Source organism: Pogoniulus pusillus, chromosome 8 (assembly GCF_015220805.1).
Source record: "Pogoniulus pusillus isolate bPogPus1 chromosome 8, bPogPus1.pri, whole genome shotgun sequence".
In the NCBI taxonomy this organism is placed as follows: domain Eukaryota; kingdom Metazoa; phylum Chordata; class Aves; order Piciformes; family Lybiidae; genus Pogoniulus; species Pogoniulus pusillus.
The window spans coordinates 4,406,081-4,693,457 of NC_087271.1; the positions used below are offsets into that span (position 1 = coordinate 4,406,081).

General features: G+C 43.1%; 7 protein-coding genes and 1 long non-coding RNA gene across 24 annotated transcripts; 4 read left to right on the forward strand and 4 right to left on the reverse strand.

The window, feature by feature from the left end:
• Positions 1–309: 309 nt before the first annotated feature.
• Positions 310–1,887, reverse strand: GPR88 (G protein-coupled receptor 88). The gene is given in 2 exon segments (XM_064148275.1): positions 310–388; positions 390–1,887. Coding segments are annotated over 2 exon segments (1,086 nt in total). The 5' UTR covers positions 1,397–1,887.
• Positions 1,888–4,347: 2,460 nt separating this feature from the next.
• Positions 4,348–68,374, reverse strand: CDC14A (cell division cycle 14A). 7 transcript variants are annotated; one of them, XM_064147050.1, is made up of 17 exons: positions 68,237–68,374; positions 66,870–66,960; positions 55,817–55,892; positions 47,324–47,395; positions 47,039–47,131; positions 42,372–42,451; positions 32,139–32,205; positions 29,768–29,830; positions 26,616–26,703; positions 25,584–25,814; positions 20,896–21,034; positions 17,918–18,074; positions 16,865–16,980; positions 14,202–14,249; positions 12,717–12,845; positions 11,531–11,853; positions 4,348–6,626 (listed from the first exon to the last, which is right to left on the reverse strand). In XM_064147050.1, exons 3-17 carry the CDS (start codon positions 55,856–55,858, stop codon positions 6,613–6,615), a joined length of 1,662 nt encoding a protein of 553 aa, XP_064003120.1. In that variant the 5' UTR covers positions 55,859–55,892; positions 66,870–66,960; positions 68,237–68,374; the 3' UTR covers positions 4,348–6,612. The 7 variants fall into 7 exon arrangements, with proteins under 7 accessions (XP_064003120.1, XP_064003119.1, XP_064003116.1 ...); XM_064147049.1 differs by having other exon boundaries at positions 67,986–68,374; XM_064147046.1 differs by lacking the exon at positions 68,237–68,374 and adding an exon at positions 67,473–67,926.
• Positions 68,375–70,728: 2,354 nt separating this feature from the next.
• Positions 70,729–80,535, reverse strand: EXTL2 (exostosin like glycosyltransferase 2). 5 transcript variants are annotated; one of them, XR_010303022.1, is made up of 6 exons: positions 80,153–80,535; positions 77,219–77,288; positions 75,202–75,629; positions 74,599–74,700; positions 73,823–73,893; positions 73,275–73,287 (listed from the first exon to the last, which is right to left on the reverse strand). XR_010303022.1 is itself a non-coding variant. In XM_064147054.1 (5 exons), the coding sequence occupies exons 1-5, from the start codon at positions 80,334–80,336 to the stop codon at positions 72,796–72,798; spliced, it is 1,245 nt and encodes a 414-aa protein (XP_064003124.1). In that variant the 5' UTR covers positions 80,337–80,527; the 3' UTR covers positions 70,729–72,795. The 5 variants fall into 5 exon arrangements, 4 of the variants coding, with proteins under 4 accessions (XP_064003124.1, XP_064003125.1, XP_064003127.1 ...); XM_064147054.1 differs by lacking the exon at positions 74,599–74,700 and having other exon boundaries at positions 70,729–73,287; positions 80,153–80,527; XM_064147055.1 differs by lacking the exon at positions 74,599–74,700 and having other exon boundaries at positions 70,729–73,287; positions 77,219–77,285; positions 80,153–80,526.
• Positions 80,536–80,591: 56 nt separating this feature from the next.
• Positions 80,592–113,409, forward strand: SLC30A7 (solute carrier family 30 member 7). 4 transcript variants are annotated; one of them, XR_010303023.1, is made up of 12 exons: positions 80,592–80,764; positions 80,949–81,050; positions 86,293–86,406; positions 88,287–88,374; positions 89,741–89,867; positions 91,208–91,351; positions 93,033–93,083; positions 95,768–95,903; positions 103,679–103,769; positions 105,148–105,297; positions 107,685–108,080; positions 108,737–113,409. XR_010303023.1 is itself a non-coding variant. In XM_064147059.1 (11 exons), exons 1-11 carry the CDS (start codon positions 80,685–80,687, stop codon positions 107,730–107,732), a joined length of 1,131 nt encoding a protein of 376 aa, XP_064003129.1. In that variant the 5' UTR covers positions 80,592–80,684; the 3' UTR covers positions 107,733–113,409. The 4 variants fall into 4 exon arrangements, 2 of the variants coding, with proteins under 2 accessions (XP_064003129.1, XP_064003131.1); XR_010303024.1 differs by having other exon boundaries at positions 112,758–113,409; XM_064147059.1 differs by having other exon boundaries at positions 107,685–113,409.
• Positions 113,410–114,170: 761 nt separating this feature from the next.
• DPH5 (diphthamide biosynthesis 5) lies at positions 114,171–138,909 on the reverse strand. 3 transcript variants are annotated; one of them, XM_064147064.1, is made up of 8 exons: positions 138,825–138,909; positions 138,434–138,614; positions 135,679–135,803; positions 130,821–130,929; positions 119,296–119,416; positions 116,411–116,450; positions 115,253–115,356; positions 114,171–114,409 (listed from the first exon to the last, which is right to left on the reverse strand). In XM_064147064.1, exons 2-8 carry the CDS (start codon positions 138,566–138,568, stop codon positions 114,189–114,191), a joined length of 855 nt encoding a protein of 284 aa, XP_064003134.1. In that variant the 5' UTR covers positions 138,569–138,614; positions 138,825–138,909; the 3' UTR covers positions 114,171–114,188. The 3 variants fall into 3 exon arrangements, with proteins under 3 accessions (XP_064003134.1, XP_064003136.1, XP_064003135.1); XM_064147066.1 differs by having other exon boundaries at positions 138,835–138,903; XM_064147065.1 differs by having other exon boundaries at positions 138,815–138,837.
• LOC135177296 (uncharacterized) lies at positions 124,550–136,845 on the forward strand. Its single transcript, XR_010303025.1, has 2 exons — positions 124,550–125,465; positions 135,029–136,845. It is a non-coding gene; the product is annotated as an uncharacterized LOC135177296 (long non-coding RNA).
• On the forward strand, positions 138,849–204,684 carry LOC135177294 (uncharacterized oxidoreductase ZK1290.5-like). 2 transcript variants are annotated; one of them, XM_064147062.1, is made up of 8 exons: positions 138,849–139,061; positions 153,111–153,359; positions 162,241–162,342; positions 177,749–177,840; positions 183,157–183,339; positions 184,830–184,889; positions 194,064–194,194; positions 204,645–204,684. In XM_064147062.1, exons 1-7 carry the CDS (start codon positions 138,977–138,979, stop codon positions 194,157–194,159), a joined length of 867 nt encoding a protein of 288 aa, XP_064003132.1. In that variant the 5' UTR covers positions 138,849–138,976; the 3' UTR covers positions 194,160–194,194; positions 204,645–204,684. The 2 variants fall into 2 exon arrangements, with proteins under 2 accessions (XP_064003132.1, XP_064003133.1); XM_064147063.1 differs by lacking the exon at positions 204,645–204,684 and adding an exon at positions 200,482–200,538.
• A 73-nt stretch (positions 204,685–204,757) lies between these two features.
• S1PR1 (sphingosine-1-phosphate receptor 1) lies at positions 204,758–207,657 on the forward strand. Its single transcript, XM_064147058.1, has one exon. The coding sequence runs from the start codon at positions 204,775–204,777 to the stop codon at positions 205,912–205,914; it is 1,140 nt and encodes a 379-aa protein (XP_064003128.1). The 5' UTR covers positions 204,758–204,774; the 3' UTR covers positions 205,915–207,657.
• The last annotated feature ends 79,720 nt before the right edge of the window (positions 207,658–287,377 follow it).

Genomic DNA, 287,377 nt, shown 5'->3' on the forward strand with positions numbered 1-287,377 from the left:
CAGTACGGTGGAGGAAGAAGCGAGGAAGAGATGCGTGAGGTCAGAAAGGAGCAGAAGAAGAATGCACAAAGCCAGGAGCGCTACGGGGAGGCAGGGCCGGCGGCTGCCGGAGGACAGGGCCCGGCCCCCGGGCGCAGCAGGGGCGCGGCTGGGGTCCCGCCGTGCGCTGACTCCTGACGCGGAGCGGCCTGGGAGGACCAGGCTGTTCCCGCCCCAGCAGCGCGCGGCGGGCCCCGCGGCGCCCCCAGGCGGCAGGGCCGCGGAGTGCCCCCGGGCTCTGGCCCACCGCCCGCGCCCAGCGGCGGCCCCTCAGCGCGGCGCGGCGGCGGCGCTGGAGCTGCCCACCGTGCTTCGGCGCCGCGGCAGCTGCGGGCAGGGCGGGGCGGCAGGCGGGGCCGGCGGCGGTGGCGGGGCGCGGGGCGGCGGCGGGGCCGTCGGCGCGGGGCAGCACGGAGCGGGCCGCCCGGCGGAATTCCTCGCTGCGCCACGTGTAGAGCAGAGGGTTGAGGGCCGAGAGCGAGCAGAGCAGCAGCCAGCTGGCGGCCTGCAGCGCCGGCGGCGCCGGCCGCAGGAAGAAGCCCAGGAGGCTCACCCACACCAGGGGCTGAGTGCCCAGGAGAAAGACGCAGCAGAGCAGCAGGACGGAGACGCTGCTGAGGCGCCGCTGGGCACGGCGCGGCGGTGGCGGGGCGGCCGGGAAGGGCAGCTGGTGGAGGAGGTGGAAGTTGAGGACGCTGACTCGCTTGGCGCTGCCCCGCACCCGCCGCACGATGCCGAGGTAGCAGTGGAGCAGCAGCACAGTCTGGCCCAGTACAGCCAGGGCGAGGAGCAGGGCGGTGTAGCGAGAGCTGCCATCCGGCTGCCGAAGGGCCGACTGCTGGGCAGAGCCCGGGATCCAGAGCCCGGGCAGCAGCGGGACCAGCAGCAGGGCGAGGGCCCAGGAGAGCCCGATCATGCAGCCCGTGTGCCTCCGCTGGTAGAGGGCCTGGTACACGCTGGGCAGCTTGGTGATGAGCACGTACCTGTTGAAGGCCACCAGCAGGTGAGAGGCCAGGGAAACGGTGAGGCCGAGGCTGAGGATTCCCCCTCGGAGTAGCCGGTACTCTGTTGAGCGAAGGGAGGAGGAGTTGGGAGGCAGCAGCCCCAGCACAGCTTCTTGGGGCATCCACAAGGCGCACACGCTTAGGTCTGCTGCACAGCCGTTCACGATGAAGGCATTGCTGGTTGTCTGCAGCTTCTTGAAGGAGAAGACTAAATAGATGACCATCACATTGGATAAAGTCCCTGAGATAGCTAAGACTGCGTAGAGCAGCGACAGAAAGATGCGGGTCCCGGAGGAGTCCTCCCAGAGCAGCAGCAGAGGCGAGCTAGCACTCCAGGAAGAGGCGTTGGGCATCTCGCTGAATGCAGCTCAGTTTTGACTGCTCCCTTTAAATCCCATCCTTGCCTGGGTCAGAAGATCCAGCTGCAGGAGTGCCCCACCAAGCACAAGGGAGGATGTGCGGCTGACTCTAGGGCAGGCTTCAGTCATACAAGCTGCAAGGTCCAGAAAAACGTATTTGCGGTTCTGATCCAGAGAACAGCAGTGTCCGAGGCAGGTAGGTAGCAAGCGATCCCACAGATTGTAGCTAACCAAGGTGGGTCCATAGGGAGCTGGCAGCTGTTAGCAGATCAGAGCGTGACTGAGGATTCTGTAATTGTGAAGACACCAAAAGCAGCAGCACCTTGCAATCAGCAGCAGAAACGGCAGCAACTGATACAAAGCTTTGCAGTTTCTCCTGTGCCACAGTACGTACAGTGTATATCATTTCAGGAAGATTCATCCCTTCCACTCTTCATGAATTATTCAGCAGATTTTCAACTTGTTAAATAAAGAAGGAGGAAAAAAAAAAAAACCAACCAAAAAACCCACACCATCAAATTCTATCATGCTCCAGAAATACTGCAACTACAGTCTGACTCTGTTTGCCTTGCCAGTTTCCTGCTTCTAAACCATTTACTCACCTTCGATGTGCAGCAGGCTTTCAAACCAGTGTCAGTCACTTCTGTCTGAAATACAGTCTAGTTACTGTAGAAACTCCCCTGCTGGATACTCAAGCTGATCTTATTTCTGCTAAGAGAAGGCACACTCTGCTTCTGCAAGCTTGAAGCTAATTGTAGACTGGTCTACAATAACAAGAGAATTTCAAAATCGAGTCTTTCAGACACAATATACATCCTTGACAGTACTTACCTAAGGAAGCTGGCCCTCAAAACCAGCCTGTCTTAGCCTGCAGGAAATTGAGCATCACCAGCCGGCAGCTGAACACTGGTGTCAGCAAGCACACAAAACACAACCAGCAACAGCATTTGAAACCAAATTAATTCAGAGCACAAGTTTCCACAAAGGTGAAGGACAGGTTCTCAGGTAGACTAAGAACTGGTTGAAACTAACTGGGCTTAATGGTCCCTTCCCAAACCGAGAAGAGGTAGTACTGAGGATCCCTCAGGAATTCTACAGAGCATTACCCAAACAAAGATAAAATATTAACAGTCCTCATCTTGGACAGGATTTAATACTTTCAGAAGAGGAAAGATGATTAATTTTGTGGCAAGATTAGTAGAAAACCTGTTTTTCCAGGTGGCTTATATGTAGTCTATTGAGTTAAGCAATCTTAGCCTATAAGGTGTGATCTCTATATTGACCGAGGATAACTATAAGGTGTTTTTGTTAAAACTCATGATCCTAACAAATGACAATACCAAAATTAGACAAAACTAAGATGTTGAAGTTGATTTGTGTTAAAAATAATGGATTATATTGTTGCAGCACAGCACATCTGAAAGGCTCATGTTTGCAACTGACAGAACTATTGATCCAAATGTGGAGCTGGTAAAAGCATGAATATCTCTGTTCTTTTTAAATCAATCAGATTGCTCATGTGCTTAAGGTTAAAGACATACCTGACTAATTTACTTGATCAGGCCCTTAATTACCATATTTTTTGCCTGCTGCACTTCACAGTGTAGATCTAATCAAGTGTCAAACCTTTTGAGGCCTTTCATTGTTTAGCTGTCAGGAGAGAACAGTTATTACAAAAACTAAAATCCTCCTCTTTCTTCAGTACTGTAATGTAAAAAAATTCTCTAAATCTGTAACACAAAATATTTCCTTAACCAAAAAGCTTCATGAAGCACTCTGTAAAGAGATGATTGTTTAAGAAGGCATTAGCCACAGAATCATAGGCCCAGTAGACCTCCAGACTTAGGTAATGTATCTTTATGTGTTTATTAAACTTCCTCTTAAAGACCTTGCATGCTACAGCTTGTTCTCCCAGATCAAGAAGACACTGATACATGAAGCAACAGCAATGGCAAAATTCAAGGCTAAGTGAACAGACAACATGAAACAAATTTCAGGGTACTTCTTAAAAGCTACAAGGGTCTAAAGACCTCCATGACCTTTCACTCTCCCCAGTTGTTAGGCTAGTTGTTTGAGAACACTGCCTATGTTTACTGATAAGAATTAACAATACATTAGCTGGCATTTATATTATTTCATATAAACCAACATAAGGCTAGGATTGATTCCCATGTACAAGAAACATTTTAATTAGCTGCTTTTCCATATTTACACATCCAAATCACCATCCATTATCTGAATGTAGTGGAAGAAGCCTTTTAACTGTGATGTCAGATTAGACTGCCACTAGAATTTGGGCAGCTTCTAAAGCATCTGCTCTATTCCTCACTTTGCTAGTCCCTTAGAGTGGCTGTGTAACACCTGCACACTGTCGCCATCCTCTACTGCAGTACAGACATACCTGACAGGAGTATTAAACACTGTGGATAAATAATCATGCAACAAACCAAATTTACAAGAATTAGCAGCACAGTTAATGTTAGAACCACTTGTGACCAGTTTTTAATCAAAGGAAGAATGAAAAGCTAAATAAAACCACCACCTTTTATATCCTTATGGACAGAGATCCTGCTATTAGTAAGACCCTACTGCACATGTGAAAAAGACAAGGTATGTTACACCTTTAACAAGGGTCCTTGTCCAGGAAAAGGTTTCCTCAGCTGACACACAGCTTTTCAATTATGGCATTTTGAAATACAGCCTCTGCATCATAATATCAACACATTGATTTAATACCTGATGTTATACAAAGCAAGTAGAAGACTTATCTAGAGCTAGCAGATATCAAAGACCTCATACTAATGTCTGTTTGTACCATCTTTCTTCTAAGGCATGTATTTTTAATACAATGAATGTAATTTTCAACAGGTAATCTTCAATTAGGCATTCAATTCATATCAGCTTACTTCAAAAGATCTAATTAAAGAAAAGCCAAGAAACAAGGATGCTGTCTGATACAGGCATTTTATTATCAATTAGCCCTGTGTGTGTGTATATATATATATATATATCTACATTTCAAAATTAAACAGTATTTTAATATGGAAGAGTATAGCAAAGTACATGCCAAAATTCTTTATAAGAGGTAGAATTACCTGACTGCTCTTCTATAATTCATGTACAGTTATGCTGTATATATATTCACACACATGTGCTACTTTGTGTGTGTATATCTACATATACACAGTTGTGGAAAAAAGTAACAGTATTGTATGCAACTTCTATTCAGTCATTTATACAGCTGCTCTCAGTATTGCTTGTCAGCACTCAGAGTACAACTTTCCATAGCAATTTGTGATCTGGTCTTTTTGGAACATAATGTGGCACTTAATTTGGGTTGTGAAGCTAACACAGGGCATTTACAGGGCTTCAGGAAGAAAGACTGACAATTCAACCCAGTGTTATTTTGAAGTTTCCGTGGACCTCCTCACAAAGCTCAGGTAACAAACCTGTGGTGTTTTTGTCTTCTAAATTAGTGGCAAATCTACTCCTGGCATCTCCTTACATTGCTTACTATGCACTTGTGGAGTTCTGAGAATTTTGTATGTGGTCTCTAGTACTTCACCATAACACCACTTAATTGCAAGTCTAATTTCTAAGCATACCTGATTAAACCATACATTACAAACCATCTTTACTACTGACCAAAATATTCTGTGATATAGGAGGCTGTAACCACACCTTGAGTACTGTGTTCAGTTCTGGGCCCCCCAGTTTAGGAGGGACATTGAGATGCTTGAGCGTGTCCAGAGAAGGGCGACGAGGCTGGGGAGAGGCCTTGAGCACAGCCCTACGAGGAGAGGCTGAGGGAGCTGGGATTGGTTAGCCTGGAGAAGAGGAGGCTCAGGGGTGACCTTATTGCTGTCTACAACTACCTGAGGGGAGGTTGTAGCCAGGAGGAGGTTGCTCTCTTCTCTCAGGTGGCCAGCACCAGAACAAGAGGACACAGCCTCAAGCTACGCCAGGGGAGATTTAGGCTTGAGGTGAGGAGAAAGTTCTTCACTGAGAGAGTCATTCCAGCCCACTGGAATGGGCTGCCCGGGGAGGTGGTGGAGTTGCTGTCCCTGGAGCTGTTCAAGGCAGGATTGGACATGGCACTTGGTGCCATGTTCTAGCCTTGAGCTCTGTGGTAAAGGGTTGGACTTGATGATCTATGAGGTCACTTCCAACCTTGGTGATACTGTGATACTGTATATTTAAACAGTAGTTTTCCAATTAAAAGGTTTATTAAACATGGATGAACGAAAGTTTACTTTAGAGTGCTGTGATAATGAAACTGGACACATGCTGCCAAACAGGTTAAAAACACCTAAGTATGCAGCATTGCCAAATTCATAGTACAATAGCAGCTTACATTTGGTCTGCCTTTTTGCAGTATATATTGCATAGCAAAATATAACAGTCTACATGTAAAAATTAAAATGAGTTGAAAAAAAAACCCAAACATGAATTGTGCAGCTGAATGATCAGATCAGTTACTTTCTCTTTGCAGTGAAAGATCCAAGTTGCATTACATTTCAACAAACACTTTCCCTTTGTTTTTCTTTCATAAGCGTTGCCTTATGAAACATTAGCAGCTGAAAGTGGAAAGCAGACTATGTATCAAGTGCTTTCAGTTGATTGAGTAGTAACTAGTCTCACTAGTTAGACTTCCACTGAGTTACCAGAAGGCCAATTAGTGGAAAAGCAATTACATCAGGCTCTAAGCAATGATGATGGACCCAGACAACAAGAAAAAACATCTTGTTCATGAAAAACTTTGCATATCTTTGATAAACATGTAAAAACATTTTTGTAGCAAAGTGGATATTAAATTAAAATAATCTCATTTTTACATAATTTTATATATACTGCATACCAAAATATTCTCTTAATACATAACACTGTACACAAGTTAATAAAATGTCCTAATGAAAATCATTAGAAATATATTCAAGCTGTCTCAGTATTAAAAAATTAAATCTGTATATAGTATGGGGTAATAATTTCCAGAAATTCAACATCAGTGTACCTGCAGTAGTTATTAATAAGAAATATCTGCCTGTTTAGAAGTCTCCTCTTGGTGTGAAGGTTTTCATGTGTCTTGTATTGAAGATTCCTCCTCAGAGCGAGCAGCTTGTGTTCAGTTCTTTTCCCTCTTCAGGAAGGACTTCAATTTTAAGAGCTCATCAGGTTTCACCAAAGCAGCAAGGCTTTAGTACTGAAAAAATTCAGACTGAAGGGGCTGTGCAGAGAAGAAAAGCTGATTAAAACTTAGTGAGGAGGTTATATTTATATATAATATGCATTTTGCACTTAAGGAATACAGGAGGAACAGGAAGGAGAAAATAAACAGAGTTGGAGAGAGATCTGAACCTCTGCATAGGTAAAAACTCACAGCCCACTTACAGTAAAGTCCATCAGCTTTCCTCTATCTACACTCCCTTTTCAACCCAAATTCTAGAGATTCTTGGAAGAAAGTGTTACAAGTCCTTTAAAACCCGACCTTGAAACAATCACTTAAAAATGTGTTAGGAAGGCATATGATTGCAGTTATTATAGCTCAAGTATTTTCCTTTATCCTGAATGAGAATCAAAGTGCTACTGTGAAAAATCCAGCATACTTTAGATGCTGATTCAGGTAATGACAATGGAAACATACAGCATAGCTAAGTACTGAAAGAAAAAGAGCTACAACTGCACAATTATGCACATGAATCAATTAAAGTATGATTAGTAAAATCAGATGGAAATGAAGCACTGTAAATGGCTCATCTGGATCAGGCAGCAAGTCAGTGTAATTAAGAGGAAAGCATAACCTGGTCTACTGCATTTATTTCCCTTTTTGGTTCTACTGACATCTAAGGTTTTATTATAAAGTAATTAATCAGTTTGGACAGTGTACAAACATTTGGTTACCTCCTATGCAGGTCTGTTCAAGAAGTCATTCTGGTGAATCAAATTTTATCTGAGAGAGCTCTTCACTAGACTAGTATGGTTGTAAACAAATAGCAAATCAAAGACTTCAACCATTCAAAAGCTGCATCAATTCATCAGAATCAGAGAGAACCACTACAGAACAACATGAATCCCAAGAAAGCTTGGAATCTTGGACTCTTCATATTACTCCTACCTACTCACTACAGAAATACTCATTTCCAACCATAGTTAAACCTATTAGTAGAAGTGCATAACAGATACATAAGCCTTTAGAGCTCTACTATCACAAAACTGATGTTTTTTCTATGTCTTAAGCCTCAGTGTATATTTTCAAAGCTGCCTTTTAAATGCATTTTCAGTTCTTGAGGATCTGAGACCATATGGATATTCTTTCCTAAGTTGAAAAAGAACTGTTGCCAGCATAGAACCATAGAATCAACCAGGTTGGAAGAGACCTCCAAGATCATCCAGTCCAACCTGTCCCCCAGCCCTATCCAGTTGACTAGACCATGGCACTAAGTGCCTCATCCAGTCTTACCACTGACTAAAAAGGGTCCAGTTTTAGTAGGTAATGGGTTCAACATGAAGGGTATCAATGCAATTAACCAGGTCTAACAAGTGTCTTTTCATTACAGGCTCTGAATCACCATGGAATACACAAACACAGAAGCTTATTTCCCCCCGCTCCATTCTCAAATGATCATTCTGGATTAGTAGCTTTGGTAAATGCATTTGTCAGTTTATTTATTACATCTGTAAGGGTCAGGCAGAAGGAATAGCCCTTCATTAATGAGCACTTGGAACTTCTGCTGTCTTAGTGATCCTCAAAGACCTGTATTTTAAAAATAATTTAAAACACTTGAATTAGAATAGTGTTTGAAAAGGGCCCTTCAAAAGTGAATTCCAAGTAAAGCTGATAAGCAAAGCACTAGCAATTATGTACTCTCCTATATTGTACAGTAATAAGTTGGACAGATAAACAGAAAGCACTGTACACTCCTGCAGATTTGGGGAACAGCCAGCATTAGCTGACTATAAAGACAGAGATAATTTAAAGAAGCAAACCATAAATTAAAGGTTCTGAAGCTGAAACCAAAATTCTTAAAATTCTCTGGGATCCAAGTTACAAAAATAAGGGAAAAAAATGAATGGCAACATATAAAAAGAAGAAATGTCCATGCAGCACAGACTGCTTGGAAATGAGGCAGCATGCTTTGTTATTTTTCACTACAGATGGGTAGGCAGGGTTTATTTGATTTATTTTCAATTTGAGAAACGTGTTTTCCACTGTGGTCCCACCCTCACCAGAGCTCTACTTCACACAGCAATGACTTCTTCCCAATGTCTCAAGGCCTCTTCTGCATACACGGAAGAATTAAATCTAAGCAACACTGTTTCCAGATTCATTGACTTCCTATAAAGCTCCTATTCCTAAAAACATAGTGATAGCCATAACAACTGAGCTGTTGTAAACCATCCAGGCTAATTTTTGTGTTGGAAAACTTAAATCATAAATGCAATGTGTTGGGTATTTTTTGTTTGTTTGTTTGTGTTTGGTTTGGGTTTGTTTTACCTTTTGCAGTTGAGTCATTTGTTCTCTTAGATCTTCACATTGTCCAAAGACAACAACTAATATTTCAAAGCCTGCAAGGGTGGCTTTTACATTTATTTCTTTATTTTTAATCTTTGGAGGAATTTTCTAGTTTAAAATTTACATTCCTATCTCCTGTTTGCAGTGACTCAGAAGCATGGCCTGTGATTTTGAAAGCTTTATCAAAACCAAGGAGTCCCAATCATATGTTTGTACATTTAACAGAAAGATAAAAATAGAAGGAAAAAAGCCCAAAAAATAATTGCTTTGCAAAGCTGAGAGTAAAAAAAAATCAGTTCACAGAGTAGAATTGCCTTGCAAAGCTGAGAGTACAAAATCAGTTAACAAGAGTAGAATTGCCTTGCAAAGCTGAGAGTACAAAATCAGTTAACAAGAGTAGAATTGCCTTGCAAAGCTGAGAGTACAAAATCAGTTAACAAGAGTAGAACTGCCTTGCAAAGCTGAGAGTACAAAATGAGTTAACAGAGTAGAATTGCCTTGCAAAGCTGAGAGTACAAAATCAGTTAACAGAGTAGAATTGCCTTGCAAAGCTGAGAGTACAAAATCAGTTAACAGAGTAGAACTGCCTTGCAAAGCTGAGAGTACAAAATCGGTTATCAGAGTAGAATTGCCTTGCAAAGCTGAGAGTACAAAATGAGTTAACAAGAGTAGAATTGCCTTGCAAAGCTGAGAGTACAAAATCAGTTAACAAGAGTAGAACTGCCTTGCAAAGCTGAGAGTACAAAATGAGTTAACAGAGTAGAATTGCCTTGCAAAGCTGAGAGTACAAAATCAGTTAACAGAGTAGAACTGCCTTGCAAAGCTGAGAGTACAAAATCAGTTAACAGAGCAGAACTGCCTTGCAAAGCTGAGAGTACAAAATCAGTTAACAGAGTAGAATTGCCTTGCAAAGCTGAGAGTACAAAATGAGTTAACAGAGTAGAATTGCCTTGCAAAGCTGAGAGTACAAAATCAGTTAAGAGAGTAGGAATCTCTATGTGTACTCCTACAACAGTCCCGTGCAGTGCCTTTTACCCAAGTATCAGACATCTGAAGAAGAAAGAGATAGTTTCACTGCAATTAATGATATCTAATGAAGTTTATGCCAAGGCAACTGCTTAAATCACAATCTTCTTCGATAAGAGGCATGGGAAGCCTCCAAGAAGAAAAACAAGCCGCAGATCCATGTAGGCATTTGAACCATGTTCACGTGCATCCAACTTGGGCACCAAGTTGAAAAGAAAACAACCCTACAGTATTTTAGGGCTATTTTTAAGGACTCAAACATGCATTTTTTCCAGAGAACAAGAAGAAGCAATTTAAGTTCTTTTGATTGTGCTTCAACTCTTCCATACCACTGTTGCAACAGCACTGTTGCAGCAGGCAAGAATTACTGTGGATACACAAGATCCCCTAAAATACATCACTCTAAGTGATTCTTTGAGTCTATTAAATGTGCAGATCAGTAAGATGCACTAGTGTCCATGCCTCTTGGCAAAGGCTGTCCTGTGTTCATTGATGGGAGGTTCTTATTAAGAAAAACAGCTCTACAAGTATAAATGTCTATGGATTTAAAAATACTGTTAAACTTCTCCATTAAAAGAAAAAAAATCTCTTTCTTACTGGTTTCCATGACAGCTATAGATGCAAAAGGTGACTCATCTTAAGACTACCCAGTTACACACTCTTCAGTAAAAATACATTTTAAAGAGTGATGTTTTATTTAGAACTATTTTTAGACTAAAGTAAACAAATCTTATTGTGGTACCTTAAATATGACTGTGCTCAATAAAGGTATCTATTCAAATCATAATTGTGAGATTCCTGTTCAATCAAAACACCAGATTTGATTGTGGTACCTTAAATATGACTGTGCTCAATAAAGGTATCTATTCAAATCATAATTGTGAGATTCCTGTTCAATCAAAACACCAGATTTGATTGTGGTACCTTAAATGTGACTGTGCTCAATAAAATTTTCTATCCAAATCATAATTGTGAGATTCTGTTCAATCAAAACACCAGATTTGATTGTGGTACCTTAAATGTGACTGTGCTCAATAAAATTTCCTATCCAAATCATAATTGTGTGATTCTGTTCAATCAAAACATCAGATTTGATTGTGGTACCTTAAATGTGACTGTGCACAATAAAAGTATCTATCATCCAAATCATAATTGTGAGATTCTGTTCAATCAAAACATCAGATTTGATGTTTGTGATATACACAACAGCTGCTCTTAAAGCTTTACTGCATGAAGATTACAATAGGTAGTAAACTCAAACTATGTTATCAATTATTTGAAATAGGAAAGTCTAAAAGATAAGAAAGTCCATAAAAAGAGACATCAGAAAAGGTGTTAGCTTAGGTGTTTAAGCTCAGGAGTGATATATTTTCATGGACCCTCCATGATGGAGATACTTGAAAGAGATGGGGGAGAAAAAAGCAGCTGAAATGATAGTTAGAAATGTAACAGTTAAAGTGCTGTTCAGAAACATCAAAGTAAGCCAGAACATTTTGCTGGGTTAAGATTTTGAGACAGCTTTGCTTGCAGAAGCAAGGAAGATAAGCATCAGTCAGATGCCTGTGGAAGTGCTGTTGTGGTTATGAACTTACGGGAATTGACTGCCTCTGGCAGGGTGCTGGAGGAGTTGTAAGGCCCGTAAAGGAAGGTTGATGCGTACTCATCTGTCACGGCGCTGTGAAAACTGGTTTGGCTGCTCAGGTGGTTGCCACTACTGCTGTTTCTGTTGTATAAGTTGTTGTTCAGCTCATGGTTATTTCTGTGAGGCAGCTGCAAGCTACCATTCAAGTGGCTGGAGATATGGCTTACAGAAAAACCTGTCCTAGAGGACAAGGATGTCACTCTGCTTTCATCATCATCTGAAGCAGCGTACAGGTTCCCTAGAGAACTGGCTAGTCTGGAGTTTATGGAAAAGCTGAATGGGAAACACATGGGGGAAAAAATACACACAAGGTATGTACAGATACAAAAAGCAGCAAACAATCCAGAAGATACTAGGTGAGTAACAGACTGTTCTGAAACAATTTGTGTTTGCACACAGGTTCGTCTTCTAGCTTTCAACTACTGAAAACAAGGGTTCTTTGTCAGGAGTTCCCAAACTTTTTCCATTCAAGCACTACCACAGCCAGCTTTCACCTCTGTCAAATCATATACACATGCAGGAGATTGTGTTAAAAGGTTTAGGCAGTGCCTGACCTACATTTAAGTAATTCATGTTCATGTAGCAGATTAGGAACTCCTGTTTCTTGAAATCAGCAACATGACACAAGTCAAATAACCAAGGAGCAATATGATACAATTTGAGAATAAAAATAGGGTGTCCTGAAATACCTCTTTAAGTAAATATTTGTGCCCAGAATCATTCAATCATTCTACATTTCACTAAACATCCATAACTAGTCAGTATAATAGTAGTGGAATTAAACAGCAATAAATCAAGTGGCATAAAAAGCCTGTAAATTACCACTCAGTATTCTTTGGTATATAGACTTGTGGGATTACTTGTAGAACTTCTATAAACTCAGATGGGTTAATAAATCCCACACAACTGAACATAACACTGTCCCTGACTTGATATAATCCCACCAAAACTCTTATAGGTTTGGAGGTTTGTTTGCAGGCCACTAAAATTTGGCTACTGGAGCAGCAAATCACTTTGTACAAATGTAAGCATTCTCACACCCAAGAGTACCAAGCACTTCATGGATTAGGCGTGTGCTGAAAACCACTGTAGTATATAGGAAGTATTTGTAATAAAATGAGAAGAAGAAAAAAAACCTTTTAAGGTTAGAGCCCGAGGATGTGGGAATTCTGCTTATTCTTTCTGCAGATGGTGAATTAACTGCCATCACTTTGGAGGCCTTCAGAGGTGACATGGATACTTCTGTGCTACCTGAAGTATTCAGCCTAAAAAGAGTGCAGAGTTTTAGTGAGAAGGAGCATTTTAGCAACTGAAATATACATCCTGTCTTTCAGCAAGGGGGAATTCTACAGCCTGAGCACTGACAACTCAACAGTAAAAAAGTTTGCTTTCAAGTGGCTTTTTAAACTACAACTTTTAAATCTCCCCCTCCTAAGTTTTTTTTTCCATGCCATGCCATATTACACAGTTAGAGGCTACTTTCACCTTGATAATCTGTGAAGGCCAAGTGCCCATTTTGCTGGGACCAGTTTTCTACTTGCATTTGCAATTTTTTTGCAAATAGGGTGATACATTTTAAACACACTAAATTTGAGACTCAATACATCTTGTGCTTCTAAAGCAAATGCAAGTAGAAAACTGATCCCAGCATTGCAGCTTTCAGGAGAAGCACAGCATCATTCCCACATGACAGCAAAAGCATTTTCATGATGTTGCACAGAACATACAGCTCATTCTATGGTGGGACAATTAATGACCAAATCCTTCCCTTTTTGATAATGAGCTGTAAGTGTGGTACATTGGACTACTGAAAAAGTTTAACATTATAGCTGTCCATATTAGCTCATTAAAATCTAATAAGCAAACAGCCTCACAGCAGTATGACATTCTCTTCACCCTTAGACCAGGGGATACTGTCATGATCAGCTGTTAAAGGAATTGACTTTGGTACACATCTCTAACCACATGCACAGAAAGAATGGTGTGGAGCAGAAATAGCTTTAATTCCACACCAAGAAAGTGTAAACAGACATCAAGGTTAGACATGTGGAATAATCCATCTCAAAATCCCACATAGTCACAAAACTGAAGAGAATGTCTTCTTTTTAGTACTAGTTCTTTAGGACATTGCATTTTAGATGTGATAGGGTAAAGGATTCAATGGTTTCTTGAGGTCAACACCATCAGTACTGACTTGAGATTAACAGAGGTCATAAATGAAACATTTAGAAAATGAGAAGCAATTATTTGCTTTCTTAGCCCCACAAAAATGTCTGAACAAAGCAAGCAGTGAAGTGTACAGTGAGGGCAAGTATTTGATTTTACACAGATAAAGTGGTTAAGCAGTCATCCCTCATTGCTAACAGCACAGGCATTAAAAAGAAGTGACTGAGGAAACTACTTCTATGTGCTACTTATTTACTAATAAGAATTCAAGGTGTCTGCCAAAGTAGAGCTGTACCTGTCTGCATGTTAGATTCCCCTCCTACCATTTAAAAACTTCCTACTTGCCACTTCTTGGAAGCCTGAAATTGCCAATCAATTGATGAATATAATTCAAAACACTGAAAAATTAAGACATGAGTAGTGTACATTTAGAGCTATAATTTTCAAATCAATACCTGAAAGGTTGTGATATTGACCTCGTGTGCAGTTTCATGTCTTGCAACCTAAAAAACAACCAAACAAAGCAGCAATCCTTAATAAAGGACAAAAATCTTTTCCCCTCCCCAAAGCATACTTGCATGTCTCATAATGGCTTTAAAGTACAAGGCCAACAAGAGTTAGGAGTTATTGACAGTCATTGACATCAAACTGTTGGGGTAAGTTCAGAGGAGGGCTGTTAGGATGATCAGGGGGCTGGAGTACCTCTGCTCTGAGGACAGGCTACAAGAGCTGGGGCTCTTCAGCCTGGAGAAGAGAAGGCTCCAAGGAGACCTTAGAGTGGCCTTCCAGTATCTGAAGGGAGCCTACAGGAAGGTTGGGGAGGGACTATTGACAAGGTCTTGTCACGACAGGACAAGGAGTAAAGTGTTTAAACTGGCAGAGGGGAGATTCAAAGTAGATGTTAGGAAAGGGTTCTTTGCAGTGAAGGTGGTGAGACACTGGCACAGGTTGTCCAGGGAGGTTGTGGCTGCTCCCTCCCTAGGAGGTGTTCAGGCCAGGATGGATGAGACCTTGAGCAACCAGTTCTAGTGGGAGGTGTCCCTGCCTATGGCAAGGGGTTGGAACTGGATGATCTTTGAGGTCCCTTCCAACCTAAACCACTCTATGACTATTTTAATTTATAGATGAACAACAGGGAAGTACTTCAGGTTTATTTCCAAACCACATGTTTACTGCTTCTCAAAAAGTCAGAATTTTGATATGGGGTACAGAAAAGTAATTACCAAAAGATAACTAAGTTCACTGAGAGTATTTTATTTGAGATATTAGTTAGAAAATGCCACATAAATATAAATTTAGAAAATGTTGAGATACAATTTTGTCTTTTACTCCTACATAATAAGTAGGCATCCTGAACAAAGAGACAGAGAGGAGAAAAAAAAGAACTCAAATTTGCAAGTGTTATATATATACCTTGAGCAATTTCTACCACAGAAGGTGGTCCAAGTGCTACCACTGCCTTAAACAAGGCCATGTAGTTGCCATAAAGGTCTGACAGAATCACAGAATGCTTTAGATTAGAATGAACTTTTAAAGGTTATCTAGTACAATGCCACTGGAGTCAGAGCTTAACTAGCTCGGGTTGCTCAGAGTCCCATTCAAACTAACCTGGAATGCTTTCAGGGATGGACTTACTGCTGTCTACAACTACCTGAAGGGAGGCTGTAGCCAGGTGGGGGTTGGTCTCTTCTCCCAGACAACCAGCAACAGAACAAGGGGACACAGTCTCAGGTTGTGCCAGGGGAAGTCTAGGCTGGATGGTAGGAGGAAGTTGTTGGCAAAGAGAGTGATTGGCATTGGAATGGGCTGCCCAGGAAGGTGGTGGAGTCACCATCCCTGGAGGTGTTCAAGAAAAGACTGGATGAGGCACTTGGTGCTGTGGTCTAGTTGACTGGCTAGGGCTGGGTGCTAGGTTGGACTGGATGATCTTGGGGGTCTCTTCCAACCTGGTTGATTCTGTGACTTCTACCACTTCTCTGGGCAACCTGTGCCAGTGTTTCACCATGTTCACTGTAAAAGATTTCTTCCTTGTATCTAATCTAAATCTCTTTCCTTTTACTTCAAAACCATCACCCCTTGTCCTGTTGCAGCAGGCCCTGATAAAAAAAGGCTGTCCACATCTTTCTTATAGGCCTCCTTTGAGTACTGCAATCCTGCAGCAAGGTCCCCCTGCAGCCTTTTTTTCAGGGTGAACAACCTCAACTCTCAGCCTTTCTTCATAGGAGGTGCTCAAGCCCTTGGATCACTTATGGCCTTCCTCTGGACCCACTCAAACAGATGAACGGCCTTCTTGTGGTGAGGGTCCCAGAGCTAGACACAATACTCCAGGTGAGATCTCACCAGAACAGAACAGGGGCAAAAAATACCTCTCTTGACCTGCTGGACACAATTTTTTTGATGCAGATCAGGACACAACTGGCCTCCTAGGCTGTGAGTGCCTATTCACAGAATTAACCAGGTTGGAAAAGACCTCTAGGATCGTTGAGTCCAACCTAACCTTTCTAATTAACAGAGATGACGTCCATAGCTCTTCCCTTGTCCACTGATTTAGTAACTCCATCATAGGAAGACACTAGGTGGGTCAGGCAGAATTTGTCTTCAGTGAAGCCATGCCAGCTGTCTCGAATCACCTCTCTGTCCTCCACCTGCTTTAGCATAGCTTCTAGAGGATCTGTCCCACAACTGTCCCAGCACAGAGGTAAGGCTGCCAGGTTAGGAATTCCTGAGGTCTCCTTTCTAGCCTTTTCAAAAGTGGGTGCAACGTTTCCCTTCTTCCAGTCCCTAGGGACTTCACCTGTCTGCCAGGAGAGTGGAGTGCCACTCATGGAGAATGGCTTGGCAGCTACATCAGTCAGTTCCCTCAGGACTGTGGGATGCATCCCATCAGGTCTCGTGGACTTATGTATGCTCGGGTTCCTCAGGTGGTCATGAATGTGATCTTCTCTTACAGTGGGAGGGACTCTGACCGCTTTGCCTCATCTTGTGGTCCATCAGCATGGGAGGTGTGAGGAAGAGAGGTTGCTAGTACGGTTGCTTGCCACATTTTCATTTACTAGCTTGCCACAGCAAGAACAGACTGGATTGAAAACTGCAAATTACCTCAGAATTAACTTCTTACCTCAGAGCTCCAGCTGCAGCAGAACATTGCTGTCTCCGACTTTTTAAGGCGTTAAGCTTATCTCCCTGTGTTATGTCATTCTGAGTTTCCATACCTGCTTTGTCTTCAAAATCAATCTAGGAAATAAAAAGTATGCAAATAAAGAAATACATCAAATTCTTCAGAGTAGTGTCAAACTATCAAATATCTCTCTCACAAAGCAAAGCCTGGATGAGGCATTTAGTGCCATGGTCTAGTTGACTGGATAGGGCTGCTGCTAGGTTGGACTGGATGATCTTGGAGGTCTCTTCCAACCTGGTTGATCCTATGATTATGATTTTTAACAGCTAACCCACAGTCTTCTGCATATATGGGTCACTACTCTGTCTAGGCATAGTTCAACAAAACTGAATGTGTCACTGTACTAATGCACCTGCTCAAAGAGCTTTTGCAGCAGCCTAGCCACAGTCAGTTTAGGATGCTTGAGACTAAACACCAATATTTGTTTCACTTTAAAGAAAGCTGAGTTTATAGAACATAAGCTCCAACTCCTTTCTCCATAACTATGCTGAAATTATCAACAATGTAATATATCTTTACACATTCCAAGCTGCAAATTAAAGTTTCAAATGGGAGAGGATACCTTTACAGAAGTGGATTCAAGGTGCTTTTCTAGACTATGATGGAACAGATGATAGATGATTCTTTTAATTCATACTAATAACTACCTGAAGAAATTTCCCATTACATCCCCATCCTTCTCCATCAAGTAAAGGATTCTGTTAGCAATGTAGAAGCTCTTTAGTTATCACAGAGTTCAGACAGGATTAACCAAATGCATAGTTCCTCTGGGCTGATTTTCACAGATGCTGCAGGAAACTAGAGTTCAAGACTTTTACTAACCCAGAAGCCAAACTATGTGGACTTAAGTTCACACTTTATGTCTGTGCTTCCAAGAAACAGTTGCAAGGTGCACACATTGCATCAGTTATCCACAGCACAATAATAAAGGGATGAACAATTATACCTGATGCATTATTAGCTAGAAACATGCAATAAACAGACTGCCTTTACCTCCCCACATTGATCCAAGCCTTGCACTTTACTCAGGCTGTCACTGATTGAAATGTCACTCAAACCACAAAGAACTCTGTTAATGTTTCCATCGACCACTCCTCGTTTCTGCTTTGATCGGATGAGATCTCCCTCCAGCCATAACATTGCTTGTTTCCTTTAGGATACAAACCCAAAGTAATTCAGATCAACAAATTTGCTTAAACATAAAAAAAATCAGTATGAAAGTAGATTGCCTTACAGATTGACAACATGTGAATCTTCTCTACATCTGGACATCTTTTTTCCCTAGTGTCCATCATCAAAAAACCCTCAAAAACCAGCCCTAAACCTGCATTATTTTTTATGTTAAATAATAACCCAAACAACTCAGAATCACCAAACAAGGCTGCAGCCATCACAGATCTATTACAGGCACTAAAACATCATTTTACAAACTCCTGTTGGTAAAGATTGGATGAGGCACTTAGTGCCATGGTTTAGTTGACTGGCTAGGGCTGGGTGCTAGGTTGGACTGGATGATCTTGGAGGTCTCTTCCAACCTGCTTGATTCTATGATTCTACGATAAAATAAATTAACTAAACAGAAATCTAAAATGGTATTTTAAAGGCTTTAAACACACAATTAAAAAAAAATCCAACAAGGTAATACTTTTAGACCCATAATGTACAGAGTCCATGATGATACAACACTTTGCAACTACTGTGTATATAGATACCATGTAAAACTACAGCTGAGAGAGTGATTGGCATTGGAATGGGCTGCCCAGGGAGGTGGTGGAGTCACCATCTGTGGAGGTGTTCAAGCAAAGCCTGGATGAGGCACTTAGTGCCATGGTCTAGTTGACTGGCTAGGGCTGGGTGCTAGGTTGGACTGGATGATCTTGGAGATCTCTTCCAACCTGGTTGATCCTATCATTCTTTGATTCTATGAAACTCTCTATAGCAACTGTTCACATTAAGCCATTACAAAACTTCTGGGACAAACAATTTCTAGTGTGGAAGATGTGCCTGGAATATTTTTATAGTGAGAGTACAAGAAAACTACAGGCAATAGGTTAGCTCTGTATTAATCATTGATTCAACTTCAGAGGGGTGTAAAAAGAACCTAAGATGATGACTGCTGGTTTGCTTATCAAACAGTCAGATTAGAGACCAAAAATACTTCCTTTAGCAAGTGTATATCTAAGTCACTAAATATATTGCTTTGGCAACTGAGCCTGGAGAGTGACAATCTATCCCTGCTAGCACACTAGTTCAGACTCTTGTTTAGTCAATCAGCAAATGCCTAGCTTATTAATGTTAGAGTTTCTGCTTTCTAGCCACAGGAACAACTCATTAGCAAACAAACTTATTTATCTTTGTGTTGAAGAAAAGCCTGGATGAGGCACTTAGTGCCATGGTCTAGTTGATTGGCTAGGGCTGGGTACTAGGTTGGACTGGATGATCTTGGAGGTCTCTTCCAACCTGGTTGATTCTGATTCTACGATTCTAAACTGTACTTAATAGTCATTCTGCTGACTGCCTTTCTCTCTTGATTTTGTTCTACAGTGGAAGCGATTTAAGGAGCACATGCTGCAGGCATCATTATGGTGTGGAGAAAGTTCATTTGACCCCACTGAGCACTTGTGGTTTGTGAAAGTTTCACAGCACTTTGAATGATGGTGGGAGTCCTCTCAAATAAAGGAGAGCCTGTTCAGTTGCACTGGAAAATACATAGGAATCCTAATTAATGCTCAGTTTCTATCATGAATTCCAGTAGTTCGCCTTCTTTCTCTCTGCTACCCTGTGGAATTTAAGATGCAAGATCAGTGCATGCTTCACTGTATTTACACAGTATCTAGCAGTGTTGTTGCTGTTTCTTTTCTCCAAAAAGAGACAGAATTGTGGTGAGTTTTCTCAAGATGCCTTTTTTTTCTTCATAATAGTGAGAATGTCTCCAAATAGTATCATGGAACCATGCACAACAAAGAAACCACTGTGAAACAGAACTTAATGTCTACATCACCAAAGCCAGTGCAATTTTGTCATTCATTTCCAGTCAAGATCAAACCTTGAATCACCCAAACAATCTCTATGTGAAAAGTCCCCAGCCCCAAGTATTCAGTGACTTTTGAGAAGGAGCTGTAGAAGGTATAGGCTTGATATTAAAAGGAAGTTCTTTACAGAGAGTGATTTGCCATTGGAATGGGCTGCCCAGGGAGGTGATGGAGTCACTGTCCCTGAAGGTGTTCAGGAAAAGACTGGATGAGGCACTTAGTGCCATGGTCTTGTTGATTGGATAGGGCTGGGTGATAGGTTGGACTGGATGATCTTGGAGGTCTCTTCCAAACTGACTGATTCTATGATTCATTGGTTTTGCTAATGACTATTGGCTCCAAATGAGAAACTCATCATACATTATCCCAATAACTTGACAGATCAAGAGCTCTTTGACACATGCTTATTTACTGTTCAGTTACAAGAAAGAAAAGAATCATACCAATGGTACAACTGCAAGACTAATTCTCAGTGTCATGTTAGGCTATTTATAAAGTCTATCTTGTCTATGTTAGTATTTCAATAAGTCCTTATTGTTGAATAAACTTTCTGTCCACATCTGGACTTTACATTTCCAACACACTTACATTTAAATCTAAATCCCCCAGGATAAAAACATGCTTGAGACCCTCTGTCCCTTAAGGTTACAAAATCCAAAGTAGTTCAGTGAAGACAACTGCAACTCAGCAAGTTTGATTTCAATTGAAATGAACTGAAATACATTGCAATATATACATAATATACATACACATTATGTATACAAATGTATATTATGTATATATTCCATATATACATATTATGTATATATGGAATATATACATAATATACATTACATACAAAAATATGCCATCAGTGGACAGACAGTAGATCCTATAAGTAGTGCAGATGGGTAAATATGTAAAGCAGCAGTTGATTCATAGTAGAAAAGGTTTACTTACTCTTCCAAGAAGTGTTGCTGGGGTCCAATAATAGAGCCTGGTCGACATATTCTTATCCAAGCAATGGCTTCAGCATGTGTGAACTTGTAGTGTTTCATGATGTAACAGGCAATAAGTGTTCCTGTTCTCCCCAGGCCAGCTACAGCAAGACAAGTAACATCCACAGAAGAAGTCATAAGTATTTCATAACTATTAAATTATGGGAAACATGAAGACTTCTTTACAGTGCCTATTCCATGCCTTAAAATGTGCAGAAAGGATTTCTGATTCAGTGTCCTGATTATCACAGAATTGGAATTCCTATGTGATCTGCTTTAGGTGATTCTGCTCTGGTGGAGGGGGTTGGATTTGATCGTCAGAGGTCCCTTCCAACCCGCACTGCTCTGTGATTCAATGCTCTAGATAGAATAGCAAATCTATCACAAGACTAAAAAGTTATCAGGTTTTGAGAACACATGCAACAGCAACTGCTCCTGGTATTTGTGCAACTCTGCTTTGAATTATGTTGTTGTTTGGTTACAAAAAAAAACAAGCAAATCCCCAACAGTACCAGGCTAATATTTCAAGAAAAAAGCTGTGACAAAGCTGGGCACAAACTTCCTATTTATAAAACCAGTAAAAAACAAAATCAGAGAAAGCATCTTTGGGAGGTTAATGCACATACATTGTAAATTAAGGTTGATGTCCATGCAGATACATGTGCAGATCACAAGAGAGAGTAGCATGTGTCTTCTCAGCCAGAGGCTTTTTCCTTTGGAAGCTGCTTTGTAAAACTGACCTGCAAAACTATTCACTGCTATCTGTATAAGCAGCAATGAACACTGACCAGCACATCATTTTATACATCAATAGCTTAAAGACATTGACCCTCCAACCACAAACTAATCCTGTTTTTAAGAGCAGAGAGACAGAAAAATGCAGATTTTTTTTCATAGTAAAAATTAAGTAGAGAGAGTAAGAATTGATCTTTCTATCCCTGTGTCTCCCCATCTACACTTTCATTTCCCCACAAATACAGGATTTGCAATTTAGAGTCTCTTGGTGGCCAGCTATTGTTTATGCACCACCATCTATCTGAATGTGATGGTTTGGGAGTTACCTGGCCCCCCACTCTAATGAAATCACCCAGACTAGACTCAAACAGCTAGAAGTTAAGGAATGAAGCTTTATATTTACAGCTTAGCACAATACACAAGCAGGTATTTACAATATCTACAGCTATAGACAGAAATATATGAGTTAAAAGTAATACAGAAACACAACAGCCCTCCAGAAATCAAAGCCTCAGGAGGGGATCCCAACTACCCTTCCACCTTCTTTTCACCCCTCTACCTCATCCCAGAGTTTGCCTCATATGCAAGGTGAGTTTGGGGGTTCAGCAATGGGGGTTAAAAGCAGAAGGATTAGTCACACAGATCCAAGCAGAAACACATTCCAACAGAGACACAGACTGTCTTATCTATGTTTGTATCCTCGCTTTTGTACATCTCTGCAAGCCTATAGGTGAAGTAGACATGACCACTGTTTCCTTTTCACAACCTATCATCTAATTTTTATCATTAAAATATTCCAATTAGCCTCAAACCAGCACATTGAACAACAGCTCTCTAAGCACCCAGACATCCTTGCTGAACAATTCTATGCATCACTGCAAGCTCTTCACATGTAACCAGTAACTACATCTTGCTGTGACTTTTTGGAAAGCTCAAATGATTCAGGCAAAAGGATGAAAAGAAAGGTTCACAAATAGATTCCATAAGTGTGCATTGGAAGACTAACTCTGAGGAATCATTTAAAAAGGCAGAGTATTTTTAGAGTGCTTTGGGCTTGAGATTTTGGGTTTCTTTTTTTAGAAAATGCAAAAGGAATGCAACAAGCAAGTAGATAACCAAGATCTGTACTATACTAAACACACATCTAAGAAAATGGTCTCAGAAAATGGCAGGTGCAAACTACCAGCTGTCTACATTGCTAAGACTTCAGTTGCTTTCTCTAAGTTCTTCTAATGAACAAACTCAATTTGATGTTGAGGTACTGGAAGGTGTCCAGAGAAGAGTGAAAAAGCTGGTGAAAGGCCTGGAGCACAGCCCTGTGAGGAGAGGCTGAGGGAGCTGGGGGTGTGCAGCCTGGAAAAGACAAGGCTCAGGGGTGACCTCATTGCTGTCTACAACTACCTGAAGGGAGGCTGTAGCCAGGTGGGGTTGGTCTCTTCTCCCAGGCAACGAGCAACAGAACAAGGCAGGACAGTCTCAAGTTGTGCCAGGGGAAATATAGGCTGGATGTTAGGAGGAAGTTGTTGCCAAAGAGAGTGATTGGCATTGGAATGGGCTGCCCAGGCAGGTGGTGGAGTCACCATCTGTGGAGGTGTTCAAGCAAAGCCTGAATGAGGCACTTAGTGCCATGGTCTAGTTGATTGGACAGGGCTGGGTGCTAGGTTGGACTGGATGATCTTGGAGGTTTCTTCCAACCTGGCTGATTCTATGAAACTCTCTATAGCAACTGTTCACATTAAGCCATTATAAAACTTCTGGGACAAACAATTTCTAGTGTGGAAGATGTGCCTGGAATATTTTTATAGTGAGAGTACAAGAAAACTACAGGCAATAGGTTAGCTCTGTATTAATCATTGATTCAACTTCAGAGGGGTGTAAAAAGAACCTAAGATGATGACTGCTGGTTTGCTTATCAAACAGTCAGATTAGAGACCAAAAATACTTCCTTTAGCAAGTGCATATCTAAGTCACTAGATAAATATATTGCTTTGGCAACTGAGCCTGCAGAATGACAATCTATCCCTGCTAGCACATTAGTTCAGACTCTTTAGTCAATCAGCAAATGCCTAGCTTATTAATGGCAGAGCTTCTGCTTTCTAGCCACAGGAACAACTTGTTAGCAAATAAACTTATTTATCTTTGATATGTACATGTATTGTTCTTGAGAAAATGATGAATGACATTATTCTTGTTACTGATCAACAAGACATTTGTCCCCAAAATGTCCTTAGAGAACTCTAAACATAAATCAAGCTGAACCCTTCAAAGCTGTTGTTAATTGTTCTAGACTAAGCGTGTTTTGTGTCTTGTCTGGCTGACTTGCTGATATAGGCTGGTTGAAATGCTGGCTTCACAATAACTCACATTAACTTGAAATGTGGAAGTCATACTCCACAGAAAAATGCAGAACAGTGCAAAAGCACAAAGAAAACCTTTCAGTCTTTTATATTTCCTAGCCAATTATCATAATGCTGTGAAAGCATAACACAAAAGAGAACTCTCCATCAACTAAAACTCAACGCCTTCAAGCGATATTAAGAAGAAAATGGGACTATGAACAACAGATTCTGTGTTGCTGTAAGCAGTGGTGTAGGATGAATGTGCTGGATTGAGGGTAAATGGAATATTTTACTGAGAGAAAGTAAATCCTTAGCTGTGAGAGGAAAGAAAAAGCAACAGTACCCTATATCACCCATTCTTTGCTGAGAAATGCAACTAGTCAAAATATAGATCACTTCTCACACACTTCTCAGCTCTCCCTTCTGGCTGTGCCTTCTTTCTGGCAATCTGGTCTCTGTGGTTGCCTCTGACTTAACTCTAATCTGACATAACCCTTTTGCCTCTGCCTTAACTCTAATCCAACCTAACCCTTTCCCTCTAACCTCCTTATAGTCTTTTTGACATCTCACCTCAGATCTCCAGATTTATCATGTGAGATATTGTGATGGTTTGGGTGTTCTCCACTCCCCCACACTTTGGAAAAATCACCCAGACTAGACTCAGCAGCTCTGGAAATTGAATGTAGCTTATATTTACAGCTTAGCACAATATACAAGCAGATAGTTACAATACCTACAGCTATAGACAGAAAATATACAAGGTAAAAGGTAATACAGACACACAACAGCCCTCCCAGAAACCTGAGTCCCCAGAAGGGGCTCTCAACCACCCTACCACCTTCCCTCTACCCCTCTACCTTACCCAAGATGTTGCCTTATGCTTAAGGTAGTTTTGAGGGTCAGCCTGGGGGGTTAGGAAGCAGATGGATTAGTCACAGAGATGGCAGGTTAGATTAGAGATAGAAGTGCAGCCCACAAAGTGACTTTGTTATCTATGTTTGTGTTCTTGTTCTTATACATCTCAGCAAGCCTATGAGTGCAGTAGACATCACCACTGTTTCCTTTTCACAGCCTGTAATCTAATTCTTCTCTCCAAAACATTCTAGCTAGGCTCAGATGTGGGTTGATCTGGTTACTTCTGAAGGGAGTGAAAGAGGGAGGGGAAAGGGGGTTTGGGTCAGGAGCCCTCCTGGGGACTCTGTTTCTGGGAGGGCTATTGTGTTTCTGTATTACTTTTAACTTGTATATAACTGTAAATATTTGTATATATCTGCTTGTATATTGTACTAAGCTGTAAATACAACTTCATTCCTTAACTTCCAGCTGCATAGGTCTAGTCTGGGTAAATTCTTAAGTGTGTGTGTTGAGGAGCAGATAACTCCAAAATGATCACAATGAGACAACTTAGAATGCACACAAAAATAAACACCTGTCACCTGTTTAGCCAAGGATCACAAAGCAATCTTACTTTCACAACCAGAAAGGGCTATTTTCCAAGAGCTTCACTTCCTGAATGAAGTCTGTGAATTTGTAGTTATTTTGACCTTTAAACTGAGAAGCAGAGAAGTGCAGATACCTTTACAGTGTACAGCAATGGCACCATCGGCGTTCTCACAGATGTTGAGGAACCTCTGAACTATACTGTCACTTGGTGTGCTTCCATCTATGAAGAACAGGTCATAATGCTCAAAACCAGCATCAGTGAAGCGTTTTGCCTCATAAATTTTTTTGTTCAGTCTTATGATGGAGGTGACATTATGTTTCTTGAAATAGGGAAAGTAGGCTTCAGGTGCATGAAGAGGATAACCTGTAAAACAATTAAGCAATCAAAACTGGCCCCCAAATCGGTTCTGCATGGTAAATGTGCTGACACTGAAAATGCTGTAATACTGTATTCAGAATAAATACCTTAAGTGCTACCAGAAAGTTGTTGACAAAATGCTAATGAAGAGCACTACAATGCAAAAAGGATCAGAAAAAAATAAAGCAGAAGGTTTGTGAAACACTGCACTGTCTCCTCTTTAGCCCATTGCTCTCTACAAGTAGGGGTTTATACCTTGGTGCCATGGTCTAGCCTTGAGCTCTATGGTAAAGGGTTGGACTTGATGATCTGTGAGGTCTCTTCCAACTCTGATGATACTGTGATAAAGCTGGAGGAGACTCAGGGGTGACATCATTGCTGTCTACAACTACCTGAAGGGAGGTTGTAGCCAAATGGGGTTGGTCTCTTCTGCCAGGCAAGCAGCAACAGAACAAGGGGACACAGTCTCAAGTTGTGCTGGGGGAGGTCTAGGCTGGATGTTAGGAGAAAATTCTCCCCAGAGACAGTGATGGGCATTGGAATGGGCTGCCCAGGGAGGTGGTGGAGTCCCTGTCCCTGGAGGTGTTCAAGCAAAGCCTGGCTGAGGCACTTAGTGCCATGGTCTAGTTGACTGGCTAGGGCTAGGTGCTAGGTTGAAGTGGATGAGCTTGGAGACCTTTTCCAACTTGACTGATTCTATGATTCTATACATAAAGCTCCTATTATCTTCTGCTCATTTGCTGTGATTGTTTAACTTGCTGGAAAACACAAGGTGGTAGTAAGATAGCATTAAAATATACTCCATACCATTTTCAAGTTTGCTTTTTGGGTGAGGTCCACTGAATGCCAAGAATTTTCCAGGAACAATCCAGTTGAAGTCACCATTTTCCACTCGCTGGAACAATTTCCAAAATGAAAGAGAAAAGTGTTTTAATATCTGTACCTATTACATGTCATCATTTTGCTTTCTACTACATTCCTGCTGTGTCAAAGAAGCTCCATTTCCATGCCATTCTGGGGTGTATTAGAAGGGCTGTGGTAAGTAGGTCAAGGGAGGTTCTCCTTCCCCTCTACTCTGCCCTGCTGAGGCCTCCTTTGGAGTACTGTGTGCAGTTCTGGGCCCCCCAGCTCAAGAAAGACAGGGAGCTGCTTGAGAGAGTCTAGCACAGAGCCGCAAAAATGGTTAAGGGAATGGAACATCTTCCTTATGAGGAGCGACTGAGAGACCTGAGGCTTTTTGGCTTGGAGAGGAAAAGACTAAGGGGGGACCTCATTAATGTTTATTAACATATAAGGGGCGAGTGCCAGGAGCCAGGCTCTGCTTGGTGATGCCCAGGACAAGGGGCAATGGGTGGAAGTTGAGGCATAGGAGGTTCTGTGTGAATCTGAGGAAGAGTTTTTTTACTGTGAGTGTAACAGAGCACATGAACAGGCTGCCCAGTGAGGTTGTGGAGTCTCTCACTCTGGAGATATTCAGGAACCATCTGGATGTGTTCCAGCATGATCTGCTCTAGGTCATCCTGCTCTGGCAGCGGGGCTGGACCAGATGATCTTTCAAGGTCCTTTCCAGCCCCTGATGTTCTATGACTCTATAAATTAGCCAGCTTACCTCTATGGAGCAAACTAACCATAAGCTGCTTGTCAGAAACCTCTTCATAAAATGAAAGAAGTTTTTTTTGCTGAAATTCCTCAATAAAACCACAGAAAGCCTGTAGCTGAGGTATGTGTCCCTTACAGGGTTCAGTGTTTCAAGACACCTACTTGTAACAACACTGACAAAACCCAACATTCCTTGTGTGCTTTTATCAGAATATGAAAATATGCTTCTCTGTAAAGCACTGGCTAAAAGGCCCAGGTCACAGAAAACAAATTAAAACCCAATTAGCCTTCAGAAACAATTATCCTTTTCCTGCAGAAATTAAAAAGTATCTATTGGTGTAAGCTCTGATGAGCCAGTAAGCATGGAAGCAAAGTATAATCAAACAAAAAACCTAAATTACCCCTCCCTGACATTTTGCATTTCTTGCTCACTTTAAAATGAAAACTTCAAAAAGGCTCTGCAAATTACATCAGTGCCAAAATTGGAAGTTTCTTTGAAACTAGAGCTCAAAACTGCCTTCTTTTTGTTCTAATTGAAGAGTGCTCATTCTGCTCATTCCTCATTTGGCAATGTAGTTACTCTCAGCACAACTTTTAAGGGCAGGGCCCTCGTTTCAGCTGCATTATTAAGCTTGTGTTTTTAGCTCTCAGCTCATCAGAACATCCTAATGAGTGAAAGGTTCTGATAATGGCCAGCACTGTAATCAATTCACTAACTGTTTGCTTAGCTAAGCCCATTTGGCTCACTCCAAACGTCCTCATCACACAGTGAAAAGATTGCATAAGGACTAGAGAGCCAGTCTTAACTGTCAGGTCAGGAGGTCTTACTGCTCCAGTTTGTGTCACTGTTGTAACAGCTCCACTCCCTTTAGGGAAGAAGTCCTCCTCAGTAAGCTAAAAATGTTTCAAAGGTGTCTACTACTAGCAAATAAAGGTGTGTATGCTACAGCACAGATTCCTAGAAGCACCTACAGTCATACAGTGTAGCTCTTCTTCAGTTGCAAGAAGGCTGGCAGAACTATGAACAACATCTGTTAGCTCTCTGGAACTCACTAGGGAAATACTTTGGATGTGTTTTTGTTACTGGAATCCTCAAATAATGGTTCCTGACTAAAAAATACCCACAACTCTAAAGCTGAAAATGTGCTAGATCTGTAAGCTGAGCATCTTCAGACTGTATCTTGGAGGAAGACTGGGAAAGCATGAAAAAGGTCCCAGAAGCTAGAAAGTCTACAAGGAAACAATAGACTTGATATAATATCTGCATCAGTAGACTCAATGTCACCTGCAAACTCCATCATCAGTAAGTTTGCAGATGACACCAAGCTAGGAGCAGGTGTTGATCTGTTGGAAGGTAGGAGAGCCCTGCAGAGGGACCTTGCCAGGCTGGATGGGTGGGCAGAGGCCAATGGGATGAGATTTAACAAGGCCAAGTGCAGGGTTCTATGTTTTGGCCACAACAACCCCATGTAGCACTACAGGCTAGGGACAGAGTGGCTGGAGAGCAGCCAGGAAGTAAGGGACCTGGGGGGGACTGCATAGACTTTATCTTGGAAGATCATTTTCTTGGGCAACAAGGTTTTCAGAGCAAAGCAGATCTGCCCAGGTGGCCAAGAGAGCCAATGGCATCCTGGCCTGTATCAGTAGGATACAGTAGGACAAGGGAGGTTATTCTGCCCCTATACTCAACACTGGTCACAGCACACCTCGAGTACTGTGTTCTGGGCTCCTCAATTCAAGAGAGATGTTGAGGTGCTGGAATGTGTCCACAGGAGGGCGACAAAGCTGGGGAGGGGCCTGGAGCAGAGCCCTGTGAGGAGAGGCTGAGGGAGCTGGGGGTGTGCAGCCTGCAGAAGAGGAGGCTCAGGGCAGAGCTCATTGCTGTCTGCAGCTACCTGAAGGGAGTCTGTAGCCAGGTGGGGTTGGACTCTTCTGCCAGGCAAGCAGCAACAGAAGATGGGGACACAGTCTCAAGTTGTGCCAGGGGAGGTCTAGGCTGGATGTTAGGAGAAAGTTGTTGCCAAAGAGAGTGACTGGCATTGGAATGGGCTGCCCAGGGAGGTGGTGGAGTCACTGTCCCTGGAGCTATTGAAGAAAAACCTGGCTGAGGCACTTAGTGCCATGGTCTGGTTGATTGGATAGGTCTGGGCAATGGGTTGGACTGGATGATCTCAGAGATCTCTTTCAATCTAGTTGATTCTATGATGCACATAGAGGATATGTGTTTGGAAGTACATACCTTGCATGTGAAGATGTTTTTTGCACTGGAATTAAAGTATGTTTTCAGTAATGGGACGTTGTATAGTCTAACTTATTTCAAGTAAAGCAAACATAGTCAACAAATTATTAAATGTACAAACCTCATAGTGTTCATATTCATCCACATCAAAAGTCTTAAAGTCAAAAAACCCATGCTGCAAGGCCTAAAAAGTAACAAGGTGTTAGTTTACACTGGCATGAGATATACAATCTCCTTTTATAACACTATTTTTGACAATCAAAACTAAAGTGCTCAAGGTCTGTCCTTTTGCCTCGTGGAAGCCTCTGGTTTAAGACATTACATTTTGCACAGCTGAACAGCACAGACAACAAGAACAGCATCACTGACGTATGTCAGGCTCATTAATTCCCCTTCAAAAGACTATGGTGGGACATCAGGTTGTGGCTTAGCATTGAAATCAAAACTGATTGTCCCCACTCCACTATGTATGGGTTTTTTTTATTGTAGGGCAGACAAGAAAATTAAAAAGCAGTTTCCTTTTTGCCAATCACTCAGATCAATTATTTCCATGCTCAATACATTTTCATGTAGGAGGACATCATGAAACACAGAACATTAAGCAATGTAGTTCTTTTACTTCATATAAAACTCTGATTTTATTACACTAATACCCAAGCAAAACTGCACAGTACTGTGTAAAACTTGTGTTTTATGATTTGCTTTTAATACATGTTCCACTGATAGAATAAAGTTCACCCAACCACATGAGACAGACTGAAAGAAGTCAAGTTCTGTCTTTGATTACTGTATTACCATTAAATAAGCCAATTTTGTACTAAGTATTTGTGTATGCTACCAGATCAAAACCAATTCTATGAGTAAGGAATTCATAGCCCTAATTTCCTCCAAGAATAAGTGGATGATGGTTCTGCAGCATCTACTTATATGCAATCTACTGCATGCTGAGAAAGAGAGATATTAGGCAACATTTTGAGGTTAAGGTGTGGTAAGACACCACAGAGATATGACTTCAAATCCACCATTATCTGCTATATACAAAGAGCAATTTTTATAACCCAAAACCATACAGACAATACAGGCTCAGTGACTGGACCTGTCATGAAGCCTAAGATAGCAACAAGCTTGTCTGAACAACTGATTGGAAAACTGTATTTCATTGCATCATGGTTGGCTGGCTATACTCCAGAACCTGTAGGCTCTCTGAATTACATGGATATAGGTGGAAAGAAACACCCAGAGAGACTATAAAGATTTTACTTCAGGTAAAGTATATTGTTTCTACTCAAAGTGTTTTTATCTCTTTGGGTGAACTGGATAAAAAAGCAGTAAATTTTTGGGGGGGAAACAAAGGAGGAAAAACTGATTCTCAAAGACTTTTTGACATGTTTGTTGCAGGTAAGTGACAGTGACTGCACTGACTGCTTCGCAGAGCTTCAGGATCCATAGAATGCCACACAAATTAGAGCCTTGCAGCTAACTGACAGCTCCTTTCCCACCCCCAGAGAACTAAAAATATCAAGCCTGATCTCTAATTTTTTTCAGTTTTCAAGAATCACTTGTTTTGCCACACTTTTAAGAACTACAAATAGTCTATAAAGTGACTGTACAGAACTGTTCAAATAGCCTGGTCCCTTCATCAGGATCATTTGGAGATGATGAACAACACAATCTTTGCTTATTGTATGACAGACACACAATAGCACAAGGTTGCCAATTAACATGTGAGAACAGCTTTTAAGAAGACCCCACAATATTAGAGCTGAATATTCCCCAGGACCAGGACTTCTGAAAGTGACACATCAAGACACTAGTAGAATATTTTACTTTTCAGTCTTTTAAAAACCATTCTGAAGGAAAAAAAAAAATCCTGTTAAATACTGAACCAGCTGTGTTGGGGGGAAGGCTGGGGTCAAGTACTCACAAAAACTGCTTAGATTAAGTGACAAAGTATCCAGATGGTCCTATCACTTTATCAGCCTATGTTACTCCCTTTTACCAAGGGTTGTAAATGATGTATCAGCAGTTCTAAGAGCACTGGAACAGGCTGTCCAGAGAGGTCATGGAGTTGCCTTCTCTGAAGACTTTCACAACCCACCCAGGTGTGTTCCTGTGCAAACGACTCTAGGGGATGGTGCCTCAGCAGTGAGGTTGGACTCCATGATCTCTAGAGGTCCCTTCTAACCTCTAAAGTTCTGTGATTCTAGTGCACTGCCTTGCTCTGTTAAGAGCTACCCCCAGCCAGGACTGGTGCATTTTCACACATTTTGATTCATAAAGCTGTCCAAGTCCAGGCCAGCCAGGTAATCCTGGAACCTTCTTACATTGTTGCTACTCAAACAGCCCTCAGTAATTCAGGCTTTATGATAACTTACTCCTTATTTGTACACATTTTGCTTTGAAATGAGATTTTCTAATATACTGTAACAGTGGATTCCTTCACATTTTTAAAGAGTTTGCTTAACTGTGTTTTGCTTAGAAAGTGTTGTTACCTTGTTTACTCCCTGTAAGCAGTCCAAGATGGTAAGATTGTAGGTGCAGTTCCCAAATGAAGCATCCCTACAGATTCAACACAAATCAATTTAAAATACACAGAATTATTCAAGTGCTCAGGGAAAAGTAGCATACAACAGAATATAATCAAGTCACTGAATCCCCTCTAAGAACTCTGAATTCAAGTCTAGAGGCAGCATCTTTTTAAAAGCTTGCTCCTGCTAAAGCAGCCCCAATGATGCAGCCCAGTTAGATAATGCAAATTATTTCACATCAGCTAAATAATTACTCAGTTATTTCATCCTGGAACAGGAAGCTTTGCATCCTGTGTCAACTGTGCAAGGATAGCAAATAAAGCAAAACTTCCTTTAACCATTATTCAAGTCTTAATTGAGTTATACTGTCTAAACAGGGAAAGGCAAATAGACTACTAGTTTGGATTTCATCTGCAGGCTCTTGTTTTGATGCCTGATTTCAGATGTGATTAAAAATCATCCAGATATGATCAAACCTAACATTACTTAGCCTCAGTTTCGGCACCGTGAAAACGACAATCCCTCTTTCAAAGACAGGATACCCCCAAACAAAACATACCAACACCAACATAAAAACAAACAACACCAGCAAAAAATAACAGCAACAAATACATTGTGAATGAAGAAAAGGAAGAAATAAAAAGGTACTTTTCAAAGTGTGCTTCAGACCAGTTTGTAGTTTAAAATATTCTGCCTGGGCAGACTAGTTCATAACAACTCACTAAAGATCCCTTTGATTGTTTTGCTTCAAGCTCTCTTATCCAGTGTGCTAAGAACTGCAATTTATCAGAAGAGTAAAATTTTGGGTTTCAGCCATGTGTATCTTTAAGCAGTAATTGATTAAATATTTCAACTTGCATCAAGAATTCTCACGTTTTGATAGACTAACTTGCTATAAACAGTACGAAACTGTATCATGATGTGCTTCTTCAATCCCAAGTACTTCAAGAGTAGAATATTCTCACACATTCCTTAAAAGCAGGTTAAGTGTGCTAGTTTGAAGCCAGCTGGGATATTTTGGTGAGAGGAATTAGATTATAGGTTGTGAAAAGGAGACAATGGTGATGTCTACTTCACTCATAGGCTTGCTGAGATGTGTAAGAACAAGAACATAAATATAAACAAGGCAGTTGTTCACTCTCTGTCTCTGGGGCTGCACAAGCTTCTCTCTCTAACCTAACTTGCTGCATGAGTAATCCATCTGCTCCCTAGCTCCCCTGGCTGACCCTCCAAATTTACCTTGAACATAAGGCAGGGTCTGGGGTAAGGTAGAGGGGTGGGGAAAAAGTGGAAGGATGGTTGGGAGCCCCTTCTGGGGACTCCGGTTTCTGGGAAGGCTGCTGTGTTTCTGTATTACTCCTTCACTTGTATATTTCTGTACATATTTGTAGTGGTTTGAGTGTTACCCACCTCCCCCCTCCACTTTGGAAATCACCCAGAGTCTCAAGTTGTGCCAGGGGAAGTATAGGCTGGATGTTAGGAGGAAGTTGTTGGCAGAGAGAGTGATTGGCATTGGAATGGGCTGCCCAGGGAGGTGGTGGAGTCACTGTCCCTGGAGGTGTTCAAGAAAAGACTGGCTGAGGCACTTAGTGCCATGGTCTAGTTGACTGGATAGGGCTGGGTGATCTGGAAGTCTGACTGGTTGGACTGGATTGTCTTGGAGGTCTCTTCCAACCTGGCTGATTCTATAAGTTTGAAAACCAAATCGTTTTAGCACAAAATCCTTTTAACAAACAAACAAACAAAAGTCTTCTCAGCAAAAAAAAAATAATCTTAAGGTCCCAGTGGGAACACACACATAGCAGAAAACCTGTGAAAGCTGCAATGGTTTTATTAAAGGGCTGACAGAATCAACAAGATCTAAGAAAAGGCAAACCACAAAATTAGGTGTTTAGAGAAATACGAATGGAAGAGATGATCTATATCACATTACTTTGCTGTACAAGAATTTTAACTCATTCTATCTATAGGTATATAACTGTTTCTTCAACTGGTTAAGGCATCTGATACCACAGTACATGAGAATAATACTGGGGGAAAAAAAGGCACATAATCTCTAATCCATTAATAAGCATTAAGAGAGTGAGGGAGAAGCGAGGGAGGATGCTGAACTTGACCTAGACATACCAGATAAACCTATCACAATGCCAGGTGTATTCTTAGCTACAGTTCCCACAGACAGCTATTACTGCTGGAGTACACCTGGATGCTGGCAAATAAAGTCTGTTGCCTACATCATCCATGCATCAAACATCTTGTGTCTGTCCCAGGGCACCTAGTCATTAAAGCAGGCATACTCTGACTGGAGAAAAGAGCTCTTACGACACTCGCCATCCACACACAGTGAAACAATAGAAAGACAGGAAAATTCCAAACAGGCAAAGTTTTGGAATGAACAAATAAAGCACTGCTTAAATCTAACCCAAATTTCCCAGAAATTCAAACAACAGCAGTGTTCTAGTGATACTTCTAAAGAAAAACTCCTCCCCCCCCCCCTCCATCTATCCCATTCTGCTTCCCTGGCAGAACATGACAAAGTAACCAAACCAGAAACAAACACTAAATATGAAGGACAGCACAGCATGGTAGTGAAATCACACCTGGAAGTGGTGGCTTAATATTACCTCATGCTTCAAGGGAAAGCATGATGTTTGATGAGCCATGGAAATACTGAGTGTATTACATCAGAACCTTGCCAGAATCTCTCTTTTTTTTTTCCTCCCTCTGCCCCTCAAGTATCTTCTGGTAAGAAAACACAAACAAATCATAAAACTTCCTTCTATTGTAATTTGGAAAGCAAGAAAATGGAACAAAATCTAAGCACTTTTTTTTAACTTCCCCTTAAAGCCACAGCCATTTGTGTTTTAGCAGTCTCAAGCCTTTTCAAGGTAAATCCAGAAACACACACACATATATATTTTCTTCTCTACTTTCCAAAGTGCAACTGGCTGGTTACAACCAATTCCAGATGCAAAACCCTTTCTGAAACTTTGCTGGTTTATGCTCCAGGATTTTAAGACAGGCTTTCTACAGGTGTGCAATTTTAGGCATGAGAACAAATGTATCTGATAGAAATTTCATGTATAATCCATGAGGACTTTGTATGCTGGATCCATTAATATGGTAGAGCAACACGGGAAGTGTGGATAAGGTGAGTGCTTGTGGATTAAGTATTAGGAGATGAAAGCCAAGTTACTATTTGCAGAACACACAGCAAGCAGCAAAATGCACTTTAAATATCAAGCCAAACTTTTAAAAGTGTTTCATTTATGAAGCAAAATTGCAGTGTGCTTCTGAAGTGATATTTTATTACATTTGACCTTCCTATCAAACGGACTTCAGAGAAGTGTTAGTGTTCCTTTAGAGTTTAGTCAAAGAGCATTTTGCAGAAGTAGTAGGACAGATGTTTAATGCCCATCTTAACACTAGCTATGTGTCTAGAAAGACCTTGAAATGGTCAAAAAGGAAGAGATAAAGAATTTATGGTGACCTAGTTTCCTGAATTAATTGAATTAATTACTTGAGTAAAACATCTTTTTGTTTAGAGGGACTTGACTAAGGTATTTTAAGTCACTAACTCTTTTGGTTCTTTCTTTGGTAAGAGCAAAACCAAAACAAATCACCCCCTAGATGACTTCCTCCAGCCTGAAGCTGAGTTCTCAAGTTCTTTTTCTGATTGAGATGCATCAGTCAGAAATCACAAAGCTGCTTGGTGATTTGATGTGAATATTTAAAAACCAAATTTAATCTCCTTTTTTGAATCCTCTTGAATTCATGCACTTACTGGAGAAAACTAGTTTGAAACAAACTCACAACAACTAGTTCAGTGTCAGTTCCTCATGTCAGCTTGTCTTCTTACTGACCTTGGATAGATTTCCAGACCATAAGAGAAAATCCTGGATGCTGTTAGAACCTGTACTAATAAAAATCCCCTTTGGATTTTAGATTCTCATACCACAGTGACTAGAAGTCAATCATCTAGTGCTAGACTCACCAGCATGCCTTTTCTCTCTACCAATGACATAGATTTCCAAAGTTTTAGAGCAGTATTTAACAGCACTTAGTTCAGGTTGCATAAAATGCAAATGTATTGGCCAGACTTTGTACCATAGCAAAACCAAATACAGAGGAAAAGCACTGTGAAGAAAAATATACCTTGACTAACCCTGAGATGAAATTGTATTTCCAGACATTCTTGTTCTCCTCTTTTGTCCACCATACACAGCATCTTATCTTATAGAAAACTAACGTGTGTGCTTACGGCTAAGACAGTAACTCTTTTTAACTACCTTAGGTGTACACAAAAACATTTTGGTGTTTACACTGGTGGAAATCAAGCTGTTTAGATTTCAAATGCTATACCTTTTTGTTCAGCTCTGAAGTTTCTGTTTAAAAAGCATAGAGTAAGGAAGACCTCATTTCCTACCAGAATAATAGAGCAGCGCACATACAGACATCTCCTGCAAAGCTTTATAATGTGGGTGCTGTGATTTCTGTTGCTGATCACTTTGTTTCATTGCAGCATTCTTCCAGTCTCTTATGGACAAATGCATAACCACCTTGATTTTCAAGCAGTGTTTTCACTTGGTAGTATTTTGTTTGCTTTCAAAATGAGAAAATGGTGACTATTTCCACGAGACACAGATGTAGTATGAATTTGAGCTGGCATTACAGAGCTGCAAATCCCACATCTGATTTCCCAGTTACTGCAGCTGACCTCAATACCACAGAATGCTTTCCCTTTCACCAAACCTCTAAGTGCTGTCAATAACAAAATAGCTTGTTCACCCAGCACTTGCCAATAAAGAAACAAAGCCCCAAAAGCTACAATCTAAACTCTAGCTCTGAAATTCATGTCATATCTAGAGACATCATCACGGTGAAACGTAGATGGTTTTACTCTTTAAGCCAATTCAGAGTAGCTGGAGGTAAAAATACAAACCTTCCATCTCACCAGGGAAAAGTGGTATTTATGATGATTGAAAATGGCCTTAGTGCTGTTTTCCTAAGTGGAAGTGAGGAGATACAGTAAAAGGTCTTCAAGACCAGAGCATCACCGAGTGACAGCGAAGCAGCCAAAACCAAGATGAAACTGTCTCAAAGACAATAGTGCCTTATCCTCCTGCTTTGTCTTTAGTTTTTCTGTTATAAAATAAAAACCACTCGAATTTCAATGCATCTTATAAGAGAAGTATTCTGATTTCTTTCCACCCTTGGGCAGTATTTGCTGAAGCTGTCTTTAAATGAAACACCAGCTGAAGATCTAAGCCGATTATGGCTTTTTGAGGTCACTGAGCTGCATGAACGGAGTTTTCCAGTCATCACTTCATGTGAACTCACTTCAGTACTCTATTAACCACCCCCTCCCCGCAAAACTAACAACACTGCAGCCTCTACCTATTAAAGGTTGTTCATTTTTGTTTCCAAATAGAAGACATTTCCTTTCTCAGGTTAAATAACCTGGTTGTCACAAGAACTGAAAGCTTGTGCTTGCTATTATTGACATGCCCTATCCTACAGAAGTTATATAATATTTAAGTCCCAGGTTCCAAGAATAAATTCAAGTCAGTATGTACTGAATACCAATTATCAATACATCAAATTATTTCCTTCCTAGGCATTAGAGTAGGAGGGCAGAGGATTGTTTATTCATAGTACCTAAGATTTATTTTAGTCCTTTTCAAGACACTAAAGATGTGGAAGGAACGCAAAGTTTCTCACAGCATGAATTTGTTGCTTTTCATGTACAAGCTTGATGCCAAGCAGACATACTACATAAGGCAGTGCTACTGCCTCCAGCACAGCTTCATTTGCTTGAGCCTCTGTGTCATGCTCTGTATTGCACCAGAGAAGTCTCAAACGTGTTGCACAGTGAGAGAACATAATCTCAAAGGCCTTTGAGAGCCAGGGAAGGAGGAATAAATTATTTCTTCCCCACTCCTAGCTACTAGAGATTATCCCACTGCAGACCTACTTGCACTTCCCACAGTCCGAGTAGTTCTTAAGCTCCTTATGCATCTATTCCAGCTTCTTCCTATGAATTCAACATCCAAATATCCCCTCCCTAACTATCAGACTTCCCCATTTCTTATGTAGCCTCCTATCTTGTCAGAATCCTTCAGTTTACTTCCTCACTCTCCTGCACAGCTACATCACAGTCTTCTTCCTCAGCAGGGCAACTTAGACAGGTAACAGAATCTGCTTAGGCGCTAAGCCAGTGTCAAGACCTGACACAATTCAAAGCAGCTTCAGAAGAAACTTAAGTGCTTTCCAGCCCCATGCCACCTAAGAAAGAATACTCAAGAAACAGAGATGCTTAATTCTTCCAGCAATAGGTCATAATACTTACTTCTCCTGGAAACAGCAAGGCTCTGCACAAAACCACTGCCTCCCTCCCATCTAAAACAGCCAAAGCTTTTGTGTTAAAATAACCCCAAACCAAAAACGTACCAAAATCCATCTACAGAAACCCCACAGCCTTTCAAAGAAGCTTTAGTTTTAGCCACTCACCACAGAACCATTCTTGCTGGAAAAGGCCTACAGGATTGAGTCCAAGCATTATCTAACTCTGGCAAGTCTGGTGGCTAAACCATGGCACATAGTGCCACGTCCCTGCATGTTTTAAACACCTCCAGGGATGGGGATTCTACTAACTCCCTGAGTAGCCTATTCCAGTGACTGATAACCCTTTCAGGGAAGAAGTTTCCTCTAAAATCCAATCTAAACCTCTCCTGGTGCAACTTGAGGCCATTTCCTTTCCTCCTACCACTTAGTCCTAGAGACTAGACTGGCACACCTCTTGCTACAACCTCCTTTCAGGTAGTTGTAGAGAGTGATTAGGTCTCCCCTCAGCCTCCAGACTAAACAACCCCATTTGTGAGCTTTCAGTGCCCTTCTCTGGACCCACTCCAGGACTATAAGATCACTCTCCTGAACACAGCACTCAAGGTGTGGCCTCATCAGGAAGAGGAATAGAGTGATTATACTTTTGCAATCATTTTGGCAACCCAGATTGCAAAAACTGAGTAGTCTTTGTTGGAAATTGCATTCTTCAATGTTTTCAGTTAGTGTTACCTCCTCCAGGAAACACAGAATTATTCTTTGCATATAATATAAAGTTACCTTCAGAAAATCTCTCTGTTTCTTGTATTTTTGGATGCCTCTTTTGCTGATCCCAGATCAATGAGAATTTGCTTTGAAAAGTTTTTTAACACTAAATCTGCCATGAAATTTCTTCCTGTGGTTCTTACCAGCCTCCCTAGAAATCAGCACCAATGACTTCCACTACTTCCTACCAGTCAGGCAGAAACTATACTACTATAATCATGACTACAGCAAACAGGGTAATATGGCTTTGGCACAGAATGGAAACTGAAGACACAGCAATTTACTACAATTCCAAAGAGCAGAATCATAGAATGGTTTGGGTTGGAAGGGACCACTAAAGGTCATCCAGTCCAACTCCCTCTGCAGTCAGCAGGGACATCCTCAACTAGATCAGGTTGCCCAGAGCCCTGTTGAACCTCACCCTGAATATTTCCAGAGGTGGGGCCCCAACTACCTCCCCTGGGCAACCTGTTTCAGTGTTCCACTACACTCATGGTAAAGAACTTGTTCCAAACATCTAATCTAAATCTGCTCTGCTCTAGTTTGAAGCCATTGCCCTCATCCTGTCACTGCAGCCCTATTTGTAAACAGTCTCTGTCCAGTCTTCTTGTAGTCCCCTTCAAGGACAGGAAGGCCACCATTAGGTCTCCCTGAAGCCTTCCCTTCTCCAGGCTGAACAACCCCAGCTCACTCAGCCTGTCCTCCTAGCTGAGGTGCTCCAACCCCCTGATCATTTTCATAGCCCTCCTCTGGACCAGTGCCATCAGGTCCATGTCCTTCCTGTATTGAAGGCTCCAGACCTGGATGCAATATTCCAGGTGACATCTAACCAGAGCAAAGTGGCAGAATCTCCTCTCTCCATCTCTGGCCATGCTTCTTTGGATGCAGCCCAGGATGCCACTGACTTTCTGTGCTGCAAGTGCACACTGTCTGCTCATGTCCAGCTTCTTGTCCACCAGCATCCCAAAGTCCTTTTCCGCAGGGCTGCTTTCTATCACCTCATCCCCCAGCCTGTATGGATAATGAGGATTGTTCTGGCCCAGGTGAAGCATCCTGCACTTGCTCTTGTTGAACCTCAAGCAATTCACCTGGGCCCACCTCTCCAGCTCGTCCATGTCCCTCTGGCTGCCATCCCATCCCACTGGCATATTGACATCACCACTCAGCTTGGTGTCAGCCACACACTTGCTGATGGTGCCTTGATCCCACTGCCTATATCAGTGATAAAAATACTAAACATCATAGACCCCAGCACAGACCCCTGAGGGACACCATTTGTCACTGCTCTCCCTCTGGACTTTGAGCCATTGAGCACCACCCTCTGGATGTGACCATCCAGCCAGTCCCTTATCCACTGAGCAGTCCACCCATCAAATCCATACCTCTCCACTTTGGTGAGCAGGATGTTGTGGGGGACTGTGTCAAAGGCCTTGCAGTAGTCCAGACAGACCACATCCACAGGTCAACCCCTGTCCACTGACAGTCACTTTACCATAGAAAGCCAGGTCAGGCAGGTTGTTCCCCTAGTAAAGCCATGCTGGCTGTCTTGAATCACCTCCCTGTCCTCCACATGCCTTAGCATGGCATCTAAGAGGATCTGTTCCATGATCCTGCCAGGCACGGAGGTGAGGCTGACAGGCTGGTAGTTCCCAGGGTCCTCCTTTCTATCACTTTTAAAAACAGGTGCAATGCTCCTTCCAGTCTCCAGGGACTTCACTTGACTGCCAGGACTTTTCAAGTATCACAGAGAATGGCTTGACAACTACATCAGTTCCTACAGGACTATGGGATGTATCCCATCAGGTCCCATGGACTTATGTATGTTCAGGTTCCTCAGGTAGTCACAAACTTTGTCTTTGCTTACAGTGGGAGGAACTTTGTATTCCTGGTCTCCATCTTGTGGGGGTCATCAAGGTGACAGCCATGAGGAGAGGGGTACCAGTGAAGACTGAGACAAAAAAAAGTTGTAGAGCATCTCAGCCTTCTCCTAATCCACTGTTACTACTTCCCCACTGTTGCTCATCAAGGGTGTATATTTTCTTTGCCCTTCCTTCTCTGGTTTAGGTACCTGGAGAAACCCTTCTTCTTTTCCTTTATACCCCTTGCCAAGTTCAGTTCCAGCTGCACCTTGGCCTTCCTGACCTTGTCCCTACACAACCAGGCAATGTCTAGCTCCCCTTGGGCTTTGGAGAGCTATTGATGACCAGGCCAACACATAAACTCTCTACCAATAAAAGGTATCAATGATCTGATACCTTTCTTATACAACATGTTTGATGGTTTAAGATTGGTGTGCTCTTTACACACCAATCTACCATCCCAACAGTCTGTATTTCACCTGACTCCTGTAGAAGCTATGAGAAGAGAGACAAGGTAGATCTAGATTTACAAATGCATTGGCTGACCCCACCAAAAAGAGAATGCTGACCTCATTGTAGTTGCCTTTTATGGCCAGTGTTTGCTCAAGAACAGCATGAGGCATTGTCCCTCATAAAACACAGGGACATTTCACAGTGCACACCATGAAAAAAACTTGCAAGCCTCTCTGTTAGATAGGCATGACAGTTAAAACTCCTCAGATTCAAATCTCAGTATGCCTTAGTAGTGAGAATAAAAGACAGATTGACAGAAATTATCTATGATTTGTTGAAAACAAAGCAATTTAGTAACTTGAGTATCAGTACTTGTTCTGTAAAAGAGAGAAAATATAACAGCATAAAATCCTTTCATTTGTGTTAAGTCTACTTGGTTAGGTACTACACAATCTAAAATATTTTAACTACTTAAAAATAGTAAAACAGAATGAAGAAAACTTTTAACTGCTAAATGACAAACCTGCTAGGAATTATTTTCAAAACCTGACAGCTTGCAAGACTGAGTCTTACTTAAAACTTAAATCCATGTAAACGACTTCATTACTCCAACTTAGAGCAAATAATTTCACTGAGAGTAAAAAAGTCTTTTTTTTTGCAGATCAGTCACTTTGATATTATACACAAAACCCTTTTCTGGGAAGATCACCTGAAAAAACAATGGTATTTGACAACTTCCAGAACACCAACATTAGGCCCATTTCTCATGTTCACATACCTAAATGGAAGATATGGTGGATTAGATCCCGACAAAAGTGTTCTGTAAGCTTCTTCTGGTGTCTTCTTCAAGTATATTACCTAAAAGTGATGGAGGGAGAGGGAAAGAAAAGAAACCCAATCAACTCTGAGCCTGAAAGTCATTAGCCACATGTAAACTCCCCCTACAATCATAGAATTCAATCATAGATTCGACCAGGTTGGAAGAGACCTCCAAGATCATCCAATCCAGACCATCTGCAGTGAGCTGTCTTCTCTGTACTGCAGAGTGACCTCATGTTGGTTGAGAATGGACAGTGACTCACATTTGATCATAGAATCAACCAGGTTGGAAGAGACTTCCAAGATCACCCAGTCCAACCTAGCACCCAGCCCTAGCCAGTCAACTAGACCATGGCACCAAGTGTTTCACCCAGGCTTTTCTTGACCACCCCCAGGGACGGTGCCTCCACCACCTCCCTGGGCAGCCCATTCCAATGCCAATCACTCTCTCTGTGAAGAACTTCCTCCTAACATCCAGCCTGTATTTCCCCTGGCACAACTTGAGACTGGTTTAGGTTGGAAGGGATCTCAAAACTCATACAGTTCCACGCCCCCACCATAGGCACACCTCCCACTAGAACAGGTCCACCAATAAACCCCTAATAATGTGTACTATGCTCCTACAATATTTAAAGGCTAGAAAAGACACACCTACATGAAGTAAAAGATTCAGAAATTAACATGAGTCTACAGAAACTGAGGTTTTGTGTCACTCCCCTCCTTAAAACACAACCAAAGGAATACAAGACATAAGAACCCTTAGGACAGCTGAAAAAGGCAGCTCCAGTAGGAGTTCTCTGTCCAACTTCAAGTGAGTACAAATATTATCGCAACAACTGAGAAAGAAAACATTTATCCACTGCAGCTCAGTGAAGAATTTCCAACACAAATTTGTTTTGAATCTTAATTGCCAGTATCAAGCCACTAATTAACAAAAATCCCCAACTCAGCAATCTGACCTGTTATTATGATACTGCCATATTATGTAACACCCTATGACAAGGCTCATTCTGCTACCACTAAACCACATCAGCTGCACCAGCTTGAGCAAGAAATTAAGTACCATCACATCTTGTTGCACTTTCATTTCTGGGCGTACAGTAAAACTGCTCCCAAAATAACTAACTTTGGCCTGGAGGAGGCACTTAGTGCCATGGTCTAGTTGACTGGCTAGGGCTGGGTGCTAGGTTGGACTGGATGATCTTGGAGGTCTCTTCTGACCTGGTTGATTCTGTGATTCCACAGCAAATGATTTGAGCCTGTTCAGACTGGCATATTTCATGCACACAAAGATGTTTTGCAAACAAAGCCACACAATTTTCCTAAGCCATTTCTCCCCAGCTCACCTTACAACCAGCACCTACACAGCTGTTTTTCAGATCTACACACATTTAGCTGTTGAATAGAAAGTATTCTGACAATTCTTTTCTTAACCAAGACATAGGTTGGTTCCTGATCTAAAAGCTTTATTCAAACTTTGACCAGACCCTGGTACAAACAGACTAGCATGAAAAGCTTACTAAATTCAAAACATTTTCTGTGGCCTCTGGTAAGACTCAGAACAAGGGGACACAGTCTCAAGACGTGCCTGGGGAAATATAGGCTGGATGTTAGGAGGAAGTTCCTCACAGAGAGAGTGATTGGCATTGGAATGGGTGGCCCAGGGAGGTGGTGGAGTTGCCGCCCCTAGAGATGTTGAAGAAAAACCTGGACGAGGCACTTAGTGCCATGGTCTAGTTGACTGGCTAGGGCTGGGTGCTAGGTTGGACTGGATGATCTTGAAGTCTCTTCTAGCCTGGTTGATCCTATGATTCCCAAAACCTAGAAGCACCCCATTTGTGACCACTGAGCAGTCTGATGTAGTCTTGGCCATTTAGGAGGAATCCTGAACTCCTCTGTAACATCAGAGAAGTCTGCATCTTCTGTTCTTGTAACACTTAAAATACTTTTTTTCCTGTTAATATAAATTTTATAACAGAAGTAACTTTTGCAGAATTCTTCAGAGCAAGAGCAAAAATTTAGCAACTGGACACAATTAGCTCTAATATATTGAAAGTCCATTGTAAAAACTGCTATTTGTAAAACCTCTTCCTGAGATGCAAGGTGCAAATAGGCAAGCTACTGCCAAAAAAAATGTTAAGACTGAACTTTTGCTTAAACTTGTGACTCTCTATTATTAAAAGGTTTTAACAGCTATAGGGTGTAGAGGACAACCTGCTTAAGAAGTTGTTTAATGGAACAATCCAAGTTGCATAATCACCACTGGAAACCCATTCCCCGAACCTGATCCACTGTTTTCCATGTTTCATTTTACACTTAATATTTTAACACTAAGACAAATAAAACAAGCCTTCTCAATTAACTTCCACACCTTGGTACAGGTGGTGGAGTCACCATCCCTGGAGGTGTTCAAGAAAAGACTGAATGAGGCACTTGGTGCCATGGTCTAGTTGACTGGCTAGGGCTGGGTGCTAGGTTGGACTGGATGATCTTGGAGGTCTCTTCCAACCTGCTTGATTCTATGATTCTATAAGACTTTCTGCTCTTGAAAAGATAAAAACCAGAAGGCCTTCCAGAGCACATATATTCTGTCTGAATAGATATTCAGTGTGATAGATCAAACTGCCAGCTACACACACTTCTTTCAGAGATTAATATGATTAGATTTCTTCAAGCCAGTAATTGCCTCATCATATGCAGAGATACAGGCTGGGGTCGGAGTGGCTGGAGAGCAGCCAGACAGAGAGGGATCTGGGGGTGCTGATTGATACCCACCTGAACATAAGCCAGCAGTGTGCCCAGGTGGCCAAGAGAGCCAGTGGCATCCTGGCCTGCATCAGGAATGGTGTGGTCAGCAGGAGCAGGGAGGTCATTCTGCCCCTGTACTCTGCACTGGTTAGACCACACCTTGAGTACTGTGTTCATTTCTGGGCCCCCCAGTTTAGGAGGGACGTTGAGATGCTTGAGCGTGTCCAAAGAAGGGCGACGAGGCTGGGGAGAGGCCTTGAGCACAGCCCTACGAGGAGAGGCTGAGGGAGCTGGGATTGGTTAGCCTGGAGAAGAGGAGGCTCAGGGGTGACCTTATTGCTGTCTACAACTACCTGAGGGGTGGTTGTGGCCAGGAGGAGGTTGCTCACTTCTCTCAGGTGGTCAGCACCAGAACAAGAGGACACAGCCTCAGGCTGTGCCAGGGGAAATTTAGGCTGGAGGTGAGGAGAAAGTTCTTCACTGAGAGAGACATTGGACACTGGAATGGGCTGCCTGGGGAGGTGGTGGAGTCGCCATCCCTGGAGCTGTTCAAGGCAGGATTGGACGTGGCACTTGGTGCCATGGTCTAGCCTTGAGCTCTGTGGTAAAGGGTTGGACTTGATGATCTGTGAGGTCTCTTCCAACCTTGGTGATACTGTGATATACATCAAGAGCACACGTCTTCTGCATCTGACTGAACACAGCATTTACAGGTAAAACACTCCAAAAATGCACCTATTATTTCTTGAGTGTGCAATTACTATGCCTGGATTATAAACCCCAAGCTTCTGCAGTTGAAAACAAACATCAGATTATTAGGTGGATTGTAAACATCTTTTTAGAATACTTATTTAATGAATCTGTTTGCATTAGCATCAATCACTGTAGAAGGTGGCAAAGGAGTTCCTTGAAGACTTGCAGTTTAGGAATACACATCTTTAGAAACAATTCTGGGATGGCATGCTTATGGAACATACTGGAAACCTTTGTGCAAACTATTTTCCAATGCTGTACTAAATAGAGTTGAACTGGAAAATGACCACATGGTGTTTTCAACAGGACACAAACCAGGGATTTGTACTGTAATTGTATCAGGTAAGAATTATTCTTGGTACATAGTATCTTCAATAATCAGGAGGCACTTGAAACCTCTCCTAGTCTGACAAGAGTAACAGTATCAAATGCAGATGTACATCACTTGCATGCACTAGCAATGCAGAACTAGAAGCAGCTTAAAACAGGCTAGGTTAAAGTTAAATGTGCACTCAGTTGCGGCATGTTAATTTACCTTATTGTACACATAAACTACCAGCTCTTTATCTGATGTGCCACCTGGGATCCATCCTGGCACACAGACACAGTTACACCATGGTATACACGTTGTGTGTTCCTCCCTGCTGCTTTCTTCAGAGGGGTGTCTGCTGCCCTTCCCTCCAAGTAGCAGCCCTTATCCTTAGCTTTGACTGCTAAGCAACTCCTTCAAAGAAGAACTAGCAAATATACTGGACTGTTCCCATGTTTAAGTCTTAAATGCTGTAAATATGGCAGAGTTTGCTTAGCTGATGAGTCCTCTGAGGCCAGGTTGGATGAGGCCTTGAGCAACCTGTTCTAGCAGGAGGTGCCCCTGCCTATGGCAGGGGGTTTGGAACTGGATGATCCTTGAGGTCCCTTCCAACCTAAACCATTCTATGATTCTCTAAAACTTACTCATCAGAATTTTCAGACAGCTTTAGGAAAAATCAAAAGGCATTCTGCCTGCTTCCCTGAGATTGGAGGTCTCTTCCAACCTGGTTGATTCTATGATTCTATTAACTTTTACACACAGCCAATGTCTTGTAAAGGCAGGTTAGAAGTATCAATGAGCAAAGTAATACTTACAGCATATGCACCTATTAAAAACGCTGCGTTCGCTCGTTTCCTCTGGTCAAAACTGGTGTAGTAGACTATCTTCTTTCTTGATAGGCTGAAGTACTGGTTAAAAACAAACAAACAACAAGAAGATCAGACAGCATGTATACCTGAAGAATAGATTTTAAAAGTCACTTTTCCAAAACTGAAAAAAAATAAGCTGGGGGGGGGGGAGAAAAAATAAAATCTATTTGTAGAGATATTCTTACAATTAAAGGAGGAAAAAATTACCAATACCATGAACAATCTTCTTACATTGTAGATAAGAGTGCAGGGAAACAACCAGTGTACCAGGGCAGACCTCTTAGTTTGACGTGTGATAATGTCCTATAAAATGCAGTTGAACCAAAACGTTCAATACAAAACACTGGATTTTTCCCCCCCACCCCCTCTAAGTTCATATAAGTGAACAACAGCTTATGAACATTGATTAAAGACATTGAAAATCTCAGACTAAATAGCTGTTAAATATTTTTAGCCCATAATTCAGCCAAGACAAAAAAACTGAAGCAATCCAACTTAGAGGCATTAAGTTAAACACTACTCTTCTATCTATGCTACCTACAAATGGAGTGACAGACATTGTTAGGAAACTTCAGCAGCAAGAGTTGCTTTGAAAAAAGAAAGTGTTAAACAGAAAAGACCTCCCCAAAAAAGCTCGGCAGAGATAAAACTAGTAGCCACTTGCAATGCTTTCTTTAGAAAGTAAAGGTGCCTCTGTCAGAATCCTGTGGAAAAAACTCCCATTGAAAACAAGAGCAAGAGACACCAGAGAAGAGCACTAATGCCAAACTGCAGCACAGCTGTTCAAAGGCAGGTAGATAAAAGGGTCACTCACAAATGGTGAGTTGGAGAGTCTATAGTGTTATGTTCATAGGATCATAGGATGTTAGGAGTTGGAAGGGACCCAAAGAGATCATCGAGTCCAACCCCCCTGCCAGAGCAGGACAATGCTATCTAACACAGACCACAGAGGAACACTCCCACACAGGCCTTGAAAGGCTCCAGAGAAGGAGCTTAACAAATCACTGCACTTCCAATATATTCAGCAACACTATCACTCATGTTTCTCCTGGCAGATTTCTACAAGACAATTATTGCTGAGGAAGTCATCAACAGACACACTGCATTCTGCTTCTAAATATTTGAAGTGCATCTCTATTTTTAAAAGTTGCACACTGTACAAATTGCCTTTATGCCAGTCCTGCTGTTACCCACCTTCAGGTTTTTAACTGTAGCATGCTTTCTTTTCCTGCTTTTGGAATTAAAAGTTGCACACTGTACAAATTGCCTTTATGCCAGTCCTGCTGTTACCCACCTTCAGGTTTTTAACTGTAACATGCTTTCTTTTCCTGCTTTTGGAATTAAAAGTTGCACACTTTACATATTGCCTTTATGCCAGTCCTGCTGTTATCCACCTTCAGGTTTTTAACTGTAGCATGCTTTCTTTTCCTGCTTTTGGAATTGAAAGTTGCACACTTTACATATTGCCTTTATGCCAGTCCTGCTGTTACCCACCTTCAGGTTTTTAACTGTAGCATGCTTTCTTTTCCTGCTTTTGGAATTATAAGTTGCACACTTTACATATTGCCTTTATGCCAGTCCTGCTGTTACCCACCTTCAGGTTTTTAACTGTAGCATGCTTTCTTTTCCTGCTTTTGGAATTGATGACACTTGGGAATAGGAGATAAGGTATCTGCTGCAGAAGTGTGTTTTATTTATAGAAGTGCTGCCAGCTGTATTTCACTTGCCCAAATTTGTAGACATCAACTCTCATCCTGAATCTTGTTTCAAGTTTTAGGATAGCTTTAACCACAGAATCAAATTTTGCAAAGAAACCCAAATGGGATGCTTGCTGTGGTGCAAGCATCTTACTTCCACCCCCAGAAATACCACCTTTAATAGCAGTTCTAACCATCCACTCCAGTCTGCTCTTACTGCCCACAACTTCCATAGGTAACTTATGCAACTGATTGTATCTAAACAGGACAGCAATTCCTAAGATAGCTGCTTCCTCTTAATTGGAAGAGGCTGTACCTTGAGCCCAACACCAACTTCTTCCTCAGTATATATGCAAACACACAAAACACAAGCAGTTATTTAATTAGTCAGGCATTCAATTACTATTAAAACTTGACAAAATTCATCTCAGCATTTTTAAGATCTTTTCTTCCTTGCCCTCCTCAAATTTTTTTTTTTAATTTTAGTGTTCTCTAACTACAATTCCACCCATGATGTGTAGGTGGGATAAGATTACAGTAGTTATGCAACAGTGACAGAGCTTCAATTATAATTTGTTGACTTACTGCAAAGTGAAGTTCTTTGCAACAGTTTACAGCTCACCTGAAACACTGCCTTAAACTGCATAAAAAAGCACATTCTGCTGGCTAGCCAGAAGTGAGTTCTAGGTAATAAGATCATCTTCTACAGAAACTAGCCAAAAAGTGACAGCTCACTTTACAAGCTCCAAGAACATTGAAATGAAAGCAACACATCATTTTCAGGGTTTCCTTTTCAAAATGCAAGGATTTAATCCTTGTGAACCATTCTGCTGCATGAAACGTTTCAATCTTTTTGAATCCTGGCTGAAGTTTTAACACAACTGAAGGCTGACATTAAGTAACAGCCCATAGCAGAACAACCAGAGGAAAACTGCACCAGGATTTTACTTTTCACAAGTCTATAAAATTCACAACTGTAAATTCATAGTTCATAAGCCTGCAAGCATCTTTCTTCCCCTGTCTTTGATCTTTTTTCATACTGGTATAATTTCTCTCAGCAACATTCCCTCTCTGATTAACCCTGCCTCTGAATTTTATTGTGTTAAGGCTACACACACAAAACACAGTATGTTTTTTAAAGCAATTTTGATGAAAACCTTAGACAGAAGAAAAAAACATTTCATAAACGAATCAGGGTTGCCTAGTCAAGCATTTTTGCCCCCCAAACTCAAATAACAAGTAGGGAGATAGCATAGTCAAGCATTGATTTGCCATTAGAATGGGCTGCCCAGGGAGGTGGTGGAGTCACCGTCCCTGGAGGTATCACAGTTATCATCAGGGTTGGAAGAGACCTCATAGATCATCAAGTCCAACCCTTTACCACAGAGCTCAAGGCTAGACCATGGCACCAAGTGCCACGTCCAATCCTGCCTTGAACAGTCCCAGGGATGGCGACTCCACCACCTCCCCGGGCAGCCCATTCCAGTGTCCAATGACTCTCTCAGTGAAGAACTTTCTCCTCACCTCCAGCCTAAATTTCCCCTGGCGCAGCCTGAGGCTGTGTCCTCTTGTTCTGGTGCTGGCCACCTGAGAGAAGAGAGCAACCTCCCCCTGGCCACAACCACCCCTCAGGTAGTTCTTCAAGAAAAGACTGGATGAGGCTCTTAGAGCCATGGTCTAGGTGATTGGCTAGGGCTGGGTGTTAGGTTGGACTGGATGACCTTGGAGGTCTCTTCCAACCTGGTTGATTCTATGATTTTTGGTTGCTGTTGTCTTGACGAGATCATCATTAGGGCAATCAGTAATCAAAACATCACTAACATAACAAGGTCAAAAAAGCTTTCCTGTACAGCACAATCAATACTTTAGGTTCAGCCTCCTCAGCAAACTGGTGTGCAAAGAAATTCTTCAGCTCTTCACAATAGAACTATTTACTCTTTTAAAAATCAGTATGCATGATTTATTTTAAAAGATTGGTCTGCCACTAGCACATCTCAAACCAGTAGCCTTCTCCTTACCTGTCCCTCAGAAAGAGAAGAAAGCAGAAAACTTCCTCCACCACACTTAATTCCTCTCCTGAAGCAGAATTACAGCTAGAAGACTTGGAGAGAAAGTTTGTGTGGTTTGCTTGTTTTAATCATAGAATCAAGCAGGTTGGAAGAGACCTCCAAGATCATCCAGCCCTAATGAGATCTTACACTCTCGTTTCTCCTGTTCCTATTCATAGATGCTTTGAATTACAAAGTCTTAAATTCCATATCCACACAAAGACTACCACATCTTGCAGATGCTTTCTTTTGTGATAAGCAACTTTCAAAGACCCTTTTTGTTGGAGAAATTCTTGTTAGCAGAGCACACAAGAATTGATAAACATGAGCAACCTGTGCTGGGAACATCCTTGGAGCCCTGGTAGTTCAGGAAATCAAGCTGTAAACAGCTGAGCACCCCACACCCAGCTGCAGTGGGCAGAGACTAGATAACCAAAGGGGCTGGAGTGGGTGGTGATGGAGGCTGACCCTTAGAATGTTGTGATAAGTTAACCTATGCACACCTTACATGTAACTCTGGACCCTCTGACTGTAACCAATCTTGGTGGAGCATGCCTATTGCTAGAAGTGCATAAGTCACTGCATCACAGAAATAAAGTGGATTTGACCATCTAACCATATTGGTGAACAAAGAGTCATCTTCCCATAGTGCTCCACCAAACGGTTTTTCTCAACACCTTTTCATAAGAAAAATAGGTAAAGTGCCTCAGGGTCCCAAAAGTGTTGCAACATGGTAATGGCAATCAGCCAGCAGCAGAGGCTGAGTTTCCAGAGAATGACAATCTACAGTGCCTTCCACTTCCTATCAGCCAGCTCCTGCTGTTGGTTATGGGATATGGTTACTCTTAGTGCAATGGTCTGCAAGCAGCAGGTTGCCCAAGAGGATTTTTTCTCCATGTTGTTAGTCCAATCAGCACTTCCCATCTCAAACACTGATCACAGACTGCCTGCACACCAGGCCATATGGCAGTTATCCTACCCCTGCTGCAGTTGTTCATTGCACCAATGCTTTGCTGGCAGGTAAGTCACAGGTCATGAACTTGTGTCTTACAACTCCTCCAAGCCTCAGGAATTGGCAACACTTGTGAATGACAGACATGAGAAGATGAGGGGTAGATAGGCAGAAACTGTGAATTCCTAATTCTCAACCAGTGAAAGAGAACAGCAGCCTTTTGTAGCTAGCCCTACACTACACATCAGATGCATGCTGAAGCCCTGGGATTTGGTCTTGCAGGCCTACTTGTCCACTTCAGATAGTACCTAAATTAGGACAAAGTCTGTTGTGTATTTTAATGGTTAAAAAAGCAAAGCTTACATTAGCAGGTACTGGCCTACCCCAGTGGTAGTGCCAATTGAGCAGTCTGGAACCTGTTCACGTGCAAGTTCCTGTAGGACTCTGGTGTTACTCCAAGCTTTAGCTGTTTGATTTCAGCTATTACTTTTGAATGGTTGGACTATCAGGTAACACTTCTCTATTATGCACCAGTTCAAATCAACCTATTTGGAATTAGTTTCTGCTTAAGGCAGCAGCAACAGCACTCCCATCCAGCTGATCTGCATGAGATTTCTCTGATCTATTCCTGACCATCTGTACTCTTCACCTAGCACTGCAACTGTGTTTTGTTGCTGCTGTTTTTAAAACAAAAGTTACATCAAAATAACACCACAGTTTGATAAATCCATCCTGTCAATGTCATCTACTAATTCAGTTTCAACTTGGCTCCTGTGTGTACGCTTTCTATTATAACAGATGATCTTTGTATCATACTGATTACAAGGCATTTATGATGAACACCTTGCCTCATTCAAAGCAGATGATGGTCTTGTTGTAACAACACTAAAGACTGCAGAAATATTCCTGTTTAATGTTGAATCATTAAAAAAACCCCAAAACAACAAACTCAAGTCCTGAGGTATTTATTATTTGCATTCTTAAAGTTCCTGTGTGAGGTACCTAGGGTCTAGCCTGAAGGCATTCTAGTTCAGTGTATGAAGCACATGTCAACGATGGTACATGAGACTCTTTCCAGATCCAAAACTGATCACAGTAGCAATTTCAATCTGGAAAAAAACAGAACTTATCTCTCTAGATCTCATAGCCATGGCGAAAGTTCGCATAGGTGTATTAATGGTTCTTCTCTGCAGTAACTGCTTCACAGAGCAAGTATCCTCCAGAGTCTTTAGTAATTTAAATATAAGGTCACAAACAGCAGAATTAAGGTTAAAGAAGGAAGAAATAAAAAAGGAAAATATTTCTTTTGAGTGAACAAGAGCAGTCATGTGCTTGAATGAGACAATGGCATTGGAAAATAGTGTTAAGATCACAGTATCACCAAGGTTGGAAGAGACCTCATAGATCATCAAGTCCAAACCTTTAACACAGAGCTCAAGGCTAGACCATGGCACCAAGTGCCATGTCCAATCCTGCCTTCAACAGCTCCAGGGACGGTGACTCTACCACCTCCCTGGGCAGCCCATTCCAATGCCAATGACTCAGTGAAGAACTTTCTCCTCACCTCAAGCCTAAATTTCCCCTGGCATAGCTTGAGGCTGTGTCCTCCCTTTCTGGTGCTGGCCACCTGAAAGAAGAGAGCAACCTCCTCCTGGCTACAGCCTCCCCTCAGGTAGTTGTAGACAGCAATATAATGTATTTATAAGCTCTTCTTAGTGTTAACACCAAAATGGCAAATAAAATGAACACAGGTGTTAAAAAAAATCAGAAATACTAGAACTTGATTTGATTTATAACTAAGTTAATGCATTAAGAAGCAATGTAAATTTTCACTAGAAGTACTTTTTAGAAGGAAGGTTATACCAACTCTACAAACCCCTTAATTTGCAGACCTGCTCTTAAGACTGTCTGACTTCAAGTCAGCATGCTCTTGGAAGCAGCAGATGTCATGAGCCAACCTGCCTAAAGGTTTCATTTGTGCAGCAAACATTAGTCCCAAAATACAATGTCAATTTTGATACAGAAATCCTGTTAATGGTAGCCAGTGCTGTCACATCTGCTGTCCCATCTTCCATCCCATCTTCCAGTGCTAACAGTAACAAGTCTAACATTTCACAGTACAGATTTAAAGCCCCTATGTAGTGAAGAGTCTCCTTGGTATTTGCACACAAGTGCTATTAACATAAAAAGCTGCTTCATTTCTAGTAGTTGATATATTTTCTAGATATACACTGCAAGCTACTTTTTCACAGGACCAGGTTAAATCTACATCCACGTGCTTGGTGTACTGGGTCTGGCTGGGAGAGAGTTCAATTTCCTCCACAGCAGACTGCATGATGCTGTGTTTTAGAACTCTGACTAAAACTGTGTTGATAATGCACTACTGTTTTAGCTATTGCCAGAGTGCCTGCACAGCACCAAGGTCTTCTGTTTCTCACTCTGTCTTCACAGCAAGCACTGGAAAGGCACAATGCCAGGAGAGCCCACTACAGGGATATTCCATACTACAGCACTTCAACGTTCAGCAGTAAAACTGAGGAGTTGCAAGTCTCTCAGAGAGACATCAGACATTGGTCTGCTGGTGGGAAGTGGCAAGTGCATTTACACCACTTGTTTTTTGTTACACCTCTCTTCTAATTCCTTTGCTTCAAAGCTCTTTATTTCAGCTCAGGAGCTTTACTTAATTTTGCTCTTCTGAATCTCTTTCCCTGTCCCACAGTGGGGTTGCAGTGGGTGTGAGTGAGCAGTTGCCAGGTGTTCAGTACTGGACAATGGATGAGGCCCTGAGCAATCTGTTCTAGTGGGAGGTGTCCCTGCCTATGGCATGGGGTTGGAACCGGTTGATTCTTGAGGTCCCTTCCAACCTAAATCATTCTATGACTATTTTAATTTATAGATGAACAACAGGGAAGTACTTCAGGTTTATTTCCAAACCACATGATTACTGCTTATCATAAAGTCAGAATTTTGATAAGGAGTACAGAAAAGTACTGATATGATTCTATAGTACCAACCCACATTGAGCTTATGGTTCATGACAGGACAATGTTGTTAGAACAAAATTCAGTTGTGATCTTTAGAATTAACTGCTGTGCTTACAGATTCTAGACAACCTTACAAGCAAGGACCAATATTGTGCAGTCAAAAGGAAAAGCTGTCATAGTATCCAACGATACCAACATTTTCTTGCTAGTGAAGAGCAACTCAAGCTGCTTTGAATCAACAATTATTATATGGAAACAAGCAAATCAGAATGCTTTTACAAATTAACTGATAAGGAGTGAGAATTCTACAAGTAAGGCAGAAAAAGGAATAATTTTTATATGCAGAAAACCACATTTCCATAGCATTATTAAAAGCAACATTTCACTGAATGAGATTTCAAAGTTTTAGCTTTTCCACCAAACATGATTTAGCACAGATAGTGGGATTTCAGGGTCTGTGTTTTGCTCCTGCTCATGGGTGTGGGGGTTTGCTTAGTTCATTTTTCAGTTATCCACACCACCAGACACATTTCATTAGCTGCAAACTCACGAAAGTATCTAGCTGGGTTTATTTTTGTTAACATTGTCTTGAAACTCTAAGGCTATGAAAAAAAGTAAACACAGCCTTTAGTTCATGCCTCACCTGCTAAGCAACAATGAGAGCACTTTCATTCACTCTACTCTTCGTAGAATCAACCAGGTTGGAAGAGACCTCCAAGATCATCCTGTCCAACCTTGCACCCAGCCCTGTCCAGTCAACCAGGCCACGGCACTAAGTGCCTCATCCAGTCTTTTCCTGAACATCTCCAGGGACAGTGACTCCACCACCTCCCTGGGCAGCCCATTCCAATGCCAATCACTCTCTCTGTGAAGAACTTCCTCCTTTCGGAGGGAAGAGAATCCAGAATCAAGAATACCATTAAAGCTTAGTAGTAGCCATTTAGATAATGAGCACCTAACAACCACTTTCAAACCAGGGACTGCATTTTAACTGAATTTCAAAACACAAACATATAGGAACATTATTTTTAAACAAAGCTTACCTTTAGCTTCTTATTTAGCTTACAGCAGTATCTGTATAACATTGCCAAATTTAAAGGTCCAAAATCTCCATAGAAACTGGGAGGAAAAAAAACAAAAAATGTGTTATTTACACAAGAAAAAATAAAAACCAAAGGAAGTTTCAACATGCATGTTGTTGATACTTAAAGCTGCAATACAGTACAAGAGATAATTTACTGATTCATTTAAGAGAACAGGACAGGAACAACTAATGTGCAAACATCTGTAGCTTCAGTTTAAGATACTTTGTATTTATTCCATGATACCTAATCAGGTTTTGACCAAAACTACCAAGTAAAAAACTTGATGACATGATCAAACTCCCTTTTAAGCCACGCTGATGGCATCCTAAAGGTTCTACAACTGCTTAAAATGAGACTGTATCATTGGATATTATGGAAGAGTAATTTATGGGCATTAAATTTTATTTGTTAATGTGCTATCTTGATCTGACAGAATGTTAAGCTCATTTCTTTTTATCTCATCCTACGCTATTCTAGAGCTCACACATACACTTTACATATAATTATGTCCCTTTGTGCCTCCAATCCTCTCATCTCTAGGCTGTTCTTCCCATTTATTATTTCATGTCTTCTGATTGATCTTATCTCTTCCAGATTCTTCTTAAACATTCATAGTGCCTTTGAAGCAGCAATCACTGCTAAGGACTAGGAACAACAGCCTGCACAGGAAAATTGTTGTACATGTGAAATAACAGTGCTTTTCCTGGGTAATCCTTCATGCAGGCACCTTTACAAGTAATAACAGCCTTTACCCATACAATTTATAATGACACCTTCTAGAGCCTTCCTCTTCCCTACCCACTGTGTAAAATTCTCATGAGTTCAGTTGCAACCTTCCTCCGTTTCCTCTTTGTATACAGTAGTCTGTCTTTATGTAGATGGTCTGGAAGCTTGTTCATGCACACAGCATAAATGACAGCGAAAACAAGACTATAAACTATTCTAATCTGCTTTTAGGGTTTTGACAGGACACTTCTTGCCCACTGCCAAATAAAACAGGTCATCACAATCTGAATTTGGAGAATGACAAAAGGAAAAAGTATCTACCAGACTCTGAAGGAGTGAAAACAAAACTCACTCCAACCAGATGATAGCATAGGTGGAAGTACCCTTTTGAGCTTTCTTCCCCATGGGAGAAGGTTTGTTTTTCAGGAAAATCAATTATGTTCCAGTAAAATGTAAGAAAATATTTATTTTGAAGGCAGTCAAGCATTGGGAAGATGTTACTCAGACACCCTAAGTCACAACACAACTGTATAAGGCTCTGAGCAACCTGCTCTTGTTAACCTTGCTTTGAGCTGGGGTTGGGGGAGGGGGAAGTGTGTGCATGTGGTGTTTGGATTAGAACATCTTCAGAGATGCCTTTCAAGCTCCAGATATTCTTCTATTTTAAGTGGACACAGTAACATAGAATGAGTGCACTACCTTTTTGGTGCTCATACCCTTACTAACATCCTTCCCCCCACATTCTCTCAAACAAAGGAGACAAGGCCAGTGCAAAAAGAGACCACCTCATTAGCTTGATCACAGTCTAGGACAAATAATCCACTTGCTACACCAGTGCTGTTGTAATATCATCTATTTTACAACAGCAAATAAAAACATAAGCCTTTGTTAAGATCCAAAGCAACCCTGCAGTACAAATTATTGTGACACAACGCCTACAGAAGCTTGTTAGCTGGGTCAAAGACTGAACTGTCTATCTATGGGGACTGTATTTGTAGTTTGCACAGACGTTAACTCAAGGGAAAGTTGCAGTAGTAGTAAAGCAGTGTTTAACTCTAGAACTTCTCAACTTTTCTTACACAAGGCTGCCAGCTATGACCAAGGGTTGGTTATTTTTAGAACAAAAAAAATTAAAAACTGTGTGGAGGATTTTTGGTTTTAAAATGTTCAAAGCAGGACAAGTAAGAAGTTCAAACTGGAGCTGGAGTGAATGTAGCTTCTAGAAAAACAATAACATCTCTTCCCAGTCTGCTGCACTAACACCTTCTGTAACTCCTGAAACCCCACAATCCTATCTTGTTCCATTAACTTCATTCTGTCACTTAAACACTATAAAAGAGTATAATGAAGGCTTTTAAGATTCTTTTGTGAAAAAGACTTTTCCACTGTTCTTTTTAAGCACAGAATGATGTGAGCAGAAGTGTAGGAAAAGCACATTCAAAATGAATTCACAAGTCAATTTATCCACAAAAGGCTTGGTGGAGATAAAGATAAAACACATTGGAGTCTATCCACAAAGTAATGATATTTCAAACTAATTATATTTCAGGGTACTCAGATTCTCTCTGATGCCTATGTCAATATTTCAGTATTTCTCCATCACTTACTACCCTTAAGTATGTTATGTTTCTCTTAACATGGTGGTGGGGGCAAGGATCAATGTTTAAGATTCTGGTAGTATTGAGAATCATAGAATCAACCAGGTTGGAAGAGACCTCCAAGATCATCCAGTCCAACCTAGTACCCAGCCCTATCCTGTCAACTAGACCATGGCACTAAGTGCCTCATCCAGTCTTTTCTTGAACACCTCCAGGGACGGTGCCTCCACTGCTTGTCTATATTTCAGAAACAAGCTTTTTCTTAGAATGCAAACAGCCATGAAGGAAAAGTACTTTTGGTGATCAGCATTATCATCCATACCTCAAACAATGACAATTTCCAAGTTACTGGCATAAAACCAGGTAGGAAGTATAAGTCAGCCACTGGCTTCTTTAACTGTGGTAGATACATGCAGGAGAAAGGCTCTGATGTGTGTAATTTTAACTTTCTCCATTTAATTCCTCTAAATTGGAATAACTTTTAATAGCCACATTAAAAAAAAAAAGAAAGAAAGATAAAACAAGTGCTTAAAAAACCCTTTAAATCAAAGCACCTTTGAAAGACAGTACAAGTCATCAAACTCTGACCTAAAAAAACCTCCTTCAATGTACATCCTGTGAACTAATTAGCTTCCAGTATGTTGAAACTGAAGGGGTTAACTTTGCACACCCCTCACTACTTTTGGCATAATCACAGTAATGTTCACAGTATGTTAATAGTTTCAAACTGAAAGAACAGAGATTTAGATTAGTTGTTAGAAGAAATTCTTCTTTTAGTGAAGAAGTAGTAATAGTGAGACACTGGAGCAGGTTGCCCCTCCCTGGAAGTGTTCAAGGCCAGATGTGATGGGGCTTTGAGTAACCTGGTCTAATAGATGCCCATGACAGGGGGGGGTTGGAAATAGATGATCTTAAAAGTCTCCTCCAATCCAAATCAGTCCATGATCTGAATAATAAGTTTCATCTTGCAAGAGTGAAGACTAAAAAGAAGTCAAATAATGTTATTATAGTCACTAATAACAATCTCCCCAATGTTATTTTACTTTCATCTCTTTTATAGGTAATAAGACATTCTGTGTATCTAGATGCTTTAATAAGCATTTACATACAATAAGAAATCAGTCAGAATGCCTCTGGAGCTTAAATCAGTTTAAGAGAGACAGTCATTTACAACAGAGGTGGGAAACAGGTATGAGGCACAGAAAACAAGCACAGTCTAATCTACACTTAATCACATTTTCTTTTAATCAAGTACTTAGCTGACAGTTTAAATTATTCTTCCCTCTCATCTCATGGAAACTTGCTAGCCTTATGTTTCTCAAACTAAGAAACAGCAAAATCCCAGAGTATACTAAAATGAATATTTAAATGCTCTGCTTCAAAAATACTATCATAATGTCACCTGAATGTGGGAGTATGTTTCTTGTATTGGCATTCTCCTTAGAACAGACACCTGGAACCAACTCCTTCCTATTCATTCTCAGCATTAGACCTGAAGTATTTGCTGTACTGTGTTACAGGAATGGTCATCCACCTACAAAGACCAGCCCATAAAGAGCTTGTTGGTCTCATCTTAGTTACTGTACATTCTTCCAGGGAATTTAATGGAGAAAGAAGTGTAGTCCACCATTCTCATCACAATTGTTGCGGAGGAGGTGTGTGTGGGTGCTCACAGTGCCTTCCAACTCAAGGACTTTTTCCCATAACAAAGTCTCATGCTTACAGTTCATGCCCCTCTGCAGGAGAAATTCTCCCACAGCTAAGAACGGCGGCTGGGACGGCGACTGTAGTCCTGCAGGTAGATGGGGGAGAGCAAGGTTTTGACCCCGCGATTTAATGGTCCTTGGGCCACAATTCTGTCCAAATGAGGGCTTTGCAACCCTCCACCACACAATTCCATGGGATACCACATGAAGGTGCCATGAATCAACTCAAGCCTTGGGAACCTCTTCTGAATGCTCATTTGAATACCATTGACCCTAGTACAGCAGATAAACAGCTTTCATATCTTGAAACCTGGTTGTGGTCAACAAACTATAGGCTGACAGACTTTGAAATCAATTGATACATTTCATACTAACATCACAGTCAATCTATTTATGGCTGAGGTATCAAGCTAGCTTTCAAAGATAAACTGCACTACTTACATGTCACCCAGAAGCTTGATACTTTCTGCCCTACAGATGAATACATCAGAGCAGTATCTTTATACTGACATTCATTTATAGTCTTCTGATACAGGAACAGAGATATGGATGAAAGAAGATTCCCATTTGAAAAGCTATTTCCTTTCTCCATGACAGCCCAGTGTAAGCTCAGTGTTACTGCTACACTGGACAGAAGGGTATGCACATATTCTTACCTGGCTGTAGGCATTTCTAACAGTTCAAACATGGTCCAAAGCCCAGCTACCAGTGCAACACTTTCTGCAAGAGTTTTCTGAAGTGTGTACCCCACAGTGGGGTACAACTGCTCCTCTAGGTAGGAAGCTTGACTTCTTGGAGGCTAGCAGCCATGTAAAGTCATTCTTCTGTCAGAACCAGAGCACCATAAGCTTGCAGTTAGCTACACTAAAGGATTCATTACAACAACTTCAGAAACTAGCAGAAATAGAGCTTCCTGACTGCAAACTTACACTAACTCTACAGCATTTTACAAAGATCCACTTGACTACTAAAACTGAGCAATAAAACTGAATTAGAGTAAGAAAAACATTCTCCACTTGCTTTTCTCTTTCCCTTTCCTCAAACGGACGTCTAGAAGATTCAGGTCACTGCACTGTGCGGCTCTTACTGTATATGCTCTGAATCTAACTGTTGAGCAGCACAAGAACCTGCTACTGCAGAAGTGGCCAAATAGCTACTACAGATAAATGCCCCAAAGGATAAGCTGAATACATCTTACATGCAACAATGTTTCTGGATGAAAGCCAAGACGATCAGCCCACACATTCTTTATAGCCTAACTCCTGGTCAGGAAATCTTATACATTCTTGTGTTCATCCTCCAAGTTCTATTTCCTAGAGTGTTTCTACTTCTTACTTCCCACCTTTTTTTCATGCCCTTCAGATGTTCAGTAGCACTGTCTCCCTGCTCTAGCCTCACCAACTCCACTAACACATGAATTGCTAAGAGCCTTCTTATCTGGGCTGAAACGCAATCCTGAACACTTAATACTGCTTAGGGGTTGCACACTTCTGAGCAGGCAAAGGATGATACAGCAAAAATAACCCTGGAAATGATCTATCACCTCACTGCTTGCATCTGAAGGAAGAAATAATTCAGAGGTTCTGGATTATGTAAAACAGCAGGCATTCACCCCATTTCCCCTCAAAGGTTTCAAATCCTCCTTAAGATCCCAATTCTTAACATTCCAACTAAACCACAGATCTCAACAATGATGAAACTGCTATTCCAGATATATGCACTTTTATTGCACTGACATCAAGAACAAAGTACCAGAGAAGAGGTTTCCCCAAAAAGTTTCCCTACAAAAGAATCTTCAGGTCATATTAAAAAGCTGCTCTTCTAGTGGAAGAAGTTATCTTGACAAGAGGCCAAGTTTCTCATGTGGGGTTTCCTATATCAAGATACACTCCTGTCCAATATAACACTGGAGCCTAGAAAGCAGATCTATTTTATCCAGATACCATTTTACTCCTAACACTCACAAAAATGAAACAAAAATAACAACAAAAAAACAACAAGCCCCCCCCAAAAACAACAAAAAAACACCCCAAACCCACACAGCACAAAAATACCTTTAGCAATTGCTTTAAAACTCAACGATTGCTTTTATCTTTTCCAGACAAAGAACTGAAAGCAGATATGGCAAAGCAATGTGCCAGTTTACTTTTCAAAACATTTATGAAACTGTTGAACTGAAGAGACCATCTCAGATGCCAATAGCATTTGGCAAGTTTAAAATATAAACCAATGCCAGTGTTTTGTGTCTGAAAGAAAAACAGAGGGTTCCAGCTTGCAGATCTTTTGATTTTGTCTGCAGTGAATTTAAAAATCTCTTGGGTTAAGATGGAAAACAAAATGAAGTTGGTGCCATGGTCTAGTTGACTGGCTAGGGCTGGGTGCTAGGCTGGACTGGATGAGCTTGGAGGTCTCTTCCAATCTGGTTGATTCTATGAATCTATGATTCTATGTTAATCTGTAAGAATTAGACATACAAAAACTGCTATTAGTATGTCAAGTTTTTCTGCTCTGTATTTATATTCACATTGATAGAAGTTAAAAGTTAGGATTTTATCTTCTTTTTTATTTTTTACTCAGTTCTTGGTCATCCAATAGCCAAGTTCAAGTCTTCAAAATCTACTAAATGTGAACAAGGAACTCCCTGTTCTCTGTGTGAAGCAACAGCTCTGTTTGTTGTAACAAGGCTAAGTGTAAGTTTCTTTTTCCTTTCAAAGGGTATAACGCCACAGAACGATAGAGAAGTTCAGGTTGCCTATGCAAGTACTGTTACTGGATAGGCACAGAAAAGAAGCCAAAGTAAAAATAAACAAGTTAACCTTTACTCTTCTCACAGCAAAGAGAAACTCTTCTTTGCATATACACTTGCAGTCAGGGAAAAAAATCCTCCAAGTCCAAGTCCAAACGGTACATTGTAGCTAAGCATTTGAGAGTCTGACGCTACTGCTGGTAGAACTCAAAGCAGCTAACATGAAGACTGCTGCACATCACATCACAGGTAAGATCCCAATATCTGCCTGTCTCAGAGCTCCAGGACTCTTACTGAAATTACTTGATAAAATTAATGTTTCCCTAATAAGGGCTTAGACTGACACAGGTTCAGAAAGTTAGAGTAATAGATGGGCAAGTAACATACTGTATCTTGAAATGAAGTTTTAGTGTAAAACAGATGATGCTCTTTGTACATCCCATTAATTATTTTTAGAGCTGCTCACATGATGTCAGAGATTAGATTTGCAAAAGCTTTTCATACCAGAGATCCAAAGTAACAAATGACTGAATAAAAACATTATGAACTTGAAAGCTGCAACTGTAATGAGAAACAGGAATCTTTTAGTGATGAATTATCTAAATGGCAATTTTGTTTGAGAAAACTACTCAAAATCAATGCAAAAAAGTTACTTTGATAAAAATATGTGAAAGTCAAGTTAACCAGTCAAGTGTAGTATTCTCAACCCAGATTTATTTACTGAAAGGTGAAACATGAAAGACACTATTCTTAGAGAATAAAAAGCTTCTTATTAGTGCCTAACTCATTAATTGATGTCTTGCCAAGTCAAGGCTTGACTGTTTGCCAAATGACAGTCTTCACCAAGCTGGATTATTTCTCATTAACTCCATTTTTCCTGAAGTAATAGCTACCTGCACTACATTACCCCCAAAAGGCTGTACTCCCTTACAGGGAGTAGCATACACTTTCTTGGAGGGACCTCAGAGAACTTCTACAAGAGACCAACAAAACCTTACAGGAACAGCACAATTGAAAAACAATTCAGAAGTGGACAAATTTATTTGGGTGTCTTGTTCCCTCAGCTAAGGAATTTACATACCATTTCCCTAGCATAATAGGTTCAAGGGTAAATTACAGCAAACTAAAATAGTGATAGCTCCAGAAGCAGGTTCCTAGTCAGAGCACATTTGAAACGTTCTTAAAAGTGTTTAAGTCCATCTTTACTCTTCTCAGAAGTGTTAATGTTTAAATAAGACTGTGATAGGAATTCATTAGAACAATTGTCAACTTCAACTGAAACCTGAAGGCTAAAGTACTCAAGATTACATAACCACACTGTACAATTTTGTGACAGAATGTATGACAAGCTGCCAGAGAAAGTCCACATCTACCAGACTAAAACTCCTAGCACTACAGCTGGTTTTGTTTAATGAACAGGGTAGGCTATTAAGGTACACAATTACTTCCTCGTGTCTCTTTAAGAATAGAAAAGAAAAGGAAGCAAGGCAGTGAGATTTTAAGTACTATGCTCTCTAATCAGAAGCCCACACATTCATGAGGTTTGCAGATCATGCACTGCTTCAGTAAAAGCAAACTGACACCTCAGTAAACTCAGCTAAATAGATTCCTCTAATACCTCATATTTATCACTGAAATTAACAGATTAACAGCCCAAAGAAAAGCAATTTACTTCCATTCACAGTAAAGTACCTTCGTCTTGCCATTAGTACGATGCACTTCAACTGTTTATTGACTGAATTTTGTTTTAGTAACAAAGCTACTTACATACTTCACAGGTACTGACGATTTTGTGCCCAAGTAGATTTCCATTCTCTGCCTGGTAACAATCTTTTGATTGAAAAGCAGAAGTTGCCATGAAATTCTGATCAGCAAGAATAGCACAGGCAAGCTATTTTGAATGAGAACTCATAAAAAATACACTGTTCTGAGCTACAGCGCTTTGAAATTTGCCTCCAAATATTTATTTTGCTATCACATAACAAATACTTCTAGTCCCTTTCTCAGAAAGGCAGCTGCATTCTTTAGAAAACAACAATCTGAGCTGGTGTGTTAAAACTACACTACTACTTACAGACAAACCCCAATGTCAGGCCCCTCATTTTACTGTTCAGCCTGTGAAACGTAGCAGACTGATGTCAAGCTCTGATGAACAAAAGTAGAAGAGAAGCTATAGTAAAATTAGAGAGAGACTTGCATTCTATTTCTCATTTTGCCTCCAGCTTTCACATTTCAGAAAGATAATAAAGGAAAAATATGTTTTAAATCTTACTGATATCTGCTTTTATTTCCCTGAAACAATATAAACCTCCTTAGAGATAAGAGGGAAAAGAAAGAGAGAGATTAAAAGTAAAAGATTAGGAAATCAGGCATGGTTTTACTAATAAATATTGCATACACTGATAGTGATGGGTGGTGCAACACAAATATCAGTGGAAAGTTCAGTGCTGTTATGTAAAAGACTTAGGTTATTACACAAAAACTCATTCATGCCATCCAGTAACTGTCACTTCATTTCTACCTCTTATTATGTCTTAGTATTCTACTTTAGAGCGCAAGAGTACTATTACAATACTTGATACAGGATGACACCATTTAAAAAGGTGAAACAGATCAGGAATTATCAATTCAGAAACTCTACAATTAATTACATGTCCAAAAACCTATAGATGTATTCTAGATGATAAAAGAAACTTTGCTTCCTTCCATTATCCTGTCAGGATACCTGTTATCATGTTACACCCTGGTATGTGTTTAACAGGTAATTGGGTTAAGGACTGTACTTACTGCATTCCCTTTACACATTTACTGCCTTTAGACATTTTAAAGGAAATTACTTTCCTCCCTTACATTTCTCAGTACTTTTCCTTTTTTAAAAACAAAAATACTCTCCTCTCACAAAATTACAGCTACAACTCTGGATTAGTAATCTCTAACTAACAGTAAAGAACTATATTGTACCCTTCATACACCAAGAACAAATCCCACATGATTCTTTTACCCTTCCTTCAAGCCTACTAAGAATTAGAAACAAAATACTTCAAGACAAGCATAACAAAGTCTAAGGAGATAGAAGACAATTTTTTTCTTTAAAGAAACACAACACAAATTGTTTAAGCCCTCGAGTTGAATACTGCTTTTAATATTAAGATGGCCTTGCCTTAGTGTACTCTTGAGATCTACGTTAGTTAAGATGCTTACAGAACCTACTCCAAATTCAAGCAGTAAATTTTAAAAGCTATCTTTGAGAACAAATCATTGAGAATGGCAGTAGAAGACAAACAGTTAAGATAAAAAGACTCAAAAGCATACGTAGAAAAGAAACACTAAGAGTGTATTTGGTGCACAGAAAGTAAGCTACGAACCAAGGAAGCTGAGTTTACACCTTCACAGAAACAGTATGAAAGAATGGCTGACACTCAGAAGTTCTACTCATACAGATAGAAAGGCATATTTAAAGTAAAACCACATTATGTGTTTCCCTTGTGCTGTAGTAAATACCTTATCAAGTGGCTAGATAGAACACAGGAAACAGCTAAGCTTAGAAGACAAGGTACAGCAACTGATTTTTAACCACTGCATACAGCAATTACTTTATTTAATGCATTTCATGTCCTTTAAAAGTATTTCACAACTCTATCAATTTTACTATCGACCTTGTAGGTGTTCTCCAAACACATGAAGCTTTCATTTCACAGACAACACTTTTTTTGGCCGCTGTAAAGCCACAAAAGCCAACAGGAAGTGTTATCTTAAAACCCTCAGCAGACTTATAAAAGAAGTTGATGGGCTTCACAACCACACTCAAGTTTTGCATTGCTGATCCTGTATAAGAGGTGACAATTCCACATTCTACAAAAACAACTACTGTTTCATGTACTAATACCCAACAGCCATCTTCTATTTAAGACTTCCATTTAATAAGATGTAATTAGTCTTAAAGAGATCGTCTCCATCTTACAAACAAATCTTACAGAGGTCAGATAGCCTCCCCCTAGCTCAATCACAATTTAAGCCATTTAACTGGCCTTGTAGCTGGTTTTTGTGGGGTTATTTTATAACACCGATCTTACCAAACTAGTTTCAGCTAACACATAAGTCTTATTCAGGCTAAATTTGTAGTCATGTTTCGTGATAGTAGCTAAGTGGGGCAAAACCACGGTATTAAAGTGTGTTGGGAAGAATCTCAGGTGATCCCTTGGAATACGCAAGCCAAAACTGATCACAACACTTACTTTTCATAGACCAGTTCCTCATCAGTACAGAAGTAGTGTGTATTTGCGGTGCTTTTCGGTTTGTTTCTTAAAGTTGCAAAGTACAACCGATCTGAAAGACAGATTAAGGCATCAGCGTCGGATGGACAGCGCAGACTGCCACTTCCCCCACGGCCCGGGGGCCGCCGCGCCCCGCGGCCCCGTCCTGCCCAGGGAGGGGCACGGCGGGGCTTTATTTTGATTCCTGCGTGAGCTACCCGCTCCACTCGCACCTTTCTGACCAACTGCGCACCCCCTGGGAGCGACTTCAGGAGGGCGGGAGAGTTTCTGAGCCACAACGCAGCAAGACATAGCAACAGGTGCCGGCCTTGCTTCGCACCGGAAAAGAGAGGAGGAAGGAACCGCTCAGGCGTGCCCCGAGGCAGCCGACAGACAGGCAGCCCGGAAAAACCGCAAGGCGAAGGGGGTCGAAGTCGAGATAGGAACGTAGCAAACCCCACGAAACCGAAGGAATAAGGTGGGAAGGTCAGGAAAGAAACCAGCAGGTTTCCTTTTTGAGGAAGGCTCCAGAGTGTGGGAGTCCCGCGGCCAGGGGACGGAGAGGGATCTCCTGCCTGTTCTCACCTTTCACGAACTCCGAGGCTCCCCCAAGCACTTCGGAGGCGGCTGCTGCCGGCTCCATCTTAAACAGGGCGCGGAGGAGCGAGGCGCGGGGCGTTTCCGAACTCATGGCGCTCCCGGGCAACGCCGGCGGGGCCAGGGCGCGCTCGCTGGGAAGCGACCCGTTGCCTGGAGAGGCCGCCCACCAGGAACCACGCGGCTGGCAGCGCCGCTGCCACAAGCCCACATAGAAGCGGGAGCGGATACCAGCACTAGCTCCGGGACGCGGCAAGCCGCCGAGAAAGCAAGCGGATGCCCATGGGGACTTCAGCTCCACCCCGCCCCCAGCCAGGAGACGCCCCCGGATAAAGAGGCAGCAGGCGGTTACCAGGCGACCGGCGGCGCTCTAGCAACTGCGTTACCGAGCCTTTGTTTCGTCCGGCCCGGAGCCGAGCCGAGCCGAGCGAGTGACCAGCGCCCCCGCCCCCCCGGCGCTCCCGATCCGACAAGCCCGCCCTCCGCCGCACAGCGCCTCACCACCGAGCAGGCAGCCTGCCAGCGCCCCTGGTCCGCCCGCAGCGGCTTTGCACCCGGCACAGCTCCGCCCTCCGCCTCAGCCTTACTCTCACGCCGGCCGGCCCGGGGAGCGCGGGTCCCTACGCGCCCCGCGGCGGTTTGTGTCTCTCTTCTCCGTCTACCTGAGAGCGGCCGGTTGCAAAATGCCTCACGGAAGCAGAAAGGGGGTCTTAAGGGACAGCTCGCAGGGCCAGAAGCGGCGGGAAGCAGACCTGAGCCGGAGCTAGTATCTTAGCAGAGTAGGTCCAGCCCAGGATGCAGATGAGCGAGCCGCACAAGCTGGGTCGGAGGCAGCCTGAAGGGAAAAGGGGAGCGCTGCGCCGGCATTGTCCTCTCCTCCCTACCTGGGACACTTAACTGCCTGAGGCCCGGCCTGGCTAGGCTGCACCGCCATTCGCCGTGACAGACACACCGACTCTCCAATGAAAAGCTGCCTTTTTACGTCTCCAGCCAATGAGCGAGCGGCGCTTGGCGAAGTGACAGCTGCTGCCGGGCACACCCCTGGAGCGGGGCACGTTCCGTGGGCCGAGGCTGCGGCGCTCCGCGGGCACCCGCGGGCGCTCCTTTTGCCGCCAGCCAGGGTTTCTGTCACCTGCCGGGACCTACCGCCCGCAGACGAGGAGTGTCTGCTGGGCAGCGTGGTCTGAGGGGAGCCAACGCGCACCCCTCAACGCATGAAGCTCTCCGTCCACTGGCCTCTCGCCGAGAACTCACCTAGCGGCTAAGAACTGACCGTCTGCTTCTAAGGATGTTGTATAACTACACCAAAAAGTTCTAGTGGTTCATTTGCAAAAGCTGAATGAGATGGCAGTCTGCAATTACACAAGCATTGACAGTGTTAGAAACGCCTTCATTCCACCACCTTTCCCTGCAGAAAGAATCGGAGCCAAACAGAGCTCCACCTAACTTCTACAACTAAACGAAAGGTTGCTAAGGAGAGGTACAATGAGGAAAAAAGGAAGCAAGGATTCTTTCCAAATGCAAATAAACAAATCCCAGCCTTGTAACATCTTAAGACAGTGTAAAAGAAAACAGTAAGCAGCCCTGAAGTCATTAATATCACTGTTTTCCTGACATTACAACCTACCTACTGTAGCTACCAGTCCATACAACTAATTCTAGCGTGTTTGCAGCTGAGATTGAACACAAGTGTGAAACACTTCCAATTTCTAGTATGGATTTGCCTTATCAGTAGTAGGAATTACTACAGAACCTCGTTCTCTTGTGCGATTGTTTTTTATCTGCCTGCTCATTTTTGCATAGGCTCTAATGTGTACCTGTGCTCTTACATTGCTCTTTCCCCCTTTTCTTTATAGCTCCAGAAATAAATAATGCTCCTAAATACAACTCCCTGGCCCTGTGAGCTCAGGTAAGAAATCTTACTCTCAGCAGCACTCTTCTGTACAAGATGCTTGCAAAAGATCTCATGCAAATTCTCCTCGAGTGAAGCACTGACTTAGAAATTGATAGTATATACAACTGTAGTGAAAGTTTGAGTAAAAAGCTGTGTTAAACCCAATGCTCTGGAGAAAATACACTGGCATCTCTTTTCTTGGCTTTAAGAAGTGATCTTTGGCAGCAGAAGCAAAGATGGAGCAGTGTAACAGGCCAGCTACCCAGTACCTAAACAGTCTGTGCTAAAGGTTAGCATTTGTAAATCCATCCAGCTATGCTGATGAGTCTGGGAGGCAAACATGACTATAGAAACTGAAGCCCCACTGTCAAATGGTGTTGGTACACCACTTTTACACCTTTTTGAAAGTCACAAATACTGTTTTGGTTCCATGCAAGTTCTTGGTGGTGACAATTAACTACAGCCTTAGTGAGCACAGAAAATCACGTTAAATTGTGGCAATTAACTGCAGCCTTAGTGAGCACAGAAAATCACGTTAAATTGTGGCAATTAACTGCAGCCTCAGTGAGCACAGAAAATCATGTTAAATTGATCTTTCTCCTCTGTGAAAAATATGTACAAAATAACCTTTTTTCAGTATTGCACCTCAAAGCCTTTAGTAGAATTATCTCATGAATTTCACCTTATAAAATGCTAGCTTTAAGACTGGTTTTTTCACTTCATATAATTTTGGTTTTGTGATCAATTCCAATTCTTAACATTTGATGTAAAGTATCAGGGCTACAGTGACATCTTGTGGCATTTTTTTTAACTGGAGGTAAAGAGGCATTCTTAGTACAGTCCTGTTGCATCACTTTAATAAGACTATACCTTGATTTTTTTTTCCACAAGATTTTGGACATGTATCTTTTACATACAGAGCATTCAGAATCTGTTCAGACTCCAAAATAACACCACGTGGATATTACTTCATATAAATTCTCATTAATCTCTCTCATTGAAGAACCTTAAGGCACTATCATAACCATCAAGGAATAAACAGTTACTAGCCTTTAAAACAAACAAACAAACAAACATACAAACATACAAACAAAACCCTCCTGGTTCCTAAGCATAATGAATTATGGCTAGAACTGGAGTCTGTCTTTTGACTGTCTAAAACTAACTGCTTAAGGCTGTGTTTTGAGATGTCTTTTTTCTTAACCCTGCAGGAATGGGCCTTACCTAAGTTAAGTGAATGTATGTGCAACAGGTACGTTCTTTTTTCAGTTAAATCTTGGTGGTGCTCATCTGGATGCAAATGGTGAGCTCACATTAGAGATCTAACACTGAAAATAAACACACTGCAAATCTGTTACATCTATTTTATTTGACAATGGGACAAATTAAATTTACCAGCATAATAAAAATGTGTTCTATTGGTTCTTTCACTGATACACAACCACAAAAACCCACCAAAACCCAAACTAGATAAAACAAAAAAAAAAACCAACCACCCAAAGGAACTCCTCCCCCCACAACAAAGAGCCCAATACTAAGATCTGGCTGTTCATTTCACATTTTAAAAGTTAAAGAACATCAGTGACTCTTTAACAATTCCAGTTGATACTGCACAGAACAGAAAGTACAGACAAGTAAGTGAAATGCAGTGAATGACCACTAGGGAAGTTGCATTTCTGGAAACATCATAGACCTGTTTGTATGTTACTTATCACTAGAGCACAATTAAAATCTAATTGTCACTATTACAACACAATTAAGCAGATTTTACATTGCCATGTTAATACTTTGCCCTTTAAATTTTAGAAAAGGGCCAGGAAGACTTCACTCAGCAGAAACCAAATCCTTTAACACAGAGTAAGACAGAAAAACCTTCCTTCAAAAAAAACTCACACCCACAATTTGCCCTTCAACAAATGCATCACATTTTTCAACCACTTTTTTGTCCAGCTACCAAAACCACACACCATTTGTGCAGATGCTATTGGTGTTATAGCTATTAGCTGTTATTGTTAACAGATACCTGTGAATCGATACTAGGAATCAATTAAAAGCTGAAGAAGATGAAACTCAGTCTGCTGTGGATGCCAGACTTGATTCCTCTGTGATCCAGGAAAATCACTGTCTTTTGCACCTTCCTCTAGATCACAAAAGTTCTGTAACTGCAAAGGCAAAGGTTTGTCCTCTGTTAACTTATTTCCAGAACTAGAGTCCTGATCTAACAAAAACTGTTAATAGTAGCCATTTCTTGCTATAGATGAAGCTGGGGAGTTCAAAAACTGGTAACAGTCCAAACTCTGACAAATACCACTGCATTTAAAACCACTTTTTAGAATGCTCCACCTGTTCACTGCACATTTTCATTCTGTTATCATAGCCACCAAAAATGAAGATGAAAGTAAATAAAAAGTCAAGTAAATACTCACTTGAAAGAATGGTTAAAAACCAGTAGACCTATAATATTACAAAATCTACATTCTGTAGTAAATGTAGAACAGGTTCCTCTTGCTAGGAATTGTAAATAAGACTGTTTTTTAAAGCATAGATTTTCTTGGGCATGTTTTTGTAACAATGTGCATGCAAAATACCAAAATAAAACTAATTATAGAAGAGAGTACCCATATCACATCCATTTCTTCTGGCAGCTTAGGCAAGTTTCCTATTTCCTGCATTTGTGTTTCTTACATTCCCAGTAGCTTTTACCTTTCAGCTGCTTGCAATGTTTTGGCAACTTTAAGCAATTTAATAACAGGAAAAAAGCCATCTCTTTTTCCACTGTCTTAGCAGTAGTAGACATTGTAGGCAATAGTGAGGTACTCTTTTTCTGGCTTGCTTTCATAGCAGCTTCAGGAACATCTCAGAATACAGAATAGTTTATATACAAACTTCAGAGGGATTCTGTACAGGAGCCTAGAAGCCTGGCCAACACTTTACTATAGTGCTTCTATAGTTTCACTGGGAACTGGCTAGGAGGAGGTGAGGAGAGGTAGGGGAAGGCAAGGAAGCATCTCAACATATAGCTATAAAAAATATGCCTAGACTTCATTTGACTAGATACATGTACTTTAAAAAACAAAGAAACAAAACCAACTCAGAACAGAGGCACTGAAGGGCAGGAGTGCATTTTCATCTGCATGTTTCTGCCTAATTAATAGTAACAGCTTTTCAGGTTTTAAGGAACGAGGATGATTTTATCACAGCTAAACATTAGCATATATTCTTTAAGCTTTCTTAAAACTTACCTTGGAGAATCAGTAAGAAAAGGGGAAAAAAAAAAAAACAACCACTCAACCATAAAACACAATATGGAAAAAATGCAGGATGGCCAAGATGCAGTAATTATGCCTTCATCTCTCCTTGAACTCAGTACAATTCACTTGAGTTTCGTTTAACATCTAACTCCTTAAATTCATTTGCTTACATTTTATTTTTGTGGTTGGCATAATTAGGGAAACCAAACTGAGAAATCATGATATTAGAATATTTTAAAGGCATGCCATTGTAAATATTAACCAGTTTGTTTACACAGTAAGATCTCTGTAACAAATGCTCTGCTCGGTGCCACATTCCAGAATAGCCACTGTTCGTGTCTTTTTCTAGGTTTCTAATATCAACTGGCTTCACAAACACTCCAGAAGGCTTTCCAGTATGCTTTGATACCAGAAAATTCATGGCAATATCATCACAATTTTGAGTTTCATCTATTAAGGTGTAAACAGCTTCTGGCTGTCTTTGAAAGTCTTCCAAATACCCGCTATGAAAAAATGCTGCACCAATAAGAACCATAGAATAGTGATCTCCATTTCCAAATCCAGGGTTCTGCAGTTCAAAGCTGCCATAACTGTATACACCTGAAGGAGTAGAAATGTGCTTTCTTGGCACAAATCCGACTATATGCTCTGGAAATTGCTGAAAGGAAACAAAAAGACATGTTAAAAATCAGAACAAGCCCATAAGATGAAACTAAAATGTGCATTTCAGTATTTAATAAAAGAGTTTCATGCTTTTTAGCAGCAAAAGACTGACAGGAAAGAATGAAACTCTCAGCATAGATACTGCAATGAAATCCAGTTTTACAGAAGTCTGCTTCATTCAGCAAGAAACATCTATCCCCAATTTGCAGCTGTGAAATGGGCACTCAAAGTTTGCAGACAAGCCCTCTTAGAAAGAAAAAAACCATACACTTTCTGTTTTCCAGTCCACTACCAATTTAAATAGATTCAGCAGTCAGCAACTTCAGTGTTAAGTACAAGAGTTAAAATTAAAAGCTAGAGATTAGAGGTATGGCTGCTACTGAAGAATATTTTTGCAACTTATAATATTCAATGCTTCAATCCTCCTAGAAAATCAGTGGTAAAACATTATCATCTCACATTGCTGTCATTAAAATCGTTCATCTCAATTGTAACTCACAAATACTGCTTGCTGAGGTGCAAAACATTACCTGCCAAACAGAAAAGGCAAAAGCCAGGTCGTGAGCACTGACTAGTGTATCATCATCCATCATTAATACAGCTGAAGGAAACAAAAAAAGGGAGAAACTTGTCAAAAGAATAAACAGGTGAGGCACAGTATGCAGCAGAGCATTTGACATGTTAGCTGTCAAACTTCTGTCACTATAAAGCTGAATTGCAGAACTCAATTCCAACTCCTTGAAAGTAGATTAAGAGAATATTTAGACTTCAAAGCTAAGGAAAGTTTCCAACTCTGTGGTAACCAGAATCAAACCTACATTTTAGATTTGTCAGATCACAACAGAATTCAGCAACCTTTGATCATCTGGACATGTGTTGGAAAGCTCAGGACTTTTTGGCACAGCTACTTTGGCTTCTACTAATCTTGTGTGAAAACACAACCACAATAAAGAGTTATGTGGCAGTCTTTAATGTAAGGTATGTATAAAGCATTCTTAGCACAGAGCTTTACCCACCTCCCTCACAATATGCAAGTTCTAAACAAGCAAGCTTAATAAATTGCACAGGCAACACTCAGCACAATTAACTACAGAAGGAAGAATCTTTAGGCAAAAGACTATGTGGAAGTGGAAAAAGAAAGATATTCTTAGATCAGAACTCCAAATGCATTAGAGCTTTTTAAGTCATCATAAGTGCTACTACAGTAAATAAAACACTTGGGAAGTTGAAGTTTCTAGTGTCTTCCTCAAAGTCATGGGTTTTGAGAAGCAAGGCATGTTAGGAAGGGGGCAGTAAATAGAATTACCTTTACTAATCAATGAGTAAGGTCAGGTCTGTAATGCAACACATGGGTTTTTTTTCCACTTGAAACAAACAGGACTTATAGTTGTGCTTCTCCTGGAAAGAGCTTAGGAAGAATATTTAGATGAACAGCCAAAAGACTGGGGAAAATATTCTTTAAAAGTATGCATAATTTGACAGTGAGGCAGGGGAGTTTCTCTGAAGAACATGCTTGAAAACTGAGTCTTGAAATGAATGATTAAATCAACTCCTTATCAGACGACTTAAGTCCATATTATTGCAGAGACCGAACAAATATATGCACTGTGAATTTCAGTTTATAAAGGGAAGAGAAGCTGAACTACCTACACTTGCCTGACAGAGGAAATTGAGAACAGACACAGCTGCAAAAGCCAAATGCATTTGACATCCCTCTCTTTCCCCTTACTCTTAATTTACAGCCTCAGCCCTGCTGGTGGTGGTGTGCATCGGATATCATAGCAGAGTTTTCTTTTATATTGCCATATTCTATAAAATGGCCCTGCAGATGCAGGGATTTATTATGTAATATTAGCTCAAACCACCTCTTTAATATTCAGTGTCAGTAGTGATATGAAATGATGATTACCTTTTGTTTCCAGCTCAGGGAAATTCTGGAGTCTATTCCTCATGCGATTTACAGTTTGAACTTTAAAGACAACAGGGACAGGATGAGGCCCCAAGGAATTCCACATCTCCTCTGGTATCTTCTCACCAATGTTGTTCCACACAACAATTACTTTATGTAGGTGGGGGATGGCTTGGTAATGATTTAAAAGTTTTAGCAGCAAGTCAGTTCTGTTATATGTCTGCATAATAAGGGTAAATGAATCCAAGACAGACTGACTCTGAGTTTTTGGCTCCCTTCTCAAATTGGGCATTTTGTCATCTTTGATATTGGGAAGCAAAGCCGTTAAAGCACCTGCCACAAGAAGCAGGACAAGGATCACCACAGAAGTGAAGCGTAGCAGGCGGATTCCCATAACTCTTCCTGGAAGCTTGCACAAATGAAAATACCTTTAAAAACAAGTAACAGGAAAGTCATTAGTCCCACATATAGGCATCTCCTTTACTTGAGCAAAGCTCCCACAATATGAAGTAGCTTAAGTAAACAGAGGACTTCAGGATTTGGGCCAATCACTTTCTACTGTCAAGACAGACACTTATGGTATTTGGCTTTTAATGTCTTGGGGTTTTTTTTTTGGGTTACTTTTGAATTTTGCTTCGTGAAAATTAATTTAGAGTTAACTGTCTGACTTTAGACTGTTTATTAACTCTTTCTCATACATACCTCACCAAACCCACCCATCTGAAATCACAAAGCAAGATTGTATGAGTATATTTGCCAATGCAGAAGCTCTGCCTTAGCTGGAAAACAAAAGGGAGAGAAAGTGCCTCCTCAAGAGCTCTGGCAGAGAGGAAGATGTAAAATGCTCCTTGTTTTGCCATTGCCCCGGGGCCACATGCAGAAGGAACCATCTCACCACCGATTTGCTGGGCATTTTATCAGTACCTTGTGGATTTGCTTATTCATAGTTATTAATGTGGAAAATACGACTCTGATCATATTGAGATGACAAGACAAGTGAAGCAAAAGAAATGTGCAAATTGAGTAAGGTAGGGGGGTGTTGCTTGCTGCGGGAGCCGTGGTAAACAAGCCCATAGACCAGTATGGTTGTGGCCAGCCGCAAGGGTCTCCAGACGATTCAGTGTCAATTATGCAGAAGCCCCTTTTATTGATGTAACAGCCCAAATAGATACACTCAGCCAGTAGAGCACAGGCCTCCACATTAGCATAATTAGTCAGGGACAAGCCACCACATCTGCATACATACATGCCTTGTTATTCTCGTTAGCTAAAGTCCATTATCTACCCCTTCTGAGGTAAGGTGGCCAGCTGCATGGGAGAACCAAGGTCTGTTATTACAAGGATCTGCCTGTTGTTTATTATGCCTCACAACCTTTCCCATGACTCTCCTGCACCCCACAACTCCTCTGCATTCTGCATTCCCACAGGGGTGCAGCAACATCACTAACAACTGGTCTGCTAAACCCAAAACTTAGCGGAAACTGGAAATGTCAGATGCTAGGTGCTGTGATCAGCTAACTTGGGGAGCTGCCTTAGCATAAACCAGGCATTTCTGCATCCTCCTGATTTTGGAGCTCAGCAAAAGCTCTTACAAAGCAGATGTTACAAAGGCAGGTAGCTCTCCCAATTCTCCAGACAATTATAAACTGTAAACTCAGCAGGATCTAGCAGCTGCTGCATTCCATAGTTTGCACCTCAAATGATGCATCATCCAAATCTGTTCTTCCTACTTTTCTTGCAAGACTGGCATGGATTGAATACAAGATGAATATTCTAAGCTTACTGCTAAGCAATTACTTATTTGTACACATGACATTACTCCATTAGTAATTTTTAGACTTCCAGCATGGAATTCTGATCAAAATAAGCAATTCAAGACTGATCAAATTCATTGTTTGAGAAAGTATCTCAACGGTTTTTTTCACAGAAGTTTTGATCATTTTTTTTCCACAGTGCATAAAAAATGCTTGCAAATATTAATATAAATTATTTTAGTCTACAGAACCTCTCAACTCACCTCATTGTTGCCAAGTAGGATTGTATTTCCCTCTTTATTTTTACAGGACAGTTGGTGGTCTTGGAATCTGCTGGAAATTAAAGAGACTCTGTAACTGAAAATCAACAGTTACTGCATATGCTACACAGCATTCTGTAACAAGAAAATGTTGCTCTCAATCACTGACCAATGTACACATTCTTAGCAATCATCCAATCCCTTTTCCTGGTGCTCAGTTGAATAATAGCCTCTGCTTTTCACAGTATCACCAAGGTTGGAAGAGACCTCACAGATAATCAAGTCCAACCCTTTACCACAGAGCTCAAGACCAGACCATGGCACCAAGTGCCACATCCAACCTTGCCTTGAACTGGCCCAGGGATGGCAACTCCACCACCTCCCCGGGCAGCCCATTCCAGTGTCCAATGACTCTCTCAGGGAAGAACTTTCTCCTCACCTCCAGCCTAAATTTCCCCTGGCATAGCCTGAGGCTGTGTCCTCTTGTTCTGGTGCTGGCCACCTGAGAGAAGAGAGCAACCTCCTCCTGGCCACAATCACCCCTCAGGTAGTTGTAGACAGCAATAAGGTCACCCCTGAGCCTCCTCTTCTCCAGGCTAACCAATCCCAGCTCCCTCAGCCTCTCCCCGTAGGGCTTGTGCTCGAGGCCTCTCACCAGCCTCGTCGCCCTTCTCTGGAGTCAATGAACACTCCAGAAAGAAATGATTAGGCCAGTTGATTAGAAAGGTAAACACAGCATGTACCTCTGCTGGTAAGATTGTTGCTTTGTACCAATGCGATGCCTACGTGTTCCATCCTTAGGATCAACTACAGAGATACAACTAGGTCTACAGAATCTCACTGCAGTCAATTAGGCACCGTCCCTGGAGGTGTTCAAGAAAAGACTGGATGAGGCATTTAGTGCCATGGTCTGGTTGACTGGCTAGGGCTGGGTGCTAGGTTGGACTGGATGATCTTGGAGGTCTCTTCCAACCTGTTTGATTCTATGATTCATTGTCTATTGATTTGTTCACTAGGCACTACTCAGATATTTGGCTGCCACAGCCTGGTAATTAGTCCCAATTATTTTTTTTTCATGGCTCATCCCCTTCACACTGTCTCTCCACTAAGCTTACCAGCTGTGTTAGAAATTTAAGACACAGCATTTTGTCCTTCTCATCTTGTTTGGCAGCTTGGCAGAAGGGAAAGCAAATACAGGTATAGGCACGTAAAGAGTCAAGACACAAGATGCAGGTCAGAAACTTATGTAATTGGTTTCTGTTAAGGCTCCTAAGTTGTTGGAGGAAATTTTGTTCTATTAAAACTAGCTGAACAAAATAACCCAAAAGGCTTGTTTTTATTGTTGATTTGGGAATGAAAGTTTAGAAAGCAGGAACTTGCATTTAGTAATTGCACTTAAATGATTTTTTAAAGTAACTTGTTTATGTTATATAAGGTTATTTCTTAGAAGTACAAAACTGCCAGTTTGTGGAGGTATCTGAATATGCCTACACACACAAGTCTTTCCAAATCCGAGTTCCAATTTTACCACTGCCTTATTTTGTGGGGCTGGAGAGGTCACTGAAGTTATTTGCTAGAACTGAATCACTTGTTTTGGTTCCTTCATTTTATATGTGTAAAGAATCACACCTGACTTCTAAAAATAACTGGCAACAGTAGGAAAGGCAACAAAGCTGGTGAGGGGCCTGGAACACAAACCCTATGAGGAGAGGCTGAGGGAGCTGGGGGTGTGCAGCCTGCAGAAGAGGAGGCTCAGGGGGGACCTCATTGCTCTCTACAACTACCTGAAGGGACATTGTAGCCAGGTGGGAGGTGGCCTCTTCTCCCAGGCAACCAGCAACAGAACAAGGGGACAGAGTCTCAAGTTGTGCTGGGGTAGGTCTAGGCTGGATGTTAGGAGGAAGTTGCTGGCAGAGAGAGTGATTGGCATTGGAATGGGCTGCTCAGGGAGGTGGTGGAGGTACCGTCCCTGGAGGTGTTGAAGCAAAGCCTGGATGAGGCACTTAGTGCCATGGTCTGTTTGACTGGCTAGGGCTGGGTGATCTTGGAGGTCTCTTCCAACCTGGTTGATGCTATGATTCTACTCAGCATTTCAGAGGCCCACCATATCTGGACCATAGGTGCTTTCAAAAAGGTTAACCTGAGATTCTCCTTCCCCGCTTGCAACAATACTTACCCATACTACCCTAACGCTTGTCTAGTTACAACTTAAAAGCATACTTAAGTTGAAAACACCTATGTTATTTACTATGGCAGTGAGTCTGTCTGGCTTGCCACACATTCTTGTACTTACTCAATTCCGTACGGTGATAATAAATAAGGACATTATAATAAATTTACTCTTTATTTAATACAAATACCCACACAAATTTTTCCAGTAAGAAAGTGACCGCTAGTTTGGCCAGTGAAGTTGGCAAATTGAAACGCAAGCCTGACCTAACAACTGTTACAGTGCAGCCTACAGAGAACAACTCTTCCAAATGAAACTGATGGAAATAAACCCACGACGCCAGAATACATCGCTTTAACTCTCGATCCAAGAAAAACTCTTCTGAACAGGTTCCCCCTCTTTTCGCGAGCACCACCTCCTAACAACACTTAGTAGCAATCGCATGGAGCCAGGCAGCAGGAGCGCGTAGTCTCCCCGCCCGGGCAGGGCATGCCGAGCCCCGCACACCGCCCGCACCGGCCGCCCCCCACGCACGGTTTCGCTCACGTTCAGAAGGGGAGCAGTAGAGCCGCTCGCTTCCCCAGCGCTGCGCTGACGTTGTGAGGCGTCGCTAGCAGCGAGCCGGGCGGCAAGGCGCGCAGCAGGGCGGCGCAGGGGACAGGTGCCGGCCCGGCAGCCCGCGGCTCGGCCCGCCCGCGCAGGCCGCTCCGGTGACTCAGGGGCGGCCCGAACAGGACCGCCGTGGCGCGACAGCGGCGCCGCCGTACCCCGCTTCCTGTGGGGCGTCCCTCCGCTTCCTCCCAGCAGGCCTCGGTTTGTAGTTCGGGGTCCTGCCGCGGACAGGGGACTTGCCGCACCGTCCGGCTCCGGCAGCTGTAGTCGGCACGCAGCGTTCCGGAGCGTGGCACCGCACCACAGCCCGGGGCCGGCCGCGGGGCACTGGGCCACCATCCCAAACCCGCACTGAGGGCTGCCGCAGCAGCTCTAGAAGCAGCACACATCGCAAGCAGAACGCTAGCGGTGGGCCCAGAACAGAGGAGAATTCACGCTCCGGTGTTCGCTCTGGCTCGCGTTTCCAGGGGCAGCTCCGGCTCAGCGCCCCGGCAGCACGCACCCGGCAGCGCGCAGCCGCCAGCGGCCCCGGCCCTGCCTCCTCCGCGCCGGCAGCCGCGGGCGCCCCGCCCCGCTCCGCGGCCCGGTGCCGTCACGGCGCACGGGGGCAGGCCGGAAGCGTGAGCGGTGCGGGGGCTGGCGGCGAGCGAGCGCTCTGCCGGCGGAGCACGCCTCGGGGCCGGGAAGATGTTGCCCCTCTCCATCAAGGACGATGAATATAAGCCGCCCAAGCTCAACCTGTTCAGGAAGGTGTCGGGCTGGTTCAGGTGAGCGACCCGAGGGGAAACCGGACGGGAGCAGCGGGGGCCAGGGCCGAGGCTGAGGCCGAGCCCTGGCGGAGGGCCGAGGGAAGGCTGCTGCCGCGGGTGCGTGGGCTGTCCGGCGAGCGCGCCCGGCCTTCCGCCGCTGCTCTAGCGGCGCCCGGTGACTCGCTGTGTGCTCCGTGCGCAGGTCCATCCTGGCAGACAAGACCTCCCGCAACCTCTTCTTCTTCCTCTGCCTCAATCTCTCCTTCGCCTTCGTAGAGCTGCTCTACGGCATCTGGAGTAACAGGTACCGGGGTGGGGGGCGCGGGCGGGAGCGGCTCGGAGCGCGCAGGAAGCTGCAGCTCCCGCCAAGGCCACTGCCACGTCTCCCTCTTGACGGGGCCGGGCCGCGCCGCTCGGCCTCCCTGCCCGGAGGCGCCTGTCGGCAGGGCCGTGAGGGGTGCGGGAGAGCTTCCTCAGGCTGGCAGCGGTCTCGTCCGTAGTGACCGGCTCGGTCCTCCCTTCACCCAGATCCTAGCAATACAGAGGGGAGGCGATTCGACTCGGCTCGTTAGGGAGGAGTGCTGCTTGACACTGGTGCTTTGCCGGCCGTGCTGCTCGGCTCTTTGCTGAGAAGGAAGCTTGCCGTTTGAGCTACAAGACCCCGGTGGCTTTAACCGTTTCATCCTGCTGCATGCCACAGAAGTCCTTTGTCGGGGAGCGTGGCTTGGTTTGTTGGATGACAAAACCCAGCACTGCACCAAACATGAATGTTTCTGAGTAATTAACAGTAATTACCACAACATGATGTAGCTAAGTGGCGCATTAAGTAGCACGTAAGAGCAAAAGGTGGAAAAGAAGGGGAGGAACTACTTGACCACTGAAAAACGTGTGGTAAGTTTAAGTAGAAGTGCAAAATAGCTCTAGCATTGATGTATGGTGTACATTACATACAGGTAGGAACTAGAGTGACAGTTGTATTTCCTTCACACTTCATTCTTGTTTTATGGCAGTGTTTTGGTCAAAGTTAATACATCTGAAGTGGATAGGCGTGGAAATGTCTTTTAAGGCCAACGGTGTGTCATAGAAATCATAGAATCAACCAGGTTGGAAGAGACCTCCAAGATCAGCCAGTCCAACCTAGCACCCAGCCCTAGCCAGTCAACCAGACCATAGCACCAAGTGCCTCATTCAGGCTTTGCTTGAAGGCCTCAAAGGACGGTGCCTCCACCACCTCCCTGGGCAGCCCATTCCAATGGGTGTCCTTCCACCATAGCCTTAAACAAGCCTTTATCAACAGGTGTGCTATGGGCATAGACTGCTGGGACTCTTAATAGTCTTCAGTGAAAGCAGCAACATGGATTTGGAAAGAACTTCATACTTCTAGTTGTAATTTTTCTCTGTATTTCCCAGAGTGCTATAGAGTCTTTAACCTCGATTACAGTAATTCCTGCTGCAGCACTGGTGAGAGCACAGTGCTATCCTGCACACAGACTGTCCTGGCCATGTGCAGACCGTCTGGGATGTGCTTGGTTTTGGCTTTGACATTGATTCCCTTTGCAGTTGCATGAGGATTATTTGATGTGTAGCCTACTTATTCAAGTATGGTTTTGTTGTTTTAGTAACTCAGAAGATGCAAATTTTTTTTTTTCAGTTGTTCAGGTGGAAAGAGCTTTATGTTTGTGTGAGTTCTGATAGCTTAAGCATAATGATTTTTATTTATTGTGATCAGAAATTAAATCTATGTTGGAAAAAGGCCTATAGAAGACATAATTAAAATCAGAAACTCAGGTGATGCTTGCTGGAAGTGTGTCACTGAAGAGTTGGGCTTAAAGGAATTGAGAGTAGTTTTTGCTCATTGTATAGATATAAAAACTGAATGTGCTGTGTAGTTACTAATTGAATCTCTTTTTTGTATTTCAAGTCACTAATTTCAGGTATCTTTACATTAGGCCTAGATTTTAGACTGGAGCAAGTACCTTGGCAAGTTTCTCATTAGTATGAGGGAGTGGCAGAGAATATAATGAGGAATGCCTTAAGTCAGAGCAGACACAGTTCATGGCTTGGAAGAACAAACATAAAACAAGCAAACAAGGAGCCTTACAGGTATGTCAACCAAGACTAGCAAGCTGGTAACGAGAGACAAGGAGAAAGATGAGGTACTCTACACCTTCTTTGCCATAGTCTTCACTGGCAGCCTCTTTTCCCACACCTTCCAAGGGGATTTACCACAAGTTGGGGACCAGGGGAGCAAAGATTTCGCACTGTAAGAGGAGATTGGGTTTGTAACCATGTGAACATATATGGGTCTATGGATCCTGACAAGATGCATCCCAGAGCCATGAGGGAATTAGCTGATGTAGTTGCCAAGCCACGCTGCATCATATTTGAAAAGTCCTGGCAGTCAGCTGAAGTCCCTGGGGAGTGGAAGAAGGGAAATGTTGCACCTGGTTTTAAAAGGAGGACCCCAGGAGCGTAGGCTCCTGACACACAAGTCAGCCTCACTTGTGTGTCTGAGAATGTCATGGATCATACCCTCCTAGAAGATCTGATAAAGCACATGTAAAACAGAGGGATTTGAGATTGGGATTGGTTACAAGTGGTGTCCTACATGGATTTGTACTGGGACCAGTATTGATCAATATCTTCATCAATGATATAGATAGTGGTAGAGAGCGTACCCTTGGCAGGTGTGCAGACTTCATCAAGCTGAGTGGTGTGGTTGATGCACCAGAGGGAAGGGATGTCATGCAGAGGGATCTGTGCAAACTTGAGAGCTGAGCCCATGGGAGCCTCCTGATGCTCAAGGCCAAGCGAAGGGTCCCGCACCTGGGTTGGAGCAATCCCTGGTATCAGTACAGGCTGAGGGATGAAGAGCTCAAGAGCATCTCTGCAGAACAGGACTTTGGGGTACTGGTGGGTGAAAAGCTGGGCATGAGCTGACAATATGTACTCATAACCCAGAAGACAAATCATGTCCTGGGCTGCATCGAAAGAAGCATGGCCAGCAGGTCAAGGGAGGTGCTTCTGCTGCTGTCATCTGTTCTGGGAGACCTCACCTGAGTACTGTGTCCAGATCTGGGGACCCCAGCACAATACACAAACCTGTTAGAGCAGGTCCAAAGGAAAGCCATAAAGGTGATCAAGGGGCTGGAATACCTCATGTGTGAGGACAGGCCGAGAGCTCAGTTTGTTCTTTCTGGTGCAGAGAAGGCTCTGAGGAGACTTATAGTGGCCTTCCAGTACTTAAAGGAGATCAACAGGAAAGGTGAGGAGTCACTCTTTTATTAGGGAGTGTAGTGATTAGACAAGGGTTAATGGTTTCACACTGAAAGAATGTAGATATTAGGGAGAAAATCTTCACTGTGAGGATAGAGAAATAATAGATCTGGTTGTTTAGGCACATGGTAGAAACATTCAAGGTCAGATTGGACAGATCTCTTAAAGATGGCTCTACTCTGCAGGGAAATTGAACTAGGTGATCTTTAAATGTCCTTTCCAAGCCTATAAAAAAAAATTTCTTGGGTTTGAAGCCAGCAGCTCCTTTGCTCTCCACATGAGAGTTGCAGGAATGGAGTGTTTTTAAAGGGCATTTACTGTATCATCTTGGAGCACTTCTTCATTCCACTGTGGCCTATCTTGAGTATGGCCATTGGCTGATGGTGCCAGCGTTAGAGGTGTGATCTTGATTTCTGTTCTACTTATCTAGATGATGTCAGTGAGCCTAAGATAGCAAGGTTAATGGACTGCCATGATTATTCAGATGATGCTTCCATGCTTTTTAATCATGCTTCCCAAAACTGCACTTTTATTCATTTAAATTTAAGCAGCTTGCTGTGAGTTCTTGGGCAAAGATTCAAGTTCAAAGCAAGAATATCCATGATTCTAGGCCCTAAAATTTTACCAACAAGTTCTAGAAGTTTTCAAGGTCTTTTTTGTATGTTTAAATTCTTCTTAATTCTCCTTAGATTTTGTTTGCCAGGTAAGTTGCTTCTTGAGCTCACAGAAATGACAAAACTACAGTATGATCCTCTTTACAAATACCCTGGTGTGATGGTTTGGGAGTTACCCTCCCCCCAGCTCTTAGGAAATCACCCAGACTAGACTCAGCTGGCTGGAAATGAAGCTATATTCACAGCTTAGCACAATATGCAGGCATATATACACAAATATATACAGTATCACAGTATCACCAAGGTTGGAAGAGACCTCACAGATCATCAAGTCCAACCTGCTACCACAGAGCTCAAGGCTAGACCATGGCACCAAGTGCCACGTCCAATCCTGCCTTGAACTGCCCCAGGGACGGCGACTCCACCACCTCCCCAGGCAGCCCATTCCAGTGTCCAATGACTCTCTCAGTGAAGAACTTTCTCCTCACCTCCAGCCTAAATTTCCCCTGGCACAGCCTGAGGCTGTGTCCTCTCGTTCTGGTGCTGGCCACCTGAGAGAAGAGAGCAACCTCCTCCTGGCCACAACCACCCTTCAGGTAGTTGTAGACAGCAATAAGGTCTCCCCTGAGCCTCCTCTTCTCCAGGCTAACCAATCCCAGCTCCCTCGGCCTCTCCTCGTAGGGCTGTGCTCAAGGCCTCTCACCAGCCTCGTTGCCCTTCTCTGGACACGCTCAAGCATCTCAATGTCCTTATACAAGTTAAAAAGGTCATACAGAAACACAACACCCCTTCCAGAAACCAGAGTCTCCAGGAGGGGCTCCCAGCCCCTCCCCCACCTCCTTTTCGCCCATCTACCTTGTCCCAATCTTTCCCTTACGTTCAAGGTGAGTTTGGAAGATTGTCCTGGAGGGGTTAGAAAGCAGAAGGATTAGGTACAGAGTTTAATGAGATGATATGCTGCACAGTTATCTTAGCAAAAGAAGCAGCAGCAGCAGCAAAAGACAGCAATGAAGTAGTTTCCCTCACCCAAGTACACAAAAGACAGCCCAGTGTAAAAAACCAATGCCACAAACCCAGAAACCAGAAGTTGCAAGTGGAACAGGAAGCCTTTCATGTTACAGTGTGAACTTCAAGCCCTGTGATACCTTACTTCAGCCAGCACTTCTCTTTGAAGCTGGCATGACATCAGCATGGTACTGAATACACATCAGAAGGTTCAAGTCAACCCATGGCAATGTGAAATATGGTTTCTATGAACTTACTGGGGTTGATATTGAAAGACAACTTGTGTGTGTCTGCTTTTGCAGCCGAATTTGCTCATGCAGTTAAAGTATGATTAGAAATATGAGACTGTGATACCTGCCACTAAAATGATGTTGGCAAGACATACGTTTGTGTCAGTGGAAACCACCTGCCACTGCCATCAAAATCTTATGCTAGGAGAGTTTTTTTTGCCACTCTTCTGAAGTGCCATCTATAAGTTGACAAAAACACTTTTCTGCCCTCATAGCTGTAGTGGTGATCCGGTGTGGACAGCTTAGACACGCAGCATATTGTGCCAGTGTGTAAAAGGTGAAGTGCTGGATTTTTTCATACTCAACATGTACCACATAGAACATAACATTTTAATGTTGTTTTTTTTCTGTTCTTTTCCAGTTTAGGTCTAATATCAGATTCTTTCCACATGTTTTTTGACTGTACTGCTTTATTGGCTGGATTAGCAGCTTCTGTTATTTCAAAATGGAGGTCAAATGATGCTTTCTCCTATGGGTAAGAAACTTTAGGCTGTTACCTTAATAGATTTTAGCAAATGTTTAGGTGGTTATTTTTCACTGTATGAATGCCACCTTTTTTTGCAGAACATGGAAAAAGCTATGTTGAAAGTGTGGGTTTTTTTTAAGGTGAGTTGTGTAAACCTTTAATATGCCCTTAGAAATAGTAAAACTGTGAAGGCATTGCTTTTGGGGAGCAGCTTTATGACTTCTGAGATCTCTCTGATCATACAAGTGGAAACAAGATGCACAGCAGAAAGTTGTCCTGTATTGTCGTGGCACTGGCTGAGTAAGAGCACCTGCATCATGAGTTTGTCCTCACAGTGCAGTGAGATGCCTTGCAGGGAGTCTCAGACTGCTGGTGCCTCATACCTGTTTTGGAGTAGGTGGTTGCAAGTGCAAGGAGCTAAGTCTCAGTGATGGTGCGCCTGGGATTATCAGTCATACTTCTCAGAACCAGCAGGATTCAACAGTGGTGGCAAACATTAGCAGGTCCTGAAGGCTGAGGTATGTCATCCCATCCCACCTTTCATGGCTATAGCTGCTGCAGCTGGTCCTGTTTGAAGGGCAGTTGGTTCTGTTGCACATTGCAGTTGAACCCTTTAAAACAGTACTGGTGCTAGCCTGTTATTAATTGCTAATCCTGATGAGCTAACGACAGGTTGTCTGTAACACAGGTTGCTGCCTCACTGACCTGAATGTCAGCACTTAGCTTCAGCTGTCTTGCCTAAGCACAGATATGTAGTTTGAAACTTGAAGCACTGTTTAATTAAGGTGGAAATTTAGTGTGCCTAGAAGTCAGTCTAGGAAGAATTGCTTGAACTTTGCAGTGAAAGCAGCATCTGCATTAATTACTGCTCTGCATTTAAACAGCTGCTGTTCCATTCATTAAAGAACAACTGCAATTCAATCTGGTGTTTGCTGCACTGGAATTCCATGTTATTCTAACCTAGCCATTTCTGTCTTTAAAAAAATAACTGGCTAAAATAATTAATTTCTACTTTAAACTTTTATTTAACCCCCCTTTGCTAGAGGAAAGTCAAATTACTGTATGGCAGCTTCATATTAAACAAAAGTTTGCAGCAGCAGGGACTGGTTATGCCTCCTGTGCTTGCCTTTGTGTCTTCCAAATCCTAGAATGGTTTAGGTTGGAAATGACCTCAAAAATCAGCCAGTGCCAGTCCCCTGCCATAGACAGGGACACCTCCCACTGGAACAGGTTTCTCAAGGCCTCATCCAGCCTCCAGGGAGGGAGCAGCCACAACCTCCCTGGGCAACCTGTGCAAGTGTCTCACCACCCTCACTTCAAAGAGCTCTTTCCTAACATCTAGTTTGATTCTCCCCTCTGCTAGTTTAAACCCATTACTCCTTGTCCTGTCATTACAAGACCTTGTAAATAGCCCCCCCCCAGCCTTCCTGTAGGCCCCTTTCAGATACTGGAAGGCCACTCTAAGGTCTCCTCAAAGTCTTCTTTTCTCCAGGCTGTAGAGCCCCAGCTCTTGTAGCCTGTCCTCATAGCAGAGCTGCTGCAGCCCTCTGAGCATCTTCATGGCCCTCCTCTGGACTCACTCCAACAGTTTGATGTCCTATGCCATAACTTCCAGTAGAGACCCTCTTGAGTTGGAAGATTTTGATGTTTCTTTCATCTAGTTTAGGTAATGGCTGATCTGGATGGGATTATTTCTGTCAAAACCCAACATAATGAATTTCCTGTATTTACCTGTAGTTCATGTACTGCATCTCCCACGTAGGAAATCCTTGTCTAATACACGTGTTTGAAAACTGAAAGCTTGTGCTCTAATCTCTAAGGTCCACTTCTAATTCTCAAGATTCAGATGGAAGTGGTAATATCTGCTGTTGCTGTTTCCTTTCTTGCAGCTATGTTCGAGCAGAAGTGCTTGCTGGTTTTGTAAATGGTTTATTCCTGATCTTCACAGCATTCTTCATTTTTTCTGAAGGTGTTGAGGTATGTTGTGAAGTCTACTGCACTATCAATTGTCACATTTCTATTTGTAGAGCATATTTCATGGAAAGATCTTTCTCATTGTTAGAAGACAGATGAAGCCGAGAAAAGAGTGCAAAAATAGCAATTCAGTAAAGGAAAGTTAGCCACAGGAAATAGAAAGTTGAAACACCTCATTAAAGTGTCCTATCCTCCAAATCTTGAAGTCTGATGAAAATAGGAATTAGTGATAGCTTTAACATTTACAAGGACAGGTTTTTCTTGTTTTTATAAGGTGATTCAGGTGATAATTTCAAGATGAAAATGTAGATGTCAAAGTCATTTGAACTAAAGTGAGGTAGGACTAAGAATACAATTCCTAACTGACTGTGATCAGGTTCCTTTTACTTTTTAAGGGGAGGTAACATTTATTTAGAGTTCTAGTTCAGAATACACTCCAGTGAGTTTTTTCCTAATAGAGATCTGGGAATACCTGTTAGGAATACATCTGTATGCTGGGCTGAAATGGTGTGAAAGCTCAGGGAAACTTCACTCCAACTCTAGAAACAGCAACAAAACTCATTAGAAAAACTGAAACTACTACTGCTGGGGTCAAGGTTAATATTGAAACCTCATTCTTTTCCTCCTGGTCTTAGTTCCCATATATATACCCTTTGCTTGTGTGGTGACTGCTTTTTCCCTCTGTCACTACACATTTTATCATGTGCTGGAAGTTTCATTGTTTGGCTGTTGCCTGTACCTTTCTGAGTCCATATGATGAATGTTTCTCTCCAGTGTCAACAGTAATTTACACTCTTCAACACTTGAGATGCAAATTGTTAGACCTACAACGTGTCATTGATTAAAAACTTCCAAAGAAAGTAAAGCAAGAAGAATTTGTAACAATCAATCTTTGTTTTAGAAGGTCTGAAAAATGCTACAATTTCTTCTCAGTCTTCATTCACTTCACTTCTCACCCTTCTGAGGAGAAAGAGAGAAATGGCATTTTAGATTCCTGGAAGGTGTTTGGATGACTGCATCAATCTACGCATTACAACAAGCTTGAGCGATTTCGTTTTGGGTTGAGTCACATCCCACAGTATGATGATGTCTTATGAGAAAAGTTAGCTAGGCTATCAGAATGTTCTGTGACACTTTCTGAACTGGAGTAATAACATTCCAATTTCAGCTGTGAGTAGGAAGTAGTCTGTGTAGCATCCCAAAGCCTGGAATTCCTGAGTAATTTTTAATTGCCTCTGTAGGAGAACGCTTCTGGATCTAAGCATTTTTTCTCCAGTGCCTTTTAGTAATGCAAAGAGATTGTAAAATTAAATTTGCTTCTTGATTTGTTGTTTTTTTTGATGTTTGTTGGTTTTTTGTTTTGTTTTAGAGAGCTCTTGAGCCTCCTGATGTGCATCATGAGAGACTGCTTCCTGTTTCTATCCTAGGATTCATAGTAAATCTTATAGGAATATTTGTTTTTCAACATGGAGGTCATGGGCATTCACATGGCTCTGGTAGGATGTCTATAATTTTCCCTGCTGATTCCTTTCCTGATACTCTGTGTTCCAGGACCTTCAATGGGAACCCCAGGATTAAATTGTAATGTCTTTTTGGTGGTGGTCCTAACCAAATGTGTATTTGACTTGTTGCTGTATTGACTTCTGTGTTTTATTACTAGCACCAGTATGTCACTGTTGCAGTTCTCATGTTAGTGTCCATTAACTGGAAGTCCTAGAAGTACAGAGTCTGCTTTCTGCAGTGTTCAGACTTCTGCATCTTATTGGAAGAGATTTACAGAGTATCTTTTGGGCAGAATTAAGCTGGAGTTATGTGAGGTCTTGGCTGGGAGCTTTACAAAACAGTGTCTGAACCAAATTCTAAGTATGGCATGGTTCAGCTTCAGATGCTTCTCAGCTTGAAGTCTTTTGAATTTAAATGCAGAATTTATTTGCCTAAATGTATACAGTAATATTTGGGTGTTTTTTTGTCTTGCAAAGTGAATTGCTCTCTTTCAGTTTAACACAGAAACTGGTATAGACTGGTTGAAGAAAATAGTCTTTGGTCTTTAAGCAGCAATTTAAGTTCCAATTTTCAATGTGTGAGTGATAGCAAATTTCTAGTTTCTTAAAGCAGATAATTTTTTATGTGCTCATAGCTAATTATGTGTACTGAGAGAGTAGCACAACTTGGCTCAGAAGTGGCAATGTATAAAACCACTTGAATTCTCAAATCAGGCTGTATTTTATGTGGCATCAGATCATAGATTTCGGTGATAGGCAGCTTGTGTTAATTTTCTTATTCAAAGTCATACCTTAGGATGATCCAAAAGATGAATAGATTTCACAGGGTGTTAGGGGTTGGGAGGGACCCCCAGAGATCATCAAATCCAACCTCCCTGCTGGAGCAGGACCATAATCTAGTGCAGGTCACACAGGAACACGTCCAGATGGGTCCTGAAAGTCTTCAGCGAAGGAGACTCCACCGCCTCTCTGGGGAGCCTGTTCCAGTGTTCTGTGACCCTTACAGGAAAGAAGTTCTTCCTTGTGTTAAGGTGGAACTTCCTGTGCTGTAGTTTATATCTGTTGCCCCTTGTCCTGTCACAAGGCACAACTGAGCACAGCCTGTCCCTTCTCTCTTGTCACCCAGCCCTCATTTATTTATAAACATTGATTGGATCCTCTTTCAGTCTTCTCTTCACCAGACCAAAAAGTCCCAGGTCCTTCAGCCTCTCCTCGTAGTACAGTGCTCCAGCCCCTTCATCATCATAAATCATTTTGAGTAGCTTTGAAACAAATGTAAGTGTACTTTCCTTCAACACTTGAATTTATGCTCTGGCAATGATACTTGTTTATAGGGCACGAACACAGCCATTCTCTATTTAATGGTGGTCTCAGCCACGGAGGTCACGGTCACAGCCACGAACACAAACATGCCCATGGGCATACTCATGATCATGGTCACAGCCACGGACACTCTCATGGTCAGAATTATTGTCATGGTAAGTATTTAGTTAACATCAGACCATTTTAACTTTAAATTGCTATTAATGGTTTACTGAAGAGAGAAGAGAGGGTGCTGGCAGCTTGCTGTGAGCATAGGTGGAAATAGCTTCACTGCATGGGTGATAAGTGATGTGCAGCTCCTTTGGGTATATGCTGTTTCACTTGCAGTGTATTCTGAGTTAATTTTTATAGTTTTTCCTTTAGTTACCTTTTTTTTAATGTTCATCACAGTGTTATGTGTTGCCAAAAGATGAAACAGATGTCTGCTATAGAGATATAATCAAATTAGTTATCTCATGCTCTGTTTCAGTCTTCCGTTACAATCAATATACAAAGTTCAACTGCTCTGAGTAATTTTACAGATCAAGATGTTAGGGAGGATGAAGTTTAGATACTTGGAGATTGTTAAGTTGTACTTGGTTTGTGGTCTCAAATACAAGATTTTTCCCTGTCTTTTGCAGTTGTAATCTGCTTTAAAGCTGGTCATAAAAAAAAAGATGCTTGGTACCTGAGCTATGCTTCAGTCTTTTCTATCAAGGCAGTGTCCTGGGTTAGGGTGGATCCCTCCCCAGGTAGAATAAGCTCTCCACAACACAGATTTTTGTTTGAAAGTCAGGGGAAAATGGATTTGTATTTCTTATAGTTTAAATATAACAGCATAAGGAGAAATAAACTACTAGAGAAATATAATAACCTTAACGAAGATGGGGAAAGGGTCAAGCGGCGGCGAAGCAGCAGTAGCCAAAACAGCAGTGGGGGAAGATAGCAGTGGGTGCAAGCTGAAGCAGCAGAAGCCAGAAAGGGGAAGGTCCAAGCTGTGCTTCTAGACATAAAGCTCTTGATGTCCCAATGAAATTATATTAACTTATCCATTGTTGCCATTCTGTGACCTATCCCTAGAATGTTCACCTCTCCCCTATGTCTGAGCTAGAAATCCAGCTCAAACGGCCACAGGCTGTCAATCTGTGAAGAGACATCTATAAAAAACATGATCAGTAGCCTTCACTGTGGGAGAAGAAGTGTGGTTGTTAGCTATTTGAAACATTGCAAATCAAAGCCTTACTGTAGTGCAGTTGTCAATCCTCTCTGCCTAAGCCATGAACTAGAATCTAATGTAACTGAAAATATTCACATTCAGAGTGGGGAATAGTGTGGTAAGTTGCAGAGAGGAGGTATAAAAGTATTTACTTATCCCTTCCTTGCAAGTTAGTAAACAAATGGTGCTTGTTTTCTGACTGTTCTCCTGGAATTTTGCTTGGAAAGGTCTCCCCATGGCCCCCCACCTCAGTGGCACAAGGAATACAACTATCTGTTTTGTGCACATCAACTTCTGCAGGAATCGTTATACTTCTTCACTAGAAGTGATCTGCTGTCCTTTAACTCTTAAAACACCTTTCTGATGCATTCCATAGAGACACTAAGCTGCTTGGATGAGAGGATTTGGGTTTTTTTGACTTAGTTTTCCCTTCTCCAAATCTTACCCTTGTTGTTTTACATTAGGTATAAATGCTTGGTTAAGTGAAATACTTCTGCTTAGCAGATTTATTTATGTTGTTTATTAACTGGTGTAAAAGGTATTAGCTAGAGTAAAAGTTTGTCTGTTCAAGACATTTCAGAAGGAATATTCCATTAGAGAGAGCTTTGTGTAGGCTAATATGCCAACAATTGTTTCCACAGATGATCATTCTCTTGAGGGGATGGCTGGATCCAGCAAACAGATTTTGCAAGGTATGATGACAGTAACCTTACTGGTTTTATCATAGTCTGCTTGCCTGGGACTGTTTGTCACAGACGTGCTTTAGAGGGTGCCTCTGGGTTCAAACATTAGAAAGATGCTAAGTTTTTCTTAGAAGAGTTTTTTTAATGAAGTCCACTTCCACTGTAAACAGAGCAGTGTCATGCCCAGTGCATGGCTAGGCCTTGAGGCACTTGCTGAAGTGTAAATGAGGTAATGCAGTGTCAACAGTTTAAAAGGGAGATCCCAAAAGCTGGAGTTCAGCTGCTGATGCTGAAAAAATCAAATAATGGAAATCTAGGAAAAAATCTAGTTAAAAGCAGAAACCTAAGGAGCCTGATTGTAATGTGTGCTCTGGAAACTGAAAAATGGTATTATTAAGGTAGAATGTATTTGAAAATGAAGGTTGATATAATTGTTAAAGGGTACCTGAGCTTTAGACTTCATCAGGCTGTTACAGTTGATCTAGACCAGATGGTAGTCACTCACATTGCTTGAAGAAGTAGTATTAGAATCCACGACCTCCTGGACATTAGTGTAAATAAATTACTGGTAATTGTGATGGTTTGGGTGTTTGCTGCCCCCTCACACTTTGGAAAATCACCCAGACTAGCTCTGGAAATTGAATGAAGCTTTATATTTATAGCTGAGCGCAATACACAAGCAGATAGTTACAATATCTGCAGCTATAGAACAGAAACATACAAGTTAAAACACAACACAAACACAGCAGCCCTCCCAGAAACCTGAGTCCCCAGGAGGGGCTCCCAACCACCCTTCCACCTCCTTTCCACCCCTCTACTTTATCCCAGACTTCGCCATTTGTTCAAGGTGAGTTTGGAGCATTGGCCAGGGGGGTTAGGAAGCAGATGGATTAGTCACACAGACAGCAGGTTAGGTTAGAGAGAGAGGTGCAGCCCACAAATCCCAGAGAGCAACTCTGTTATCTATATTTTTGTTCTTCTTCTTATACATCTCAGCAAGCCTATGAGTGAAGTAGACATCACCATTGTTTCCTTTTCACAGCCTGTAATCTAATTCTTCTCACCAAAACATTCTAGCACAGTAATTTAAATGTAATTTCTGAGCCTGAGATTTTTTTTATCCTCCTTCTCCAAAGTGTTTAAAACTTAAAGTGGGGGGGAATGATAGAAATATTTTTTTGGCATACCCAAATTTATATGCTACTGTGTCTTACTGAATGGTTTTCTAGCTTGTTTGTAGTCCTTGAAAAGGATTATTTCTGATCTCTCCCAGAATGTATAGTGTGCAGTATTAGATATATGTGTGTTAATACTTCTGTGGAAGGCATTTGAAAGTCAGCCTTTTCATGAAAGTAAGAGAATAATTGAAGCATATGAAAAAAGACTCAATCTTACCTAATTATGTCTTCTCAATACTGTGGTGGTTTGGCACTGGCAGGCTACTAAGCACATATCAGCTGCTCACTCCTGCAGTGGGTCAAGGAAGAGAACTAGAATAAAAAACTAAGAACTAGTCTCAGATTGAGATAAAAATGCTTTAGAAGTGAAGGTAAAAAGTCAACCAAAAAAAACTCAACACAACAGCCAAAAACCTGGTGAACCCCCCCAGCAATGAAACAAACAAACCCAAACCAACCAAACAAAACCCTGGCAAAACGAACACACACATCCTGCAAAGTGAGGCATAGACAGTAGCTCACCACCTCCCACCAGCTGAAAATTTCAGAGCAGCAGTTTTATTGCTGTGTGTGATATTACCTGGTGTGAAATATTCCCTCTGGTCCATTTAGATCAGCTGGCCTGGCTGAGTGCCTTCTCAGCAATCTGCCCTTTCAGCATCTTGCCCATCTCAGCCTGCTTGCAGTTGGGGCAGTGAGAAACAGAAGAGCTTGGTGCCGTGCAAGCAGTCCGGTGATAACGAAAACAGGAGTGCATTATCAACACAGTGTTAATCACAGATCTAAACCACAGCCTCACACAGGCTGCTGTGGAGAAAACTGAACTCTTTCCCAAGCAGACTCGTTAGAAACGTAGACTTGTGAAAATCTTGAAGGAATTGATTTATAGTTGTCTGTTGTGAGAAGTGATTATCTTAGTCTGGAGACCTGTGTTCAAAAAGCTGTTTCGGAATGACTGTTCCAGTCTCTGCCAGCAGAGAGCTCCAAAGCCTAAGTTTTAGCTAACTGCAAAGTGCTGGTTTCTTTGTCTTTTAAAGTAGTCTGTTACTCTTCCAAATAAGAGTAAGGCTGTTAATGTCTGCAGTATAGTTTAAATCTCAGCATTATATATCTTGAGTTCCTTTGCCAAGTAAATTCTACAAGCTACTGTTCAAGAAGAAGGATCATCTGCCAAAGCTTTACAGAGCTGTTTCTGGTAGCAGTCTTTTCATCTTGCACAGTCTTTAGGCTTGTAGGCATCAGCAAACATGAGCTTCTTTGCTGTAACATAGGTGGGTATTTAATGGAGGAATAAAAATTAGCTCCATAGCCATGTGATGAAGTACCCCTTACTGCTGCACAGAAAAGAATTTCTTAAGGGCTCTGTGTTATTTTAATCTGCTGAAATTCTGTCAGCACTTCCTGTGTATTTAACCAAGAACTGACCATAAATCTCACAACTTTCCTCTGTAAACTGCCTGTGAACTGCTCCCTGAGCCTATCACTGTTGTAGTGATATCAATTCATCTCTTGCAGGTGTATTTCTACACATCGTTGCAGACACGCTGGGAAGCATTGGTGTAATCATATCTGCAATACTGATGCGGAACTATGGTCTCATGATAGCAGATCCTATTTGTTCAATGCTGATAGCACTACTTATAGGTGTAAGGTAAGCTTTGCAGGCATTGATGTTTGGTAGTATTTTTGCTGCTGGCTACAGCTCAAATGACAGCTTAGAAGAAAAGGTTTGTTATGCTAATGACTTAGGATGTTGGCTTTTCTTCCAAGAGCAATATGCTTGCTCTATGCAGCTGTTCTGGTATGTTCTGACATGAGCTATCTTTCTATTCCTTTTCTACAGTTACACCTTTTGCTCTTAAATCTTGAATTTTACCCTGTTTGCATAATACTACAAAAATGCCTTTCAAGTTCTAACTAGAAAGCTTCCTCTCTGTATTTAGTACATGCTTATATAAACCAATGTACTCCAGTAAATGGAGCAGAATGGCTCCAGAGCAGCAGAGCTTGCTGGCAGAGGACATGCCCCTTGTCCTTGACAAATCAAGGCTGGTAAACTTCATGGTTGGGATTTTTTTTCCCCTTTGGTGAGAACTGTCTTTTCCATTTGTATTCTGAGGCTTCCTTGATCCTTTTTGAGATTTGATGGAAAAGTTTTTGAATAGTTCTGGGCTTTCCTGGTTGTTGCTTACAAGATCCCTGTAAAGCTATTTGGACTAGACTGGACAAGCAGGCATTTCATTCAGTGACGCTGCTATTGAGGCTTTCTTGGAAGCAGTTTCAAAGGGCAGAGTGCCACAAATGCAGTTACAAGCCAATGACTGAACACCTTTGTGTCTTAGCAGGGTGAATGTCACCTGATTCACTGCATCTACTGATGCTTGCACTATATATGGCATGTTTATAGCATGTGCATGATGACACAGTTACTGATGTGCATCTCCCTGTTCACTAGAATAAGGCAACATGCTTCAGCCACTAAGAAGCCCACAGCAATCTGTGTGCTAGAGATCACTGTTAAGTTACCACTTTCAAAATGAACATAGTGATTTCACTTAAACTTGTCATTTCATAAAGAACAAATTATTACAAACTAATCCTATTCTTGTAATCTCAAAAAGGGGAGAAAAAATGTGCAGGTTGCCAAGGGGGAAGAAACTTGCTGAGACAATGAATAGTTGAGTGAAACAGGAGCTTCTGTACGCTTTGAATTGTGTTTCCATGTCTAGATTTGTGTGCAGCAAAGCACATGTGGAGTGCTGGTCAGAAAATACCATGTGAATGAGGAGTAGGAGGGGTTTTTCTTCCGTTTCTGCAGAGATTGGAAGAAAAATAAAGGCTTTGCAATAAAACTGTTGATAGGCCTTCTAGCAGAGGTAAGAGGAACATCTGAGGTCCACGTTCTGTGCCAAAAATATTGAGAAGTTCACCAGTGGATGTGTCTGTTGACCTGGCCTCACTCTGTAACACGATTTCATTGGTCCACAGCACTATAAATGGTCTTCAGAATCACAATGCTGAGTGTAGTCAGTTGCAGCACAGTTAGCAGAAGCAAGACTGCACTGCATTCTTGCAGGCAGACACATCCCAGCACAGCAGTGGAGCAAATACTAATTGCAGGGTGGTTGCTTTGTTGTTGTTTTAAAAGCTTTTTTTTGGCAGTCCAACAGATATAACTACTGATGACTTTGCTTGAAATGCACTTAAATGGACATAAAGTGAGGTGCTGGAATGTGTCCAGAGAAGGGCAACAAGGCTGGTGAAGGGCCTGGAACACAAACCCTATGAGGGGAGGCTGAGGGAGCTGGGGTTGTTTAGCCTGGAGAAGAGGAGGCTCAGGGGTGACCTCATTGCTGTCTACAACTACCTGAAGGGAGGCTGTAGCCAGGTGGGGGTTGGTCTCCTCCCAGACAACCAGCATCAGAACAAGGGGACACAGTCTCAAGTTGTGCCAGGGGGAGGTCTAGGCTGGATGTTAGGAGGAAGTTGTTGTCAGAGAGAGTGATTGGCATTGGAATGGGCTGCCCAGGGAGGTGGTGGAGGCACCGTCCCTGGAGGTGTTGAAGCAAAGCCTGGATGAGGCACTTAGTGCCATGGTCTGGTTGACTGGCTAGGGCTGGGTGCTAGGTTGGACTGGATGATCTTGGAGGTCTCTTCCAACCTGGTTGATTCTATGATTCTATGACTGACAGTTTCAGATGGATATTCTTGTAGAGCATCGTATCAGAAGTTAATAGTTGGTTATGAATGATGACTATTCATTTCTGTATGAATATTAAATTTTGTTATTCATATTAAAAATCAAGAAAATTCCCTGAGGTTCTTTGGATTTTCAGTCGCCAAGAAGCAATTGCATAGAATAAAACAGTTTCAAAAATCAAATCTTGGAAAACAATAACATGAGAATGGGAAAAATTCTAACTAATGCCTATGGAGTCTTGGCATTAGCTTCAGCATATACTCACGATGCCTTTGGCCTCTGAGTAAGTCTTCTGTGTGAAAGTAGCTTTCAAACTCGCGATGATCCCGGGGCAAAATACAAATGTTTCAGGCAAAGGAGGAAGGAGATGCTGCTAAGCTGGCCGGTGTGTGCCGCATACACGTGGTCGTCTGTTAACGAGCCGCAAAGGAGGAGATGCTCCCTGCAGGCAAAGGCTCAGTTCAGAAAGGCAAATGTAGAAAGGCTGCTACAGAAAGGCAAGGTTGCTAAATCATCCCCCTTTATATACTCGATTTGGAAATCAAACTGGCCAGTAGGCACTAGCACCATTGTTCTGGCCAAGGAATTCAAAGCTTTGTGCCTCCTTTGACCATGCAGGCACGGTGAGGGCTGCACAAGAGACCTGACACGAGGTGCTAAGCCCCCTAGTCCTCAAGGCTTTGCTGAGGCGAAACCCTTATTGTTTGTTCATCTATTCACTCCCGGACCCCAGGACAACAGGAGGAGAGCCAGGGTTAAACCTGCCCGGCAGGATTTATGCCCTACCAGGACAAGCATGAGTCCTCTTTTGTGTGGTATGACACAATGTTCACAGTATCACCAAGGTTGGAAGAGACCTCACAGATCATCAAGTCCAACCCTTTACCACAGAGCTCAAGGCTAGACCATGGCACCAAGTGCCACGTCCAATCCTGCCTTGAACAGCTCCAGGGACGGTGACTCCACCACCTCCCCGGGCAGCCCATTCCAGTGTCCAATGACTCTCTCAGTGAAGAACTTTCTCCTCACCTCCAGCCTAAATTTCCCCTGGCGCAGCTTGAGGCTGTGTCCTCTTTTTCTGGTGCTTGACATCATTCTGTGGCATGGATCTTACTGGGTTCTATCAGTAGCTTTTGTCTATTTGAACACCTTTCACTTCTCTAACAATGTAAGTAAAACTATGATGTGCTGCTAATTCATTTAGCACACATTAGCCACTTTTGCTACTGTGGCTTTGGAGAGGATATCACAGTATCATCAGGGTTGGAAGAGACCTCACAGATCATCAAGTCCAACGATTTACCACAGAGCTCAAGGCTAGACCATGGCACCAAGTGCCACGTCCAATCCTGCCTTGAACAGCCCCAGGGACGGCGACTCCACCACCTCCCCGGGCAGCCCATTCCAGTGTCCAATGACTCTCTCAGTGAAGAACTTTCTCCTCACCTCAAGCCTAAATTTCCCCTGGCGCAGCTTGAGGCTGTGTCCTCTTTTTCTGGTGCTGGCCACCTGAGAGAAGAGAGCAACCTCCTCCTGGCCACAACCACCCCTGAGGTAGTTGCAGACAGCAATAAGGTCACCTCTGAGCCTCCTCTTCTCCAGACTAACCAATCCCAGCTCCCTCAGCCTCTCCTCGTAGGGCTGTGCTCAAGGCCTCTCCCCAGCCTTGTCGCCCTTCTCTGGACACGCTCAAGCATCTCAATGTCCCTCCTAAACTGGGGGGCCCAGAACTGAACACAGTACTCAAGGTGTGGTCTAACCAGTGCAGAGTACAGGGGCAGAGTGACCTCCCTGCTGCTGCTGACCACACCATTCCTGATGCAGGCCAGGATGCCACTGGCTCTCTTGGCCACCTGGGCACACTGCTGGCTCATGTTCAGGCGTGTAGGTTAGAAGCTCTTTGAAATTCCATTGCTTTGCAAGAGTGGGGTGTTTTAGATGGGTGGCTTGGTAATCAGAGACTAGAGGAAAATTGTGTCTGCTTTAGCAACAAAGCTTGAAAAAAGCTCTCCACTTGGTGAGAACTCAGCATTTCTTTAGGGGGAAGTGTGAGTACAATAAGCTGCTGCAAAGACAGGCCTGTATATTTTGTGCTAATGACTAACAGCCCCAAAATCGAAAGCGTGGTCAAATTCTCTAACCACATTTTTCAGCCTGTTTTGGTCTTGTCATCTTTCCTAGTGTTTCCTGCAGTCACATGAGATGGAACAAGTGCTTCAAGTGCCTCCTGGTGGTTAAGTAATACTGGGTCTTAGCTAATGTTTGAGAGAAGAGCGTGCTGCTGCGGTTTGGGGTTTCAGTGAAAGGTTTTGTACTTCAGCAATGATCATGAAACGGTGGAATACCTCAGACATAAGAAAATTGGATTTTAGGCTTTGTCATGTGAGTTTGGGTTACAGTAAAAGGCTGCCCTGTAAGGTTGTATCCCTTTGGATGCAGAGATGTATGCGTGGACATGTGCGCTCTAAGGGCACTTCTGAGGCTATGACATACCACTGCAGCTGTCTTTGGCCTTTTCAGATTGGCAGAAGATAATTGTGTAGCTCAGCACTGTGTCTAAGGTAGAGGAGGGAGGTGTGACCTGTGATCCACTTCACTACTGTATCAAGCTACATCCTGATCTACATCTCTTCTTTGGACTTGTAAGATGTGCCTGTTTCAGCTGAACACTGACTTTGGCTTCTTAGTGAAGTTTGCATTAAAGCTTAACTTGTGTAGCATGGGTGCCAAAAACCTGCACAGGAGGTTTTTCTCTCAGAGCCACCTATACTAGGAGTAGTATGTCTTTTGGGTGTTAGTTGTTTTTGACCTACTGTTTCCAACACCTGCTGCTTGAAACTGCAGCCTATTACCCAGTGAGTAGAAACAGCCTCTGGTGCTTGCACACACCCTGTTGATTGCATAGATTTTATCTTGGAAGATAATTTTCTTAGGCAACAAGGTTTTCAGGACAACACAGATCTGCCCAGGTGGCCAGGAGAGCCAATGGCATCCTGGCCTGCATCAGGACCAGTGTGGCCAGCAGGACAAGGGAGGTTATTCTGCCTCTGTGCTCAGCTCTGTTCAAGCCACACGTTGAGTCCTGGGTCCAGTTCTGGGCTCCTCAATTCAAGGGAGATGTTGAGATACTGGAATGTGTCCAGCAGAGGGCGACAAAGCTGGTGAGTGGCCTGGAGCACAGCCCTTTGAGGAGAGGCTGAGGGAGCTGGGGGTGTGCAGCCTGCAGAAGAGGAGGCTCAGGGCAGAGCTCATTGCTGTCTGCAACTACCTGAAGGGAGGGGAGGTTGTAGCCAGGTGGGGTTGGTCTCTTCTCCTAGACAACCAGAAATAGAACAAGGGGACACATTCTCAAGTTGTGCTGGGGGAGGTCTAGGCTGGATGTTAGGAGGAAATTCTGCCCAGAGACAGTGATTGGCATTGGAATGGGCTGCCCAGGGAGGTGGTGGAGTTGTCATCCCTGGAGGTGTTGAAGCAAAGCCTGGATGAGGCACTTAATGCCATGGTGTAGTTGACTGGCTAGGGCTGGGTGCTAGGTTGGACTGGATGATCTTGGAGGTCTCTTCCAACCTGGTTGATTCTATGATTTGTTTTGAATGTGCCTTCAAATGAAGAGCTCTCTAATAGGGTTTTAGCTGCCTCTTTTCAATGTGCATCCTGTTCCCAAAGGAATCAAGTTCATGACCAAATGCTTTTTTGGAATTGTGCTGGCATGCCCAGCCTGCCAGTCTGAAATTTCCATTGGCAGCTTCTCCAAATCTCCTACTTGTCAGCTCATTTCCACTCTGCCAGGCAAGTTTGATGTAAACAAGTTCTGCAAGTCAGTCATTTTTCGGTTAGATTTCTCTCATGATGCTTTTCTTTTCACTCTTAGTGGTAAGCTCCTACATTCTCTGTCCCTTTAGTCCTTTCTCTGGAAAAGAACTATGCAGCCTGTATGTCTGTGCTTTCTAAAGCCTTTGGATGCATATGTTAGAAGGCCCTTGTGAAATGTATTTATCACTATGCAAATATAGTTTGCATCCTGAATTTGTGTGTTGGTCTTTCAAGGCTTTTATTGAGAAGCAAGCCTGTGTTTTAAACAGCAAGTTAAACTGAAATCAATTCAACAATGGAGTATTTAGGCAGCTCCAGTTGCCTTTGATTAATGCTTGTGACATGGACATTATTTAGTGAGATAAGTCTGTTGGTAAGAGAACCTTTTTCCCTAAACTTCTGTAATCCACTCTCTGTAGAAAGTGACACTTCAATTAAGCTTCCTTTAGAGAGACTGACAGTTATTGCATTGCTGAGTGTTTAATTGTCTTGGTGATGGGTCCAGCTTAGGCAACTCTTGTCTGCTTCCAATTGCTTCTTCCTATTTTGGAACCCATTCCTTGGTAGCAGTGCAACAACACAAGGGCACAAGGTGGAGTGCATCAGACAGACAGTTTGGCTGGAATAACTGGTGTGCCACCTAATATTAGGGTGGTGGTTTTTCCAGGGGTTCATTAGACAAGAGTCACACAACCTCTGATTCCCTCTCACCCCTGGCTAAGGATTAGCCAAGCAGTAAGCTGAGTAGTTGATCAGCCAGCACTGCCTCCACATAAAAATGGAACCCTCTCTTTGGAAGTGGAAACGGTTAGGTCGTGCTCTTCACCTTCTGCGAACATGCAGTGTGTTTCACATCACTTCATGAGATGTTAAACAAAGCTGCTGCAGTTTCCTTTAGCAGATGGCCCAGTGAATTTTTTACCAGCGTGTTCTGGATGCTTTTTGTCCTGTCAAAGTACCCCAGCTGTGGGAACAATGCCATTCAGCTTACACAGTTTGAAACAGGTCATCATTTTTGGTCTAGAGTGTTAAAGTTGACATACACTCTTGAACTGAGGTTGCTGATGAAACTCCAGTATTAGGCTTTAGGTAGGCATCCTCTTGTAAATCTTAGGATGCTTTACTGAGCCAGAATTGCTGCACTACTCCTAAAACAAAACCCAAAAGAAATCACCATACTGAATACTTAATGAAAGTATAAATTTATGCTGTCGTTTTCACAATACAGGTTTGCTGCTGTCCTGGGTTTGTTAAAAAAAGGTAATAATCATTTTCAGAAGTGTCTGAAGTGTCAGCTTAGTTTGCTAATTAAACAAAACCCTTTGGCAGGAAGGGTACCTCTAATTGCTTCCAAATGTTTTATCCTTGAGCTTGGATGACACCCTACACTTAAGTCCACTTCAAGAGTATACTAAGTTGTCTGTTTCTGACAAAATAGCTTTGTTAACAGCTGGGCTGGTCTGTGTTAGTTTTGTTTTAGGATCTCTCTGCTCTTATCTTAGTTCCTAAGAAAAACAGGCCTTAAGCCAAGCGCAAAACCAAAAGTCATTGCAGTTGCATGTGTTTATGGTTGGTTGTCAGTGGCTGCTATTGAAGTAGGTTTTGATTTTTTGAGCTGTGCTTCTGCTTTGTTTTATCACTTTTAAGACACTAAGAGATTTCATCACAAATCCTGTGATTAAGCTGTCAGTTTTCCACCAGTGGTGTCAGCTGGAAAACAGGGGAGAAGTAATCCTGCCTGTAGTAAGACAACACAGCAGTTTTGTCAGCACTTTTATTTGCTGTACAAGGTTTACATGGCAACTGGTGAAACAGATGAAGAAAGATTCAGGAGCACTGCAGGCATGTTATGTTGCTCTTTGTTCTGATTTCTGGCAGTGTAATAGGAGCTAACTTCCTTTTTTTCTTTCCAGCATTGTTCCGCTTTTGAAAGAATCCATTGGGATTTTGATGCAGCGAACACCTCCTTCCCTGGAAAATGCCCTGCCTCAGTGCTACCAGAGGGTGAGCTCTTAGGCCACTTTGGCTTTAGACTGAGTGAGTCTCAGCTGTTGTGTATCAGGATATTTGGTGATGTTTCTCCAGTCCTAGCTTGTACAAATGGAGGCAGCGATTTGATTCTTGTCATTCCAAAGCCCCAAACCATATAGCTTCAGCTCAGATTCTGATTTGAAATGTACCATGTTTGTGTAGAAAAATACATTGAGACCTTTTCTCTCCAGGTACTTTGTGCAGACACAAAGTGCCTGATGTTTTTCTAACTGTTCAGTTTTTGTCTCCCTCAAGATCTAGTTCAGTAAAGTGAGGAGGACTAACATTGCAATTGCATTTACAAGATTATGTATTTGAGTGCCTCTTCCACTGCCCCTATTTAACTGTCCTGTTACTGTATCATGATCTGGACATGGAAGCATCTTTTCAGATGTAATTCAAAGCACATGGAGGAGCATTGTCTTTCCTAAGACATAGTTGTATGGAGGGTTTGCTAAAATTGGACAGAGGGGAAGAAAAAAAAAACGTTTTGACAGGGCAAACCAAAAACCCTCACAAAATATTTGCAGAAGTATTAATCTATTTTTGGTAATAGTTGGAATCTCTCACTGTTCTGTGAGAAAATGTTCTCATTTGCAAGAATTGCTATTTTAGTGGAATGCTCCCTCAGACTGAGTAACTTTTCTGTCTTGGACATCACTGTTTTCAGAAGATGTTTCAATAAATTATATGTAGAATGTAAATGCAGCAAGATACCAAATCATGACCTTGCCAGGCTGGATGGGTGGGCAGGGCCAATGGGATGAGATTTAATAAGGCCAAGTGCAGGGTTCTACACTTTGGCCACAACAACCCCAAGCAGCACTACAGGCTGGGGACAGAGTGGCTGGAGAGCAGCCAGGAAGAAAGGGACCTGGGTGTAGTAGTTGATAGTAGCTGACCACGAGCCAGCAGTGTGCCCAGGTGGGCAGGAGAGCCAATGGCATCCTGGCCTGGATCAGGAACAGTGTTGCCAGTAGGACAAGGGAGCTTATTCTTGCCCTGTACTCAGCACTGGTCAGGCCACACCTTGGGGCACTTAGTGCTATGGTCCAGTTGATTGGACAGGGCTGGGTGATAGGTTGGATTGGATGACCTTTGAGATCTCTTCCAATCTGGTTGATTCTGTGATTCTATGACCTATCCATGCAATCTGCCTGTCTTCACCTTCCTTCCTGAGATACTGTAATAAGGAACTCAAGTGAAACATCACCTATTGCACAGGAAGCTAGAAGTAAAAGTGCATTGCTTCTGGAGTATTTTCAGTAAAACAAACAAACTGAGCCCACCCCAAAGCACATACAGACATTTTCCTGAAATATGGCCCTTTCAATTCTTCCTCTGTTTTTAGGTGCAGCAGTTGCAAGGAGTTTACAGTTTACATGATCCACACTTCTGGACCCTCTGTACTGATGTTTACATAGGAACTTTGAAATTATTAGTGGCTCCTGATGCTGATGGAAGGTGGATTCTAAGCCAAACTCACAATATTTTTACTCAGGTACGTCTCATTAGTGGAAATCTTCACAGAGAGAGTGATTGGCATTGGAATGGGCTGCCCAGGGAGGTGGTGGAGCCACCATCCCTGGAGGTGTTCAAGCAAAGCCTGGATGAGGCACTTAGGGCCATGGTCTAGTTGACTGGCTAGGGCTGGGTGCTAGGTTGGGCAGGATGATCTTGGAGGTCTCTTCCAACCTGTTTGATTCTGTGATTCAAAGTGTAAATTGCCTGTCATGTGATGTAACATTGTAATTCTTGGAGAGAGAAATGAAATCTTTCTGGCTTTGGTATCAGTTTTAAAAAGCTTTAGTGCTCCACTGGTATGGAATAGTATTTTTATGGACTTACTGTAGCACTCTGCACTAGGTTTTGATGCCACTTAGTGGAAACAACAGCTGTAGTTCTCTGAGGTATATCAAAGTAAGTTGAAACTCCATATGGACTTAAGAGGAAGTGTGTAAAAAAAGATGAGGCTTCCCTCAAAATAGAGCTTCTGACTGGACCTACTGACGTTTTTCAGTGCTCATTTGTTTTTGTCACTCATTTCTATTCCTCTGAGAATCCATGGTCTTTGTATAGTTTGTTCTTAGAGTAACATCTGTGCTCCTAGACCATCCAGAGCCAAGTATCCTGGCTTTACTCCTGACCTTGGAGAGCTGCATTTGAGGAAACTTTTACCTCTTTCCATAATGTCCTTTCTCATCTTTTGAGTCAAGGGGAGATCTTTTGAGTCAAGGGGAGTTCTTTTGAGTCAAGGAGAGTAGCTGAACAGGAGACAAAGATTCCCATTTAGAATCAGTGCTCTAGGTAACAAAATAGTGTCAGCTAAAGGGTAGTATTTTGGATAGATAGAATAACTGACTCCTCTAAGTCAGTTGGACAGCAAAGAAAGTGGGCTTCTGATCAGGTGTATTTCATACTGTGAATAGAAAATGCTCCTGTTTAATTAGCACTTGCATAAACCTTCTTTGCAATGCTTTCTGCAGTGGGGAAAATCCTTGTGTGCTTCTATGCATGTTCTTTCCCTGCATCACTGGCAGCTTGTGTCTGTGATGGCTTAGTGAATCATTTATGCATCTGATGAACCTCCCTCTGTTTTACAACATTTATTAGAAATTCCAGACTGGATTATTTTGTTTGAGGTTTTTTGTGCATTGTCCATTGCTTTTTGGACTCTCAGGAGAGACACCATTGAAACCAACCCTCCAGTGTGCTCTCTGAGTGCATTCATTCTTTTAACTCAGAATTTTTGAGTAGTCAGTCATTGGGAAAAATAACCACATTATTTTGTATTATGTTAGAGATGTAGGGAAGGAGGATTGTTACAAGTGTTGTAAAATCAAGCTTTAGTCATAAAAATAGATCCTTTTTGAGATATTCCATCACATATAGTTCTAAATCGAGTAGGTAGAAATCTGTCTGTGGACTTTGCAGTTTGATGCTAAGAGATCTCAAGTCTCCAGACAGTCACATTTTTCTAGGTTAGCTCTTCAGCTGTTCTGTAGTTGTGCAGGTAGCAAGAGCCACCTGCCTGGGAAGAGATAGCTCAGAGGAAGCCATCTCAGAGACAGAGGTCTGTCCTGGTTGTTTTTTGACTTGTGATAATACAGTTGGAGCAAGCAGAGATTTTTCTCCCCAGTAATATTTGCCCTCATTAATCTAAGTGATGGTTGGTTCTGCCACTCACCAAGCTAAAAGCAAGTTGGTGATAGTTGAGGACAACCTGATCTACAGCAGGGTTCAGCATAGTGCTTCAGGATGGCATTGTGTAACCAGTGATTCTGACATTGTTGCTGGCCTGTTGCTGAGGTTGAAATGAGTAACTTAATGTTGTTTTATACTGGGTGAGAATAAAACCAAGTTCTTCTCACCTAGCTTAGGAGTTCTGAGTGAGAGAAATGCTTTTAGTACAATTCAGAGACACTAAAATAACTGGAGGTAAAGGTGTCACGATGTCAGGTGAGTTCACTGCAGCCATTGTTTCTTGCTCAAATCTCGGTGTAGAACTGGTTCAGACAACAAGCCCCACGTTATTCCCTTGTGCTTAGTTCAGTTTGAAACTGACAGCTCTTCAAGCAGCTTGCTTTTCAGAATGCCTTTGTGACAGTTACTTAGAGTGGCTCAGCAAAGGCAGTGCAGGAAAGTGACTTACTAGGTAGTTACGTCTGTGCACTTGCTTGTGTGTGTTCATACAGCCTCTCAAAGGCTGGAGGTTTCCAAATTGCCACTGCCTCAGTGAATGGTGTGCTGAAGTGAAAGTAAATTACAGGTAAAGAAGCCCCTGAGCTTTTTGCTGGGTAGTTTTTACTGCTGTGGGTGAGCGTTCAGGATGGTGGAATTGTTTTGGCTTTACAGTTGTTGTTTTAACTCTTCTTTTCTTTTCCACAGGCAGGAGTAAGGCAGCTTTACATACAGATCGATGTGGCAGCCATGTAGTGCATTTCTGAAACTGTGCTGTTGGACCAAAGTTTTCTGTACTGTGATGTTACAACAAAAGTACTTCTTAAGACAAAGCCTGCCTCCACCGCTGTTCTGGAGATGACTGAATAGGTTTCTACCCTCGGGCTATGGATGAAGTTCCCTTCAAAGGAGTAAATATTGAATGAATGTCATGAACTCTGGGTTTTTTCTTTTTGTAGCCCCTAAACTTGCACGGTTTTGAGAGGTTTTTTTACTTACTAAGGTTGTGGTACTGCAAACTGTCATGTCTTCAGTCAAGCTGCTGAAACCACTGCTCATTCCCATGAAACCAGTGTCACCAACAACTGGAAACTTGTTTTGTAGGTAATGTCACAATGGCTGACATGCTTCCATATCATTGTATGTTGTACAATTGTTTGTACTTTGCAAACTTAATGAACCAAACCATATTGGGTTTTCAAAGTGCCTTTTATATCAGGAGAGGTATTTGCCAGCATAAATAGAGAGCATCAGAGGGGTTTTTTACTTTGACAAGTATCTTGTATACAATCTTGATTATTTACTGGTAATGTATGTGGGGGTTTGTGTGCTTGCATAACTATAGATGTTAGACTTCCCTTACCCTTGCAGCTTACCAAATGGGCAGATTCTCAGTATAAAAGGTAAAGCTGTCCTGATGAGGCTTGCTTCTGAAACAGGCTGGATATTTCCTTGCACATATCTCATGGCAATTATTTTAGGCAGAATGTTAGATTTATCTCTAATTCTCAGTCTCTTCATACTGTTGAGAGTAAAGAGACATTACATGGTCTACTGGGGCTTATAGTCACTGAAACAACAGGTAGCTGAGGGAATATGCTGACGGTAGAAGCAACATACAAAGCTTTTTGTCTTCTAAGTTACTTGGCAGGAACAGTTAAATCCCTAAATTGTTTATGAACTCTTAAATCTCCTTGATTTTAGTAGGTTGCAATACTTGTTACTGAAGTGATTGACAAGGTAACTTTTGCCTTTCCCAGTACTGAAAATGGCAGTTCCCAGTGGTTATACCTGCAATGGAAATAAGGGCCATGGTTGATGCTGCTTAAGATGATGCTGTTTCCAGGTTGGCAACCATAATATTTTTTACTATATTACTGTATTTTGTGAGGGGAAAAAAATTCTCAGTGCAGTAGGTGGTTGTTTTTTTTAACCCAGAAACATAATTCTGTCCTGTTTTTCTAGCATTTGTAATCATTTTACACTTTCAGATTTGGGTGTTTTCAAAGCCAATCTGCTCTACTTGGTATTAGAGATGATAATTCCACTATGCTGTAGTGGTTAACTTGGTAATGGAAAAAAATGATAAGATGTTTTATTAACAGAACTTTGTGGAGTAATAAAGAAGACAGGCATGTTTCTGATAAATCATGGCTAATATTGCTGGTATGGCTTTTCAGTCTTTTGGTATACCTGATCTTTGGTCATAGTGAAGTCAAGGCCCTCTGAAGCTTCATAACATCTGTGTAGTAGTAGCTGGGCACTGTGAAAGTACTGACTTCACAGGAATGGTTTGTTTGCCACTGATGTTGCTGAAGTCATGACAGAGATGAGGAGTTTCTTGCATTCATTCTGCTGTTCCTATTTTGATGTCTTCACATGAGAACATGAGGGTTGTCTGTCATGGTTTAACACCCGTCAGCCACCAAGCACCATGTAGCTGCTCACTTGCTTCTTCATCCCCATCCTTGGTGGGAATGGGAGAAAAATCAAGGAAGGAAAAGTCAAACTTGTAGTAAGTTAAACAGCTTAGTCATTGGAATAAAATATTATACTTGTAATAACCAGGAAGATAACAGAAAAATATTGTTGATTGGCTAGGGCTGGCTGATAGGTTGGACTGGATGATCTTGGAGGAGGTCTCTTCCAACCTGGTTGATTCTATTCTAAGATAAAACCCAAGAAAAGGCAGGTGATGCACAATGCAGTTGCTCACCACCCACTGACTGATACGTGGACCTCCCTCCACCACTGCCAGCTCCCTCCAGTTTGTGTACTGAGCTTAATGTTCTGTGGTTTGGAATGTCACTGGAACAGGCTGCCTGGGGAAGTGGTGGAGCCACCATCCCTGGAGATATTTAACAGATGTTAAATAGATGTTTAGACGTTGTGCTGAGGGACATGGCTTAGTAGTGGGTTAATAGTTAAACTCAGTGGTCTTAAAGGTGATCCTTTTGGCAAGTTCTAGTCAACTTGCTTGGCCTCCCAGCTTCTTGTGCACCTGCTTGGAGGCAGAGCATGGGAAACCGATAAAGCCTGTAACTTAGGATAAGCACTACTTAGCAACAACTAAAACATCAGTGTGTTATCTACCTTGTTTTCACACTAAATCCAAAACACAGCACTGCATCAGTGCCTAGGAAGAAAATTATCTGTCCCAGTTGGAAACAAGGCATTGCCAAACTGTTTTTCAGATGAGATATTGGAATGTCTCTGTTGGTTTTCTACAAACTTGGGGGTGTACTCTTGTGATTGGAACTGACAACTGAGTGTAATGAAAAAAATAGCAGAAAAAAACGTTTAAGCTTTACACTCTCTTATAAAATCTTCAGAGCCTTCTTTGTCCCTGTTGCTGGTTTGTGATCCTGTTTGCTTCTCCTGAGGATGCAGTGCCCTTTAAGCTGGCTGAACTGTTCCATGTATTTCTCTTCTGGTCTTCTGCATCATGCTCTGTCAGGCTCCCTCTGTATCTCACCTTGCAGATGCTCTGCCAGGTCTGTGGTTGGCATCTGAAAGGTGGACTGCAGAGTAGGGTGCAAGAATCTGTTGAGCAGATTGGAGTATTGCACTTGGAGATACCATTTACATGTACGTTCACAGAAAAGGTAAACACGGCGGTGATACAGAGCAGGGATACCTCACATCTGTTTGGAGTATGTTGCACATAGACTGCTTCATGTTTGTTCACTGCATGATCTCTTTATTATGGGTTTTTTGTAGTTAATATTAGTACTGATTGAGGCTAGAGAAGATCAACTCATAACACTTCAAAGGCAAGCACCGGGCAGTATCACTGTAATCGTGTCATGATCCAAGAGCAGGCTTTGAGTGTAATCATTTCTATTCCAGCATCTTCTGAACTTGCTGAAACACTCTGAAATACTCAAGTGCTGGGCAAGTTGCTGAGCTTGGCCACTGTTGTAGTTTTCTTAATAGAAAGACAGGTGTTGCAATTAGCTTCCAGCTGAGAATCTGCCTGAGTGGCAGCTGGGTTTCTTTGATGGTGATGTGGTGCTTTGTTGGGTGTTTCTGTAAGATTTACATGTACAAACTTTGTGAATACAGGAAGTGAAGTGGAAAGGTCTATAAGCTGGTTAGAACCACACAAGATTGATTTTAGTAACTTTGGACATCTTTTTGTTGCTTATGACTTACACAACTGTTGGAAGCATGTGTACAGATCTTGAGTTTTCTAACCAAGGCAGCACTTTCTTCACTATTTCTAAGGCCATTATGTTTTTATAGTAAGAAATGTATCATTTGCTAAATATAATAGAGGATAGTGTGGGACAGGCATATTTAAAGAGACTTGAAGTCATTGTAGACTTCCTGGAAAAAGATAAGCATCACAAAATTCTACAAAGGACAGCAGCTGATATGTGCAGTAGGCACAGTCACATCTAGTATGTCAGTAAAAGCAATGACATCTGATTCATACTTTCTTTCACCTACTAAGGGGATACTTGCTCAGAGTAGAGATCATGCAGCTAAAAGTGCAGCTTCTCTTGTCCTGAAGAGTCCAAGCACCTGCCTTGTTAATAACCTAACACTTTGCTGCTTATGTAACACTTTGCTTTCAATACTTTATTGGAGATGTCATTGTTTGAAGATTAATGTGAATGAAGATATCCAGAGATGGATGAATGGCTGCAGATCATCTGCTAAAACTCAACTTCCTGGTGTCAAGTAATGAATTCTGAATCAAGTTTTCAAAGTGTGCTTTTCTCACGTTTTCACATAGCTAAAGCTTAACTGTGGGGTTCCTGGTCTGTCTTTGTGCACTGTGTCTTTTCTGTGACTGGAAACAGTAACTTAGAACCACATTATCCCAAAGACCAGGCCTGCAACCAGCATGATTTTTGCAGGACCTACAGCAAAGTAAGAAGATATAACTAAGTGCTGCAGACATAAGGAAGAAAACCACTCTTCAGAGCGTGCACAGTGAAGACTGCTCTGTTGTAGGCTAACCCTGCAGGTCTCTAGGCATGTTCTTGCTCCTTACATCAGCAGGGCCCCTACAGCCAGCTACATGACTGGTGTGATTTGCTAAACTAAGGCAGTCCAAATATATTACTCTGCTTTGTATGCAATACTCCTTACTGAAAGTTTAACTGCATCATTAGTAACAGCTGCAGACACTACTTTGACACAAAAATCTAAGCTGCTGCTGCTGCTACTACTACTAAAAGGAGCCTTAATGACTCTTAACATACCTTTTTTTTTTTCCCCTGAAGTAAGGCTTGTGTTTAAAGGTGAAGGAAAGAAATAGTGTCTCTCTTTAAACTGTTCTAAGTGCACCTGTTTGGGGAATGAAAACAAGATACAAGAGGCATGAGAAACTGCTGCTGAACTGGTTTTCCACCCTTTGCACCCACTGTGCAATCATGTTTTCAAGTTCAGGGCTTTTCTCACAGTGCAGATTTCAGCTGCTGAAACTTTTTTCCTGCTTCTATAATGTGCAAACCCTGATCAAGACTCATCTAGTAAGAGCTTTAATTATCAGTTCAGTGCAACAGCTGTAGTTACCAGTTAAGCCCTATCCTGTTTTCCCCAGCAGCCACCAGACTGCTGTTTGCTATCGTTCTTGACAATCCCAGCTCTTGTAAGCATGTCTGGGAATGAGTATAGAGGGATTTGGGTTGGTATTTTTTTTTCTTTTAAATAATCCATTTCTCTGATCCCTAATGCTGACTTCAGAGGTTAATTCCTACTTTACATGCCTGTGAGAAGCCCTATCTACAACTTGCCAGGATTCCCTTTTTGGATTTCTTCCCCATCCAGGCTTTGTTGCTGTGTTGGAGCTTCATTGGCCAGAGACTGCAGTAATGTGAAAAGGATGGCAGTTGTGCTTCTGCTGTGCCTGGCATGTGAAGACACACTCTGTGCAGATGTTGGTTTGTCTACTTGTCTATTTCAGCACGTCACAAAAGATTCCCACCCGTGTGGCAGTGTGGCAGAAAATGTGCTTTTACACATTTGTTGTGCCTTTGCTGTCCCATGTGCATTGAAGCCACTTACCTGCTGGGATCTTGCCCAAGAATTAATCACTACAGTATTTTGGCTGAGGTATGAAGTATTGTGCATAAGGAAAGTGCCAGTCATTCGTGGTAGCATACAGCATATTGCTTGCCTTTACCTTTAAATTACAGGAATTGCTCTTAGCAGTGATCTCATGTTGAACAGTGCAGTATCTCCAAATACCTGGAAAGAAATCTTCATGATAACACAGGGCAGCTCGCTGAAGTTCTGAAGACTACATCTGATTTTGATCTAGAATGCTAATGTTAGTAGCTTAGCCATGAATTGTCCCAAGTGCAATATTAGATTTTTAATGTAATCTTTTCTACTTGAATATAAAATATTAAGTGTCCTGTATTGCTGAAAATATATGGGATCAACATTTCTTTCCAATAAATCTTCAGTTTTAAAAGAACCCCATACATGCACACAGGTCTGCTTTGTTCTCATACACAGTGTGAAGATTAACTCATAGAAATAGCAACCACTCAGCCAGTAGCTGACTTGAGGATTCTTGCAGCCTTACTTTCTGAAACTTGGCTGAAGTAAAGGATGGTTGCTGTAGTTTGACTCCAGCACAAACACATGAGGAAACCCAGCTCACCTTGCAGCCTTCCGAAATGGGAAACTGCAGCTTCTCCTCTGTTTTGCCAACGGGCCAAAAGGTGAGCACTTGGTTTTCTTCCTTTACATGTAAGAACATTGTCACCTCTCTGTGAGATACTCTCTCAAGTGTAAAGATGGATACAGACCTAGCAGGTTTTGCACACTGGTGGTTTCTTTGGGTGAAAAGTTTCTGGAAAGCTGCAAAGCAAAAATGAACATGTGAAATGCACTGACAACAACGTATGTGGTGGGCTTGGGTCATGTTCTAGAGCAAAATGTGATGCCAGAGACCTGCTGTGCTGCTTCTGTTCTCTGATGGCACTTAGTACCATAATCCTCAACATGTAAACATCAGTGGACTGATCAGACCAAAGTTTTTTAAGTTCAAAGGCTTCTGAGGGTTTCCACGTGTTAGAAGGTTATACCAGCAGGTGCAGCTTGCAGTTAAGTAACCTCAGGTAAAATGGGTCCAATGTTCCTACAGTGTTGTCTTGTGAAGCATGAATGCACTCTGACTGCACTTGGGCAAGCTCGATGCGCTCACAGGAACAACTTCATGCTTACATGAACTGGAGATGGAATAACACTTTATTTTTGTTGAAACTCTTTCTTTTCAAAGCTAGAACTATCTACAGAGAAAAGCTTCAGCATTTCCAATTCCAGAGGGTGCAGAGTGCCAGTAACAATCAAGGAATGCAGCGGACGTCCTAACTCCACTGTGGACATCTGATAGAGCGTGCCTGAAACAATCTTCTGGTCTGCAGCACCCACACGTGCAAGGCCAACACAAATAGTGTTTTCAGTTATTTCTGTAAGAAAAGTTTGAAAGCAGATTAAATGCTTTGTTTATTGACTTCATGAAAAGCACTCAATACTGCTCTCTTTTAACTTCCAATTAATCATTGGCGTGGCACAGAAAGAAGCTTGTTCTTCAAAGGAAATGAAGCTGGGGCTTAGGGATGTTTTTGAGCAAGAAGGGGAAAGGAACTGGCAGTAGAACATGAATTCATGCAGGATTTGTGTTAGCTTTGAGGAAACTGCTGCATCTGGTCAATTCTGTGTCAAAGATAAAATGAAAGGACTTTAATTTTCACAGTACTGAAGGAATGAACTTTGAAAGGAGGCACATAGCTAGATTAACAACTGGATCATCTTTGTAGCTGCTGTAATTTCACCTTTAGTCTCCACAAGTATCTTTCATAGTTTACTCTTGGCCAGTATTAAGAATTCAAGGTCAAAATCATAGTTCTGCATGGCTGGGTTAATCTAGATTCATACTGCTCTTCCTATAGAGAATTGTCACCAGTCTAAATAACATCTAGCAGAGATTCATAGAGATCAGCTGAGCTAAAATGCTCAAAATCCTCCCATCTCCCACAGCTTCAATGGATCAAAGAGCTCAGAGTTGAAGATGGATAGAACAGTATGGGGTCACCAAACTGAGGCTGGCTAAAGCTGGTTCATCTGTGCTCAGTGGACAACACTATGTTCAAGCTCTGCTAAATCCATCTCATGGCTAAGGTTTAAGGCAGCCCAATTCCACTGCAGAGCAAGAGAATGCTAAGTTTAAGAAGGGAATAGAGTTCAGAGGCTCATCACTAAGTGTGATTTGAGAGGGGTAGTAGCAGAGAGAAATGTTTGCATAACAGTACCTGCTGCTTCTCCTTGGAGCCTCCTGTTGTGAATAATGGCAAGAAGTTGTTCTGCAGCTTGATTGACACTCATATAGCGTGGTGGCTCATAAACTTTTCTACCTCTGTGGGGAAAGCAAAGTACAGAACTTTCACACAGGACCTGTTTCATTATCCCTAGTGTTCTTGCAGTTTATTTCAAGAAACCTCTAGACCAGCAAGCTTGAACTTAAACAAGTCCATGCTCTCAGAAATGGCCTTTCAAACAAAAGTGAAACTTCTAAGGAAGACAGAAGTCTCTTTGTGTTCTCCTCACCACACCTGTGAAACAGCAGGGCCTTGAGTCTTAAAAGCAAATTCATCTGCTGGAAGCAATATGCAGGTCTTGCAGCTATTCCTGAAAGATGCATTAGACTAATTCAAGGGCAAAGTCCTGCTTCTCTGTCAAATGCCCTGCAGACTGATGATTACAGACTAGAAATACATTCTTAAATGAAATGCAGCTTTCTTTGCCAACTAGATTCACTCAAACAGATTTTATTTTGCAACTCCAGAAAAAACAAACCTCAATGCTACTGAGACTTCCCAAATGTTAATTTAGACCAGGGCTGCAGCATGCATATGAAGTAACCATTTATAATCAGCACTGGCAAAACAGACAGCCTGCAGAGAGATGACTGAGATGCAGCAGGGGCCTTTTGGAAGGCAGTTAAATGAACTTATAAGAGGATTTTCTATGCACTCCTTTAAAATGTGGCATGTGTTCAGTACTTTGAACTATTTCTAGCCAGTGTAAAGAGGAATGCATTCAGAATGCTGTTTCAGCTATGAAATCTATTTCAAGATGGGGCACAACGGCAGTAAAAGAACACTTCACTTCCCAAGCAGAAAACTCAACTCATCCCATTGTGACTTACTGCTTCTCACAGAAACAGGTGGGGGGAAAAAAAGGACTATGGAACTTCATTCCATTACTGAAAATAGAGCCAGGTCCTTTTGTAATGAACAAAACAGTGCCACTCCTTGTAACTAATGAAAGAATGTGGCCGGTGAGAAGTACACGAGGAGAAGGCAGGTAAGTTCAGTATTAGAGTATGGGCAAAGCACCTTTGTTCTTTGTACAAAAAAGCCCTTTGTAGACACACTTTGTTTCTCTGTGTTTTCAAAATGGTGACTCACTTCATTAGATTCTCCAGAGACTGCTCCTTCACTTTAATATCTGTAGAACAAAACATAACATAAATTCCCTACAAGCAGCCTGCTTAGTTTTCTTTGTAAGCAAAGTGTACTTGAGTTAGCAGATTCCATAAACTTCATGACAGTACTTTAGCTATTACAGGAAAAAACATAATTACCTTCTGTTGTTTCATGTGTGCATTAATCACAGAGTGCTGGGATTTTATGTATGTGATTCTACCCAAAGACAGGGTAAATTTCATAGGTGACTAAAAACACACAACTGGCAGTTGTATTTAACACAGGACAGCAAAGTGCCAGCACGTTTAAGCATAGCAGGGGCTTGGGACTGTTCTTAAATGCTGAGGCCATCGTAGTCACACATAGTAAAGCAGTGTAGCTGGTCAATAGCCATTACATCACTGCTGTGCAGCAACCTGCCTTCTGTTAGCATTTCCTTCCTGTCCCAGACAGAATTTAGAACAATCTTCTGGTAAGAGGGGAAAAAGAGGAAACATGGAAGGAATCAGGTAAGATTCTGTACTTCTGCAATTGTGAGACTAACAGGCTGCAGTCTCTCAAAGAGGCAGTCAAGCACTACTTCTATTCAAATGCCCCCCAGCATTGCCCCAGTCAAAGCTGGACATGTTATTTTTAAAGAGCATTGCTTAAGTTATACAATCAGCTCCTAAATCCAAATCAGGCTGCAAGACTATCAGTGCACAGTTTACCAAACTCCTTACAGGTCCATGAAATCACTTTGCATTCTGAAAGCTATCAGCACTAACCCTTTTTATGTCACATTTGCTAGTGGCCTCATTCAGTTGGATAAGCAATCAATACACAGACCAGCATCACCAATAGTATTAAGGGAATCATTAATTTGGAGCACTACTTACTGTCTAAAAAGAGACTTTAAGATTCAGCATCACCAATAGTATTAAGGGAATCATTAATTTGGAGCACTACTTACTATCTAAAAAGAGACTTTAAGATTCAGCATCACCAATAGTATTAAGGAAATCATTAATCCAGAGTACTACTTACTATCTAAAAAGAGACTTTAAGATTTCAGCATCACCAATAGTATTAAGGGAATCATTAATTTGGAGTATTACTTACTATCTAAAGAGACACTTTAAGATTCAGCATCACCAGCAGTATTAAGGGAATCATTAATTTGGAGCACTACTTACTATCTAAAAAGAGACTTTTAAGATTCAGCATCACCAATAGTATTAAGGAAATCATTAATTCAGAGTACTACTTACTATCTAAAAAGAGACTTTAAGATTCTGTAGTTGTCACAATCCTTGAATAAAACACTTTTGAAGCCATCTTTAAAAGAAATCACTAGAATTCTGATTTTTAGCCAATTTTGAAAACAAAGAACTTTTGAGGCATTGGAAGTGATGCTTACACATATTAGTTGTGTCCCAGTCAGGATTTCTCCAGTTAACCACAAAACTTGTTTTTACTTAAAATATGGATTTGTTTAGTGAGAGATCCCAGCTCTGCCTGAAAGGCAATACAGAAAGGTATATGAATATGTATTCAAATTTGCAAGGGTCTCACTAGTTTAGATGCAGGCAGTTCCACAGTATTCCAGAAGTTACCTAGACTAGCAGAGTTACTCAGAAAGTGGCTTTCAGCCGAGGATGGTTGAGTAGGATAAAAATCAGACAGCACCACAAGAGAGCCTGGGGGCAGCGGTCAGCTGGGAGTCATAGAGTCAGCCAGGTTGGAAGAGACCTCTAAGATCATCCAGTCCAATCAGCCCTGTCCAATCAACCAGACCATGGCACTAAGTGCCTCAGCCAGACTTTTCTTGAACACCTCCAGGGATGACAACTCCACCACCTCCCTGGGCAGCCCATTCCAATGCCAATCACTCTCTCTGCCAACAACTTCCTCCTAACATCCAGCCTAGACCTCCCCTGGAACAACTTGAGAATGTGTCCCCTTGTTCTGTCCCTAGGTGCCTGGGAGAAGAGACCAACCCCCACCTGGCTACAGCCTCCCTTCAGGTAGTTGTAGACAGCAATGAGGTCTGCCCTGAGCCTCCTCTTCTGCAGGCTGCACACCCCCAGCTCCCTCAGTCTCTCCTCACAGGGCTGTGCTCCAGGCCCCTCACCAGCTTTATCTGGACACATTCCAGTCCCTGAGCATCTCTCTTGAATTGAGGAGTAGCATTCTTTTTCAGCTCTGTGATCAGCAAGAATTTTTTACAGCACTGCAACCTCTCACTGGACAATCATATCCTGCCAAAACATCCTTAGATTAGATTGTTTAGGAAAGAGAATATAACCTTACAAAACAGCTGGGCTTACACATACAATTCATTCCCAGAAAGTGAATTGTGCTGAGGTCTCACCTCATTAAGTCAATAAAAGATAGCTGCTAGTCACTGCAACCTGAGCTTGGTCTAGCTTCAAAACACACTGATCTTTAGATCAAAAAAAGGGTTCCTGCTCCTACCTGACTTCTACAAAGACAGCATTTCTTGTAGATTTTTTGAAGAGGAATTAAGAAAATGTGGCTGCTGTAGCCTTAACAATGGCTGAGCTGACTTGAAGTATGCACAAACATTCCAATTTTTGGTGTATTTTCCAAGATACATGCTGGCTAGTTATTTCTGGAACACTGTAACAGCTTGTTCAGGGGGCCCATCCCTGGAGATATTCAAGGGGAAGCTAAACAGGGCTCTGGGCAACCTGATCTCATTGAGGATGCCCCTGTTGACTGCAGAGGTGGTTGGACTAGATGACCTTTGGAGGTCCCTTCCAACCCAGACCATTCTGTGACAGACCTCATCTCATGCCTATCAGTACTGTTTCTGGACACTGCAGGATATGGTAGCTAAGGAAAGGAGGGTAGCAGCAGCTTACCAAGTAAGCACAGTGTGTGCATTCCATTCTGCCTGTTCCTCTTGATCTTGTCAAAAAAGCTCTCTGGCTTCCACGAATCTGTCCAGAAAACGATGGAAACTGTCTCTCCAAAATTGTACAACTGTAGAACAAAGCAAATGCAATAACACACACAGTAAGAAAAAGATAAGTAAGACAGCATTAAAAAAATGCTACAAAAATCCTGACTAATTGGCCACACTGCAATGTCTTGAGCCTGCTTCCTAAAGAAGTTTGATACTGCAAGGAGAGTGCGCTGCTACGAGACACTGTGTCTGCTCTTCCACAAAACACTGCATGTTTCCTTCTCAGAAAGCTGCCCTCTGCTTCTCTCTCTAGTGCATTCCTTTGCATTCATAGCAATCTGTAATCACTGAACTGCTTTCTCTTCCTCATAATAGAGTTGTAAATAGTAAAGCATGTTAAAGAACTACCTGTGAAGTGTTTGTCTGTCTCTGCACTCTCCTTCTCCACATATATTAACTAACTTTCAATCTAATTTCTGTTGTTATGTAATTCTGAATCCTTTTAAAGGCAAAACTTCATAAACTTGCATGAAAACTCATGCTTACTACTCCTTATTTAGGTTAAGGCTGGGGGGGGGGGTGTCTTCTAATAATGCCATAATACTTTGAATGTTTTGATTCTACTGCCATAGTAGTATTTGCATTCAAGCAGCACAGTCATCAGATGAGATCTGCACTATGCAGGAGAAGTTACAGTCCAAAGAGATTGCTGATATGAAAATCTGAAGGCATGGAGCAAAGGTGCAACATGTTTTATGCATACATGGTAAGAAGAATATTGCCAGCAGATTCTGTGTCTCACAAACTGTTACTGTGAGTCCCTGACCTCCAAGCAGGCATTTGAAGCAATGGTCTTGCCAATCATTTCAGTGATGCAAGAGTGAAAGCCATATGCAACCCAGAGCAGCATTTGGACTGTAAGTTTTTGTAACCAACTTGAGAAAGGATAAAACCACATCAGTTCTGGTTAGTCCAGCTCTGGAATGGATCCATCCCAAATGAATATTGCAGTTTGTCTGCTCAAGCCCACCAGAGAAACAGCTAACCAGGCTAACCTTCCCAGCAGCTATCCAGACTAACCTTCTCTGTGAACCTGGAAGGAAAAACTGCCTTTCCAAGCTTACTACAGGAGATACTGCGCTGTTAACAGAGAGCAGGACCCTCTGCAGAAGCAGGTCTGTGCCATCTGGGGATTCCCCTACACATACTTATTTCACTGTGGCATTAAGCTGTGGTTTTAACTCATTTACATTGGCACAGCAGAATTTGAATCAAAGCTGAAACACGTTTGTTTTGTTCAAGAGACCAAAAGCTGAGGTTTTAACCATTCATGCTCACAGGAACAGTGTTTATACAAAGATTCCTGGCACGTTACTGAAAACATTTCCTCTTCTCAATATTTCATTCTAGCACAAGGAGAAGAACACAAAGTATACATTTCACAACCTAAAGGTTCTTCCAGTAAACTAAATATAGGCTGAACCAAATTAATTGCTCCTGATGTAACTTGTTAACTACTTCAAGGCTCTGCCCTAGATAAATAAATAAAGGCAGCTTTGTTTTGTCTGTTCTCCAGGAGGGTAGCTAGAACTCTTTCCATTTTGTAGCAATGCTGAAGAAGAAACATTCCAGCAAGAAGTTTCTCCCTTTGACTGCTAAAGCATCTGGGAGCAAGCTAACCTTTATCCTCCTCGGTGGTATGGCTTCAGTCACTGACTGCTGCTGCACTGTCCAGTACCAACCTAACTAGCTTACCATCTGCCACCTGAAAGCCACTGCAGCTACTTCCCAAAGAGCAGCAGCCCTCCTTCAGAACAGAAAGTGCCCTCAATTAACCTCACATCTTGTCCCAGCCCCTTTGGCACTCTAATAACCTGAAGGAGAGAAATATTCACTTTTACCAAAGAAAAAGACATGCAGAAACGGGCAGATTGTTACTATCTGGCAATTAAATCTTCTAAACCACTCTGCCAGATACTAAAAACAAGTTGGCCATTCAGCTTTATACCCTACAGCATTTGTTCTGATTGTTCCTTTTCTCTTTTCCACTCTCCTTCACCTTTACCACCAGCAAGAAGTTAAGCAAGTTATGCCTTTTGTGCAAGCACTGCCAGTAAGGTTCACTGAATCTGTCCTTTGTCTGCTAGGTATTGCACTGAAGCTGAAACCTCAATGTCAATAAAAGAATCAAGCCATTTTGTCAGCAATGGCCTGTGCTCAGAAGCAATAACTTCAGGAGATCATCACAGAGCATTGCTATCATACAAACCTGCACTCACAGTCTCTCAACAATACACTTCCTTTCTCACCTGGACACAATTAGCTTCTACTCCAACGAGGTGGAATGAGGCATGTTTTATGAACCTCCTAGAGATGTCTTTGCAACTTACACTGCTCTACTAACTGAACTTCTGAAGAACAGATGTCCTAGCATTAATGATTATATATTTACACTTCACAATAAAAAGGGGGAAACACTGCTTTAGGAACTTTCTGGCACACCAGTGATCTCTGAAGGCTGTGAAACTGAAGCGGTGATAACCTCTGTTGTGCTGCACGGCTTGTAACCAGTTACCTTACAAGCTCTTTTACAGAGGCAACTGTTTCTTTCTGTGTTTGATGTCTACAGAGGTGTGACATTACCGGGAACACAGGCACCCTTCCTTCCACCACAGTGAGGCTGTATTAAAGAAGCAACATTTAACCGTAACAGAACTGCACTTCTAACTGCCTCCCTGTACCTCTTGCAGACTCGGTTTGTTCCTAATACAGTTTCCTGTGCTGTGTTCTAATTTCTACCTCTTTAGCGTGTAGTATCAGCCCTTCAAGGAAAGCCTCACTGAAGAGAGAGCAGTAAACACCAAAAATGCCACTAGTGTCCTCAGGACTCAGCAGTTACAGAGGACAGCAGCTCCACCAGAGCTAGAACCCACGGACATTTTTAAAAGATTCTTACCACCAGTCATAAAAGATCAAACATGGCCCTAAAATCTCAGCTATTGTGCTTGTTGTTGCAATATAGCTCTAACACATGGTTTGGTAATTGAGATGGACTACAATGCAAGCAGGGGCTAACATCAGGCTTTGAGGCTGTTGAGAAGATAGAATCATAGAACCATAGAATCATAGAATGGTTTAGGTTGGAAGGGACCTCAAGATCTCAAGGATTATCCAGTTCCAACTACCTGCCATAGGCAGGGACACCTCCCACTAGAACAGGTCACTCAAGGCCTCATCCAACCTGGCCTTGAACATCTCCAGGGAGGGAGCAGCCACAACCTCCCTGGGCAACCTGTGCCAGTGTCTCACCACCCTCACTGCAAAGAACCCTTTCCTAACATCTAGTTTGAATCTCCCCTCTTCCAGTTTAAACCCATTACTCCTTGTCCTTTCATTACAAGACCTTGTCAATAGTCCCTCCCCAGCCTTCAGATACGGGAAGGTGACTATAAGGTCTCCTTGAAGCCTTCTCTTCCCCAGGGTGAAGAGTCCCAACTCTTGTAGCCTGTCCTCATAACAAAGCTGCTGCAGCCCTTTGAGCATCCTAATGGCCCTCCTCTGGACTCACTCCAACAATTCGATGTCATTCTTGTGCTGGGGGCTCCAGAACTGCACACAGGACTCCAGGTGGGGCCTGAGAAGAGCAGAGTAAAAGGGGAGAATCCCCTCCCCTGCCCTGCTGGCCACACTGCTCTTGCTGCAGCCCAGGACACAGTTGCTGTCTGGGCTTCACGTGCACACTGCCGGCTCATGTTGAGCTTTTCATCAACCCAGACCCCCAGGTCCTTTTCCTCAGGGCTGCTCTGAGACAATGAAGAGCTCTGTGCTTTGCAGTGAAATGATCAGGCTGTACAGTTGTCAGCACTGCTTTGATGAGAAACGAAGCTTCACAGCGGTCTGCTGTGTGCTGCACTCTGCAATAAGCAGCTGGCGTTTAGGAGTGGGCAAGATCTGTTCTGCACAAGCTAAAGCATCACATTTGCACTCATCAGATTTGTTAGAATGCCTACATTCTGCTCAGGCACAAAAGTGCTGGAGTTTTAAAGGGACCAGTGAAATGGTTGGACAGATATTTTACACTCTCAGCTTGTAAACCAACCTTACGCTCCCTCTAATGCTCAAATACTTCACAGCGAAAATGTCTAAAGGTCATTTTGAAATGACCTCAGTCTTTGGAAATACTCTTCCTCCACCTTGCCCAAGTAGTAATTGCCTTAAGCAAAGCTTTGTGCACTTAAATTTTGCAATGCTAAAGTCAGGAAAGGAAGGCAGATCTCTCCACTCCAACACAATGCTCTATCTGTTTGAGTTTTCAGCGCCTCATAAAATACTGCTCAAAGCTGTTCTCACCTTCATCCTTCACCTCAAAACAAGCTATAACTTCCTATCTATCCAACCTATAGGTTGGACTGGATGATAGCTGGGACTGGATGATCTTTCAGGTCTCTTCCAAACTGTTTGATTCTATGATCTTATTTAATATGAAAGAGTATCTGGCATCTGAGGTCTCTGTTTTCAGTTAGCATTTCTAATGCTTCTCTAAATGATATCCCTTGTTTTACTTCTAGATATAAGCAGAATTGACTGCTGAGAGGCCAGAATAAACCTTAAAAGAAGTGCTGTACCACAATTTCAGTTTGAAAAGCCTGCATGCAAGCAAAATGTCAATGAATCTGCTGAGCAGCTTTGTTTATGGCCAGTCTGAATGACAGCAGACACCTGAAGTGGTTCACATCAACAATCCTCACCTAAAGTACTGGTGTGGCTAATCACCACATAAATATGGGGCACAAAAAGAAGGAACAAGCTGAAAGACTAAATGAGGAAACTGAAAAAGGAAGATCCTCCATCCCCTCGGTGAAGTACTAAAGCAAGCAGAAGAGAAGATGCGAGATAATATTAAAGGTCAGCAGGGCAACAGCTGCAGAGAAACCAAGAAGTAAACATTTCAAAATGCAGGCATTTATTTTTACAGCATCTTTCCCAGAATTGTTGCTGTATCAGCTGCAATGGTGACAAAGCAATTCTTCACTGAGGAGCCTACCTCCTTTCCTTAATGTTCAAACAGCTTCAGAACTGGACACGTGGCAGAGAAAGATGGTGAAAAAGAGTCTTGTCACTGCATTTTTGAGACCTGACAGCTGTATATACACCTGGAAATGCCTGCCAGGCAGCAAGACTGAACTGTCCCTCACTGTGTTCTGTGTTCAATTCATCCTGGGTTACACTGCAGGTTGTTCTCACTGGACAGATGTGTTCTGCAAATGGAGATACAGCATAGCCTGATGACATCCACACTGAGAGGCACCAGAAGGCCTTTTTCTCCTAAGGATGTGCCTTAATGGAATTTGGAAACCACAGAGCACCTGCATCATCCCAAGTTACTTCCTGATAAATCTCACTGAGCACCTAGAGGAAGGCTAAGACTTGTTTTCCTTATCCTTGTCATAAGAGCTTTGATGTGTTGCTATGCACACTCATCCTCAAAAAAGAGGCTAAAGTTACATTTTTCACCTTGTCTTCCATAACCAGTTAACAACCTTCCAGACAATATGCATCAGATTAAAGGGCTCTTACTCTTCTTTATATGATATAATGTTCCCAGAGAACAGCTTAGAAAGTAGTACATGAATCAACATAAAGGCAGCAAGAATCTGTCAAACTTAATTTCTGCTTGTAATTGATAACCACAGTCCTAACTCTGGACTTTTACTCTCTTAGTATCACAGACATTTAGCAGCTTTGAATGTCTCTCATGAGAGCCTTCACATGAAATCCAAACTTCTACCATTCACACACACCTGGCTATGACTCCTTTTGAATTTCAAGCTGAAAGATTGGCTCAGCTGTCCTGAAAACCTCCAGTCCTCTTAACAAGCCAGAGAGAAAGGAACTGTGAAGAAAAGGATGCCTCATTGAGGGAAGTCCACTCCACACAATTACAGTACTCTGAAGGCAGCTGAGACAAATCATATAAAGGCAGCTGAAGGGAAGAACACATTTTTCTCTTGGCTGCCTCCTGTATCAGCTCTTAGGGAACACACCTTCTATGGACACAATAAAATTCAGCTATCAAGACTCAGAAACTCTAAGCATATTTGAACAAGACAAGATTTTCTCTCCAAGGTAACGTCACCTTATCTTTAATAACCTCTTATGACTCTTCCCAGCAATATCCAAATAATGATGTTTTCCTACTCTGGTCACTTGGGTTACTAATCTATAATTAACATATCTAAGTGGAGAAAAAGATCTATTCTGATGCAGTGGATGTTTCTGGGTCAGGTTTACTGGTAATGAATGGTACTAAGTTGAATAGCAATTGCAAGTAATGAAGTAGTGTCACTAGCACTAATTTCACCTTTAATTGGGCTAAAGAACCAAATGCCAACTTTGAAAAGGCTCAGCAGTTGGTAGTAAGTGAGACAAACAACCAGTGATGGTAAACAGTTTATTCACTGTCAGTGAGTAAAAGCCATTTTGTGTTCTAATAGGAGAGACTCTACAAAGGGTGTTTTTGAAGATCGGGGCACAGAAAGAGGGTGGAACCCACAATGTTCTGCTCCTGCAACTACTATTTTCTATTTGACTATGAGCCCAGTGAGTAATGATAGCATTCTTCAGCTTCCTTGTCTAAAAATATTGTTCTGCTTGATGCTGAAAATTTAGTCACCTCTTCAGTAAAGACTCAAAAATAACACAGTAAGCACTGCTTTTGTCTTTAAGTGACCTGCTATTAATCAAACTGTTTTGTGACTGAATTGTCTTAGAAGACCCAAAAAAAGATCAGATAGAGACAAATCACTGAAAGAGAGAAGGGGACATGAAAGATGTTTGTTCTGAAGCTATTCAGGTGGAAAAGTGGGTAGGTCTCAAAATGAAGGCAGGTCTTTGCTGTAACATGGGTTTTTTTCCTGTCTGCCCTACCAAAATGTAAACCAAATGGATTCAAAACTAGCAACACAGCCCTTCCAGAAACGTGGCCTGTTTCAGTCTTTTGTCTCAGCCCATGGCCTGCCACCAGTTTTGTGCTTTTATCACACCAATGCTATTACCTCAAGCCACTTTGAGTTGCATCGTTCCTTTATGTGCATCACAAGTCTGTATGATGCAGTCTTCCTCGTGTGTCTGACCATCCATACTGCTACCTCAAAGATGGATATATTACCAGAATGGGATCAGAGAGAATACTGTTTTGAGAGCACTACTCTGGTGTGCTAGTTTGAGCCTAGCTGAGATATTTTGATGAGAAGAATTAAATCACAGGCTGTGAAAAGGAAACAGTGGTGATGGCTGCTGCACTCATAGGCTTGCTGAGATGGATAAAAACAAGAACATAAATATAGATAATAGAGTTGCTCTCTCTGGGTCTGGTTACCTCCCTTCTCTCCCTAACCTGCTGTCTGTGTAACTAATCCATCTGCTTCCTACCCACCCTGGCTGATTCTCCAAACTCAGCTTGAACATAAAGCAAAGTCTGAGATAAAGTGGAGGGGTGGAAGGGTGGTTGGGAGCCTCTCCTGGGGACTTTGGTTTCTGGGAGAGGTGGTGTGTTTCTGTATTGCCTTTTTTAACTTGTGTATTTCTGTCTATAGCTGTAAATATCTACTTGTATATAGTGCTCATCTGTAAATAGAAAGCTTGGTTCTAATTTCCACTTGGGTGAGTCTAGTCTGGGTGATTTTCACAAGAGTGGGGATGGGGTAACACCCAAACCATCACATCTGGCCAGTGACCTTCTCAAATTAACCCAGATGTCATGCAGACCAGGAAGGAATGAAAAAGGTGTCAATTTGAGACTCTGTGAGTATCCTGCCTCTTTATTCTAGGGCTAAATCCTTACCAATAGGCACTATTCTGAAACACTGAATGTGGGTACAGACAAAGACATGGAAGTCAGTCAGTTGGATAGTTCTAAGGCAATGTCTTGCTCACAGGGTAGCTGGAGAGTGGTAGAAACAGAGGCAAGCCCATTACCTAGAACCACAACACTTTCTAAAGCTAAATAATGGTCTAGTTGCCTGGACAGGGCTGGCTGATAGGTTGGACTGGATGATCTTGGAGGTCTTTTCCAACCTGGTTGATTCTATGATAACTACCATGCAGCTGCCAGTGAGGAAAGCTGAACTAGCTCATTGCTACCATCCACTACAAGTGCTGAGAATTTTAGTCCTCCTCTGGGGACTTCTGTTCCCTTGCCCTGATTTCTCTGGTGGTGCACACACTGCACAACTGCACAACTTTTTTCCTGGTGATTTTTTCCCCAGTACAACAGGAGTCAGAGTGATCGACATGCCTATGTGTCAGACAAGAGCAATGAGCCTGCAGAGAACATGTGAAGAGGTGCTCACACAGAGGCTCTTTTACCCTCCTGGCCATAATCATTTGTGTTTGATGTTCTTCATCCTTGGGAAAAGATATTCTTCAGTGGGAAAAAAAACCCCACCAAACAGATACAGTGAAGCACAATAAGAACAGCATATGAGTGAGTCACGCAGCACATCAGAGTTGTATTGCTTTCAATACCTGTGGCTCATTGTATCAATCTATTTGAGCTTCTTAGAAGTAAAAAAATTAGTTTTCAAAGCAAAAAAAAACCCAAAAAACAAACTCAACATTTCATACAAATACAATTGTCACCTGTGCAGCCTTCACTGGGCAAAAGAGTAAAAATCCCCCAAGTATCAGAAAATGAGATATTCAGCCTTCTTTACAACCTAGCAAGAAATACACCCATGGATTCAAGGTGACAAGCCATCACTCTATTGCCTTCAGTAACTTGCTGCTGTGCAGGGAAACTGCAGCTCTCAGAATGTTGCTGGCTGCACAGAAACACTGCTCTGGTGACAACAGACATGTTCTTTTGTGAACAGTGGGCCGTAGCTGCAGTTCACTGACGGCCTCATCAGCAGTTACAGCTCACTACGCACACAGCTTTCAGAATAGCATATAAAGGTGTTTCCTGTTTTTCTCTAGTGAGAAAGAAAGAGGTTTTGTATCACAATCAGATTAAAATAGGACTAAAGCAAAGCCTTTTCTGTGGTGAAGCAAAAGAGAAATCCGTGTTACACTTGACAGCAGTTTGAAACACAATAACCCCAAAAGCAGATCGATTGCAGGAGCCAGCCATGAATGTAAAGACTGCTGAGATTATAAACTTCCACCACAACTTTAATTAAACCACAGACTAATTTTTTGGTAAGATAACCCCTCAGTTGCTGTTTCTGCTGTAAGCAGCAATGAAGAGTTAAACACACAGCTGCTTATAGTCTGTCTGGCGATACAATATGATCACTATTTCCTAAAATGCCTTCTACAGTAGGAATGCTGACTTGTGTGAAAGCAACCCCTTCCCAAGCTGGAATGGAAAAGGAGACTACTGCCAGAGTGAGTAACATCACATTTCCTTTGTGGTCAGTTCCCTTCAGCATGGGCTAAGGAAATGGTAAACTAATGTCCAAAACTCTGCATATTTGAAAGATCTGATGGACTGTTTGCAGTCTATTCCCTGTTAGCTTTCTTCTCCTTTTTACCAATTCATCTAGAATCTCTATGTGCCTCCTTTTTACGCCTAACTGGAGTTGTGGGGGAAGCAAACTTAAGTCACCTGTTCACTTTGGGAATATGAGCCTTGAAGCTTTCCTCCTCCTGAATATAAAAGAACAGTGAAAAGATAGCAGGCAGCAGAAACTGCTTGGCAACAGCTTGGTAACAGAAACAAACTGCACCACCATGAAGCCAAAAGGTGAGCCCCAGCCCCAACTCTTGCGATACCTGCCCCAGTAAGTGCAGTGACAGCTGACAGCTGCCTGCTGTACATAATGATTTTAGATACCAAGGAGCCTATTTTCTTCCTAAAAGCTTATTTTGCCCAAGTTTTACAGCAGTAAGAAAGTACTCATAGGAAGAATTAAAAGGCAAGTGAATCCTGAGCTGCATTTCCTTCAGCATCAGCATTCATGTCTCAGAACAGGCATCAAAGCAGCGCTGCTGAAGTGCCACATCTGATGCCTCTCTGGTTTCTAAACCGTTCAGATGTGATCAAAGGCAGGTAACACCCAGCTCAACACAACATGTTTTCTGCTGCTGGGCAGCATTGAAACAAGGCAATTGGTGTTTGTCTGTTTATTAGAAGGTGTCAGCTGTTGAGATTATTAAAAGTGGTGCTCTTTTAGATTAAGCTAGGAAAGAATGCTTCCTCCTTCAGTGCTAAAAACTCACTGTTCAAACCCACAGTTCCTCTCTGTAATATACTTGTGCAATATACTATGCAAGTGCAAGGTCCTGCATCTGGATTGAGGCAATCCCAAGCACAAATACAGGCTGGGCAGTGACTGGCTAGAGAGCAACCCTGAGGACAGGGAGTTGGGGGTGCTGCTGGATGAGAAGCTCAACATGACCCAGCAGTGTCCAGTTGCAGCCCAGAAAGCCACCCAGATGCTGGGCTGCATCAGGAGAACTGTGGCCATCAGGTGGAGGGAGGTGATTCTCCCCCTCTACTCTGCTCTGTTGAGACCCTACCTGGAGTACTGCATCCAGTTCTGGTGCCCCTATGACAAGAGGGATGTGGACATGCTGGAGCTTGTCCAGAGAAGGACCACGAGGATGATCAGAGGGCTGAAGCACCTCTGCTATGAGGATAGACTGAAAGAGTTGGGGCTGTTCAGTCTGGAGAACAGGAGGCTCTGAGGTGACCTTCTTGTGGCCTTCCAGTATCTGAAGGGGGCCTACAAAAAAGATGGGGAGGGACTTTTTAGGCTCTCAGGGAGTGACAGGACTGGGGGGAATGGAGCAAAGCTGGAGATGGGGAGGTTCAGACTGGAAGTGAGGAGGAAGTTGTTCAGCATGAGAGTGGTGAAAGACTGGAATGGGTTGCATGGGGAGGTGGTTGAGGCCCCATCCCTGGAGGTGTTTAAGGCCAGGCTGGATGATGTTTTGGCCAGCCTGCTCTGGGGTAGGGTGTCCCTGCCCATGGCAGGGGAGCTGGAACTAGATAATCCTTGTGGTCCCTTCCAACCCTGACTGATTCTACGATTCTATGCCTGCTTCAGTTTTGGTTTGGGGGTGTCCATACCCAGAGACCTGGCACCTAGACAGGATTCTGCATGTTCCTTTTATGACAAGACCAGCACCTCTCTTAACAGGATATCAAGTTAATTTAAGAATAAACTTATCAGGTGACCACCACTAGTAGAAGGAAGCCAACATGAGCAAAGCTTTAGCTATAAAATAACTTGAACATCAAAGTGTCTTGGGGCAAAGGAAAGTTAAGAGAGCAGAGAACAGAAACACTACTATTCATTTTCACATGTGCTTATCAAAAAGCACTTTTGCTGACACGTTAACAAATTCTGCAGAGATATGTACAGTTGCTTCAGATCTTCAAACTTCAGATTACAACATGCTCTGCTAAAGGGATGGAAGAGCTCACCAATTCACCAGTTCAGCAGTAGTGGAACAGGATATGAACAAAAACGTTACCTGTAAACCACAGCAGCCCACTGCATTCATTATTGAAGCATTATGAATGACCTCATATGGAATCCCCAGTTTTACTGCACGTAGTACCAAATCACTATGTGTTGTGGCCCTGTGTTAAGAAGAGAAAGGAATTAGGAAGATTCAAGTGATAAAGCGACCAAGTGTCACTAGTGTTACAGTTTGTTTTGAAAGCAGAATGACTCTTCACAATGAAGGCAATGCAGAAGTGCCAAAAGGGTAACAATGACTTTACTAATTGCTATGGAGAAGTCCAATAAGGCTTCCACATGTCACCTGAGTTGAAAATACAGGCATCCTTAGTGTGTCACTGTTACAGTGTGAAACTAAATTCAGTTGTAAGCAGAGTTTTTCTAGAGGTTTTGGTCAGGTCAAGAGAGGCAGACTCCTCAGAGTTCACATTATAATAAAGATAAAATCTATCTCACTCAATTGGGCTGAAGAATAAGTTTGTATATTCTGAAACAGTAGCTTGCTCCACAGAATATAAACTGTATCTTTTTTTTTTCTCACTGCTCCTTTTGACTTTCAGGTTGTGCTTTCCTCCTTCTGAACCTGCAGCTTCTGTGTTTCAGATTCCATGAGGGGGTGGAAAGGGAGCATGCATGATAGTACTGGCCTTTGGAGCCCTTTGTCCCCAGTGGGGGATAAAAGAGCTCAATTAAGGTACAGGGCAGCTTGTGCTGTTGTTAAGCTGTACATATATAGGTACATATATGTAAATATATAGATACTGTCTGGATGTGTTCCTCTGTGATCTGTATTAGACAGTATTGTCCTGCCCTGGCAGGAGGGTTGGACTCGATGATCTCCTTGGGTCCCTTCCAACCTCTAACATCCTGTGAGCCTGTAAATATACTTTGTATCCTTGTTATTGCCATTTATATTCTTATATTTGGTTTCTTTTGAAAATACAATTCCATTTTTTGCTCCCAAGTGCTGAGTGCAGTGAACCTGCTCTTTGGGGAGCAGATTTCCAGAAATCCAGAACAGTTACAGTTCTTTGCCATTTTCTGACATCATTGAAACTGTAGCACCAATACAATTGTCACTTTTTAAAGAGGCTTTGGCAAGTACTGGGAAAGCTCCCTTTATCCTTTTTCTTCTGCAGGTGTCTGTGCACATCTCTTGAACTGTAAAAGCCAACTCTGTTTGGCATAAATTTCACAACTTCAGTAGTTCCTTACTTGCTGCACAGCCAGGCCTTCCCCCCTCTGCACCAGTGCATGCCAGGAAAGCACCACACTCAAACAGCAACTTTGAAGAGCCTGAGATAAACTGCATGCAGTTTTCAGAAGAAGCATCCTTAGACTAACCCAACTTTTATAACATTTAAGCCAAATTACTCAAATTAACAATGCTCAGGTTTGACTGATCAGTTTTGTTCTGAAATAATTAAGAAAATTCTAGTTAAGCTTAGAAAGGAGTTAAATTTGGCTCCAGGTCTAATGCTCAAAACCTACCCTGCAAGAACTGCTGGGCTTGTAGTTAATGCAGCTGGAATAGGAGGCTGGAATCCACCAAATCTCTGAACTGCAACAATGTGCACATACTTAGCTGGTTTGCATGTATCCTGGGCACTCCATTTTCCATGTGCAATACCAAGGTGCACCTACTCCTTGCCTAAACTTATCAAAGAGATGCTAAGTTTTGGAGTAAGATATAAACTGGAGGTAAGATGCTAAATTTTGGGGTAAGATATAAAATGGAGATTAGAGGCTAAATTTTGGAGTAGGATGCTAAATTTTGAGGTAAGATTTAAAATGGAGATAAGATGTAAATTGAAGTAGGATGATCAATTTTGGGGCGAGATATACAATGGAGATAAGATGTAAATTGAAGTAGGATGATCAATTTTGGGGTAAGATGCCACATGTTGGGGTAGGATGCTACATATTGGGGTAAGATATAAAATGGAGATAAGATGTAAATTGAAGTAGGATGCTAAATTTTGGGGTGAGATATAAAATTGAGATAAGATGTAAACTAAGTAGGATGCTAAATTTTGGGGTAGGATGCTAAATTTTGAGGTAAGATATAAAATGGAGATAAGATGCTAAATTTTGGGGTAAGATATAAAATGGAGATAAGATGTAAACTGAAGTAGGATGCTAAATTTTGGGGTGAGATATAAAAATGAGATGTAAATAAAAGTAAGATGATAAATTTTGGGGTAAGATGCTACATGTTGGGGTAGGATGCTACATTTTGGTGTAAGATATAAAACGGAGATAAGATGTAAATTGAAGTAGGATGCTAAATTTTGGAGTGGGATGCTAAATTTTGGGGTAAGATATAAAAACAGAGATAAGATGCTAAATTTTGGGGTGGGACATAAAATGGAAATAAGATGTAAATTGAAGTAGGATGCTAAATTTTGAGGTAAGATGCCACATGTTGGGGTAGGATGCTACATTTTGGGGTGAGACATAAAATAGAGATAAGATGTAAACTGAAGGAGGATGCTAAATTTTGGGGTGAGATGCTAAATTGGGGTAAGATATAAAAACAGCTAAGATGCTAAATTTTGGGGTGAGACATAAAATAGAGATAAGACGTAAATTGAAGTAGGATGCTAAATTTTGGGGTGAGATGCTAAATTGGGGTAAGATATACAATGGAGATAAGGTGCTAAATTTTGGGGTGAGACATAAAATGGAGATAAGATGTAAACTGAAGTAGGATGCTAAGTTTTGGGGTGAGATGCTAAATGTTGGGGTAAGATATAAAATGGAGGCAAGATGTAAATTGAGGTGAGATGCTAAATTTTGGGGTGAGATGCTAAATTGATGTAAGATGTGCCCCTGCCCATGGCAGGGGGGTTGGAACTAGATGACCTTTGTGGTCCCTTCCATCCCTGACTGATTCTGTGATTCTATGAAAGCTGAATAATGGCCTTAGCCATCTCATTCCCAAGATGTACACATTTTTGTGTCACCATTCCAAAGAAGGAAGCAAGAATGAAGCAGCATATGCTGATCAGAGTAATAAAACAGGAAGGTTACTTTCATCCTGGCCTCCTTTAGTTGCCCTAAGAGTAACTGAAGTCTTACAATTTTGACATTGCATGCCTGACTAGCACCACTGAGCAGATCAGGTGCTTTAGACTGCAACACAAATGTGGCAGCAGCTGGCAAAGCTGTAAGGATCAATAATGAAAAAAGAAATCAGTTTGACTAGAGCAAAGGAAAATAGAGGAATTTTGAATCTGAATTTGGGAAATCACAGACCATGATACATAAAGGCCCCCAGACCTAGGAGAATGCAATAACCTAAACCAGGCCTTTAGTAAACAAACTCTGGTCCTGATTTTGTTAAGTAGAGGTGATTTAAGGATGACTGTTCTGAGAGGGGTCTCATTTATGGCCCTGTAGTATTCCCTTCACATACACAGGACAAGGAGAACTGGAGGATTCTCTGGTTATGCTAACACTGAGCAGGGGATCAGCTGGCTTCATTAATTCAAACGTGCTCCAGCCATTATGTTCTAACAGATCTGCCAATAATGACTGTAACTAAAAGCAGAAGCACCTCCATGAGCACTTGGATAATGCCATCCAGGACAGAAACATTCAGTACTCTTTCCAAGTAACCTCATGAAACTCTAAATCTTCAGGGCACCATGTGGTCATAAGAGCAAAATCAAGAGCTAAGAACATTTAGACAGAAGCAACTCTTTCAAAACCAGGGTACTTCTTTGCAGTGATGTATTATATTAGCCAGAATGGAAATAGTTTAACACTGAAACTAAGGAAGATCAAGATAATGCTTACAAGCTGCAATTCCATGTCAATAGATATGTGTTGTGGTTTATTTCATCTGTGTACTCTATCAGTCACTGAGTCTGAGCACAAGGGTATAGGTAACATGGTTCTATGCTCAACATGAATCCTCATTTTAATATTAAGATGTGTTGAAAGTATAATTAGTACTTCTGAAATGCAGTATCATCTGCCCATAAGTACTAATTATTACAATATACATTCTCTTGCCAGTTCCCTTCCAACTTTTATTTACATAAATTTTCTGCTTTTGACAGATGGGCACCTCTTTTTCATAAACTCTATTTTCTCACTCACAAATAGGGTGCCCAGTGATTCCATTTTTCTTGTGCCCCTTAACACTGTGGTATAAATCTTGAACCACCAGCTGGAGACTTAAAAGCTCTTCTGTGTGGCTTGACATTACAGATTGATGATGCCTGACTGAAAAGACAGAAGAGGATCCTTCTGGTGATAGGAAAAAAACTACATGCTTCAGCAGGAGTAAAAAGGGGAAACAAAAGGCTTTAATAAACCAAAATAAGAAGACATTTATAGTGTCCTAAACAATTTTTAAAGCCATCATATATCAAAACAGGAGCACTGTACAACCAACAACCTGCATTCATTCTGAAACAACTGAGCACAAAAACTAGTTTGGAAGTACAAATAGCAACTAAAAGAACATAGATCAAAATACAGCACATTTCTGAATTATGTGATGGCCTGGAATTTCTTCTGTTAGCAGGAAAAATCTGGAACAAAACATTCTCCGTTAAAGTTGGCACAGAGAATGAAATTACAAGTGACTGCTGAAGCAAAGATTTATGCATTCTGGTGGATCAATACTCCTACCCATAAGGGATATCCACACATGGAAACTTCAAAGCAAGTTCAAGTGTAAATAATCATGCCTATGTTTTTAATGCAATTAAAACATAGACAAAGACCTGAAAAGTGCTTTGGGCCTGAAAATCAACTTCTTACTAAAGAATTACAGTTATGGATCATGGCTCCTTCCTATTGAAAAAAGAGAGTGATCAAGCTACAGCAATAAGCAAGGAGTTGTTTTGCCTTACCCAAAAGGATCACCAACGACAAGAAATGCGACATCACAAACATCAGCTTCCTTTAAAATGCTGTCTGCTTCTTGTTCCACTGTTTCTCGATCAGCCAAAATCAATTCTTTCCCATAAAATTCTTCCTAGAAATTGAAATTAATAAGAAACACCAAAATAAGACACTTTAGACTGGGCATCTTTCTGACTGCTCTCTCAGGAACACAGGCAATGGACACTGGAAAAGACCAACTTTATCGTTCTCCCTATAAGTCTGACCCATGTTTTAGAGAACCCTGCCTCCCCCCTGGAACACCTCATCTTCCCAGAAAGCATATCCCAAGCTGAAAAAAAATAGTCAAGCACATTGCTACTAAAAAAACTTCAGGTTTTATGCCTTTTGTATCAGTTAAGGAGCTGCTCCAAAAGCAGCCCAGTCACTCCTGCACACTGAAGGTAGGTGGATGGACCTCCAGGTCTAGTTAATTTAACCTGTTACCCTGCTGTAAGGCAATAGCTTAGTTGTAACACCCACATCAAACCAAGATAGAAATGCAATGCTAACTGTGCCACAAACTATTTTTCTTCATTTAAGGAATGATTTCAAAGTAATCCTTCATCTTCACTTCTCTGCAAGAAATAATTTACTATCTATACAGATAAGCATGTATTTGATCATGTTCTTTGTTTTTCTTTGAAGCTCAGTAATCATCATGTCTCTTGGTATGTTTTAAATGCCTTTACTGCCAGAATAAAACACTTTAGTTCTAGAACATGTTGTTTGACCACATCTAAATCACATGCCACCATAGATTTCACATGCTCATGACATGATTACATAAAGGGTTTTTCCCAAGGCACAGACCAAAAAAAGTGGGATTATTCTAAATAGTACTTAGAAAATGCAGGTGGTATTACAAACATTACAAACTGATGAAACTATTAAGTCAGTTAGAGGCCAGAAAGATTTTCTTCCATCTTCTGTGACTTCAGTGACAGCTTCACCTGCAAAGACCAGTGAATTGACAAGAGAATCTTCATACTTGTAGAAAAGCTTCCATAAAAATCTATCCCACAGTTAGAATCCTAGATATGGGTTCAGTTTCCTCTTCTAAAGATGACTTGCTCACCATTCTTGGCTAAGTTTATCTACCTCTGTAAAATGAGGATATTATTTTCCTTATGAAAGACTACAACCTATGGATTTGGTAGAAAGAAATCCAAATATATGTATAAGTCAATCTTATACCTGTGATCCAGAACAGTTGACAGCCACTCTGATGTACTGCTGAGGTCTATACTGAAACTAATAAATGCTGACACCCCATTTGCTTCAAGCATCTTCCAGTAGATGTGCATTAGCAAATGGTCCAGCATGACAGCAGCCAGTCTATAAAGCAAATCACTTCATGCTGACGACACATTACAAAATCTACATCCATTTTGGTGGGTCTACCATTGGACCAAACTAACTTTAGGCCAGTCCAGTAAGCAAATACACACTACAGAGCACAAAGATGCATTCCCAGAAGCACACCCTTCAGCGTGCTTTCATCTAAGGGAATCTATTTGTATGCTTTGAGAAAAAGCATTCTCCTGACAAAAAAACTAAACTGTAGACTCACTAGAACATGACTGGATACAAACAGTTCTTTCACCAAATTGAGGGCCCATTTTGCTGGTTGACATCAAACAGCTTTTAATGTACATTTGAGGCCAAAAAGACAAACTAAGCAGGTCACATAATTCCAATTTTACAATCTGATTTCAAAAGCATCAGCACGGGAGGATGCCTAGAAAATCCCTGCAGAAAATCTTTTGACAGCTTTCCCACAGCTTCCCATGTTGTTCAGAGGAGGCTGACTTTCAGATTACTAGGTTTAGCATTCAGCATTGTTACTTGCATGTAAACTGCACTATCATAGAATCAATCAGGTTGGAAGAGACCTCCAAGATCATCCAGTCCAACCTAGCACCCAGCCCTAGGCAGTCAACCAGACCACGGCACTAAGTGCCTCAGCCAGGCTTTTCTTGAAGACCCCCAGGGACAGTGCCGCCACCACCTCCCTGGGCAGCCCATTCCAATGGGAAATCACTCTCTCTGTGAAGAACTTCCTCCTAACATCCAGCCTATATCGCCACTTAGCTGCAGGTAAGGCAGGTTCTTTTAGTTTGTTCTGACTGATGGTTTTTCCCGATGATGCCCTCTTTGGGACATCCAAGTTTCTTACAGACTTAGATCAATAAACCCCCAAACAAATCGCCCTATTGCCACACTGCTCAACAGCTCATCTCTGACTGAATCTGGATGTCTCAACCTGTTGAGACTGCGTGGCCCACGAGGGAACATGGAACTGTGTGGCAGTCATCTCACTATTCCCAGCAGGCACACCGTAATACTTCAGCCAGAATCAAAGGTTCAAGGTTCCAAACCAGGTCTGTCGTCTGATTACTTTTTGTTTGTTTGTTTGTTTTAAACAGATCATTTTCCTAAACAAATCATTCAGTCTTTCAAGATCTCCATACGCTGTCAGATTTTGAGATGAAAACTGGCATTAGCGCTTGTAGGAAGGGGGATTTCGCTTTCATTCTAGGCTTCTCACAGCAGCGAAACGAATTCTTCCATAAAATACAGCCTCTGAAGGTCCCGTGCGTGCTTTCTGCCCGGGAATCGCACCGTCCGTGTCCCCAGCGGCCGTCAGCGACCCGCCGGCCCAGCACCCTCTCCTCATTGCTTGGCGCCAGGGCCCTGTGCAACTGCGGCGGCCACACCTACCAGCGCTTCCTTGCCCACCGTGAGGATGGACGTGTAGGCCTCCAGGTACACTCTGTGACACCGCCTCACCGTCTCCAGCCCCTTCACTGTGATGTCCTTGGCATCTCCCAGGCCCAGCCCGACTAGATACAGCATGCTTGCGGGAGCGGTGGGAAAGAGTCGCCAGTGCCGCCGCGGCTATCTACCTCAGGAGGGAAACGAGGGTCAGCCGCAGCGCCTCACGCCACGCAATGCCACCGAACGCCAACGCCACCGCCGCTGCCACCACCCCGCCGGCCGCCGAGACCTCGCCCCACGTCTCCCCGCCCCTCTCCCCCGCCCCTTCGCGCCAGTACACCCCCAGCCCCGCCGGCCGCCGCCGGCTGCCCGCCCGCCGCTCACCGCCGCTCACGGCCGCTCACCGCCGCTCACGGCCGCTCACCGCCCGCCTGCTTCCCGCCGGCCGCGCCGCGGCGAGTGGCCACGCCCCCCGCGCTGGGCGGCGCAGGCGCTGCCGGGAGCTGTGGTCCGTGTGGGCGGGCGCGCGCGCCGCGGCCGTTGGCCATGGCCTCGGTGCGGGGCGCCGGGACGCGGGGCTGCCCCACGCTCCTGCTCGCCAGCGCCCGCAGCATCCCGGTGCTGGGGCTCGGTAAGTGCCGGGGGCCCGCGGCAGGCTGGCCGAAACTGGCGCCGGAGTCGCCTCTCCCCAGCAGCGTTGTGCGCCGCTGGCGGTCACCGCCGGCTCAGCCCTCGCCCGCGCCTCAGAGTTCCGCTCTGCTGTTCCCTCGCGGCCGAGCTCGCCGCGGGGGGGTCCGGGCCTGAGCTTCCCGCCGGTGCCGCCTGTGCAGAGCCCGGCTGTGCTTGCTCTCCTCCGGAGGGTTCTTTAGTAGTGGGTGAATCTTCGTGGCTGTGTTACATGGGACCTTCTGGGCCCCCAGCTGCTGTTCTACAGCAAGGCAAGCTGAGGAGCAGGTGCTCTTCTGCTTGGGAGCACAGATCTCTTCTTCCACTTCCCCAGGGTATTATTTAGTGATTTGGTAGCTTGTTTTTTACTTATGAGGCCTGAGAGCAGAAGTGTGGTGTTTTTTAAAGCCAACTTTCCAGCCTGACTTAATCTTACTGGAAGCTTCTGGATTTTTTTTTGTCAGCTGCACCTGTCACAACCCAAAGCCTCTGTAGCAGTTCCTGTAGCACCTTGCGAATCGAAAGGCCTCTGCCTTGTGCTTGCAGGGCGATGTGCCCCATGTGTGTGCTGGCAGAATTGGAATGCTGTTAAAACCGTGACAGGCTGTCAGAAACTGGGGGCTGTGTGTTGGTTGGTTGGTTTGGGTTTTGATACTATCATCGAGTCAGTCATCAGCAAGTTTGCAGATGACACTAAGCTGGGGGCAGATGTGACAGAGTTGGAAGTCAGAAGGGCTCTGCAGTGGGACCTTGACCACCTGCACAGATGGGCAGAGGCCAAGGGGATGGCTTCAATAGCTCCAAGTGCAGGGTGCTGCACTTTGGCCACAACAACCCCATGCAGAGATACAGGCTGGGGTTGGAGTGGCTGGAGAGCAGCCAAACAGAGAGGGATCTGGGGGTGTTGATTGATACCCGCCTGAACGTGAGCCAGCAGTGTGCCCAGGTGGCCAAGAGAGCCAGTGGCACACTGGCCTGCATCAGGAATGGTGTGGTCAGCAGGAGCAGGGAGGTCATTCTGCCCCTGTACTCTGCACTGGTTAGACCTCACCTTGAGTGCTGTGTTCAGTTCTGGGCCCCCCAGTTTAGGAGGGACATTGAGACGCTTGAGCATGTCCAGAGAAGGGCGATGAGGCTGGGGAGAGGCCTTGAGCACAGCCCTACGAGGAGAGGCTGAGGGAGCTGGGATTGGTTAGCCTGGAGAAGAGGAGGCTCAGGGGTGACCTTATTGCTGTCTACAACTACCTGAGGGGTGGTTGTGGCCAGGAGGAGGTTGCTCTCTTCTCTCAGGTGGCCAGCACCAGAACAAGAGGACACAGCCTCAAGCTACGCCAGGGGAAATTTAGGCTGGAGGTGAGGAGAAAGTTCTTCCCTGAGAGAGTCATTGGACACTGGAATGGGCTGCCCGGGGAGGTGGTGGAGTCGCCGTCCCTGGAGCTGTTCAAGGCAGGATTGGACATGGCACTTGGTGCCATGGTCTAGCCTTGAGCTGTGTGGTAAAGGGTTGGACTTGATAATCTATGAGGTCTCTTCCTACCTTGTTGATACTGTGATAAACCCAAGATTGGCTTGCAGCAGAATACTTCTCTTAGTTGTATGTAAGAATATTAGGGTTATGCGATGCTGAACCCCAAATCCATCTAATTTGATTTTACTAACGGTTCAAAAGAGCCAAACTATTAAATAATTAAAAGCCATTTTTCCAAGCCAGCATAGGACTGTATGAACAAAGGAAGGTTAAAACCAGTGATTCTGTGGTGTCTATGCTGTACATGTAACAGATAGAGACCATTTACTCTCCCAGAATAGGTGTTGCAGAGTGCCTGGAAGATGAGCCACAAAGAGGCAAATACATACTACAGACATACAACATCACACAAACATTCCAGTTGGAAAAGACCCTAAGAATCAACAATTCCAAACGATAACCCTACTCTACAGGGTTCACCCCTAAACCATATCTCCAAGCACCACATCCAAATGACCTTTAAACATGTCCAGGGTTGATGACTCAACCACCTTTCTGGGCAGGCCATTCAATGCCTGGCCACTCTTTCTGTGAAAATTGTTTTCCTGATGTGCAGTGTAAACCTACCCTGCTGCAGCCTGAGCCCATTGCCTCTTGTTCTATCACTAGTTACCTTTGAGAAGAGACCAGCACTTGCATACTTGACCACATTTTTTTTTTAATTGTCTTTTTTTATATTGTAGACATTAATTAGGTTTTATTTCTTGTAAAAATGACTTAATTTATCTCTTAACGTATTCTAAAATATCAATACTGTTCCAAATCAGTCTTTCTTGACATCATATTATCGTGGGTTGAATCAGCTTCCCAGAGTTTTCATTATTTTACATCAGCATACAAATCAAAGGCACTTAGCATTCTTTGTGATGCTGGAGTTAATCAGTCACACAAGTTATCAAGCTAAGCTGTAAAATAAAATGATTCTTGTGCTCTTTTCATCTTTATCCTATGAGCAGGTACTGACTTCAGAGCAATTATTGAGTATTTTCATTAGTGTAAAGGAGGGTAAATTGTGAGATGTGGGTTTTAGAGCATAAGAAGCTGCCTAAGGTACCAGGAGTAAGCCTTTGATTTTAATAGGGCTGGTTTGTTATCCAGAAGCCATAAGCAAACAGATAGAGTTTGCAGTACCCAAAGTCATTATTTAATCTGCACATATTAGTTAAAAAGTCTTAGCAACTTGGCAACACTAGCCAAAAGGTTAAAAAAAAACCCTGCTATTTCAGAATCTATACAATGCTACTAAGCACTCTCACTGCTCCAATCTAAGAAATATTTGGGCTGGGGTATGGTGTGAGAGTAACTCAAACCTCACTGCACTGGCACCATGATATGCAACCTAACACAATGGGATCTTTATGGTAGGCATTGCCATTTTTGTATTCTTAAAATGAATGGCTGCTTTTTGTTGCAGCCTTACTGCATTAACTAATGTTTGCAGAAATAAATAAATAAATGACTCTGCTAATAAGTACAAGAGAATTTTCTTCAATGACTTTGCTAATAAGTAGAGGAGAACTTTCTTCAATGAGGATGCCTTTTCTGAAAGACCTTTTTCTGCAGGGTTATTTCAGTATCACCAAGGTTGGAAGAGACCTCACAGATCATCAAGTCCAACCCTTTACCACAGAGCTCAAGGCTAGACCATGGCACCAAGTGCCATGTCCAATCCTGCCTTGAACAGCTCCAGGGATGACGACTCCACCACCTCCCTGGGCAGCCCATTCCAGTGTCCAATGACTCTCTCGGTGAAGAACTTTCTCCTCACCTCAAGCCTAAATTTCCCCCTGGCGTAGCTTGAGGCTGTGTCCTCTTGTTCTTCATTGTTATCCCTTTAAACATGCAGACATAATGATTGCCTATAAAAAGTTGTCTTTGAGAGGGCAGATATGTATGTTGCCTCTGTTGTTAGATAATCTTTCTAAAAGCTTTAAAGAGATAAATATGCTGTGTCAAGATGGTTGCAGCTATCCAGTCATGTCAACTGGCAGGTAGCTCAGATAGGTATGTAAATTATTTCCAAGTGATGAAACTGCTTTTGTAGCAGCTGAGAGCTGGAGCAGATGACATGTGATATGTTTCTGAGGGAGAACGTGTTACATGAGAGTGCAATGGGAACTTAGCATTCTGTCAGAAATATCAGTTCTTTCTGGTCAAGCTTCAGCTGCCAGAAGGTATGGTAGTGATAGTTTTTTTTCAGCTGAGGTGTGGGATGTTTTTCTATTTTTAATGAATTTCCATGTCACAACTGCTTTGCCCTTCCAAATTTCTATAGGCGGGGTTCAGTAAGTTGGTCAAGTTTTGATGCAAAGGGGAAGACGGGAAGGAAGGAAGTTAAGTGGTTTTTCATTAGGCTGCCAGTCTCTTTCTGGTGCTCTGCATTTGCTCACACAAGCTGTTCTTAGTGAGAAGAATGCACTTCCATTTAATATCTTGTGAGAAAGACCAATCTGTGCAGTAGACTATGTAGTGGACAAAGTTCATGATCAATCTTGAAAGGTTACTTGGAATAATACACCAGATTCTGTACATCCAAAATTGTGACTGTGTGAATGCATGCTCATAGTCTGCAAAACCTTTGTCCAGCAGAAAGATGTCAGCCAGCAGTGGTAAAACAAGCTGGCTTTCCCGAGATGCCTACCATTTACTATTGAAGCAACCTGCCTTGGTGTTAGACATGTGCTGTGTAGCTGTTTTAAAACAATCTGCATCTTGTTTATGGTTCTAAACTTTGTGTGTCTTGCAGTTGGATTCTGACAGTTGTGTTAGCCAATGTTATTCCTCTACAGAGGTTTGGGTGTGTTTACAGTTAATGATGGGTTTCATTACAAAGGCTGCTTTCAGCCAGAGTAGGCTTAAGTTGAAAATGAATTGGCATTTTGCCCCTAATACTTGATACAAGCATACAGCTGTTCCCCAGAGGGTAAATTACCTCGCAATGCCTTTATATGGCTTTAGAAAATTGATACATTCCCTACGTTGCTAATAAGATAGCTCTATTTTCCTTCCATATTTGCAACACTTTATCTGTGTTTTAGAAATATAGGGCAAATAACTAATATAAAATTACATTGTTTTGAAGCTGATGCAGTTACACTTTTCACAGGAGTATCTGAGAGTTGTATACTTGAAGAGTCTTTGCACTATAGTAGAGAATTAGGTATTTCTATGTTGTCTTGATTTAAGTGGAGGATACTTGGTGCTCATCTGAAACAGCACCCACAGAAATAAATCACTTGCCAGAATGCTACACACAGTGTTGTCTCTTCAGGCTCTGGAATAAAGATGCATACAGTTTGTTCCATGCATCCTTGCTTCTGTTAAGTGGGAAACCCCCATGAAGAAAGTTGTCTCTCTTTGCTTTTTTTTTCTCCTTCTTATTTTCTTGTTATTTTTTCATTTGAAATCTGATGGATAAACACCCTATCCTCTAAGGGTGTTAACACAAAAGCTTTTCTTCCTGTAATTCTAATATTAGAATGCTTTATCAAGGCCACGTGCTAAATGGTTAAATTCAGCATGGCATCACTCTTTGTGGAGGGATTTGTGATATGAGGGATGTGATAGAAGTCTCTTAGTGGTAAAAAGTATTTGACTCATGAACTTTACAAACACTCTCTGAATGCTTTATTTTTTTTAACAGTGTGTGTATATACACATAATTTTATTAGATTAGGTCCTCAGAACATCTGTTATAGACATCTCTTAAGGTTTGCCCTGGCTGTCTCTGGTGACACCACCTTCATCCCCTTGATTTGGTAGTTATATCCCTGTTAGAAGAGGTGGTGTGGGAGTGCATTTATTTGGCTTTTTTTAGTTGGTTAGGTTTTTAGGAACAGTAACAATTAAAATTTGAGGGAGGAGGAGACAGCAGAGAGGCTGGTGATACCAAAATGTGCTTGTGAAACACTGGAATGTGTTTGTGAACAGTTACTTTCTATGTAATGGTTGGGGTAGCTAGAACTGATAACAAGGTAATGAGATAAAAAGTTCTTCAGTGATCCCTGCCTATTAAAGTGTAAATATAAAAACTAATTGCAGGCTTGTTTGGAGCTTGCCTGAGGTTCGAGGACAGACAATTGCTAAACAACATAATAAAGTCTTTTGTGCCTTACCCATGTCACACTCAGTTTTTTAGTAGTAGTAGTGATGATGTTCTTTATGGAGATCATTGAAGAATGGACAGTGCTGTTATGCTAGGCACTGTAACTCAGAAAACAGACACTTAATGCTCTAGCAGCTTCTAATCCAATTGTCAAAGCCTGAGAGAAATAAAAATCAATCCAAATAAACACTCTTGTGTCAGTTAGCTTACAGCACTGGTGTCTTTCTTAAATTCCACTTTTACTGTATTTGTCAGTTTGTTGCACTACTAACACACAGACACACACAGAATCCTGCATGTTCAAGGGAAACCGTTAAAATCCCTCTGTATGAGTGTTCCTTAGATAAGATTCCTGATATTTGTATGTACCTTTATCTAAGTGAAGAAATAGTAAAAGTTTTTACTGACTGCATTCCTGGAGACATTGCATCATTTGCATTGCAATCCTACACCACTTGTCTTGTTCCCAGTCTTTTTCACAGCAAGTGGGATTTTCTTCTGGAGGAAGACCAGTCAGATTGCTCTATTCTCATTGCATCATGTTTTGGGCTTTCCTTTTTTTCAACAAAATACTGCATATTTACTTGAAAATTAATGCTTAATGGAACTATTTTAACATTCTCTTTTTTCTTTCTTTTTTTTTTTAATTCATGGGCTCCTGTTGCTTCAGTCCTTGAGGAAATGTATATAACAATGGTCCGAATGCCGAGACCTATGGCACTCCACCCTATTAATCTTTCTCTCCAATAACAATCAACTGTTTATTTCTTCCCTTTGTTTTATGTTTTGGCCATTTATTTTTTTATTTCATTCTGTACTTTTCACCCATGGTTACCAAGTTGCCTTAATAGCCTCTTGTGATGAACGAAATGCCACATCTATAAATCTTTCTGTCTCAATTCATCCACTGTTTCAGTAGATCTTATCTTGAGAAGCCGTACTTGAGCTTTGAGGGCCTCCAGATATTTAACTTCTCTCATGTCCAAAATGCAGCTACGTCCCAGGCAGCTGTGTATTTGTAGACTGTGAATCAAACACATATCCTCTACTAACCTGAATAAACCTGAGTTCCTACCTTTCTTGCTTCTTCTAACTTGACATTCTTCCAGTTTGGTGTTTTATTCCTTAAAAAAACCTGAATGCTGTGCAAATGTTGTTTTAAAGCGTAGCAGTAAATGCATCTAAGGCAAGATGCTGTGCCAATTTTAGTTATATCAGAGTGTATGCACAGTAAAGAAATATTTCTCTTTCTGTGGGAAGTTGTTGCTTTGTCTCTGCTGTCTTTGTACACCTACAAATCCGAGGTCTGGTTTTTGTATTTTGCTAGGGATTTTATTTTATTTGTATTTCAATATATGACCTGTGATTTAACAGCAGAAAGATAGTGATGGGCATTTAAAATTCATCTGCATCACATCAGCAACAGGGTGATGACCAAACACAATTCACTATGAGAAAGAAAGCTAAGTAATGAATTCATGTTTCTATCACTGTTTAATAATCAAAACCATTATCAAGTATAAGCAGAGGCACTTAGTGTATGATTTTAAATTCCCTGCTGCTATTAATACTTTTAAATGTTACAATGTTAAATATTAGGTGCCTACTAGATTAAGAAATTATTTGCAATCAAAATGGAGAGGAGCAATCTGCATTATGTTTAACTTTTGCCTTTTGCCATGTTTCTGTAATGTAGAACAATTATACCAAGCTTGGAGTGGGGGGGTGGAAGCTGACTTACCTTTGAACCTTCATGTAGTAGATTTTAGTCAGTATACTTTTTCAGTGCCAGAGGTCCCTAGCCTAGTTCTGGCAGCATTGTATGGTGATGTAACCTTAACTGCAGTAGTTCCTTATGCCTGTAAATGGGGAGGAGGGAGGTACTGATTCCTAAACTTCCTTCAAATGTTTAAACTGGGTGCCTCCAGCACAAAGTGTGATAGAAAATGCTAGTTACGGGGAGGGGAGAGCAAGGGAAAAGCCATTTTGTGCATTTACATGTTTTGTAACTGTGAGGTCTGTTCCCCAGGCTGAGTGCCTGAATGGAAGGAAGTGCTTTGCATTCTAATAGGAACTATTCTAAGGTTGTATGTGCCATGTGAGAGATACCTTGTTTGTCTTGGTAACCTTCAGAAAATGCATTTTAAATTCTTAGATGATTTAGGGGAGGGGAAATAAAACAGGCGATTGACCAGAAACCTCCTTTATTGTTCAGATTTAGTTTGCACTATGAGTAGCTTGGTTGCTGCTGTCCTTTGAACTCATGAATGCAATTAATTAGCAATGGGACTCTGCAAGTCTCAGACCTAGCAGCATCACATGATACTGCAGGAGTAAGATCTTGTCATAGTTCACAATTGCACTTATTCTGCAAATAGTCTGGTAGGTAAAGGGCACTGTTATGATGTCAAAAATTAGCCATCAGCTTGAATGTCATCTTGAATTAGGATCTTACAGTAATGAGTTACTGTGCATATATTTTCAATCTCTAGGCTACAAGTCATTATAAATTCAAGTTCTCTATCTTTCTCCCTATAATATCATCTTTACAACGTGCTAAATCATTTTGAATTTTTTGTGTTATGGTAAACTATATTCTTTTAAATTGCTGTCCCTCTGCTTAATTGTGTGCTGATTATGCTTAATTGTAAATTCTGGAAGGAATTTATTTTTAAGTCAGACTTTTACAGCAGGAATGATTTTTGGTACCTTGTATTTAAGTAGAAAGTTATGGTCTTTTATTTTGATGATTGTGTTTTTGTGGAAGTTGTTAGGAGGAAAATATTGTCAAAGGTCTCTCATTTATTGTGAAGTATTTCCAAATATCTAATGTTGTTAAAGAATTAATGTAATGTTTATCAGATAGAATAGTTTAAGGAGATGTATTAAAGGGAAGAAAAATAAGTTTAATACTTTCCCCCCAGTCTATTTGCTGTGTTTAGTCCATACTCTTATTTGTTACTAAATTAACAATTCTAGCAAGATATGACAAGTACTGGATGCAATTTCACTTAACAAAGGGAGTAGAATGAAAATCATTTAAAAATGGTTCACACCAGCAATTCTTTGTCTGCTATTAACTGCTAAGATCTAGTCACAAAACATTATTCTGAGGAGAAAAGGTTTAGTGAACCCTAGAAATTGGATTTGATTTATGCCAGAAAATCTGCCTTTTCACTGCTTGAGATTTCTATGGAAGGAAGCCACAGTCTTTTACCAAATGGTTTCTAAGGTAACATCTTATAGCAGAGCATCTGAAACCAATTTGGTTGTTAATGAGAAATAGTTCTCAGGGCGGTGGGAAAGTGTGGAGTGAAAGAAAAGACTTCAAGATTTGGCAGTCTGTCTGTAGAGGCATTTAAATGTATGCTGCTGCTCTGCTTATGAAATTGCTACAAGAGTTACATGGTCATAACTGCCTTTCAGATGTATAGATCACTTTCCAGACTTGTCATTCCTACAAATTTAACTCAGGAGTTCTGCATGGTGAACTTAATTGTGTACAAATAGCTGTATCTTTCTAGTGTAAATGTCTTTATTCTTACAGAAAAAAGAGGTATTTTTTTACTGATTATGTCTTTTTGTTGCCAGAAATACATTAGTGATTTAATGAAATAGCATAGCATCCCACTGATGATAGATGCTACTTCCACAGTTTAGCAATGCATTCTGAGAAGTTAGTTTAGTATCTCTTTTTCTAATGTTCTGACTACATAATTGTAGGTCAGTGACCAGAGATGTATGGTCACTTTACAGTAGATGATCTGAATATCCTTTATGGTCAGAGCCTCTTTGAGATGGAGGGAATAGAGTGCTTCTGTCAACAATGGCCCATTGCCATTTCTTCCTTCCTCTCAGGAAGAGAGAAATCTAGCAGTTCTGGCTTCCCTTTCCCTGGATACATAATAAACATGTAAGGGCTCTCTCTTACTCTTTTGCATTGCAGCAAGGCTGTATTCCTGCTTTCTGTTCCTAGGTGCTGTGTTGAGATGCCCAAGTACAATCACAGAGTTTAAAGTCTTCCTTGCCTACTTTTCTTCTTGTTACTGAGCTCTTATCCTCTTGTTCTGAGTCACCTAGGAGAAAAACAGTCCCAGAGAGATCTCTTTTCACTAAGCAGTGGATCATATTTTGCAAAATAAATGAGAATATTAACAAATTAAAGCATTTTTTCTTGAGGGAAAAAAAATGAAGGGGGGGAGTGATACCCACAGTTTGAATGGCATTTACAGAGGCAAAAGAAACTCCATGGTATAATCCTAGACCTAACCTGTGTAGTCTAATTAACATTGTTTTGTTAGCACAGTGATGTTATTTAGTACCATTAAAATGCCACATACCTACGTGTTATGGCATTAACAGCTGTGCTGGATGTAAATGCAACAAAGACCAAATTCTCTGGTGGGTCTTCTTACACCAATGTGGTGGTGCAATATGTAAATACATTCCTTACTGTTATGCTGGCAGGGTGGTCCTCACTGTCCTCTGAGGTTTGGAGAAGTGGATTCATGTCCTTGTTTCAACTTCTGTAGCTCACATTGCACTATGTTTGTGCACAGTAGCCTCATTCAGTACCTGAGTTACAGCACTGCAGTGGCATTTTCATGTTGTACCATCACAAACTACAGTTATTCCTACAACTTTCAAATAGCTTCAATGGCCTTGAGAGGTCAAGTTTTAGATAACCCCATGTGCTGCTTCAGTTCTGACCAAAGCACTGGTTACATAGTATGAGTCTCTTCAGTACATTCATGTTGTCATTGACTTTGTCCTACGTGAGAACTGAGATACCTCAGATATGGTCTCTAAATATTCTGGCTGTCCTTTTATTAACAGGAACTCTTCTAATGTAAGTGATTCCAATAATTTTAAGTAGCCAAAGTTATTCATGGTGCAGAACATTTTTGCATAAACAGATAAATAATGCTTTCACATTTCACAAAGACCATGAAGCCAGACTCCTGCACAAAGGAAGACAGAAAAGGAGAGAAAATAGGCCTTGATTCTCTTCTGAAAAGCTTGGTGCTTTGGATCTGTCTCTGTAGTTCTACAGCTTCCGTGAAGGAGAGAAGAAAGTTTAATGAGGCTGAGAGTCAGCTGAAATGGTGCATAAAAATCTAGGAGAGGCAGAGTAGTGTTTTGGTTTGTTAGCTGTAGTAAATTTTGGTGTTTCAAGGGAGTGAGCCATGTTGTTGATTTTTGTCTTGTTGGAGGGGTTTGCTGGTTAGTTCTATTTGTTTCCCCTGTAGCAATTGCAGTGTGAACAGGATGCTGCATTCCTAATAATCTCTGGAACTTTTTATGGATTACTAGAGCATGTTTCTCATTCCAGTTTTGATAGCAGTCATCTTCAGGATGTCAAGAAAGTGATGAGTAATCATGACATACAAACCAAACATAATCAGTTAAGCCTGATTTTCAATGGATTTGTGTCCTCTGACTTATGTAGATGTACCCACTAAAATATCCTTGTGCCTCCCAACACATGTGAAATTGGATTTTGTCTATAAACATAGGTATCACTGTGAATTACATGTCTGAGCAAAGAGCAAATCCTGGACATGTAAGAATGCTAATGTGTTGTCTCAAAATGTAGAAAACCCAGAAATTCAAGTCACTGCTCTTTTTGTCACCCTTCCACATCTGTGAAGTGTAGCATTTAATCACAAGAGTAAACACAAGAATACTGTGATTTCTGAAGTCTAGAGATGGTCACATTGGTCACATAATTAACTTCATCATGAAGAACAGGTTTCTAAGTTGGCTTGCAAAGTGATAGTATTGCATTGTTGTTATGCCTTCTTTTTAATTATTATTTTGTGCATCAGGACTGTTGTAGTTCATTTTTAGGCACAGAAATGGAGATAATTCCTTACAGACTGATCTGTGAAACAAGTGTGTGTGCTATCACTGAACGGGGAACAATGAGAAAACTAGTCTGGATTTTCCTTCTTCCACTCTTTCCCTTTAACTTAAAAGGGTTAAATGTTTAAAAAAAAAAAAAAGAAAAGTTGTTTGTGCTAAATGTTCTTACTGAAATCCATTATGCATGAAAAGAGTGTGAGTCCATTTGCAAGACCTCTAAATGAACTCCATTCATTCCCTGCTTAGAAATGTCCATTCAGCCAGAAACAGACACAATAGTTACAACCTTGTTTGTTTGGCACCAATACTAGCTTATTAAAAGCAAAGGGGTTGTTATGAAAAAGCATAGTAACTTTTCTGTGCTAGTTATATAATTCTTTTAACAAGATTTCTTTGGTATCTGATTAGTGTAGTAATTGCATATATATTATTTGCACTGTAGTGTTGCACAGTAGTGTTGCACTGATCTAAAAATCTTAAACATTTGTGAAGATTTTGAAAGAGCTGTTTTTAGAATATAAGTTGATCCTTCTTGGCTTATTTTGATGTAAAAGAAGTTATGGGGCTGTGACTCAGAAATTAAGCCACATATGAATCATAATTAGTGGCTATGAAGAAGAAAGTTTAGAAGTGATTTCCCATTGGAATGGGCTGCCAGGGGAGGTGGTGGAGGCACCATCCCTGGGGTCTTCAAGAAAAGACTGGATGAGGCACTTAGTGCCATGGTCTAGTTGACTGGCTAGGGCTGGGGGATAGGTTGGACTGGATGATCTTGGAGGTCTCTTCCAGCCTGGTTGATTCTATGATTCTAAGTTTTGTCTTTTCAAACATGAAAACTTTGTTTATATTTAGAAGGTAAAATACTGTGCACCTGGTGAAATTGTGGAAATACAGTCTTATTGTTTCCTCACTCTAAAATCCATGAAGGGGATAAATCAAGACAAATCAGGAATCAAATACTCTCTATTTTGTAGTTCATAAAATAGGGGTTGTCCTGTTGTGATCAGCAGAATGTCATAATCCTCAGGTACATGGGTGTCCCTGCCCATGGCAGAGGGGTTGGAACTAGATGATCCTTGTGGTCCCTTCCAACCCTCATTCTATAAGTGTGTGCTACCAGACCATATTACTTCTTACTTAGTTGAAGTACTGAGGAAGACTAAAGAGGTGTCATTGGCTTTCCTTCTAAGATTAGGAATAAGCAGAAATAATAAACATTTAGGAGAATCTACTTGCATGTGAGGCTTCTAAGTTCTTGGGTTTGCATGCATATCGTTACAAAGTGTGTGAGAGACTTCCCTGGGTGTTCTGTATCCAGTTTAGGTATGGGAGGTTCTAAGGATGGCTGGAAAGTAAGTGTCTGTGTTTTCATCTGTCAGTCTGGGTGGCCATGTACATTTGCTAGTTTCCTAACGTGCAGATAGCATTTGATGTAGAAAGAAATGTTGTATTTGGCAGGGAAGAGAAAGTTAACAGCAGATACAAATGTCACCATTCTTCTTCGACCTGGAATCCTTTGTTTAGGTTCAGCAGTGGCTGAAGACCCTGATGCTGCCACAGCTGCACTGAGGCCCTTCTGCCTTTAGTGCTGTGGCCATTTGCATGACGTCTATTGTTTGTAGCACTGGGGTCTTTACTAATCATCATCTCAGAAGGTGGCTTTGGTAGCTGACTGGAACTGAGCACTTCCTCAACAAACTGTAGAAAATAGTGTGTGTGGGAATCGTGTGAATGAGGGCAAGGGGCTCATGGTAGGAAAAACAACTAACAGGAAGGGGTAAGTAGAAACATCATCCTTCTTGCTCTTAACCAGTTCTTTATCTGACAGTCCTCCTGCTGGTTGCTTTTCCTGCTGAGTCTCCTCCTCCTTCCCTCCTCTTGACATGCAGAATACACATCCAGTGAATACCTACACAATGAGAGTTACAGTACTTTGGTTCTGAAAATCTCTGTATGCCTGTTCAGTAACCCTTGTGTAGGATCCCATTGTTTTGGTTACTGCTGAGCTTGACATGTGGTTTGCACCTGTGCCATGGTTCAGTTTGGAGTTGTATGATGCATTAATAACTTGAAGCTACCAGAACTTTATAGTAGAACTTTTGGGATATGCATTCTGAGAAGTAAATAAGTTGTATTTTGTTTCTTAATGTTAATATTTTAGTCTGTAAATGTTGTACTCCCATGTGAGAGTTAAGTGCCATATACTAATTTTCCATGAAGTATGTGTTTTCTCTTTGCTGAAAGAGCCTGATGAAATCACTTTTTTACAGTTCAGTGCTGTTGATTATGTGATTTGGGTAGATTTATTTCTGATCAGTGTCAACTTTCTAGCTTTTTATCTGTTTTCCCAGCCCAGAGATCTGTCAGTTTGCTTGTTTTTTGCTTCCGTGGAATGGAAATTGACTAAGACGAATCAGTGACAATATACAAGAAAAGCAAAACAGAAAGTAAAAAAGGATAAAATATGTCCCACATAATCCACTGCTGACAATTCCCTTCTGATTTTGTTTGTTTAGGTACTTCCCATCGAGGTGGCTATTCCCATGATGCTGTGGTCCATGCATTGCAAAACTGTGGCATTCGTCATATTGACACAGCAAAAAGATACGGCTGTGAAGCTCTCCTCAAGAAAGCTATTGCAGAGAGTGGCGTGAAGCGAGAGGACCTCTGGCTAACTACCAAACTGTGGCATGGTGATTATGGTTATGAGAACACAAAAAAAGCCTGCTTGGAGTCATGTGAAAGACTTGGCGTTGAATATCTTGGTAGGAATCTTTATCTATAGCTCGTTTATTGTGCCTGCCAAAGATGGATGAATTCCTGAAAGATGAGGTGTAGTACAGATAGATCACAGAAACCAAACTCTGTCTGTATTTGCACATTTGCAGTTTTCTTGTTCTGTTTTTCCTCTAGGAAGTTGACAGGCACATAGCTGAGAGCACAGACTTTTGCCTTGTTGCAAATATTTGAAGAGATCCAGATACATTTTTTAATGGTAGATGTCATTGTTAAATTGATTTGAGGAACCACTACATGAGTTTTATCTCACCTTGAGTAGTGTGTCCTGTTCTGGGCTCCTCAATTCAAGAGAGATGTTGAGGTGCTGGAATGTGTCCAGAGAAGTGTGACAAAGCTGGTGAGGGGCCTGGAGCACAGCCCTGTGAGGAGAGGCTGAGGGAGCTGGGGGTGTGCAGCCTGCAGAAGAGGAGGCTCAGGAGTGACCTCATTGCTGTCTACAACTACCTGAAGGGAGGCTGTAGCCAGGTGGGGTTGGTTTCTTCTCCCAGGCAAGCAACAAGAGAACAAGGGGACAAAGTCTCAAGTTGTGGCAGGGGAGGTCTAGGCTGGATGTTAGGAGGAAGTTGTTGGCAGAGAGAGTGATTGGCATTGGAATGGGCTGCCCAGGGAGGTGGTGGAGTCACCATCCCTGGAAGTGTTCAAGAAAAGACTGGCTGGGGCACTTAGTGCCATGGTCTGGTTGACTGGTTAGGGCTGGGTGCTAGGTTGGACTGGATGATCTTGGAGATCTCTTCCAACTTGCTTGATTCTATGATTCTGTGATCTTTTACTGGAAACATCTGAAACCTGTGAAACGAGAATTTGTGAACTTCACAGTAAATTACTTGTAACAGGATGACACAGATTCTTACCTATATCTCTAGGAATTGGAGCCCTTTCTAAAACCTGTATGTCAAATAGCTTTTAAAAACTTTGCATAACTACCTTTGGTTTCGTCTGCTTAATGCAATATACTTTGTGGAAAATACTAGAAGTTTCTACAAGGTTTAAAAGATTGAATTAGACTTACTTCAAACCTGCTTGTTACTCCCTTGTTTGGCAAAGAGTTGCAATAATAGCACCAATTAATTCTTAGCAATGGGTCATAGGAGAGGAGTACCTGATGCTTTTTTTTATGCCTTTGCTGCCTCTTTTCTATCTGTAGCAATGAAAATGAACAAGAAGTAAAAGAAGACTAAAGCAATAATCTAAAATAGTGACAGTGGTGAAGGTAGTGTTTATGCTAATAATCAAGGAATACTTGATCCAGCTGTCAGGTGTTGTCTGACAGTCAGTGTCCTGAAAACTCTCATTTTGCTTCTTCCCTCACCCTGTCCCTCTGTTACCAACAAGTAAACTTTAATGAAGAAATTAATGGCTTTTGTGAAATACACATTTTACAGAAGTAATTGGATGGTATATTAATGCAGCTGTGTGCTCTGTAGTGGCTTTTTGCTAGGGTACCTTGCAAGATTAAGGGGGAAAAAAACCCCAGTTGAAGACTAAGATGTTTGTATGTACATCTTTGGCTCCATTCTTTCTGGAAATGTAGCCCTTAACTTCCTGCACAGGTAGAGAACAATGCAAAATGAATTCAAACCTCCTTTTGTCTGTCCTGTGCAAATACAGGTCACTGCAAGGATGTTTTCATAATGCTTCAAGCCCTGACTTTCTTCTTTAAGCAAAATATGTTGCCTCCTGTCTGCCTTTTTCTTATGTTTTGCTTGCTTTCCTTTTTTTTCTTTGCCTTTGTATGACACTAGTGCTGAATGTTGATGAGATGAGAGGAAAACTTACTTCCAGGAAGTAATTTTTGCTGATTCCTTTTGGTACTGTAATTTGCTTTTATATTCTTAGCCAGTGGAGTGGTTAAAGTAGGCACTTAGACAAATGCTTCACTTAGGTATTGCTGCTAGCAGAAACACATGAAACAAGGGAACAAAAATACACCTGAGAGCAAGAACTACACAAATACTGCCAACCTGTGAGTGAATCCTTGAGCTAGCATAAACAGAATGTCAGTTTGTGAGATAAATTCAGCTCAGACTTCTTTTTGCTCATATATACCAAGACAAAATAAGGAGTATTATAACTGCCTGTGCAGTTATCTGCCACACCATTTTTGTTGTTGTCATTTGTGGTTTGGTTTTTTGTTTCATTGGATTTGGTGTTTAGGTTTTTTTTATGCCCTCAGCTGTCTTCCCTACTTCTTCACCTTTCTTCTACTGATGTGGAGATGTCTGAAAATTGATAAAGCTCTTCCTGAACCACCACTTAATCTGACATAGTGACCTAAATCAGTGCTGGTTTCTGCTTGCTTTAACTTGGTGATTTGTAAGTTGTGATGGCTCAGGAAACAATTCACATGCAGTTCACTGATCTGTCAGCGAGGATGGTGACCTGCAAGAATCATAGGATTGCAAATAGAGTAACAGTTTTTGGCTGCTTGGGTTTAATCCCTGTTGGATCAGCTTTTGCAACCATTTTTGTAATGATCTGCACTCGTGTGGAAGAGATAAGGTTGAGTTCTATGTTTAGTGTTTTATATATATGTACACTGGGGAAGTAGACCCTTAGAGGAGACACGATACAGGCTATGTCTCATGGGGTTCGTAGAAAGAATTGTGCTTTAGAGAGTCCTGCTTGAGAGCACTTAGATGGAAGGTGCTGTTTAAAGGATTTTCAGGCAAAAAGTGGAAATATCTTGAAGTTTTTTTTCCAGGTGTTTCAAGAATGCTTAGAATAAGAGCTTTTTAACTGTAAATTGAGGCTTACCACAAGTCTAACAAAAATAACTGGAATGCAGAAGATGGGTTTGAAAGTATGGCTATAAGCTTTAAGCACTGAGCTTTAGATATTCTAGATCTATTTCCATTCATACCTGCATATTGTATCCCTATTTTGCTGCTCAGTCTTATACCATAGAGAGGTGATGAAATCCATGACAAGAAAAGATTTGGTAATAACAGACATTTTTGTCCAAGCCTCTTTGGGAAAGGAAATTCTTTAGTTAGAGTTGTGGAAAAGCTGTGAGCTTTTCAGTGAAATGAAAATGCTAAATAAAGGTAAATGAAATGTAATTAAATCAGAATTGCCTGATTTCATTATACAATGTGAACTAAATATGTTGATGTTCACAGCACTTCTGTAAAGGTACTTCATTCATATAGAAAACTGATAGACCCAAAATAATATATCTGTGATGTTAGACTTTTATATTGGAGGGAAAGTTAATCATTCAGAAGACTGCAGGAAGAAGAAGCTGTAGGATCCCTGTCAGATAAATGTGTAACTAAGCTTTTTGTTCCAACTTTATGGTGGATGCTGGAGTCATCTCCCAAGGAAAGTGGTGGATTCTCCTACACTGGGCAGTTTGGAGACTCAGCTTGACAGTGCTGGGCCAGCTCATTTCAACTATACCATTAACTAGAAAGGTTGGATCAGATGACACTTGGGGTCCTTTCTAACCTGTCCTTCTGTGATGGGTTACATAGTCCAGGCTGAATTAGAGCTGGGGAATAATCTAACCATAATTACCAATGTTAGCAGTATATAGAATGCCAGCTGTTGAAAGAGATGAACTGTTGAAAGCAGTCACACTTTTCTAAGAGAAAAGTATTCCATGTAAAATATTGTTAGGAGATGTTTTTCATAACCACTTTTGGGGAAAATGATACCAGCAGGAAAATGGCATAACAGTGTTCCAGGACTGTTATTTGAATCAGTAGGTTGTAAAGCCACGAGAAGCTGGGAGTTGATATTATATGTGGGCAGTGGTTGTAACATGCTCTGCCTTTTCTAAATGTGGTCCCCATCTAGCAGTCAGAGTAAACCAATATGAAATGGCAGCAAATCTTGCAGGTTTGGCAGTAGCAGAATACATGCCTTGGGATTTGGATCAGACCTCCAGAGTAACTTCTTGAATGTAATTTATGGGCTATGGAATTCATAAACAGTTTTATTTTCCTTTTCACTGTTCCGAGTCTGCCACATTCAGGCAAATGAACCAATCTTAAATCCCCAGCTGGAGTTGGACAGATGTTCTGTCAGCATATTCAGTGGAATAGTTGAATCATATGACACCCAGTTCAGATTGTCTGTTAATTCTGAACATTTTGGAGCTTGCTTTACACTGATCCTTGTTCCACTAGAGTAAAAGAAGAAATAAATTAAAAGATTGGCTAGGAGAGAAAAATGCATCATGTACATACTAAGTGCAGTGACAAATAAAGCAGGGAAAATACAAACAGTGCATCAAGTTAACTCTGCAAAGCATTGAAAAGTATACATGTACTGTCAGGGTACACGAGCCAGGGCTTGTGCTTAACAATCATGTTTGTTTTGGTGAATTTTGACCCTGGTGGATTGGGGTCTTTTAGTACCCTCCTAAAAGGTCTTTTAGTACCCTCCTAGGAGTTTGAATGAATTGCCACCTCTGATTTCCATGAGAACATGCAGTTGGTTTTCAGATGTGTAAAATGTCCCTGTGCTTCTGAGTTTAAAGGAACTGTGCTGATTGATTGTAGGTGTTGCAACCACTTCAAGTGATGAACCCCTCCATTTTAAATACATGTGAAAGCAATTCATGCGTGGATTTTAGTTTTCCTGTAGCACTGTGTTGATGTTAGGAGGAAGTTCTTCACAGAGAGAGTGATTTGCTATTGGAATGGGCTACCTAGGAAGGTGGTGGAGGCACCATCCCTGGAGGTGTTCAAAAAAAGATTGGATGAGGCACTTAGTGCCATGATCTAGTTGATTGGACAGGGCTGGGTGGTAGGTTAGACTGGATGATCTTGGAGGTCTCTTCCAACCTGGTTGATTCTATGACATTTGAACTTCAGGCCCTGATTTAACACTGCACCACTACTGCATGATTGTCTGTAAAGGATGCTTTAAAATACCAAATCTAAGAGTGAATGTTTGGAGCATTTTGTTCTCTCTCAAGTGCATGCTGGTACTCCAAATCATTGAGGAGGTGTTCAGGAAAAGACTGACTGAGGCACTCAGTGCCATGGTCTTGTTGATTGGACAGGGCTGGGCAATAGGTTGGACTGGATGAGCTTAGAGGTCTCTTCCAACCTGATTGATTGTATGATTCTAAGATTATTTTTAACAGGTATGATTGGAATACATCTCTAAGTATTGATTTTTCTGTCCCTTGTCACAAGGCATGCCACCGTCATTCTCAAGAGATAAAAAGGTAGTCAGTTGTAAAAAATATTCAGCAATAAAATAACATGTCATAATTACTGGAACTTTAAGCTATTTTGATAAATAATTGTAAAAAAAAAAAGAATATTCTTGCTATTCCTGAGGAGGGCAAATATTTTAGGCAAAAAAAAACCTGTATACACATGAAATCAAGATGAAATCCTAGACCTTGGTTTGTGAGGTGCTTACTGGTTTTATTGGCCAGGAACTACAGAAAGTTTTCTAACAGACAGTAGAAGTCAGCAGTTCCTAATTTAAAGTGAGCTATGCTTGGTTTATCTAGAGTGGCTACTCCATTGTTCATTGCAAGGTACATTGTATTGCTTCTGCCTCTAGCTATGCTGTGGTGGTTTATGGCTGACCATCCCACTCTTTATCTCCAAGATAAGGTACCTTTGCCCCACATCTTTTGCAAACTCCTTCTCAAGTCAGGAGGTCTGCTCTTGATGATCTGGTAGATGCTTTTTAGGCCTCGTGTCTGTATTTCTAACTGTGAGGCAATTTTTATTTCAAAGAGCAAAATGGATTGATAGGAACATAGTGAGCAGCATTCCTCTAAAATAAAAGGCCTAAATGATGTTCCCAGTGAGGAGGAGTCAGACAATATACAGTGAAGAGGGGTTTCTTTTGTTTCTTTGTTTTTCTTTTCATATCCAAGGCCAGAGAGATCTGTGTGCAATTGTTTAAAAGTCAAATGAGCTACTGATGTCAGCAAGTGACCAATTGGGTCATGATTTTTGTGATAGACACAAAGTATTCTTTTCTTTAATATGTGTAGTGTACCTTCCCATTCAAAATTTGGTACTGTTCTAATTGGATTCTTTGTATGAGCAAAATACTGTAGTTACCAATGCTGTAGTAACACACCCAAATGGGAAATTGTGTATTACAGCGGATTTTGTTTTACCTTTTCCTCTTAAATTGAGGTTGAATTTGGATTTGTAGAGGTGATATATCAGCCCAGTGGCATAGTAATCATTAGTGCACTTCTTAAATGTGAGTAGGAAAAAAAATACACCAAAGGATCTGTATTTCCAGAAATACAGGTCCTTTTCCTCAGGGCTGCTCTCAGCCGTTCCCCACCCAGCCTGGGTCTGTGCTTGGGATTGCACTGACCCAGGTGCAGGACCTTACACTTGGCCTTGATAAATTTCACACGATTGACCTCTGCCCACCCCTCCAGCCTGTCCAGGTCCCTCTGGCTGGCATCCCTGACCTCTAGCAAGTCAACTGTGCCACACAGCTTGGTGTCACCTGCGAACTTCCTGAGGGTGCACTTGATTCCTCCGTCCATATCACTGACAGAGAACAAAAAACTCTGCTCATTGCAAACAGCCTTTTTTTTTTTCTTTTAAATTTCTTAACTCTGTCTTTGAACTACCCAGAAAGGAATATTACAAAGCAGAAAGACAATGAATGCATCAGTCCTGCATTTATTTCCTTTTTCCTGTTTCATGTCAGACGAATGAGTGTGGCAAATGCCAACACCTCTTTGCCCAGGGTGTTTGCAGTTTAATCTCCAGTTAGAATTTGCACAGAAATGGAATGAATGTCTAGCAGTGTTTGTAAACTTATAAAGGAGTTACTGAACTGTAATGTTTGAAATTTAGGTGACTGGATTTGGAACCTTGGTCTGAAGGATGGCCAAGGGATATCAGGCCCAGCAAGCATGGGTTTAGGAAGGGCAGGTCCTGCCTGACCAACCTGATCTCCTCTTATGATTGGGTTACCCACCTGGTGAATGTGGGGCAGGCTGTGGTTGTAATCTACCTGGACTGCAGCAAAGCCTTTGACACCATCTGTGACAACAAGCTCCTGGCAAAGCTGGCAGCTCAAGCATTGGATGGATTCAATCTGATATGGGTCAAGAACTGGCTGCAGGGCTGGGCCCAGAGAGTGGTGGTGAATGGTGCCACATCCAGTTGGCAGCCAGTGACTAGTGGAGTTCCCCAAGAATCAGTGCTGGGCCCAGTCCTGTTCAGTATCTTTATTGATGATCTAGATGAGGGGGTTGAGTCATCATGAGTAAGTTTGCAGATGATACCAAGCTATGAGCAGGTGTGGATCTGTTGGAGGGTAAGAGAGCCCTGCAGAGGGACCTTGCCAGACTGGATGGGTGGGCAGAGGCCAATGGGATGAGATTTAACAAGGCCAGGTGCAGGGTTCTACACTTTGCCCACATCAACCCCAAGCAGCACTACAGGCTGGGGACAGAGTGGCTGGAGAGCAGCCAGGAAGAAAGGGACCTGGGGGTGCTGGTAGAAAGTAGCCGAACATGAGCCAGCAGTGTGCCCAGGTGGGCAGGAGAGCCAATGGCATCCTGGCCTGGATCAGGAACTGTATGGCCAGTAGGACAAGGGAGGTTATTCTGCCCCTGTACTCAGCAGTGGTCAGGCCACACCTTGAGTGCTGTGTCCAGTTCTGGGCTCCTCAGTTCGAGAGATGTTGAGGTGCTGGAACGTGTCCGGAGAAGGGTGATGAAGCTGGTGAGAGCCCTGGAGCACAGCCCTGTGAGGAGAGGCTGAAGGAGCTGGGGGTGTGCAGCCTGCAGAAGAGGAGGCTCAGGGCAGACCTCATTGTTGTCTATAACTACCTGAAGGGAGGCTGTGGCCAGGTGGGGTTGGTTTCTTCTCCCAGGCAACCAGCAATAGAACAAAGGGACACAGTCTCAAGTTGTACTGGGGGAAGTCTAGGCTGGATGTTAGGAGGAAGTTGTTGGCAGAGAGAGTGATTGGCATTGGAATGCTCTGCCCAGGGAGGTCATGGAGTCACCATCCATGAAGGTGTTCAAGAAAAGCCTGGATGGGGCACTTAGTGCCAAGGATTATTTGATTGCATAGGGCTGGGTGCTAGGTTGGACTGCATGATCTTGGAGGTCTCTTCCAAGTCGGTTGATTCTATGATTCTAATACATGTAAATCTCTCATTTTTAGCATAATTCATGTTGAAAATGCTTCCTTTTTTTCGTGAGACAGCATGCGAAAAATACTTTCCTGGTACAGGCAGTTTCAGTAATTACTCAGATAATTTAATCAGCAGTAAGTCTTAATTGTGTTTAAAACTGTGCTGCCATTTCATAAGATATAGTAAAGTGTGATTTTTTTGTTCCCTGAAAATTTATAACCAAACTTCTCACAAATGCTGCCACACCATTTTATAAAACTAAGAAACAAAAACCTGCATGAAAGATTGGGCTGTAATTTTCAATGGAAATGTATTCCTTAGAAAGGAAAAAAAAAAAACCATATCAACTACCAAGGATGTATAAAATGCCTATAGAACTGCCAGATTTATCTTTCACAGACCTGAAGACTTCTAGCAGTTCAGCACTAGTCAAATATTAATTTTAGTGACCATAATCCCTTTGGTTTAAGTGAGGCTTGTTATTGTTAAAAGCTTATTGATGTATGCCTCAAAAATTCTGTTTACAGTGATGTAAACCTATGTCAGATGTTCAAGTTTTGGTACCTTAGTTGTTAATGAAGTGTTTTATTTACTGAAACTGAATGAATATGTAGAGTAATGATCATGGGATAGGAATGGTAACTCGTGTGATGATAGGGGCCATTATGGGTGGAAAATGCTGCTTCACATGCTTTGGTATCTACATTTTTTTGGACACTCTAATGAGTAGTCTGGTTCTGTTTCTTTTTTCAGATCTTTATTTAATGCACTGGCCTGACACACATGTTCCAGGCAAAAGCAATCGAGAGGTCCGAGCTGAAACCTGGAGAGCCATGGAGGAGCTTTATGAGCAAGGTGATACCATAATGAAAACCTGTCTTGGCAGAAGGAATTGCAGTACATTTGGGGAGCTGATAGTGAGTCATTCAAAAACTGAGCTTGAACTGGATGCTCATATTTTGGTGGGATTTGGGTGTACTAATTATGTGAATCTCTGGAAATCACAGCATTAGCATTTTGTTAAGCTAAAATGAGAGAACTTTCCATTGCTTGTACATAAAACATTGTCAAATTCTGCCCTTGAGACTAACAATGTTGTGCATACCTCTTTGAGGAAATTTACAAGTATAGAATCATAGAATCAACCAGGCTGGAAGAGACCTCCAAGATCATCCAGTCCAACCTAGCACCCAGCCCTAGCCAGTCAACTAGACCATGGCACTAAGTAACACTGAAATGTCTAACTTGTGCCACTATAGAACATCTTTGTAGTAGCCTCCTCTGTTTTAAGTATAAATCATGCTAAGTTTTACTTGGTTTAGATGTTCTTTGATGCAATTTTCCATTTTACCATATGTACTTTGCAGATTCATTTGTGCTTTTAAAAAGGTCAGCACCCCATGATGAGTAAATGAGGAACAAAGACTCAAACTGCAGATTCTTTAGTGCTAATTTTTGAAAAAGAAAAAATCCATGAAAAGAGCTCTTTTGATAGTTCTGATAACTGCTGATTATTGGTGTTTAGTTGCTGTGGTTGATAGGGCACATCAGTGGTTACATTCTCCTGGATGTTAAGAGGAAGTTCTTCCCAGAGAGAGTGATTTGCCATAGGAATGGGCTGCCCAGGGAGATGATGGAGTCACTATCCCTGGAGATGTTCAAAAAAAGACTAGATGGGACTCTTAGTGCCATGGTCTAGTTGATTGGACAGGGCTGGGTGCTAGGTTGGACTGGATGATCTTGGAGATCTCTTCCAACCTGGTTGATTCTGTGATTCTGAATTTGAACTGGCTGCTCATATTTCAGTGGGCTTTGGGTGTATGAGTTATGTGAATCTCTGGGAACCACAGCATTGGCATGTTGGTAAGTTAAATGAGACAACTTTCTGTTGCTTGTACATAAAACATTGTCAAGTTCTGCCCCTGGGACTAATGATGTTAGTCTGACAACTAACTTCTGCAGTGTACATTCATAGCAAATGGTAGACTGCCTCAGTCAGGATTTGTCATGTAGATGGGGGAGGAAGATTTTGCTCCTTATGTGTGCAGTATTACTAGAAATAGTATTGTATGACAATGAGGATCACCCTTTTTACAGCCTTGGGGTTCTACAGACAGGGAGAACACTTGCTGGATTAAGCAGCCTACCTGCTAGCCCAGTCTTCCTGAAATAGTGATTATAGCAGGAGAGTTGCACAAAGGCAATGACAGACTGTGCCACACCTGGTTTTATCAGAGCAATAGATAAACCTGTTCTCTTCCATCTTCAACTCTTCTGGTACTTTTGGTCTACCTGTGGAAACACAAAGTAAATTCTTTGGTATGTCTTTTGTTCTTGTTCTTTATGTAAAGCATTAAGGAAACTGCAAACAAGTGTTTTATGCTGTGTAAGAGATTACAGCATTCTGGGTTTGAAGAAACACTGCATTGACTGAATGTAGAATGTCTTAAGGCATCAATGACCTTTATGTCCAAAGATTCAACAAGGTGCTTCATCTTTAATCATGTTTTCCCTGATGAGTGTTTAAGGTAGTGCATATCATTTGTGCCTAGATACGTTGCCCTAACTTGCTGAAAGGTATTTCCAACTTCTATTACTATTCCTACCCTATTGTCTTTATTCTGCTTTCACATGTGTTTGGTCTTGTCTGTCTTACATAACTCTCCTCTCTTTATCTTCCTAATGGGAAAGACTGTGAGCTATTCAAATGGTCTTTAAGGCGAAGGAAATACCATGGCTGGCCTCGTAGGCAGAGGAAATAGTATGTTTGTGTTTTGTTCTTGTGTGTGATTGCCCTTTGCAGGCATTCCATGTTATGTTTTTTCTTGCCATTGCGTTAATTATTTGTTTGCATGGCTAAGTACTACACTTCCTACTGAAGATTAAATGCTGCATATCTTACTGTGTTGAGTTCTGGGCCCCTCACTACAAGAGGGAGGTGCAGGACTGTGTTCAGAGAAGGACAATGAGGCTCATGAAGGGCCTGGAGCACTTGGGCTGCGATGAACATCTGAGGGAGCTGGGATTGTTCAGTGTGGGGAAGAGCAGGCTGAGGCAAGACCTCATTGCTCTCTACAACTTCCTGAAGGGATCTTGGTTGAGGAGGGGGCAGCCTCTTCTCCTTGATGGCAAACAACAGGACCAGAGGAGGTCAGAGAACGTCAGGGGCTAGAAGTGACCTCAAAAGCTCATCCCAGTCCAACCCCCCTGCCAGAACAGGATCACCTATACCAGATCACACAGGAATGTGTCCAGGCAGGTTTTGAATATCTCCAGAGAGGGAGACTCCACAACCTCCCTGGAGAGCCTGTTCCAGTGTTCTGTCACCCTCACAGTAAAAAAAATTCCTCCTCATGTTTACATGAAACTTCCTATGCCTCAACTTCCACCCATTTCCCCTAGTCCTGCCATTGGGCATCATCCAGCAGAGCCTGGCTCCATCCTCCTGGCACTCACCCTTTACATCTTTATAACCAGTGATGAGGTCACTTCTCAGTCTCCTCTCCTCAAGCAGCAGAGCCCCATCTCCCTTAGGCTCTTCTTGTAGGAGATGTTCCATTGCCTTAATCATCTTTGAAGCTCTGCACTGCACTCTCTCAAGCGGTTCTATGTCCCTCTTGAACTGGGGGGCCCAGAACTGAACACAGTACTCCAGACTTGGCCTTGCCAGGGCAGAGTAGAGGGGCAGGAGAACCTCTCTCAACCTACTAAGCACAGCCCTTCTAATACACCCCAGAATGGCATTGCCTCTCCTGGCCACAAGAGCACATTGCTGGCTCTTGGTCAACCTGTAATCCACTAGGACACCCAGATCCTTTTCCCCTCTGCTGCCTTCCAACAGGTCAGTCCCCAACCTATACTGATCCCTGAGGTTGTTCTTTCCCAGGTGCAAGACTCTACACTTGCCCTTGTTGAATTACATTAAATCTCCTCCTGCCCACCTCTCCAGCCTGTCCAAGTCCCACTGAATGGCAGCACAGCCTTCTGGTGTGGCAGCCACTCCACCCAGTGTGGTGTCATCAGCAAACTCATCCAGGTCACTGAGGAATATTGAACAGAACTGGTCCCAATACTGATCTCTGTAGGACCCCAGCAGTTGCAGGTGTCCAACTAGACTCCAGCCCATTGACAACTCTCTGACTTCAACCAGTTCCCAGTTTTAGAGGCCACTAGAAGTCCTACCAACATCTTACCCTCTTTAACCTGAAATTTGTATGTTTTACCCTCTATTCTCTACAAACAAGGCAAAGCTAGCTTGCCTTTTTTTAGTGTCCCAGTTGTATAGCCAGAGCTCAGTCATTAAATTTGCTGGCTTCACTTCAAGTTCTTCCAGGGAAAAATGTCATGCAGCCCTGGTCAAAAAAGGTAGGTACATTTACAGTGGTATACAAACTTGTAACACTTGTTTCATTCCATAAGGTGAACCAAAATGTATCAATTGTACCTCTACTTCCCCAAATCCTACAAAAAGTTCATTGGAACACCTACTTTTCATGTCAGTGAATTCTAACACTGCATCCTCAGCAAGTTTGCATATGACACCAAGTTGTGTGGCACAGTCGACTTGCTAGAGGGCAGGGATGCCACCCAGAGAGACCTGGACAGGCTGGAGAGGTGGGCACAAGCTCATGAAATTCAGCAAGGCCAAGTCTTGCGTCTGAGTCAGCACAATCCCAAGCACAGACCCTCCAGGCTGGGTGGGGAATGGCTGAGAGCAGCCCTGAGGAAAAGGACCTGGGGGTCTGGGTTGATGAAAAGCTCAACGTGAGCCAGCAGTATGCACAGAAAGCAGCTGTGTGCTGGGCTGCAGCAAGAGCAGTGTGGGCAGCAGGGCAAGGGAGGGGATTCTCCCCCTTTACTCCACTCTCCTCAGACCCCACCTGGAGTCCTGTGTGCAGTTCTGGAGCGCCCAGCACAAGGAGGACATGGAACTATTGGAGCAAGTCCAGAGGAGGGCCATGAAGATGCTCAGAGGGCTGGAGCAGCTCTGCTATGAGGACAGGCTACAGGAGTTGTGGCTCTTCAGCCTGGAGAAGAGAAGGCTTTGAGGAGACCTTAGAGTGGCTTTCCGGTACCTGAAGGGGGCCTACAGGAAGGCTGGGGAGGGACTACTGACAAGGCTTGTAATGACAGGACAAGAGGTAATGAGTTTAAACTGGCAGAAGGAAGATTCAAACTAGATGTTAGGAAGAAACTTTTTCCAGTGAGGGTGGTGAGACACTGGCACAGGTTGCCCAGGGAGGTTGTGGCTGCTCTCTCCCTGGAGGTGTCCAAGGCCAGGTTGGATGAGGGCTTGAGCCCTGTTCTAGTGGGAGGTGTCCCTGCCTATGGTGGAGGGGTTGGAACTGGCTGATCCTTGAGGTCCTTTCCAACCTAAACCATTTTATAAGTCTATGATTGATTTGTGAGAAACACTCATATGCTGGGTGAGAAATGATTCAGTGCAGAGTGTGCTAGTTTGTCTTATAGTCTGTCTTCCCTGAGTCTTCCAATGTTGGGGTGTGCATGCATTTAGGCCCAGCCTTGCTTTTGAGGAAGGGGAAACCACCATCTCATGGGGTAGCTTGGGAATCAGGATTCTGCCTCTGCTGTTGGTAGGAAACCCAGGCGATCAGAAGGTTTTCTAACAGAAAAGCTTCAGAGGATCTGCTGCAATTTTCACTGCTCAATGATTGCATCTCCTTTACATAGAGAATTAGGAACACATGAAAAGGGAGGGTAGTTACACCCTGTTTTTAGAGTTGTACTATGTACCTAGTACAGTAGGATAAAGGCACTTCCTACACTAGAAACTCCTGTGTAAAACTGCTGGATGCTAGACCAACCTGATAGCTCTGTGTTCACAGCAGGAAAGATCTTCCTGTTAAACTGATTTCTACTACCTGAAGACAACAGTTTTAAGAGATAGTTTCTTTAAATGCTTTTATACCTGAGCTGCTCCTCTTGGTTTATTTTTTTGGCTGGTGTTTTGGGTTTTGTTGTTGTTGCTTTTGTTTTTAGCTTTGTTTTTGGGATAGTTTGTTTGTTTGTGGTTCTTTTTGTTGTCATTGTTGGGGTTTGTTTGTTGTTTTTTTCTTATCTGCTCCATATTGGAGCTGTTTTCACTGGAGTTGAGTGACTCCATTGCTCTATGTCCATCTGTCTTAAGACTGCAGTAAGAGTAAAGAAGTCTCTCTCTGTATTTCAGTGCTGAGAGGCAGAGAATTCTAGGTGTGTGTTAGTTCAACAGCCTGCATTATGTGTTTTCCTTTAAGAAGTTAAGGGATAAACCATTCTGAGGGAATAGAAAGGAAAAAAAAACTTGTTAGTTTTGGTCAGCAAGAGATTGGTGTGTAATAACTGGCTCTTTCTGTTGTAACAGCTGAAATCAACTAGGATTCTTGTAATATCAAGGCTGTGGTTTGAATTTTTGTGGGCTCATACATGGTAGTTTTGTAGAACTGTCCACTCAAATAACTCGGGACAGAGGCCAGACTGCCTACAGAACTTGTTCCAAGATACATACATTGAGTCAACTATTCCCTTGACAGCTGCAGCATTCTTGTATAGGCATTTGTCTGCTAGAGGATGAAAGCAGTGTGGCAAGCTCCTTTGACATCATGAATGGTCATTATATAGGCTCACTGGTAATTGGTCTGTTCTAACAAAATGTCCCTTTCCATATGCAGTGGCTTTTGTGACCTTGATTTTGTGGGTAGCCCACCATCTTGGCAAGCCTTTTGTACACATATGCACATGATTACTTGTCCTTCCATCTAAAAATGCTGGGAAGAACGAGGGCCTCCAGCCAGCTTCTGCATGAAGTTGGGTTTTCTGCATTCAGGTCCCACTGGAGCTCAGTGCCATTTTAGTAGGAGAGAACTCCTGATCTTTTTAGTGTAAGCAGTGCAGCCCATGCTTATGTGGAATACTGATACACACATCAGAAAAGTCTTTGTGTGTTAACACAGGATTGGAACTCAAACCCTATGAGGAGAGGCTGAGGGAGCTGGGGCTGTGCAGCCTGGAGAAGAGGAGGCTCAGGGCTGACCTCATTGCTGTCTACAGCTACCTGAAGGGAGGCTGCAGCCAGGTGAGGGTTGGTCTCTTCTGCCAGGCAACCAGCAACAGAACAAGGGGACACAGTCTCAAGTTGTGCTGGGAGAGGTACAGGCTGGGTGTCAGGAGGAAGTTGTTGCCAGAGAGAGAGATTGGCATTGGAATGGGCTGCCCAGGAAGGTAATGGATTTGCCATCCCTGGAGGTATTCAAGGAAAAACTGGATGAGGCACTTAGTGCCATGGTCTAGTTGGTTGGACAGGGCTGGGTGCTAGGTTGGACTGGATGATCGTGGAGGTCTCTTTCAACCTGGTTGATTCTATGATTCTATGATTTTGTTAAGCATGGAGCAGCACTCTTCAAAATAAATACAATTATTATGTTAGTTTAATAGTCTTCATAGATGATTTGAAGAAAATCCTATAAAGTACCAGAAACTGTTTAACACAGTAACTGTTACTATGTTACTGCAAAAAAAAAAATCTGGTTTGCCTAATTCCAAGTAAAAGAGGAAACTTCATCAATCTTAACAGTATTCTTGTCCTTTTCATCTTTGGGCATAGACCAAGCATCATCTTTGCTTCCTCCATTTTCTGTCAACTCTTAAAAATATTAGTGAGGGTCCAGTAAACCAAATGCAGTTTTTGTGTGAGTGGCACAAACTTCCAGTACATCCTTTCCTAGGTGACACATTCAGGCCACACCTTGAGTACTGTGTCCAGTTCTGGGCCCCTCAATTCAAGAAAGATGTTGAGGTGCTGGAACATGTCCAGAGAAGGGCAACAAAGCTGGTGAGGGGCCTGGAGCACAAATCCTATGAGGAGAGGTTGAGGGAGCTGGGCCTGTTTAGCCTGGAGAAGAGGAGGCTCAGGGGTGATCTTATTACTGTCTACAACTACCTGAAGGGGCATTGTAGCCAGGTGGGGGGTGGCCTCTTCTCCCAGGCAACCAGCAATAGAACAAGGGGACACAGTCTCAAGTTGTGCCAGGGTAGGTATAGGCTGGATATTAGGAAGAAGTTCTTCACAGAGAGAGTGATTTCCCATTGGAATGGGCTGCCCAGGGAGGTGGTGGAGGCACCGTCCCTGGGGGGTCTTCAAGAAAAGACTGGATGAGGCACTTAGTGCCATGGTCTAGTTGATTGGATAGGGCTGGGTGCTAGGTTGGACTGGATGATCTTGGAGGTCTCTTCCAACCTGGTTGATTCTATGATTCTGTTTTTATTCTAGTGAAAACTGAAACTATGCTGGTATTGTCCAACAACGAACAGCTGACAGTTCATAAACACTTGTTACACCTCTACAAAATGTTTCTGTGGTGCTTATGTTGGTAGAAGTCAGATGTGAATGTGCATGCTTTAGTTGCACTAAACTTTTGATAAGAAAAAGCAAGTAACTAATTTTCCTAGCCCCACAGATTTTGCACGTTGGCAGTAGTAGTCTCTCTGTACCTATGAAGATGTGTCTTGAACTTGTTATTATCAAAAACACAGTTCAGAGATGTGTTTTCATGGGGTGAAGGTGGTTGCAGTTGGTGAGGATGTTGGTTGCACCCCACCCTGTTGATCAGATAAGATAGCAGTTAAAGAAGTATGCAAGAAAAGAAAGGGACTGCTCATTTGTGCAGAAGATCATAAAGAAGCCTCCATAACATGCTGTAGAATAAGTCTTTTTGGCACAGATACAGAAACGGGACTAAATCTGAACTGGCATAGCTGCCTGTCCCCATTTGTTATCTTTCCCTTCTGAGTTTTGTGTTGGGGGTTTTGTTTTGTTTCCTTGTTTGTTTTTTTGTTTTATTTTTTTCTGCTTTGTTTTGGGGTTTTTTCCACTTTAAAATTGGTTCCAAATATAAAGATCAGTCCTCAGACTTTTGTTTCATCACTTATTGGGCTGCACAGTTTCAGCTTTTTCTACTAAGTGAATCCCTTTTCTCAAAGAGGGTTTTTTTTTTTTGCTTAACTTACTAAAGCAAATCTACACATTTGTGCACTCACCCAAGTGCCTAGAAGGGCCCAATGTGAACAAATGGACTTGTGGGAAGAATGCCATACTGAAATACATTTCACAGTGAAGTCCTTGTCTGAAATTATCCCAAGAACAAGCACAATTGTGCTTAGGCAGTGACTGGCTGGAGAGCAGCCCTAAGGAATGGGACTTGGGGGTGCTGGTGGACAAGAAGGTCAACATGAGCCAGCAGTATGCACTTGCAGCCCAGAAAGCCAATCAGATCCTGGGCTGCATCAGAAGTGTGGCTAGCAAGTTGAGGCAGGTGATTCTCCCCTTGTACTCCACACTGGTGAGACCCCACCTGCAGTACTACATCCAGTTCTGGAGTCTCCATTACAATAAGGATCTGGATGTGCTGGAGTGTGTCCAGAGAAGGGCCACGGGGATGCTCAGAGGGCTGCAGCACCTCTCCTATGGGGACAGAATGAAAGAGTTGGAGCTGTTCAGTCTGGAGAAGAGGAGGGTCCCAGGTGACCTTCTTGTGCCCTGTCAGTATCTGAAGTGGTCTACAAAAAAAGATGGGGAGGGACTTTTTAGGCTCTCAGGGAGTGACAGGACTGGGGGGAATGGAGCAGAGCTGGAGGTGGGGAGAGTCAGACTGGAGGTGAGGAGGAAGTTGTTGAGCATGAGAGTGGTGAGAGGCTGGAATGGGTTGCATAGGGAGGTGGTTGAGGCCCCATGGCTGGAGGTGTTTAAGGCCAGGCTGGATGATGCTTTGGCCAGCCTGATCTAGGGTAGGGTGTCCCCACCCATGGCAGAGGAGTTGGAACTTGTGGTCCCTTCCAACCCTGACTGATTCTATGAATAACTTTGTCTTCATAAGTGATGTCCATGATTTGGGGGAAAGTAATAAATTCTCTGATTTGCATATGCTGAATTCAAGCTGTAGATTATTAGGTACTATAAAGCAATATTGCATTAGTGGCATCAACTAGGTCACTGTTATTCATACCAGCTAGGAATCGTTATCACATCTGCTAGGAGAGTCCAAAATGTATCCCAGTTCAGGAAGCTGTGCTATCAATAGTTGCAGTGGGGACAAACTAGTTAACATCTATGTCAGCTCAATAATGCTTTCAAAGGGCTACTTTAAAGGGTACATATTCTAATGGCCTTTAAGTGTTTCGTTGAGTTACTGATTATTTTGATCACCTTTTTCACACCATAGTGTGTGGTGGCAATATTTACTTAAGGTATGGTGGGATGGATTGTATACCATATTACTTCTGCAGCTTTGCTTGTCCAGATGTTTATGAGCAATTCCAGATACAAAAAACTTATTTTCAGCCCTTCTTTTAAAGCCTGTGTTCTGTTCACAGTGTAACTGTGCATGCTTTAGGCTAAACCAAAACACAATCTGTAAGAATAGAGGGGCACTGATTTGGTTTTGAAAACAAGTGACAAGCTGCCTTTTTGGTGGATATTTTTAAGTCTAGTTTGTCATGTCAGCTCAAGGGGAAAAATAATCTGTTAACTAAGATAGGGTTGCATTGCAGTAGTGAGAATGAGCTGCCAGGGTCAAAGGGCCAGGACACATTCAGCTAGCATGGCTGTATTGTGCTATTGAGTTGGTCATTGAACAGCTGTGTGAGCTGAATGTCTGTCACTAGCTTCTAGTCACAGAAGTTGACTTCTACCCATGCCCCTTCTCCTGTTTATCATGGTTCACAGGTGATCTGTAGCAAGAGTAATGGTCATAGAAGTGTACTAGTAGGAACATAATTTTAAGGTGAATAAGCACCTTAAATATCTACTGGAGTACTGAATAGTATAAAAAGAAATACTTTGGAGGAGGAAGCATGATTTTTGTTTAACTCTGCCACAGTATCCTGTGTGTCTTAGGATTTTAGTATCTGTGGCTGTGAGATGGGAACAACTGTTACTTGATGGATTTAAAACCTAATTCTGTGTGGGTTCTGTCAGTCCCCTGTTTTCTTAGTCAAGGCTTTGGCTTGCAGTCTGCATGTGAGGCACACTCAGCCTGCAGCTTTGATGTAGCAAGATGTGCTGAAATCAAACCTTGCATGCGTTCTGTGAGTGACACCATTTACCCACAGAGATGTTCTTAGTATGCCTATCAGAGAGCAAGTGGATCTTTCCAGCCTACATAACCATCTCTAATAATGATGCAGTTACTGCAGCTGACAGCTTGGGAGAAGTGGATCCATTTCTGTTTTTCCTCTGTGGCCTGAATAGAGCATGTAACAGAATGGGCACTGTTCACTGGACGTGGGAATTCTTCCTTGCTCTGACTCATGTAGAGCAGTGGGGAGGGGGAGGAAAACGGGCTTCACAAACTTAGCATCCACTTTTGCCATGTAAAAAAAACCTTTCTGAGATGAACTTTGGACCTTTAATATTCTGGAGGGTATTTAGAAGTTTGATAAAAGTTCACAGCAGTGCTAGAGACAGATAACGTTGACTATTGTACTAAAACAGTGCTGTGGTGCCAAAACAGTGTGTTTGTGCTTTTTTTGTTGTTGTTGCAAGACTAACAGTGCCTATTAAACTTTGTATAATTTGGTGTTATACTAAATGGAAGGAAAAATCCCTAATCCAGATCGCCATGAAAAAAAAAAGCCTTAAATTTAATAGGCAACTAAATTGCACAGCAGTCCGTTAGCATGATGTATTGCTTCACGGCAGCTGGGAGTAATACAGTGTGATGAAACTACCCATGTGGTGGAGACCAAGAGTTTTTGCTATAGGACATAAACCATAATCATTTTCCCCCCTTATAATCAACCATTATTTTGCCAATATGTTTTCTCCTGTGCCTTGCAGAGCTTTTCAAAGCTGGATGGAAGTTTGTGCTCCACCATTGCGGTCAAGTCAAATTTTAGCATGCATAAAAGAAGCATCATTGCCAAGTTTTCCTTCGAGCTTGTGAAGTCAGAGTTGCAAAGAGTGGGACAAAGCCTCAGTAAGCTTTGGGAGGTAGAGGGAATTGCAAACTCTTTGTTTATTGCACCTGGCAGGTTTTCAAAATGTGCATCATAGGGGCCAAACCACTCATTTCCTTGAGCAGATAAGGAGGATGCTTTGGCTCCCTGACAGGGTTTTCTGATTGCAAAGAAGGCAGTAAGTGAAAAGTGTACCCTCCAAAGGGATTGGAGCTAAGACTTTGTGAGCTTGTATCTCACAAGACTAGTAGAACTGGTTACATTAAAAAGAAGTAGAGACTTCAAAAGCAATGAAGTTGAAACAAAGGGTTGTAACTTCACCAAAACTAAATATATGGATTAATGAAAGTGAAATGTTATAGTAGTGCTCTCTTTGTTTTTTGTTTGTTTGGGTTTTTTTAAAGGTGTTAAGAAAATGTCTGGGTTTTAAAAAAAGGAAAGAAATTCCAATTCTTGTTCCCCTGTTTTCAGGGAAAATGTTTACTGTCTTGGCAGTTTGGAAGTTAGCATTCTCTGTACAACATCTCTAAACACAGGAATGCTGTAATACTGATTTTTAGTAGGAGTAACTCAGATGACTTAAGACACAGCATAACTGATGTGAAATCTGAACAAAAACTTAACAAGTAATGCAGTGGGACTATGGCACAGACCTCAAAATCTCCTATGAGAAATACACTTGAAGCAAAACATCTTAAGTATAATAGGGGGAGGGTGGGAGGAAATGGAAGCTTTCTGTGGAAGAAGGCAAGTTTAATAACTGCTTTGATCTTTCACATCTGTGATTGAGCTTTATCTCAGGCTGAAATGAAAGCTTTATTCTTGAGGGGTAAGAACAGCATGTTTTTCTGTAACTCCTCAGCTTCAAACAATGCACTATAATATTTTGGTTGACCATTGTGTTAAAATTGAAAGTGGTTGGGAGGTGGTGGAGTCAACATCCCTGGAGGTGTTCAAGAAAAGACTGGATGAGACACTTAATGCCATGGTCTAGTTGACTGGATAGGGCTGGGGGATGCGTTGGACTTGATGAGCTTGGAGGTCTCTTCCAACCTGGATGATTCTATGGCTTTCCATAACAATCTGTTAGTGTTGGCACTTCAGGGTTGTTTGTCAGTACATGCCCAGGTTTTGCTCTTCTGGCAGATTACACCGAATTTATGCAAATCTCTGTAGTACAGGTTCTAACCTAATTATGTTCTACAACTTGAACAGCAATAACTTCTGTGAGGGGAAACTGTTTAGTATTTTAGTCGTTCATCTATATATTTTTTGTATCCTACAAAAAAAAAACCACATTAAAAAGTGCTGGTATGTGTGCAGGTTTTGCTGTTGTGCTTCTTTATCTGCTTGTGCTGCTAAAATAAGTTAAAGCAGCACAGCAGTCAAGTTGTCTGCACAGTTATTGGCTTTTCTAATGGCAAACTGGTAGTTACTTTTTAAAAGACTTGAACAATCTGTTTGTAGTAATTACCAATAAGCTGCAACTTCACTTACAGAATTTCACAAGAGGCTAGAAAAAAAGACTTTAGGTAAATCTAACCTGCAAATTCAAGACAGTTTGCAATAATCTCACTGCACCTGTTTTTATATGCCAATTTGTAGGATATTTGAGAGATTTTGTTGTTTGGTTTTTTTTAAATACATAAAAGATGCATTTTAGGAATAATTGCTTGGTTAGCACATTTTTCTCCAACACTTTGTTAGCTTTCATTTCAAGTTAGTGTATTCACATCTCTCAGTTGCATTAATAAGTTTGTTTCCAGGTTCAGATCAAGGCAATTCCACATAGCTCTCTGCTGATCTCAATAAAGTGGCAATTTAATCTGTGGAGTGAGGGCAATTTCAGTCCAGAAATCATTCTTCTGACATGAAGTAGCCTTGAACTACCCAATGCCTTTTTTTGTCTGAAAGAATGACAGTGCAACTTTTAGGTTAATTCCATTTACATTTTTTTGCTATATTCTTTGCATGCACATATATAGAACTGGCACATATACTGAATTAACAGTGATTGAACTTCTGTATTCACACACTTTGAGAAAAACTTTCCTTCTGGCCTCCCCAGTTCAAGATAGCCAAGGAATTACTGTAGAGAGTCCAGTGGAAAGCCACTGAGATGATTAAGGGACTGAAAAAAATCTGTCTTACAAGAAAAAGCTGGGAGAGCTGGGGCTGTTTAGCTTGGAGAAGGAGAGACTGAGGAGGGATCTCATTAATGCTTATCAATATCTAAAGCATGAGTGTCAGGAGGATGAATCCAGACTCTTCTCAGTGATGTCCAGTGATAGGACAATGGGTAGTGAACACAAACTGGAACATGGGAGATTCCACCTAAGCATAAGGAGAAAATGTTTCACTTTGAGGGTGGCACACTGCTTAGAGAGGTTGTGAAGCCCACGCCCCCCCCTCCAGTCTCATTCAAAACCTAGCTGGGCTTGTTCCAGTGTGATTTACTCAAGGTGATCCTCTTCTACTAGGACTGTTGGACTAGATCTTCAGAGTCCCCTTCCAATCCCTGATGTTTTGTGATTCTGTGATCAGTTAGAGTTGATGTCCCCACATTGATCTGTGCGAGGGTAGGGAAGCTCTACAGAGGGACTTGAATAGAATGGATCAATGGGCCAGTGTTAATAGCATGAGCTTCACAAAGGCCAAATGCCAGGTCCTGCACTTGGGCCACAACAAGCCCAAGCAGTGCTACAGCCTTGGGAAGTGTAGCTGGAAAGCTGTCTAGCAGAAAGGGACCTGGAGGTTGTAACAGACAAACAACTCAGTATGAGCAAGCAGTTTGCTCAGGTGGCAAAGAAAGCCAGAGGCATCCTGGCTTGGATTAGAAATGCTGTGTCCAGAGTATTACCTTGAGTATTGTGTTCAGTTTTGGGCACCTCATTACCAGAAGGCTATGGAGGTGCTGGAACAGAAGAGGCAACAGAAAAAGGGCAACAAAGCTGGTGAAGGACCTGGAGAATAAATCTTGTGAAGAGTGAATGAGGGAGCTTGGGGCTGGTTAGTTTGAAGAAGAAGAGGCTGAGGGGAGATCTCCCCTCAGTCTTACAACTACCTGAAAGGATGTTGTGGAGAGGCTGCTGCTGGTCTCTTCTCACAGGTAAATAGAATCATAGAATCAACCAGGTTGGAAGAGACCTCCAAGATTATCCAGTCCAACCTAGCACCTACTCCTAGCCAGTCAACTAGATCATGGCACTGAGTGCCTCATCCAGGCTTTTCTTGAACACCTCCAGGGATGGTGACTCCATCACCTCCCTGGGCAGCCTGTTCCAAATAGTGGTAGAACAAGAGGCAATGGCCTCAAGCTGTGACTGGCTAGGTTAAGATTGGACATTAGGGAACACTTTTTCACAGCGAGAGTGGTCAGGCATTGGAATGGGCTGCCCAGGGAGGTGGTTCAGTTACCAACCCTGCATGTGTTTAAAAGTCGTTTGGATGTGACACTTGGGAATATGGTTTAAGGGTGAATTTTGTTGAGTAGGGATAATGGTTGGACTTGATGATCCTGGGGCTCTTTTCCAACTGGAATACTTATGGGATTCTGTGATTAACTTAGCACAGAGCAAGGACCAAACTATCAAAGATGAGTCAGGACTGAGGTGTGGTGGCAGAGCAGTACTGGGAGTTGTGAATTATGGTATCTGAGGTTTGAAGGAAGACATCTGATTTCAGGGTTCTCAGCACTTAATTTATACATGTGCATGCACACTTAAGGTCTGTTTGAAGAAATAACCTTCAGGTCACCTATGTGCCACTTAGCTTGATTTGCATGTCAACAGCAGTTGAGACATCTACCCACTGTTTTAAGCTTGGTGCTTTTCAGATACTGTTCCCTTAACTGACATTTCTATGCCGTGCTTTATGCACGTCTCAAAATGATCTGATAGCAATATAATAGTGCTGCATAGTTCGTTTAAGCTGCATGTATTGCTCACACACCTATTAGTCTTCAGCAAGTGTTCCATTTTTCTTTAGTTTTGGCAAGCTGCTTGGAACACCATTTCCTTCTTTTCATTCTGGTGGAGTCCAATTGTTCTTTGCTTATACTACCTTAGCTTTTCCCAGAATTTAGCCTGGAGCTTTTATACACTGGGGAGTTGCCAGCATGTTTCGATTATAAAACGATTTCCTAGTGTGCCTGTGACAAACCATGCTTACAGGTAATGCTGTCAAAGTAGGTTTTGGTGCTTTGCTACAAATAAATGATAAGTACAGTTTGTCTCTTGAAACTGGTATCTTTCAAATCCTCTCAGATAGGCAGGATGTTCCCAAAACTTTCTCTTGTCCTGTTTCTTATAAGGTTTGTGCAGATCAGTTGGTGTAAGCAACTTTCTTATCAGTCATCTGGAACAACTAAAAGAAGACTGTGTGATTACCCCACATGTTAATCAGGTGAGTGGATAAGTATATTTCAAGTATCTGGGTCTGGGTTCTTGCTTTGATTGTTTTGGCTTATAATCTCCCTATGCTTTGAAAGACTATACCCAAACTATCCTTAGTCATACAATTTCTTCTCTTTTGCTTCTATATACCTACTGGAAACTAGCCAGGAAAATGACTCGAAGGGAGTGAGGGGAAAAATAAGTCCTTCCTCCTTCCCTTTCCCCAGTTTCTCCCAGGCTGTGTGTTTGTGGCTGGTTTTACGACACAAACAAATGGTTCATGGGTTTGATGATAAAAGAGTTTAGAAATAAAATTCAAGAAGCATTAAAAGTTTTAGCATCTCTGGAATGAACAAAATTTTTGAGAGCCTGTGTTCAAATAGTATGAGTAATTCCTCAAAGCAACACTAAAAGGCTCAGGTAATTCCTTATTCATACCAAGGGTGCTGTGTCCCTTACCTCTCCCTTATTTCAAGTTCATACTTTGAGATCACATTAAATTCAATGAACTTCTCATTTAGAAAGAGGCTGTGAGAGCCCTGGAAAAAATTCTTTTGCTGCCATAGGCAGATAAAAAATAGCCACTTAAATACTGGCAGACTTCCAGGCCACTCAGAACTGTTCTCTTGCTGCAGTTTTCTGCCCCAGCTTGTGCTTGGAAAGTCACACTCCCATTCCTACCACCTCCTGCCACTGGAAGTGTGCTTATGTTAACACAGACCTGGAAACTGCAATGGACGAAGTGCAGCCTCATGGCTTTGCCCTCGGCACAGGTGCTGAGGATTTCTGGCAGCTGTTTATGGTTTAGAGTTAGAAACAGCCACAAAAGGTTACTCAGAATATGGCTGTCAGCACCTAACACCTCCGATTTTGACTGTCTGCTAGACCAAAGGTTACTGAAGGACAATTGTGACTAATATTAAATGAATGTGAAATCATATAAATTAATTGTTCTAAAAAAGCAAGGTGATGACTGTTTAAGCATCACAGTTTGCTAAGGTTCAGTTGTCTTTACAGAAATATCTGTATTCAAAGTCTCACTGGAATTTGGTATAGGTTTTTACTGTCTATTAAACAAGAACAGCCTTGAGTGTCCTACTAAATCACTGCAAGAAAAAAAGACACTTTGGATTTCTTCTGAGATTTCCTCTTAGCCAAAATGTTACCAGTCTTATAGTGCCTGTAGTACTAATGGAGAAGAGTTGTTTCTTGGTGCTATTTGATGGCTTCTCTGTGTTTTTTGTGGCTGAAAAAGAGAGGTAGAAGAGTGCCCCTGCTTTTTTTTTCACATGGTTATTTCTTTAAGGTCATGCAAGCGTTGTTCCAAACGAGACAAAACCAAAACAGCACCAACAAAAATCCATTCCACTGCAAAGTGCACCCCTTTGTACAGTTTTGTTAGAGCCTTAATTTACACTTCTTTTGAGTTACAGGAATCTTGAAACCCACAGTTTAGATTGTCCTCAAAAGAGTATTTATTCTGTTTCTTGCTTGGTGTTGGAATGTCACTGAGTTTGATGGTGACATCACTTAAGCATTATCACATTACTAATGAATTCCTACATTTCAACTGGGAATGGAGGTGTTATTCAAATTATCTTTCACTGTCTAGAGTTAGTAATACAAAAGATCTTTGCTGTAGTTCCACATGAAATAGCAGACACTTTTCAAAGAGCTTATTTCTAGAGATGAAACATCTGCAAATAATCACAGTGTACATTAAAGTATTAAAGCAACAAGTGAAGGAAAATCACTTCCTTTTTAGCTCTGTTATATCTGCATAAAGAATTCAGAGCGTTCTTACAATTCCAATATTCTTGTGATGTTAAAATGGAAAGTGGCAGGGCCTTTTCTAGGGAGGAGTTAGGAAGGAAGAAGAGAGGATGTTCTTTATTATACTTTTATAGTCTTTGCAAACCAGACAATAAGCAGTGCTTCTGTTTTACAAAGCAACCTGCAAGTACTCCCTTGGACAAAACAATATTAGCATAGCTTTAGAAAACATAGCCTGTCTTTTCAAGAATATACTACTGTTGAAGTGTTTAATAGTAAGCAAGCACCTTTGAAAATGGCATTCTACAGTTAAAAATACTGCTAAACACTGTGGGAAATGGTGAGGGAGCTGGGGTTGTTTAGCCTGGAGAAGAGGAGGCTCAGGGGTGACCTCATTGCTGTCTACAACTACCTGAAGGGACATTGTAGCCAGGTGGGGGGTGGCCTCTTCTCTCAGGCAACCAGCAATAGAACAAGGGGACACAGTCTCAAGTTGTGCCAGAGTAGGTCTAGGCTGGGTGTTAGGAGGAAGTTCTTCACAGAGAGAGTGATTGGCATTGGAATGGGCTGCCCAGGGAGGTGGTGGTGGCACTGTCCCTTGAGGTCTTAAGAAGAGACTGGATGAGGCACTTAGTGCCGTGATCTAGTTGACTGGATAGGTCTGGGTGATAGGTTGGACTCGATGATCTTGGAGGTGTCTTCCAACCTGGTTGATTCTATGAAACTTAAAACCTTCAAGTCACAGGTTTGTATTGCAGAGTTTCTAACTGACTTGGCAGTAATAAGTTTGATGTTTATACTTAAGTCTCTTTGAAGGCTCTTAAACTCTCATGGGGGGGGGGGGGGGGGGGGGGGAAGTTACACCTTTTAAGAATTTAATATATGTTTTGTTTAATAGAGCAGTAAGCTTAACTCAAATATCCACAGTTCCTCTCCAAAATCCACACAGGAATTCTCATCAATATTTTTTTTTCTCCTTTTATAAAAATGGCAATTCCTATGTCATGACCTCAAAGAGATTTAGTCATGTTGTTAAAATTGCCATTCACATCGAGCTCCATTATGTAAATTTGTACAAGGTAGAAAGGTATTTTAATATTTGGAGGCATTAGGAAACATTTCTGTATCTAACCTCACCTGAACGGTTCTTCTGTAGAGCCAGGCTTGTCTGTCAGTGTTGTACAGAGAAACAGTGGTGAGGCTGTGCATTCCCTTGGAGAATCTGGCCGAAGTTCAGAGGCAGGGAAACACCATCTAGGGAAAAGAACTCCCAGCAGGTTGAAAGAGAGAGGCTTTTGTATATCATCGTTCAAGGTATGATTTCCTAAGTCTGTGTCAGGATCAACTTGGCTCAAGTTGTTCCCATCGCCAGTGCTGACGTAGAGTTCCCCTGCGGCTCACCGAGCGGTAGCTGTGTAACGTGAACTCCAAACTGGTTTATTCATCAGATGCCAGGGTTTATGCACAAATGACTCAGGGTGGAGTGCCAGAAAATATCAAGATCTTCCTCTACCACCTTGTGATGGACAGCCCATGCCTGAGAAAAGTTGGACTAAAATAACAAGGGTGGGGCAAGCCAGGAAGCAGGCATTATTATTTTGAGGGGAAGCACATGTTGGCCGTGCCTCTTCCAACTCCAGGTGCCCCTTGCATTCAGGTGCTGCTGGAACCTTCCAGAAAGTTTGCACAAGAGAAATAAATTCAGAAGCGCTTCTTTTATGCATTTGACTACTTTAGAGGTATATTAAAGATGGAAAATAATCACTGACGATGCCTGGAATTTGTGAGTCTGGTGGAAGACACAAAGTATAATCATCCCAGGTGGGAAGTAGTTGTTGCTGTGTATTCTGCTTGTGAAGCAGGAAGATAACATTTTAACATGATGTTCTTACTTTAAATGTTTCTGGTGTAACCTGGGACTGTGCTGGCTAGAAATGGTAGCAGACCAGCAGCTAAATCCTACTTAGAATTACATTAGTAGTGAATGTAGGGTTTCTGCAGGCTTTTCAGTGTTTGATCCTAAATATGCCATTCTTCATTTATCTACTACTGCTAGGCTATGTTAGTTGTTACATCTAGTGTAGTGAACATCTACTAAAATTGCTTATTACTACTGTAATAGGGAAATACAACCTGCTTGCTCTTTTTTCACCTCCTCATAGTTTTGTGTAAGAACAGTGAGAGTGTTTTCTAGTCGGCTCGGGTACGAACAAATGACTAGCTGTATGACCTAAGCAGTGGTCTTACACATAAAAACGTGAAAGACAAAAGCTACTCAAAGGTCAAGCGACATCAAAGGTTGAAGACATGGATGTCTGCTGCTTGAACCTTGTTCCCAAGTCCACGTAGTAATTTAGCTCATAGCAGCTTTAGACTGACTTAGCCCAGCCTTTGAGGGGCACAGTTTCTTCTTAGAGCATATTGAATGGCTGCCAGCCTATTGTTCCCAGCTATTGTTGTCTGAGAAGACAACATGTACTAAAGATGAGAAACAGGAAATGTTCGTTTGTCCTCTTTGTGGCAGAAGAAATTTTCCAGATTCCATGTGTTGAGGTAATTGTTCAGAAGAGCATTTTCCTTCCAAATGCGCAAGAGTTACATCGGTGGAACAATGGCAGTGGCCAGTCACAAAAACACAGACACAAATACACATGGCTGTGTCTTTTGCAGAATTAAGCACTATCCATTTGCATCTGAAGGCAGAGGAAGGTAGGCTTCTTACAGTGCATAAACCGTGAAGTTCGACTTAAAAAACACACTAAGGAGTGTTTCAAAGCTTCTCTTTTGCTGCACGCCCAATTACTGGCTCTTCCCAGATCCTTACTTTCCAATAACTTCTGTTTCCTTTTGCTTGCAACAACTACATCTTTGTAGCCTGTTATTTTTCCTCTTTTAACTGGTTCTTGGCAGTTTGTGATCTTCCTTCCTACAAAGGGTCTCCTTCACACTTCACTCCACAGCATGATTGCTTCCCTGTATAATCTCTTGGTGACAGCCCACACAGAATAAAGGATTTTTATGTGAAATCCATGCCAACAGGCTTTGCTTCCAAGGTCCATCCCTCATCCTAAGCAAACCATTCTGTTTGGTCTCTTACAAACTCAGTCCCTGTCCAGCCCCCTCCCCTTGCCTGTGTAACTCAGAGATCATTAGTAAAGAAACAGGAAAGGAAAAAGATTTTGGGGAAGAGAAGGTAGTCTCAAATCCTCAGTAAAAACGATCCTACCTTCCACTATGTTTGCATTCATTTGTCAAACACAGGAGTGCAAGTACAGCTGCAGGTGGGGGAGTTAACTGCACCACGCACCTTACTTCTGGGAGAGGCATAAAATACACAGTAAACTATTGTGCCAAATAGTGGCAAGATGCTTGTGGATTAATGTCCTTCATGTGCATTCCAAAACTGATAACTTGCATCTGTCTCTCCCTGAAGCAGTGCTTTCATTTGTGTATTTTTACAATGGGAGAAAAACATCTTTTCACTTATCTGTGATGCATTCTGCTGCATGTACTCTCAAAGATTTTACTGAAAGCTTATTTCTGTTTCTCTAAGGTTGAATACCACCCTTTCCAAAGACCTCAGGAGCTTGTCAATTACTGTAAGAGCAGAGAGATTGTTTTTGAAGGCTACTGTCCTTTAGCCAAAGGGCAAGCGCTCACTCATCCTAGCATCATTCGGCTGGCAAAGAAATATGGCAGGACTCCAGCACAGATCTGTATCCGGTGGAGTTTACAGGTAATGCAGGGTGCTAATGAAAACACATCTCCTCTCTCACCATTAGTTTGGATTTTGTGTAGCACACCAGAATTTACACAAAGCATTTTCAGTGTGTTGATGATTGCACGCAGAGCGTGGTAATCAATGGCACAATGTCTGCCTGGAGACCAGGGGCTTCCCTCAGGGGTCAGTGCTGGGATCAGAGCTGTTTAACATCTTTGTCAGTGATATGGACAGAGGAATTGAGTGCACCCTCAGCAAGTTTGCAGATGACACCAGATGATTTGCTAAAGGGCAGATATACCGTCCAGAGAGAGATGGACAGGCTGGAGAGGTGGGCCCAGGCCAACCTCATGAAATTCAGCAAGGCCAAGTGTAAGTTCCTGCACCTGGGTCAGCGCAATCCCAAGCACAGATCCAGGCTGGGTGGGGAATGGCTGAGAGCAGCCCTGAGGAAAAGGCCCTGGGGGTCTGGGTTGATGAAAAGCTCAACATGAGCCAGCAGTGTGAGTGCAGCCCAGACAGCAACTGCATGCTGGGCTGCATCAAGAGCAGCATGGCCAGTAGGGCAAGGGAGGGGATTCTCCCTTTTTACTTTCATCAGACCCCACCTGGAGTCCTGTGTGCAGTTCTGGAACCCCCAATACAAGAAGGACATTGAACTGTTGGAGAGAGTCTGGAGGAGGGCCATGAAGATGCTCAGAGGGCTGCAGCAGCTCTGCTATGAGGACAGGCTACAAGAGCTGGGGCTCTTCAGCCAGGAGAAGAGAAGGCTTTGAGGAGACCTTAGAGTGGCCTTCCAGTATCTGAAGGGGGCCTACAGGAAGGCTGGGGAGGGACTATTTTCAAGGTCTTTTAATGACAGGACAAGGAGTAATGGGTTTAAACTGGCAGAGGGGAGATTCAAATTAGATGTTAGGAAAGGGTTCTTTCCAGTGAGAGTGGTGAGACACTGGCACAGGTTGTCCAGGGAAGTCGTGGCTGCCCCCTCCCTGGAGGTGTTCAAGGCCAGGTTGGATGAAGCCTTGAGCAACTCGTTCTAGTACTCCCCTATGCTAGGGGGTTGGAACTGAGTGATCCTTGAGGTTCCTTCCAACCTAAACCATTCTATGATACTGTACTGTAAATCTGGAATGTAGTGCACAAAAGTGTGGCTGTATTTCAAATATGCAAGCAATGTGATTGTAGAGAATCCAATGAACCACAAGAAAAGTGACATTTTCAAACCAAATGCTACAGGCAGTGTGGGGCATCATTCCATTTGTGTCACTCAACACGAAGTACTAAATGCTGAAATAGAGTATTAAATTGACATAAACCACATAATCTGTGTCAGAATTGAATGCAGTGTATACAGCTGCAATTAAAAACAGCAGTGAGGAATGTCAGTGCCTTTTGAACAATGCAATTAGAATGTCAGAAGGAATATCCTGGAATATTTTGAAGAGAGATCATTTTCTCTGAAACTGCATAAATTTTAATTATAAGAAGCATTGCTTTTTTTTCAGAATGGGATTGTCACTATTCCAAAGTCCACAAAAGCAGAAAGGATACAGGAAAACTGCAGGGTAAGGTTTGCTAATGTATTCAACTGTGACTAATATTGAAATCGCTGGGTTTGATACAGTCTGGAGAATAGGAGGCTCCCAGGTGACCTTCTTGTGGCCTGCCAGTATCTGAAGGGGGCCTAAAAAAAAGCTGGGGAGGGACTTTTTAGGCTGTCAGGTAGTGATAGGACTAGGGGGAATGGAGCAAAGCTGAAGGTGGGGAGAGTCAGACTGGAAGTGAGGAGAAAGTTGTTCAGCATGAGAGTGGTGAGAAGCTGGAATGGGTTGCCCAGGGAGGTGGTTGAGGCCCCATCCCTGGAGGTGTTTAAGGCCAGGCTGGATGAGGCTGTGGCCAGCCTGGTGCAGGGTAAGGTGTCTGTGCCCATGTCAGGGGAGTTGGAACTAGATGATCCTGGTGGTCCCTTCCAACCCTGACTGATTCTATGACTTGCCTGTCCTTTTTCCTGTGTTAGTTTTGTGTTGGGGCAACTCAGTTGAAGTTGGCAAATTAGAGTATCAAAATGACTAGCAGAAGTTCACAATTGTCAGAAATCAACTGGAGAGGTAATCACTGTGTATCAAAAAGATATCCTCAAAACAACCTTTCATTATTACTAGTTTTACTTACCACTTGACTGACTGTATGAGGCCACAATCTGATCCCTTTTGTGATAGACACTTAGGTCACCTGGAATGAGTTTGTGTGCTATGCATAACACTGTGTGAGCTGTAAAAACCTCTTGGTTATCCCAGACAGAGACCTTCAAAGAGATCACAGTCCTGCTAGAGCTGGCTCTTCCCCTACCTTCTTCCTTCTACTAGACTTGCAGAGAAGGTCCCAGCACGATGAGCATGAAAAAGTGGGGAACAAATGAGGATTGGCAGCATGACTTCCCCCACTCCTTTTTTTACATTTCCTTTTCATACCAACTGTTTGTAGTTGTGATGGTTTGGGGGTTACCCCACCCCTCCCACACTTTGTATTTGCCCCAGCTAACTCAGACGGCCTCTGGGAATATAGATGAAGCAGTTTATTTACAGCTAGCAGAATTTACAAGCAGCTATTTACAATATATACAGTTATATACAATTATATACAGAAATATACAAAGGATAAACGATATGAAAGCACAACTCCCCTCCCAGAAACCTGAGTCCCCAGGAGGGGCTCTCAAACCACCCCAACACCTCCCCCTGGCCCTCTCAACCTTACCCCAGTTCTCAGGAAGAAAAGAGGTGCAGCCAAGAGGTTAGGGAGCAAGGTTAGTAGGAGCAGGGTTAATGAGATGTGACCAGGTCTAAGGCCAAAGCAAGAGTGAGAGACAAAATGGAGAATGTTTTCTTCTTCTTCCCAGAGTTCTCAGCGTGACTGTGAGAGAAGTAGACACAATTGTTTTTCATTTCACTGCCCATTATCTAGTTCTGTTACCAAAACATTCTAGCTTGCTTCAAACTAGCACAATCCACCCCTTGTCTACTTCGCTCAGAGTACCGCTGAGAATTATCCAATCTAATCTAAACCAATATTTACACTAAAACAATATATACAAGTTCAGTTCACACTTCAATCAGATGTAGGTGATTCAAAAGCTCAGAACAGGGACTCCCAGGTGACGTTGGGTTCGTGCTCACGTACTGTAGATTCTATCGTAGATTCTCTCAGTGTTGGGCGCCGATGTTACCTAGAACAGAAAACTCCTAACAACTTGAATTTAAACTCTCTCAGCTAAGGTTAGATTTCTCTGTGGAATACACTGGATTTCACCATTCTCCTGCATTACCCAGTATGTATGACCAGGACCTTCAGCAGAAACCACCCCTCGGACAGGTTTCCCTTCGCCCGAAGGAGAAAATACCCAAACAGTTTTCCCTAACAGATTCTTCTCACGTACAACAGGAACTTTATCACCGTCTACTGTTTGGACCAAATCTGATTGTGCAGGTCCTGCTCTATTTACTGAACCTCTACTATTTACCAACCAAGTAGCTTGTGCTAAATGTTTGTCCCAGTTTTTCAGAGTTCCACCCCCCATGGCTTTTAGGGTGGTTTTCAGCAAACCGTTGTAGCGTTCAATCTTCCCTGAAGCTGGTGCATAGTAGGGTATGTGATAGATCCATTCAATACCATGCTCTTTGGCCCAATTTTTCACAAGATTGTTCTTGAAATGAGTACCATTGTCTGACTCAATTCTCTCTGGAGTTCCATGTCTCCACAATATCTGTCTCTCCAAACCAACAATGGTGTTACGTGCAGTAGCATGTGGAACTGGATAGGTTTCCAACCATCCAGTGCTGGCTTCTACCATCGTCAGCACATACTGCTTGCCAGAACGAGATCGAGGTAAAGTGATGTAGTCAATCTGCCAGGCTTCACCATACTTGTACTTTGACCATCTCTCACCATACCATAAGGGCTTGATTCGCTTAGCCTGCTTAATAGCAGCACAAATGTCACAGTCATAGATGACTTGGGTGATAGCGTCCATGGACAAGTCAATTGACCTATCACGAGCCCATCGGTATGTTCCATCTCTGCCTTGATGTCCAGATGAGTCATGGGCCCACCGAGCTAAGAACAGCTCACCTCGGTGTTTCCAATCAAGGTCAATGTCAAGATCAGAGTTGGTATCAACTTGAGCAATCTTAGCAGCTTGATCTGCCTTCTGATTATGTTGATGTTCTTCAGTGGCTCTGCTCTTAGGCATGTGTGCGTCTACGTGCCGCACCTTCACTGGAATTTTCTCCAGCCGTGCATCAATGTCCTGCCATAGATCAGCACACCAAATAGGCTTTCCTTTCCTCTGCCAACCATTCTTCTTCCAGTCCTTTAGCCAACCCCATAGAGCATTGGCTACCATCCACGAGTCGGTGTAGAGGTAAAGGATAGGCCAATTTTCACGTTCAGCCACATCAAGAGCAAGTTGAACAGCTTTTACCTCAGCGAACTGACTGGATTCTCCTTCGCCATCTTTCGTTTCGGTAACTCTCCTGGTTGGACTCCAAACCGCTGACTTCCATATTCGCTTGTTCCCAACAATACGACAGGAACCATCTGTGAACAAAGCATAGTTCTTTTCCTCATCAGAGAGATCACCATAGGGAGGAGCTTCCTCAGCACGAGTTATTTTCTCCTCCGGAGGTTTGGAACAGTCTGTGCCTTCCGGCCAGTTGGTGATCACCTCCACCAGACCAGGTCGGTCAAGATTACCCATTCGTGCTCGCTGGGTTATCAAAGCCATCCATTTAGACCAGGTTGCATCTGTGGCATGATGTGGTGATGAACCTTTGCCTTTGAACATCCAGTTAAGAACTGGCAGTCTAGGAGCTAAAAGCAATTGTGACTCAGTTCCAATCACTTCAGAAGCTGCTTTCACTCCCTCATAGGCTGCTAGAATCTCTTTCTCAGTTGCAGTGTAATTTGTCTCTGAACCTCTGTAACAACGTCCCCAGAAACCAAGTGGACGACCACGTGTCTCATTTGGAGCTCTCTGCCAGAGACTCCAAGTTGGACCATTGTCACTGGCAGCCGTGTACAGAATGTTTTTAATGTCTGGACCAGATCTCACAGGTCCTAAGCCCACTGCATGGACTACTTCTCGCTTAATTTGATCAAAGGCTGCTTGTTGTTCAGGTCCCCACTCGAAATTGTTTCTCTTACGAGTCACATCATGCAGAGGTTTGACAATCTGACTGAAACCAGGAATGTGTAGTCTCCAAAATCCCACCACACCAAGAAAAGAAAGTGTGTCCTTCTTACTGGTGGGAACAGCCATGGTAGAGACTTTGTTAATCACATCCTGAGGAATGTAACGGCGACCATCCTGCCACCGCACTCCCAGAAACTGAATTTCTCTGGCAGGTCCTTTGACCTTGTCTCTCTTAATGGCAAAACCTGCTTGCAACAGAATGTCAATGATTTTGTTACCTTTCTCAAAGACTTCCTTAGCAGTTTGGCCCCACACAATGATGTCGTCGATGTACTGGATGTGGTCTGGAGCTTTACCTTTCTCCAGTGCATTGTGGATGACTGAGTGACAGATGGTTGAGCTGTGTTTCCACCCCTGAGGCAAACGGTTGAACTGATACTGGATTCCTCTCCAGGTGAATGCAAACTGAGGCCTGCACTCCTTTGCTATGGGAATAGAGAAGAAAGCATTAGCAATGTCTATGGTTGCATACCATTTAGCCTCCTTCGATTCCAGCTCGTACTGGAGTTCCAGCATGTCTGGCACAGCTGCACTCATGGGTGGCGTCACCTCGTTGAGGGCACGAAAGTCAACTGTCAGTCTCCAGTCGCCCGTAGGTTTACGCACAGGCCAGATGGGACTGTTGAAAGGTGAATGAGCTTTTTCGATGACAGCCTGACTCTCCAGTTGACGAATCAGCTGATGAATGGGCAACAAAGAGTCACGGTTAGTTCTGTACTGCCTATGATGAACAGTTTGAGTTGCAATTGGCACTTCCAGGTCCTCTATGTCATGATGTCCCACAACTGCAGATTCATCAGAAAGTTCAGGTCTAATAGACAATTTCAATTTATCATCCTCAATCTCTACAGATGCTATTCCAAAAGCCCATTTATGACCCTTAGGATCTTTGAAACAACCTTGTCTCAAAAAGTCAATTCCCAGAATGCAAGGCGCATCAGGACCAGTTACAATAGTATGTGTCTTCCACTCTTTACCAGTTAAACTGATCTCAGCCTGTACCTTAGTTAACTCTTGAGATCCACCAGTGATTCCAAAGATAGAAATGGACTCTGTCCCTTTACAATTAGATGGCAATAAAGTACACTGAGCACCTGTGTCAACTAAAGCCCTGTATTTCCGAACTCTTGAACTGCCAGGCCACCTAATGAATACATTCCAATAGATTCGGTTCTCTCCACTATCCCTTTCCTCCTCCTGGCTGGAGGCAGGGCACCCCTAATGCTGAACATGGCATGTGGGGTGTACACAGTGATTGTTGTTGTTGCGAGAGGAATTGCAACTGTTGGAACAATTGCAGTTGCTCTCAGGAGCTGAAGAAGTGACAGCTACTTTTCTGGCATTGCTGCCTCTGTTTCTGCCACTCTGCAGTTCCTTGACCCTCTTTGAAAGAGCTGAAGTAGGTTTACCATCCCACTTGTTCATGTTCTCCCCGTATGTGTCACGCAGAAGTATCCACAGTGACGCACGTGATTGCTGCTGTCTGGGTGGAATTTGTCTCCTCCTGGGCTGGAATTGCCTTGCAGGAGGTGGGCGTCTGTTCCTGACTGCAGAAACATGCACCCATTCAGATGATGCAGGAATGGTATCTTTTACCAGATTAGTAATGTTTTTGAGATCCTCCTTCAGTTCTTTCATGGTATCTTTAAACTCTGTAGTCATAGTCTTTATGGCACAGATTATACCAGAATGGGACAAGCTGTCCTCAATCTGCCTGAGCTGGTCAGTGAATTCACCAACAGTGAAAGATCTTCCATTATCACTCCTTGCTAGAAACTTACTGGCCAAGATGTTAGCATAGGATGAAGGAGCAAGCTTAATCAGCTTCTTCATGAGACCTGTTCCCAAAGGAATATCGTCAGGCTCATGAGTGCCATGATCTCCATAAAGCACTTCCTTCACAGCAAACTCCTTCAGAAGCTTAATTCCCTGCTCAATGGTGTTCCACTTCTTGGCAGCCCATGGCAAATCATCTCGGGAAGGATATCTCATAGCCACAGCCAACAAAAGGCGTGTCCACAAGCTAACCCTACCAAGAGGACTTGCCAGGTGTTTGTCCACTCCACTCTCCTTGGTGAGTGGTCCCAGCTGCTTGGCAGACTTGTCTCCTACCTGCAGAGCATTAGCACCAATGCCACGGCATCTCACTAGCCAGCTTAAGATTGGCTCACCTGATTCCCTTGTGTATTCCTTCCTAACTTCCCTGACCTCTCTGAGTGGATCCTTGGACCCTTGGATGTCATCTTCCTCCTCTTCCTCCTGTTGTTGATCTGGTGGTGCCGGGCCTAACACAATCTTCCTCATAGCATTCCTAAACTCATGGGAACCATCCTCTCTCCTGGCAGCTAACCTCACAGCGCTCCTCTCACTTGAGTATTGTTGTCTCAGCACATCTACAAGGTCTCGCAGACTAACTGCCTCCTCTTCCTCCTCTTGCTGCTGATCACCAGAGGTCCCCTGTCTTACATCCTCCTGCGAACCACTCTTTGTCTTAGCTTTTGCCTTAGCAGGTGCCAGAAGGGCCTGAGCAGCAACAGACTTGGATGTGTCTGCTGGAGGATTTGAATCTTTAGGAGTCTGACTTGGAGCTTGTGAGTTCAAATCTGCCTTGCTTTTAACAGGAGGATTTTGGTTCTGGTCTGCTGGCTGGGGGTTTGAATTGGCTGAGCTGGTGTCATTAGGATTTGGACTGACTGGGCTAGCATTACTAGCACTAGTAGTATTATTAACATTAGTGGGATTATTTGCCTGTCCTCCTGGGATGCCTGCCAACCCTGAGGTGTTATCATTTTTGCTAGGAACATTCTGATTTTGGGTACCTGCCTGTCCTCCTGAGGCTCCTACCGAATTCTGTGGATTGTTGTTGTTTTTGTTATCAGTGTTTATGTTAGTGGTGGGAACACTGGCTGTGTTCCCAGAACCTATAGAGGAGGGTGGAGAGGCTGGCAAGGGGGAAGCCGATAACTGTGTTCCCTTGTTTTGCTGTGAAAGAGACTGCTTCTGAGACACAGAATTTTTCCTAGCTCTTACAGAAGCTGGTTTAGAATTTTTCACCAATAATGCCAAAATTAATATGAATATTAAAATCATAAGAGCCAGATTACTGCAGACCAAACCCATCACAATCTCTTTTCTGTAAAAATCCTTGCATGGACTTGGCATTTCAGTTTGGGGCTGGATGACCCTCATGAGAGCAGTAGATAAAGCAGCATTTTGACTGATCGTCACATTATTGACAAAAACTCTTGTAATATCACTAGTAATATTCTCAGTGACACTAAAACCAGCATAACCAAGAATGAAATCACCCCAGCTCCAGAACATGTTTGAAAGCTTAACTTTAGCCTTCTTAAAAACTACATGAAGCAAGAAATAACCAATTTGATCTTTGATCCAGTTGTACACAAAAAACCAGAAAACAGGCCACACAGCAATCCCCACCAAGTACAATAGCTGCTTGATTAGCTTCATCTTAATTCCCAGAGCTAATTTCCACTCACTCAAATAACTAGCCCCACGTTGGGAAAGCCAATTAAAAATGTGATGGTTTGGGGGTTACCCCACCCCTCCCACACTTTGTATTTGCCCCAGCTAACTCAGACGGCCTCTGGGAATATAGATGAAGCAGTTTATTTACAGCTAGCAGAATTTACAAGCAGCTATTTACAATATATACAGTTATATACAATTATATACAGAAATATACAAAGGATAAACGATATGAAAGCACAACTCCCCTCCCAGAAACCTGAGTCCCCAGGAGGGGCTCTCAAACCACCCCAACACCTCCCCCTGGCCCTCTCAACCTTACCCCAGTTCTCAGGAAGAAAAGAGGTGCAGCCAAGAGGTTAGGGAGCAAGGTTAGTAGGAGCAGGGTTAATGAGATGTGACCAGGTCTAAGGCCAAAGCAAGAGTGAGAGACAAAATGGAGAATGTTTTCTTCTTCTTCCCAGAGTTCTCAGCGTGACTGTGAGAGAAGTAGACACAATTGTTTTTCATTTCACTGCCCATTATCTAGTTCTGTTACCAAAACATTCTAGCTTGCTTCAAACTAGCACAGTAGTCCATCACTTTTGCTCTCCATCTGTCTAATCTGAAAGTCTGCTTTCTTTGGGGGGAGGGGAAACCACAGCAACTTTATTGTTACTTCCAAAAATACCATAGGAGTATGAAGTGTTTGGTAGATCAGGAAGGAACTTTGCAGGGAGATAGGAAACTTGTGTCTGCTGTTTAAATCACCATATGTGTAGATGTAACTCAGTATAATGAGGATTTCTACTTGTGTCTATGCCCTGCCTTGACTTTTTATTCTGACATGCACACTGCTTTCTGTGGTACAAGCACAGCTGTTTGTGGTACCCTAATGTGAACCAGATTAGAGAGCAAAACACAATTTTGGATCCATCCTTTCTCATTTTCTTTTCTTTTCCTCAATTGTATTTTAAGTTCAGATCAATTCTGTTTTTCACAGAGTTTACTTCATGGCCATGCCCATTCGTTTCACACAACAGACCTTAAAACACTTGGAATGGAGGGTAGAAGTAGCACAGCATTCCATGTGTAGTATAATACACAGTATTTCTAGTTCTCTGACTGGGCTCTGATTTAGGCTTGTAAAGCTTGAGCAGCACTGAGGTTTGACTGTAAGGGTCGTTCCAGCAGACTGCTTCCAGGATAATGTAGGATGGGAGGAGCTCGTTCGGCAGCAGTTCAGGCTCCACAGGGTCTTTTTTACTGCGTATGCAGGAGCTGTGACAAAACCAACAGATCAGCTTAAAGCAACTTCATTTCTGAAGTGAAGCTGCCTAAATAAGACACCTCCTAAGCAAACACTGATGCTGTCCTTCGTGTTACAGGTTTTGCCATAGGAGAAATCAGTGCCTGTAGGAATCTGTGCATGAAGACGCAGGCAGTGGCTTTCAAGCTGATGTTGGCACTGAGACACTCTATCTGTTTCTGTGTTAGCTGATCCATGAGTGTTTTGTCTAAGTATACCTAGAAAAAATACATCTAGCCTTTGGTCTGCTTGCTTTGTAACTGTCTGATAACTTCCAGTCATTCTCTTTGGCTGAAGTTCCGAGGAAAAGAGCTGTAATGCTTTAAGCTGAAGGTTGGGATACAAGTGAAATACTGAGTCCAGTTTCCAGAGGGACTGCAGTCAGGGTATTCATACACTTCTTGCAGTGACCATATAAAGTGCTATCAGAAACAGCTTCCATACTACCATTGCCTTGGACCTTTGCCTAAGGCCGGGACACTACAAATCATCTTAACAGTCTACAAATAGAAATGAATAGCAGAAGGAGCAAAGGACCCAGTGAAGCATGTCAGCTTAATAGAGTATTTATCTATGATAAAAGGCAAGAAGTTCCAAAAGGAAAAGTACAGGAAAAAGTCTGCCTTGAATCTAAATGAATCTTGCCCAGTTGAAATAACAGCAATGCTCTTGACTACATTTCTGTTGTTAACCATATTTGCATCCCTATAGGTGTTTGATTTTACAATAGCAGAAGGTGATGTTGAGATTCTGAATGGAATGCACGATGGAAGACATGTTTCCTGGGACCCAAGCCTCATTCTGTGAAGGAAGGTTGGAGCTTCTGCCTCTGTCAGTGATCAGTAAGGCATGTCATGTAATTTAAATTCAAAGGTGGCTACAATGAGAATGCAATTGTAAGGTTAATGGCTGCTATTGATAACTGATTTTAAATCCAAAGTATTGATAACCAACCAAATATTTTTGGAGGGTGGCAGGGAGTTGGAACTGGATGGTGCTTGAGTTCCCTTCCAACCTAAAGCATTCTATGATTCTATGGTACTGGAGATGAAGGCATTTAAGAACATTTCTGTTAGTTTCAAACTGCATGCTTTAGGATTTTTTGTTTTAATCAGGCTGCAGATGTGTTTCTGCCACACCTGCCCCCCCAACATAACCTTCAAGACATGTTTTTTCTCTGACTGGCATCTGTAATAGTGAAACTATAATACTAGTAGGTTCACAAATCAACTAAGCCAAGAGGACTGCATAATAGTCACCCTTTGTCTTGTGCTGTGGTTAACACCAGCTGATTTTTCTCTTTCAAATGGCTGTGCTGAACTGTTCTGACAGGAAAGCAGATATTAGCCCCATGCTTTTGAAAATGAGGTCAAAGATGGAGTAGCTCTTGTTGACACTAATTGAATCCAAACAGTTAACTCCATGTTGCCATGCCCTTTCCAAAGCTTTGGAACTTGTCTCTGACTATAGTGTATTGGAAGATAACAACACATAACCCAGCCTTCTGGCCATGTTCTGTGATGCTGCAGTTAATGGGGGCAGTGAAAAGTGCCCACAGATTAAGCTACCTGCAGTGACTGAATACTTGCAGTACCCTGTTGTGAGTTTACATTGCATTCAGGATATAACTGATGCAGCTTTACTGTTTGTCATTTTGAATTGCTGCTTATCCATCTGCAGCATCACACAGGACTTTACACAATAGTAGTGACTTCTAAAGCATAAATACCATCTCTGAAACTTGCAACTACCCATTGGAAAAAAGGAAGTACACAGGTACAAAACCTAGAATGGATTTAAGTCAATGACAGTGATATAACTGCCCAGTGATATAACACATACTGCTTGCATGCCATTGTAGACATGCTCAGCATTAAGGGATGTGCATTGCCTAGCAGCTTTGCACAGATCCATTGTACCAGTCTCAATTACTGTGCCCAAGAGAAAAATTTAATGGAATCATAGAATCAACCAGGTTGGAAGAGACCTCCAAGATCATCCAGTCCAACCTAGCACCCAGCCCTATCCAGTCAAATAGACCATGGCACTAAGTGCCTCATCCAGGCTTTGCTCCACCACCTACCTGGGCAGCCCATTCCAATGCCAATCACTCTCTCTGTGAAGAACTTCCTCCTAACATCCAGCCTATACTTTCCCCGACACAACTTGAGACTGTGTCCCCTTGTTCTGTTGCTGGTTGCCTGGGAGAAGAGACCAACCCCCACCTAGCTACAATGTCCCTTCAGGTAGTTGTAGACAGCAATGAGGTCATCCCTGAGCCTCCTCTTCTCTAGGCTAAACAACCCCAGCTGCCTTAGCCTCTCCTCATAGGGTTTGTGTTCCAGGCCCCTCACCAGCTTTGTCGCCCTTCTCCGGACATGTTCCAGCACCTCAACATCTCTCTTGAATTGAAGGGCCCAGAACTGGACACAGTATTCAATGTGTGGCCTGACCAGTGTTGAGTACAGGGGAAGAATAACCTCCCTTGTCCTACTGGCCACACTGTAGTGGCATTGCTAGCTAGTGCACTTGGAGGACCATTCTGTAGCTGACCTACTAATAGGAAATTCAAGAGTATGTTAACAACCTTTATCATCCTATGCTATGAGCTGCCATGAGGACAGACTACGAGAGGGCTTTTCAGCCTGGAGAAGAGAAGGCTTTGAGGAGACCTTAGAGTGGCCTTCCAGTATCTGAAGGGGGCCTACAGGAAGGCTGCGTAGGGACTACTGACAAGGCCTTGTAATGATAGGACAAGGGGCAATGGGTTTAAACTGGCAGAGGGGAGATTCAAGCTAGCTGTTAGGAAAGGGTTCTTTACAGTGAGGGTGGTGAGACACTGGCACAGGTTGCCTAGGGAGGTTGTGGAGCACAGGATCACCCAGTGTGATTGCAGATCACATTGGGTGATCCTGTGCTCCACAACCTCCCTGGAGGTGTTCAAGGCCAAGTTGGATGAGGCCTTGAGTGACCTGTTCTAGTGGGAGGTGTCCCTGCCAATGGCAGGGTGGTGGAACTGTATGATCTTCAAGGTCTCTTCCAACCTGAACCATTCTGTGATTCATGAATCCCTTTTTTTTTAAACTCCAGCATAATACATCTCCAGGAATTTCTCAGTGAGGCTTCAAATTTCCACTATAATCAACTACTGCTAAGTTCATCATTTGACTGTGAAACCTGCCTGAAACAGGGGAAGTGTATAATTACTTTCACAGTCTTAGGGTCAAAGGGACATTGAAGATTGTCTAGTTCAAATCCCCATACCATGGGCAAGGACACCTCCCACTAGACCAGGTCACTCAAGTCCTCATCTAACCTGGCCTTGCACACCTCCAGGGATGAGGCATCCATGATCTTCCTGGGCAACCCACTCCAGTTTCTCAGTACTCGTGATCTAAAGACTGTCTTCATAATCTTCAGTCTCAATCTCCCCTCCTTAAGTTTCAATCCATTCTTTCTTGTCCTATCTGTCCAATCTCTTGTCTAAAGTCCCTCCCCAGCTCTCTTGTAGCCCCCTTCAGGTACTGGAAGGCTGTTCTAAGGTATCCCTGGAGCTTTCTGTTGCCTGAGTGAACAACCCCAACTCTCTCAGTCTGTCCCCATAGGGGAGGTTCTCCAGCCCTCTGATCATCTTCCTGGCACTCCTCTGGACCCACTCCAGCAGCTAATTGTCCCTCTTATGCTGTGGGCACCAGAACTGGAGGCAGATCTCTAAAAGTTTTGTGGTGTCACATAACTCTGTTTTTTAACATGTGGCTTGTGTTCAGGACCTGCTGTCTGCCTACAATGATCCCTTTGCTGACCCAGAAGGGCACCACCTGGCCATGCCTGCCATGGCAAGGACATGCAGAAGGTGGGAGCTATTTGGGGTGCTCCCAGGCTGGCAGCTAGGGCTGGCAGCTGGGCTGCCAGATCCATTGCACCAGTCTCAGTTACTGTGCCCAAGAGGAGTCCCAGTAATTGGAAAAGGAGAATGAGCATAGGCTATTTCTCAGGTAGCAGCTGCCCCTTAGAGCCAAAAGCTTCTGTGACAGTTGCTTGTTCTGCCTGTGTGACTGGAGGAAACAAAGAGACCACTCTGCTGAGGGAGTCTCTGGAAAACACAGGCATCCTTCTTTACAGTGAGGGTGGTGGAGCACTGGAACAGGCTGTCTGGAGAGGCCACAGAGCTTGTCTCTCGGGAGACACTCCAAACCTGCCTGGGTGTGCCCCTGCACAGCCTGCCAAGGCAATCCCACCCTGGCAGAGGGGCTCTGGAGCTCCCCTCCAACCCCAAACACATTGTGATTCTGTGATCCTTGATAGTATGAGGCCCAGCAATGATGCAAAAGATATTCTAGGAACTGTTGAACATCTAGGTGAGACTGAGAACTACCCTGTGGATGTTGATATCCTCATGCCAGCCTGCCTGGGAGGAGTTCAGCCAGCCAAGTGGAAAGGAGGCACTTCAACCTGCAGAGCAGTCCCTGCTGCAGTTCTGGATTCACCTAGGGATTCACTGCTTCCAGTGAGGAAGTGAGCAGGAGGTGTGTCTCATAGAAAGGAGAGCAGAGATTGTTGGGTTGGGTTGTTTTGTTCTGCTCAGTTGGGCTGCTTCTGCAAATTTATTCTTTCCTAATGGTCCCTCCTGACCTGGATTCATCCCATTGACTACCCATAAGTATGATGTTGTCAGGATGAATTTATGGTACATCACTTGCTTTGAGTGCAGTGTAAAAGTGGTAGAAGATGACTCCAAAGCACAGCTGTGAAGCTCCTTCAAATCCTGTGGTATATTTAATGGACTCTCAATGAAACCACAGCCAATATTTTGTGTCACAGGGTTTGGGAGCTTTTATTTTTCACATGATTACCATGAGTGCCTTGTAAACCAGATTGGATTACTTTGGTTTAATCCAAAAAGTTATCTCATGCAGGTTTGGCTTGGGTTTGTTTGGGTTCTGCTGTGTTAGTTTTTTTTTCAGGAAATGGTTATTTATGGTTTTCCCCTCCAAGGTTACAAATAAGAGGTTTCTGTAATCACCAGCTCATTGCAGATTTTCCATCTAAGACTTCTGTTTCTTCACTATAGCATGTTCACTTCAGTTACCATGTCCACGAATGCCTTCAGTTTACCCTAGGAGAAAGTGTACAGTAGGACTTTAATTGACTGAACCCTGTCATTGGAATAAAAAATTAACCTTCCAAAAGTTTTCTAATGCTGCATTATGCAGTTTTGTCAACTCCTGCTATATTTTACTATGCATGGAAGAAAACAACAGAAACAAACCCCACACCAAAGCCATAATTAGGTGTATTAAAGTGTGCTACAGTTTGGGATGCAATGAATGGAATAGAATATTGAATCAACAAGGTTGGAAGAGACCTCCAAGCTCATCCAGTCCAACCTAGCACCCAGCCCTGTCCAATCAACCAGACCATGGCACTAAGTGCCTCGTCCAGTCTTTGCTTGAACACCTCCAGGGATGGAGACTCCACCACCTCCCTGGGCAGCCCATTCCAGCACAAATCACTCTCTCTGTGAAGAACTTCCTCCTAACATCCAGCCTAGACCTCCCCTGGCACAACTTGAGACTATGTCCCCTTGTTCTGTTGCTGGTTGCCTGGGAGAAGACACCAACCCCCACCTGGTTACAACCTGGTTGCATGTCATTTTCTCAGCTACTTAAGTGCTTTCTGCTTGGCCTTAACCTTTTCAGATTAGTGATCTAAAACCAAAGTACAAATTCTCACCAAAAAAAAATATAGCAAACTTTGTGCAATAGCCTTTTAAAACAAAAAAAAGAGCCATTTAACTGTTATCAGTGCCAAGAACTTGAAATAAAACCAAACTCTAGAATGCTAGTACTAAACAAATGTGGACATAAGTCTTTACCAGGTTGTCATCATTTCTTTTTCCTTCCAAATGAGGTTTTTTATTTTAATCTGAAGGAAGAATCATGGAAGGGTTGGAAGGGACCACAAGGATCATCTAGTTCCAACTTCCCTGCCATGGGCAGGGACACCACACCCTAGATCAGGCTGGCCACAGCCTCATTCAGCCTGGCCTTAAACAGCTCCAGGGATGGGGCCCCAACTGCTGCCCATGGCTATCCGTTCTAGGGTCTCACCACTCTCATGCTGAAGAACTTCCTCCTCACATCTGGTCTGAACTTCTGTTTTCTTTACTCCCACGAATCATAGAATCAACCAGGTTGGAAGAGACCTCCAAGCTCAGCCAGTCCAACCTAGCACCCAGCCCTACCCAATCAACTACACCGTGGCACATCTCCAGCTTCACTGCGTTCCCCCTAGTCCTGTCACTCTCTGATAGCCTAAAAAGTCCCTCCCCAGCTTTTTTGTAGCCCCCCTTCAGATACTGGAAGGCCACAAGAAGGTCACCTCAGAGCCTCTTCTTCTCCAGACTGAACAGCCCCAACTCTTTCAGTCTGTCTTCATAGGAGACATGCTCCAGCCCCTCTCCTCATGGCCCTTCTCTGGATCCGCTCCAGCACATCCACATCTTTCTTGTAATGGGGGCTCCAGAACTGGATGCAGTAAAGAAGGTACAGAATGTTTGAATACTACAAGTATCAACCAAGACTGCATTCATCTGACCCATCCATTGTGGAAAGCATAATTTTAAACCACAATGTTTCTTAGGGATCCAACTGGAACATGAGTTCATTTCAAACTGAACAACAAATCTATGGTATCCTCTTGGGTACCTGATAAATACAAATAACCAAACTTGGTATCAGTGCCTTCTGCTTGCTGTTACATTAAGAAATTAATGAAATCATTTAGTTTACTCTTTCTGCTGTTTTTACAGATAGAAAAATGCTTTCTTTCAGCATTTTCTTCATTTTTGGACAGCCTGTTGGCCATATTCTTCTGCTATGGGTTCAGCTATCTCATATTACAATGAAGTTTCTTCTGCCTACCTGTACTTTATTTAGCCTGTTTGAACAGGTTGGGTTGTTTTGCTTTCCTTACAGATTTTGGAAAGTATTAGTTACTTAAGGGCACAGACTCAAGTGTGCTACAGAGCCTGAACATCTTGGCAAGTTACTCAAAACATGGACTGTCTGTTCTGGGATTACTGTACATGTCTGAATCTGACTTCAGACACTTCTTGCCTTTCTTCTAGCAATGAGAGTGCTGGGAAGCTCTGCAGGGCACTTCTGGTGCTTTCTTGGTGAGAAGACCTGTTCCATTGGTACTGTTTCAAGGATCCCCATCTTAGCCAAACGTGAGCTAGGTCAAGTTGTGTCAGGATGAATAAAAGTACTTCATGCCTATATAGGTAAAGGTATTTGAAGGTGCTGAACAGTAACGTGTTAGAGGAAAAAGCCTTGCAGGGTTTCTATGTCTTTTCAGTTTGGATAATGTTCAGACAGTCCTGGTGCAGTCACAGTTTGTCCAGCAGTGCTATCGCTAACAGGCTGCAGTTGGCTGGTGGGGTTGGAGGCCACTGATGTATTAGTATGCAGATCTGGGAGTACTCCCAACTCACAACTTCCTTTCTGATGAGATGGAAGCATTGTCCTGCAAGAAAACTGCCCTGTCACTAGCCAGGTTTCTGAACCACACCACCACACTAACTTCTCAGAGGAAGTTCCACAAGAACTTTAGTTGTCACAGGCAGCCAGTTTGTCTTTTTTTGGTGGCAGACCCTAGCCCATGAGTCTCTGCTCACCCTAAACGCTCTGAAGTCCAAAAGCATACACATGTTCAGGATCCCTGTGTCCAGCAGTGTCTGCTCTTTACACATGCAGATGTGTTGCAGGAGCTCTGTTGTTTTAAGCAGGTTACTGAGGTCATGTATCTCCTGTGTATCAGTATGGTGTCTTGATGTGTGCAGTCCTTCTGCAGGCCTTCATCTGAAGCCTGCCTTAGGGTTGTTTCTGAAATGGTAGACGAGCAACATCGTACTGTTCTTTCTCCTTATTCTGACTAAGCAGCTCCAGAGTCAGGTTCTCAAAGGAGCTCTGTACATCTTGGATTTCTGCAGTGCACTTCACACAAGCACAAGGTTCCCTAACACTGGACCTGGCTGCTTTGGAGTTACTGAGGGAAGAGTTGCTATTCTGTCGCTGGGGATGGAGCGTAACCCTGGTGTAAATCACCTCACTAAACACTTACTAGCATACTTTTGAGTTGGCTGGATCAACCTCAATCTACCTGAGTTTCAACCCATGTAAGCAGGCTCCAACCTATTTAGCCATATTAAGTTATTGTCTGAGGTTTTAGCCTTCAGTGCAAATCCAGCTGGTCTGGCTTCATTTGCCTAAGAACGAAGCTGTACTTGAGTTTTCTCTGCACTGAGGTGTCACTATGTAGATAAATGTGTGCGGCCGTCTAAGTTCTGTGATGTGTCTCGTGATACAAATGCCCAACTGAAATTGCTCAGGTGTTTGACACAGCCTCTCATAAATGCTGCATCTCCAAGTTGGAGCCCTCTCAGCCGGTTAACCAGTGACCTAAACATGAAAGCCTGTACATCAGTCTGTTGAAACCTTGAGTCATGCTGTCCTTTAATTAAAGTGTGTCCCTTTAATATGTTGCTCTTGCTTAAAATTGCATGAGAACGATTTCCTAGAGGAAAATGCCCAGTGACTACACTTCAGCATTTTCTACAAACTAACTAAAGGGAAGAGCTTGAGCTATCTAGGGGCTGTCAGGCAGTTGCAGGGGATGCATGTGTCAACCTCAAGTGTGATTTATCTTACGTGCCTTTTCTGACAGTTGTAATTTAACGGCTGTATTTTCCTCCAGGCTCTCAGGAGGCTAAAGATCTTTTCAAGTTTCTAGCTTTGTGGTGGAAGAGTAAATGTGTGTTTGCCAGTGTAATTTATCTGAGTCATTCTGGGAGAGGCGTGGAGCAATTGAAGCGTGACTATTAGCATAAATAAGAGGGGATCTGTCAGAGGAAGGCTGCTTCCCCATAACAACTGATGCGGTGGTGTGAACTAAAAAGCCTAATATATTGAGCTTTAGACACCCTTTTGTATTTTGGTTTGAAGTGGAGCTAAAGAACAGAGCAAGGAAGGAAGAGAAGGATTCCTGTAGAAAGTGCAACTGCAGATTACCACTGAAGTTATGTTTACCACTGAGGTGGTTTTGTTTGGGTTTTCTTAAGTTAGAAGAGAGAAAAAAACCCCAAACCTACACTCGGTCTCTGCTATAGCCTTCTTACCATTGTCAGTAGTTATTGGTGCCACCTTTGCTTTTAAAAACGTGTTTTTAAACTTGTCTTCATCTTTGCAGACATGTTGGTATCTTACAGCATCCGCTGAACATCTAAAGACGTAGTTGCATGTGGGAAGCGCTGCCATAGGGTCATGTTTAACAGTGGCATGAAGTGAATCCTCCGCTGGCCATAGGCCAGTGCTGACTTTTGCCTTTGCAGTGTGCGGCTGGGTGCCAACCCGCATAGCTTGGTGCATGCTGGGTGCCAACCCATGGGCCGGTGCATGCGCTAGGGGAGTCGAGCTGCTGCTGAGTTGTCCAGTGCTGCACGGCAATCTGTGAGCCACAAGTGCCGGTGAGTCCCTGCATGGCTGCTACCCCCAGCCGACAGGCCTGCCAGGTTAGAAACAGCTCTTCGAGGCCCCAGCTCAGTCAAGTCCAGGTATGTTCTTTAACGTTACTTATGTCCCCCAGGAGCGAGGCATAGGGCGGCACGGGGGATGCCTCCTTTGGCTTCGTCCCTGCTGTGCTTGTTCTGAGTGGGAAGGATTAGAGCCGCCGCCTCCTCCTCCGGACGAGCCGCCTTACCGCGGGTCCAGCGAGCGAGAGGCGGGGGCGTCTAGCACGGGAAGGGTTGGAGCCCGGCCGGGACGGCCCCCTCCCCGCGCCCCCCGGCCTGTGGGGTCTATAAAAGTGCCGGCACAGCTGCACCCGCTGCTGCTCCCTTCCCGGCGGGCAGGGCCGCGGAGTGGGGCGGGGCGGCGAGAATGCCCCAGCCGCCGGCGGGGCGGTTGCGGGCGCCCGGGTGGGGCCAGGCATGCGGGACGAGCCGCCCCGCGGCCGCAAGCAGGCAGGGAGGAGTTAGAGAGGAATCGTCGGAAACGGGGTGGAGAGCAGCAGCGACAGAAATATTAAAACCACAGAGCCCCCGGCCCGGGCGCTGGAGTTACTCCGCGAGAGCTTGAAAGATGCGCAGGGCCGGCGTGGGCTCCGCGCCGCGCTTGAGCGAGGTAAGGCTTGTGGAGCCGCGGCCGCGCACCGCACCGCGGGGTCGCCTCTGCGGAGTCTAGGGCCACCGCGAAGTACCCGCGCCGCGGCTCGCCTTTCGGCACGGCCCCCGGAGCGCCCGAAACAAAAGAGGCGAGGGAGTTTTGGGGCCGCGTCCGGCCGAGGCGGCGCGGAACGGAGGCGGGGAGCGGTGCGGGATGCAGCGATGCGGGCTGGAGCGCGGAGCCGTGCCTGCTGGCGTCACACTGCCTGCTTCGCCCCGCTGAAGTCGTAGTGTAACAACTTTGCCAGCTTTTTCCTTGCGGGATGTCATGCCCTTAATGCTTTGGAAAAGCCCCCTAGAAGCTATTTACACCTAAAGGGAGTTTGTATTCTTTAACGATTTTAAAGCTTGCAATGCTAATTACTCAAATGCAAGGTGGGCGCTTTTGCCATTCTTTGTTTCAGACCCACGGGGTAGGCTTTTTACATATTTGTATTGATTTTTACGTGGTTTATTGTTTTTTCTAATAGTTTTACTCCTTTTTGTTTCTAAAGTTTTTACTTTGCATACTTTTGTTCTTTTATGTAGCGAGCACACCCTGTTCGTGTTTACAGCGTTGAGATAATCTCCTGCATATATATAAATATATATGTATAGGTGAATTCTTTACTCTTCGAGATGCAATGGGTAAATTGCATGATAGCCCCCTTCCGAGGCATAGTCAGGCTTTATTAATGGAAGAAAAGACAGGTCTGCTGTCAAGTAGTTCCAGCGTAGGCTTTTCACATATTTGCAGTTAAATCGAACCAACCTCTTTCTAAATCTCTGCTGTCGTACTAAAAAGTGTATTTCCCACCAAAGACACAATAGAATTTATTGCTGGGAAGTTTTGATATCTCTCACACTGGAAGAAGTTCGGTAACAGTCCTTGCCAACTCCAATGAATCTGTTCAGCTCTGCACGGCAGGCTATTTTTTGTCTGATTAGCTTTACCTACTGACTGTACCTACCAATCCTTTAAATTACATTTGTGGCTGTGACACGCTACTGAACTAGTCGATTATTTTAAACCATCTTTCACTGTTTGCCTTCCATCTTTTAACTCTGGGCTTTGTGCTTCTTGTTCTCAGGGCTGCGATTTCTGAGACTGCAGCAGTGCCGGGCAGGCTGTGGGGCCAAGCTGCCGCCGGACCACCGCCGAGTTTGTGCTCAGTGTCGCCGTCCGGTGGCCACTGGGGAAGCAACACCCCGCCGGGCACCATGAGCTCCAGCACCATCACCCCGCTGAAGGTCGTCAGCAGCCTTGCCAATACTGATGTCAACTATGTCATCAAAGAGCATTATAATTACACGGGAAAGCTAAATGAGAATGCAGACAGTGGAATAAAAGTGACATCAGTGGTTTTTATCATCATTTGCTGCTTTATAATCTTAGAGAACATTTTTGTCTTGCTCACCATCTGGAAAACTAAGAAGTTTCACAGACCCATGTACTATTTTATTGGGAACTTGGCTCTTTCTGACTTGCTGGCTGGCGTGGCTTACACTGCCAACCTCCTGCTATCTGGACACAAAACCTATAGCCTTACCCCCTCCCAGTGGTTTGTAAGAGAAGGCAGCATGTTTGTTGCCTTGTCAGCCTCTGTGTTCAGCTTGTTGGCCATTGCCATTGAGAGATACATCACCATGCTGAAGATGAAACTGCACAATGGCAGCAACAGCTTCCGCTCCTTCTTGCTGATCAGTGCTTGCTGGGTCATCTCTGCGATCCTCGGGGGGCTCCCGATCATGGGCTGGAACTGCATCAGCCTCTTATACAACTGTTCCACCGTCTTGCCTCTCTACCACAAGCACTATATCCTCTTTTGCACCACCGTTTTCACCGGTTTGTTGCTATCTATTGTTGTCCTCTACTGCAGGATCTACTCCATGGTGAGGACTAGGAGCCGCAGGCTGACATTTCGCAAAAACATTACCAAAGCTACCAGGAGCTCGGAAAAGTCCTTAGCCTTGCTCAAGACAGTGATCATAGTCCTGAGTGCCTTCATCGCCTGCTGGGCTCCCTTGTTTATTCTGCTTTTGCTGGATGTGGGGTGTAAAGTGAAGACCTGTCCAATCCTCTATAAAGCAGAGTATTTCTTAGTACTGGCCGTGCTCAATTCAGCCACGAACCCTATCATCTACACCTTGACAAACAAAGAGATGCGGAGGGCTTTCATCAAGATCCTGTGCTGCTGCAAATGTCCCACAGCAGACTCTGGGACCAAGTTCAAGCGGCCGATCATCGGAGGGATGGAGTTCAGCCGGAGTAGGTCTGACAACTCCTCCCACCCACAGAAGGAGGAAGGCGACCGTCCTGAAACCATCATGTCTTCAGGCAATGTTACCTCATCTTCTTAGGAGTAACCTGGAGGGCGGGGAGTATTTCAGAGCCCTCCTCTGGAAGTGGGGAGCTGGAACGCCTTCTGCTTACAGCAGTGTCGGGCTGAGCGAACAAGTAGCCTTAGTTCTCATGGGGCACACGGTGCACTTGCGAGGCTGGAGTTCAAGAAATGGGACAGACTGTTCTGGCTTGTTTTGTCTTTGCACTGAGGCAGCTCAGGATTGTCAGGCGCATTCATATCCTGAAATCTCCTTAGTAACTCTGAAAGACTGATGCCTTGGTGAAATGGTGCCTGGTGTGTGTGAGAGAAAGAGAGCGGGGGAGGAGGGAGAAGGGAGAATGAATCTTTTTTTTTTCCCCATGTGAGAAGAATGTGAAGTTATTTCTCCTTTACTTGCAGCGCACCACTGACACAAAGATCCTTCTGTAGAGAATTTAGTGGTTGCTCTGGTGTAGTTGGTCAGAACTGTTTGTTTAGCACATAACAAGGAAAGAGATAACACAGAAAGAACTTAGACAACGTGCAACCATAATCTGGCATCACTTCTCAGAGTTTTTAGTTAAATCATAAGGTGTTATGTGCAGAGTCCAAAGCTGTTGGGGTTTTATTTAGCAACATCATAGCTATGAGTTTTTGCTGTTGGTCCATATTACATTCGAAGCCATTTCTACTGACTCTGTCAGACTTTATGGAGTAGCTCAGAGCAACTTTTGACCCCATACATTGATCACCTTGTTATTCTATAGCATTAAACAAACTTTAATGTAAGGTAGAACTAAAGGTCATTTCCCTTTAAAGATGACTGAAAATAAATCATAGAATCAACCAGGTTGGAAGAGACCTCCAAGATCATTCAGTCCAACCTAGCACCCAGCCCTAGCCTGTCAACTAGATCGTGGCACTGAGTGCCTCATCCAGTCTTTTCTTGAAGACATCAAGGGATGGTGCCTCCACCACCTCCCTGGGCAGCCCATTCCAATGCCAATCACTCTCTCTGGGAAGAACTTCCTCCTAACATCCAGCCTATACCTACCCTGGCACAACTTGAGACTGTGTCCCCTTGTTCTATTGCTGGTTGCCTGGGAGAAGAGGCCAAATCTAATAGTATAAGATACTATTGATAACAGGAGGGTTTTTGCCTAAGTAAAGCAGAGTTACAAGCTGCAGGGGCAGTTCAGTGTCAGGTTCACAGCCTTTCCAAGGGCAGAGATGGGTGGGGAAAACCTGAGTTCCAAGAAAACAGTAGGAGGGTTGAAGTGAAATGACTATAGCTGAATGCACTTCCATAACAAAATGCAATACATCTCAGCACATTTTATTAATAATCCCATCAAAGGTTTTATCAGTTCCCAAAAGAAGTACCTGTCCTTAAATTGAATGTATTTGTTTTACAGCATCGTTTTTACTCCTCTGTTTCTTTAACCTGTGCTAATGAGGTTGAATGTGTACAATGTAAATAAGTTCCTAAGATGCAGCAGTCTTCATGCGCCTAGAGTATTACTGTAACAGAAGTGGTATATCTGGGATAGCTGAGAGCAACTGACTGATTTACAGTTATTGGCAAGTCCTAGAAGTGGTATTTTGTAAAGAAAATGTACTGCCTTTGTAGTAAAATTTCCAGTGCAATTAAACTCTTGGGTTATTTTTTTTTTCCTGGTTTAAAAAAAAATAGTATTTAAAACATTTCTGACTTCTGTTGTTTGATTTGCACATAGCTTTATTGACTTCTAAACATTAATAAACTGATTTTTTTTTAATATCCTGTTGTCAGATCACTAGTCATTTTATCTTCTTGTGGTGGCTTCTTCTTGGTGGAAGCCAGTGAAAGAATTCCTTGATTTCAGTATGTGCTGGGATTAAGCCAGAATATGAGATGCATAATGCCACTTACAGGATCAGGTAACGTACAAAAGGAAGGCTGGAATAGCATTTTTCATCAGCATGCTGTATTGAGGAGCTGCCATTAACAGAGTCTCTACAGCAGCAACACCTCTCCTGCAGCTAACGAGGTAAAAGCAACAGGAAAAACATGCCTGGCACTTTCACAAAGGCTGCCCAGAGTAGAAGTGAAAAAAGAATCACTTCTATGGCTAACAAAGTTCCCAATTTGAATTCTCAGCTTACTGCACCCATCGAGGAAGCTTATGAAGCAGCAGGGAAGTTGAATTGGTGCTGCTTTACTTCTTCCACAGTCTTGAATTCCATTTCCTTTCTTGCGGCTATTCCCTCGCAGCATTACTTTTAAGTTCCACAGAGCTCATACAGGATGCAGTTGGAGTCTGAAGATAAACCTCACCTTCTCATACTGTATATCAGCACCGTGCAAGGTCTACTGTGGGAAACGAGAGCCTGCTCACCGAGGAAGGCTCTGGGTCACAACCTCACTTCCTGAAGGAAATTCCAAAAGTGCCCCAAAGACAAAAGAGTGGAAGCAGGCTGGAATCTCTCTCCATCCATCTGCCTGTACGGAAGGAATGATTTCATGTGTGCTCACTTCCTAGGCTTTTAATTGGTGACCTGAGCAGGGCTGGAAAAAATGTCCACTCTCTATCTGCGCACAAGATAGGCTCTCTTGGCTCGGGCTTTCCTTTGGGCAGGGCTGGTTTACACCAAGTGCTGGCAGTCAGGCGGGAAAGCACTGCTTTGTCCCAGGGAAGAAGTCACTTCTGTGTAAAGCACCAAAAACAGATAAACCATAAAAGACTCAAGCCACTAGTGAGCAAATAAAGGAAACGTGAAAGGGACGTGGCGATGCACAGAGACATCTGAATTTGTAGGGGTGTTTCTGATGCAAAAGACAAGGGCACTTCTACTCTAAAGGCCGTATGACCATCGAGGCTGTTTGTCCCACACTGGTCTGATATCCTCTGACAGGATGAGCTGTGTCACAGCAAGGCTGTCACTGGGTCCTCCTGGCTACCACGAGCCTTTCTGTATTTACAGCTGATACCCCACAGGTGAGTCATTTCCCTTTGCCTTTGTTTCTGCATCCCTCACTTATCTAGCTGCTCTAATTGTGCTGCAGGCCCTTTTGGAAAAGGCCTGCTTCCCCTGTGGAGGTGACTGCGTGCTGGAAGCCCAGTTCTGGTAAGGAACTCAAAGCTGTATGTCATTCACACAGTGTAAGAAATGCAAATGCCAGAGTGTGGCACTGAGCCATGGGAAGCATTTCCTACACTCTTGATCATCATGACTGAAATCTCTTTCCTCCATAGGCTGGCCCCATCTATGCATGTAGACAAGATTGAGATAGGGAACAATAACTGTAATAAAATAACAGCACTAAAGAAAATAAGGATTGCTGCTGGTAAAAATTAAAACCAGGTCCTTTGTACTGCTCCTTGCTTACTACAGGGAAACTGCAGCTCCTTGGCCACAGATGTGCACTGCCATACACCAGCAGGTAAGGCCAGAAGTGCAGTGCACAGTTTGGAAGTGTGCAGCATAGGAAGCATCCTTCCCAGGTCATGGCAGCTTTTGTACACACCGACACGGCCTGAGGCTTTGTCCTGCTGTGGCCCAGGTGTCAAAGGGGCAGAGAAAGCACCATGAAAACTGAGAAGGTGCCTTGTGCTAAATGTCTAGCTGAAATAAAACAGTCTGAATCATCTGGAGTAACCTGGCCCTTCAATTTATGTTCTTTTTCCTAGCTGCTCCTCCAGAAACAGACCAGAGATGGAAAGTTATGATCAAATCTGCCTGTGGCTCTCCCAGCAACTCCCTGGCTAGATGTTCACGTGTGAGACTGAGGTATGGTGGGGTGTGGGGGGGGCAACAGAGGGGCTGCAGCCAGGATGCCTGACAGGCAGCTCAGCAGGAGCAAAGCTTGGGCTTGCTGCAGAACGCAGGTAGTCGCGACCCAAACCAGGAGACATAAACCTCATTAAAATAGTTACCCATCCTTTTCTTACTCTGCCACCAATGAGACCCGGGGATTGCCCAGTTGTAACATTTCCTAACTTGGCCTGCAAGATCTCAGCACTGATTGGATTTTGTATGGGCTGAGGCATTATCAGATGTTGTAAAAAGGGTCAGATTGACAAAGCATTGAAAAATGTGGGTATGTAGATCACAGCTTTGTAACCTACTCAGCTCTGAAATGCTGGAAATTCCCCAAGGACAGGTTTTGTCATTTAGAAAGTTCCAACATTTCCCAGGAAAACATGTATTGTATTTCAGTAATTCCCCACACTCTGCTTTTCTTGGAAAACAGAGTGAATCCAACTAGGATTGAACCTGCAAAGGTTTAAGAAGTGAACAAAGAAAATCCACTTAAATCCAGTTCCCTACATCTGCTTTCACAAACTCCTCCAATCCCATTTTTGTATTTAGAGATGGAAAGAGTTTGCACATTTGTTACTGTTCAATTTGTTCTGATATAAAACCTTTATTTTATGTAAGTCTTCAAGAATTGCATGGGGTCAAGAAATCGCCCTTCAATTATTACTTCATGCACAGGATTTTCTCTAACTGACAGCAGTCAAATTCATTCTGCACACAGGAGTTAGAAGAACATGTGGCACAGCTAACTTGTTCTGGTACAAGTTTTCCAATGAAGTGCCTGGAGAGGTCTGAGACTCAGACATCTAATATTAGGAGGGGAAAGGCAAAAAAAGCTGCCCCAAGAGGAGCATAGCCAGCAGGGCAAGAGAGAAGACTCTGCCCCTTTACTCTGCTCTTGTGAGACCCCCACCTCCAAATACTGTAGCCAGTTCTGGTGTCCCAGAGCTGTTGGAGCAAGTCCAGAGGAGGGCCACCACAAAGATAATCCAAGGGCTGGAACACCTCTGCTGTGAGGACAGGCTGAGAGAGCTGGGGTTCTTCAGCCTAAAGAAAAGATTCCAGGGAGACCTTAGAGATGCCTTCTAATACCTGAAGGGATCCTATAGGGAGGCTGCAGAGGAACTTTTTGTAAGGGTGACTAGCAATAGGACAAGGGAGAATGGTTTGAAGCTGAGGGAGAGTAGGTTTAGAGTGGATCTCTGAAATAAGCGCTTCAATATGAGAATGGTGAGACTCTGCAATAGGTTTCCCTTGGGGAGGCTGTGAATGCCTCCTGCCTAGAGATGTTCAAGGCCAGGCTGGATGAGTCCTTGAGCAGCTGAACCTAGTTGAGAGGTTAGATTAGATGATCTCTAAGATCCCTCCCAACCTAAGGCAGTCTGTGACTCTATATTTAAAGTTTTGTTTGGTTTCGGTGTTCCTTTGTTTGTTTTTCAATTGGGACCAAAGTTAGTGTTTATATGATCCACTGAAGAGAATTACAACTTTAAGGAGCCTCTCCCTGCAGGAACAGAGTGACACATTTCTCGTGTGCCCCCCTTGCTAATCCACAATTCAGAGAAACTGTATCGGAGCAGCAGCTGTTAAACACCACCCCCATAACCTGCAGCGACGCAATGCACAGCCAGATCTTTAACACTCTTACATGGGAGTGAAACAGGAACCATTTCCTTGCACTCGGACACTCCGTGCTACCTCCATGGGACAGAAAGGCAGGAAATCCCATTAGCCACACCTAGGAACGCTCTGGCATGGAAAAAGCCTAATAAGGCAGAGTGACAAAGCTCCATCAAACCTGCGCGCCTCCCATCAAGCCTGGTTTAGTACTTGCCTAATGGAAAACTGATACAAAGGCAAATAACTGTTTAGAGCTGTTGTGAATGATTGTCTGGAGAAGAGCCTTTTTAAATACATGGCACAGTAACTGTGCACCAAAACGTCTCATGGGAAGTATATGTGACCAAAGCCACATCAAACATTGACACCTATATGTAGCATTGGCAGTGTTTGTTCAGAATCAGTCTCAGCTCAAAGTGAGCTCAAAATACAGACTGCACAATTTTTTTTGTAACTGATGAACGCTTGGGAAACACAGGCTAGAGGGAGACAACTGAATAAACACGGGGGTCCAAATTATCTGCTGGGCTCCAGGAAATCTTTGATGAGAGCAGTATCACTACTTGGGAAAACTCTGTGGTTTGGATCCTAGCTGAGACCTGACTTGAGCTGGCTCCTAAAGGCAATTTTGCTTTTGTAAGCACAGATCCACCTGGCATAAACCAAGCCTTCCTGAGTTAGCAGGACACTGGTATAAATTGCTGGAATAGTGTCTCAGACAAATTCTTCCCCGTAGTGAGCACCTACAGCTGTATGATGTGGAACTGGGGAGATGGATTGCTGTAAACAATGGTACGAGATTGTGATTGAGAGCGTAAGGAAGCACAGCGTTTAGGGACAGTGTGGGATTGGCGGGGAGATATCAAGACAACAGTCTTAGTATTTTCCACTTGACATGAAGGGAAGGAATCCTCTCTGATAACAGACACAGAGCTGAAGATTTAAAGTTGTGAATTCAATCCCCAGATCTTTCCTAGGCAACGTCTCATGAATTCCCACCTTCGCAGAGGGTATATAAATAATGCACACATAAGAATGTTTACAAGAGACTGTTTTGCATCATGTGCTACTGTTCTGTTTTGAATACGGGGGGTGGTTTGCCAGCTCATTTACTGCTCGGGTGCTTGCAATGTTTCCTTGTGCTTTGATGAGCTGGATGCTGCTGTATCGCAGTCACGGTGAGAAAAAGAATCCTAAAAGTGCAGGTCCATCGTTGTAGCTGGAAGATCGTGGCTGAAAGACACATTCTCAAGAGGTGCTGTTAATGAAAAACATCTTGCCAAAGCCTGCCTCATTATCTTTCTTGCCTTCAGGGAAGACACAACTATGGTCTAACGATTTCTTCTAATCTGGTGACCATGCAGATGTCTGTTGTACAAGGAATACACGTGAGCCGTTTCCCAAACACCAGGCACTGTTTGATGTTATTTCCATCTGCTTTAAGTACAAGATAAGAAATTTCTTGTAGCTGGTCCATAGTTTCTCTCTCTCATCAGGATTATTTGATCAATGCACCTTTTGAACAGATCTTTTACAGTGGCACAAAGATGTTAATTCAAAACAGCCTAGAACTTTGTCCAAAAAGTGGTAACATTTCTCTCCCCCCACCCCAGTCTTAGAATTCAAAACATTTTGCATTTTTACCAGCTCTCTTACAGGTTTCATTCGTCCTATTTTGTGCGTTGCTGAAGGAAACCTTTAATTGCCATCTCAGAGGCTGTCCCTTTCCCCTGCGAAAGTGGCTGCATTTTCTTTTCCTAGTAAAGAGCACAGGCGTAAGGAGACGAACTTGTCTGCATAACCAAGGTGGGTGATAGTGAATGAATACTCAATCTTTCAACTTGAAACGGTTCAGCAGTAGAAGTGGCTCTGTTGAGGGCTCTAATGATACCGGTGAAGTTATGCTTTTCACTGAACTTGCTGAAAAACGCAGAGGCATTAAAGAGGGTTCAGAGGACAACAAAGCAAGACGCTTTAATGGGATGAACTAACATAAAAGACTCAGTGAGCGAAGCCTTTTCCCACCACAGGGCAAGAATGGGGAAACACAATACTCAGCCTAGCAGCTACGCCATGGGAGCGTGGTGGGTGACACAGGAAGGACACTTTTTAAAGCGCCAGGCAGAAGGCAGATTCCGTTTATAGGCACCCGGACCAGTTAAAACATGTTGGTATTTCAGATTAGCATTTACCTTAAATTTGAGGTTTGAAGGTTCAAAGTACCACAGTATTTCGGAATACAAGTAAGGGCTGAGATCGCGGCGGCTTTACAAGACTGCTGTATTCGAAGGTGCGATCTTTCCGCCAGCACCCAAGCCCGCAGACCACCTCCACGCAGAAGGGCCGCGGGCGGCGCTTGCCCGCTTCGGGGGCGCTGGGCAGAGCCGGGCCGCCGCGCCGAGGCACAGCACCTGCGGGCAGGGCCGGCTCCCAGCCCTCGCGGAGGCTCGTTCTGAGGCGAAACCCACCCTCTCTTCCTCCCCGTGCCCTTCTCGACGAGGCCACTTAAACCGCTCCGGCTGCCCTCGCCCCTGGCCCCCTTCCTGTGTGTTGCTCTTGCCCTCCCCCAGGTTTTCCTGCTGGGCCGGGCTCGGCTTTTTCTGCGCCGCGTTGCCCTTCCTCTTCGCTTCCCTCCCGCCGCGGTCTGTCTGGGCTTGCTGCCGGCACCGAGCTGGAACGGAGAGGCGGGAGGGAGGCACCGCGGGAAGGGGAACCCGGGGCTGGCGGGGGGCGGCAGCAGGGCAGCGACAGCAGAACTCAAACGAAAAGCGAGAACAGCTACCCGAACTGCCAAAGTCAAACCCACTCATCCTCCCCGCCACCTACAGCCCCGCAATTGAAAAAAAAAGGGGGCAAGCAGGCCCCTAACAGCCTCTTTCTCTCGGCGCTAAGTACGTGTATGAAGAGCCTGCGCTGAGGCGGGCTGGGCAGCGTGAGGGGTCCCGCTGCGAGCGGCGGCGCTGCCTGCTGACCTGCGGGCTGGGGAGCGTGAGGGGTCCCGCTGCGAGCGGCGGCGCTGCCTGCTGACCTGGGGGCTGGGGAGCGTGAGGGGTCCCGCTGCGAGCGGCGGCGCTGCCTGCTGACCTGCGGGCTGGGGAGCGTGAGGGGTCCCGTGGCGAGCGGCGGCGCTGCCTGCTGACCTGCGGGCTGGGGAGCGTGAGGAGTCCCGCGGCGAGCAGCGGCGCTGCCTGCTGACCTGCGGGCTGGGGAGCGTGAGGAGTCCCGCGGCGAGCAGCGGCGCTGCCTGCTGACCTGCGGGCTGGGGAGCGTGAGGGGTCCCGTGGCGAGCGGCGGCGCTGCCTGCTGACCTGCGGGCTGGGGAGCGTGAGGGGTCCCGTGGCGAGCAGCGGCGCTGCCTGCTGACCTGCGGCCTGCCGCTGCCCACACGCCTCGCCTCGCAGCCCCGACCTGGCGTTCGCAGCTCTCCAAAGGTTAAATCAGCTGCTCAGAAAGCGTCAAGTGCCACTCAGCCTCCACCAGCGCTGCCTTAATGGGTGTTAAGCCTGAACTTTAAAGGTGAGATCTTCACTGCAGCAGCTGCAAAGCAGGCCAGGCCTGAAGTAAATCAGTGTTTTTATCGGGAAGTATTTAAATACTTCTATTTACTGCTGATAATTTCACCAAGAGCACCGATTCGTCCGTCTCGAAGCGAACACCGCCGTTAAAGCGCGGTAAGGAAGGCGGCGGGCCCGAGGGGTAGCGGTGAGGAGAAGCCGAGGCCTGGTCAGTTTCCCGCCGCCCGCCTGTTCCCTCTGCTCCCGGGGGAGCAGCAGGGTCTGTCCCTTCCCGCCCCGGACGCCTACCTGACAGCGTACCCCACTGCCAACAGGCAACCCCAGGGCAGCTTTTAGGTCAAGGTGAAAGCAACCGTAAGTTGTTTGCTTATTTTCAGAAGTGCTTTGCAGGTCTTTGATTATTTATGAAAGGATTTTTGTTGAAATTTCTGTTTTTAACTTCACTTAGCTGAAGCTCTGCAGCCGGCTGTATGGGGTGGTATGGCCGAGGGCCCCCTCGGAGGAGCCCCCAGACATGCCGTGCTCTGGAGGTAGCCTGGCGTGGGGTGGTGCCAGGAGGGGGGCGGTAGCTGAGAAAGCCTCTGTCTGAGGTGCGAGGCACTCAGCGGGGAACCTCGTGTCCCTAGGGTGGTAAAGAGGGAGAACAGGTAGCGCTGAGGCCCAGCATAGGGGAGCTGGGGGTGGCGGGGCTGAGTCGGATCCCTCGGGTGTTGTGCCCAGGAGAAAGGAGGAGCTTCGCTTCTCCCCTCCCAGTATGGGGGGCTGTGGTGTTTGTGTGGGAGTGGCGTAGACTTACTGTAGTTGAGATGAGGTTGTGTGCTTGTGTAAGAACGTGAGGCTACAACATAGTTCCCCAGCTGAAGTACGGAGAGAGTGGATGATACTATGTGAAATAAAAGCCCAAACTAATGAAGTCTTGGTAGATGGAGTTTCATTACAAACTCCACTGAACACAAGTCCAAAAACTGTGGTGCAGATCACAAAGTGCAACAGTTTTGTCTTTACTGTAGTCCTCCAAATTTAGCTGAGTATTGTCTGTGATCCTTCCATGGGGAGCTTCTTGGGAAAAGGTTAGACAAGAGGCACAGAGCAGGTCTGTACCACTTCAGTTTGACACCTTGAGAGTTACCACGGCAAGTAATGCTTACTCAGAGGATCCAGTGTTCTCAAACAGGTTATTGAGCAGCCTTCACACCAGCCTCTGCTCTTCTTGTATACATTTATGCTTTATTGATAAAATAATTGAAACTTTGATCCTTCTTCCTGAAGAAGGTTCTTTGGGACTTGCATTTATCAAAATGTTTATTTGCTGGGATAGAAGAGACTGCAGATAAACAAATCTGATCATGTACGCTGGAGAAAGCAGAAGCATTGCTGTATCCCTGAACAAAATAAGGTTAATATGGCTCTGAACCACATTTCAGAGCAAAGTGGAACAAATAACAAGGAATTTTTAGCTATATTTCAAGGCATTTTGGTGTGTGTCACATTCAGGCTTAGCCTTGTGTAGCCTCTACTCTCTGTTATGGGAGATGTGCCTAATAAAACTCCTTCCCTTCAAAATGAGTGCCATTGTTACAATACAGTGAGTCAGAAAAGCACAAGTATTAACCAGCAGCAGGAATTCTCCCCCTGTCCATCAATCAACCGCACTACCTTCTGCTTCCTCGTTGTGATCATAATTTGGCAATATTTTAATGAAACTGAAAGTGCAGGAGTTCCCACAGATCAGAAGTAGGATTTTCATCGATATAATTGCATGCACAAGACCAAAGCCAGAGAACTCAGAAAAGCTCATCACCTTTGAACATTACCTGGGTGTGTTGAGCAGCCCCCTGTTTGCCTGGGTTTTAGAGGTAGTACAACGATGGCTTTAACATGGTCAGATTTTTGATGACATAATGAATGAGGCCTGTGATATTTTAGCTCTGATACATACTTCACATGGAATTAAAAACTGCAGATTCAGGTAATATTGATGTCCCTCTTGTCGTGCTGTGGGACCGGAAAGCATGTCAAAATAGAGATGTGTCTTGGGTGTCTGCCCAGTTCTATCTCACAGTAGCTAGCTCTTGAGCTGGCTTTGCTCTGTGACTCTTTTTGGCACATTACATGTTGGCTTGTTGACAGCCCTTAAAGGTTGCTAATACTCTGTTGTTAGTCCTGCTATTAGACTTGGATTTCAGATGAAGGCAGACATAGTGGAGGACTCGGACAAGTCCTCCCATTTTAATCAAGTTTTGGCCTTACAGACATAATTCATAGTTAATGGTCAGATTTCTCATGTTGTCAAAATGATATTTAGAGGTTCCAGTCACACTCATGAAGGTTGTTACAGCTGTGTCCATTACAAAGAAATGTCAGGCCTGTTTGACTAGTTGTGGTTGAGGAACAGCAGTTTCTGTGCTGCTGATACATGAGAGGAGAATGTAAACATTGTCAGTCATTTGCCTTTGACTCCGCATGCTGGACGGCTGTGTGTGTGCTTTTGCATATGAGCTAAATGAATGTGACCAGGAGAGTGATTTAGGAAAAAGGCTTGGACTTGCATCTGTCTGGTTCCTAACACTCTTCAAAATGCTGCCCCAGCATGCTGTGAATATATTAGAGTTTGCAAAGGTGAAATCTGGGAGAATAAGTCAGATGAAAAGCAAAGGAGACCAGAAGAACAGGCTGCCCTTCTTATTTCTTGTTTGTAGCTACACGTTTCTGGAGGTTTGTATGTGATTTTAATTTACTGTTCACATGGAAGGTAGGTCAAGTGCAGACACATTTCTTTGCTTTGGCCTGAGCATCTGAGCCTGAAAGCTGTGAGGCTGCCTAACCGCAAGGCAGCCTAAGGAGATGTACCATATTTTGTGTGGCTTACTTGTTTCAGCAGTGCTAACACAGGTAGGTGGTGCCTGGACTTGATCTGTCTTGCATTTTGCCAGCCTTAGATACTCTAATTTATCTGCCCCCAGGCACACAGCTGTACCCAGAACTGTTTTGATTGCAAAGGCATTACTACAGTTCCGGTTTGTGGTTGCTGTCTGTATTTCAAAAGAGAGCTTTTATATGTAAAGCATTGAGGAAGCTGAAATTACACTGTTTGCTTGTATTCTCTGGAGAAGGACTAAAATTCGTGCTCTTTGTCTTGCTTTTCTTAGTGTTTTACTTTGTTGCTTTGTTTTGTTTTAGGCAGGTCAGGCATCGTTCCCAATTACTCCTTGTTCAGTGGTCTGTCACAGGATCCTGCTGGTCGGTCACTAAAAGGCACATTTGCTTAATCTTTGTTATTATACAACAGTTAATTAGCAATGGGTGTATGAATGGAAAGCATTGTACAGCAGAAAGAAGACTGCAAGAGTTGTACAGGGACTACACTCATTTAATGTAGATCCTGTGCTCAGATCACATTTGTTCTTGGCAAAAGGCGGTGGAAATTCTATCAAATTCATTAAAAGTTCAGCCCACTTCTACCAGACCTGCATCTGACCCTCTCAGTGGTCACAGTCTAATACACTGATGCTGGCTTTGGGTCAGCCTTTGAACTGTTGCTGTCAATGAAAGATTTACCACCAGTTTGCACGGGAGCAGTGTTGGAACTGTAGTGAAAAATGAATGATTGTTGCACTTCTTAATTTTTCCTGTGCTCTACCTTGCATGCTGGCTCAGTCGTTTCTCCCAGCATGAAAGGGAAATCCTGCAAAGCTGCTCACGACTGTAAGTTTCAGAATGACAATATGAGATGTTTAGAAAAACCAAAGTTCAGCCCCACCCTACTAGGCACAGTTGACTGTTTATGTGAGCAAACCCATGAAGTCCCCATTGGCAGAAAATAAACTGTTTTGTTCGTTCATTCTCCAGAACCCAGAATAGTGCAAGACAAGTGAATGGTGGCTGTGCAAGTGTTTATTTCTCTCCATTAAATGGAATTCATGTTAAAGTTATAGAGGTACTTTGTGAAATAACATTTGTCCCAGTTTATGGTGCAGAACATCTAGTGCAAATCAAGTTCTTCATTCTCTGGAAGTACTAATACTTAACAATTAAGTCCTGAGCTAACTCAGTTAACCAGAAACAGGTGGACTGGGGGGAAACTGCTGGGGAGCTGAAAGCTACAAGATCAGAAGAGTGAACTGCAGGCTGAGAAGAGGCTCTGAGGTAAAGTTTCCATGTTACCCACACATCTGGAGTGCAGCTTTACTGTAATTCTGCAGAATTCCAGGATTATGTTTTTAGTAGACAAATGACTGTATTTTACATGTAGAACCACGGGTTATAATAAGGTCTGGGTGATCAGTATCCTGATGTGGTGTTCCTTTCATGTATGTTAAAAAAGAAAGGGTAAGTCCAGGTGCTTGCAACTCACACCCTGTAGGAGATTAACCACCTAACTAAACAGTAGTTTAGGAGGTGAAGTTGCAGGTTCTCCTGTGCTTCAAAGGCCTCTATGCTGTCTGAGGCATCCTGTGCCAAATGGAGTTTTTCTGTCTCAAGTCTTCATGCATCATGTGAATGATGGCAATATCCACTTACATATATTTTGGTTTTCTTTAATCCACATGAATGTGCTAGCATCTTCTTCTAGTTTGAGGCAAATTGGAATGTTTTAATGAGAGAAATTAGATTGTAGGCTGTAAAAAGAAAACAATGGTGATGTCTACTTCACTCATAGGCTTGCGGAGATGTATAAAACCAAGGACACAAATATAGATAAGACGATGTGAGAGTGTGTGTCTCTGTCTGTCGGAGGCTGTGTTTCTCCCTGGGCTTCTGTGTAACTAATCCTTCTGCTTCTAACCCTCCCTTGAATATCCTCCAAACTCACCTTGTGCATAAGGCATACTCTGGTATAAGGTAGAGGGGTGGAAAGAAGATGGAAGGATGGTTGGGAGCCCCTCCTGGAGCCTCTGGTTTCTGTGAGGGCTGTTGTATTTCTGTGTTACTTTTAAGTTGTATATTTCTGTATATGGAGGTCTTCAGGAAAAGACTGGATGAGGCACTCAGTGCCATGGTCTAGTTGACAGGATAGGGCTGGGTGCTAGGTTGGACTGGATGATCTTGGAGGTCTCTTCCAACCTGGTTGATTCTATGATTCTATCTGCTTGTATATTGTCTTAAGCTGTGACTATATTTGCTGCCCTTACCACTAAGATCTCTAAAATCGTCTTGCACTTCTTATTCCATCTACTCTGCCTACCTTAATTTGCACTTGTGTGAAAAAAAAATTGGTGTTCAAAATCTGTCAGGCTGTCACCCCATTCTCTTAGTCTTTAACTGATTACAGTTGATGTAATTGTTCCTCAAAGATACTTTTTTCTAGACTCCTAGTGATTTTTTTCCTTCTGGATTCTCTTTAACTGGATAATATTAGTTTGTGAGCATGCTTTAAGAATAAACTGAAAGGTTCAGGGTGGCTTTGAATGGATTGCATTGTGCATATCTACGTCTGTGTGAAGACAGTATGTTACTAGCTTTAGAACTGTCTTTGAAGGGTAATGAGTGTGACCCCTTTTAACAAACAATAGCAATGAGAGTATGCAGGATTGTTCCACAAGTTGCAGACTTTTTCATCAGCTTATCAAAATCTGTTTTCAGTGTCAGTTCAGGTGAATGAGGGAAAAATAGTTACTTAATGGGGACAATTTTCTAACAAAAAGCAGAAGAAAAGTTCCTGAGTAGATTTGGACTTGTGTACAGATGCTCTCCAGAAAAAGCTGTGTTTTTTCCTGGTACTTGCTAGTGAAAACTTAAGAAATTCTGTGCTAGTGTAAGTGAATTGTCCCTGTTGTTTGACACTTTGCTTGCAGCCTGTCACCTGTAAAGATTGCAGGGAATTTGCAGAGTCAGCTCAGCTTATGGTAATTTAGCAAACAGGTTCCTGTCCTCATTGTTTTTATGCCCTCAAATCTAATTTAAAACCACATTCCCCTGTGACTTCAGAAGGCAATAGGAATATGGATGTGTGGTACATGCCTGCTACCTTCGTCTTTGCTGAAGCCTCCCTGACATCTGAATGTTCCCACAGCAACCAAGGACAGGGCTCCTGCAGGATTCAGCAGAGCAAGCCCCGTAAATCCCCACTGCTTTGGGATGTTCCTCATCCTCCCACCTTCACTACTGACTGCTTGCCCCTCTGCTTCTTCCAGTCTGTTGTTCTCCTTTTCCATCAAAAAGTGTTGGTTTTGTATGGCAGAAGAAAGCTTACAGGAAGGGATGCTTAGAGCATTGGTCTGAGGGGAAAGTTGAAAACAAGTGCATTCCTGTCCTGGAGAAGGGAAAATGCTCCTATCCCCAAAGTTCATTTTTTCTGTCAGCCTGAAAGAGTTGTCGATGGTCCATGTCCTGTTTCTATTGTATCACTGTTATCCTCCTGCACCCCCTGAGTTCTGTCTAGAAGTAGCGTTTAGTTTGACCTTTGATAGCAGCTGGCCGATTTATACACCCAGAGGAAAAAAAGTTTATTACTGAGCCTGTGATTAGGTGCTATGTAATGAGGTGAAGTGAGTGCTGGATAAATGAGTTCACTTCCGAGTTACTATGGCTTGCAGCTCGGAGCCGCTTTAGGCCGAGTGTCCGGGACAGCATCTGTCCGCGGCCGCAGTGCAGGGGATGCAGAGAGCGCTTCACTCCGGCCGCGCACCCGCGGCACTGGCCCCGGCGCGCTGTGTGACCTGTCGGATGCTGGCGCCAAGGGAACCGTGCGGGACCAGAAGTGTTGAGGGACACTTCCCAGTACACCTCGCTTTCTTCCAGCTGTGATGGCGAAGGCCCGCGGTGACGCTCCTTTGCGACGGAGCCCCCAGCACCGCTGCCGGGCAGTGGAGGTGCCGCCGGCGAGGCTGCTGGCGCGGACCGGTCTGGGGCCTCTTGCGGCGGGGCGTGCCCGCCCCCTAGCGGCGAGGAGCGAGTGCGGCCCGGGGCTGGGCTCCGTCGCCTTCACCTGTCGTACTGGGATGGGGACACGGCAGCCTTAAGCCTTTCGGCCGCGCTGTTCGTATTATCCACTACTACTTGTAGAGCAGATACTTGGTACTGTGTGGTATGTTGCTAAAGAATGCGGTGTGGTACAGAACCAAATGTGTACAGGGAAACGATTTTGAATAGTCTAGTTTACTAGGAGAAGCTTTCAGACTTCTGCTCTTGGGTGTTAACGGTTCTGTTATTCCGACTAATCTGAACTATTACTTAGGAAAAGAGGAAGATGGGAACAGAAGAGGGGATGCTGTTAGCAGATTTTTGTTTGTAAAGGCAATAGAAAAGGTAAGGCAATATCACAGTATCACCAAATTTGGAAGAGACCTCATAGACCATCAAGTCGAACTCTTTACCACATAGCTCAAGGCTAGACCATGGCACCAAGTGCCACGTCCAGTCCTGCCTTGAACAGCTCCAGGGATGGCGACTCCGCCACCTCCCTGGGCAGTATACCATTCCAGTATCCAATGACTCTCTCAGTGAAGAACCTTCTTCTCACCTGGAGCCTAAATTTCCCCTGGCGTAGCTTGAGTTCCTATAAAATTTATAGTTCCTATAAAATGACCTGTGAGGCTGTGATTGCAAATCCATTTCTAAATTTGCCAGAATGTGCCACTGAACCATATGTGATCTTATCAGAAACAAAAATTCCCAGATCCCTAGCATTTTTAAGCAGACTTTGTATATGGTACTAGATGCAATATTAAACTGTTGAAAAAAATATATATCAACTTTATTCCTCTGCTAATGATATTTCTTAGTATTGCTGTGGGCTGTTAGCTTCCTTGAAGGCAAGTAATGTGCCTATTTGAAACAGTGAAAGCAGCAATTTGTACTGAAATTGTCCCACATTAAAATTTTCAGCTTCAATTGCTGGGAAACAAACCAACAGAAAACCCAAAAAACTAAACCCCAATGTAACTCCCCCCCAACCTTAAGTTATGTCCCTGGAGGTGTTCAAAAAACGACTGGATGAGGCACTTGGTGCCATGGTCTAGTTGATTAGACAGGGCTGGGTGATAGGTTGGACTGGATGATCTTGGAGGTCTCTTCTGACCTCGTTGATTCTATGATTCTTTGTAGGAAAGTGATCAAGTATGAACAAGTTCCTTTAAAATTTTACTTAGTTATGCAATATTATGAGATCAAAATATAGAGAGGGGTTTTCTACTCTTATTAAAACCAAGACAAAATTAGACGTTGAGTTTTGTAGTGAATTAACTTTGAATAACTGCAGTTAATGTAATCACCAAATTAGTAAGGGTATAGGAAGCTGTTTAAATGGAAAGAAAACCCTTATTGTTAACTTAGTTACAGAACAAAGTCTTCTACATTGGAGAACAAGGTATTTGCAGAGAAAAATGCTAAAAGCAAACAGTGAAGGAAAGTATTAAAGTTGTCAGATCATAATTTGTTCAGTGCAGACATACAGTACTGTTGGGGTTTGATCAGAACTGAAGTGAAAAGAAGAGGCTGAGTAACTGAACAGACTTAGGTCGTTCTGATAAGGAGGCACAGCTGCAGAGGGATGGCCTTGGGAGGCTGGCAGAGAAGCTATCTGTAGCTGAGCTGCGTGAGCGAGGCAGGCTGGTCAGCTCTGGGAACAAGCAATGTTGTGGCTAAGTTGTTGCAAAGGGAGATTGAAGGCGATAGTTGGTCAGATCTGCGTCTGTGTGTGTGTGGACAGCCCTGAAAGTGTTGAAGAAAAGCCTGCATGAGGCAGTTAGTGCCATGGTCTAGTTGATTGGATAGGGTTGGGTGCTAGGTTGGACTGGATGATCTTGGAGGTCTTTTCCAACCTAGCTGATTCTGATTCTACAACTGGGGAGACTGCATCCAGTGTTCCGCCTCTCCAGCTCCATTATCCTCAAGCTATGCTTTCACATGCCTTCTGCTGCTGTCATGTGTTGTGCAGTTACATCATGAAGGCCGCTTGGATGTGAACTTGAAAAGTCAGACTCTCACCAAGTCAGAAAGCCCAGAGTATTCCTTGCATCATATAGGGCTGTCAGCTTCAACAAGTGACTTCTGAGAAGTGCCATCCTGGATGTTGCAGCCTTGTCTGTAATCTGGTGTGTTTGTATGGTTTGATTTGTTTCTTTTTTAACCCCTGGTATGAAGTGCTGGAAAATGCTCAGTGGGAATGACTTGAATAATTCAGCTTCCAATCCACTAAATTGTTACTGACCCAGCACTGGTTAAGATTCTTGGAGGATTTATCCAGACTTTGGTGATGACAAAGCATGACAAGAGTTTATTTCTCAGCTGCACCCACTTCAAAGTTTACCCACTTCATGTTTACACATGTTAGAACTTGCAGTGAAAGTGACAGATTTGCAGCAATGAGAAACACTTGAGTTTCAGTTTGTTTGTTTGGGATTTTTCTACCCTGTGGTAAATGAAAACAGATTGCTTCAAGTTTGGCAAACGAGAAAAAGAGGAGAGTTTACAATGAAAAGACAATTGCTAGCAGTGTTGGCTTGATACTTTGTAATTTTTCATGTGTGTGTTATGAATGATGGACCTCATCCTCTCCCTTTCTTGTAACAAAAAGCTTCATTCATACAGAATGTGACCAAAGTTTATAGTACTGCAGGTAGTGGTGTGCTTGGTTGTGGGTTTTTCTAAATGTGTGTTGGATTTTTTTGTTTTTAAATTTGTATCTTTTACAACAAAGAAATGTTAGGAGAGACTTACTAAAATATGTGTTAGGTGAATTCCTGACTGCTCTTTGCAGCTTTGAAAGCCCCTGTTTAGTAAAGAATCCCTTTCAGCAAGCCCAGAAGGCAGAAATGGATTGTAATCCCAGGCAGGGCTTGAATACGTGTCCAGAAGCTTGTAAAAGGGAAGAGCATCATGGTTGAAGCTGATACCAGAGATAGATGTGAATTAGAGGGCTTCTAAGAAGCAACCTTGCTACCATATTTGAATTGCCCCTTTGGAAATGCTTTTAACTGTATAGGATAAGCGTACTGTTAAAGGAGGAATGTAGCTGGGGTAGGAACTGATTAAAGCTTGATTTACACTATGAGCATGAAAGGTAGAAGAGGACAGTCTGATGTTTTATTTAAATGGCTTTACCATCCTATGTTTCTCTGGTGTTAAGGAAGTGAAGCCCGGAGAATGCAATTCAGTCAAAGCCTCCACAGGGGATGATGTATCTCTTTGAGGAAGACAATTAAAACAAATATTCTTTTATAAGTCTAACAGGCTCAAAGCATGATGTAAAGTGATAAAATCAGGAAACAGTTGTGTTAATTTTGAATATTTTGTAGTTTTCTGTTGGTAAGAAAAAAATCCCACGAAGGGTGAAGCTTTTCACTAGGAAAAGCCAAGCTAAGCCCAGAAAAATGTTCTTTTATAACAGGATCAAATAATAGAATCATAGAATCAACCAGATTGGAAGAGACCTCCAAGATCATCCAGTCCAACCTAGCACCCAGCCTTAGCCAGTCAACTAGACCATGGCACTGAGTGCCTCAGCCAGGCTTTGCTTGAACACCTCCAGGGATGGTGACTCCACCACCTCCCTGGGCAGCCCATTCCAATGCCAATCACTCTCTCTGGGAAGAACTTCCTCCTAACATCCAGCCTAGACTTCCCCCAGCACAACTTGAGACTGTGTCCCCTCGTTCTGTGTAAAGCAACAAAACCAGGAAACAGTTGTGTTAGTTTTGAATATGATGTAGTTTTCTATTGGTAAGAAAAAAATCCCCCATAGGGTGAAGCCTTTCACTAGGTGAAGCCAAACTAAGCCCAAAAAAGTGCTTCAGGATGGCCAGTACAGGGGGTTTTTTTTGCCTTTTTCATTATGATAATATAGGCCTCTGAATGCCAAAGATCTGCTGCCACATATGGAATAACCACATCACTGATCTATGCATTTTACAGTAAAGCACAAAGAGCAATGCTGTATGTATGCATTATAATCCTAAAGGTCATCACTGGAAGAACATCTGGGCTGTCTGAGGTTTGGCTGGTTCGAGTCAGCTTGTAGGAGGAGACAAACTAAATGTAAAGCAGGCAAAAGAAGCAGTGTGATTTTTAGAGTACAGTCTACCTGCTAATTAGTGTGTTGTTTCTGTCAGTTTGAACTAACTGAGCAGTTTCCTACATGATAAGTAGGGTTCTGGATTAGGATGATGGTCTAACAGATAGCACAGCTGGTGAAAAAATAGCAGTACTGCAAGAAAATCTGTCTTGTGAGTGCCATCACTAATAAGCTATTGCAGAATTGCTGGGAAAAGGCATGTTTCATTCCAGTGCTTGAATCCTTGTAGGAGTCTTCCCTGAAAAAAAACTTGCAGTTGATGTAAGTTAGAAAAAGAAGAAATAAATGCTTAAGGAGAAACAACATTTTCTGATAAAGTTGATTGTGGGAAGAAATGGCTTTAGAAGAACAGTAACTGTGGTAAAGGGGCTGGAAGTGTTCAGTGGTTTTGGCAGGTCCTTTGCTTCCTGACCTCCCTTCAAGTAGCTGGTGTAGCACAGGCCTGTCTACTCAGGGCTTTGATTAATAGATCAGTTCCTTTCTAGATGTGGTTCTGCTGTGCCCTCTGTCTTTGTGATCTTAATCTTTAAATCAACCAGTCATCCTAATGGTCCTCTAGTATGAATATGGCAGGTTCTTGTGTACAAGCTGTCTGGGCTCAAACACATTGTCTGCAGAAAGTTGTTTTAAAGAAGATCTGAATTAATAATAATAATAATGAGATTTCTGCCTCTTGTTCTTACTATTGTTACTGTTAACAGCAATGATGCTGCTTATAATTTCCAGTGATTTAGGATTCCACCCACTCGGGTCAGTATCATATTTCCAGAGACATGAACATAGTTTATGCAAAGTGCCTCAATCTGTGAAGCAATCTGAATTTTACCAAGTGCACTTCTAACATTATAGAATCATAGAATGGTTTAGGTTGGAAGGCACCTCAAGGATATTCCAGTTCCAACCCCCTGCCATAGGCAGGGACACCTCCCATAAGAACAAGTCGCTCAAGGCTTCATCCAACCTGGCCTTGAACACCTCCAGGGAAGGAGTAGCCACAGTCACCCTGGGCAACCTCTGCCAATGTCTCACCACCCTCACTGGAAAGAGCCATTTCCTAACACCTAGTTTGAATCTCCCCTCTGCCAGTTTAAACCCATTACCCTTTGTCCTGTCATTACAAGACCTTGAAAATAGTCCCTCCCCAGCCTTCCTGTAGGAACTCTTCAGATACTGGAAGGCCACTATAAGGTCTCCTCAAAGCCTTCCCTTCTCCAGGCTGAAGAGCTCCAACTCTTGTAGCCTGTCCTCATAGCAGAGCTGCTGCAGCCCTCTGAGCATCCTTGTGGCCCATAATTCTGCTGTCATGTAGACAATTTTGTAGAAGTATAATTATCTTGATTTCTACTGAGATACTTTTTGATTACTCCACTTTAATTTGGATTAGATTGGACCCCAGCATTTATATCAGAGAATCATAGAATGATCTTGGTTGGAAGGAACCTCCAAAGGTCATCAAGTCCAACCCCTCTGCCATCAGCAGGGGCAGCTTCAACTAGATCAGGTTGCCCAGAGCCCTGTTGAGCCTCACCTTGAATACCTCCAGGGATGAAGCTCCAACCACCTCCCTTGGCAACCTGTTCCAGTCTTCCACCACCCTCATGGTGCAGAACTTGTTCCTAGCATCTAATCTAAATTTGTTCTGCTCTAGTTTGAAGCCATTGCCCTCATTCTGTCACTGCAGCCCTTTGTAAACAGTCTCTCTCCATCCTTCTTATAAGTCCCTTCAGGTACTGGAAGGCCACTATTAGGTTTCCCTGAAGCCTTCTCTTCTCCAGGCTGAACAACCCCAGCTCCCTCAGCCTGTCCTCCTAGCAGGGGTGCTCCAATCCGCTGATGATTTTCATGCCCCTCCTTTGGACCTGCTCCATCAGGTCCGTGTCCTACCTGTACTGAGGGCTCCAGTGCTGGCAGTACTCCCGGTATAAAGTGAAGTTAGTCCCTGGCAATTAAGACGAAAGTTCGTTTTGACTAAGTTCATTAAAATCCAGCTTGCGTGTCACTACCGAAGAGTTGTGACAACACAGCTGAGCGGAGAGCCATTGTATGCCCTGTGCAGAGTGCTGCACTGCTGCGGTGCTTCCAGCAGAGGGCGCAGAAGGACGCCTCCGCCAGCCCCCCTGTCCGCCTGAGCAGCAAGGTTCGTCTATTGCAGCGGTAGGTGATGCACCTGTGAAAACATGGAGAAAAGCAAAACTAGCTTTTCGTATAAAAGCAAAGACAACCGAGAGCCAAAATGTGCAACATCAGCTTTCCAGTTGATGCTTTAGCATCTTATGATGTCACCTGTTTCGTTCCAGTTTCCCCCTCTTTGCTTAGAACTGTAATTTTCTAGCGTTACATAAATGATACATTAAGGAGGGAGAAGTTATGACTCTTATGATGTCACCTGTTTTGTTCCAGTTCCCCCCCTCTAGCATTACATGAGTGATACATAAGAAGGGAGAAGTTTTATCTGCTGTGGTGCAAGGTCTGCTCTTTATTTTTTGAAGCTGGAGATTCTGGTTATCCATGAGTTTCTTGGCAGATTTCTTCCAGCTGGTACCGCAGCGCTCACTGTGTGAGCTGGGCTCAGCGCATGCTTCTCTCTTAGTCACCCATTACTTTTTTTCTGGAAGCAAAATCAGTGTAATCTCTGGATCTGAGAATTTCAGTGTGATTTATTAGAGGCAATTTATCTGACCTGCCTTTTCAGTAATTCACCAGACCGACCCATAGGTTCTGGTGACTGCCAACATAGGCTTCTGGGAGAGCAGGAGGACATCACTCTTGCAATGAAATTAGTTTGCTTCCTGTAGAAAACTGATTCTCCAGCCAGGGAAAGCCTCTCCTCAGGACATTACAGGAGGAAAAAAACCTGTAGCTACAGGAATTTCCCAAGCCTGCAATTGTCATGCAGAGAAACTTCAGAGGTTTGCTTCTGCCCAGTGATACCTGCTGCTTATGTCTCAGTCTGACTCCTTGCCTTTTGTTTACAGACCATCTTCATTGTCCTGTCATCTAGTAAGACCATGTAGCCTTCAAGAATTTGATTTTTAGCTTCAAGAAAATATTCTGAAGAAGTGTTTGCCTGAGTAAGTTTTCTGTTTTCTCATTTTTGGGTTTGGCACAAATGCATACAATGTAAGCACTGTACTTTTTTACCGTGTCACAGAATTACACAGAATCATAGAATGGTAGGATTTGGAAAGGACCTCTGGATGTCTCTAGCCCAGTCCCTTTGCTAGAGTGGGTTTACCTAGAGCTGGCTGCTTAGGATTTGGGTTTTGAATATTTCCAGAGAAGGAGAATATATTTGTAGTTTGCCTCATATGTCCTGAAGTGGACATGTCCTATAATTTCTGTGACCTAAGAATGCCTGTGTTGTTATTTTGTGTATTTGAAATAGACCTCAATTTCCTGCTTGATTTTAGCTGAGAAAGGTTAAGTTTATCACAAGAATAAGAAACATGCTTGACTTACAGGTCTTTAAATGTGTAGATGCAATAGAGCTGTATTTTCACTGCATTCCACATCTCCACGTGGTGTCCAGGGACTCCAGATCCAACCATTTTTTAGCACATTGAAATAAAGTTTTGACTTTCTGTGAAGAAAAAGTATGTTATATTAGTTAATAGCTGTTGTAGTAATTTTGATAAATGAGGAATCATTGCAAAACCAGCTGGATTTTGCCATGTTTGTTTCCATGATGAGGTCAGCATTTATTTATATCATCATAATGTCTATGAATTCCAGTCACAGACAACTCTGCCCTGGTGCAGTCCAGTGAAGAATTACAGGCTAAGTTAATGAATAACTGCACATGCAGCAGAGCATATGGTTGCTACTTTACTTGGATAATCAGAGGCTTTGACACGTGGATTACTTTGCTGATCAAGTATATAGCCCAAGCTCATGGGCTTTGATAGCCATGACTTCTCCTCTCTTGGAGGAAAAAAAAAGGCAGCATATCTAATCAAACTCCCTTTGTTTTTAAAAGATACTTATTTAGCATACAGCGGGGAAGGCAAAGTGCTGCATTTTCCACAGCTGGTGGGTCACACAGGGTTGTTATTGAAGGGGAGTGCAGGCTAAGAGTCATTCTGTAATTGTGCTCTGTGGTTAGATCAGAAATAGCATCACCACAGGCTTCTCAGTTCTCCTCTTGTTCAGCTCTAACAAGTGGCAGCAGTCTAAGTAGTTGATGAGGGGAAGTAGAATCTAGAAAATGGCAGCTTTATTTGTTCATTAATTTTATCCTGCTGTTCTATGTAATTATATGCATCACATAAAAACAATTGCAGTCAAAGTGACTGATAATTTTGTCTCTCATATGCTATTCTTTCTTGCCTAAAGGCTTATGCCCTCCTGCATGACATTAGATTGCGCCTAGAGCTGGCAATCAGGTTGAATACAAAGGGCCTAAACCCACAAAAGGAAGCTGGGTTAGAGAATGGATGGTCTGGCACAGGAGGAGTCATTTGGCTGGCTGCAGCCCTAGGCTGTTTGTTGCCCAAGGAGAAAATAGACATTAAATGCAAGAAAAGCACTCCAACCCAAACTGCTCCTCCTTCAGTTTTGCTTCATTTTGCTCATGGCTTGGTTTAGTGTCACATCTATCCAATTTCCTAGCCTGGGAGAGCTGGAAGTCAAATAATTGCATGTTTACAATTTTGAAGGCATTCTGACTGTTTCTGTGGAGATGGAGGAGGAGTGAGATGTATCCACTAATAGAGGCAGGTTCCTTCAGTAAGAAAACCAGAATATTTTTATGAAGCAATAGAACAGTTGGACGTTAACTTGTAGATGTCAGATGATGTCATACCTTCACACATGGTCCCCCACAACATCCTGCTCACCAAAGTGGAGAGGTATGGGTTTGATGGGTGGACTGCTCAGTGGATAAGGGACTGGCTGGATGGTCACATCCAGAGGGTGGTGCTCAATGGCTCAAAGTCCAGATAGAGAGCAGTGACAAGTGGTGTCCCTCAGGGGTCCATGCTGGGGTCTGTGCTGTTTAGTATTTTTATCACTGATATAGGCAGTGGGATTGAGGCACCATCAGCAAGTGTGTGGCTCACACCAAGCTGAGTGGTGATGTCAATATGCCAGTGGGATGGGATGGCAGCCAGAGGGACATGGACGAGCTGGAGAGGTGGGCCCAGGTGAATTGCTTGAGGTTTAACAAGAGCAAGTGCAGGATGCTCCACCTGGGCCAGAACAATCCTCATTATCCATACAGGCTGGGGGATGAGGTGATAGAAAGCAGCCCTGCAGAAAGGACTTTGGGATGCTGGTGGACGAGAAGCTGGACATGAGCAGACAGTGTGCACTTGCAGCACAGAAAGTCAGTGGCATCCTGGGCTGCATCCAAAGAAGCATGGCCAGAGATGGAGAGAGGAGATTCTGCCACTTTGCTCTGGTTAGATGTCACCTGGAATATTGCATCCAGGTCTGGAGCCTTCAATACAGGAAGGACATGGACCTGATGGCACTGGTCCAGAGGAGGGCTATGAAAATGATCAGGGGGTTGGAGCACCTCAGCTAGGAGGACAGGCTGAGTGAGCTGGGGTTGTTCAGCCTGGAGAAGAGAAGGCTTCAGGGAGACCTAATAGTGGCCTTCCAATACCTGAAGGGACTTACAAGAAGGCTGGAGAGAGACTGTTTACAAAGGGCTGCGGTGACAGGATGAGGGCAATGGCTTCAAGCTAGAGCAGAGCAGATTTAGATTTGATGTTAGGAAGAAGCTCTGCACCGTGAGGGTGGTGGAACACTGAACCAGCTTGCCAAGGGAGGTGGTTGGAGCTCCATCCTTGGAGATATTGAAGGTGAGGCTCAACAGGGTTCTGGGCAACCTGATCTAATGGAAGATGTTCTTGGTGACTGCTGGGGCATTGGGCTAGGAGGTCCCTTCCAACCCATACCTTTCTGTGACAGAAACAGGCCATTTGCAAGTGACAGGACTGGGTTTTTTTTGCCACAGGATAAGTCCATTTGGGTCATTTTGCTTAGCTTCTAACAAGGGAGCAGTGATTGCTGTGCTAAATGGGACAGGGGTTTGAACTGTTTGGAACAGATGGAGAGGAAATGGGACTGTTCTGATAGGAATGAGAAGTTTCAATGCAGATAGATGTCACCTTTATATTCTAAATTGCTTTTTCCCTCTACCTGTGCCCATCATACAGGTAAAGTTTGGCATAGCCTTAGTCATACTCATTGTTTTTCTAAAGAAAATAGTTCTTAAGATCCACCTTTCCTCTGAACCAGTAATACCTTTAGGATTATCTTTCCATGCTGTCATAACCAAGCAATACTGCTCTGCAAGTAGAGCATGGAGGTATTTTATGAAGAACTGTAAATAAAAAGGGGAAAAAAAACAAGAAGTCTGGTAAAAGAAAACTTCTTTTGTCCAAAGTAAATGAAGTGAGCTGAAACACTTCCAATTCCCCCCCTATTCCTGTGGCCTGTAAATTCTAACTCAGGTGTACACAGGCCTTCCTCTGGAGCTGGTATCTTCCTCTGGAGCTGGCAGGGGAGCACAGCTGCTTACCAGGAGTGTTAGGAAGTTTGCTAACACTATGAATTCTGTTTAGCTCTTTACTGACACTTATTCTCCAGTTACAAAGAACACAAACTGCAGGAGAAGTCATAGAATCATAGAATCAACCAGGTTGGAAGAGACCTCCAAGATCATCCAGTCCAACCTAGCACCCAGCCCTATCCAGTCAACCAGACCATGGCACCAAGTGCCTCATCCAGTCTTTTCTTGAAGACCTCAAGGGACGGTGACTCCACCACCTCCCTGGGCAGCCCATTCTAATGCAAATCACTGTCTCTGTGAAGAACTTCCTCCTAACATCCAGCCTAGACCTACCCCGGCACAACTTGAGTCTGTATCCTCTTGTTCTGTTGCTGGTTGCCTGGCAGAAGAGGCCAACCCCCACCTGGCTACAATGTCCCTTCAGGTAGTTGTAGACAGCAATGAGATCACCCCTGAGCCTCCTCCAGGCTAAACTTCCTTGTAGTTTGTGGTGCTTTTTGGCAGCTGTTAAGCCCTTGAGATAGCTGCTTTTGTGGTACTGTCCCTAATTACTGCACTCACTATAGGCTTTAAAAATATTAGCCTCAGCTAAGCAGTGGGAAGTGCAGACAACTGGCTGTTGTTTTAATGGCATCTTCATGATTTATCTCTAGCCATTTCCTGTAGCTTTCCAAGATGTCCATTGCTTGTTTTTTTTTTAGCTCAGAAATAGATTTTGCTTTTTTTCAGCAGTGATTCAGCCTCATACCCAGGACTTTTCAAATTTATCCACAACAATTGGTAAATATTTGAATGTGTTTGTGGAAATTTGTGGCTCTGGTTGCTTGGCAAAATTTCAGGGGCTTTTTAAAAAAGCTTTTTAGCATTTCTCAGTCTGGTTGCCTGGAAAAGGGCCAAAAATTAATATCCTTGCATATCATCCTGCACAGTAGTACTGACTCTTACTGTTTCTATGACAATAAATAGCTTTTTTTCATCTCCACCAAATCAGCTTTGTGAAGTACAGTAGCCTGTACAGCAGCATATTGGGAAGACAGCAAGCCTTCTGTGTGTGAAGGTGCTACAGGTACCTGCAAAGGCTTCTATCTCAGACTTCTGTTATGCCAATGCTGCAGTAACAAACTGACTGCAGCATGCAGCACAGAGATGCCTGAATGAGCCCCGGCTTAGGTAGCTCACACACAGAGAGCAATATACCCCGTGCGTAAGGAGCTACCTGGGGTACTGGTAGATAGTAGCTGAACCTGAGCCAGCAGTGTGCCCAGGTGGCCAAGAGAGCCAATGGCATTCTGGCGTGGATCAGGAACAGTGTGGCCAGCAGGACAAGGGAGGTTATTCTGCCCCTGTACTCAACACTGGTCAGGCCACACCTTGAGTGCTGTGTCCAGTTCTGGGCCTCTCAATTCAAGACAGATGTTGAGATATTGGAATGTGTCCAGAGAAGGATGATGAAGCTGGTGAGGGGCCTGGAGCACAGCCCTGTGAGGAGAGGCTGAGGGAGCTGGAGGTGTTTAGCCTGGAGAAGAGGAGGCTCAGGGCTGACCTCATTGCTGTCTACAACTACCCAAAGGGACGTTGTAGCCAGGTGGGGGTTTGGTCTCTTCTCCCAGGCAAGCATCAACAGAACAAAGGGACACAGTCTCAAGTTGTGCTGGGGGAGGTCTAGGCTGGATGTTAGGATGAAGTTCTTTTCAGAGAGAGTGATTGGCATTGGAATGGGCTGCCCAGGGAGGTGGTGGAGTTGCTGTCCCTGGTGATGTTGAAGAAAAGCCTGGATGAGGCACTTAGTGCCATGGTCTGGTTGATTGGATAGGGCTGGGTGCTAGGTCGGACTGGATGATCTGTGAGATCACTTCCACCTCGTGGATGGATGGCCAGGTGGTAAAACAAATAGCAAGAACAAAAGGGTGGTGCTGACAGGCAGGGAGGCAGGGTAAGAGAGAGAGAGAAATAGGAAGTTCCTCTGTTCTTACAGGGGAGCTAGATAGGAAGTGGGAATGGTCTAACCACTACACCTGGGACCAGGTTCAGACACCCCCCCTCCCCAGCCCAGGGAGGAGTCAGGAGGACCTGGTGTCTGTTCAAGACCACTCCCCCAGGAGGGTTAACCCTTTAGACTCCCCATTAAAGACATAATTTTGAAAATGAAGCTGGCCAACAGGCACTGGCATCATTGCTCTGGCCAAGGAATTCAAAGCTTTGTGCCTCGTCTGACCATGCAGGCACATTGTGGGGCAGCACAAAATACCTGACATGTGGTGCTAAGCCTTCAAGGCTCTGCTGGGGCCAAACCCTCCATTGTTTTGCTCGTTCTGCTCAACTCCCAGACCCACAACAGGAGGAGGAGAGCAAGGGTTAAAGTGACCTGGCAGGATTTATGCCCTACCAGGACAGCCTGTATCAATGTAAGTGGAGGAGTGCATTTGGTCAGCTCCTACTGGCCTGGCAACTGTGTGAAATAAGCACTGGGCTCAACATTTGAACTTTATAGGTATATTTGGACATGAAGGTTACAGTTAGATAAACCTACCTACCATGTTGCAAACAAACAATATCTTGCAAATGGAGACCATTCATTCCTGTTGCTTGTTTCTCTCTGATTTGGAGTTAAATCTGCCTGGTTTTAGATAGAAAAGAAGAGGGGAAATGGTCTTCAGTAGAATTAATTTTAGAGTATGTCAACCAGAAGATGGCCTTTGCTGCCATGTTAGCAACTTCCAGGGAGATAATCCAGGAGAGGAGGATTTATGGAAAAAGGAATTGTCAGGGGAAATGTAGCAGGAGTTTAAAGAACTCTGTGTGGTAGTAAGCATATTATACTTTCTATTTGCCTTCTGCTCAGAGGCTTACAAAAAATCAGAGCAATTTCCCTGGCTGCGAGCTAGAACTGTAAATCTCATGAATACAAAATATGTAGATAATCTAAACACATTTGCAGTCATGGCTTGGAAAAGCAGATAGGCCACTTCTGTGAGCCTCTTGAGAAAATCTGCAAGGTTTGACCTTGCCAATATATTATACCAAACCAAGGCAAGTTGTAATTGCAGGTGCAGATTTGAGAGGGAAAGGTCAGGTAATTCGCTAAACCTGCTATCTAATGGACAGCTCTCTGAGCACAGTTCTGATGTATGAGAAGTACTGATGATCAAATCTGGTGTGCTAAATCTCTGCTAATACTGTAGCATTTAAGGGATTACAGTGTAAAATCACAAGCATGGAAAACCACAGGAAGAACAGCATGATTCTTTAATTATGCAACCACTAAAAGCGTTGCTTGGTTTCTCCTAATCAAACTTCCTAGGAGCTAGAGAAAATGTAAATTCTTGTTGTTTTATAGGACAGTAATTCAACTTTCCTGTATAAAAATGTTCCTGCTAGTAAGCAGTACAGTGACAGTTAAATATTCAGCAAGCCAGTGTCTTGGAGACAGGGCAAACACTGCTACCCGGCACTGCCTGCCTGAGACTTGGCTGCTGGATCTTACTGCAGTGTCTCTCTGCCACAGACAGCGTTAGGAACAGCATTGCATGGATGCATGCTGCAGCACCCACTAACACTCTTGACATACTCCTTGGTACTTAATAAATTAATAATGACCTAGGCAGACAGATTAGGATTTGAGGCAGTCTGTTGAAGTCCCTGCCATATTCTGGGAATGCCTTTGGAGTTTGCAGCTCAGCTCATGATCAGAGTAGAGAAGGGGCACAAAGAAATCCGTAGCCCGCTCATTCAGTCTGTGCAGAGCCTGCTGTGATATGACACAGATTAAAGCAAGCCCTAGCTGCAGTGTAAGCCTGATCTGGAGTCATTGAGCTGTATATCCTCATTATATGCCCTATGGTGGATTTAGTCCTGTGCTCATAAGTGAATTTGAGACAAAAGCTTTGCTTGCAGTGTAAGACTGTCCCTCTCTCAAGGGCCTCTGCTGGAACCCAGCACTGCAGGAAGTGGTGTGGCCTTTCTCATTATTGACCTTGTGGCATTTGGCTAAACGTGACTGTGGTGGTTTGGGTGTTCCCCTCACACTTTAGAAATCACCCAGACTAGACTCAGCTGGCTCTGGAAATTTGAATGGAGCTTATATTTACAGCTTAGCACAATATACAAGCAGATATTTACAGCATATACATTTATATACAGAAATATACAAGGTAAAAGGTAATACAGAAACACAGCAGCCCAAGTGGATTAATGAGAGAGATGGAGGGTGAGGTTAGAGAGAAAAGTGCAGCCCAGAGCTCAGGCAGTGCTCGAACTGCCTTACCTGTGTTTATACTCCTGTTCTTATCCACCTCAGCAAGCCTGTGAGTGAAGTAGACATCACCCTTGTTTCTCTTCCACAGCCTGTAATCTAGTTCTTCTCACCAAAACATTCTAGCTGGCTTCAAACTAGCACAATGACCCAGACCAAAAGCACATTCTGGTAAGGAGCAGTAGCTGTCACCTCCTCTACATTAGGCTTACTTGGAGGTCAGCAATCAGGTTAGAAAACCACCTGCATCTGGTCTCCAAAGCACCTATTCAGGTAAAAGTTGTGATTTCACCATGAGAGGGGCCTCAATTAGTCCCTGTCTCATGTCTCACTCCTGCCTCCAGGAATTTCACTCTTCTAGAGTACTACTCCTAAGTTCCACAGCAAAATTATTGGATGAATTCTGAAACTTCTTCCTTCTTGCCTTCTTATTGCATGAGTAACTGTTTTGCAAGTGAAACATGCCCATTTACCCTAGTTCTTTTGCAGTACATGGCAAATGGGTTTTGCAGCCTGATGCTCTGAGTCCATTGTAGCTTGGTAGATCTTCAGCTCCATCATACAAACAGTAAGATCTTCATAACCAAGTCCTTGATCTTTTGTTTGCATGAATCATTTGGGATAGAATTGTAACAACAGCAAGAGTAGGTGATGGGGGCCTTGTGTCCAGTGGCAAAGGCCTATCAAATGTTCAGTGATACAAATAAACTGAGCACTGTTTCTCTAGAAATACAGACAAAGAATACTCAACAGAGTGAAAATTGCAGTGGTGTAAACCGCTGCTTTCTCTTCTGGTTGGTGGCTTGGTCTCTTTCACACCACATCACAGTGTCAACCTGGGTTACTCTTGGGAAACAAAATCATTCTGGATTTGCACTGGCTATGTAAAGAATAAAAGACTTGCATGTAGTTTTAAGTGCTCTTTTACTGTGGACCTTTGGAGCCAAGTCTTCTTTCTTCTGCCATGACCTTAAGTTTTGATGATAATAGGAAGACACATGGCACAGTTTCTCTGTCACCTGCTTTTAAGATCTCATTTAAGATTGGTGCAAGCTGGTGAGAGGCCTGGAACACAAACCCTATGAGGAGAGGCTGAGGGAGCTGGGGGTGTTTTGCCTGGAGAAGAGGAGGCTCAGGGCTGACCTCATTGCTGTCTACAACTACCTGAAGGGAGGCTGTAGCCAGGTGGGGTGTGGCCTCTTCTGCCAGGCAACCAGCAACAGAATAAGGGGACAGAGTCTCAAGTTGTGTCAGGGGAGGTATAGGCTGGATGTGAGGATGAAGTTCTAGCCAGAGAGAGTGATTGGCATTGGAATGGGCTGCCCAGGGAGGTGGTGGAGTCGCTGTGCCTGGAGGTGTTCAAGAAAGGCCTGGATGAGGCACTTAGTGCCATGGTCTGGTTGATTGGATAGGGCTGGTTGCTAGGATGGACTGGATGATCTTGGAGCTTTCATCCAATCTGGTTGATTCTATGACTGGAATTTCAGGGGTTCTGAAAGCAAGCCAAACGTTAACTATAATTGAATTTTAAGCCTCTCTGTGAGATTGCATCTTGTCAAAAATCTAATCTGTTATGTTTACACACTAGCATAGCAACCCTTTCACAAACAGGAGAAAGTGATGAAGAAAAATGAGTTAAAAGTTACTTTTCTCTTCTGTGTTGCCAGCCCTCACTTTTTTCTGATGCTGGCTGCAGTAAAGAGGCAAATAGCAGGAGGAGTGCCCAGTTTGTAGGGATATCTTTTAAAATGTGGAGAGATATTCATACCTAGTTTGTTCCACAAGACTGAAGTAAAAGTCCATTTGAATGGATTCTGCAGCCTTTTGAAAAGTTGATGAACCCCAGATAATATCCCAGGAAAATCCTCCACAGCTGAGATTTGTAGGGAAGCTTGAAAGCAGGTGAATGGCATGTGGGATTTCACTGTTCATAGTTCTTGTGAGGCCATGCCTAGTAGCACACCTTTCCTTTTTAACTTTTCTTCACTAACTGTTGTGTTAGTCTGGAGGTGCAGATAACCCTCAATTAAAAAAAAATCAACTTGTATTGCATCATGTAACAGTTGATTTTTAGCCTTTCCCTGTTTGCTTTACATAGATTTTCTACGTGGCATGCTAGAAGGGCACACATTCTTCCATTAGTGGTGCATCACTTTCAGATACAACAGTGGTTTGCAGATAAAGAAAGATCTGCCATTGGTAATAAGCCAAAAGCACTAAAGAATCACAGAACCACAGAATTTCTTAGACTGGAAAAGACCTTCAAGATCATGGAATCCAATCATTAGTTTCACACTGACAAGTCCTTGACTAAATCAAATCTCTCAGCACAACATCTAATCACTATGAATTGTTATGGTTGGAAAGGACCACCAGGATCATCCAGTCCAACCTTCATCCCAACATCCTTCATCACTAGACCACAGCCACTCTCCTTTTAAATGCCTCCAGGGATGGTGACTCCAGCACCTCTCTGGGCAGCTCGTTCCAGTGCCTGACCACCCACTCAGTAAAGAACTTCCTCCCAGCATCCAACCTAAACCTCCCCTGACACAACTTGAGGCCATTTCCTCTTGTCCTATCATTAGTAACAGGGGAGAAGAGACCAGATCCAGCCTCTCTACAACCTCCTTTTAGGTAGTTGTAGAGAGAATTAAGAACTGTTGGAAACACATTAGATTTTTAGATTTATTAGTGGTTTCCTATCAGAGAATAAATATCTTTAGCATGTTTATTTAATGTTTTGGTTTTATTGGAAAATCATACACGAGTTAGATTGTAATTCAGCTTAAATCACAAGCACTTGTTTATAAAATGCTCTAAAGCTGATGAGCTGTGAAACTGCCTGCACACTGTCATTTCCAAAACACTGTGAAATAAACTTGCTCCCAGTTAATTGCTCCAGACTCTACAAATTTAAATGCTGACTGGTGCTAGTGCTTGTAGCAGATTAGACTGGTCTCTACTAATGTTCAGAAAGCTTGTCTGCTGTGGAGATTAAAAAGTAGACAAGAGGGAGAAAATTAGTTTCCAAAGGTATTTGAAAGACCAGGATATATTCTGTTTAGTGTCATGGTCCAGTTGATTGGCTAGGGCTGGGTGCTAGGTTGGACTGGATGATCTTGGAGGTCTCTTCCAACCTGGTTGATTCTGTGATTCTAAATCGAATCAAATTATGCAAGAGATTGTGGATAGGCTCTTTGTGTAAAGAGAGTTTTGGACTAAGTTTTGAAATGATTTGTCCTGTCTTCTCTGCTGTGGTAGCTCAACATTTTCAGTCTCTCCAAATGGCTCCAAGAACAGGGTTCAGAAAACATGCAAGGCTCTTGATAAGAAGGTGGCCTTTACTCTCCTCTCAGAGAGATGACTGAGGTAAGGCTCTCTGCTAGAAACAGGGCAGGGGGTACTTTGTATTGAAAGCAGCCACATTACATTTGTCTTAATTTAGTTTTTTTCCCCATGTACATTTAAACCAGTTGAAAATAAACTATGCTGACTGAAAACAAACAATAACTACAAGGGAAAAACAGAGTAATGGAAAATTTGGTTGGGTGGAAGATAGTGTAAACAACCTCAGCCATCTGAACATCCATGAGAGGGGTGTGTGTTTGTGTGTGTGTGTTAAGAGATGTCTGCCAGGAGGAACTTTCACTGAATGATTTTTTTTTTTCCTGGTTGCTGTAAAGCAATTGCTTTTGCAGAGACCTAACTGATTCAGGAAGAATCATAGAATCAGCCAGGTTGGAAGAGACCTCCAAGATCATCCAGTCCAAGCTAGCACCCAGCCCTAGCCAATCAACTAGACCATGGCACCGAGTGCCTCATCCAGGCTTTTCTTGAACACCTCCAGGGTGTTTTCAAGAGCCCATTCCAATGCCAATCACTCTCTGTGTGAAGAACTTCCTCCTAACATCCAGCCTAGGCCTCCCCTGGCACAACTTGAGACTGTGTCTCTTTGTTCTGTTGCTGGTTGTCTGGGAGAAGACACCAACCCCACCTGGCTACAACCTCCCTTTGGGTAGTTGTACACAACAATAAGGTCACCCCTGAGCCTCCTCTTCTCCAGGCTAAACACCCCCAGCTCCCTCAGTCTCTCCTCACAGGGTTTGTGTTCCAGGCCCCTCACCAGCCTTGTTGCCCTTCTCTGGACACGTTCCAGCACCTCAACATCTCTCTTGAATTGAGGTGCCCAGAATTGGACACAGTACTCAAGGTGCAGCCTGACCAGTGCTGAGTACAGGGACAGTATAACCTCCCTCCTCCTACTGGCCACACTGTTTCTGATGCAGGCCAGGATTGATACTTCCCTGAGCTCAGATGACTTGCAGATTTATTTTCTATTTCTACATGAGCACAGCCTTAGCTGCATCCTGAATGTCTTGTAGATAAGAAGATTGCCCATCTCACTTGTGTGACTCGTTGAATAGTGGTACAAAATGAGTTTGGTGGAAACCTTCCCTATCAGAAAAAGAAAGTTACTTTTCCTTTTCCTTTTTACTGAGAGCTGTGCTGTCATTTAAGTAAAATTCTTTCTGTGCAAATGCTGGGGGGAGAAAAATTCCTAAGTACTAATGAAGTTACTAAACTATCACAGATAAAATATTTAAATAGACTGAGAGATAGAAACAGTTTGATTTTGCCTGATTCACCAAATATTGTCTTCCTGATTTTGTTTAATTATACCAAGATGAATAGGAGTGCTGATACCAAACTAAGATTTATTCCTCACTGCCTGTAGTTCCTCCAGGTAAGTGATGTGCTTCTTTAGACAGTGAGCTTCAACAAGGCAGCATCTCACTAACTTCAAGGAACCTCTTCTCAGATATTTGGGTCACCCGTGTGACTTTCTGCCAGAATTCAGGGTCGTACTGAAGAGGCTTGGGAACTGAGAACTAGCTAGAGCTGAAGAGTGGCTAGGTGTTCAAGAAAAGACTGATTGGGGCACTTTGTGTCATGGTCTAGTTGATTGGCTAGGGCTGGGTGCTAGCTTGGACTGGATGAGCTTGGAGGTCTCTTCCAACCTGGTTGATTCCGTGTTTCTATGGGAAGATACCTGCCAGAAAATACCAAGGGTCCTTGAGGACAGTGAAGCAATGAAAAAACTCACCATTTATTTCTATAGCTTCTGCTGGTCTAATGAGACTTAGTTGTCCTAGACTTGCAGCTAAGATCAAAAAGAACCTTTAAAATGTTGGCATAGGGAAGAGGAAAGATTGAGCAATTTGCCAGGGGCTGCTTGTGAGCTTCTCCAATGGCTGATGGGAGTGAAAAGCTAATTGAAAGTGACATCAAGTGAAGGAAGCAAGATGTCTTTGCCTGTAGCTGAGCTGGACATAACTGGGTTGAATAAGATTTACTCTCAAGGAAAGATTAAAGTTAAGAAAAGGGTCAGTGTGCAGAACATGAACAAAGACCACGGGGAGAAGTGCAAGTGTAATTTGGGTTCAATGCTTAGCTGAACTGCTGAGTAAAGTATCTTTGTGTTGGGATAACTGCCCTTGTGCACAGGCTTTTCAGCCATCGCTCCATGGGAAGTGCTCTTCCCTCTCTGTAAGGCAGGATTTACATGTGTCCCTGGCTGTCTGCTTATGGCATGTCTTTGTAATTTGCTCTGACCCTTTCTCTCCAAGCAGAGAGGAAACCTGTCACCCATCCTTTCCTGAAGGTTGCTTTAGACTGGATTAGACAGGTATTTGTCAGGATCAATGTATGTGTACTTGATGATCTCATGAGGTCCATTTCCAGCACTGTGGTTCTAGACACAATTGAAGTTAGATCACCAGCTTTTGAGCAATAACAAGAAAGTCCTTTGTGATCAAAGGCTGCTTTCTCTTTCAAGGATGACTCAGGTCCAGCATGGTCTTGTTCATGGGTTTGGTGCCCTGGCTGCCACGGATATGAGTGTTGTTCATGAGCCTGGGGGGCTGATCATCTGATTCAACACTGCTTGCTGCTGATTTCAATCACAGAAAGAGAACAAGTGCATGTCTAAGCTGCTTCAGAATAATAACGTGTGTTAGGGCTTTGGGGAGGGGCAGTTTTGGCCTGTAACAAGAATTAGCAGGCTAGGGCCTGAAGAGGCTAAGGCTCTGTAAGCAGAGGCTGAAGCAGCCTTGTCCAGCCTATAGTGACTGAGGACACTCACACACAGATTTTAGTGACTGCTGGTGTTGTGACTATGGCATGCTTCCTCTCATGCTTGAGGAAGTTACTTCATGAAAACACCAGCAATGTGGCATGAAAGCATTCTGGGATAATATTTCTTGAGTACTCCTATGAAATGCTGAGTATTTTTTTCACAAAAAATTGTATTTTGACATTTAGTATCAGCTATTTTCTGCAACGGTTTCTGCATGAAGAGCTTGTCTGAGTTTATTCAACTGTGTGCACCTCAATTCAAGAGAGATGTTGAGGTACTGGAATGTGTCCAGAGAAGGGCAACGAAGTTGGTGAGAGGCCTGGAGCACAGCCCTGTGAGGAGAGGCTGAGGGAGCTGGGGATGTGCAGCCTGCAGAAGAGGAGGCTCAGGGCAGACCTCATTGTTGTCTATAACTGCCTGAAGGGAGGCTGTGGCCAGGTGGGGTTGGTCTCTTCTCCCAGGCAAGCAGCAACAGAACAAGGGGACACAGTCTCAAGTTGTGCAGGGGGAGGTCTAGGCTGGATGTTAGGAGGAAGTTGTTGCCAGAGAGAGTGATTGGCATTAGAATGGGCTGCCCAGGGAGGTGGTGGAGTTGCTGTGCCTGGAGGTGTTCAAGAAAAGCCTCAATGGGGCACTTAGTGCCAAGGATTATTTGATTGCATAGGGCTGGGTGCTAGGTTGGACTGGATGATCTTGGAGGTCTCTTCCAACCTGGTTGATTCTATGAAAGAAAATCTTGATTGTGGTTTAAATGCAGCGATCGCTTCTTCAGGTGCTGGATATCTAAGTCTTACTGAGAAAATGGCTGCATGTTAAATCACATAAATCCAGTCAGTGAGGAAATGGTAATTTGAGAGTTATCTTTGAAATGAATATCTGTTTTGTCAATTACCCTAAGTTAAATATGCTTCAGCAGACAATCATTCTTTTACTCTGGTATTTTAACTAGTGAGCTGCTGTTTCCTTGCTTATGGCAGCAGACAAGTCTTTCATCATTAACAGCTGCAGGATGTGAAGAGCCATTTGTTCTTCACTCAGTAGCAATTTAACCTATAGTAAAACTCCTGTACTTCAGCTTTGTCTGTAGTTCAGTTTTCACCACTGCTTAGATCAGTAAGGCAGCTTAGAGCTGATAGTGGAATAGATAGTTCCTACGAAATCTGAAGTGGATTATGAAAGTGTTGGAACTGGATGATCCTTGAGGTGGCCTTGAACATCTCCAGTGAGAGAGAAGCCACAACCTCCTTGGGCATCCTCTGCCAGTGTCTCACCACACTCACTGGAAAAAAACCTGTTCCTAACATCTAGTTTGAATCTCCCCTCTGCAAGTTTAAACCCATTACCCCTCATCCTGTCATTACAAGATCTTGTCAATAGTCCCTCCCCAGTCTTCCTGTAGGCCCCCTTCAGATATTGGAAGGCCACTATAAAATCTCCTCGAAGCCTTCTCTTCTCCAGACTGAAGAGCCCCAACTCTTGTAGCCTGTCCTCATAGCAGAGCTGCTCCAGATCATCTTTGTGGCCCTACTTTGGACTTGCTTTAACTGTTCAATGTCCTTCTTGTGCTGGGGGCTCCAGAACTGCACACAGTACTCCAGGTGGGGTCTGATGAGAGCAGAATAAAGGGGCAGAATCCCCTCCCTTGCCCTGCTGGCCACACTGTTCTTGCTGCAGCCCAATATGCGGTTCCTGTCTGGGCTGCACTCACACTGCAGGCTCCTGTTGAGCTTTTCATCACGCCAGACTCCCAGGTCCTTTTCCTCAGGGCTGCTCTCAGCCATTCCCCACCCAGCCTGGATCTGTGCTTAGGATTGCACTGACCCAGGTGCAGGACCTTACACTTGGCCTTGTTGAATGTCATGAGGTTGGCCTGTGCCCACCTCTCCAGCCTGTCAGGTCCCTCTTTCCAGGTCCCATCTTTCTCGGTCTTTAGCCATTACTGATGCATGTTGTTAGAAATGTGTCCTTTAAATGCTGTTTACTTTTTCCAGAATTTCCTGTCATCACCTTTGCTGTGTTCTCATAATTCTATGTGATGTAATAATATATTTAAATTCAAGTGATGTTTTCAACTTGGCAACCTAGAAAGGGGTTGGAAGGGCAGAAGAGTTGGCGTTTTAGAGCCATTGTGTGAGTGGGTTTTAGTGTCTAATCAAATGTACTTCTGTTTGTATGGCTGTAAGCTGCTTAATATGGTTGAATAATTGAAGCTGAAATATTTCTTGTGCTCTTGAGAGGAGCTGCAGAAAACAAATTGTGTGAAAAGAACAAAAGGGGAAATGTCATGTGTCAGCCCTCCCCATTTTCTTCTTGGCTGCATGCCCAAGACTTGTATTAACCTTTGCCATAGCAACAATATCAGTGAGGTGTTTTTCAGACCAGAGCGTAGTTCTTGCTGCAGGTTTAGGCTGTGGAGGTCTTGAAGCAGTTTATCTGTAACCTTAACACTTCACTAAACATGGGCCTTTGGAATAAGTGGGTGACCAGAATGGTTTTAAAAGTAACAGCAAGAAAACCCAAACCCAAACACCCTTCTCCATCCCAACACTTAAAAAACCCAAAGCTGCAAAAAACCAGAGCCAATTCTTTAAGAAAATTGCTTTATGTTAAAAAAAAATCCCCTTTGAAAAATTAAGGACATGCCATGCTTGAAAGGGCATGGAAATAATCATACAATCATAGAAGGGTTTAGGTTGGAAGGGACCTCAAGGATCATGCACTTCCAAACCCCTGCCATAGGCAGGGACACCTCCCACTAGAACAGGTTGCTCAAGGCCTCATCCAACCTGGCCTTGAACATCTCCAGGGAGAGAGCAGCCACAACCTCACTGGGCAACCTGTTCCAGTGTTTCACCAAATAAGACTAAGCTGTGACCTCTCTAACAGTCTCTACTGAAGAAAATCACTACAAAGCACCCTTGAGAACAGCAGATTGTAGATTTGTAAGAATCCAGAATCCATTGAGCTGGTACCAAAGAACGTGGTTTAGACAGATGACTTTTCTGTAGCCAAAGTGTTGTGCAGTCTCACACCTGGATTCTTGCTATGAATCTCTCTATAAAACCTGGGAAGTTAAACTTTGCAGAGGCAAGGATACAGCTCAATACTTGCAAGTGAATTAATGCTGAGACCATGATCTCATAGAATTATTCATTTTTGCTGACATGTTGAGTAAGTGAGAAAAGGCATTAGAAAGCAATGAGTCCAGTGTCAAATGTTCTGGAGTTCTGTAGAAACAAATTCAAGTTTCTTTAAAGTTTTCAATTGGTACACTACTGTTTTGATCACAATCCAGAATATAGCACCCTATCAGCTACTCTAATGAAAGTTAACTGTGCAATTGTCATCTTTTATTGATTAAAATATTTAAAAGCTAATTGGATTAAGACTTTGCTGCCATAAATCTTTCTGTGAAAGACTTGGAAAAAGTAAATGACAACAACCAGCAACAGAATGAGGGGATCCAGTCTCAGGTTGTGCCAGGGGAGGTATAGGCTGGATGTTAGGAAGAAGTTCTTCCCAGAGAGAGTGATTTGCATTGGAATGGGCTGCCCAGGGAGGTGGTGAAGTCACCATCCCTGGAGGTGTTGAAGAAAAGCCTGGATGAGGCACTTAGTGCCATGGTCTAGTTGACTGGATAGGGCTGGATGATCTGTGAGGTCTCTTCCAACCTGATTGATTCTATGATCTCCCAACCAACAGTCCTTTCCTTTGGAAAGGAATTCAAGCACTTGAACTGACAGGTGATGGGATATGAGGGGTTTGCCTCAGAGCTTACTGGAAGCACAAAGACAGCTTATCATATGAGATTATTTAAATGTGTTTTATTAAACTTAGATATTCATAAACATTTTTGTCACCCTATCGATTGAATCTGTTAGAGCAGCTTGTAGAGGTGTTGGTGGGGATGAGGGCTTCATATGTTCAACAAATAGAATGAAAATGCTGCTACACAGAGCTAGTAGTTCAGACTGACCTTTCCAGGGAGTAGCTCCAAGTAGGAGCTGAAGTTTCACCAAAATGTAAACATTTAATACTATCAGATAAAGCAACCCCACTCAAACCCAGACAAAACCTCATGCTTCTTACCTGCATGCTTGTGTGCACACACAACATATTGTGTTGCACAAAAATACTAAGAACAGTAATTCACTGTTCTCTTTTCTGACATTTAAAGTTTAATTCTTATTTTACTAGTTCTTTGCATGTCTGAGCTAATTCCCTCCAGAAGACTCACAGATGTACTCCTGGCAGCAAAACAGATACAATCAGTGTGGCCATAATAGAATGAGACTCTACCAAAGCCACTACACCTGGATCTATGGCAGAGCTTAGCCTGAGCACAGTAGAGTACTATAAGGCTTTATGATGCTTTACCTCATGCTTTGTGTATCCCAACTGCTGGCTTAGATATCTCTATCCTTAATTTTGAGATACAGCCATGCTTGGTAAAGTATGCTAATCTGAGGTGTTACTTGAGTTGCATGTATTTCAGTCCATGATGCATATAGTTCTAACTGGAGGCACTGTCAAACTTACTATTTGGGTGCTGCTTCCTGCCTGGAGAAAAAAAAAAAGTCCTTTTCTTTGTAATTTTGACATATGAACTTTTATTGATAGTTTAGAATTAGAGGAAAAAATAAACCAACCAAGCAATTGAGATTTTATACTTAACTCCAGGGCTGAAGGAAGGACATGGAGAAGGCCAAATGGTGAATGGAAACAATATTTTCTTCAGATGAATTCTTTCTACTCAGATTTTTTTTTCCAATTTCTGCTATCAAAAATTATCCAATTGGGTTCATCCTGAAGCATCTAATTTAAATCAACTTACTTTTAGAAAACCACTGAAGCCTGTGAGAGTGGATGCTTCTCTGCACTTCAGAAATGTTGGTTATTTCAAGTCCACGGTCCAAGTGGAGACACCTGCTTTTCCAGCCTACATTTGAAAATATTGATCTTGCCTATTAAATATACTTTAAAAACTCTTCTCTGGCTATGATACAGAGGCCATAGCTTTAGTGTGGCCTCCAAAACTTCTAGTGTACCTCTTTGCATAGAGATTTAGTGACAGAGGAAGAATCCTCAAGGCCTCCATGCTATCTGTTTGTGGCATTGGTTCCTGAGAGGGTAGTTATGAGACTCAGATAGTGCTTAATAATGACAGCACTCAGCTACTCTGGCATCCCCATGGAGCTGATGCCTGCAGCTGCACAAAGCAAGCTGTAGGATCTTCTAAGGTGCTCTGGTACTGTGTGTGTGGAGCTAGTTCTAGGACTGTGGACAACAAAGGTGGTATAAAGATATGCAGGTCAAAAACAACAGACAGAAGTCCTTACCTCTAGGACCTGTGCTTGCTTCCCCCTCCCTCAGTTGCTAAATAAATTTACTTTCTGGCAACTTTCCTTCTGTCAGATCTGTGAGGTCTCTTCCAACCCTGATGATACTGTGATACTGTGATCTGTCCTTTCTGTGGAAGCAGAACACTGAGTTGAGTTACCAGAGTAAACAAAGCCAGAGCAGAACGAGTACCAATTTCATCCCTAAGGCCAGGGACATGGTAATTTATTTCTGTCTTCACAGGCCCTGATTGTTGAGTAGTCCACAGTGAGTACTGCCCTGAGTGCTCTGGTGGGGTCACTTGTATGACAAATCACCAGTTCGTGCAGTTGAGTTACAGCATAGCGTCTCTGAGAACAGCAAGAGGCTGAGGAGAGAATTGAGCAGCACAGATTTCTGAGTGCTGTAATGAGGAGTGGAGGGGGGGGGGCAAAACAGCCAGGACTTGTGAAGTGACAGCTTATGAAACTGATGACAGAAAGAGCTTAAAATTGGAGAGATGAGTGCCTTTTTCACATGGATATAAAAAAAACCAGTAGTTGCAATCAATTTCAAGGCAATGTGGAAAGAAATTGCTGCATAAAAGCATTACCTGCTACTGAGTCCTTTGAAGTTCCATATGTACAAATGGTATCGATTTTGTTTGTCTGCTGTGTGCACTCTGAATGTGTGGTGATATAAAATCTGTGCACCATTAACATGTGACAATAGATGTCTTTAAATGCCACCCTTTAAAGTTGCTTGGGATTAATTATAGGGCTTCTGTAGAATCATAGAATCAAGGTGTAGATTGATTTGCATAGGTGTAGATTTCCCTCTTACTATTGGCCTTGCAAGTGTGTTCCAGATTTGCAAGCACACTGGCCACAAAAGTGCCATATTGAAAAGCTGCTTGTATGAATTTGGTAGAAGATGTAACATAACACTGAATATCTGTATTAAAATGTTTGTTCATGCCATAATATACTTGTTACACAAAACATTTAAAAATGTCTCTCTAAAGAAGAAAAAAATCACAGATAATTTCAGTTTAAAATATCAGTAATCAGTTGTGACTTGTATTTGTTTGTACAACTTCTGGCAACAATGTAGTACAGTTCATAGAAGCACAGAATGGTCTGGATTGGAAGGAACTTCCAAAGGTCATCCAATCCAACCACCTCTGCAGTCAGCAGGGGCAGCCCCAACTAGATCAGGCTGCCCAGAGCCCTGTTGGGTCTCACCTTGAATGTCTCCAGAAAAGGGGCCTCAACCACCCCCCCTGGGCAACCTGTTCTAGTGTTCCACTACCCTCATGGTGAAGAATTTATTCCTAGCATCCAGTCTAAATCTACTCTTTAGTTTGAAGCTACTATACAAAGTCTGGGGATTGGAGTTGTCAGAGCCAGCATTAGTTGTTTTAGCTGTTGACTACTGCCATGCAGTATTAGATGAAATAGTAAATCTGTCCCCTTTTTACTGTGTTGTTCCCAACCTCATATCTTACTTAGTATTGAGTTACTGCCTACAAATAATTGTTTAAAAATGACACTGAAATGTGACCCTTTCTGAAATCAAGAAGGGTGCACATAGTGTATGCTCCCTTAGTAATCATGGAAAGCTCCTACTTTTGGGGTTTTCCTTCAAAACTCTTCAGATACTTCTCCAGGGAGCACTGAGCTTCTGAGCAACCTTCCAAAGCCTTTGCCTTTTCCAGAACACAATTCATAAGTGGTGTGTAAGCTTCTGTGTTCATGCCATACTTATATATGTTATACCATACCAATCCACTTTTGAGTTCTCTTAGGGGAATGTCTAAGACAATAAAAATTTTCATACTTTGGAGTGTGAAAAAATTCCAGAGGAAATGACATTTTCCCTTGCTCTGTCAGGGGGGTTGGACTAGATTATCTTTCAAAGTCCCTTCCAGCTGTGATTCTGTGTGATATTGCCCCTTTTATCACTGCAGGCCTCTGTAAACAATCTCTCTCCATCCTTCTTGTAGGCCCCTTGACCTTGTGTTGCTTCTGATGAATAAAGTTCTGTATCACATCAGAATCTGAAATACTAAAAAAGCTTATTGCAGTGAGACAGAACTTCAGATATTAGTGACTTTTTTTGGATGGAACTCATGCAGTTATTTGAATACTTTTTTTAACAAACTTGTGATAACAACATCCCAACACCTAACATTTGCCATCATCTCTGTAGTTTTTGTAACAACATTAGTAGAAAGCTATAGCAGAGACTTAGGCAAACACAGTAATTTTCAGGGCTGTCTGCAGAGGCAGATCACCTCATAAATGCACATTGATGTGTACAGTGCATTTTGGTTAGCTATCTGGTTTGCACAAAGTAGCCTAAGGACAATGAATTGCAGTTGTTTGTTGCTTGCTAGTTAAGGCACTGACAGATTTGTGGGGAAAACCAGCAATACACTGAAGCACAGACACAGAGGTACCTCTTGCTTGATTTCTCTATCATGCCTTTTCCTAGTTTTCTGATGTAAAATAATAAGTCTTCAAGGCAGACTTGAAAGTGGCACATTGATGCTCTGTGGTAATTTATGGTACCTAATAAGGGAAGGTGCTAACTAGTAAATAGCAGAAGCAATATAGAAACACAAAGAATCTACCTGTTCTAAATGACATATGCAGCCTGAACCTTGAATTACTTAGGATGAAATTCTTCCACTTAGAATGTACCAAGGCAACAAGAATAAGGGCAAAGTCCTTAGGACTATATTTAGTGTAATATACTTCCAAGTAATGCTCCCATCATCCCACTAGGGACTTTCTGGAAAACCTGTCAGCACCAAAACTAAAAATACTAAGTGTCCCAGCAGTAGAGACTGTGTAATGGTATCCTGGCCTGGATCAGGAGCAGTGTGGCCAGCAGGACAAGGGAGGTTATTCTGCCCCTGTACTCAGCACTGGTCAGGCCACAGCTTGAGTGCTGTGTCTGATTTTGGGCCCCTCAATTCAAGAGAGATGTTGAGATACTGGAATGTGTCCAGAGAAGGGTGATGAAGCTGGTGAGGGGCTTGGAACACAAGCCCTATGAGGGAGCTTGGGTTATTTAGCCTGGAGAAGAGGAGGCTCAGGGGTGACCTCATTGCTGTCTACAACTACCCAAAGGGAGGTTGTAGCCAGGTGGGGATTGGTCTCTTCTCCCAGGCAACCAGCAACAGAACAAGGAGACACAGTCTCAAATTGTGCTGGAAGAAGTCTAGGCTGGATGTTAGGAGGAAGTTGTTGGCAGAGAGAGTGACTGGCATTGGAATGGGCTGCCCAGGTAGGTGGTGGAGTCACTGTCCCTGCAGGTGTTGAAGAAAAGCCTGGCTGAGGCATTTAGTGCCATGGTTGACTGAGTAGGGCTGGGTGCTAGGTTGGACTGGATGATCTTGGAGGTCTCTTCCAACCTGCTTGATTCTATGATTCTAAACATGGGACACATGTTAGAGACAGGCATCATATTCCTAATTTTGAATTCGTCCCGCTCCTTCTGGATGACACATTCTTGAATGGGATGGAGAATAGTACACTGACAATGAAAGGATCCAACCCTGTGTTCCTGGAAATGCAGGTGGTTTTATGAGAAGTTAGTGTTAAAAACTGAGACATGGAAGCAGTTGAGATGCTTTAATTTCTCCGCATCCAGTATCACACTATTTGAAGTAGTTTTTTTTTTCAGGAGTGCCAAGTGCAGAGACAAGTCTTTCTTGTTTTTTCTCCCCAAACCCCCTAATTTCTGATGCGTGGTGAACTCTGAAATGCCAGACAATATTCGTCTCACTTCACTGTGAGCAGCATTTCCATGCTAAAATCCATGCTATTTTTCATTATGAGCTCTTTGAATTCTGAGAGTTGCAGTGCAAAATAATTACAGTAATTTGAGTAGTCTTGTTTTATAGCATGTGGAACAATAGTCTTCTCATCTGTCTCATGGTGGCTGGGGAAAATGAACTAATTAATGAATCTACTTGAGAATCATTTTTATGGAATGGGTCTGACCATGAAAGCAGAAGCAGGAAACAAAAGTTGCTGCTCTTTAGGCAGTATCTGCACATTTATTTTCTTCATTGAGGACTAATTCAGTGTGTAGTCAATTACTAGGTGGCAGATGTTGTGCTAGTATCGTACAAAGACACAGTCTCTGTCCCAAAGACTTTGTAATCTGTGTATAAACAGGCAGCAGGTGGGTACAGCAGCTGTGGAAAGGTGGAACGATGAGATGAGAGTGGTCAGTGTCGGGAGGATCAGAGAGCAGCTGCTGCTCATGTGCCGTTCAGGTTTAAATGGGTATCACATCCCAGCAAACTGCTCTCTGGGGGGGATTTGAAAGTGTATGAGGAATTGGTTTGGAGAGTCATAATTTACTGTCTTGTGCTGCAAAAGCATCATTAACATTTCAAAGCAGAATTCAAATAGAAGTTTAGCATTCTGTTTCCTCGGAATTTATTTGTCTTGCTTCCTCTCTCTGGTGGTTTGAGGTAGAGCTTTATGGAATGACCTACAAGATTAACCATTGGTGTCAAGTCTAGCAATTATTTAGATAGGATTGAAGCAGGCTGCTAATATAATAATGTCATTTGCAATTCTTACCTGCAGCTGTTTAGAGTTTATCTTTCTGAACTGTGGAGTCACATCATCTGTCATGCAAAGGTTGTGTTTCTGAAATGATACACAATAATCTCTGCAGCATGTAATGGAGCTAAAGAAGATCATATTAGTGCATATTGTGTGTTCATGCTCAAATTCCACGAGTCTTTCTTGGATGTTTCATCTCTTTGCTATCTTGTCATGCTTCCTCCTTTCTCTTGTCTTTAGACTTCCTTTCCATTCCTTGCTGTCCTAACTTCAGCTTCCCTGTAAGCACTAGCCATTCCCTGTAAGCCCTAGCCATTTCTTGCATTCTACTGAGCTAGCAGAGTACTTGGAACATTTATTTCCATTCTATTTACAGCTAGAAAGTTGTCTTCTCCTTAAACTAAAACTTTGTCACATCTTTATTAGTGTATAAACGTACACTTGCCCAAACAGCTACCCAACTTGATGGTGATGCCATTCAGTACTAACAGGACCTTTTAGCTCTGGATTTTCATACAAATATACAACACAACACATCAAGAGCAAGCTATGCAAAGGAAAAAAGGAAATTCTCTGTTACTGCCTCAGAGTTGGGTTGATGTCTTTTCAAAGTTGCAGTGAGTTTATGACCCCATTTTTCCATGTCACATAATCAGCATCACCACTCGAGACAGTTAAAGCAACCTACTGCAAGATACTCAGCATTAAAGTCCTAGAACCAGGGATTGTTAAGAGTTGAGAGACTCAGGAAGTATGACTGAACATTCATGCTACTGTTATGCTTTTTCTGGAGATGTGTTGTTGACTACTGTTGAAGAGAAGGTGACTAAATGAAATCCTATTCTCATCCACAGAGGCCATTCTCATGTTACTAACATGTGCACAGTGACAGGAACAGAAGTGAATTTTGCTGCTCTCTGGGAATCCAAAGATAGAAAACTTCCTGCACTATTTGGGAGTGTTAAGATTACCCTCTCACACTACTAAGAAGTAATTTCCACCCCCCACCCCCCTTTTTTTTCTCTCCCCTCCAATCCAATTACAAATGACTAAGCAGATTTATTAAATGAGGTAAACCAGGGGAAACTAAAGATGCCTTTGGATTTAAAGCCTTGCCCTGAGGATCAAGGGATCTGGTGATAGTGGTCCAGGGGAAGTATAGGCTGGATGTTAGGAGGAAGTTCTTCACAGAGAGAGTGATTGGCATTGGAATGGGCTGCCCAGGGAGGTGGTGGAGGCACCGTCCCTGGAGGTCTTCAAGAAAAGCCTGGATGAGGCACTCAGTGCCATGGTTTAGTTGACTGGACAGGGCTGGGTGCTAGGTTGGACTGGATGATCTTGGAGGTCTCTTCCAACCTGGTTGATTCTATGATTCTGTGATTCTCTACAGTACAGTTGAGGAGTCCTCATTATTCCAGGCTTTGCTATCTCACCTCTAAAATGTGCATAATATTATTTCCCTCCTCACTTCATTTGTTTACTGAAAACGTTGCAGGCACACAGAATATTTTCCTAACCATGATTTCCACTGGAGCCTGGAAGCCCAGGTTTAACATAAGCAGTTACAATAAAAGCAAAACCACTTCAGCTGTTGTTTTGGCTATGCGGCATGGTCTAGTTGATTGACTAGGACTGGGTGCTGGGTTGGATTGGATGATCTTGGAGGTCTCTTTCAACTTGGTTGATTCTATGATTATTAATTTAGCATAATCTGTCACATATGGTTAGCTCTATTCTGTTCCCATCTTCAAGCTACTAGACTGCATGCTCAGGGAGACTGTTGCGGCCATCTCATCACAGATGCCCTAAAGCACAGCTAAAAGGTTACTGAAGTCAATGGAGAAGATCTCTTTAACCTTGTAAGCTTTTGATTTAGCCCATAAACTCATCAGGCCTGTCATTGTCACTTTATGTCTGTACATTTCTGGACAACACAGGACTCTTTCTCCATCGATCTCTGAGCATTGTCACAGCAGTATGCAGCTAACTTAAAAATATGTTTATTAACTTCTTTTATTCATTACTTCTCATTTCAGTGGTTTTGATGTCACTGCTGTACTTTTCATGTGCTAATAATTTAGAGGGACAGGCAGTAGGGGTTCAGCTTTCAATTTCCACTTACTCTGATAATTTTTATGTTCTAGAAAACATCTTTGAAGTTGCAAGACAGCAGTTTTGGACGTCCATGAAACCTTGATATCTCCTTTTACTCTGTGCTGGAATACAACCAGAGTTTGTCACACATCTGATGTCTTGCAGCAGAATGGCAATTGGCTGTAAGAACTAGATGTATATTGGGAAAATCTCCTGGAAGCAGAGACCAACCTTCTGGTCTGTGCAGCAGCATCTAAAGCAATGCTGCTTGGCAAAGCTGATTTGACATGCAAAACAGTGGCTGAGGTTTTGACATGCTACCACACAACAGAAACTCTTCTGTTGGCTCTGCTGCATCCTGTCAATGCAATAAGGCTGGGAAGACAATTAAGAATGCATACATGATCCAAATGGAGGCCCAGGCCTTCCTCAGAAGCTGATAAAACTTTCTGTCTAGGTGAATCATTGGCTGTCAGCTCTTGTCCATCTCATTCAGGCTATCTGCTATAAGGACAGGCTACAAGAGCTGGGGCTCTTTGGCCTGGAGAAGGCTTCCAGGAGACCTTGCAGTAGCCTTCCAGTATGTGAAGGGGACCTACAGAAAGGCTGGAGAGGGACTCTTGACAAGGTCTTGTAATGACAGGATGAGGAGTAATGGGTTTAAACTGACAGAGGGGAGATTCAAACTAGCTGTTAGGAAAGGGTTCTTTGCAGTGAGGGTGGTGAGACACTGGCACAGGTTGCCCAGGGAGGCTGTGACTGCTCCCTCCCTGGAGGTGTTCAAGGCCAGGTTGGATGAGTCCTTGAGTGACCTGTTCTAGTGGGAGGTGTCCCTGCCTATGGCAGGGGGTTGGAACCAGATGATCTTTGAGGTCACTTCTAACCTAAACCATTCTATGATTCTATGAACGTGAGCATCCTAAACTTCCACATGCCAATCCTTACATGACTAAGCAGGTAATGCAGAAGGCTTCCACCTCTCTGCTGCAGCAGCTTTACAGTACCCTGCATCTATTTTTGTGAGCACACTGGAACAGTTCCTTAAGTCTTCTCAGAAGGCTGTGGTACTGTTCTAAATTGGCAGAGTTTCACGACGCTTAGGGTCTGCTAGCAGTGTTTTGTAGATACCAGCATTGGCAAGAGTTAAACAGCCTAGGCAGAAGGTCTCACTGAAGTTGCTGTGCTGCTTTGAAGTGGACTTTTCTTTTCCTGGTCTAATTTCCTTTCCTACTCATAGGAGTATCTCTGTGTTACCAGGCAAGTAATGTTCTGTTTCATGTGTTGAGCATCACATTTCCAGATATCTTTCTTTTTGTAGTTTCCACATTAATTAAACTGATTTATAGAAGTCAAATATTTAAACTGGGGAGCTAAGTTTGCTTCTGCACTAACTGGGACTTAGGAGACACAATAATAAAAAGCAGCTGTCCCTCAGTTCCCTAAATACACAGTTATATTAAAACTGGAGTTTGGTTGTGCTGCTTATCACAGAAAGCAGAACTTATGTTAAATTAGCTGTTGTTATTTTTGCTCCTGTCATTATTTTTATGAACACATGCCAAGCAGATGGTTAAAATCACCATGTTCTGCCTTCTGTTGCCTTCATAGAGTCACAGAGTGGTCTGGACTGGAAAGGACCTCCAAAGGTCATCCAGTCCAGCCCCATGCAATCAACAGAGATCCTCACCTAGATCAGGTTGCCCATAGCCCTGTCGAGCCTCACCTTGCATATCCTCAGGGATGTGGCCTCAACCACACCCCTGGGCAACCTGTTTCAGTGTTCCACCACCCTCATGGTTCAAAACTTGTTCCAAACATCCAATCTAAATCTGCTCTTCTCTAAAGCCATTGCCCTCATCCTATCACTGCAGCCCTTTGTTAAAAAAATCTCTCTCCATCCTTTTTGTAGCCCCCTTCAGGTACAGGAAGGCCACTATTAGGTCTCCCTGGAGCCTTCTCTTCTTCAGGCTGGACAACCCCAGCTCCCTCAACCTGTCCCCCTAGCAGAGGTGCTCTGTACCACAGATCATTTTCATGGCCCTCTTCTGGACCCACTCCATCAGGTCCATGTCCCTCTTGTGTTGAGGGCTCTAGACCTGGATGCAGCATTCCAGGTGAGGTCTCACCAGGGCACAGCCAAGTGGCAAAATCTCCTCTCTCCATCTCTGGGCATGCTTCTTTTGATGCAGCCCAGGATGCCACTGATCTGCAAGTGCACACTGTCTGCTCATGTCCAGCAGTCCTTTTCCACAGGGCTGCTTTCTATCATCTCATCCCCCAGCCTGTATTGATAGTGAGGATTGTTCTTTTTCCAGCAAGTGTCAGAGTACTTGAAGTCATCTGGCCTCTGTAGGTAGTGATGTTCTTGGAGTGAGAGAGGTCAAAGGTTTTCTGTAGAGGTGAAGAGCAAAACATACTTGAAAAGAGTTCTGCTTTGGAAAAAGAAGCCAGACACTGTTAGTGAACTTGGTAAATAAGAGCATGCACAAACCCCAACTTCTATGCCCGCTGCCATTTGTTTCTTTTCCACTATGACATTTCCCAAAGTCCAGCAGGTGGCAGTGAGCAACAGTCTGAGGCTGAAACACTGCAAAAGTGAAGATTCGTTTCCACTGCTGAAAGGGAGAGGTTCCTGGTTTAGGAGCAAAGTGACACAGGTATGGCAGGTACATGAGGGCAGCTAAACAAAGGAAACGTTTTTCACAGACTGGTAGCCTCTAAGTCAGCCTTTAGAAGATGACATCTTTTTGATCTCTGCGTTACCTCTTTGTACCTTCCCATGGGCAGGCACTGTGGCTGGCTGCTGTGCTGCAGTGCTATGCCAGACAAGGGTCGTTAGCTTTACAGTGTAGCAAAGCACGAACTCTGTCAGATTAACAGAGATGCAGAATGTGCTTCTGAGCAGCTCGGTTTGCATCTAAGCTTTTTTAATGGGAGGGATAATGAATTGGAGCAGGATGGGTGATTTAATATATTAGAGCTGTCAACCAGGGAGCACTGCTGCAGCAAATTCATTTTGGTGCCTCTTGCAGGTTGCTGTGGAGGTGCTGGTCATTACACTTTATTTTGTGAGCTGCTCAGGCAAGGAAAACATAAAGGAAAAGGTTACTGGGCAGAATGGCAGCAGAGCTTCCTTTTCATCAATGTGAGGAAAGTGCTGGAAGAAAAAGCAAAGTTATGTGCTGGCCAAGCCCATCTGTGCTGTAGTAAACATGAAGCCTTTGTTTAGTTATATGGCACTGATTGTTAAATCAAGGCCTGAATGCATTCTGTTGTCTTCAGTATATTTTTCTTGATGTTGAGGTGCTGGAATGTGTCCAGAGAAGGGCAACAAGGCTGGTGAAGGGCCTGGAACACAAACCCTATGAGGAGAAGCTGAGGGAGCTGGGGGTGTGCAGCCTGCAGAAGAGGAGGCTCAGGGCTGACTTCATTGCTGTCTACAACGACCTGAAGGGAGGTTGACGCCAGGTGGGGTTGGTCTCTTCTCCCAGACAACCAGCAACAGAACAAAGAGACACAGTCTCAAGTTGTGCTGGGTGAAGTCTAGGCTGGATGTTAGGAGGAAGCTGTTACCAGAGAGAGTGATTGGCATTGGAATGGGCTGCCCAGGGAGGTGGTGGAGTCACCGTCCCTGGAGGTGTTCAAGCAAAGCCTGGCTGAGGCACTTAGTGCCATGGTCTAGTTGACTGTCTAGGGCTGGGTGCTAGGTTGGACTGGATGATCTTGGAGGTCTTTTCCAACCTGGTTGATTCTATGAATGTTAGAAGTTGGAAAGGCCCTCACCTCCAGAGATCAAATCCAATCTCCCTGCCAAAAGCAGGACCACCTAGATTAGTCAGCACAGGAGTGCATCCAGGCAGATTTTGAAAGCTTTCAGAGGAGACTCCACAACCTCTGAAGAGAGGAAGTAAATACTTTCTGAAATAAGCAAAATAGAACCTGAAACCCCAGGTTTACTATCTTGGTTTATTATTCACTTACCTATCAGCTCAAATACAGAAATCCAAGTTGCAGGTGCTACTGACAAGAACAAACATCTGTGAGTGTAGAGGATCCTGTCCTTTTTCAGCCTTTACCTCGGCCATCTGGTCTTCCACAAGTGAGGATTTTGAGGTCTCTTGATAATGTTTCCAATTTTCAAGGATCCTCACAAACTATGTCCCAAATTGAAAGGGTGCAAGGAGAAAAAAAATTCATCTTGCATCTGGAAAGAGTGGAGAAGATCCCTCTCGACCCTTAATTGCAGTTGGAGTCATCTGTCCTTCAGAAAAAAGGCTCAGGCTGCCCCTGGAAACGATACAAGTGTGAGTGTGGCTGTACTGGGTCAGACCAAGGGTTTCTCAGATATGTTGCTCTGTCCCTAAGCATGACCACACTCTGTACCTAAGAAGAACTGTGAGCAGGGCAGACATGTCTGATGCTGTCCCAACTTTTGAGCATTTCCATGGTTTGCATTTTCCCCTAGGAAGGAAAAGCAGAGTCTTCTCAGTGTAAGCCCTCTTCTTCCAGTTGTACTTGCTAGGCTGTGGCTGGTGATAAGTGCCAGAGATGGCAAATGGAGGTCATCAGATGGATGAGACTCTCATGTTGTTTCTATGCTCAAGCCTTCCTGTGATCTAGCTGCTATCTAGCTAGCAGGCCTAATGCAAAGTGCCCCAGTGCTTAGGTGTACCTGCTGAATTGTCCTGCTTTGAGGAACATAGCATTACTGGGCAGAGTATTCCAAAGCACACAAAATCAGTCTGTAGGCACTGTGAGCTGGTTTCATATAATGGGATGAGAAAATGACAGTGCCTTAGCTCAGTTAACTCCAGATGCTGCTTTTTCTGTTGCCAGAGAGGCAGCTGCCTCAGTGACCTCTCCTGCAGCTGGTAATGCATCCTCCTGAGTGATGCACTCTGCATCTTCATGTGTCAAAAGAAACAAATCAGTTTGTTTTTGAACAGAGTAGTCAGTCTGAATGTAAAGAGAAGACTGAATTATAGGAGATGATTTATGCCACTGAGATCATCAGAGTGAAGCACCACTGAATTATGATGCTCTTCCTAAACTGGAACCCTCTTAGCAAGACAATGAAACTAAGAAAGTTCCTTCCAGCCAAGTTCCTCTCTGTTACAGCTGTGTGGTTCTGGCAGGGCACTGGTGAAACGATTGCATTCCTGCTCGTGTGCTATTCCAGCACAGAGCAGAATTTGGACTGTCACACTGAGCAGGACAGTGATTTATGGGAACTTAGGAAACACCTAGGTAATTGTTTCTGCAGTTCTTAAGGGATTTAGATCTTTGGATGCTGTTGGGGAGATGGTGGGGCTTTATCACCAAGTTGCTGTGGGTTGACGGAAACCCACGAAGCCCAGCATTTTGTTGTTAGATCTGCTGTCCTCGACAGCAAATAGCTCATTTCTTTAGTGGTGCACAAGTTTTTCCCACTGCAATAAGTGGAAATTTACTGGCAGTCTCACACAAGTCTTTTGCCTTTTGGAAAGTAGTCAGAGTGTACAGGTGGTATTTTGAGAAGGTGGAAGGATGCACATTTGTAACCTAGCTGATCAGTGGCATGGCATGTGAGGAGACAGCAAGGGGCTGGATGCTGTGTGGAGGACTAAATCCAGGGAAAGTTGTAGAGCTGGATAGGAAGTAGATATTTTTTAACATGTTTTACATTTTAAAAGAAAATAGCATCAATGTATTTAGAGTTTTTTTTCATTAAGAGGTTTAAAAAAATCTTGTAGATGGATCCAAATCTTGCATTTCCAGAACAATTTAAATCTATTTTCTTTGTAAGCTTAAGAAAATGTTTTGCAGTAGCTATACAAGTAGTTTCTAAATGAGTGCCTGATCATAGAATCAACCAGGTTGGAAGACACCTCCAGGCTCATCCAGTCCAACCTAGCACCCAGCCTTATCCAATCAACTAGACCATGGCACTAAGTGCCTCATCCAGGCTTTTCTTGAACACCTCCAGGGACGGCGACTCCACCACCTCCCTGGGCCTGGAACACAAACCCTATGAGGAGAGGCTGAGGGAGCTGGGGGTGTTTAGCCTGGAGAAGAGGAGGCTCAGGGGTGACCACATTGCGGTCTACAACTACCTGAAGGGAGGTTGTAGCCAGGAGGGATTGGTCTCTTCTCCCAGACAACCAGCAACAGAACAAGGGGACAGTCTCAAGCTGTGCCAGGGGAAGTCTAGGCTGGATGTTGCTACTCATAAAAAGAAGAGGTTGGCTGCAGATGCACGTGTCCTTACAATTAACATTGCAGTGTGATGTGAAGAATTTAGTCAAGTGCAGCAGGGGGGATGCCAGTCAAGGCTTTGCTTTTGGCTTGCTGACATGTTACTGTGAGTGACACTTTCATGAGCTCCTTTGTTGCACCACTACTTCTCCAAGCGATTGTCAACCAGGAGGTTATATCAGGGTGTTTACAGCATTGAAATGAGTCAGGATTTTTCAGCCACTTTTTTTTCTCCTACTCTTTTTTTTTTGTTGAGGAATGACTAACAATCAGTTTGGTCTAGTATCAGATTGATGGCTGCTCTGCAACCATTTCGTGTCACTTTTAAACTGATGCAGCCCCTTGATGGCTGGAGTGGGTGTAGTAGCTGGCAGCACTAGCTCTCTGCTGGAGTTTGTTTATGTATTTGCAGATAAGCTGTCTGACTGGTTTTAGGAGTAACTTTATATCTTCTCTTTGAATTGCCCAGCTGCTTTTTGCCAGAGGCCTTTTTTCTGTAGTTAATTATATGATTCTAATTGCCAATTAAGTGATAAGGCACGAAAGAGCTTGTGTTCCTGAACCGCTGGTGCATGCGTTCGTCGCATTGTGTGGCACAAGGAGCATGGGAAGTGACACAGGAGGCTTGTGGCTGGTTTTAGTATGACCTATTTTTTTTTTTTCAGTATGTGTTGTGAATTAAAAAAAAAAGCCATAAGGTGTAAAATGAAGTTGGAGTTTCTTTGTGGACAGTGCAATTAAAAATGGTAACAGAAGAAAGAGAAAGAAAACAGAACTAGGGTGACAGAACAGGCAACCAGCAACAGAACAAGGGGACACAGTCTCCAGTTGTGCCAGAGAAGGTCTAGGCTGGATGTTTGAGAGTGATTGGCATTGGAATGGGCTGCCCAGGCAGGTGGTGGAGTCACCGTCCCTGAAGGTGTTCAAGAAAAGCCTGGATGAGGCACTTAGTGCCATGGTCTAGTTGATTGTCTAGGGCTGGGTGCTGTGTTGGACTGGATGATCTTGAAGTTCTTTTCCAACCTGGTTGATTCTGTGATTCTATTCTATGAAGAGAATGTGATTCCCTTCCTGCCCCCAGTTCTCCTTCCTTCTGCTTTCTGAGCAGAAATGGTTCCTTATGGTTCAGTTTAGTGGGTCAGCTTGGGCTCAAGTGGAAATGTTCTGTCATTCTTAGGTGAGCTCATAGAGGTGAGAAGTGAAAGTAGTACAAGCATTGTATTGTCTCAGTTCTAGTGTAAGTTTCCCAGAGACTCAAAATGTAGCTATCAGAACTGATAGTTACACAGAGAGAGTGATTTCCCATTGGAATGGGCTGCCCGGGGAGGTGGTGGAGGCACCGTCCCTGGAGGTGTTCAAGAAAAGACTGCATGAGGCACTTAATGCCATGGTCTGGTTGATTGGCTAGGGCTGGGTGCTAGGTTGGACTGGATGATCTTGGAGGTCTCTTCCAACCTGGTTGATTCTATGACTCTATGATACAATAATAGGATGCCTTCCTCCCCCACCCCTGCTTTGGAAAGAAAGAATTAGATGTAGAGTGGAAAAAAAGGGTAAAACCCCACCCAAATAAATAGTCTTGCTCCAGTTTGGAAGTGAAAAGAAAAAACTTTAACAATAAATAAAAGGTATTTAAGGTAGGGCAGTTACAAAGAGGTATAGGGAAGGGAAAACAAGATACAAATATATATATATATATGCACAACCAGATTGATGGCAATGGATGGAGGTAGAATCAGGAAGGGTTTGTCTACTATGTGGAAAGATGGTAAAAAACAGAAGCAGGAACAAGGTAGTGCTATCAGGCAGGGAGGCAGAAGAGAGGAAGAAACAAGAAGTTCCTGTGTTCTTATAGGGGCCCTAGACAGGAATCGGGAGCGGACTAACCACTACACCTGGTTCAAGATCCACCCCTCAGGAGAGTTAACCCTTTACAGTCTTCAGATCATTCTTCATGTTCTTTAAAACTCTGATGCAAGAGATCAGCTCAGAACAAATCAAAAGTGATGGTGTTGTCCAGCATCGAGCAAAATGCGACTTAGCTGAAAGGTTAACTTTGTATTTGTTTCTTCTTGGATTCAACAGAGTAACTTAACTGGAGTTTACTATAATCTTTGTACCACTGTGTGCAAAAATAGCTTTCCTGGCCTTTAAGTATTTTTAGACTTCAAAAAGTGTGTTTATGTCTGTGTTGATCATAAAGAGATGGTTTAGATTGACAGGAGATGATCAGAGAAAACTTAGTTGTGAGGAGTGTTGTATAAATGAGTTGCATTTTGCATGTGTGTGTAATAGCAAGGGGTAGGGTGAGGAGTTAACTTTGTCATCCAGAAAAGTAGAAATGTTTTCATCTACAGGAAAGAAAATAACCACATAACTCTTGCTGAGGTGGAATGCTTCATTACTGACCCAAGTGAATCCCAACAAAGTGAAGTTCTAGCAGGATTATGCTAATGTGATAATAAAGTCACATCCCTATTTAAGGGCCACTCTTCAAAAGTAGGATACCAGGCTGAACTGTCCTTGAAGCCAACAAGTTCTTGTTAATCAAAGTAGAGTGGAAGAGGACATGGTTTTACAGTGTGTTGTTAGCTCTTCACTGAGGGACATGGGATAATGGCTTCTTTCTCTGTGGTTTTGCCTTTTCTCAGGAGAGTTTGCTATGATTGCCAGCACTTTTCCTCCATTGATTCATACTGTGGTGCTACAGCTGGGATCTACTATTTATCTTATTTTTTACTGCATATTTGTTCTTTGTTACTCCTAAAGTAGGTTTTACCTGGCTCCAAACCCTGTGTGCACATAGTGACTGTAAATCAGTTTTTGCAGTATCTTTTGGTAGTTCTGTGGTCTTTGTTATCATCCTGTGCTGGCTCTGTTGTATTTTTCTACCTGTATTTTTGAGGGCTGCTGTTGCAAGATCTTTATTTTTAATAGATGTCACTCAGGCTGTGGTTAACTGTGTTTTGTGTGCACAGGCTAGTCCTCTGTTTCAGTTCTCAGGTCACTGAGTTCACTCTAAAAATAAGTGGTCATTAGAAGACAAATGTGCATACAGGCAGAGGCACAATGTTGTGGGTAGCTCCTTGCTACCAATATCTTCCAGTTATGGCAATATCATTGGTGTATTATAGAAGCTGCAATAACAAGTGATAATGTAAATGGAGTCATGGTAGCTAGGGAGTAAGAATTATTTTTGTAGTGTTTTAGTACAATTCTATGCTTAAAGTAAGATATGAAAGGAATCAGTATGTGAGGAGGTGATCTATGAAGTACTAGTGAAGGTGATGTGAGTGGTTTGGCCATGTCAACCTTCTTTCTCTATGCTGCTTTCAAAACAAACCATTTGTTATTAGCCATGAACATTGTTTCTTGATTTCACTTCCTTGAACCAACGATGCTGTAATGTTTTCATTGTGAGTGGTGTGTTGGTTTGAGGCTAAGTGGAATATTTTACTGAGAGAAATGAAATCCTTAGCTGTGAGAAGAAAGAAAAAACCCAACACTAACCTGTGTCATTCATTCTTCTGCTGAGAAACACAACTAGGCAAAATATAGATATGGCACTCACTTCTCACACACTTCTCAGTTCTGCTCTTTCTCTCTAGTGGTCTGTGTGTGGTGGCATCTGTCTTAAATCTAATCTGACCTAACTCTATTTCCCCTAACCTCTTGTCATCTTTTTGACATCTCACCTCAGATCTCTCCAGATTTATCACATGAGACGTATGGGGATTGTTCTGGTTATTTCTGAAGGGAGGGAAGAGGAGGTTTGAGTCAGGAGCCTCCTAGCAGTCTGATGGGTTCTGGGAGGGATTTTGTGTTTCTGTATTACTTTTAGCTTGCATATTACTGTAAATATTTGTGTATATTGTCTATATATATGCTTGTAAATTGTGCTAAGCTGTAAATATAGCTTTGCTCCTTAACTTCTGGCCAGCTGAGTCTAGCCTGGGTGAATTTATTGCGTGTGTGTGTGGGGGGCAGGTAACTCCCAATCCATCACAAGTGATCAGAAACAAGCATTATAAAAGTAACTCTAACATCAGTATGATACTGCTGCCCTTCTGCATGAACCAAGAAGTTAAGAATTTCACAAGACAAAAGTATCCTGCAATAATAATATCTCCTGAAAAGAATATTCACTTGAGGCTTGGGAGGAAGGCAGGGTTAAATCCACAGTTTGACTCAGGCTGACCGAGGACTTATTCTCCTGCAGCTCTTTGCAGTGACAGAATGCATCTTTCTTGTCAGATGGAGAATTTTTGCTTGCAGTTTTCACCACTCTTAATATATTATTGAAAAATAATCCTTCACATTTGCTAGGCAAATGTTTTCCAGTGAGATTTCTAGTCTTGTCTGGCTTCATTGCCTCTGAACTCAGTAGAGTTTCTGTTAAAGGTGATGCAAAGAAAGCCACCTGCTTCACAGAACGATTGGCTAAGCATTTGAATAAATGGAGAAGATGGATTTCAAAGGTCATAGGCATGTGCCTTTATTAACTGGGCCATAAAGCTTTATAGGCTCTTTGGTTTCTGCTAAACAATACTGTTTCACAGACAGGCAGCTAAATTATTTCTGCATTAGAATAGTTAAATCTCAGTGTGGAAAGCTCAGCACAATTTCTGTACTGTGGAACAGCGAAGTGCTATAATTCCTATTTTAATAAGAATTCATTATCACCAGGTCTGAGACCTGGATTTTAAATCAATATACTGCTAGAACTGGAAAAAAATAAGGCAGGCCTGTGTATTTTAAGTGTCTGGAGGTGCTAGCTTTGGAATACAATAGAAAAGAATATCATAAGCATGGTTATACAATGAGGATGGAAGAGAAATCACAAGTTCTATAATATGTTGTGCTTTGTTCCTAATGATGCACTGCTGCTTTCTTGAGCCCATGGCTCTGAGCCACTGTTGGGCATATGAAGGGTGATGTTATTTTGTATTCTTAGTATCTGAGGGGATGAGATAAGTAAATGGTTTGTCATTTTTAGCTTTCCAGATTCCAGTTTTATTTTGCATCTAATCTGATTCTGGGCATTTTTATTCTAGCAATAAACTAATACCGTAGAAGAAGAGTGTGTTGGCATCTGCTCTTGGATGCTGTGCAGAATGCCTTGGGAAAGGAATGGCTGGTGGCAAACTTCAAATGAGTTAAAATAGTCCAACTTTTGATGGCTCCTGCTATTAAGAAATACTTTCTTAGGGATGTTATGACAAAAATACCTCTTTGAAAGCTGTACCTACCCCCAGATGACAACAAAAAAGCACCCAAAACCCAAAGCTAAATCCATCAAACCCTCAAAATCTTCTAGAAAGTTCATCTTTAAAGGATTTTAAAATGTTTTATTCTTTATTCTGTTTTCTAGGAGATGAAAATGAATGCCTTGTGAGACTTTATAGAGGACCTACACAGGAAAGAAAGCAGATGCTCAATGAAACCAGCATAGCACCACTGACATTAACAATGCATGTTTACTTTCCTCTGTCTTCGTACAACATGCTAGGTAAGTGCCTTGCTATAAACTGTAGAAAGCAAGATGTATGTCTAAGAGACTCAGCTTGTGTATTGACACTGAGGAGCATCAGTGGTCATCACTGACACTGAGGAGTGTCAAAGGACATCAATGGCACTGATGTCCTTTTTCAGTGCGAGAATTCAGAGAAGGACAACGAGACTGTGAAGGGTCTGGAGCACCTGGTCTATGGGCAGTGTTTGAGAGAGCTAGAGGTGTTCAGGCTGGAGAAGAGGAGGCTGAGGGGAGACCACATTGCTCTCTACAGCTCCTTGAAGGGAGATTGGAGTGAGGAAAGGACAGCCTATTGGTGACAGACGACAGGACAGAGAAAATGGCTTCAGGCTGCACCAGGAAAGGTTCAGGCTGGACACTAGGAAAATACTTTACAGAGAGGGTTCTCAAACATTGCAGTGGTCTGCCCAGGGGCAGTGCTGGAATTGCCATCCCTGGTGGTGTTCAAACAGCTGGCACGTAGGGACATGGTTTGGTGTTGACCCCTCTGTGCTGGGTCGAAGGTTGGACTGGATGAGCTTTGTTGTCTCTTCCAACTGATGTTTTCTGTGATTCTGTGAATTGTAACAGTTACTACAAGAGCTTGCATAGAGCTCTGTTGATTGGGGTGGGGATATGGACATGGGCAGATGACCCCACATGAGTGGAGCTTGCTGTAGGAGTGAGGTCTGCACTTACTCTCAGTGCAGTCTCTCTTGACAAGAATTTTGTGGCAGACTTGAAATGAATCATGATCATGTCTTGGAATCAGGGACTACTGCGTTGATTCAGTGTAGCTACAGTTTGTAAATAGTGTTCAGTATTGTCAAGCAGGCAGCATTTATCAGGCTGAGATTTTTTCTGAGCAATCTGGGAAAGAAATCTTGTGTGCTGTGTGCCACTTCTGAAAGGGATTCACTACAGCAGGGAAACAGATGGCCAGAGCTGTGTCAGCTTCTAGTACTGTGAAATGAGCAGCAAGTGCTGATGGAACCGAAAATGGGGAAGATCAGAGGCTTTTAGGGGTTGGAAAGGACCTCCACAGGTCATCCAGTCCAACTAAGGAAGGCAGTAAGAGACAGAGTAAGTGACAGGTTCATGTTTATCTGCTGAATTGTGTCATCCATGTTTCATGAACAAGAATGATTTTGGTGGGAGGCTTTTGCATTGAAAGATAGAGGAATTGAGGCATCTGCAGCTGCCACAAAAGAGTGAAAGGCATTATGTCATTGGCACAATCTGTGAGCAAATGTGTTACAGAATCACAGAATGTTGGGGCTGGAAGGGACTTTGAAACCTCCCTGCCAGAGGAGCATCACCTGTACCAGATCACACAGGAGCAAACCCAGGCAGGCTTTGAGTATCTCCAGAGGGGGATACTCCACAGGTCCCTGGGCAGCTTGTTCCAGTGTTCTGTCACCCTCACAGGGAAAAAATTCCTCCTCATGTTCACATGAAACTTCCTATGCCTCAACTTCCACACATTGCCCCTTGTCCTGTTGTTGGGCATCACCCAACAGAGTCTGGCTGCAGCCTCCTGGCACTCACCCTTTATGTATTTATAAACATGAATGAGGTCACCTCTCAGTCTCCTCATCTCCAAGCAGCAGAGCCCCAGCTCTCTCAGGCTCTCCTTGTAAGAGAGATGTTCTATTCCCATCATCATCATCTTTGTGGCTCTGCACTGGACTCTCTCAAGCAGTTCCATGCCCTTCTTGAACTGAGAGGCTCAGAACTGGACACAGTACTCCAGATTTGGCCTCATCAGGGCAGAGTAGAGGGGGAGGAGAATCTCTCTCGACCTACTAGCCACAGCCCTTCTAATACACCCCAGGATGGTATTGGCCCTCCTGGCCACCAGAGGACACTGCTGGTATTCTACACTGATGGAATAGAGGACTCTTTTTTTTTGGCTGAAAGGAACACATTACCTCGAAAGAAAACTGTATAAAAAAAGTGGTATTTTGGTGAGGATATTTTTTCCCCAGTAATTTTTGTTATTCTTGGTTATTTCTTGGCAATAACATTCATATTGAATGTTAGTGACCATGATTTTCCAGCCATTCCTTAGCAGGGTTTTGAAATTATCCAAGTAACTATTTCTGTTGATTCTTAAAGCCATCTACTTTGCTTAGTTAGTAACATAGTTCTTCACAGAGAGAGTGAGGCTGAGGGAGCTGGGGTTGTTTAGCCTGGAGAAGGGGAGGCTCAAGGGTGACCTCATTGCACTCGACAGCTACTTGAAGGGAGATTGTAGCCAGGAGGAGTTGGTGTCTTCTCTCAGGCAACCAGCAGCAGAACAAGGGGACAGAGTCTCAAGTTGTACTGTGGGAAGTCTGGGCTGGATGTTAGGAGGAAGTTCCTCACTGAGTTATTGGCATTGGAATGGGCTGCCCAGGATGCTGGTGGAGTTGCCGTGCCTGGAGGTGTTGAAGAAAAGCCTGGATGAGGCACTTAGTGCCATGGTCTGGTTGGCTGGATAGGGCTGGGTGCTAGGTTGGACTGGATGATCTTGGAGATCTCTTCCAACTTGGTTGAGTCTATGATTCTAAACAGAAGTGGAAAGAAGAAGGTACTCTTAAAGCTCCGTCGCTCATCTAGCCAATAAACTAGGCATGAAATACGCTGTGCAGTTGTTCTTGCTATTATCTGACCAGACACCTCATTGCAATGTCAAACACAGACATTTCTAAGCTACAGTAATTTTCCTGGGTGCAGGGTGAGCTGGGAAAGGGCAGCAAGAGGTGTTAGAAGCAGTATGATTAGTTGGGAATATGCAGGTTCTGGCAGAAGAGTTAACACGGCAGCAGGCAGCCACAGACTGCCTTTGCTCTGTTTGTGTCCTTGTTTGTATATGTCTCAGCAGAACAAATGGACAATATAGGCATCACTATTTTCTTTTCACAGCCAATGATCAAAGTTATTTCATTGAAATAGTTCAATTAGCCTCAAACCAGCACAATGGTGAACTGCAAAACTGGCATCTTACATTCAATAACACCACCAAACAGGATCTTGTCACTTTGAGCATCTTCTTATGGCCACTGTCATCAACTGCAATGCTAAGAATGGCAGTGGTTTATTTTTATGAGTTTGAGGCTCAAGGCAAACAGAAAAATGAGGTGCTGGATGTTATGGATGAGGCTTGGAATAGCTTCCTGCTAGATTTGCTTTATTCAAGTCTTTGTTAGTTTTGTTAGTCCTGCTAAGCTTTTGGAGTGCCTCATTCTGAGCCAGAGAATGTTGTAAGGGATTTCCATTAGTCAATGTTACACCTATATATGTGGGGTGTGAGCAAACATAAACAGGCAATGAGGCATGATGTTTACTTTGCATGTCGTAGGAACACTTCTCTCTGGAAGAAATGAGCTGAAACTTCTCTCAAGGGGTACTTGCTATGCATTTCACTGCAAACTCTTTCACCACAAAGCTTTTTGAGCCTTTCTCTCCCTTGGGAGAAAGCTTTCTTTTCTTTTGGTCAATTGAGTATGGCACAAGGGTAATAACAAGTCTAATGGATGCTGTAAACTACCAGTTTCTAATGCATAATGTAATTGAATCAGAATCTAGTGCCTGTGCTGATGGAATCCCTGGTGCTTTAACAACTGAAATTATGATTAAAAAGGTCCAGATAATGCTGACTTCTCATACATTTATCTCCTATTACACATTTCCCTTTCTACAGCACATTCACTTTTACTTTTGAATTATACACTGCCATCTTAAATAGTTTAATATTGCACTTGAATCAAATTAAAAGCTTCAAGAGGACTTTTTTTTTCTCATTCTTAGTGTGGCTACACATACAGAATAGATTGGTAGTGGTGCTGTGTGACTCATGCTTTCTCCAAACAGCTCTCCCTCTATTCTGCTCTGCTGAGACCCCACCTGGAGTACTGCATCCAGTTCTGCAGCCCCTATGACAAGAGGGATGTGGAGATGCTGGAGTGTGTCCAGAGAGGGGCAGCAGCTCTGCTATGAGGACAGACTGAAAGAGTTGGGGCTGTGCAGTCTGAAGAAGAGGAGGCTCTGAGGTGACCTTATTGTGGCCTTCCAGTATCTGGAGGGGACCTACAAAAAGGCTGAGGAGGGAGTTTTTAGACTACCAGGTAGTGACAGGACTAGGGGGAATGGAGCAAAGCTGGAGGTGGGTAGGTTCAGGCTGGAGGTGAGGAGGAAGTTCTTCAGCATGAGAGTGGTGAGAGCATGGAATGGGTTGCCCAGGGGGAGGTGGTTGAGGCCCCATGGCTGGAGGTGTTTAAGGCCAGGCTGGATGAGGCTGTGGCCAGCTTAATCTAGGGTAGGGTGTCCCTGCCCATGGCACAGGAGTTGGAACTAGATGATCCTTGTGGTCCCTTCCAACCCTGACTGTTTCTATGACTCTATATCATATTCCACATTTAAAATTGTGTTCTTTGGCAGAATGTTTATTGGCAAGGCAACACTCCTCTTTTGGCCAGCCAGTACTGAACTGAAGGTGGCACAGCAAGGTGCCCAGTGTTGTGTGCTGAGTGTGAGCCCCAGGACCTTCTGCAGGCTCTGAGAGAGCTGGCCTTTGGTTCCTTCTGTCTGAAGTACAGAACCTGAAGATTCTAGCTCCAGCAGTGTGCTCAGGTGTCCAGGAGAGCCAATGGAATCTTGGTCTGTATCAGGAACAGTGTGGCCAGTAGGACAAGGGAGGTTATTCAGCACTGATCAAGCCACACCTTGAGTGCTGTGTCCAGTTCTGGGCTCCTCAAGTCAAGAGAGATGTTGAGGTGCTGGAATGTGTCCAGAGAAGGGCAACAAAGCTGGTGAGGGGCCTGGAGCACATTCCAGTGCCTGACCACTCTTCCCCTGAAATTTTTTTTCCTAACGTCCAGTCTAAACCTACTCTGCTGCAGCTTGAGGCCCTTCCCTCCTGTTCTATCACTAATTGCCTCTGAGAAGAGACCAGTAGCAGGCTCTCCACAGCATCCTTTCAGGTAGATGAAGGTGTAGGCAGTGATGAGGTCACAGCCTTCTCTTTTTCAAACTATGCAGCCTCAGCTCCTTCAGTCATTCCTCATCAAATTTATTCTCCAAATGATGGTTGTGTTGCTGGTGTTTTGCATAGATGCAGGGGCATGCATTGGGGCTCAGCTGGAGCTGCCTGCAGGCTCCTCTGCTGCAATTATCCTGCAGCCAAGGCCTGGTGGCCCAGATATACATGTGGCATAGCACAAGCTTGTACCCACCCAGGTTAACTGTGAGGTGAACATTTAACTCCTTATTAAACAACCCCCTTCTGGTAAGGGTTGCTACAAGAGGTCTGTAAAGGGTTAACCCTCATGGGGGTGGTCTGAACCTGACCCTCAAGTCCTCCTGACTCCTCCGTGGGGGTGGTCTGAACCTGACACCAGCTGTAGTGGTTAGCCCACTCCCACTTCCATTCTAGACTCCCTATAAAAGCAGAGGAACTTCCTAGTTCTCTTTTTCTTTGATCTGCCTCCCTGTCTGCCAGCAGCACCCTGGTTTCTGCTGCCCCTGCTTTTGCCACCTGGCCACCCTACCACATGGTGGGGCAACCACCTCCTGAATCTGCCTCCATCCATTGCCATCAATCTGGTTGTATATATATTTTGTGTCTTGTTTCCCTTCCCTATACCTTTTTGTACTCCTCTTAATTTCAATATCTTTTATTTATTGTTAATCTTTTGTCTTTTACCTTCCATATTGAAGCAAGACTATTCTTTGGGTGTTTTACTCCTTCTCCCTCTTTACATCTAACCCCTTTCTTTCCAAAAGGGGGAGAGGGGAAGACATCCTATTACTGTATTGTTCTGTTAGGTATTTTGGGCTCTGGGAAGCTAAATCAGACCAATACAAGGTCACACCTCCAAAGACAATAGCCAGAATAGTACAGTGTGGATAAACTGTGAGACAAAATAGTGCTTAAGGGCAGAAAATAGTATCTGGAAAGGCCCTAATGAAAACAAGCAAATCATCATCTCTCTTAGGTCAGAGCCTTCAAATAGCAATTGGGTAATTAAAATTCTCTGTTTTCTTAGAAGAGTAGCTGTACCTTCTCCTTTTCAATCAGTGAAGTTGTAGCACAGTGAAAATGATGTATGGGCCCACAGTGATTGCTTTTTAAATCAGCAAAGTGGCTTTTTTTGCTGGTGCTGTACCTTGAGAGAGATTGAAGGGTCTGCATTTAAATGGTAAGAAATGCTGTCTGTTGAAGGGGATCAAACTGCAGGGGTAGGTGTGCAATGTTTCATCTTAGAGCAAAACTGTGAGTCTTCATGAACCAGATTACATAAATTTACAAAGAAAAACTCTTGCCCTTGACAGGGTGGAATGAAACTTGTACCACTTGGAGTTATTGTGGTGGTTTGGGAGTTAGCTCCCCCCCCCCCCCTCCCCCTTATGAAATCACCCAGCTGGCTAGAAGTTAAGAAATGAATCATAGAATCAACCAGGTTGGAAGAGACCTCCAAGATCATCCAGTCCAACCTAGCACCCAGCCCTAGCCAGTCAATTAGACCATGGCACTAAGTGCCTCATCCAGGCTTTTCTTCAACACCTCCAGGGACAGTGACTCCACCACCTCCCTGGGCAGCCCATTCCAATGCCAATCACTCTCTCTGGGGAGCTTTTTATATTCACAGCTTAGCATAATATACAAGCAGATATTTATATTATATTACAAATATTTACAGCTATGTACAGAAATAAGCAAGTAATGCAGAAACACAACACCTCTCCCAGAAACCAGAGTCCCCGGGGGGGTCCCAACCACCCTCCCACCTCCTTTCCACCCCTCTACCTCATCCCAGAGTTTGCCTTATGTGCAAGGTGAGTTTGAAGTGGGTTAGAAGCAGGAGGATTAGTTACACAGATCGAAGCAGAAACACAGACTGACAGAGGCATCCACTCTGTCTTATCTATGTTTGTGTTCTTGTTTTTATCCATCTCAGCAAGCCTATGAGTGCAGTAGACATCACCACTGTTTCCTTTTCACAGCCTAGAATCTAATTTCTTCCATTAAAATATTCCAGTTAGCCCCAAACTAGCACAGTTATGTATTCTTTGGAAACTGGGCATAATGCAAAGAGGCTGAAACTTTGTTTGTTAAAATTTTAAACCTTTGGGGTTTCAATCTACCATTTAGTCAAGACATTGTTTTCATCATTGTGGTAGATAGAAGCAAACTTCCATCTACCATTTATTCAAGACATTGTTTTCATCATTGTGGTAGATAGAAGCAAACTTCCATCTACCATTTATTCAAGACATTGTTTTCATCATTGTGGTAGATAGAAGAAAGCCATCCAAAGTTGCACAAACATTTGAGATGTCTGAGAGGATAGAGTAAAATGGTAATAAACCTCAATGGAATATAATTGATAGCTGAATGGCTCTTCATGTCATAGCATTCTTGCTTCCCTTCCTAGCTGATAGGCAAGTCCTGTTAGTGAAATCAGCCTGGTTGTTCACTAAGCACACTTTAAGTAGGACTGTGGGCCAAATAGTTTTTTATTGAAGGTCTTAAAAAGGCCTAAGGATCTCTGGATTGATAACAAAAGCAAAAAAGAAATGTGCTGATCCAGGGTTTGACACAAATTGAGGCTGATAGAAACTGTCCTTGATCTGACTAAGCTGTCTTGATAATGTGGATATCACAGTTAATTTTCAGAGGCTCAGAGGCAGAGTTTCTTCTTGTCTAAAGGAGTGAGGCAAAGACAGATTATTCTGGGTAGGTGACTGTTTCTGACATGAGTTTAGCTGAGATTAGCAGGCAGCCCACAATTTTCAGACTAAGTGAAAAGGATAAGTATTAGGCATGCTCTGGAAATCTTGGTGCTGTGCCACTATGTTCATACAGATCCAGAGGTTTGTGATCTAAGCCTATAATTGTAACTGTGTTAGATGTCACAGAAATAACCCAGAAATACAGCACAAAACATAGAACTCCTTTGCTGCAACAGAGCAGTGTTTTTCCAGAGAAGGGCGATGAAGCTGGTGAGAGGCCTGGAGAACAGTCCTGTGAGGAGGGGCTGAGGGTGTGCAGCCTGCAGAAGTGGAGGCTCAGAGGTGACCTCATTGCTGTCTACAACTACCTGAAGGGAGGTTGTAGCCAGGTGGGGGTTGGTCTCTTCTCCCAGGCAACCAGCAATAGAACAAGGGGACACAGTCTCAAGTTGTGCCAGGGGAGGTCTCGGCTGGATGTTAGGAGGAAGTTGTTGGCAGAGAGAGTGATTGGCATTGGAATGGGCTGCCCAGGGAGGTGGTGGAGTCGCTGTCCCTGAAGGTGTTGAAGAAAAGCCTGGCTGAGGCACTTAGTGCCATGGTGTAGACTCAGCTAGCTGGAAGTTAAGGAATTAAGCTTTCTATTTACAGCTTAGCACAATATACAAGCAGATATTTACAATCTATACAGCTATAGACAGAAATAGACAAGTTAAAAGTAATACAGAATCACAACAGCCCTCCCAGAAACCAGAGTCCCTAGGAGGGTCTCCCAAGCACCTTTCCACCTTCTTTCCACACCTCTACCTTATCCTGGACTTTGCCTCACGTGCAAGGTGAGTTTGGAGGATTGGCAGGGGGCATTAGAAGCAGAATTAGTTGGGTTATATAGGAAAAGCCCAGGGAGAAAAGCACAGACACTGATTCTGACAGACAGAGACTCTCTTATCTATGTTTGTGTTCTTGCTTTTACACATCTCAGCAAGCCTATGGGTGAAGTAGGCATCACCATTGTTTTCTTTTCACAGCCTGTAATCTGATTTTTCTCATGAAAACATTCCAATTGGTTTCAAACTAGCACAGTTTACATTCTCAGTCAGTCATGTTTCTGAAAATCTCGGGTTAAGGTTTTCCACTGTACTGACCAACAGCCAGATTACCACCAATTCATTGTGTGCTCAGAGCTTGTTTTCATTCTGTCTGAGCTGCAGCTGCATTAATTTTTCACCAGGATACCTCTTTTGCTTTGCCATTTATTCTGTCTGTGGCTGGAACCCACATACTTTTGTTTAGTGAGGGCTTCGCTTATGAAATGCGGTCCCAATTTGCATGGAAACTGTAGGCAAACAGCCTTTCTAACTGTAAACCAAAATGACTCATTTGCCTTGACTTATTAATATTCAATTGCATTTATTTTTAAAGTGAATGTATTCAGTGCCCTAGAATGCTGCACAAAGGCTGTTTTATAATGTAAATGTGATGCGATGAAAGTTCTGTAGACGCCAGATGTATGTGGCAGTGATCTCCAAGTCACGCACCCTGAAGTCAAACCTCAGATGACATAAAGGGAGATGCTGCACTCGTCTGTGTGGATCATTGGGGAAAAGCTTACAGGAGCAGGAGAACTAGATCTCTTTGAATTCTCTATTCATTTCTGGCATATTCAGAAGGACATCTGTGGTGAGTTGGGAAATTCCCCCTCCCCACCAGTAAAATTTACCAGACCAGCTCAGATGGCTTGGAAGTAAGATGAAGGTATATTTTGCAAGAAGCTAAATTGACAAGCATATATTCAAACTCTATTTCCATGTATTTACAGTGGTACACAATTCAGAAATAATACAGAGATCCAATCTTCCCCCACCCTGGACAAAGAAAGCCCAGAAGGGGCCAACACCACCCTCTCTCTCTTCCCTCAGTTAGAAGAACCAGCAAGAATCTCAAAAAAGGTGGTGTTGTCACCATCCCTGGGGGTGTTCAAGCAAAGCCTGAATGAGGCACTTAGTGCCATGGTCTAGTTGACTGGAAAGGTGTGGGTGCTAGGTTGGACTGGATGATCTTGGAGGTCTCTTCCAACCTGGCTGATTCTATGATTCTGTGAAAAGGTTAGAATGGAGGAGTCAGAGAGGCAAAGGAAGAGTGACAGACCAGCTCAGATGGCTTGGAAGTAAGATAAAGCTATATGTTACAACAAGCTAAATTGACAAGCATATATACAAACACTATTTCCATGTATTTACAGTGGTACACAATTCAGAAATAATACAGAGATCCAATCTTCCCCCATCCTGGACAAAGAAAGCCCAGAAGGGGCCAACACCATCCTCTCTCTCTCCCCCCAGTTAGAAGAACCAGCAAGACTCTCGAACAAGGTGGTGGAGTCACCATCCCTGGAGGCGTTCAAGCAAAGCCTGAATGAGGCACTTAGTGCCATGGTCTAGTTGACTGGCTAGGGCTGGGTGCTAGGTTGGACTGGCTGAGCTTGGAGGACTCTTCCAACCTGGTTGCTTCTATGATTCTATGAAAAGGTTAGTGTGGAGGAGTCAGAGAGGCAAAGGAAGCGTGACAGACCAGCTCAGATGGCTTGGAAGTAAGATAAAGCTATATGTTACAACAAGCTAAATTTACAAACACATATACAGATTAGATTTTCATGTATTTACAGTTGTATATATTTCAGAAATAATACAGAGATCCAATCTTCCCCACCCTGGACAAAGAAAGCCCAGAAGGGACCAACACCATCCTCTCTCTCTCCCCCCAGTTAGAAGAACCAGCAAGGCTGTCAAAAAGGTTAGTGTGGAGGAGTCAGAGAGGCAAAGGAAGAGTGCCCGAGCCATTGTTCAAAAGCCAAGAGAGCAAAATTGTTTCTACATGGGCTTTTTATACCAATTAGCAAAGCAGTGAATGATGCAGACTTTATGGCTGTTATTCTTTACAGCCAATGCTCTCATTTATTTACATTCTGCACTGCACTTTCAGGGAAGTCCTCATTTCTCTTACTAGAATTTTCCAATAACACTACAACATTATGTCCTTTCTTCAACATCTCAATTAAGAAAGACCATGAACTTCTTTGCAAATCCTGTGTTGTCTGACTTCAGCAATCAGTTTTGCTTCTGTGCCAATACCAAGTAGAAGTGACTGTGGATGGGAGAGAATTTAATGTGATGCTTTCCCCTTTTTCTCCATTATTATTTCCCTTTTTTGGAATAATTTATATCTCTGGAAGTATATTCTACCACACAAGATGATTAAATAGAATGAAAACAGGGGAAGGAGTTCTGTAATAAGAAACTGTGAGGAAGTGAAGTGGCTGATGCACTTCTCAGGCTCTGCAGTATCAGAAGCCTTTGCTTGAGCAGTCCTAATGATCCTTATAGAATCATAGAATGGTTTAGATTGGAAGGGACCTCAAAGATCATCCAGTTCGAAGTCCCTGCCATAGGTAGGGACACCTCCCACTAGAAGAGGTTGCTCAAAGCCCTTGAACACCTCCAGGGAGGGAGCAGCCACAACCTCCCTGGGAAACCTGTGCCAGTGTCTCCCCACCCTCACTGCAAAGAACCCTTTCCTAACAGCTAGTTGGAATCTCCCCTCTGCCAGTTTAAACCCATTACCCCTTGTCCTGTCATTACAAGACCTTGTCAGTAGTCCCTGCCCAGCCTTCCTATAGGTCCCCTTCAGATACTGGAAGGCCACTCTGAGGTCTCCTCAAAGGCTTTTCTTCCCCAGGCTGAAGAAGCCTTCTCTTCTCCTTATGCTAAGCTTGTGTGATCAGCACTTAAGGTATCAGTAAGTAACTTCATGAGAGGAACAAGAAATTCCTGTCCTGCCTGGAAAATAGTGTTTGCAGTAGTAGCAGTGCTGCTGAAAAACTGTTAGGTACACAAAAGTAATGCATACCCAGGAGTGTGCTTTGGCTGCTGTTATAAACCTTCCACTTGACAGAAAGAGAAGTGTGAATGTGTGTGGTTCTGGGCTCAGAAATTGAGTGAGGTCAGACTTCTGGACAGACTTTGCATCCGTTGTTGATTTCTGCTCTTACTGTTAGAAAGAGTTGGTCTGCTCAGAATAGTTATTATCAATTTGGTTTAAATATGTTTGTCTGTTTGAAAATGGCTATTGATTTCTAGGGAGCTTTTTCAAATTTACAGGCACTTGCCAGACAGCTCAGGCAATGCATTTACATGATTGGATTGTTTGTTTGGAATTTCTATGGTGTGTGACTAGTCACTCAGCTCACAGGTTAGTGCTTCCATTTCATTTTTCAGCAGCAAGCCTTTAGAAAGTAGGTGAGTAAGTGGAGGGACATTTGTAACACGTGCATAGAGCACATATTTTTTTTTGTAAGCCTCAGTTCTTAGAATCATAGAATCAACCAGGTTGGAAGAGACCTCCAAGATCATCCAGTCCAACCTAGCACCCAGCCCTATCCAATCAACCAGACCATGGCACTAAGTGCCTCATCCAGTATTTTCTTCAACACCTTCAGGGACAGTGACTCCACCACCTCCCTGGGCAGCCCATTCCAATGCCAATCACTCTCTCTGCCAACAACTTCCTCCTAGCATTCAGCTTATATCTCCCCCAGCACAGCTTGAGACTCTGTCCCCTTGTTCTGTTGCTGGTTGCCTGGCAGAAGAGACCAACCCCACCTGGCTACAGCCTCCCTTCAGGTAGTTGTAGACAGCAATGAGCTCTGCCCTGAGCCTCCTCTTCTGCAGGCTGCACACCCCCAGCTCCCTCAGCCTCTCCTTATAGTGTTTGTGTTCCAGGCCCTTCACCAGCTTTGTTGCCCTTCTCTGCACATGTTCCAGCACCTCAACATCTCTCTTGAATTGAGGGGCCCAGAACTGAACACAGCACTCAAGGTGTGGCCTGACCAGTGCTGAGTACAGGAAAAGAATAACTTCCTTTGCCCTGCTGGCCACATGGTTCCTGATGCAGGCCAGGATGCCATTGTCTCTCTTGGCCACCTGGGCACACTGCTGCCTCATGTTCAGCTACTCTACCAGTATCCCCATGTCTCTTTATACCTGGCTGCTCTCAGCCACTCTGTCCCCAGCCTGTAGCACTGCTTGGGGTTGTTGTGGCCAAAGTGTAGAACCCTGCACTAGACCTTGTTAAATCTCATCCCGTTGGCCTCTGACCACCCATCCAGCCTGGCAAGGTCCCTCTGTAGGTCTCTCCTACCCTCCAACAGATTGATACCTGCTCCTAGCTATCTACCTAATGAAGTCTACTCAGCAAACGGGAAGCAAAATCACATCTGTTACATTTGCAGCAGGTGGAATCACAGTCAAAACAACAGCAGAGGTATAGATAATATATTCATTAATATCCTCACATGGGAAACTGGATGACTGTTTCTATCAATCAGAGAAATTAAGTCCTGGAACCACCCTGCAGTCAGAGTAGTGGGGGGCAGAGTCATTCCTGGCTATTTGCTTAACTTTCTTTGCTTTATGGATGGGGCTGTGATGTTTTGAGAGTTACCCCTCTCCCCCCCCTTAAGAAAATCACCCAGACTAGACTCATATGGCTGAAAATTAAGGACTAAAGCTAAATTTACAGTTTAGCACAAAATACAGACACATATACAAACTAAAGGTAACACAGCAACACAATACCTCTCCCAGAAACAGAGTCCCCAGGAGGTCTCCCAACCCAAAGCCCTTCCCTGTCCCTCTTTCCCTCCTTTCAGAAATGACCAGATCAACCCACGTATATCTTGTGTGATAAATCTGGAGATGTGAGGTGAGATGTCAAAAAGAGACAACAAGGAGGTTAGAGGGAAGAGGGCTTAGGTGGATTAGAGAGTTAAAGGCAGAGTCAGCCAGAGATCAGTCTGCCAGAAAGAAGGCACAGCCTGAAGTGAGAGCTGAGCAGTGTGTGAGAAGGGAGTGTCTTATCTATATTTTGACTAGTTGTGTTTCTCAGCAGAGGAATGAGTGATAAGGGGCACATGTAGGGTTTTTTTTCCTTCTCACAGCTAAGGATTTAATTTCTCTCAGTAAAAATCAGCTTCAAACCAGCACAGGGGTGGATAGGACAGCAAAACCTCTACCAATGGCACCATCTTTACCCTGCCTTTTGCCAGCTTGGCTTTGCCATTGGTTTAAAGCAAAGCAAGAAGATGTGAAATTGGCACAACGTCCTCTAGAAACAAGAACAGTTATTAACAGTTCTTGTCAGTGTTTTTCAGTGCTTTGATTTGTATGCAATCAGATTTAGCAGAGCTATTTTAAATCAACAGTATCTGCAATGCCTGGGGGGGGGCTTAGATTTACAGCTGCTTAGGGTGGAGGTGTAAACTAAGGTGAAATGACAATAATGTTTTCCTGGCTTTGAAAAGTCTTCTGAGTATTTCTGATTATTTAAGTTCATAAAATGCCAAATGAAATTTAAATGCAATAACCTGAAACCTTTTGGAAGCACTTTGTGGTGCATGTTTAAGTCATATGATAAAATGAACAGCTCAAAAGCAGGTTTTCTTAAGGGTGGCAGGCTTTGTGACTAGATGGGATAGTGCAAGAAACTAAGAGTGAATTTAGCTTCTAGTATGTGGCATCTAATTGAGGTTGAATTTAATAATTTGTGGTGAGGTGCATGGTTCCTTGCTGAAAATGCAGTAATTAGCTACCAAAATAATTGTAACCCCATGGAGAGATACAGGCTGGGGTCGGAGTGGCTGGAGAGCAGCCAGACAGAAAGGAATCTGGGGGTGCTGATTGATACCCGCCTGAACATGAGCCAGCAGTGTGCCCAGGTGGCCAAGAGAGCCAGTGGCATCCTGGCCTGCATCAGGAATGGTGTGGTCAGCAGGAGCAGGGAGGTCATTCTGCCCCTGTACTCTGCACTGGTTAGACCACACCTTGAGTGCTGTGTTCAGTTCTGGGCCCCCCAGTTTAGGAGGGACATTGAGATGCTTGAGCGTGTCCAGAGAAGGGCGACGAGGCTGGGGAGAGGCCTTGAGCACAGCCCTACGAGGAGAGGCTGAGGGAGCTGGGATTGGTTAGCCTGGAGAAGAGGAGGCTCAGGGGTGACCTTATTGCTGTCTACAACTACCTGAGGGGGGGTTGTGGCCAGGGGGAGGTTGCTCTCTTCTCTCAGGTGGCCAGCACCAGAACAAGAGGACACAGCCTCAGGCTGTGCCAGGGGAGATTTAGGCTTGAGGTGAGGAGAAAGTTCTTCACTGAGAGAGTCATTGGACACTGGAATGGGCTGCCCGGGGAGGTGGTGGAGTCGCCGTCCCTGGGGCTGTTCAAGGCAGGACTGGACGTGGCACTTGGTGCCATGGTCTGGCCTTGAGCTCTATGGTAAAGGGTTGGACTTGATGATCTATGAGGTCTCTTCCAACCTTGGTGATACTGTGATACTGTGATACTGTAAATGCAAGAAATGAAGTTCATAACATTTCCTTTGGTTTCTTTTCTTTAACTGAGTGTGTATTTCCTGGTTCAAGATTATAGTTGGATGGGTACCTCCTGGAATGAGGAACTTGAGCTTGTAGAACAGCTGTTGCAGCATTGGCCTTTGAACATTTTAATTTCCTCTCTCATTTTTGGCTACAGTTCTGACGTTGGTTTATGTCAAGAGTGGATTGAACTGATGTGATTTTTGCCCAAGGAGATGGTGGAAGAGGGCCCAGTCAGAATGAGGCTTGATGAGACTCTAAGCTACCCGATCTGGTTAAAGATGTCCCTACTTACTGCAGGGAGGTTGGACTGGATGACCTTTAAGTTTCCTTCCAACCCAATGCGTTCTGTGGTTTTGTGGTTTGTACTTTGTCAGGTGTTTATTATGTTTGTAGACCTTTTTAGAACATAGAATTAAATCCAAGAATGATTTAGGTTGGAAGTGACCTCAGAGATCATCTAGTTCCAACCCCCTGCCATGGGCAGGGTCACCTCCCACTAATCTTCTCCAGTTTCCTATTGAAAGAGAAGTCTTTAGAAAGTCTCAGAAACTCTATTTAAGTCCCAATAGGATGGGGAGAAGAACTGAGGAAAAAAACGAATTAAAACTCATGGGTTGAGATGAGAACAATTTAATAACTAAACTAAACTAAAACCAACAATGATGAAACATAATCATAATTAAAAGAAATGTAAGAAAAAGAGAAATAAGCTCCCCCCCAAGAGACAAGCAGAAAGACACCACCCACTGGCTTGCTGGAGAGACTTCAAAGAGGAATTAACCCCCTGTGTTTTCATTGTCTGGAAAGGAAAAATCCTTTTCCTTTGTTCTGTAAAGAAGTATTTGACAAGCAAAATAATATCCATGCTGCATAGATCTTACTCTGCTCCTGTGTGAGTCGATAGCAAATCTTACTGATTTTAATGAGGTTCACCTGGGACAAAACAAGGCATGGAAAAGTAATTATTTTAGGCAATTTAATAAGAAACTGTAATAACTTGTTGAAACAAAGCAATTATTTTTGTGGCCACCAATGGAAGCTACTACTTACATATGCAGGTTTTAAAATGGGTTTATCCCACTTAAACTGTGTAAAATTAGGCATCTAATTGCTGGTGGTTATCTGGACTTTCCTTCTGATCCCATAACGAAGGTGGAACACCCTGAACAGGTCTAGGCAAATTCCCTAATGAAGGTGAACACACTCTAGGCAAATTCCCTTTCCTTCACCCTGTGACAAGTTCCTCACAAAGGCGTTGACAGGCTTCTGCTGAGCTGCCTGCGCTCCTGGTTCTTAAGTGTGGAGAATGAATTTGTAGTCGATATGGTTGTGAGGTTGTAAAGATCTGCAATAGCATTTGGAGTGAGACCAATGTAGCTACTGTGGGATGGGGGATAATATTTTACAAATAGTATTCCTTGCCTTTTTTTCCCTTTGTAAATCCTATTTGTTTACAAATAAATATTTCCATTATTTAATAACCAATCTGGATGAAAATAATCGAGGTGTCTGCACAAGCAACAAGCTGAGTGGCAGAGGATGGTGTTTTCCCTGATACCATTTGGAGATGGTGTGGACTAGTGTAATGAGCACAGCAAATGATGAAAGGCAAAAAGGTGTTAATCTCATCCCAGTGTTTGGAATAAATGCTGTGTGTGTCTGTAGCTGGCTGTAGGAGATTGCAGTAAGGATGGTAGCTTGCAGTATGTGCTAGACTAAGCCAGGCACTGTGGCAAAGCAGGAGCAGGAAAGCATGCTTCCCTTTTGCTGACAAGTGACTTGCCTCTGAACGCCCTAAGCATCAGAGCTGCCATCTGTCTAGTAGCTCATAAGCAATAACTGTTAGATGAATATGATGTCAAACAACTCTGGAAATAGAATGATTATGTACAGTCATGTTCAGGATGAAGTGGTTGTCCCTGTTACACTGGGTGGGAAACTGCAGTGGTTAGTATTTGAGTTCATACGGAAAGCTTAGCTATCCTTCCCAATGCTGCTTCTAGCCCTGGGTGTTTGAAGCCCTTCCTCCCTTCCTCCCTTCCTCCCTTCCTCCCTTCCTCCCTTCCTCCCTTCCTCCCTTCCTCCCTTCCTCCCTTCCTCCCTTCCTCCCTTCCTCCCTTCCTCCCTTCCTCCCTTCCTCCCTTCCTCCCTTCCTCCCTTCCTCCCTTCCTCCCTTCCTCCCTTCCTCCCTTCCTCCCTTCCTCCCTTCCTCCCTTCCTCCCTTCCTCCCTTCCTCCCTTCCTCCCTTCCTCCCTTCCTCCCTTCCTCCCTTCCTCCCTTCCTCCCTTCCTCCCTTCCTCCCTTCCTCCCTTCCTCCCTTCCTCCCTTCCTCCCTTCCTCCCTTCCTCCCTTCCTCCCTTCCTCCCTTCCTCCCTTCCTCCCTTCCTCCCTTCCTCCCTCTCCCCAGGACCCTGTAAACATGGAGAAAAAAAGAAAAACCACAAAGTAATATCCTGATTTCTTCAACATTTGTTTTCCCTTTAAAATTAAGTTCTTTTATCTCAGTATTTACAGGCTCCTGTAATGAATGACAGTGAGAAGATAAATAAGGACATTATTGAAACCCACACAATGTGTGTTGTTTTTCTCTTTAGGTTTTCTTTTCCTCCATGTTGAAAAGATTCTGTGATTAAACTCTTCCCAGGGAAACAATGCAGCACTATGGCTGCAGAATGAGTCATGCTGCCAGCTTATATCAATCCATATCCATCCATCTATCACTCATGCTTGGATGTGATTTGTATAGCTCTGCAGTGGCAGCTGGTTATAAGCAGAAGGGAGCCCAGCCCCTTCTGAAAGGAGTACAGCACTCAGCAGTGCTGAAACAGCTTCTTCAGCCTTCTCTGTAAACTAAAGTGATCTCTGGTTTGTTATAACTTCTTGCACACCTGTTTGGGTTTACACTGATTAGGTAGCACTTAGTAAGTGATGTGTGATTTTTCTGGTGTAAAATGCAGGGGTTTAATGTTTTAATTTAATTTTTTTTTCCTACTCAGTAGCTCTTCTAAGGCTTTTCCATTCTCTGCAGCTTCCTACAATGCCCTCATTTATTTTCTTCTGCATTCTTCTCTTCCTTTCTCCACATTCTTAATTCCTCCTATTCTTTAACTCACACATAGACAGCTTTTTCCCCCCTTTGGTATTTATATGTTTCTTTGGGTTTTTTCTTTGTTTTATTTCTTTGTGGTTTTGTTGTTGTTGTTTCCTTTGTGGTTTTTTTTTCTTTATGTGTTTTTTAAAATTATTTTTTCCCTTTTTTTTTTCCCTTTGTGTTTGTTTTTAAATTATTTTTTCTCTTTGTTTTTTTTTTTCCCTCATTTTTTTTCCTTTTTTTTTTGTTGTTTATTTCCTTTGGGTTGCTTTCCTTTGTGATTTTTTTAATTATTTTTTTCTCTTTGTTATTTTTTCCTTTTTTTTTCCCTTTGGTTTTCTTTTGGTTTTATTCCTTTGAGTTTTTTTCCCTTTTAGTTTTATTAATTTGTTTTTTTTCTTTCTTTGTATTCCTTTGGTGTTCTTTTCCCTTTGTTTTTATTCCTCTGGCTTTTCTTTGGGTTTATTCCTTTGGTGTTTTTTTCCCTTTGTTTTTATTCCTTTGGGGTTTTTTCCCCTTTGGTACTGCACCCAGTACTCCAAAGAGCATCTGATGAGAGCAGAGGAAGAGAATCTCCTCCCTTGCCCTGCTGGCCACACTTTTCTTGAAGAAGCCTAGGACATGGTTGGCTGTCTGGGCTGCACAGTTTGTAAGTTGACCAAACATCCCATAAATAGCAAAGTGCTGTGGTTTCAAGATGAAGATTTTGTAGGCATCCCAAAGACTGAAATTTGCTGGTGAAAGACTTCAGCAAATATTCACAGGTTGGTAGTGAATATTTGAATAAAACTGTGGTCAGTTCCTAGAGAGTTTGTGGTAAGAACAGAGCCTACATTCAGAAGAATATGGTTGACAGTGAATAATTCACTTGGAGACAAACTAATGGTTGAGGGTTTGGTTTGCTTCATTATTTCACCAATTCCTCATCCTAGCACTTACTAAGAGTTAATCTCTTTCAGTTAGGTGTTTGGGTTTCTTGAAATCTGAGTGCTTGCCAATGACACAAACAAAAGTCCCTTCTCACAGCTGTGAATTTCCTTTGAAGTTCACTCTGTGTTCTCACAAGTATTAAAACATGCTTTAATTAGTCCTAATGAGGTGACAAATGGTGTTTGCACCTCTGCAGAATCGGTCTCTGAACATGTTAAATAGTAAATTCTAGAAATTATGGAACCTAGATGTTTTGTTTAACTCACTTTGATGCCCTTTGGTACTTTTTGGCTTATTGACTTTCAGTTTTGAGGTGTGTGCAGGAGGAGGAGCTCACACTTGGGCTGATGTAGTAGGTGGTTGGAAAATAACTGGAGACACTGTGGCTTATGGTGAGCACAAGGTAGTTTATGTGCTTGTCCTGTTTGCACACAAACTGATTAGTTTCTTTGGAGTCTTAATTATTTCCAAAATAGTCTGTGGAGAAATTAATAGAATCAGTCAGGGTTGGAAGGGACCACAAGGTCCATCTAGTTCCAAACCCCCTGCCATGGGCAGGGACACCCTACCCTAGATCAGGCTGCCCACAGCCTCAGCCAGCCTGGCCTTAAGCACCTCCAGGCATGGGGCCTCAACCACCTCCCTGGGCAACCCAGTCCAGGCTCTCACCACTCTCATACTGAACAGCTTCCTCCTCATGGCCACTGTGAATCTGCCCACCTCCAGCTTTGCTCCAGTCCTGTCACTACCTGATAGTCTAAAAAGTCCCTCCCCAGCTTTTTTGTAGGCCCCCTTCAGATAGTGGAAGGCCACAAGAAGGTCACCTCAGAGCCTCCTCTTGTCCAGACAGCACAACCCCCAACTCTTTCAGTCTGTCCTCATAGGAGAGCTGCTGCAGCCCTCTGATCATCCTCGTGGTCCTTCTCTGGACATGCTCCAGCATCTCCACATCCCTCTTGTAATAGAGGCTCCCGAACTTGATGCAAGATTCAGTGTTCTCAGACTTCCTAATAGCAATTCCTTGTTACCAGTTACATTCATGGAATGGGAGTTTGCTCCATGAAAGCAGGATTATGGTACAAAATCTTTTCTTGCATCTTCAAAACCAACTCTCAGAAATACGCTGCATTAATTTACTTACAACTAATTGTCAGTGCTGCTCCTGCTCCTTTTCCAGTTTGCTGACAGGGAGCAATCACAGAAAGAACGTGGATACTGTGATACTGTGATACTGTGAAGAGTGGAAAGTTGCTCTGTGCAAACTTCCAGCTGAGCTGTTGCCCTTTGATTAGCTTTAGGTAAATGACATCAGTTGCTCGCCCCTCATCTATTAATGCTGTGACCTGTTCATAGAAGGCCACCTGATTTGTCAGGCAAGATTTGCCCTTGGTGAAGCCATTTTTTATGCAGACAGTTTAGTGAAGAAACAGGTGGATTTTTTTTGTCTGCACCAGTGGGCAGTGGGAGCTGCACAGTATACTAGAATTCACTCTTTCTATTTGGCTGAATTACTTGTTATGAATTAGCAAAGTTATATTCAAACTTAGCAATTCCTCAAAGACAATTTGGAAGTAGGAATCAAAGCAATCCGTGCTTGATAACACACATTTAAATTTCTCCAGGTGCATCAATCATCAATCTATTCCTGGTTTATAAAGCTTTGCTTTTGGAGCAGATAGCAACTAGTGGCTATGCCAGGATATTTTCTCAACATTGCAGTAAAACCCTACAATGTCT

Bases quoted from the DNA above. Each gene is read 5' to 3' on its own strand.
- CDC14A (XM_064147046.1), bottom strand. From the start codon at position 67,578: ATGAGTTCGGAAACGCCCCGCGCCTCGCTCCTCCGCGCCCTGTTTAAG. The intron at 66,961-67,472 runs GTGAGAACAGGC...TCTGTCTTTCAG, and splicing joins AGCCTCGGAGTTCGTGAAAG to ATCGGTTGTACTTTGCAACT. The intron at 29,831-32,138 runs GTAACAACACTT...GTTACTTTTTAG, and splicing joins GCTTACAGGGAGTAAACAAG to GCCTTGCAGCATGGGTTTTT.
- EXTL2 (XM_064147054.1), bottom strand. From the start codon at position 80,336: ATGGTGGCCCAGTGCCCCGCGGCCGGCCCCGGGCTGTGGTGCGGTGCC. The intron at 77,289-80,152 runs GTACGGCGGCGC...TTTAATTTCCAG, and splicing joins GACGCCCCACAGGAAGCGGG to CAGATTCCAAGACCACCAAC. The intron at 73,288-73,822 runs GTAATGTTTTGC...GTTTCCTTTCAG, and splicing joins TTGCCTTTTCTGTTTGGCAG to CAATTTCCAGAGCATATAGT.
- SLC30A7 (XM_064147059.1), top strand. From the start codon at position 80,685: ATGTTGCCCCTCTCCATCAAGGACGATGAATATAAGCCGCCCAAGCTC. The intron at 89,868-91,207 runs GTAGGATGTCTA...ACTTGTTTATAG, and splicing joins TGGGCATTCACATGGCTCTG to GGCACGAACACAGCCATTCT. The intron at 95,904-103,678 runs GTAAGCTTTGCA...TTTTCTTTCCAG, and splicing joins GCACTACTTATAGGTGTAAG to CATTGTTCCGCTTTTGAAAG.
- DPH5 (XM_064147064.1), bottom strand. From the start codon at position 138,568: ATGCTGTATCTAGTCGGGCTGGGCCTGGGAGATGCCAAGGACATCACA. The intron at 135,804-138,433 runs GTAGGTGTGGCC...TTCAATTTCTAG, and splicing joins CGGTGGGCAAGGAAGCGCTG to GAAGAATTTTATGGGAAAGA. The intron at 115,357-116,410 runs GTGAGTCACCAT...CTTTCCCCACAG, and splicing joins TCTCTGGAGAATCTAATGAA to AGGTAGAAAAGTTTATGAGC.
- LOC135177294 (XM_064147062.1), top strand. From the start codon at position 138,977: ATGGCCTCGGTGCGGGGCGCCGGGACGCGGGGCTGCCCCACGCTCCTG. The intron at 162,343-177,748 runs GTGATACCATAA...GTTTCTTATAAG, and splicing joins GGAGGAGCTTTATGAGCAAG to GTTTGTGCAGATCAGTTGGT. The intron at 177,841-183,156 runs GTGAGTGGATAA...TGTTTCTCTAAG, and splicing joins TTACCCCACATGTTAATCAG to GTTGAATACCACCCTTTCCA.
- S1PR1 (XM_064147058.1), top strand. From the start codon at position 204,775: ATGAGCTCCAGCACCATCACCCCGCTGAAGGTCGTCAGCAGCCTTGCC.